This window comes from Indicator indicator, chromosome 9, assembly GCF_027791375.1.
Source record: "Indicator indicator isolate 239-I01 chromosome 9, UM_Iind_1.1, whole genome shotgun sequence".
Taxonomy (NCBI): Eukaryota; Metazoa; Chordata; class Aves; order Piciformes; family Indicatoridae; genus Indicator; species Indicator indicator.
The window spans coordinates 30,660,676-30,949,033 of NC_072018.1; the positions used below are offsets into that span (position 1 = coordinate 30,660,676).

General features: G+C 43.0%; 1 protein-coding gene across 1 annotated transcript; it reads right to left on the reverse strand.

Annotated features, from left to right (window-relative positions):
- Positions 1-24,695: 24,695 nt before the first annotated feature.
- KIF13B (kinesin family member 13B) lies at positions 24,696-169,816 on the reverse strand. Its single transcript, XM_054383379.1, has 43 exons — positions 169,628-169,816; positions 169,114-169,266; positions 168,912-169,005; positions 158,042-158,135; positions 110,939-110,954; positions 108,735-108,795; positions 106,140-106,232; positions 105,332-105,512; positions 104,859-104,946; positions 103,220-103,354; positions 101,118-101,230; positions 100,570-100,681; positions 94,928-95,140; positions 90,853-90,963; positions 87,410-87,544; positions 84,941-85,071; positions 84,151-84,237; positions 82,137-82,327; positions 81,099-81,309; positions 79,815-79,977; positions 77,974-78,120; positions 77,311-77,460; positions 76,532-76,660; positions 74,020-74,190; positions 73,390-73,547; positions 71,624-71,756; positions 69,906-70,052; positions 67,118-67,147; positions 65,253-65,352; positions 64,888-65,014; positions 61,935-61,990; positions 59,850-59,974; positions 58,556-58,732; positions 56,867-56,959; positions 55,243-55,395; positions 54,199-54,276; positions 53,428-53,481; positions 52,466-52,486; positions 43,959-44,076; positions 42,725-42,858; positions 30,399-30,461; positions 27,079-28,099; positions 24,696-24,991 (listed from the first exon to the last, which is right to left on the reverse strand). Exons 1-43 carry the CDS (start codon positions 169,814-169,816, stop codon positions 24,696-24,698), a joined length of 6,252 nt encoding a protein of 2,083 aa, XP_054239354.1.
- Between the last annotated feature and the right edge of the window lie 118,542 nt (positions 169,817-288,358).

The following is a 288,358-nucleotide window of genomic DNA, read 5'->3' on the forward strand; positions in this document are numbered from 1 at the left end:
AAGCTATACTGCTACGAGCAATTTAATTAATAATTGGAAGCCATACTAATAATGGATGTGGTAATATTTGTAAAGCAAACCTACTTTAAGTAGCAGAAACTAATGGAATTGTTTTCCTTGATCATATGTAGCACTTTTGTTACTTTTATTCTTAAAGATATTTATATTTGATAAGTCTTTTTTTTATCATTTGAGAATTCAAAATACCAAACAGCAAACTTGCATTACAGAGTCACCCTGCGATCACCTTGTCATCTAGTATCTAAATGATGAACTGTGTGTGCATCTCAGAAAATTACATCTGCTGGCATTGTGTGGAAATGATCTCCTGGCATCCTGATAAAATGATATGTTGCTGCCGGTAAGAGGAAGCATTTCAATGGAAACAGCACTGGAAGTGTTAGAGACGGGCAGGACTGTGTTACATTAAAAAAAAACTAAAATTAAAAACCTATGTAAATGTTGGTACCTAGATCTGCAAAAATTTGCATAGTGTTTTCTCAACATTCCATTTTGTATCTTCCCATAAAATCGTTGTGGGAACAGCTTAAAAAAGAGGAAAACAACTTAGTCTGAAGGATGAGTTTCCCTTTCTCCCCTCCACTTTGAAGGTGGAGGGAAGTTGCTTTCACTTGTCCTCATCTCTTCCTCATGCTTAACTATCAGATACCATTGTGAACTCCTAAAATGTGGCTTCTCAGCAGGTTTCTAGCCAGCCTAAACCCCTTCAAGGCGTGGGCTAACTACATCATCTGTACATCTGTTAATCTTGTGAAAATTGCTTAGGTAAGTGTGGAGGAGATTTTGTGCTTTCAGAGGGCATGGAGCTGGCACCTCTTTGTCTCTCTAACTTTGAAGATATATAGGTAGGGCTTGGCCTCGTCTTTCATTTATGGATTTCATTGGAAAATTTATGTGCTTTCCTTAGATATAGATCACTGAAGCAGAATGAAGCCATCTTTTTTTCTGTTTTATTGCATTTCTTGAGTAGGCAAATTCCTAAGTAGCATCAGGGCAGTCTCAGGAAAGAAAGGAACTGGATCAGCAACCATTGCAGCACTGCAGTTTTTTTCTTAATGTGCATATGAATGTTTTGGTACTAAGGAGTGAAAGGATGGGGAGAGCTTTTATTTCTATTTTTGCACAGCAGAATGATGGAGCAAACTATAGCCTTAGTGGAATTTTACCTACTTATTCATTCCACAGTCACACACCAAGCTGACAAGCAACATCCACGATTTATAGTAAGGAGATTTTAATAATCGATGACCTCTTTACGTTGGGCTTGCCACCACCATTTGTTCTGGCTGTTTCATTTTAAAAAGGACAGACTCAAACTGTTGGACAGCTGCAATTTTATAAGAAATATTGCTTACTATACTATCTTAAAAAAAAAAAAGTCATTGTTTCAAGCATCATCTTTTTAAAGCAATAGGGAAAAATAACAATAGCAGCAGAACTTCTGTATCCTCATTATAGGGTCATGTGATGCAGGATTAATGGAAAACCACAACAATTGTATGTGTATACCATGTAACATGGAATAATCTGGTCCTAATTCTGCTTGTCACTGTGAGGTAGCTGCTCTGTCTCATTGTGCATTAGTATCCTGTTTGGAAAGTTAAACCCCTTGTAAACAACTAGAGATTTGCAGATCCTTCTTGTATGCAGCTTCCTGCTAAAATACCATCTTCTCACCAGAGAAAATAAATCACTGACCTGACCAATCAGACACTTAGTTACAGGGTGTCAGTTTTGGGGTTGCCCCTGTCTAGTTTGGATTTTCTTTGACCATTGAGAGGTACAAGGAAAGAAAAAGACTTCAGATGTTACCAGGATTCTATTCCCTTTATTCTGAAAGTTCATCAAGAACTGTTTGCAGCTGGCTGAAAACTTTTTAGGTGTATATGAATTATCTAAAATGGAACAGATGCTTGATATGATGATATCAGGAAAAGCATACATGATCTGGAGTAAGTGAAAGAATTGGTGGAGAGTGTGTCCTGGAATTTGGCCTTTGTTCCAGGGTTTTTTCCATACTATGGGAGTCATCTTTGTCTTTCTGTCCATGGATTTTCTTGAAAAATATGCCTCATTTTGGTAGCATTGCAGTTCAGTTGCAGTTTGTTACAGCCAATCTGGAATTACTGCAACTTGTTCTCATGTGGGTTCCCTTGAAGTGGATCTGGTGGCAGACTAGATCTACCTTTTTGTTCTTTGAACAGAGAAGAAATTATTTAAGATGCTCCTCTTGTGTGATGGGCACACCTTTTAACTTGTAGAGTAAGTAGTGGCTGTGATTTTTGTCTCTCATAAAGTCCTTATACTTGAGTTGCTGTCTCTTACTGTCTTCTTAAAGCAACAATTTCTACCTCCACTTCTCTTTCTTTTGGGTTGTTCTGTTGGATTTTCGTTTGCTCGGTTTTAATTCCCCCCACCTTTGTCATGCACTGTGAGATCCCAGACATTTGCAAAAGCATTTTCAGATGATGAAAATAAGTCAACCTAGCAATGAGTAGGCATTATCTGTTGATGCTCCAGCAATAGAGAGACATCTTCTAAATGCTCTGTAAACATTCTTGTTACATTGCTCATGTTAATCCCCTTACTCAGATACTGGTCCTGAGTCAGCAGTGCACCCTTGCTGCAATTAAGGAATCTTATTAAGAGCCTTCCGCAGGTCAAGGAAAGCATTTAGTCCCCTCTGTACATCATTTGTGGGACCACATCTGGAGTAATGTGTGCAGGGTTGGGCTGGATTGAGATAAGAGGGTTGGAGCACAGGTCATGTGGTGAGAGTTTGCGAGAGCTGAGTTTGTTCAGACTGGCTCTGGGGGTGTCTTACGTTTTGTTCATCATCTGTCTTCATCTGGGTTTAGAGGAGGCAGAGCCAGGCTTTTCCCAGAGGTGCACAGCAAAAAGGTGAGGAGCAGTGTGTTCAACTCACATTACGGAAAATCACAGATGAATATGAAGTATTTTCATACTCGGAGTGGTAGAACAGTAGCCCGGAAAGGCAGTAGAAGCTCCATCCTTGGGGTTTCAAAACACTTCTGGACAAGGTTGATTGAAGACCTCCAGAGGCCCCTTCTGACGTACATCATTCAATGATTCTGTACAGACCTGCTCAAGCTGAGGTGTTTCCTAGTTCTGATCTATACATGTTGACTTGTTAAAAGAAATCCTCTTAATTTGTTGTTGGGGTGTTTTTTGCCTTGTGTTTTTTTTTTTTTCCTGTGTGTGTTTTTTTTTTCCTGTTTGGCTGTTCATAAAAAGTTACCTTTCCTATTTTACTAATAGAGGGGAGCTTTATTTGCAGGGTCTGGCTCCAGGCTCCAATCAAGCCATAAGTAATAAATTTCATTAATTATTTGCTCTGTTTACACAGTTCTTCAGGGATATATGAATTATTCTGTTTGTTTCATTGCCTAACATCAGACTGGTAAGTTTTCCTTGTTTTCATAACATTTGTGCTGTAGATCAGTTTTTGCCTTCATTTGTGCTGATTTATTGCTATCTTGCTGCTGTGAGTGCAGGTGAAAAATTTCACAGAGCTGAACGAGTTAGAGAAAAAATTCTAGTAAACTCCTGGTGACTGATACAATAAGCTAGATGGTTTTGGTTCAGTAAATCATTAATTAATGATTATCAGAAGCTGAAGGGTATGACTGGGAAAAAGTCACATTATACTTGCTTGAACCCTCCTTTCCTTAAGTGTCTGCTGCTGACCACTGGGAGGAAAAAAACCTTCACAGACTCTTGGTCTGATGTGGATGTTATCTTGAAGAGAAATGACAATAGTGTGTGCCTGTGTAGACTGGCATGGGGTCAATTACAGTCCCAAGTCTGAATTTTGCCTTCAAGGTACATAAGAACATGGAGATGAGTTCACACAAGATTTTGAGTTCTCATATGTGGTATCAAAGTATTCCTTCAGAGTGAGATGATGCTTGCAAAGAAGTAAAACAAAAGCACCCTTCTGGCCTTCCCCCAATGTGGTTGGCCATGTAGCGGTTGTAATCAGGTTTCATAACAGTTTGATGTGGATTGACTCAGCAAAATTGGTATAAGAGCTTTCAAAACTCAAAATCACTGCCCCTAAAGCTCTTACTGCAGGGTGTTGTTCCCTGTGTGTAATCTTTACTCTAAAGGAAAGCTGGTGTCAGACCTTTCTCTGCAGGTTACTTACTAAGATTCAGTCTGAGATTCATTCCCCATAGTACTGAAAGCTGTAGATGGTCAGTAGAAGGTTTTTTTTCACCCTTTATCCCTGGAATCCTGCTCATTTTAGATAATCGTTTTCCTAGCAGATGGTTTACATCCCACCTCCCACCGCAGCTACACCATTTTGCAGCCCTCTTTCCCCAGCATTCATCAGTTTCTCTCAAGTCTATTGGAGAGTTACCAGCAAATTCTAAGGGGTGTTTGTCAAAATAAACTTTGCTTTTATTTTAGACAAGGATTCCCACCCAAGTAGCTCTTGCACTCTTTGAAGTTATTTAACTTGATGATATTATTTTGATCAAAGTCTTAAGCTTCTAGGCAATAATAATCTGGAGTTTGGTGTAGCTTTTATCATTTGGCAGGAAGCTTTGTTGGCAGGATTGGTCTTGAAAACTGTGTTATGTGTCAGTGACCTAACGTGTTGATGATTATTAAACAGCTGAGGTTTGTGTGTGTGTGTGTGTGTGTTAGCAGCCATGGTCAGGGTTGTATGGTGATCCTGGCTGATTTAATGGTGTTTTGTGCAGTCAGACATTTTCACTGTGATTTCTTGGAAGGAGAAGTTGATGGCCTGACCGAAAAGCACCTTGCAGTTCCCAAAAAGACTTACAGAGACATTTCAGAATAAAACGTTCTCCCCTTGGGCTTTTTTTTGCAGCTGGGATATTTACTCAGGATATTGAATCAACAGGGCCAGCAGGCATTTGGCAGGCTGAAAAGCATGGCCCTGAAACCTTCATTTTAGCATCTGTTAATGTTGTCAAAATTAGGGAGTTTAAACTGCCCAACTAAAGATGTTGCACATTATTGAAAAAGGAGAGATTCTAGAGGTGGCAGCTATAAATTGGGATTTTAAATACATAAAAGTTAATTTTCTTCTTTATGGGAAGCAACTAGAAAAGTGAACAAGACAGTGTTTTGACGTTGGGTTTTGTCCAACACATATAAATAAAATGAAATAAATGAAAATAATTTCAGTGGCACCACAGAAACAGAGAGAAAAAAACTCAAGGGTTTAAAGGGTTGTTCAGTACTAACCCCAGCATTAGGATTTATCAGTTGAAAATATCCCACAACTGTTTACTCACGCCTGTTTTAACATAGGTGATGCTGTAGCTAAGATCATATTGGCACAATTACACTAAACAATACAAACCACTCTGGTTTTGGTTTTCTGTAGCACTCTCTTTACCAAAATCCATGTCATACTTTATCTTGAGCTTGCTGGAAAAAGTAAACAAACACATTTTGCTCTTCCAGCCTCCCAAGATACGCTCTGTGAAGCCTGCAACATGCTTATCAGTGTAGTATCTAGGTGACTGACAGCTTATGTCAGAGAGATAGAAAAGGCTTTGCCATTTGGAGTGCAGGGGGAAAAATTCACCCAACATATTTTAACTGCCCTTTTTAATCAGGCTGCTGAAGAAAGCTAACTAATTGGTTTGATTGCTGCAATGTTGGGCTCTTCCCTGCTCTTTCCAGTAAGCTTTGGAGTGCTCTGGCCAACAGCTTAAGCACAAGTGAGCTAAACCCATTGAACTGGAGTGAACTGTGTAATGGGCCTTTGATGTTTCTGTATGTAACAGTGCATCTCTCTCTCAGATGGCTTGGCAGAAGGCTCTCTCTGCCATTTATTCCTTCTCTTCCCACCGCTCTTAAATGGAAGCGGCTGTATTCTGCTGATCAAAACATCTAGCACACTTCTGCTAAATCCTTTCAAACTGCAGCCAGGGTAATTGGGATGGGTAGGATAAATGCATAAGAGTATGGCAGGAAAAGTGATGGCAGTTCTTTTGAATGACTGGGTGTCCTCCTGACATGTAATTAGCTGCTTTAGAAAGATGTGGATTGGCATGGTCATAATTAAAAGGATTTCTGTCTTTTCTGTGATTGAAAACAGAAGATCTTCCACCCCCTAATTCTCTTTAATACCAGTGTTATTAGTGACACTTGGAACACAGCTCCTTCGTAAACTTAAATAATGACCTGTTCCTAATGGTAACTTAGAACAGCAGGGACTGAAACCGAGTTGAGTTTTCTATGCAAAGCTGCTTCTCTTCCTTTTATGTTGGGGTTTTTTCCCCCTGCTCACGTATATATTGCTTCTCAATGAGTTTTAGAGACAAAAAGGACGTTTTGTTGTGTGTGACAGCATGATTACAGATTACCCAGCGTTCTGGTTTAATGCTTCTTGACTTGTTGTAGCATTGAGGAGGATGAGCCACGGTCCAGGACTCTGCTGAATTACTCATCCTGTGTTTTCACCCTGCTTGCAGGTGAAGGGTTCTGACTGCACTGTTGCACTCTGATTCCTGAAGCAGGGAGTGTAATGAGCAATTCCATGCCACTGAAAGTTCTCCTTCATAGTGTCTTGCTTTGGAAGCCTTATCAGCAGTTGTTGCCAAGTATATAACCATACTGTCCCCAAGCTATCTCCGAGCTAGCTCACCTTTTTCTTCAGAAACCTGAAAATAGCCTGTAGCTGGATAGTAATTTGGGCAGTGTGCTTGCAGTTCAAACCAGGAGAGGACATACGGTGGTGACGTAAAATAACATCATCTTTCTCAGATATCACAGAATTGTCAGGGTTGGAAGGGACCTCAAGGATCATCTGGTTCCAACCCCCTTGCCTTTCCACTAGATGAGGTTGCCCAGTGCCACATCCAGCCTGGCCTTAAAAACATCCAGGGACCCGGCTTCCACCACCTCCCTGGGCCATCTGTTCCAGTGTCTCACCACCGTTATGGTGAAGAACTTCTTCCTAAGGTCTAATCTAATATGTTGCTAGATTCTCAGAAAGCATCTGTCATAGGGTGCTATGTGCCTTTTTATGCTGTGGTTTTGTGAGAAATGTTCTCTCTTGACCAATGTGAGCACTATAAATCCTGTGCTTCATCTTTGCCCTTAAGTTTCTTGGCCATGTTTTTCCATAGTGCTGTTCTCCTGCTGTCATTACTTATCAGACAGATTTCCAGAGATTTTTGATATGCAAAGATCAGTATAGACACTCTTAGTCAATTTTAGACTCAGTTCCTAACTCCCAACAGATTTGCAAAAGAGGCTAGGAACTTTTAGGCTCTTATTTAAATCCTCTGGTTCCTTTTCACCTTCTTTGTACTGAAATACTTGTGTAAATCTCATCCAGTGTCACTGTGGTGGTTCAGAACAGACTTGTAGGTCTTGAGTACTTCAGTTCTTCCAGCTTGGTTACCACTGGTAGTACTACACTCACACTAGCCATGGTAGCAACTTCTTCTCTAGAACAAATGTTTTTAGACATTAGCTTGCTGCTGTCACTGGCCTCAATTCAGCTTCCTATCCTACTCTCCCCATTTCTTCTCCTTTACTAATTAAAGTCTTCCATGTTATGGCAAGATGGAATATGTAGCTTAAATAATCCACCTCTATAATTAAGGCCTCTATAATTAAGTTGACTTGGGCCTTCTGAGGTATATTTTACATCATTTGAGATTTAAAAATACACTTGACTTACAAAGTTTATCTGTCAAATTGCTCGAGGAGGATGAAGAGATAATGAAAGTAAATTATTAATTAATGTTTCTCACCCAATATACGCCATAAAGAATATTAACCATATATTCCATTCCTAAAAGCACATTTGACTTGGGATATTTTTGTTTCTTTGTTGGGGGGTTGCTTGTTTTTTGGTTGGTTGGTTGGTTTGAGGGGTTTGTTTTTGTGTTTGGTTTGTTTTGTTTTTTTTTTTTCAGTTCTGCCAGCTGATAAAGTTGCTGCTGTCTCTCTTTAACAGGACTGTGGTGACAGTACTGAAAATACCCTTTATGAACTAACCAGAGCCAGGAACTCAGAATTGCAACTCACTGACCAGTTTTTCCTATTCCAGAGTGCAAGCCATTTCATGTATGCATTATAGAATCATTTGGAAGAAACCTTTAAAATCATTGAGTCCAAGAAATTACAGCAAGTGAGAACATTTTTTTCAGTACTACAATGGCACAGGCTCTCCCTTGACACATTCAAGCTGTTCTTCAGTTCAAAGGGTTTGATATCATTTTGGAGTGGAAAGTAGCAGCAGGAGCCATCTCCTCTTTCTGTGTGTTGAGTAGAGTGGAGTTGGGGTGGAGCTACATTGGGTTGACAATGGCAGAGAAGCAATTGAATGTGTTGCTGGTGAAGACCAGGTGTACTGCAGAACCACTTGAGGAGGGTGAAGATCTTGGGTGCTTTATTGATGAGATAGTTCAAGCAGTTTATTAAATGCTCTCTGAAATCTCCAGTGCATGTTTCTTTGTGCCAGTGTGTCTTCAGGACACACCATATGGCATTCCAGAGTTCATTTAGGAGTTGTTACTGGGATTTGGGATGTGCTTTTGGTCTGTTGCAGAGGTAGCAGCCTCTCAGTTTAGCTGGACATTTATATCTTGTCACACAGCTTCTCCTTGAGCAGTAACAGTTTAATTCTGCAACTCCTCCTGCCTTTAGAGCTCTGTCAAGTCACAGTCCTTTTTCTCCAGGTGCCCTGAGGAAATAAATACCATTGAGATGAGGGAACAGATCCACTTACTTGCAGAGGTTATCTGAGTTAACATCAGTTGGGAATCTGCCCTTAGATTTCAACAATAATCACTTATTAATACTAGGATTTGTAGCAGAGAAAGAATGAAACCGTGCTGAAGTTGTGTTGCAATTGAGTTCAGTGAATGTACTGGTTTTAGGCTTGAAAATTTGGCATCTGGTCAGGAGTCAGTGAAGTATCCATGGACATTAAGAAGAATACAAATGGTTAAATCTGTAAAGAGTTGTGTGGAAAAGGCAGACACCTTCAGTTAGGGGATTCTTTTTTTCTTTGCTTTGGAAGGGCAGGATGGTTCATTCTTGCTGATGGATGAAGTAGATAGAATAGAGAGTTTGCATTAGGATTGTGGGAGGCCACTTGCTATTCAGGATCTCCTTGTAGGTGATGAACTGGTCCCTTCTGGCCTTAATTGCAAAACTATGATTCCAAAGAAGTCTTTTACCTTTATAACCTGTTCATAGTGTTTAATGATTTATAGAGCTTTGAGTACTAGAGGGGTTCTCTGCATAAGAACTTCTTTAGAAAGTATGACTTGCCACCAGAGAACATATTGTGCCTTATGTCTCTAAACCACCTGAAGTTCCAGTTCTGTGTGAGAAATACCTTTTTACACTTTGTACTTCTGCCATATTGGGAATCAAACAAATGCAGTTTTGGTAACAGGTGGTTTCTGTACCCTGCTGTATTATTTAGATTTGCTCCAGTATCTTACAGATTCAGTCTATGCTCTGCTGACACAGCAATCCACACTTGCATCCCAGCCAGTGCTGAGCAGCTAAAGTAGCTCTGGAACAGCAGCATTCCCTTCAATTGTTATTTTTGCTTCTCATTTGAAAATAAACCCTCCAACCCTCTAACCAAAAGCCCAGGTCAGTCTGAATTTCCCACCCTAAGTTCTTTGTTGCTATTAATCTCTTGGGTACATGGATTCCAGTTGTTAAGGGTACCTTGCAATGACTTGTGCCATTACCCAAGAACATTGGACATGAAATTGATTCAACAGGAGTAAAATTTGATCAGTCATGACCATTTCCTCTAGCTTCAGTGCCTCAAGCAACTAGTTTTTACAAATCCTTTCATCAGTTGCCAGAGCGCTTCAAAAATACCACAGCCAGCAGAAGGCCTCTTGCTGAACTGGTGTCTGCTGTAATTCACTATACTGAGCCTCTGTCTCCTTGAAGGAATTCCAGACATGTTTTGAGCTATACCTCCTCCAACTGCTCTGAGCCATTCACTGTGTCCTGAAGTTGATTCTTGTCAGTACTGGATTTGTCACATACCATTTTCCCACACTTCAGTTCTTCTCCTAGAGACCATTTCTTATATCTTCCATCCCTGCTCCTTCACACCCTGGCAATTCTATTTTACCTTGCTCACTGGTGGTTTTCTCATACTGAACCCATTGTTCTTGTGGTCTCTAAATAAGAAATATCTATTCTTTCTATCTTAATAAAGAGCAATCCAGTGTAATGCTGATGCTTAGATTTGATTCAGTCTTAGGACATTTCCCAAGCTTTCTGCTAGCCAAAAGACCTGGGTGATTTTTTACAGCAATGGTTACTTAGCAGCCCTCCTGCCTTCCCTTGTTTCAATTCTGATGCTTAGATTAGCAAATCAGGGAGATAGTAACTTTTAAGTGTACTTTTTTTAAATAATACTTCAATGTCTTTTGGTTGGTTTTGGTTTGGTTTGTTTTTTTGGTGGTTTGGTTTTGGTGGGGTTTTTTTTCTTGAACTGGGAAGACTGGTACAGGGCTGTTCACTTCAGCAGATACTCAGCAGTGTTCTAGGAAAATCAAGGCCTGTCTCAGATATGGCAGAGCTTCTAAACAGTTCCTTGAACACAATGACAGTGCTCAGGTTTATCTGTTCTCTTTGGTTCTTTGTGCTGTTTGTTGTTGGCTGCCTCCCATGCTCCCCTTAGGACTCATTTTTTGCTCTCCATGCCCTTCTTCCCCTTTCTTGTTGACCTGTGCCATTTTCATTTTGCTTTCTCTTGTTTCTTCTCTTTTTCCTGGACAGGCACTTTATTACCTTTACACCTTCATGCCAGACTTTTTAAAATTCCTTTTATACTACTTTAGTCCAAGTCAAGAGGCGTTCAGCTTTCCTTTTGCCTCTTAGACGGTGCTGTATCAATTGCATACTTGAAGTCCAAATAGATTTGTCCACAGTGTAGTATAAACATGAAAAGCTTTGTCTACCTGACCACTTACATGCAAATCAGTTCAGAAATTCAGGCAAGTTACAGCAGGTTCTTTACTTGCAGCTTCCTCTGTGAAAGAAAGTAGTTCCAAGGTGTCGAACTCTCAGTGTTACCAGAGAGGGACATGGTAGAAGGATTTTTTTCCTCCATGTTATTATGTCTTGCTTGCCCTTAGCATTGGCAGCTGGCTTCATTGGTGCAGTTGTTTGTCTTGTTTAGTTTTTCAATGTGAGTGTTTGGGACAGGCTGTGTGGGTTTGCACAGTTTTACTGAAGGAGGCTGGTACCAGTTCCCTTTGTTGCTTCTTTCACCCTGGGTTTGGGATCAATTTTGCATCCAGAGCAGCTTTTTATTGGTGGTGGTGTTATTGTTATTTAAGTTGATTGAAGGTGATTGGAAAAACTTGAAATTGCTTTTCAAAATGAAAAATTCTAATGAAAACAAAGTTTGGAACTTGCCCTCTTTCAGTATCACCCATTGAGTTTTTTCTTTATCTTTTGGCTTCTGCATCAATTTAGATATGGTCTTGAGACTTGTGCCCAATGCAAACTTGTGATTTGTTTCTGGTTGCTGTGGGATCAGAGCCCTGCTTGTTCTTTAGGGACAGATTTTTCAATTCATCACTGGTTGCAGGAAAAACTCAACAGCAGAAACCCTTTGGCCTCGCTGGTGGCTCCAGCTGTACCATTAGTGATGTCTTTCCCAATCTTGTCAACAGCCAACCCTCCTTAATTTGCTGATCTTGAGGGGTATGGACATCACTTCCCACACCAGTGCAAACACTCAGTGTGCTGCTGCTGGCTTAAACTGGTAGAGCACCATGTCTCTTTGGGAGCCACATGTCAGATCTGATACGATAAAGCGACATCATCGTGCTGCAGGGCCAGCGTGAGACAGGCTTTTACCTTAAAGATAATGCAGGAGTCACAGATTTAAACCAGATGTAGTTCAATAGCAGTTCTATCAAAGGGTGGTGAATAAAAGTCAGTTGTGTCCATGGGGAGCACTATTTTCTTGACAAATCGCCTTGGCTGTCTCCCCCTTGGTCTTTATGATCTTCCCAAGGCTGACGGAAGCCCAGGAAGTGTGAAATATGTGCAGTACTTTTGAAATTCCTTCTTTTTTTTCTTTTCCTTCGTGTCAATTTAAAAAGTGCCTAAGTGAGTAACAGGACTCCAGAGTTGAGCTGGAGCTGGAACAGGATTAGACCTCATTTCATGAGCCGTGGGCATCCAGAGACCTGCAGAATCCATCTGGATAGAAACCTCCGCTCCTTGTCATGCTGCCCCGCTCAGTGTTCAGTCCCTTGGTGGGGTTCTTCCTAGCAGATCTTATTTCTCAGCCAAACCTTAGCCATCTCCTGTTTAGGGTGGACAGTGAAGAGGAGGGGAAGCTTAGACAGAATTCGGTAGGAAACTGCCTCTGGGATTGCAGGAACAAAGAGCTTCATGCATGAAATATGCACCTCTCGACAGCTGTGTGTCTGAGACCAGGTAGAAAAGACAAGTGTGCATATTTAATCCTCTTTTTGGAATCACAGAGGCAGTTTCTTCCTTCATTCTTAATTATTTCTAGGCTTATAATAGTGGCACCTGCCAAACATTTGGTCACGATAGTCATAACTCTTGGCAGGTGGTTAGAAGTTTGTAAAAAACATGAGAATTTTTTATGTGGGTTGAAAAAAAAAATAAGAGAGATTGATAGTAAAATTGTGTTAGAGGAGAATTTCTTCTGACCATAGCAAAAGGAAATAACAGAACACTGTTGAGATGTCTTAGAACCACTTGAGGATTCAGCAAAATGAAAGCAATCCATATGTAGATGGTTTATTTTTTTGTTAGTAACAAACGTTGTTTTCACTCTGACAACTTGGTCGCGTGTGAGTTGGGGAAGCCTAAGAAATTGCTGTGGCAAGGAAAGCTGTGAGGACATCTCTTCTGCAGAGAACAGAAAATTGGCTTGTAGGATGTTGCTCACTCTTGATGCAAGCAATGATCAAACAGGAATCTATCGCTGGGGTACTGATGGCAACAAAGTGTTGGTGGAGCCTATAACAGGCAGGGGACCTTCAACCATGTCCTGTTGCCCTGCTCTAGAGATGCCTTTTTTAACAGTGGTTGCTTGGGTTTTTTCCTAAACTAAGTGACTGTCAGTAACAGTGGTTATAATGAAAAAAAAAAGATGAACATAGTAGTGAGTGCTGCAAACCTAGAAGTGACCAGACAGCGGAACAGTGTCAGTGGCACACACAGAAAAACAAAGGAACAAAATCCTGAGCAAAGCGCGGGGGAGTCGTGTTTCTCATCACGCAGTTTTGTGCCTCTTGGTTTGTTCTGCTGTCGCGGGGGGCGTGGGGGTTGTGTCAGCCTCACAGCTCTGGTGAGGGCAGGTGAGCCTGACTGTAGTGGCATCACTATGAGTGGTGGATGGCTGGCAGTCGCCTGCAGTTGCTTCATGTGTCCACTGCTGTTGTCAGTAAGCTAAGCTGAGCCGCATCGCATCTCTGCTGGTCACCATCACTCACCAGTAGACTCTTACGTGTCTGTACCTTCCTCTGTCAGCCTCTCCCACTCGCCTGTTTGTTTCTCCTGCCATGTGCCCTGACAAAAATGGCACCTGTGTCTCATCTGCTGTAGGTGTTCTGCCTACCTCAAGAGGTAAACATGGTATCCTAGAATTGTGTGTTCACAGTCTGTTCTTTTTTACATGAGCACTAGCGCGCACACACACACACACACACACACACACACTGGAATGTATATTCTCCTCCTCCCCACCCCCAAATAACCTCTTGACCTGATCCTTGCTGTAGCCACCACCAACTCCTCTTGCAAATTGGATGCTGCTTTAAATGTGAAAACAAATGTTCAAGAAGCTATAAAACCTGAATGAAAGCTAAAGCTGAATTTATAAAGCCTTGTTGCATATGAGCCAAAAGTGCAAAAAGCTCTATATAATGAACTAACCTGCCACTCATATAAATATAAATATATATAAATATATTAAAATCAGACTGTTCTACAAAATTGTGTATTTGTATTTTTGTGTACGTACAATTTTCTGCTAAGCAGAAGGAGGATGTAGTATAGGATGATGTGAGAAGAGATTTTGTTTAATCATATTTCTTTGTTACTTATTTTTGTTAACATCCAGATGCCTGTCTTTGTCTTCTGTGTATGACACTGTTTGAAAGGTGCAGTATCTCTCTCCCAGCCATATGTTCAACCTCTTCCAGCCACAGAGGAGTGGGGTGATACCCAACCATCACCACTGAACCCTACAGTTATGCCTGGGTCTTGCTCTTAAGGGCTGCTTGTTCAGCTTCCAGGCTGTATTTCATGCTGGCATTTAAGGGGCACTATCAGTTGTTGCTCTTAATAGTAAATGTCAAATAGTCATGCACTGGTTGATTGCTTTTCACACAGGTGTTCTCCAAGCATGCTGCCTACATCATCCATGAGCTCTACTGTCTTTGCTACTGGTTCTCAGCCTAAAATTTCAGGGTGGGAAATGCAGGAGAGAGGATGGAGAGAAAGTTCTTTTGGGAAGTTGCTTGTGGCATAAAAAGATGCCAGGGAAGCAGTGCTGCGTATCACAGGGGACTGAATCTCAGGTAACACCACCATGGAGGAAGGTGCTGTGGGGAGCTCGTGCTCCCACAGCTGTCTGCAAGCTGCCCAAGTGTGTTTTGCTTTCAGGAGGGCAAGCTGGTGAGGCAATAGGTTGTAACTTCAGACACATCCTTCCATCCCTTGCAGGAGCTGCACGCGAGCCACGCTCGTCTCCGTGGCTTGATGACTGTTCTGTTGCAGAGAGAACAGCTGTAGCAGTCTTACCAGGCAAGGTGCATCTCCTCATGGCTTGGTGCCCTTGCAGTAAAGATGGTGATGTTCAAGAAGAGTATTCTTAAATCTTCTCCAAATCACTGCACTTACCTGTGAGATGCTGATGGGTCTGCTCCATCATCTGTTGCAAGGAGAAAAGTCATAGTTTTTCTCCCCTGGTGCACTTGGAAGATGCACTGTAGAGTGGAGAACTAGCCAGGGAAAGAGGAGGTCAAAGGAAAACTTAATAAACCAGGATGTAGTGGAAAAACTAACACAGAGCTTTGGGCACGAGCTCATTGGATCTTCCTTTAGGCATGTGTGCTCCCATCCCTGGAATGCAAATGATAGTCAACAGCCATCACATGTTCCTCAGATGGCAGGTGCTGTGGAAGTGTGAAGTACCAACTTCTTCCCTTGTCTCCTTGGCTCCATCTTTTTTCTTGTTGCTGTTGTTGTTTGTTTGTTATTTCTTAAATTTAATTTCTGGCATTTGAACCATTGAGTTTTGGCCCAGGGAGAGCGATACTGCATCTGGACATGTAGGGCTCATATTTATAACAATGTGTAATGACTGTAGCAAAAGTCCTTGTTTCTGTATGTGAATGGACAGAGAAACAAGTGCTCTATTGTATTGATTAAAATAGTTAAAATGAGTCCTGTATCATTGTATCTCCTATTCTGGATTAGTGCCTTTTGGACAGTAGACTGTTCTGTAATTAAAATGTAGTATAACTGCTTTTTTGTACAGTTTTGTTTTAATAAAACTTTTTTTTAATTTGTGTTTATTTTAGTATTGTACCTATTAGAAAATAAAAATGTATAACTCAACACCCATGCATTTCTTCTCTGGTCCTTTCTTCTGCAAAGCTGGCTGGGGGAAATGAAAGCCTGAGAGGGGCCTTGGCTGCAAGTGAGGCCTAAAATGTGTCTTGAGAACTTAGTAAATGTAGAAAATACTAATTCCTATGAGAAAGACAGGAAGTCTTTCTGCCTTTGTTTGTGTGAGGCTGGTCACAGGGAGAGCTGAAGGTGGTGTACACTACACTGGTACAGGCTGTGATTTGCACATGTGCAGCCCTGGGCTGCATCAAAAGAAGTGTGGGCAGCAGGTTGAGAGCGGTGATTCTGCCACTTCAGTCTGCTCTTGTGAGACCCCACCTGGAGTAATGTGTCCAGTACTAGGGCCTCAACACAAGAGAGCCTTGGACCTGGTGGAGCAAGTCTAGAGGAGAGCCACCAAGATGATTGGAGGATTGGAGCACTTCTCCTATGAAGACAGGCTGAGAGAGCTGGGGCTGTTCAGCCTGGAGAAGAAAAGGCTCTGGGGCGACCTTATAGCTACATTTCAGTATCTGAAGGAGACCTACAGGAAGGCTGAGGAAGGACTGACTGTTGAGAAGGGCTTGTAGTGATAGGACGAGGGCCAATGGTTTGAAACTGGAGAAGGGGAAATTTAAGTTGGACATCAGGAGGAAGTTCCTTTCCATGAGAGTGGTGAAATAGTTGGAACAGATTGCCCAGGGATGTGGTTGAGGCCCCATCCCTGGACTCATTCAAGATCAGATGTGGCTCTGGGCAGTAAATCTAGTTGAAGCTGTCCCTGCTTTACTGCAGGGGGATTGGCCAAGATGACCCTTGAGGGTCCGTTCCAACCCAGTGTAGTTTGTGAATCTGAATCTGAAGATGGAGTATCACTTGGAGTTGGAACCACAGGCTGATACCAGAGGCCTTTGGGGCTTTTTCCACTAAAAGGAGATCCTAAGAGTAGAGTCTTACCTCGAGTGCAGTTGTATTTCTCACAAGTAAATCGTCATACAGTAACATAATGGCCAAGGAGATGGTGTGTGTGAGGCAAGAAGGGCCCTTTAAGTCCCATCCCAACACAGAAGGGTTTTGCCTGGGGAGTTGCTCATCTGCAGGCAGCAGACACTGGGGCCATTTGGCAGTAAAACTGAAAAGATGCTGCGTTAACACTGAGTACAGCTGTGATTTTGAAAAGCCAAAGGCATGAGGATACAGTGACTGCATTGTCCTCCTGGCCTGGCTGTGCTCAGCAGCTTGAGGGTCTGCAGCCAGGGCCTGGGGGATAGGCTGGGGAGAGCTTCATAAAAACAGGGGAAGGAGTTGCTGCAGCTGCTGCGTATGGACAGAGTCTTGATACTACAGAAACTGTTTCCTGAAATGGAGTCTGGGTCCTGCAAAACTGATCAGATCAGTTATGGGCAGCCAGGGTGTGAGAGGTAATTGTTTATGCTGAGAGTGGTGACACACTGACCCAGATTGTTCAAGAAGTAGATGCTCCATCCCTGGAAACATTCCAGGTTGGGTTGGAATCTGAAGAATCTGATCTAATTGAAAATGTCCCTGCTGAGTGCAAGGGAGTTGGAACAGGTGGCCTTTAAAGTTGGACTAGATGGCCTTGCAACCCAAAATACTCTGTAATTCAAGGGTTTGTTTTTTGGGAGAGTTCAGGGGTTGTATGAAAAGACTCACATGCAGAGGGCAGAAGTGAGGGTGATGAAGCCTTTCCCAGCATGGCTGGGTGCATCCAGGATCTCCTTCCTGAGGAGAGGAGTCCCTGTCCCTTTCCTGGGATGAGGATTGAGGACAAAGTCCTCTCTTTGCTTCATAGATGAAGGAGAATCTAGGAGAATTTTTTAAGAAGAAACTCAGCAGAGGCCTGCACTTTGCAAAAAGCTCCACTTTCAGCCCATTTAGTGCTTAGCCTCATCAGCCATTAGAATAAATCTCCCCAGGGATGTAGTGGAGTCCTCAACACTGGACATTAAGATTGAGCTGGGCAGGGTGCTGGGCCATTGTTTCTAGACTGTGCAATTTCTGAAAAAGGTTGGACTAGCTGATCCTTGAGGTCCCTTCCGACTTGGTGTTCCTTGATTCTATGATAAGGAGACCAAATAAACAAGGGGCATCTTAAACAAACAAACAAAATCCACAGGAAAAAAACCCAAACACTCATAACAGGTCAGTGTCCAATGGTGAGCAAAATCCCCCTTGGCAATCTGCCCTGCTCATGGCAGAGCCCCTCCTCACATGGCTCAGCCTGGTTCAAGCACAACCCCCATGTGTGTGACCCCCCCCCCAGCACCATACCCACACTCACCTCCTTCCTCCTCCAGCTGAAATCCAGCAGCTCTGTTGACTTCACCACGTGCCTGTTTGCCGCAAAGGGCTTGAGGACAACGAAAGTGGCATTAATTTGAAGGAAAGCAGGGGAAAAAGAGGTCTTTGTGGGTTTGTTGGTTGATTTTATTTATTTTTTCCCCTGCTTGTTTTGATCACTGCCTTTTAAAAACTGCCTTGGCTGAAGAACAGAAAGAGGCGCGCGGTTGCGGCGCAGGGAAGGTGTTGCAACCACCTTCCGGGAAGAGCGAGGTTTGAACAAAGTAACAGCACTTCAAAAGGCTCCTGAGTTTCAGCCAAAGAGCTCTTTTTCTTCTTTTTTTTAAGAAGGTAAAACATTAAAGGGAAGTGGCTTTAAACAAAAAAAAAAAAAAAAAACACAACACCCAACCAGGCAGCTGTATTTTCATGCACTGATTGCAAGAAACCACCGATAAAAATATCCTTTGCTAAATGACTTTCAGTGGGGATTGTGGAATCAACACAGCGTTTGTTGCTTTAAAAAATAACCAACCCCAAACATAATAAACTAAAACCACCCAAAGGAATCCAAGTCAAACCCTGCCAGTTGTTGCCAGCGTGAGCCGTATGATGGAGAAAAACGCTGCCAAAAAGTAAGAAAATAATATGACCGAGGAAGGGAGTTTCAAGGACATCTTGCTGCCCTGAAACTTTGGTTGGGTGTGTCAGGTTTCTCATTGTCCCTAGATCTGTTTTTGGCTGGTAGGGTTCACAGAATCAAGAATCACAAATTGTTAGGGGCTGGAAGGGACCTTGAAAGATCATCCAGTCCAACTTCCCTGCCAGAGCAGCATCACCTATACCAGATCACACAGGAACACATCCAGGTGGGTTTTGAATTTCTCCAGAGAGGGAGATTCCACAACCCCCCTGGGCAGCCTGTTTCAGTGTTCCTCACAGCACCAAGCTCCCCACTGGTTCCTTTACAGACTCATGGAGTTATTTTAGTTGGAAAAGACCTTTAAGATCAAGGCCAACCACTAATCCAGCACTGCCAGGTCACAACTAAGCCATGTTCCTCAGCACCAGATCTACACAGCTTTTCAATCACTCCAGGTATGGGAACTCCACCACTGCCCTGGGAAGGCTGTTCAAGGCAGGACAACTGCTCTCACTCTCTACAGCTACCTGGAAGGAGGTTGCAGTGAGGTGTGTGTCTGTCTCTTCTCCCAGGTGATTCTGTAGCAAGTGACAGAATGAGAGGAAATAGCCTCAAGTTGCAGCAGAGGAGATTCAGATTGGACACTAAAAGAAAATTCATCACTGAAAGAGTCCACAAACACTGGAACAGGCTCCCCAGGGAGGTGGTTAAATCACTATCCCTGGAAATGTCTAAAAGATGCACAGATACGGTGCTAAGGGACATGGTTTAGCACCAGCTTTGGTAGAGTTGATAATGGCTTTTCCAAATAAAATTATTCCAATTCTGAAACTGAACCGATTCTGATTCTAAAAGCCTCACCAGTGCCCAGTACAGGGGCATGATCACTGCCCTAGTCCTGTTGGCTGGGGGATGATCACTGCCCTAGTCCTGCTGGCCACATTATTGCTGATTCAAGTCAGGATGCTGGAGGGAGTGTGGAAGGAAGGTAAAGCTGTGGGTTACCACTTATCAATGGGAAGTTCCCAAATTGCACTCAACAGGGTAAGGTCTTGTTGGAAACAGGTCTCAGCACTCTCAAGTGATGTCACTCCAACCTAGGGCTGCAAATGCATGTAAGTATTTTTGGTGCTATGAACTGGGTTAACAAAGTGCAGACCTTTTTGGCTCTAAAGAAGATGTTTATTTAGGTTCTGCAGGCTGCCATCACATGTATAATACAATATTACAGTAATTTAGTACTGTACAGAAATAATTAAAAACTTTACAGCTCATTACAAAGTATCTTTGGATTTCAGCTCATTGAGAGTACACCGATCCGACACGCAACACCACAGCGCAAACAGCCACTCTTTATATACAGACCCACTACATTTACAGAAATCAACAAGACAGGCGAGCTACAAAAGGCTCTCCCGAGACGCAGTGGACGTCAGAGCGGTGGTGATAAAGCCAAACGTAGGTGGGCTCCGTGAGCAGGCTCGGGGAGGAACAGCGCTAAGGACAAGGAGCGAGGCGGGAGCGCCGAGTCACAGCCTGCTGGGTGCTGCTCGCAGCTCGGCTCCCGTACCGGCTGCACAAGCAGCTTGGCAGAGGAAAGCGAGAGGGCGAGCAGCAGCCGGCTCCTGCCGAACAAAAGCGCAGCTCCCGCTGAGCGGGGCAGGCCGCCGAGGAGGAAATGCTTCCACGCATCCCTCCCGCTCTGCGCCAGGCACTCCTGACTCTCGCTGCCTTTGAGGAGCTCCAGCTCACGTCCCCGCTCTCTCCACTGCCAGGACAAGGCTGTGCCAGAAGGCTCTGCTGCCGGCTGAACCCATGGTTCACAGCCGACAGCAGCAGCTGAGCCACTCCTGGCGGGGGGTGGTGGAAAACAACATCACAGTGGTTTAGAAGGAGGGTGAAGAGCCCAGAAACCAAAGCAGAGATGGATAAAGGAGATCTAGGAACAAGACGCCTGTTTGTGAGCTCAGCTCAAGACTATTCTGTAGTGTGCCCAGTCTGCACCTTGATTCATTGTGACCTTCCTCTCCTAACAGCTGGGCAGCCTGGAGGCTGGGGTGAATCCCAGCCCCCCCACTGCCCAGGTCGCTGACCCAGGGATAAGGCACTGTGAAAACTGAACTTGTTGTGCAAAGAACTGGCAGTGCCAGCGTAAGGACAACACAAGCATCAACACAGAAGAGACTGCCACAGCTGTTACCATACAAACAGGTCTGCACAACACCCGAGCTCGTTTCATGCAGGTCTACATGAGTGATAGGTAGGAATGGGGAAGGCTTCTTGGCTCGTAAAGGGAGCAAAGGGGTGTTGAACATCAGCAGTGGGGAGCTTCCAACTCAACCACTGACAAAACTCTTTTTAAGGACTCGGGCAGTGTCACCACACAGAACTTGTTTTTATCACCAGTTTTCCTCAACTAAACTACATCATTGAATAGCACAGAGCCAAGGCCCCCAAACTGAAAAGGTTATTATTTTGGACTCAAGAGATTGAAACACCTCAAGGGCCGAACATAGCACAGGAGAAAGGCTTGGCTCGGTCTGAGAAACCCCCCAAAAGTCCCTCTGAAAGCAGTGACATCCTCCTGGCTGGCTCAGAGCAAACCACACCATCCTTCAGAACCCTGTGCCTCATGCCAAGGGAGGGACCAGCAGACACAGGTTCAGCCTGTTCCTTTCCAGACACACCAACACAAGTTTCCACACCCAGAATCCAAGACCCCTCCTCAGTCTGGGTATATAGAAAGCAAGCTTGCCCCACTGAGCAGACACAAGGGATGAGACACTTGCTACAAGTCACAGTTCCTGCATTAAATCATCTTCTTCTCTGTATAAAGTGCATGAAACTCTTGGAAAATATGCATAGCTATTAAGATGGCAGCCCCAGCCACTGGGCAGTGCCAGTCATGAGCACCTCCTGCTCCACGCTGAGCTTTGAGGTTTAATGTTCTCAATAAAAAACAAATCCATCTCTAACCTTCATCATGGTGTTAATCTGTTTTCTGGTTAGTTGGCTTAGCTGATTCAGAGTAACAGATGGCTTTGAGTAGAGGGATATGCACTCACTGTGCCAAAGTCGTGGAAAATACCTTCACAGAAGAAGCCTCATGTGCCCAAGAAAGCTGAGGCGAGTGGAAGGGAGTCAGAGAAGTCTTCTGAGAAAGTCCTCATGGTCCAATGTATTCGTTTGGCTTTCTTGAGCTTGTACTGCATTGGGGTAATTAAGCTGGTTAAGGTGGCAGCATTTTGGGGCAGGTGTTGTCATGGGGGGGATTTGAGAAGAGGTTTAGTTTCAAAAGCCAGACAAGATGGTAAAAAACTGAGAGTTGAGTAACATTCCCCTTCCACCAAAGTCAACCAGGCATTCTGTTACCAGAGCCATATCACCATGCCAGTCATCCATGGATGTTTCAAAGCATACTACCCATACCTGTTTGCTTCCAGGACAAGTTATCCCAGAGGAAACAGCAAGAATGTTCTGCTTAAAGTACGTTTCAGACCCTTCTAAATGGTTCTGTAACAGGACTGAAGGCAGGTGGAAGAGGAAAGCCATCTTGAGTCAGTCAGCTGCAGCCTCTGACCATGTGCCCCAGATGTGCTAACACTGAAACTCCTCTTCATGCGGTCAGAGCTGAAGTACAAACACGGCCTGAGGAATTTAGAGTGGGCAGTATAAACAGTGAACTATTAACCCAACTGCCTCCTACCTGACCCTTTCACTCCTGTGACTTTGATACCTTCACATTGGTCCTGCTGAACTCCAGAGACACTGGTGCAAGAAATGAGGCTTCAAAAGGACTTGGACAGGTTCTTCCCTTCGTATCTCCTCAAAATGGGCCACCTGGCAAACACCAAGAAGTTTTTGAGATATCCCTAAACCCAGTCAATGAAATGCTGAGACTAAAAACCACAACTGAGAGTTTGGGGGCTGCTTCACACCAATCAGATTTCTGCAGCACATCAGAACAAAGTGCAATAGAAAACCGGCAAAGATGGGAGTTTAGGAACCTTACAAGGCAGCAGAAGAGGCATCACAGGAATCAGCACAGGGTGGTCTGTCATCAGCACAACTCATCACACCCCACAGCCCAATGTTGGGTTTGTTGCATGAATCACATCTAGAAAAGCAGTTAGGATTTTAAAATCCCCCAGGATTTTAGTGTCTTAACTCTTTATTGCCAAATTTCTCCCATCATCTTGGATTGAATGGATAGGAGCTCCATGCAAAGGAAAAGGAGGAAGACCTGTACACTGAAAATATGGTTGGTGGCTGCTCTGTACACTTTATATTAGGATTTCTTTAGGAAAATTTAGGAACCACTGGAAGTCACTACAGAAAGCTGTGAGGATACATCAATCCCCGGCAGTACTATGCATGCTGCATTGTAACCCATCCCACCTTACTTCTGCTACAGATTAGTTTCTATTTTAATTTTATTCCTTCTGCATAAATGATATTAATTACAGTAAATCAGCATAATTATCTCCTTCGCTGAGCTTCCCTAACTCCTCTGATGACTCTGTATCTTTCCCTTGGACCTCTGAACCAGATGGTTAAGGCACTTAAGTTACCCATGTTGCAGCACGGGTACCAACGAGATACACATTAAAGTTTAATCATTAATTTAGCATCCTAAATAGTCTCCAAGTAGATAAAACGACTATTGCTCAAGCTGTCCAGTCCCCCTGTGATGACTAAACAAGATATAAAGAGTTCAGGATATAAAACTCTGTGGCCTTCCCCCATCTGTTAGAACATGAGCCTGTGTACATCGATATGTGCACACACGGAGCCACAGCACACAGGCAGGAGTACAGAACCTGGGCCACAGGCAGTTAAAAACCAGCAAGTTACCAGAAATAAAATCAAGTGTGTTTTTTTTTTTTTTTAAAAAAGCCAGTCCAAACTTCCCACTTTCAGGACAGAAATCAATTCCACAGAGGACTTTTCAGCTATTCACCCAGGTTTGGCTTTCCTGTGCTGCTGGGATGGCTGAGCTGGTGATGGAGGCACCTCCTCTTTGGATCAGCGCTCGGTGTGGTGCTTGGAGAGCTCCTCTGTGAAACATCAGGCAGTGGATGATTGTAGAGCGCAGACATTTCATAGTTTAACACAATAAATAAAAATAAATAGGCTCCATGACAAGGACAGTGACCCTCTGCTTTGAGGAACCAGTTAAAATTCCAGTGTCCAAAGGCTGGGGGGGAACATGGAAGCACTCAAGTGCTCACCTCTCTGCAAAAATCCTCTTGGCCCACAGGGCAGAACCAAGGAGAAGGTGGTCCTGCCACTTTGGGGCAAGTCAGAGACGGAATCCTGTCATGGTGAGAGTGCACGTTAAGCACCTTAGACAGCAAATTTGCTCAGCTCTCCTCTTTCCTCAATAGAAGGGATCAAAACTATCACAGAGCAGGTCATGGACCTTCTCCCATTCCCACCAAATCAGCTGGAAAGATTGTGCTGAACTCCACAGAAGGAGAGAAGGACAACAGGACAGTAATCACCATGGGCCCTGCTTCCAGCTCACAAAACCAAAAAGCTGCTGCTTTTTTAAATAAAAGGGGTTTCAGGGCTCTGTGTTTCTAAATAAAGTTTGAGCTTCACTTCTCTGCCTGTCTGGACTCCAACCCTGCCCTCTCACCATGTGTTTCCATGCTATGGACACAGTTCTGAGGACATTAGGAGGGAAACTGTTATTTTGGGGAGGTTTTTCTTTAAAATCAATAGTCACATTGAGAGAAGCTCCGCTGCCTGGGGAGGATTACATAGCCACTGGAAAGCCATGGCATAATTTGAACAATTTCTGTGCCTCTTCCTTCTCCAAAAGGAAGAAGAGAACAGAGCTTCCACCCACTGCCATGAGCTTTCACCAGTGGCCATCACTCATACCCTGAAGCGTCCCAATTTGTAACAGGAAACGAAGGACCTAGATCCAGCACCGTGACAAGGCAAAGAATTAACATGTCAATCACCCAAAGCAGAGAGGAAAAAAAAACCCTTCATTAGTGTTTGCCACAGACTAGGAGCTGAGGTGGTTGGTTCAGCTTGCCGAGGCGAGCAGCCCCGCTCCTCTGGGCTGCGCTGCGCTGCGCCGCTTGCCGCGCTGGGCAGGGCTGCCTCAGTTCGCCCAGGATTTCCTGTTCTCTGCGTTCTTCTGGCTCTTCTCCGGCCGCAGCGTGGAGCCTCCTTCTGACTTGGCCAGGGCTGTGAGGGAAGCCAGGTTGGAGGCTGACCCGGAGAAGCTGCCGCTCTTCCTGTTGTCGGCAGCAGCAGCTCCTCCTTGCAGCCGCAAGCCGGTGCTGCGCCGCCGGGCCGGGCCCGTGGCCTTCTTAACTCTGCCTGGTTTCACCAGCAGCCCGTAGCCGGGGTTGCAGCGGAAATACTGCCTGCCGCCGATCGAGCCGTCGTTCTTACCTTGGGCAAGAGGGGAAAGACCAGAGACAAAACGTGATTCCTTGTGTGGCCACGGAGTGCGCAGCCAGGAGGACACCAGAAGAAGAGCGAGCTGAGAGGGAGGGAAGATGACTATTGCCTAAAAATAGACTATAAAGGAAACACCAGGGAGGAGAGAGCACTACACGCATGAGAAGACAAAGCTGCTGGTACAAGAGCAAACAAATCTGAAGATCAATACTGGTATTGATACCAAGAAAAGTCTTCCAGCTACCAGAGAAGTGGGAGTAGCATTTCCACAGGAGTGAATCACAGAATCTTATATAAGAGTTCAAAGGGACCTCTAGAGATCAACCACCCTGCTAAAGCAGGGTCCAAATATAGTCTGGCCCCATTCTCTTGGCCCCCACCCTTTAAATATTGATAAACATTGAGAGGATTTCCTCTCAGTCTGCTCTTCTCCAGGCTAAACAGCCCCAGGTCTCAGCATCTGCTCATCAGGGAGAAGCTTCAGTAGCCTGAGCACCTCCATAGACTCTGCTGGGTTCTTTCCAGTAGAGTTCTCTGTCTCTCTTGGACTGTGGAGCCCAGAACTGCACCCAGGAGTGTACTCCAGAAGTGACCTCACTAGGGCAGAATAGAGGGGAAGGAGAACCTTCCTCTATCTGATGGCTGCATTCTTCTTAATACACCCCAGGAGGCCATTTGCCTTGTTGGCCATGAGGGCACATTGCTGCCTGATTTGGGAATTTGTCATCCACCAGCACTCCCAGGTTCTACTCTGTGGAGTTGCTTTCTAGCAAGTCAGCTTCTAACCTGTCCTGGTGCAGGGGGTTATTCCTTCCCAGGGGCATGACCCCACACTTGCCCTTGTTGAACTTCATGAGGTTCCCCTCTGCCCAACTCTCCAGCCTGTCCAGGTCAGAAAATAAAAACATATTAACTGGTTTTATGTCTGAACTTGATAAAATGGTAAGATTAGAGGAAGCAGCTGCCTGTGACAGCAGAAGGTTGGACTTCATTTGAGGTGGCTCCTAGCTGCAGGCTTGTGCTCCAGTGACAACAGTTATGATTTACTGCTAAGCACCAGCATGGAGACAGTTACTCTGGGTGGTACCCTCCACCTTACTCTTACTCCCCACTTGCTATTCAGGGGAACTCTTTAATTTCACCAGAAGTGTTCAATAGTCAGTTCAGCTATAGACACATTAGCAAACCATCAGGAAGGAAGGGGGAAAAAAGGACATTTCAAAGAGCTTTTGGTTTTCCAAGATGATGAGAGTCTGAAGATAAGATGAGTTACTGTGCCCATGTCATAAAGCCTCCACAGAACAGAAAGAAGAATTTCTTTACACTGATGCTGTCTCACCAGACAGGATTAGAGGGGCAGAGCCCCTCCCTCAACCTTCTGGTCACATTTCTCCCTTTAGATAATTTCTAATTCTCATGACCACAGCTCTGGGTACCAGAACAGAGACTGCTCCCATCTGTAAGAGGAATACAGATAGATACAGCAGCTCCTTAAATTACCTAAGGTCACCCCTCTTGTTTCATGTTTGTTTCCTTCTTCCTACCATGATTACATGTTAGGTCCAATATGGTAATTGACCCTCACTTGGCCAAGGACTTGGACTTCTAACTCTGTTTCTAGTATGAGGGAGATACAAGTTTGTGGCCCTATTTCCCAAGTGAAGCTCCATTATGTGCTAGAGGCCAGTTATGCTCCAACAAATCAGGGGCTTGTTCTTTGTGGAAACAGAAAGGCAAAAAAAAAAAAATTCCAGTAACATCAGCAATTGAATCCTCAACAGACCAAAAATCTTGTACCCTCCTTGGCCACCTGGGCACACTGCCCAGGAACTGTGTGTTCCTACTTCCACTGTAAGAAGCCAATGAAGTAACTGAGAAGAGACAAAATTCAGCCAGAGAGAGGTCAGGAAGACTACGCTTACAAAAGCAGACTGGGAAAAGATTAGAGCAGGGAAAGATCTTTTCTATGTCCCTTCAAAATGCACTGGTAAAGGCTAATTACCAACCCCCTCATCAAAGAGCAGCATTAAAATGAGCACTGCACTCTGACAGGCTATCTGCTTCAGACCACATTTTACCTGAAGGTAAATCCAGTTCGACACCAACCCATGTTCCCTCCTGAAAGTCTGTGGGTCCAATGTATCTAACAATGCCTGTCTTATTTGTGCCAACTGTGACATATTCTCCCTCTTTCAGCCACTCAGGAATTTCATTGGCATCTTCAGAGTCAGAAGTCACTTCCAGTTTTTCTTCTGCCATCTCTGATCCATTATGATTCAGTCCATGAGCAGTGGATGTGCCCTTTTCTCCTCCTTGCTGCTCTTCTGTGTTTAGTGAGCACGAGGTATCTGGCCCCAGCATGCTTGTGAAGGACTTCAGCTCTGATGTCTTGACTTTCTGGATCTTGAAGGGGGAGGCTGCCACACTGAGCTGGGACAATTGGTTGAGGTGAACCTGTGGTTTGGGAAACCCCAGTTCTGAAGCCCCAGAAGCCATTTCTTTTTTCCTTTCTTGTCCTGATGATTCCATTGATTGTTTGGGTGACAATTCCTTTGGAGTGGAGGTAGAAAAAAAGCTTTTTGCATCAGTGGCTACAGAGGCATCATTTACCTGCTCACTTTGAGTCACAGGAGATGTGCAAGATTTTGATTTCAAAGCATCATTTCCATTCACTTCAGTGCTCTCTTTAGGTCTTGCATGAGCACTTTGAAGGTTGAAGGCAAGTAGACTCTCTCTCTTAGTATTGACACAGCTTTCTGAAGAACTTTCTGAGGGCCCTGGCAAATCAGAAGAAGAGATCTGAGCCACAGCAGGAGCTGGGAAGTCAGTCACTGCAGGCATTTGACCTCCTGGTTGAGCCACAGCATCACTTCCTGCTGCAAGGGCTTCAGAGAGGGTGGCTGTTGAAACACTGTGAGAAAAGTACCCACTGGAAGCTTCACTGAGAGGACTTGGAGGTCCTTCCTGAGAGTCTTGCACCTGGGTGTCTCCTGTGGGCTGCTGCAAAGGCACTTTGGGTGTCTTTTCCATACTCTTGTCCGCCTCGGATGTCTGCACTGCAGTTTCAAAGGGCTGTTTCCCTACTGCTTCTTGGTTAATCTGAAATAGAAGAGGACATGGAGCTCTGTTATTCAAAATATCTGGGCTAAAGGGACAGTCACAAAGCCTCTGGGAAGTGCTAAGGCCTTCAAGCTTATCTAAATCCCTGTGTAGCTGCAATCTCCAAAAGATGCAAGCTGATCTGAAGTCAGCTTTGCCACCCTGGGTAAGGATTGTCAGCTCATTTCTGCCATTAATAAGAGAAGTGTCAACTAAAAGAAATACGCTTCCCAATATTTACTGAGAAATTATTTATATTACAGGAATGGTCATTTGCTGTTTGAATAGCAGGATTTATAAGGAATGTGAAGCAGCCATGATCTATAAGTCTCTCACAGTTATTTGGCTTAGCTCTCAGGATTGATAAATCATCCCTCTCCAACTAAACTGTCATTTATGTCCCCGTTTCCAAATGCCATTCCCACCTCAATGCCTCCAGCACCACACACTTTCAGGGTATGAAATTAACTGCACTTCATGAGATTAACAGCCCATTTTAGTGATGTATGACTTGGCTGTAAAGTTTACTAAATCTGATAGATCAATATCTTTTGCCAGCACATGTACTCTAAAAGATTAGGATGTCTCTAAATCTCTTTGGGGAGGAGGAGGCTTCTAATATGAAGAGGTGTGGGGGGTGTGTGTGAACCAAAGTGATTGAAGGATGGCAGATTTGCACCTATCTTGGGTTAACTCTCAGGTATACCTCATTGTTTACTCTTCAACTTTTTGTGCTTTATCCCATCTAGTGGTTAAGTCTCCCAAGCCGCAGGATTTTCACTTTATTTTGAAGTGCCTTTTTTCCCCTTGAAACTGAAGCAGCATTTGAAGAAAGAGGGATTTGAGTGAATTACAGGAATTTCAGATGGAAAACTATTGCTAAGTGAAATCTAATAGTGAGAAGTTTTTTGAAATATTCCTGAGGATTAAAGCTGTGTTTTTAGCTTCTCTGTGGAAAAGCAAGCACGTGGACTCTGGAGCTCTGCTCTTTCTTTGGGCTTTCCCTTTTAAGCGTTCAAGATAGCACATATTTTGCTAAGACAATAAAAGCACAGTGGGAGAAAGCTGATTTGCTATTCAGAAGACTGAAGTTCTGCTGAACTGTGGGAGATCACTGGGTCTATTTTCTCTCCAGCTTAGCAAGAACCTTTTTTTTTTTCACACCAATATCATGAACTGGCTTGAAATGTCAAACTGAGAATTAAGCTCCACTCTTGGAATGACACGTGTTCTGTTTATAGCAAGCAATTTGCCTTTTAAAGCAGCAAACTAGCTGAATTTTAGCTGGTTAGCTGCTAATGCAATCATTTGATTAACCAAGCTTTCAAATATAGAAGTGTAACCAGTGATAGAAGGGGAAATTTTACCACAGTCTGAGAAAACACAGCAACACACACTGCATTTCATTGTCTCCCAGTGAAGTGACAGCAGAAGTGCAACAGGTTTCAAGTAGCTAACTCAGCAGTTGCTTTTGCCACCTCTGCTTTTCAGGCATGTGAATATGTAAATTGTTTCGTGGCCCCCTGGGAACATAGACTCATAGAATGGTTTGGGTTGGAAGGGACCTCCAGAGGGACATCCTCCACTAGAACAGGTTGCTCGGAGCCTTATCGAGCCTCACCTTGAATATCTCCAGGGATGGGGCCTCAACTACCTCCCTGCGCAACCTGTTCCAGGGTTCCAGCACCCTCATGGTAAAGAACTTGTTCCTAACATCCAATCTAAATCTACTCTTCCCTAACTCAAAACCATTACCCCTCATCCTATCACTGTAGACCTTTGTAAACAGTCCTACTCTAGCCTTCTTGTAGGCCCTCTTCGGGTGCTGGCAGATCATTATTAGGTCTCCCCAGAGCCTTCTCTTCTCCAGGCTGAACACCCCCATCTCCCTCAGCCTGTCTTCGTAGCAGAGGTGTTCCTGCCCTCTGATCATTTTTGTGGCCCTCCTCTAGACCTGCTCCCTCAGGTCCATGGCCTTCCTGTGCTGAGGGCTCCACAGCTGGATATACTACTCCAGGTAAGGTCTCACCAGAGCGGAGTGTCAGAACTACCTCTCTGGATCTTCTGGCCATGCTTCTTTTGATGCAGCGCAGGATGTGACTGGCCTTCTGGGCTGCAAGCAAACAGTCTGCTCATGTCCAGGTTCTCATCCACCAGCACCTCCAAGTCATTTTCCACAGGGCTGCTCTCAATTTCATCATCCCTCAGCCTGTATTGATATCAAGGATTGCCCCAGCCTAGGTGCAGGACCCTGTACTTTGCCTTCGTGAGCCTGATGAGGTTCATGGGATGTGCTCACCTGTTTTATCTTTGCAGCACTGGCATCAATACTGGCAGACTGAACCATGATCCGTGGGACAGCCTGCAGGAATGAAAAACAAAAGGATTTTTTCAACACTACAACTTATATTTGAAATTTTGGAATCACAAGCAAACCTTTGTCAGGAAAGGACAGGAAACTGCTATTTTATTGCACCCTGATGATATAACTGAACGGGTAAAAACTCTAACCATCAAAAATTCCTGAATTTTAAGACATAAGCAGCTACAAGTACAAATTCATGGGGTACAAAGTTTTCTTCTACACAGTCAAAGACAAATCACTGATCAACCAGATACCAAACAGATCTGAGGTCATGCTGGTCTGGCTAGTGAAATCTTCAGCTTCAGTCCATCTCCAAACTCTTTCTCCATCTCCAGTACCTTAATTCAGTTTAACTTGTGGTATTGCTTGCTTGAACTCAGGAAGGAAGCCAGAAACAAGATCAAAGAGGGCATCACCACTGCCTGCTGGAGTGGAAACTACACATTGCATTTGCTAATCACAATATACTGGTCCTGTGCCAGACAAACCACTTGAGTGTTTCAACAATATCTTCTCTGTTATAGCATGGGGCTTGATATGAAGGCATTGACAAGAAATGTCCCTCACTTGCTCCATATTCAGGTTCTTGTGTTAAAGATTTGAAATTATCCTAAAACCATAACAGCAAATTGTGACATGACTATAAATCTCAGGCTGTCACCTTGGGCTATCATGCACTGTTGACACAGGAGAGAAGGGGACCACCAAGTCAATGGAGAACCTTGGGAAAGGGCAGCGTGAAGAAAAGGAGAGAGGAGAAAAAGGCAGAAACATCTCTCTGTTAAATAATCACTGTTAAATAATGTCACCATTCCTGGAGGGCTTTAAAAGTCATGGAGACGTGGTGCTGAGGGACATAGTGTAGTGGAGACATGGCAGTGCTGGGTTAATGGTTGGACTTGATGATCCTAAAGGTCATTTCCAAGCAAAACAATTCTATGATTGTAAGTGCAGGCTCATACCTTCAGGGAAAGAGCTCTTTAAACCCAACATATTACACAATTTGGGAGCAATCTGATTTTCTCTTTTTTCTCCAAGGGACTTGAGAACTCCTTGAGACATGCAGGCAGTGCTCATCTCTGAGATAGTGACTTCTAGAATTCCACAGTCTGTTTAAAGAATGGAAACTTTCCAGCTAAAGAGTGAGGTACTTTTCTCTTGCCTCCCTTCTAAGCACAGTAAAGCAGAAATATGACTAATCCTGTCCCCAAAAGAAATAAAGATGGGAGAAAAGAACAGCTGCTACTTACACAGAGATTGCCAGGTATTAAATAAACCCACAACTGTTCAAGGTTAAAAACAAACAAACAAACAAAGACAAGAGAAGGACAAATAAGGCCCAACAGGCTCACAGTGGATAAAAAAAAAAAAAAAATTTAAATTAGTTATTAAACCACAGAAGCAGGGTCAGAGCAGGTTGCCCAGGATCACATCCAGGTGGGTGTGGAATTTCTCCAGAGAAAGAGCCTCTATGTCTCTGGGCTGCCTCTTCCAGTGCTCTGGAACTTATGCTAAGGTGGAACCTCCTGGGTTCCAGCTTGTGCCTGTTGCCCCTTGTGCTGTCACTGAGCACCACTGTCTGGCCCCATCTTCCTGAGCCCCTTCCTTTAGGTATTGATGAGCACTGAGAAGATCCCGTCTCAGTCTTCTCTTTTCCAGGCTAAACAGCTCTAGGTCTTCTAGCATCTTCTCCTCAGAGAGATGCTCCAGTCCCCTCAGCAATTTTGTAGACTCTGATGGCCTACTATCTGTAGCTTCCTGTCTCTCTTGAACTGGGAAGCCCAGAACTGGACCCAGGACATCAGCACCACTGATCACAACCCCCTGAGCTCTGTTGTCCAGGCAGTTCTCAATCCACCTCACTGCCCACTCACTTGACCCACACTACTAAACTTCACTATGAGGATGTTATGGAGACAGCATCAAACAACTTGCAGAAGCTGAAGTAGACAACATCCATTGCTGTTCCCTCATCTGCCCAGCTAGTCACACCATCACAGAAGTCTATTAGATTGGTCAAACCTGATTTCCCCGTTGTGAAAGCCTCAGGTCAATAAAAGCAAGCAGGACAGGAGGGTTTTACTTGTTATTAAACCTGCTAACTGAAAGTACAGCCCTGAAGTGGGGTTCAGAGCAAACTGGCTCTATTTCAGGTGCACAAGCTAGTAGCATTTTGTGACCCTTATGAGAATGTGCACTGGGGCTCCTGGAGGCAGATGGTGACCTGAATCAACAAATGAATGAAGCCTAAAAATAAGCACAACTTTAGGGCTCATGATCCAGTGATTTTCAGAGCCATCAGTTGTCGTAAGTATTAAGTCAGGTATGCAAGGGTAAGGAGACTGTCACAACAGCCAAGTGCTTCACTTTATCAAAGACTAGAGAGGAGAAGGATTAACTAACCCTGCAGATTTTAGGTTTAGTAGAAACTCATCATGGTGTTTTAAAGGAGCAGAGTATTTGTCAGAACACTTATTCCCTCCACTTAACCATCTTTGAACCCTGGATTGGTCCATCCTGGAAGTGCAAAGCCAAGCTATTAAATATCACCTTCTAATGAAAAAAAAATCTGTAGTCACAAGGCATCAGGGCTAATCCCTAGGCACTAGGAGAGCACTTCAAACCTTTTGCAGAGGTGCAGCTGAATTTCAGTGAGAAGTCAAGGCTGTTGAATTCAAATTAGCCTAGTTAAATATCTCCATGCTCCACTGCTAGAAGCAGCACATTTTGGCATCTCAGGAAAGGAAAACCCACTGTCCTTGTTTATTCCACTACTGTTCATGATCCACAGCAGTGGAAACAGCCATTTTTGGCAGACCTTGAGCTAAAGCCAGGTCGAGGCTCTCACACTGGCACTGTAACACAACTGGATATTTTTGCTCCATTTTCTCCCAGTATCTGTGCCACCTCTGGGAAGCGGTATGAGGTCTAACATTATCATCCTGAGATAAGCACTCAGAACAGGAATAAGACAAAGTATTTAAAGATATTTCTCACTGCCTTTTATTTCTTTTTCTCACTTAAAAACAAAACCAAACAACAACAATAACAACAAAAAACAGAGGAAAGAGTTTGTTTGGGGTTTTTTATCTCTCAAAACCCTTCAGTCTTACGGCCTGTAAAGCCATGAAATCTAAAAATCCAGTTGGTATCAAACAGCAAGAGAAAGAAAAGCGTTACACTTTAATCATTCCTCATCGAGTTCTCCTCCTGAAAGGATGACAAATCTCAAAACTACAATAGCTTTGCCAAGCAATGTTTAGAAAAACATGGAGGAAAAAAAGCAATTATGAGAAGTGGCACTTGCCCAACTTTGGTGTTGACAAGAAACAGATGGGCAGAAACAGCCTTGCTGGGGTATCAGGGCTAAGGAAACAAATCTCTGTTATGCAGTGTAGTTGAGTAACTTGTGGGGGGAACACTGAAAACAAAGTGTTTGACTATCTTTGAAGACATTTACTGGATGAAAAATATTTCTGAATCAAGAGCCAAATTCTGTTATTAAATGTTTGCAGATAGCCACTGCTGGACTAGATGTATGTATTTACCCAATGGCAAAATATAACCCTGTACAGTGGTAATTATTGGCACCACTTCTCCAACGAAGCTGACAAAATGAGTAAGAAGAAACATGAAAGCAATTTGCTTTAAAGAATCTTTGAGTCTTTGTAGAACAACAACAACAACAAAATTATCTTTTTCCTAAGAACTGCTGCTTTTTGCAGTGAGTTTATAAGGATTTTTGAGAGTGCTAATTTTCTGTCCAGATGGGAGGTCAGTTTGCACATACTCCGAGATGACCAGAAGCCAGGTACTTACCAGTGATTGGTGTAATCTGACCTGGACAAGCTTGAGACTTGGGCCTCTGCGAACATCATGAGGTTGAACAAGGCCAAGTGGAAGTTCCTGCACCTGGGTTGGGGCAATCCCCAGTATCAATACAGGCTGGGTGATGATGTGATGAAAAGCAGTGCTAAGGAGAAGGACTTAGGGGTACTGACAGATAAAAACTGAACATGAGCCAACAATGTGGCTCGCAGCCCAGAAAGCAAAATTGCATCCTGGGCTAGATTAAAAGAAGCATGGCCAGCAGATTGAGGGAGGGGGTTCTGTCCCTCTACTCCACTCTTGTGAGACCTCATCAGGAGTACTGTGTCCAGCTGTAGAATCTTCAGCACAAGAAGGATGTGGACCTGTTGGAGCAGGTCCATAGAAGGCCACAAAAATGGTAAGAAGCCTGGAGAACCTCTGCTGCTGTGAGGACAGGATGAGAGTTGGATTTGTTCAGCATGGAGAAGAGAAGACTCTGGAGAGAGCCAACATTTCAGTATTTAAAAGGGCCCATCAGAAAGATGGGGACAGATTGCAGGAGGCCTGTTGTGACAGGATAAGGGGTGATGATGTCCCTGCTGACTGTATGGGATTTGAACTGGATGACCTTTAAGGGACTCTTCCAACCTAAAGCATTCTATAATTCTATAACCTGGAGACCCCCCAGGTATGCTGGTGAGCTTGAACAGCAAGTGTGTATCTCGCTCCACACAGAGACACCAAAATTAATCCTGCGTGACCTGTTGATCAAACCATATATTACAAATACATAATGTCAATCTCTTCACTGAGCTCAGAAAGAAAGACATTTCATATTTCTATGTCATTAAACATTCTGTAAAATGCCTCTGACAATGGTGACTGATGACTTCAGCACAAAGCCCTTTGACTTCATGTCACTGGATGAAAATCCTTCAGTGCTAACACCCAATCTGCAGAACGTTCAGCAGCTGTTAACAGAACAGAGTGGGCCAGCATGCACAAGAATAATCCTCCAAGCTCCAGAAATGGTCTAGCCAAGGTTGCAGCTGATGCAATCCTAAAAGAGTGTTATCAGAAAACTCCCCATTGCTCTTGTCTGTACTTTAACATCCACAGATAGAAATGACTGAGATCAAGGACTGTCACACTTACACATTATGCTTGCATCGCCATTTAAAAGCAGCTACTGGAAACTTCCGCAGCAGGGCATAACAGTTGCTTCATTAAATGCAGATTTAAATCAGTTTTGAGCAGTCAGGATAAAATACTATCACAAGCAGAGCAACATAGCAAGAATTGTGAATTCCCTAGTACACAGTCAAAAAACCACTAGAATTCGTTTTAGAACAATATTCCTTCTTGCCCTCAATTTAAAAATAATTTAGAAGCCATTAATTATTCAAATATGAAATTTTCCTCATTCATAGAATCAGAGAATCATTTTGGTTGGGAAAAAACCTTTAAGATTATCAAGTCCAACCATTTAACCCAGCACTGCCAGGTCACCACTAAACCATGTCCCTCAGCACCACATCTACATGTTTTTTAAATCCCTCCAGAAATGGTGACTCCATCACTTCCCTGGACAGCCTGTTCCAGGGCTTGACAACCCTTTCAGTGAAGTCTTTCCTAATGCCCAACCTAAGCCTTCCCTGGCACAACTTGAGGCTGTGTCCTTTTATCCTGTCACACGTTCTTTGGTAGAAAAGAATGAACCACACCTTGCTCCAACCTCCTTTCAGGGAGTTGTAGAGAGCAAGGTCGTCTCCTCTCAGCCTCTTTTTCTTCATGTTAAACAACCCCAGTTCCTCCAGCTGCTCCTCAGAAGACTTGTGCTCTAGATCCATTGGCATCTTCTTTGGACACACCCAGCACCTCAACGTCCTTCTTGGAGCAAGGAGCCCAAAACTGAACTCAGTATTTGAGATGCAGCCCCACCAGTGCCAAGGACAGGGGAGTACTCCCTTCCCAAGTCCTGCTGGCCACTGTATTGCTGAAAGAACCCCAGATGCTGTTGGCCTTCTTGGCCACCTGGGCATATTGCTGGCTTATATTCAGCTGACTGTTGGCTAAGACCTCCAGGTCCTTTTTTGCCAGGCAGTTTCCAGCCACTCTTCCCCAAGCCTAGAGCATTCATGAGATGATCATTGTGACTTAAGTGCGGGGTTCAGCACTTGGCCTTGTTGAACCTCATCCCAACGGCCTAAGCCCTTCGATCCAAAAAGACATCCGAAACTCAGTACAAGTTTGTTTGCTGGGTTTTCTTGGTCTTTGTTTTCTCTTCTAAGGACACTGTGCATTTCATATTAACCTAAACACACCCTTCTTATTGCACCTTCCATATGTGGGACATCTCAGCCTGTCATACTTTTGAATTCCATGCTTCTAATATACTTTATGCAAAATTAACCATACCCTTTTCTGTACAGTTAAATTACTTCATTTCTAGGTCTGGACAGATTAAAAGAGTAACTCATAATCATCTTCCAGTTAGTTCATATAGAAATTTCAGTGGTTTGCTCTAAGAACTTTAAAAAACAGTTTTCCATACTCATTCTCATTAAAAGCTACTTGTATAAAGGTGACAGGGAAAAATGAACTCAGAAAGAAATCAAACCACTAACAACTCAGTCACGAGAACTAGATACATAGGAGCTGAGCTGGCTACAGAGGATCTGTTGAGCTATGCTGATTACAGCATCCAAATGATTCCTTATTTGAAACTCTGAAAAAAGCCTTCAAGATTTTTACAGAAGGTTCTCAGAAGCCACATTATTTACATTTGGTTAAAGAACATCAATTCTAGCAATTAAACCATGCACATCCACGAAACTGTTATTTTTTAATGCCCTGCCAGCAAAAAGGCTTTTGTCTATTTTAGATAGCTTTTCATTAACCACATTTCATTATTTTTCAAGATTAATTACTATGTCTGCATCAAAAGGTAGAAAAGAAAAAAATGGAGAACTGCCCTCTCCATGTGTCACATCTCTGCATTTCTATAGCACAAATCAAAAATCAATTACATTAAGATGTGGAAATTCAAAGAGTTGGGGTTTTTGTTGTTGTCGTTTTTAAAGATACCTGTGCCTCAAGATCTCTCATTTAAGCCAGGTACTAACAAAAGGACATTTGAGCATCCAACAAGGTTCTCAAGTATCAAGATGACCAAAACCCACTTACAAAATGCACATTGGTCAGAGGCATGTGCTTCTGCTAGAGGAACGTCATAAAACAGAAATCTGGAATTTACTATGTACATTTTTAATGGCAGCACCCAATGATGCCCCAAAATGTAATTACACAGGCAGTTCCTGGAGATCAGCAGGGTCAGAAGGGAAAGACCAGTGATTCTTGGTGCACACCATAAAAGCCTTAGTATATTAATACAAAAGACAAGCTCCAAGAGCATGTACATACTATAATTAAGCACAGACAGACAAAGCTGATTCTCCATCCACCTGCATGTTTTACACAAGTATTTTAATTTTTCCTCATCAGCAGTAAGGTTTAGTGAAGCTTTAAATCTTGTACACTGCAGGACTAAGCTTTTTAAAGAACAGGCTGAGAAAATAAAAAGCAATCCCAGCCATCAATAAAGATTTAAATTGTTGTTTTGTTTGTTGTTTTTTTTTTATTTACAGGCTACTGGCAATTAATTTAAAGGCATCAGATAATGGAGAAAATAGGCATTTTCTAACCTAAAAGTATATAAACAGCTTCATCAGAAACCAATCTTTTAGGTACATAAACAGCTTCATCGGAAGCCGTTTTGCTAGTTACATAAAGAATCCTATTATGCCAAATTAATTCAATCTAACTAATTAGAGAGCAGGAAGTTCTTTCAATTATTTTATGTGCTGTCTGAGAAACACACTTGAATACGAGAGCAGATTTCATTAATTGCGGTTCATTATTCTCCAGATTAGTTACTAAACTTGCATCAGAAGGTCAAAGACAGCAATTTTGTTACCTTGGCTGGAATGTCTCTGCATTTTTGAAGCTCAGGCAACCACTGACAATAAACAAAAACAGCACTGGGAAAGACCATTCTGTTAGGACAACTTCTGTGTGTGCTTGCCTACTTGAAGTTTGATGCCAGCCTAACCGACAGCATCTGACTGAAATCAAAAGCTGCTAAAATAAAAGACTGTATTTGCAGTGTGAGTGATCACAACTCCCATCTTCTGTTTACTCGCACAGGGTCAGATTTGGTAACCCATCCACTTGGAATGCTGCTTGGTCACGATGAACTTAACTTCAGTAATAAACTTGAGAAAAGGTTAAGTGCTGCTCCCTTGGAAATGATGCTCAAAAGCACTAAAATCAACTTATCCATAAGACCCTGCTTACAAGGCACTACAAATTTGCTTTCTGCAGAGTTGTACAGACAGCTAACCCTGACAATTTCACTACAGAATCATAGAATGTTCTGGGTTGGAAGGGACCTCCAAAGGTCAGGAGGGGCATCCTCAACTAGATCAGGTTGCCCAGAGCCCTGTTGAGCCTCACCTTGAGTTCATCTCCAGGGATGGGGCCCCAACCACCTCCCTGGGCAGATTTAATCCAACGGTTGGGCCAGCCATCTAGTTCAAGATGGTCCACCAGTATTTTTCCAGAAGAGGGTTTAAAGACATTACATAATTAAGTACTTGCAAATAATACCACAGATATGCACTGAAAAGGGAGCTTTGCAAGAATTTTGGAAATTGTCTTTCACTGTAGTTGTTTGATTAACCAGGAGAAAGACTAAAGTGATCCACTCAGCTTTATGGTATTTATGTTCAATACTTACTATATATCTGCTTGTTTGCTTTCAGCTATAAAAGGATGATTTAGATCTTCCTATTTGCTTTGAAAAGCACTCCTTTGGTCACTTCTATTCCTGAACTTAGCTCTCCCAATTTGTTGTTTCATCAACACAGGTTCATCAGTTCCTGGTTAGGGGTCAGATTCCTTTGCAGTCACAGCTGAAATATCCTTTTGGCTTTGACTTCCCTTTGTACTTTTTGTAGTTCGCCACCTTGCACATTCATTTATGTCCCCTGCCACCGTGTATCAAAGTTTTATTCTTCCCCAGAACTAAGAAGCATTGTTCTGTATTTTCTGAGACTCAGAAATATCATTTTTTGTGTCCTCTCCATGGTGTGGTTTACTACAGTTAGGCAAGAATTACTACCTTGCTGTCTCCCTCTGGCAGGTTAGCAACAAGGTGTTAAAGCCTATTGGCCCATCATCCACCGAGTACATCAGCCATTCATCAACACCACCATTTAAATTCTTCTGGCCACATTTGCATCATGATAAAGAAACACCAAGGGAGCTTATGAGACATGATATTTATGAGCTTAACAGTCCTGCTACAACAGCACGTATTTGTTGTGCTGCACAGAAGTTGTAGCTATTTCTGTAGCAGTTCCTTCACTTTTAGCTCTCTCTCCCCATGCTGTGATTGCTAACAGGAGTGAAGCAGAGCTGCAGAGAATATCTGTAAACCTTTGAAAGCAGTGAGGTGTGTTTGAGATACAGGTGACTGTACAAAACCTGCAAATAATTTTAAGATTTCCTTTTATTAATCAGATGCAGTGGTCATGGAAACAAACTTCAGTTGCTCTTCAACACAACCAAGCGTTAAACCATCACAAACTCCTATTAGCTTCTGATTTTTATAAACAAAGCAAAAATAGCATTCCTTTCTATTAAATATAGTTGTGATCTCAATCAGAATGCTTCAGTTGCCACAGTAATCCATAACATAAATTAAAAATCTCTTAAAATAGATGTCTCTGTAACTTAAAAACTGACTTCAAGGAAAATAATGCAAAGCTGATCTTGAACAGTGGGAAGGAGTGGGAACAGGTGGTTAGACTAGAGGCAGGAAATTAGGCCTTGCTTCTAATCTTCACTCTCATTGATTCTGCAAGAGTTCAAGAAGTTGTGAAAGGCTCTCACTGCAATTGTAAAGAGCACCTATTTGCATTTTCTGATACCCAAATATCTTTAAAGAAAGCCACTGTCTTAATTTTAATTCATTAAATATCATAGATACATGATTCCAGTCTCAACACTAAGGCTGTTCTAAGGAAAAGGCAACATGAAAAGGTAAAGGGTTAAATTAGATGAGATATGAGAGTAAAATTTGCTCTCTTTATTACTTTGTAGAAGAAAAAAAAAAAAAAAAACACAGTCAAACTAATCCTGGGCTGCATCCAAAGCAGTGTGGCTAGCAGATCAAGGGAGGGAACTCTGACCATCTGCTCTGGTGACATCCAACCTGCAGTGCTGTGTCCAGCTCTGGGGTCCTTAGCACAGCAGAGACATGGACCTGTTGGACCCAGTCCAGAGGAGGCCACGAAAGTAATGTGAGGGCTGGAGAACCTCTGCTGTTGTGAGGACAGACTGAGACAGTTGGGGTTGTTCATCCTGGAGAGGAGAAGGCTCCAGGGAGACCTTACTGCAGCCTTTCAGTACTTAAAGGGGCCTGTAAGAAAGATGGGGACAGACTTTTTAGCAGGGCCTGCTGTCAAAGGGCAAGGGGTGATGGCTTTAAACTATAAGAGGAGAGATTTAGACTGGATGGAAGGAAGAAATTCTTTACACTGAGGGTGGTGAGACACTGGTCCAGGTTGCCCAGAGAGGTGGGTGGTAGAGGCCCCATCCCTGGAAATGTTCCAGGTCAGGTTGGTGAAGACTCTGAGCAACCTGCTCTTGTTGAAGATGTCCTTGCTGACTGCAGGGGGTTGGGATTAGATGATCTTTAAAGGTTCCTTCAAAACCGCTAATAATTCTATGACTCTAAAAATATTTTAGGTTTGGCCTATTTTTATTTGTGCTCTCTGTCATAAGGTACTTCAAAACTATTTAAGTGTTAGTGCATCTATTTTTGCTTTATTTATTACATTTCACTGTACTTCTATAATCACAAAACAACTTCTTGTAGTCCTGAGACACTCTCCTAAAAACAGCTTTAGTTGTAGTAAACATGGGAATTCAAGCCCAAAAAACAGTTACTAGGGATTTTACAGGGTGGTTTTTTTAGCCTTTTTTTTTTTAGAAAGATATCCTCTTAAACATTTGTTTGTATGTCAAGAGGTGAGGAAAGGCCTAAGCTAACAGGTAATATATTTCCAAAAACCCCAGATAAGTGAACAGGATGACAGCAGAGGTAGCTGAATGGTGAACATAGCACAGGTAGAATGGACTTGCACAAACTTTAATAGGTGAGATCTGGCTCCAGATTTATCACAGAGTGGGTTTGGTTGGAATGGACCTTTAAAGATTATCTAGTTCAACTCCCCTGCAGTCAGCAGGGACATCTTCAATCAGAGTAGTTTGTTTAGAGACCTGTCCAACCTAACCTGGAGTAGTTCTAGGAATGGGGCTTCTACCACCTCTCTGGGCAACCTGGGCCAGTGTGTCACTACTCTTACTGTGAAAAACTTCTTTAGGTCTAGTCTGAATCTCCCCTCTTTTAGTTTAAAGTCATCACCCCTTGTTCTGCTGCAACAGGCCCTGCTAGAACATCTGTCCCCATCTTTCTTACAGGCCCCTTTAAATATTGGAAGGCCACAATAAGCTCTCCCTAGAGACTTCTCCATGCTGAACAACCCCAACTCTCTCAGCCTGTCCTCACATCAGAGGTGCTCCAGCCCTTGGATCATTTTTGTGGCCTCCTCTGGACTGTCTCTCACTGTTATCTTCTCAACTGTTATCTTCAAAACAGTTTGTTAAATATTCCAGACTTACTCTAGAGAAGACTATTCCTTTATAAATAAACTACAGCCTCCCAAATAATGGAGACAGTATTATTTATGAAGGGATTCTGTATTTAATCTTTTTTAGAAGACAGTAGCTTTTCCTACTCTGATTGTCCATGCATTAGCTGCTGCTCAGAACACAAAAGCCACATCTAGAAGAGGTGATTTTGCACCACAGCAACAAAACAAAAAACCAAACAAACAGACAAACCAAACCCAAAAGAAAAATCAAATACTTCTCTGACATGTGGAATAAATAAGAGAATGAACAAAATCAAGTGTCCAAAGTACACAGCAGAAGATGGTAAAAGGTGACATGAGGCAGGGCAAGGGGTAGAAGGGAATGGTGTATGAAATAATGAATTAAAAATAGAATTACATTTTCCACTTGGCAATACACAAGCACTAAGTGCACTTCATAAATTTTACTATTGTTGCTGCAAGTGGTATTACCATCAATCATGCTGGCAGTGTATTTGGCACTTCTAAAAAGCCAAGTGGGGTGAGTGTATCAATAAGTTTAACCAGCTCTGCTATCTCTGAACAGAACGGAGGGGAAATGCATCACAAGGCTTTGCTATGACTAAAAGCTTGGTTTGTGCTGCAAGAACATATAAAATAGCACTTTGCCACCCAGTCTAACACCACTCATCAATATTACTGCATAGGCTCTTTGATTTGATTTTTTACCTGCTGTACAAGAGGAGAGGTCTGCCTGCCCTTTTTCTCATCCCTGACAGGAAAGAGAGACTTCAGCAGCTTTGGCATCTGAGGTACGAAAGACTTGACAGGATTCAGATAGGAAGCAGCAAGGCTACCAAGACCTGTTGGAAAAATTGAAAAATGAGAGATTATGCTGCAAGGCAGGGAAAAAAGCCCTGAAAAAAAAGCTAAAATAAAACAACATCTTCCAATGGTCAAAGCATTAGCCAAGGAAAAGCATTGAGTGCTTGCTTCAGCTTTGCATAGGAGATATGAATTTGGGTAGCTCTTAATCTGTGGCCCCAGCAGACAAGAATATTTATGTTGTGTAAAAGCTTGCTGTTTGCAACTAGAAACATAAAGTGCTTTATAACGTGCAGAAGCAGGAAAAAAACCCCAAACAAACAACAAACAAGCAGAATAATGGAAAAAGGATGTCCAGACAACACACAATTTTAATGACAATTCCAAAACTTACTAGAAGTAAAAGATGAGAAGATCCAAGTTAAGAAAAAGAAAAAATGTTAGGGGCATTCAACTCTCCTTACTCTTACTCCTTTTTTCTACAGTACTCCCCCTTGAGCAAACCTAGACAGACATACAGAACATCACCACTATGTATCTCAGTGCTCTCAGTTATATATTAGGCACAGAGTGCTGCTTGTTTTCTAAAGCATTGGCAGCCTGACTTGGCTGTTTTAACTCATGTAACAGCATGTTCTGAGCCCAGCTAACTTGTGGCTTTAGAAATTGAGCTACCTGAGATAAAGACTGAATATTCAGACAACTTTAAACATGTGGCATTTATTTCTTAGTGGAACTAGTGTCAGATTTAGAGGTAAGGCTTGTCAGAGCTGCATGGAATCTGAGTAACTTAGCCACAAGTGCTCAATGTTCACAGAGGACTGCATGGACATTGCTGGAGAAGAAATTTCTTTGCTAGAATCATTTAGTCTGGAAAAGACCTTTAAATCATCAACTCTGACATCTTCAAGTAGAGTAGGTTGCTCAGAGCCCTGCCCAACCTGACCTGGAATATCTCCAGGGATGGGGCTTCTATCACATCTCTCAACAACCTCTTCTAATGTTTCACCACCCTCACCGTAAAAAACTTATTCCTTGTATCTTCCTTGCATCTCTGAAAGCAGTTCAGCTTTATTTGACATTCAGGAGCTCTGATAACCTTACTCCATTTTAAGGAAAGCTTTAGGAAAGTCCTTACCTGGATCAGGAGAGTGGTTTTGCTGCCCAGAGCCTGGGAGAGAGGTACGAGATGGACTAATGCCTCTACTGGAATTTGTGGCACCTTGGGATACATCTTGCTGACTCTCCCATCGGCCCTATAGGTTAAAAAAAAAAGAGGTGTATTCCTCACTGTTAGCACACCAGCAAGAGTACAGCAATACTTGCACACCATGCCAGCCTGCACAGCCCCTTTGCAAAGTTCAGAATGCACAGAGCTGAGGAAGGACCCTTCCTCAGAGACATTTTTAGTTGAAGCACCCAGCCCTGCAAAGATAAGCACCCTCAGCTCCCACCAGCATCAAGGCACATAAATAGTCTATGTATAGACCATAAAGTATTTCACTCAACTGCACAGCTGTGTTCTGAAAGTTACAACCAAGTGAAAAGTTACAGCCAGATGAAAATAAAACAGCACTGTCTGCTCCACATTCCTAAATGTTCTGCGTATCTGTTCAGGAAGCCATCACAAGCGAGATCTGGCTATAGAGAGTGCCAGAGAGGAGAGGTGAGGACAGACAAAGTTCTGAATAAGAAAAGGAATAGGTACTTAAGGACCTGAAGGGTGGACATTAGTGTCTAGGGTAGGATAATAGATGAGTTGGTCACCTCAAGTGGAAGCAACTGTGGTACTCCAAGTTTTTTTAAACAGTTTGGAAAACTGAGATGGAAAACATCACAACGAGCTGCAGGCACCAGCAGCCAGAAATACATTAAGTAAGTACAGGTCAGAGTTTTGACATGATTAGTGAATATAAAACATGGCAATTTTCAGACCTGCATTGAGTAAGAAGACATTGAGTAAGAAGGCAGCAGGCCATCTGCCTTCCCAGGGTTCCTGGATTCTCTAGTTGGGTTTTCACATGGATCCTAAGGGAGCTAAAATCATTCTGCACATGGGGTGTGATTTCTCTCACTTTTCCAAAGGTCCACTGTAGTTTTCATGTTTCATCTCAACCTTACAGGTCAGAAGCTGGCTCAATGACAAAGTCTCTTGGCTAACAGAGAGAATCTCCAGGCTAGCATTTCACACCAGTGCTCAAGAGGCAAGAATCAATGTGGCAAATTTGGGTTTTTCACTAACTTTATCATCTTGATACGTAAAATAGTTTCCAGATTTGTCTGCATTGATTACAGTAAGTGACTGGCTGGAGGAGGGTGCCTCTGCTGAAAGTTTCACATGAATATAAGACAGAACATTGCTTCACCAAACTGGCCACCACATTAGGTGTAGGTACTCATTTCAGGTAGGTACTGAAATCCATGTGGTTGTCCTGCAAACATCTGATACAGGCACACCAGCAATGTTTGTCAAAGGAGTTCCCCTGCACTGCTAAAGACTAGGCTCTAATAAAGCTACCTGGTGTTAATTTACTTAATTTATAAGAGACCTTAAGGCAATTCAAAATCTATTTAAGAGTCCATGGATGAAAAGAAATACTACAAGAAGTCTCAATGTCTTGTGGAAAAGTGTTGTCCTGTTCAGGGAGTAGAGTGCCCTCAGGACTACAAACTACCTTCCCAGCCAAACTTAAGTCTGATCCCACTTGTGTTAAAGAGTTATGCTTCAGCTGGTACAAGATCTGTACTTGTTTGGATTATACTGTATATGTATCTGAATCTTGCTTGTTCTTTTAAAAGACATAACAAAAAGAGAAATACTTTCACAATGAGATGGTACAGTGACCATACTAGAAAAGTCACAAGGGATGGACAGTTCTTCTACATGCCAGAACACAATTTTCACGTATTCTTCCTGGAGGAAGAGGGGAAAATATGCCTTTTCCAAAAACTTTGTGCTGTTGGATGTAAGGAAATTATCCAACCTTGAATAGAAAACTGACAGGCAGCTAAACTAATCTTAACTGTAATCTGAAGTCATGAATGCTTCACAAATAATAAATAAGCCAGGACAGGAGGAAGAGATTTCTCCAGTTGGTGGAAGGTCACACTGAGCAGCCCAAAGCAAAAATAATTTCCATTTGGATCTATATTAGTCCCATAGAAACTCTCCTGCTTTGAATAGCAAGTAACTTGTGCTTTTGCAATGCAGCACCCATCTTCAGACCTCAATTAGCTAGCTAACATTTGCATTATGAGATGTAGAGACAACAGGCATTGTTTCTGTGAAATAACATCTGGGATACCTAAAGACTAATGGATGTCTGATTTCACTGGAGGCAGCCATCCTGGATGTCAAAACTGATATAATCCAGGCTGGGACTAGCAGTAATACCAGGGGTTTGTTTAGTCTTGTATTTTGGAGACTTTGGTGTTTAAGCCCTTCTTGAAAGCTTCCTGTTCTATCTGCACAGATGATAGAGCTGTTCTACCCAAACTTTAAGCCCTGAACTTAAACATTATCTTTGACCTGTAACTCATTTATGTCTTACATCAACAAGTCATGCCTCTGTCCAGAGAATTCTTGCCACAAAATGTTTCTATGAAACAGTCTTTCTTATTCCACTCCCCAGAAACTCTTATTCATGTTTTACAGTCCTGTGTTTCAACTAGTGCAGGTTTCTTTCAGGTAGTCTTATCACATGCAGTCTTGCCTGACTCAGATCCTCTCAAAATACTTCAGAGACTGCTTTCTTCTGCCATTTTGAGAATTCCACACACTGCATTTGACACTGAAAGCCAGCATGGAAACAGTCCAGTAACTTCAGACAATGCTCAGGCTGCCTTTCCCCTTCAGGATGGGAAATGTTTCCTGAAGTCTCCTTCTATGGTTCCCACTGATGAGTTAGTTTGCAGAAGAGTCAAAAAATGAGAAAAGATGAGCAAAAATCTGAATGTAGTTCAGTATTTTTCGGAGGCACCAGTTCAGTGGTGCTGAATGAGGTAAAGAAAGATGACAGTTTGGTGGGAAGTCATCACAAGACTCAATCAATCCTGAAAGAGTTTGGTTTTGTTGCTTTCCTGTCTGGTCTGCCATCAGCCTGGTAGATGTTGGCATTAGGTTAAGAAAAAGAACTACAGAGGAGTTCTGAAGGCTTTTTTTCTAGAGGACAAGTAATGCTTAATTAGTGTTACTTTTGGATCTTAGGATAATGACTCACATAGTAAAGGCAAATGGATAAATGTGACATATAGGCCAAGTCGAGGTGCTTCTGGAATCACTTTCTGAATCAGGATTTTTGGAGTCAGAAGCGCCCTTCATTAAGACTGTTCCAACCAAAACAATTTCAGGCATGTATCTTGACATTCTAGCCCTGTTTGGAGAACTGATGGGAAAAAATTGGAGTAGGTAGAGGCAGAGCAAAACACCTTCAGAATATTCATTCTCTACAGACAGAATGGCAATGCTTAGTGAATTCTTCCTTAGGAAAAGCCTCTTTTCTTTGGATCTTTAGGAAATTTGTTTCAGCCTTGGTGTTAGAGACAACTACATTTTCTTATTAATTTTAAATATTTTGCTAGTGAAACTCTAGAGAACAGGAACATGCACTTGAGAAAATGATTTGTCTGGCCATATACTTAAGGCATATTGGTTTCTTAAATAACACTTGCTTTGGAGAGAGTGGAAAGATCATAATTTTAAACTGAAGGCCAGGTTTGGAAGGTGGGGGTTTGAAGAAACCTCTGGGGATCACCTAGTCCAATTCTCCTGCTAAGGCAGATTCACAGAGACCAGGCTGCCCAGGATCATGTCCAGGTGGGTTTGGAATCTCTCCAGAGGACACTCCACCACCTCTCTGGGAAGCCTGGTCCAGTGCCCTGGCACCCTGACAGGAAAGATTTTTTTTTTTAAGTGGAACTTCCTGTGCTCTAGTTTGTGTCAATTGCCCCTTGTAGTATCACTGGCCACCACTGAAAAGAGTCTGGTCCCATCTTCTTGCCACCTGCCCTTTAGATACTGGTAAGCATTGAGAAGATTGCCCTCTCAGTCTGCTCTTCTGCAGACTACACAGCCCCAGGTCTCTCAGACTTTTGTCAGAGAGATGCTCCAGTCCCCTCAGCATCTTCATAGCCCTCTGCTGGATTCTCAACAGTAGTTCCTTGTGTCTCTTGAAGTGAGGAGCCCAGAAGTGGACCCAGGACTCCAGATGTGGCCTCATTAGGGCAGAGTAGAGGGGGAGAAGAACCTTCCTCAACCTCTTCTGAATGTACCCCAGGCGACCATTGGTCTTGTTGGCCATGAGGACACACCAGTGTGAGCCTCAACTTTAAGAAAACAGTAACCTATTAAAACGTAGGTAAATCAGGGCAAAAAGTGGAGAAATATTTGTAAAAGAAAATACTGGAGACAACTGAAAGGGTCAACTGTTGTGTGAAGAGCCTGCAGAGGCAAAAGGTAGTTCATGAATGATTGATTGTACTAAACTGGATTGAAAGATAACTTATCTCAGTCTCACAAAACTGGAAAAAATTGAAGAAATATTAACTATATTAACTTGATGAAGTTCCTAGGTTCCACATATACATGTTATATAGCACTCTCCCATGATTGCTTTGTGCATTCACTAACTGAAACACTTAAAGTTTAAGTCTAAGCAATTGGTATGCTTCAAGTGTTGTGAATCCTGCCTCTATCACAAAGGGTGGTGAGAGAAAGGAAGGAAGCCTGTAAATCATTTGCCCAGAGAAGCCATCATTTCATGAATATATCTGGTCTCTGCCAAGTGACCAAACAGAGGTCAAGTGACTTAATTTAACAAATCAAAAGTAGCCACCTGAAAAATGAGTGTCCTTTGATGTATTTTGATATAGAGCTGTTTATAAAGTGGTTTACTTCTATACCTTCTCCTTCTCCTCTTCCTTCCCTTCTTTCTCACATTCTCCATGAGAAAAACACCAGGGAATTTATTTCAGGTCAGCACTGACATGCACAAAATCTTTAGAGCAAATATGGGTGATCACTACACCTAAGTCATCTGTAGGCTTTACCTGACAACAATTCTTTTCTTGAAGTTGACAGACCATTAAAATGCTGCCACTGGGTGAAAGAAAGGAATAGTTCTTTTGTTTTATTATTTTAGCAGTTCAGAAAAGGCTTGGGCAAAGGTGACCATGTAGCACTTAAATACAAGCATACAGCTGGGACAAAAGGCACTTGTTCTCAGGAACAGGAGATTATTCAAATTGATCTGCATAGTACCAAATGGCGAGAAAACTCTGGTTCTCAGTAAATCACAGACTCACAGGATAGCAGGGGTTGGAAGGGGTGCATCCAGTCAACACCCCTCACTAAAGCAGGGCCACTTAGATCAGGCTGCACAGGATCGTGTCTAGGCAGGTTTGGGATGTCTCCAGAGAAGGAGACACCACAATGTCTCTGGGCACCCTGGTCCAGAGTGAGGTCCACTCTCACAGGAAATAATTTTTTTCTTATGTTTAAGTGGAACTTCCTGTGTTCCAGTTTGTGCTCATTGTGTCTTGTCCTGTCACTGGGCACCAAGGAAAAGAATCTGGCCCCATCCTCTTGACTCCTGCACCTCAGATACTGATCATCACTGAAAAGATCCCCTCTCGGTCTTCTCCAGGCTAAACAGCCCCAGGTCTCTCAGTTTTTCCTCATCAGAGAGATGCTCAAGTCCCCTCAGCATCTTTATAGCCTCTGCTGGACTCTCTCCAGCAGAGAACTCCAGCAGAGTTCCCTGTCTCTCTTGAACTGGAAAGCACAGAACTGGACTCAGTACTCCAGATACGGTCTTGTTCAGGCAAAGTAGAGGGGGAAAAAAACCTCTCTCAACCTGCTGGCCATGCTCTTTTTAATGCATCTGAAATTTAAGTGGCTCAGTTGTGCTTGTCAAAAGACATAATGACTACTATGCAAAGGAATTTTAAGAAAAACTCCTGACATTTTTCATCAATATGGGAATATAGTCTGAAAAAGACCTGTAAAACAAGACTGGGGTCCTTTCCCTTCTTTGTGCATCTGACTCATCCCTTTTAAGTCAACTCAGTTTTTAAACTTCCAATGCAAGCACTTTGGAACCTTAAAATCCAGCTGTGTATCTTGTATCACCACTAAGAGACTACAGTCCTGCATCACTTGATGTGCTGATGTTTGAGATGCAATAAAACTCATCTTGCTCTCCTGTAACCATATCTGAAGAGATAACAGGAGTGAAAATTGGCTTTTTCTCATTTAAGCAAGCTGATATAACTTAGACATGAGACCAAATGTAGCCCTGTGAACCTAATATGAAATATCCATAAGACTCTTCTGAAGTAAATTTAGAAGGCATCTCCTTGCCTCCTCAGCCAGTTAGGTGGCTTAATCTTATGAGTTATGATAAAAATCCCAATGGTAACTTAAATATTTCACATGGATGCATACCTCCTGCTCTCTACAAGCTGTCTGTGGTGTCAGCATAGAGATATTCTACTGTTTTTTTCACAATGTGCCGAACCCACTCTCCTGCTCCAGTCCTGGAGAAGGGCTTTTCAAGCTCTTCATGGGAGTGTGACCACCCATCCACATTTGTAGTAACAAAGATTCAACTATGGCTGCAAGAGGAATCTACATCCTAATTCTGGAAACTTCTGCTCTGCCTGCTTTCATAGAACCATAGACTCATTTAGGTTGGAAAAAGCCTTTAAGATGGTTGAGTCCAACAAAATTAGTTGCACCAAAACTATCTCTACTTCTTACTCTAACTTAATATTCTTGATTATAGGGGAATTAGTCTTGCCTATTTATAGTGCTGAAGAATGAAGCAGTGGCCACACTTGTACCTTTCCCAGTCCAAATGGTGCTTTACACAGAGGACTAAGACTCAAGAGCCCTTTACAGATAAATTCAGCAGGAATGTAAGGAATAATAATGTTAAAATTAGAGAGAAAAAAAGAAGTGATGGAATAAAAGTTAAGGAAAGGAATATTCTGATATGTGTCGAGGGCTGCACCCAATTCAGGCTGCTGTTACTATCCACAGAATCACAGAAAGGCAGGGGCTGGAAGGGACTTCTAGAGTACACCTAGTCCAACCCCTGTGCTAAAGCAGGGTCACCCAGAGCAGATTGCCTAGGGTTGCATCCAGGCACGTTTGCAATCTCTCCAGATAAGGAGACTCCACAACCTCTCTGGGCAGCCTCACAGGAAAGCTGTTTTTCCTCATATTTAGGTGGGACTTCCTGTGTTCCATTTTATGCCTGTTGCCCCTTGTCCTATCACTTGCCACCACTGAAAAATGTCTGGCCCCATCCTTTTGACATCGGCCCTTTAGGTATTTATGTTCTCTGACTGGTTATGATACAATAAACCACTTATTTGAGATCAGATCATAAACACTTATAAATAAAACCAAATTCCTGGTGAAATGACTATGTATGACTGCTGGAAAGACTTCTTTTTCATTAAATTTCTCTGCAAGTGACAAAGACATCTAATTTGGCTGACATTCTGCATATTGAGCCGTTCCCACATCCTTTATGCTGAAAGAGACAGGACCAATCTCACCAGTGTGCTTTTTCATCTGTGTGCTAAGCATGTCATAGAATCACAGAATGGGTTGGGTTGGAAAAGACCTTAGAGATCGCCTAGCTCCAGCCCCGCCTGCCACAGGCAGGGACACCTCCTGCTTGAGCAACACCAGGTTGCTTAAGACCCCATCCAACCAGTCTTTGATCACTTCCATGGTTGGAGACTCCACAGCGTCCCTGGGCAACCTGTTCCAGTGCAGTGTTACATTGGTTCAACATTTCATTGAGATTACAAAAGCTTTTGTTCTTCTCCCTGTGGAAATGGAACCAGAGATCCATTTGGAACCTGACGTTCCTAACAGGGGAGTTTGCACCCCAAATGCCCTGAGTAACAAGTGCCTTGAACAGGAAGCAAGCTGCAAGCAAGGAGGTAAAGCTACACCACCTCAATGCCGTGTTACAGCACTACACTGTTTGCCATCAACAGCTACATCAACCACAGTGAAGAGCTACAAAGCCTCATGCAAACCACTACCAATTAACTGTGGTTAACCAAAACCTGGCACAGCTAAGGGGACAGAGGCGTTAGTCTGAGAGCATTAACATGGTTTCAAGCATAAACATGTTTTCCATTGGCCCAGTATTAATTTAAAATCATTCTTTCATAGAAATGAAGAGTTGTTAACACTGATCTAGTTGAAGTCATAAAGATTTGGAAGAAACTCTCAACATTTATCTCATCTCCAGGCTAATGTACACACGACTGGCAAATATTTGCTTGCTTTCATCTCTATCTTACTCTTTTTTTTTTTTTTTTTTGAGCTAAAATGAGTTCACCCTGTCCAGAGAACTGTGAGAAATGGCATTAAATAGCTATAGCTCTGTTACAAAGCATAAGATAGACCCAAGAAGGAGACAGACACTTCTCTCATTTGCACCAGTCTCACACTGCACTGATGATAGGCTTATCAATGGAAAAACTTATTTGCTGTGTATTATGCAAATGAGACACCACCAGCAGCATCTTCAAAGCAGAAAGTAGAAGTAAGACAGCAAAATAAACTTTATAGTGAGATAAAATTATTATCTCACTCATTAGGTGGACCTAATGCATTACCTCTGCTGGGACCTTTAGACTCTGAAACATGCAATGAGAAAAATCATTGAGGGGAAGGGAAGAGAAAAACAGAAATCATTAAGAACTCTGGATTTTAATTTTTACTTTAAAACCTGTAGCATTGAAATGTTCCAGAAAACAAAGTTGCTACAAGCACTGTATCACCTGCAGATATTTTAGCATTCTCTACATGTATAAGATGTAGCAGATTTAGCAGCCAATGCTAGAGCACTACATCAAAATTCTATTATTCTGTGCAGCTGCATTATGCATTAAAATGCCTTGTCACCACTAGATTCTCCCTTTTAAAATGACTACAGGCTTGCTGGCCAGAATATCTCAGAAGAAGACCCTTCAGTTTATCTGGGATTTGGAAAAGAAGTTTAAATTTAATCTTTCACTTTTTAAAGAAATGCTTCGAATCTATACTGGTTTTTTTTGTGGGTTTTTTTTTTTTTTTAAGGAGTGGAATGGGCTGAATTATTTCCCACCACAAGCTTAGGACTGCTGGTTTCCCCTCTGAAGGTCAAAGACTATCTTCAAAAGCCTCTATTCTGTCCTAGAAGTGGACCTACACATAAATATGAACCCAAATTTGTCCCTTACCCAGAAGGTTTACATTCACCCAGGTGAGAGCTTTGGAAGAACTCCAAAGCTTAAAAATGAGAAAATTTCCACTGCAAAATGCACTCCTGTGTGAGGGCTGGATGTACTTAATCTTGTCTAGTCAGCCACTGTACATCCCACAGCAGTTAGCAGCAGACTGACAACGGCCTGAGAGCTTTCCAAGAAGTCTTTTGTAGCACATCCAGAGCTAGAATGCCCTAGGAGTAGTCTCAAGGATACAGGGAGCACATGGATGTGTCCTTTTACAGGAATTTCCCATTTATGCCCCTGTTACTGGTACAGTGTAGTCACTGCAGACAGAGTGAAGATTTCTCAGGAGACCTGCGGATACTTACCCGGTTACTGCTGAGATTATAAAGGGGTGCTAAATCTTGGCGGCTTGCAGAAAGCTGAAACAGTTAAGACAAGCAGAATTATTTCTGAATAAAAAGTTAAACAACTGATAAATATGCCTCTTGACAAACACTAGGAAGGGAGAAAAGAAACGGTTTTGTGGTTAAAACAACTAAAGTCCAAGAGATGAAGGTGAAATCCCAATTACTGGCCCAGAATGAATCAGAATTTGACAAGTTTGGTTACCACTTCTGTCAAAGGATTTATTTTCAAATTTTGGACAACAGAAGGCTCATCTTTCTTAGGCACAACCCCGTCACAAAGCTTAAGTTCAGTAAATATTTGTAATGTGCTTTCAAAGCTTCTAAAGAAAAAGAAGAAAAAAAGTCTTCAACTTGATAGATACATAAAAAAAACCCCTTAGTTTTCAGAAAAAAAAACAAACCACAAACCAAAAACTAAACCAAACTCAAAAACCAGCAAACAAATAAACAAACAATCTAAAACAAACAAAAAACCCCAAACCACAACAGAAGTTCTTTTTAATGTTGCTTTTTCAGACAGTCTGGATTTAGGGGGGTGCCTGTACGATGAAGCAGGTTTTATCTCCACTTTGGGATTTACATGCTCACAAATAGCACAGAAAAACACAAGGGTCAAAGAGAAGGAAACTCATTGCTATACACCCTGACTCTGGCATCACAGGGACCTGTTATTGAAAGACTGGACTTGCTGTCTTTGATATGCTGCAGGGGCCAGCACAGAATACTCACCCGATTCACATTGGGAGAGCTCAGGCTCCTACGGCAGAGCTTTCCTTTTCCCATTAGCTGCTCCTTCACAGCAACTTCCTGCCAATCACAGAGAAGCAAAACAAAGAAAATAAGCCTGATTTGCAATCACCCCAGCATAGTTTTGTCTGTACAAGAGGACTGTTTCTAAACAGCCCTGTTGCACAGGCTCCTGTCTGTGAAGTCTACTGTGATCTAAACCTTGCATGTAACACATGGCTAGGAGTGCAAGAGTGGATAAATTTTAACATCTAGTACACTGCTGATTGGCACATGCAGGATATTACAGCTAGTTCTGATTCTAGGAGGTGACTGTAACAGATGCAAAAACTCAAACACTCCCTTTCCTAGTTCAGCTCATATTTCAATCCCTTAAACTAATTATACATGACAGGGAACTTGCTTCCAATACTTGGAGCGCATCACACTTCACCATTAATTTACAGTGGGCAGGTACAACACTCCAGCTTGTTTTGCATAACTTTCTTTTGTGCTTCCATAATTTATATCCAGAAGAACAATTTTCAATAAACAGTTTTCTCTCCTCTAATTTTCCTGGTAAACAGATCAAGTTACAGTACTTAAGATTAACCCGATCAATGCCTTACTGAGTGACAGAACAGGTTTGGTTACTTCAAGGCAGAAAACAGGCAAAATTACAAGAAACTTGTAGTACTACTAGAAACTTCAAAAACTATTACTAAAGCCCATGCTTTTACCACACAACTACATTTCCCTGAACCATAAATCAGCAATACAGGGTCTTTAAAACCAAGCATGGATCCCTTAATAGTGCATTTAATATAAAGCTCCCACTCTCATCCATATTGCAGTGAGAATCTCTCTGTAAAGAGACTTACTCCTCTGGACGTTTGCCACATGCACATTTTGTAAGGCTGAGGTATACATTAAAGTGTTGGGTTTGGTTAGCTGGCCATCATATGCACTTATGAGAACATCTGCATTGCCATGCACTCTTCTCAGGAAGCATATTCTCTGCTGTTTGCTACAGCCTTAAACCCAGACCTGGCGCAGGCGATCCAAGGTGAGAATGTTCTCCACTGCCAGCACACTCCGCAAGTACTTCTCGATATAGGCTTCAGAGTCAGCTGAAGCTGCATCTTCCACATTTGCTGCCATTCTGGCCAGTGCCTCCCGCTCTTCAGCTCCTTGAGCATCCTAGGAGGATGAAAAGAAACCACAAAATCACATAATGGTGGGGGTTGCACAGGACTCTCTGAGATCATCTAAGTCCAATATACCTGCAAAAGCAGGGATGCCTAGAGCAGGCTGAAGAACTTCCTTCTATGAGGAAAGGCTGAAAGAGTTGGGCATGTGCAGCCAGGGTTTAAAAAAGCCTTCAGGGAGACCTTGTTGTGATCTTCTAGTACTTAAAAGAGGAGAGATTTATACTGGATATAAGGAAGAGGGTAGTGAAACATTGTCACAGGATGCCCAAAGAGGTGTTAGATGTCCCATACCTGGAAACATTCAGATGAGGTTGACTGGGGCTCTGACCAACAAAATCTAATTGAAGATGTCCCTGCTGACTGCAAGTGGTGTGGACAAGATGAGCTCAAAAGGTCCCCTCACGCCAAAATAATTCTGTGATTCTATGAGGTTGCCCAGGATCACATTCAGGCAGGTTTGGAATCTCTCTAGAGAAGGAGACTCCACAACCTCTCTTGGCAGCCTGTTCCATCCTCTTAAAATAAAGTAAAAATCTCCCACTTCAGCCCTGAAAAAATCACATTTTTAAAACATGCAGGACAGATTCAACAATGTTTTCCCTTACACTTGGGGCAGCTTCAAGCATCTTCTTGGAGATTTCTAAAAACAAGCCTTGTTACACTGAAACAATTCATGCCATGCCAATTGCATGGGAGCTCCTACCATTGTCACAGACATCTCAAGCTCCACCTGGTTATAGTTAGTTTGGTTTTGAGTCTACAGTGAGACATTGCCACCGATAAGCGAAAGGGCTGCATTCAGATATTTTTAATTAAAAAGTGCTCAAATGCATTTGGGATGTTACCTATCCTGTGAGGAAAACACAATTTCAAGTGATTTGCAAACAAACAAACAAACAAACAAAAAACCTCAGAACACTGCTTGAGAAACATTTCAATACAGAGTGCTAGATACAGCAGAACATAAAAGGCAGAGTCAGGCAGCAATCAGACTTCTGGCCCTTCATGTGTTAATATTTTTACAAGTGCTCTGATACAACATCTGTTTGGAAGGAGAGGATTAGCATCTAGCTAGGAACATGCTCAAGAATCAAGAGTTGCATAAAGACATTACTCAGAAAAAGCCACTTTGTTATTTTTGACATATTCTCATGCACCCTACATTAGGCACTTCACATACACATCTTTACTCCCCCTTTTTTTCTGTCTCTCTAAATTGTTTCTTCAAGGACTTGAGCAAATGGATGCTCACTCAACAAAATACATAATGACACTGATCAGGCACAGGTTGCTGCTAAGTCACAGCATGTAAAGGGAATATGCTTAATCTTTTACAAGAACCATAGTTTATGCTTGCAACAGCAAGAGCCAGCATGCTCAAAATAGGGGGAAAAAAATCAGGAAGTTAGAGGCTCTTAGCCAGAGCCTCTAGAAATCAGAGACTCTGATTTCTTATTCACCTCTGGAATATTTGAGACTATCTCAAAAGTGACACCGCAGCCAGGAATGGAACTTCGGTGAGCCATTCTCCGGAGGAAACTCTGTGCAAAGCCCTGTGGGGAGGCAAAAAACCAAGGCAATTATTTCTTGCTTTAAGGAAAACATGGTTTAACATATTTCTACTGAAGTAAATAGAGTTTACAGTGAAAGAAGTCCAAACCCAAAAGACTAGCCAATACATATGTAAGAGTCACAGATTATAACTGGGAGACAAACAGTTTGCTTGTCTGTATTTTAGATACAGAGAAAGAATTAACTCCCTTCATTGCAAGGTGACCGCTTATCCAGCACACAAAGCACTTGCTGGTTCTAGAGGTGTATTTTTACTTTTTTTTGCTAGAGCCCTAGGTGACTTGTCTTGAATATTGACAAGTACAGACACTAAATTCTTGACCAAAGAGATCGTTATGAAGAATGATTTAAGGGGCATGGTCATTGTTTGTGCTGACTTGGCGCCTTGCAGGGTTAAGAACTGGACTGGTGAATTAATGCAGAGATGAGTCATTCAAAGATGCTGCTGAGACAAACACCCAGCAAAGGTTATTGACAGGGATTTTTAGAAACCTAGCAAGAGAGGCAAAGATTCTGTGTTGAATTAAAATAAAAACCATCATTGACTAAACCCACAGAAAACAGAACTGAAGACTTAACACAATTGTAATTACTGTCACGCTCCATTTAGCTATCTGAATACACTCTTCCCTTCTATATGACCAAAGATTCACTGCTCCCATTCTGAGAAAAACATTTTGCTTGGTCAAAGCACCAAGGACTGCAGTCCTTCTATTCCTAGCACTAAAAGCAGTTTAGAATTGCCTATAAGGTTTCTGGGTGTGACCACACCTCTTTTGCTCTTGCTTCAGATTTTAACTACAGATGTGCAAACAGAATAACAATTCGGGCTTTCTGCTGTGTCACTATCACTGCTAGGGTAAGCTGGATTTTGAGACAACACTGAACAAACTCTTCCTCACCATCTTTCTCAAGAATTAAGTATTTTTCAGGACATGATGCAGCAAATGGGATGACTACCTTCTGCTTTCCATTTACCATCCTGCTGTCACCTACACACTATCCTAAGAGCACAAGCCACTTGGAAAACATAAAAGACCAAGAGTGTTTAACTTTGACAAATTACACCAAAGCACCTTTGCTTCAACTGTTGCTGGTTTATCTCTAAGTATCTGGATGCATAAAAAGAAATTGCTAGAACTAAAGGGGTTGGACTTGATCTCCAGAGGTCACTTCCAACCCCTATCATTCTGTGATTCTATAATATGTTAACACACTATAGGAGTAGGAAGACACACAAGTTTCTTTTGATGCACAGCTTTTGCAGAACAGGAACTCCAAGCTCATGAGAAGTTAACTCTTTCTACTTTTTCCAGTTATTGGAGGTAAAGCACTTTGTAGTTCATCCAAATAATACCAAACCTCTCATACCTAAAGGCCACCGAGCCTTTGAAAAACAGCTGCATTATCATCCACAATATAAAAGATACCATCAAAATCACTTGGCAGCCTCAAGTCTTGATGCATGCCATTATGAGTCATGACAGCAGCATACTGCACAAACCACAGCCTTCCCCTCTGAGCAGTGGTAAACACAGAGGGCAGAGTGAAAAAGTGAAGGATTATAGCAGATTTACCTGTCTGCCATAGACATTCACACAAATGCGTTTGCGTAGCACTAACTGCATCTCTGCAGGGTGGCTGAGCTGGACAGTGGCTCTCACAATCAGGTAAACCCTTTCATCTGCTGCTGTTCCCTTACTGAGCTGGATACAGTCATGGACTGTGGAATCCCATGAGGCTTCTGCTTTCACCTGCAAAGGAAAAAAATGTATCCTCTAATAAGCATAATTAGGTGTATAATTAACTGTAATTAATTAAGCATAATTAACAAAAATACATAATACATACATTTTGAGAGTCAGCTTCTCCATTTCACCTTCCTATGAAGAAAAATCCCTGCTCTTTAGAAGAGGCCATTTAAAAATCAAGATTAGTTTGCCAAATGAAGATGTTGGGATTAAAAATGCCAACTTGCTCAAACTCTGGAATGATTCCTCTTGAAAACAAGATCTTTGAATACCCAGGATCATTGCAAATCAATCATAGAATATGCAGAATTGCAGGACCATTTGGCCTAATTTAAGATAAACCTGAGAGCAGCATCTTCCATCACATGCAGAAACTCTCCTATCCATATTTGAGAAAGAATTTTGCTAAAACATTTCTAGCCATACAGCAAAAGCTGGAATTTATCTTTTTGACTGTTAAAATAAAAATATTACTGATGATTTAAATGGCTTATTTTCAAGCCATAAGAAAATTGGCCTGGCAGCCATCTTTCCAGGCTTTAAAAACAAAAGAGAACAACAAAAAAAAAACCCTATGAAACCATCAGGCGTAAAGTTCTTCTAGAAACAGAAAAATAAGTTTCAGAGCAAAGAGCAAAATTTTAAGGTTAAAAAAACCAAAACAAATCAGAGATCCTGAACCTAGCAAAAATTATAAATCAACAATAGTAAAGTTGTAAAACCATGATCTGTGTGGCAAAATGGAGTATAATGAATGCCACAATCCAGAGGTAAATGTGTTATCCATAACAACTGCTAAGACTGGGTTTTCAGCTGGGAGGTTCAGTGCTCTAATTTGCTCAAGGGTTTTGGTTTGGTGGTTTTGGTTTTTAATGCAAAAATCAGACTGTCAAGCTTTTGTAATGCCTGGATTTAAATTAAGGCAGATCCCTGAGTTTTACTATTTAAGTCATGGTTATTCTCCTAGCATATATTCCACGAATGCAAAGTCAGTCACATAAGAAACAAGTGTTGTACCCTTTGTATGCCATCTTTGATGCATTGTTTTCACATCTGAATACATAAAGAGAACAAGTAAAATACTCCTCAGTGAAATATACCAGTCTGCATCTCTGCTTACCTCACTGTCGTGATGCTTCACAATCTGCAGTTCAAAGAATTCCTCCTCCTCTTCTGCTGTAAGTGTGGCATCCCATCCACCTGCTTCAGGGTCATCAAGGTTATCTTGGGAACTGAAGTCATCAGCTAGAAACAAAATGGATGCAGAAGGTGAGGGACACAAAGCAATTATCCTTTTCAGAAACATCTGAGAAGTGATGAATTCACATTTTCATCACTAATTCCTCAGCCTGGATACTTACACTTTACCTACAAAACAGAAAAAAAAAAAAAAACAATCTCCCCACATTGCTCCACCTAAGAAAGAATCACATTTCTATGCAGAAAGTATGCACAAGGATTTGGGGGCACACTCAAGCATGCCTTATAATGTCCTCTACTGTGTAGTCATCTTCTCCAGTTGTAAACATCACCTCCTAGTCCTCAGGTATGCTTGCAGCAGTACTGCTCAGTCATACCAAGTACGTTGCTCATTAGATAGGTGTTAGATATGTGTTGTGGAGGCTTTTTTGGGGTTTTTTGGTTGTTTTTTGTTTTTTTTTTTAAATGAAGAAAGGTTGCTGGTGTAACAAGTGAAAATGCAGTAATTATAGATCATAATTAAACAAACCCTTAATGTGGTTTTTGAGAAGAAGCTCAACCTGTTCTTGCTCCAATCACTCACCACGAATGAATTATTAACTAGCTCCTCTCTGAAGCCAAATTTGACTCATCAATGTGCTTTCTGAAGCGAACAAATCATAAATGTAACAGTACTGCAGCAAACACAGGTAGAATGTCACCTCCTCACTCTCACACAATGCTTCTAATCAAGTGTTAACTTTCTTTTAAACACATTAAGAAGGCTTTGGTCAACTGACTAAGAAATGTGGACTCCCTGGACTACTCTAAGGTTGCTGCAACTTCCCATTGTTGGTAGAAGTATCCAACAAACACATTGTTAGAAGTGGATCTTATAGAATCATGGAATGACAGAATGGTTTGGGTTGGAAGGGACATTCCAAGGTCATCCAGTCCAAGCCTCCTGCAGACAGTACAGACATCTTCAACTACATGAAGTTTGCTCAGAGGTCCATCCAACCTGATCTGACCTGGAACATTTCCAGGGATGAGGCATCTACCAGCTTTCTGGGAAATCTGTGACAATGTTTCACCACCTCCAGTGTAACAATTTCATCTACATAGTCTGAGTCTCCCCTTTTAGCTTAAAACCACCACCCTTTGCCCTGTTGCAACAGAGCCTGCTAAAAAGTTTGACCACATCTTTCCTATAGGTCCCCTTTAACTACTGAAAGGCCACAAGAAGGTCTCCTTGGAGCCTTCTCTAGGCTGAACAACCTCAACTCTCTCAGCCTGTCCTCATATCAGAGGTGTTCCAGCCCTCTGATCGTTTCCGTGTCTCTCCTCCGGACCCACTCCAACAGGTCCATGATTTCACTGTGCTGAGGACCCCTGATCTGGACATAGCACTGCAGGTGGGGATCTCACCAGAGCGGAACAGAAGGTTGGAATCTCCTCCCTTAACCTGCTGGCCATGCTGCTTTGGATGCAGCCCAGGATATGGTTGGCTGTCTTGTATTTGGATGGATAGAAACACACATTGTTTAACAAAACCTACAGGATCACACTCTGTAAGGCTAACGTGAACTCCCCAAGGTGTATCTTTTTGATATGCAGATGTTATTCCCAGTGACTTTACATTTTCTTCTAAGTGATCAGTAAAGCAATGACAGGATATAGCATCAGTGCTATATCCTTGTGAGACCTCAGAAAGAACATTGCCAACAATAATTTTTCCTTTACACTGACTTTTGCTCTTCTTTCCCTTAGGTGTACTCATTTTAATACATTAATTATTAAATACCTGCAAAACACTGGGATTAATAAAACCTATGGTTCCTTCCATATATAATGTTGTGTATTTTGAGACATTAAACAATGTTTCAGTGAAAAACGTGCATTAATCAAATTAATCTACTTTCCATTCCAGGTATTTCTTCACTTTATTAGCTTGTTTAAATTCCACAGTGTCAGTGGTTGTATAAATTTTGTTTCAAAGTGCTCTGTCATTTTAAGAACCACTTACCGTTCAAGTCAAGGAAAATAACAGGAATGTGAGTTTCCATACCAGGCACAGGAGTCCTAAAACACAAGACAGGGACAATGGTGGCATTTAAACTAGTGCAGCTTTACTCAGCACTCATGATACAAGTCCACAGCACATTACAGTCAGTACAATTGCAATTCTAAACCAGACCATTGATAACCTTGGCAAACAGCTTTATTCTAATTTACTGTTGCAGATTCCAAGAGACTTAACTCAATTGCTATTTTTTATACCAGCTCTCTTAAAAGTATTATATTCTTTGACCTCTGCTTTCAGAAATGTTATCTCCCTCTAAAATACTATTAGCAAAATGAAGTTTACTTACTCTGACACACACATTTATTAGGTGCAGACCCCTCTGCATTACCGACAGCAGTGAAGACAGCAGAGTGAGAATCAAAAAATGCAGTGTCAGAGTTTTTAAACTAACATTGATGCTGCCACATTACAAAGCTATTACTCTTTCTTATAAAGCACACAAATTTAAGAGTCAGAGTTGCCCTTTAAGGTATCTTTTATATCATGGAAGAAGGAGTAACATAGGTGGTGTTCTGGCTTTTAAAATGAAGGATTCTGTGGCCAAGCACTTTAAAGATACACAATGTTAAGTAGGTATTACAAATGTAACATGAAGCATGAAAGACTTTAAGGCTCCTTCTTGCAGTCTGAGCTGTAAAAATGGTTTGTAGCCATCCCTCCCTAACTGAGGGGAGTGGCTGACACACCATCAAGCTGTGCTGCCATTCAGCAAGATCTGGACAGGCTGGAGGGTTGGGCAGTGGGGAACCTCATGAAGTTCAACAAGGATCCCACACCTAGGGAGGAATAACCCCTGCACCAGTACAGGTTAGCAGTTGACCTGCTGGAAAACAGCTCTGCAGAGAAGGACCTGGGAGTGATGGTGGACAAGTTTCTCACACGACAGCAATGTGCCCTTGTGGCCAAGATAGACAACAATCTCCTGGGGTGCACTCAGAATGTGGCCAGCAGGTTGAGAGAGGTATCCAATCCACCCTTACTCTGCCTGACTGAGACCATATCTGGAGTGCTGGGTCCAGTTATGGACTCCTCCATTCAAGAAAGACAGGGAGCTACTGGACAGAGTCCAGCAGAAGCTACAAAGACGCAGAGGGGAATGGAGCATCTCTCTGATGAGGCAAAGCTGAAGGACCTGGGGCTGTTTAGCCTGGAGAAGACAAGACTGAGAAGGAAACTTTTCAATACTTATTGTTATAGTTTGAAGGGGGAGCTTTAGCCTAATCCCTGACTGCAAAGACTGAAAGTAAAATAAATGACCATTGGATGTAAAAGAAAAATAATGATAAGGTCTATATAATTCATTGGATTGCTAATGGGAATATAGAGCAGAGGCATAAACAGTTCTCTCTCTCTTCTCCTTGCAATTTTCCTCTCTCTCTCTAGGGGTATCTCTGTTTTGACTACTGTGTGAGGTAATGGGAAGGAGGGAGAGAGAGGGGGAGGAGGTGAACGGGTCCCTTTATCCATCCAGGGGGTTCTGAGGAGTTTCTGTGTTGTTTACAAATTGTAAAGATATACATATATTGTACATATAATGTACATTTTGTACATTTTCATTGCAGTTCATATTTCCAGATTGTAGTTTGCTTGTAAATACAGCCTCATTTGCTTCCATCCCAAACTGTGCTAGCCTGGCAATTTATTTTGGAGGGTAGTTTCTCCAAATTAGTTGGGGGGGGTAATTTCAACCCACCACACTTATCAATCTCTAAAGGGCAGCAGTAAAGAAGATGGGGCCAGACTCTTTTCGGTGCTGGCCAGTGACAGGACAAGGGGCAATGAGCACAAACTGGAACACAGGAAGTTCCACAAGTTCCACCTAAACATAACAAAAAAAAAGTCTTTCCTGTGATGGTGCCAGAGCACTGGGCCAGGATACCCAGAGAGGTTGTGGAGTTTCCTTCTCTGGAGAGACTCCAGACCTGCCTAGATGCAATCCTGGGCAAACTGCTCTGTGTGACCCTGCTTTAGCAGGGGAGCTGGACTAGTTGATACCAAGAGGTCACTTCCATCCCCTGCCATTCTGAGATCTCATGACAGAGCAGAAATTGATGAACTTTACAGTGAACAGGAGCAAGCTGGAGTCTTATGTAATATACGCAGTGCTTGAATCCTAAGCTAAACATTTCCTCTGGTGCAAATGCGCTGAAACCAGATTCTTCCTCAAGTAAGTTTCCTGCAACTCAAGTGTTTTCAAACCAAGTCAGACACTTTGATGTGAAGGTTGACATGTTTCCAACATGTATTTGCTGGGTTTTTTGTTTCAGAAGTACTAGCTTTACCAAACTTCACCCTTAAAACACCATGACACTCCATTCCATCAATAAATACTGTCAGAGAAAAAAACAACAGCTGAAAACAACTGAAGACAAGAGGTTTGGAGTAAAACCACTTTGCTTCCTTATCTACAGTTGTTACAGCTGCTACAGTATGGCAATCTCAGTCTAGTGTAGTTTATTATTTTTAAGGTTTATAAAATTACATGCAACACTTGCTGGCTACACAGTCTCTGTGCACAAACCAGGAGCACAACAAAATGCTCCTGTAGATGCAGTTTTATTATGACAGAGCAATCTTTTAAGTGAATGAACTAGGTAATTAACATATTAGCTAATTCTTTAAAATGGTAAGTGCAGTGGCAATAAATATTGATCCAGTTTCTTCAGAAGGTCATAATTAGGCTGGGATCAATAATAGTATCGTTTACTAAATAGCATTTCTGGATTTCAGATAAACAGCCTAATAAAACAATTTAAGCAAAAGGCCTAATTTTAACAGCTTTGCTCATACTGTGTACAGAGGCTAAATTAAAGCAAGTAGTAAAGGGCAACAATCCAAGCCAGGAAGAGGCCATGCATCATTTTTACATTCGTTGTTGCAATGTGTGTCATACCACTCTGCCGGAGCTCCAGGGATCCCACTGCCAGCAGAAGGAACCATGACAGCATTCCTCTCTTCAGTGAGTGTTAGCCTCATCTCCAAAAGCTGTGCCTCCCGATCTGCATCATCTTCTGTTTTATCTGGAGAAGAAGGATGCCAGTCAGGACAAAGTTTTACTCAATGCCTTGATCAGCTGTTGATGATATTACACCATTCCACTCTGCTGAGAAATTCACCACACGAGGAACACACAATACATGTGAATCATGAACAATCTATGTATGTTTCCCCAATTTTAGTTTCACTGAAAGCAAACTACTGGTGAGATTAAAAGTGCATGGCCATGACTCAATCTTTCATTAATAGTACTTTGCTTACCAGGCTTCCCAACGAGCTTTTGCAGCTGCTGATCAAGATACTCCTGACGCTTTGTTAAGGCACACAGCCACTTCCGACGGAGCCTCTCCAAATCCCTATCCTGTAAAGGGGAAAGGAGTCATGGCAAATATTGACCCAGGAATGTCAAGGTTTCCTGTTTGTGGCTTACACATTTCCTCAAACCTTCTGCTCATCCTGCACCCAAGAAGTACGTGAAAAAGACAAAGCAGGCCTCCAATGAATCACTTAGTTCTTTTCTATTTTCTTTTGCACAGGACAACTTAAAAGGAAACAGAACAGCTAATGTTGGAAGGGACCTCTGGAGACTGCCCAGCTCTGCTCTGTGCCCAAAGCAGGGTCAACCACAGCAGCTTGCTCAGGGCTATGTCTTGTTAGGATCTGAGTATCTCCAAGGATGAAAACTCCACAACTTCCCTGGCCAACCTGTTCCAGTGTTTGGCCACCACCATGGGAGACTCATTGCATCTCATCAGTTCACTGGATACCACTGAGAAGAGCTTGTTGTCTTTACCCTTTCCCATTTACATACATTGTCAAGATCCCACCAGAGCCTTTTCTTCCCCTTAAGGCTAAACCACTCCAGTTCTCTTAAGCCTTTCTTCACAGGTCCAAATTCTTAACTTCCTACATGTTACTGAAAGTATTTTTGCTTGCCAGCATAAGGCATCTCTTTCTCTGTTATTCTGTACAAGCAGATGAACAAAATTCACTTCATACATCTTCTTTGCCTCCCAATTAGTTTAAACTCACTAACCACTACCTTGCAGGAAAGCTGGAAATCCCAGTCCTTATCCATGACTCATCATTCACCCTCAGTGTTTAGCAGCCTCAGATTAGGAATCCATCCGTGCCCTGCATCATGCCACCCTCCTCAGTTACGGCACTTGCAACTGAGCCTTTAAAAATATTTTTTCCTAAGTGTTCATGTCCTTCATAAAAAAAACAGCTCAGAATCCTGAAGAACATTCAGGTCATTTGTCTCTGGTGTAGAAGAAGTCAGAAATGATGAACAATACTCTACATGCAGCATGTAGGGTGCTACAAAGATGAGCTATCAGCTCAGGGATGCCTTCGGGCAAGCCTGTTTTATGGCAACAGCAGTTCAGATTCATTCCATATCAAACTATAACAAATACTTTGTCAAGAAGAATGGGTGGATGCAAGTCTATAAACTACAGTTATATTACTCACCTGCAGACCCCTACAAGTCATGTTGGAGTCTGTCAGAGAGCATTAAACTTAAATCTCTGGTTGCTTCTGTTATACAAAGTTGAGATCTATAACGATGGTGATGTGATGTTGTTGAAGTTATGAAGATGAAAAATATATCACAGATATTGTGCCTCATTAGTTCTGATGTCACTCTGATATTATACAAGAAAAATGCATGTGCTGATTTCAGCCTCTTTTAGGCTCCAGCAACAGAATCCCCCTTGCTTGCCCAAGGGCTGATTACCATGCAGCATACCCCAGCTCTCATACACATAGCATGTTTGTAACATGATATAGTATGAATTATTTTGACTGCATCTTTCAACACTGTCAGGCTTGTTCTTAATGAGGACAACCTCAATGTAACCAGAGGCTGTCCAGAAGGAAGACTCCTTCCCCCAAAACCAAAAAAGCAATTGGAATTTGTTTTGGAAATACACATTAAGGCACTTTCCTGTTCACTCGATCCACCCATACAGCTCTGCAGAATCTATGCAATTCTTCAGCTTTGTGCTTCTTCAGAACACCAGCTCTGTGCATATCCAACCAGCACAGCAGAGCTAAAATGCTGGCCCTCCCCTACAAATTTTAATCTGAAAATGTGTAAAAAAGACAGAAGTCAAAATTTTTACCTGGTAGCTGTCCATTTCATCCTCTTCTTCCTAGGTCAAAAGATGCAAAATCATGCCATTAAATTTATCTGATAGTGGGAAACATGCTGAATGCAAAAGGTGTAACCATTTTAAGCAGCATTAGCAGTCTTACACAGCAGTCTGAGCTTAGCAAGGCTATGATCACAGAATTAAAACACATTGACATCCCAAAGATTTGTTGCTGTCAGCTCATCTAAATAAAAACTAGAACAATCCAACCATTACAGTGGAAAAAAAAAACCAAAAAATACAGCTATTGGAAGTCTTCATAACTGGAAGCAAATAGAATACTTAAATTGTTCTAAGAAAATTTAGGATTTATAGTTAAACAACTTGAAATTTGTTGATCCTGGAGAGCAAAGAAAAACATGCTGGTTTTTCTAGAGGAGTTAACAATGTTACTGGAAGCACTGAAAGAAATAAGTCTGGCATAAAGGACTCAAGGCAAGCTGGCATTTAGAGGCAAAAAAGTGTACATGTCTAAACTGATTGTTAGGGAGTTAGAATAACTGTCTGCCACATCAGGAGTCACAATGCAGACCTCCCAACATTTTGCTTTCCATTATTTTCTGATGGGAGACACCACCTTTTGTTCTTGACATTCATAGACTCACAGAATAGTTTGGATTGAAAGGGACCTTTCAAGGTCATCTAGTCCAACCACCCTGTAGTCAGCAGGGACACCTTCAACTAGAGCAGGTTGCTCAAAGTCCTAGGCAACCTGACCTGAAATGTTTCCAGGGATGGGGCATCTACCACCTCTCTGGGCAACCTGGGCCAGGGTCTCACTGCTCTCAGTGTAAACAATTTCTTCTTTCTATCTAGTTTCAATCTCTCCTCTTTTGGTTTAAAACCATCACTCCTTGTCCTCTTGCAACAGGCTCTGCTAAAAACAGACTCTAAAGAGTCTAAAAAGACTCCAATTGCTCTAAAGGATGTGGGTATTAGGCACTTCTGTGATGGAAGGGTAGCCAGCAAGCCTGCAGGCAGAGTCACTAGCAGAAGCATAATAGGAATAAAAGCAATAGTCTGACTAGGAGGCTGCTGAAGAGTGAGATCTCTGCAAAGGCGGAAAAAAATCCTCCTTTTTGTGTGCCAGAAACATAAGAAGCAAGGGAATGCTGAGGTTAGGAGATAAAAAAACTCCAACTACTTCAGAGCTCACAAAGGGAAAAACAATACTGAGTAAGCAAAACATGGGAGCAGACAGGCATTGAATCACACCCTGTCACCAGGGTAAACATTATGGAAAGCTGGGAGGCGTCCCGAAAACTGTAAGACATTTAATTGGCCTTGTCTCAAGCTGGGCAGCTTATCATGCAAGTGAAGAGACTTGCTTCATCTGATGCACCAGATCTTGGCTTGCTAACTGAGAGCAATGACAAAACTTTAATTTAGCTGTTGGGTGAAAAAGTCAAAACTGCACTAGAAACTCATAGGAGCATCTCAGAAAGACAGCCTCTAAAAATAGATCAATATTGCTTGCATTTTAAGATGAGATGCAGTGCTTCTGAGGTTGTCCAACAATTCCCTGACATAGAGAATCATAGAATTGTTTAGGTTGGAAGAGACTTTTAAAATTATCAAGTCCAAATGTTAACCCAGCTCTGCCCAGTCGCCACTAAACCATGTCCCTCAGCACCACATCTACATGGCTTTGAAACCTCTCCAGCCACGGTGACTCCACCCTTAGCAGCCTGTTCCAGGGCTTGATAACTCCCCACAAAGAAATGCTTCCTAATGCCCAAGCTAAACCTCCCCTGCTGCAACTTGAGGACATTTTCTCTTGTCCTACAGCTTGCTACTTGGGAGAACAGATCAATCCCAGCCTCACTCCAACCTCTTTTTTCAGAGAGCTGTAGGGAGAGTGGAGTTCTCCCCTCAGCCTCCTTTTTCCAGGCTGAAAAAACACTCAGTTTCCTCAGTTTCTCCTCACAGGATTTGTGCTCTAGACCCTTCACCAGCTTCTTTGCCTTTTTTGGACATTCTCCAGCACTTCAATATCCTTCTTGGAGCAAGAGGCCCAAAACTGAAGCCTGTATTTGAGGTGCAGCCTCACCAGCGCCCAGTACAAGGGGATGATCCCTGCCCTTGTCCTGCTGGACACAATTGCTGATCCAAGACAGGATGCTCTTGGTCTTCTTGGCTACCACAACACCACCCAAGCACACTGCTAGTGCACATTCATATACCCTGAGACAACAACTGTCTCTCACAATTCTGACATGTAACTCAACATAATTTTAATATATGTTCCATTGATTTATTTTAAGTTGAATAATTCCTTAAAACTTCAGCCATATCGAATATTTGAAATAAAATCCACTGGACAAACTCCTAATGAATTTTTAGAAACACTAGCTGTTTCTCTTCTTCTTTGAATGGTATGTTAAGTGCTGCTCTTAAGCACAGAAAAAACACCCCCAAAGCCAGAAGAGTCACAGAAGGTAGTCTTATGAATATTAATTTTGCCATAGAAAATTATTTTTGATTAAGAGGATGATCCTCCACAACACTTTTTTGATAGAGATCTAGTTTGAAACTAACCTGGATAATCCATAAAAATCACCATCAATGCAATTCTGATAATTCTTCTTGACATTGCTTTATACATTTGAGGTATAGGTTCAAAAATTATCCCCCAAAACCAAACTAAAACTTGAAAGAAGTGCAGTTGCCTACATCTGCAACAAACTTAGGCCATAATATTGTGCTTTTACATGTCTTGGAAATAACCATAGCTGACAAGAAACATTCAGACTCTTACCGGGTAATTTTCAGGTCCTTTCTGTGACTTGACATGTTTTATTTGAACACAGCCAATGCCAACAGACAATATTGATTCCTCCATCAGTGGCAAGGTCCCAGATTCCTGTACAGATCTGACTTCAACCTGAATTCGTCGTGATTGCCCCTGCCCAAAAGAACAAGTTGAAACACTTGAAGAAAAACACAAAATGCTGAAAGCTTAATGACAGAGAGACCTCTACTGGCAGAGTCCTCTGCAAGCCACACTGTATTAGTGTTTTGTGAAGAGCACAGTGGTGAGTACTGCAATCTCAATGGTCCAGTGTTTAAGAGCTACCCCTTCTGTTGGAAGGATTTATGTTGACAGGATTTATGTATTTACAGTAAAAAAAAAAAATTCAGCATTTAGCAAATCCCCAGTTTACTATTCTGGAGGGTTTTTGAAAACACCCAGTTACAGGATTTTATTTTTAATACTTCTGAAGGTGGAGAATAGGATCTCTTCCCCACTTACAAAAGAGGAGAGAAAATAGTCTGATTTGGTAAGATACTGGAATTTCAGTGAACTTTTTCCAACTCCTTGACTGAAAATTCTTACCCACTCATGCTATCAGTGCGGCAAAGTAACTGTTCTTTAGTAAAACCCATGGGGGAAAAGAAAACACTAAAAAAAAAAAAGATATCAAAGTAGTTGGGGAGTTCAGAGGTGCAGCCTCTATCTTACTAATTCCTAGCGTTCTCCTGGCTAAAGCTTATCAGTTGAAAATGTTAACTATTCAGTTAAATATTAACATTTTGGTGTGTGTAGAATTCCAAGAAAAGAGGAGTGGTTGGCTGGAAGGATCAAATAAAAGGGACTCTGGACCTCTCTAAAAAATTATTAAGTTCAGTCAAGATTGATGTCCTTTCTACCAGGTACTATCACAGAACAGGAAACAGAATGTAGCACAATGATTACAGGGAACCCTCTGAACACCTTTGCATCTGAGCTCATACACACTGGCAACTTCACAAAGCACAGGCGGACTCCACTTTCCTCCACTTAATCTCTGTTTTAGCCATCTGTGGTTTGGGTCAAGGCAGAGTTAATTTTCTCCATAGTAATTTGTATGGAGCTAGGTTTTGGATTTGCGATGGAAACAGATTTGGTAATTTAATGACGCTTTTGTTACGGCTGAATAGTGCTCACACAGAGCCAGAGCTTTTTCTGCTCCCACCCCACCAGTGAGTAGGCTGGGGGTGCACAAGAAGCTGGGAGGGAATATAATGGAGACAGCTGACCACACTGACCAAAGGGATATTCCAGATCTCACGCTCAGCATATAAAGCTGGGGGAAGAAGAAGGAGGAGGGGTGTGTGTGTTCCTAAGTAACCGTTAGGTGTGATGAAGTCCCACTTTCCTAGAGATGGTTGAACATCTGCCTGCTAACAGGAAGTGGTGAATGCATTCCTTCTTTTGGTTTCCTTGTGCGTGGCTTTTACTTTACCTTTTCAACTGTCTTTAGTTCAGCTCACAAGTTTTCTCACTTTTATCCTTTTGATTCTCTCCCCCAGCTGAGCAGAATGGAGCAAGTGAGCAGCTGCATGGGGCTGGGGTTAAACCACAACACCACCATACAGTATTTTGTGTCTAAGCTTGAGAGTTCCTTGGACATCATCCCTTTACCATACAAAATAGAAGCTTCTTGTTTTCTACAGGCTCCTTTCACAGCCAAAATCCTCTACATGTCACTTTACCTGTCTGAGCTGGAAGATGCCTCCTGTGCACACATCTTTGGCAGGAGTCACTTCAACTGGGCAGTATTCCCCGTTCTCATTCAGCTCTAGAATTTGAACCCAAAGCTCTAATTTTCGGGTTACTTCACTCCACCTGCAAAACATGTCAAATAGTGGTTCTTTTGGTTTCTTTTCCACTTGGAAAGAAAAATCCAAAGCATTAGCTCAGAAATGCTGATTGAAGAAGCAAAGGAATGCTTCACAATATCACAGTATATCAGAGGTTGGAAGGGACCTCAAGCGATCATTGGATCCAATCCCCCTGCCAGAGCAGGATCACACAGGGGAGTCCACACAGGAATGCATCCAAGTGGGTTTTGAAAGTCTCCAGAGAAGGAGACTCCACAACCCCCCTGGGCAGCCTGTTCCAATTCTCTGTCACCCTCACTGTAAAGAAGTTTCTCCTCATGTTGAGGTGAAATCTTCTGTGTTCAAGTTTGAACCCATTGTTCCTTGTCTTATCACTGTGAACCACTGAAAAGAGCTTGGCCCCCTCCACTTGACACCCACCCCTCAGATATTTATACACATTTATAAGATCCCCTCTCAGTCTTCTCTTCATATCATCTTCGATAGATGCACTATTCATGGGTATATAGTGTTACTAGTTGTGCGGTGCACACAAATTTTACTAACAATTATTTTGGTCAAATATCAGAAATAAGCCTTTTCTTCGTTCCAATACAAACCCCAATTCCACTATATTCTAACATTTAAGCTCTGGCCCCAACTCCTGGCACAGGAGCCCAGTGTTGTCAGTGCAATCAGATTCACACAGAACATAGCAGAATGAAATATGACATTGTCTCACAAGCTTTCAGGATCCAGGGCACTTTCCTGAACTTAATCATACTACTGTCCTCTCTCCTCCTCTTCCAAGAGCTTAAATGAGAAATGGCCACTTTTGTAGTACTTAAAAATTAAAGAGGAAGAAGGTACTTAATACTCAGCTACCAGATGTATCTGATTATTTTATAGCATCCTTTTTACATCTCTTCTTTGCCATATTTTCCTGACTTTACTTTTAAACATCCCTATATATAGCTTAATACTCAACACAAGCTTAGGTTGGCAGTAAAGAGAGAAACAACTGCCAACAAATCAAGGTGCAGAGCTTGAGAGAGGCAAAACAACTTACACTCAAGACAATAAACAGCTGCCACCAAAAAAGAAGGCCCCTTCTCAGTCTGAAATTACCACACTGTTGCATATTTACTCCACCTGAAGTAACTAGCAATAAAGTTCTTCCTGTGCAAGAATTACAGTGATGACATTTCACAGCCAAGAATGATATTAAATAAATATATGAGGGTACAGTCAGAACAACATCTTGCTGTTTTGGACTTGATAGCTCCTTCTGGCACAGATTAGTGTAACAAAATATGGCAAAATAACCAGCTTGCTCTTAGTTAAAACACTAATTATGCACTTGAGTTTGCCTAAACAAAAGGGACTGCAAAGTCTTTCAAGCTTCACCACTTTTAATTTGGAATGGAGATGGGTATTTCTCTTCTATCACTTTTTTAAAGCCAGCTGACAGATTGCATTGTGTGTTGCAAGTAGAAAGAGTCTATTTATGATAGTCTAATAGATAGAGTCTCAAACACACATTGATTTGTCTTCAGTTCAAAATCCTGACTACTTAGCCCAAACCTGGTTTAGCACTTGAGCACTTCATACAGTGATTCTCCAAAATTCTAACCCAGGGACCTCTTTGTGATATTTACCTGTCACGAAGGCTGCGTGTCTTGGCTTGAATTATTCCCAAATCCCACAGGGCAGGATTTTTGCGGTCCCCACTCTGCTTGTGCCCATACACTTCAATTGCCAAGGCGCCTTCATAGAGATGCTCCATGAAGTCTTCAGAGATATTTACAGAAACTTCCTGTGGGTAAGCAACAAACTGGTTGATGACTGTTGACTACACAACAACTCAAGCTTAGAGATTTACTATCTTGATTTTAATATAAGCAGGTAGTAAAGTCACCCTGGTCCCAAAGACACAATATAGAGGTAAGGAACAACTGTCACCCCAGTTTGGAAAAACAGGAGGCAAGGAAAAGATAGGTAATTTGCTGAAGACTAAAGTCTATGAAGAGCTGAAAAATCATAGAATCACAGAATGGTTTGGGTTGGAAGAGAATTTCCAAGGCCATTTAGTCCAATCCCCCTGCAGTCAGCAGAGGCATCTTGAACTATAGAAGGCTGCTCAGAGCAGAGAGGGAAGAGAACTCTGCAGTGTCCAGGTCTCACTGAAATATTGTAATGTGAGGAAATAGGTAACTGAAACTGGTTTGCAAGCATAAACCTGCTTCCCTTGTCTATATTATCATTACCAAAGCAGACAAAAAATTTACATTGCAGTGATCGAAGACAACCATGCACCGTGGCTCCTTGCTGATGGAAGACAGGGAAGGATCCACCTCAGGTGCAACATTAACTGGCTCCAACTGATCCCAGAATGTATATTTGCAGAACACGAAGTTGGAGAGGTGCTGTGGCAAACCTGTAGCCTGAAGTATTTTAATCTAGAGAAGAGAAAGAAAGCAAAACCACTTAAGCATGGAGTTAAAAACATCTTCTGTTAGAATAGTTTTATTCTATTCTGCTGCAGGGGATAACAAGAAAGAAAAAGAAACAGCAAACCAAAAAAAACTTTACAATACCCGAATTTCTGCATTGATAAAGACACTGGAGACAACATTTTGAGTGCATCAGGGGAACACCGCCACTAGATGTCACCGAGCACACATTTCTGGGGAGTAAAAGCTCAAGGGCTGTTTTTTGAAAACACACCAAAACATTTTGTCAATTTTTAAGGGTGAGATGCATCAAAACCATTGCAATTGAAGAGGAATACAATAAAAATCTCACGCTTCTACAAAAATGGCTCCTTTATTCTGCAAAATCCTTGGGTTAAGATACTATTTGCACTTATTCTGTGATACTAGAAAAATAACCTCACCAATACAAAAGCAGCCTGTCTTTTTTTCTCGACATTAGTGTTCTCAACACATCTTCTGCTCTCAACAAAGTCATCATATGACTAGACGACCTTTAAAGGTCCCTTCCAGCCCAAACCATTCTGTGATTCTATATTAAACATGCTATTTAATAAACTTCTATTCTCCCTTTGTCAAATTAAGATCAAATTAGGCAGGCTTCTACAGTAAGGCAGCACTCAAGATCCTGAGGAGAATATGGTACCTGCAACAATGCCCCATGCAAGTTGATGGAACTCTATGGAACAGGGTAAAAAGTGAAAAAAAGTGTAATTGCCCCCAGATTGTTCATATCATCCATAAGCCAGCAAAGTTGGAGACCACTCCATCTAGTGCTTTTTGCCTCCCTCTTTTCTTACCTGTAGCTTGGTCTATCTTAAGTTTTACTGTATCACAGAATGGCTAGTAAATATTTCTTTCTATTTTTAACAATAATAAACACTTCTGTATATGTTTCACAAAATGGAGAGAAAAATATTGAGAAAGCATGATTCACAGAAACACAGAATGATTTGGGTTGAAAGGGACCTTTAAAAGTCATCTAAGCCGACTTCCCTGTAGTCAGCAGTGGCATCTTCAACTAGGATCAGTTTGCACAGTGCCCCATCCAACCAGAGATAAGGCCTCTATCACCTCTCTGGACAACATGCCCCAGTGTCTCACCACCTTCCTAATACCTAGTCTGAATCTCCCATCTTTAAAAGCATCAATCCTTGTCCTGTTGTAACAGGCTCTGTTAACAGTCTTCCTAATAACCTCCTTTTTTATTGCCGTAAGGCCACAAGTAGGTCTTCCCAGAGCCTTCTTTTCTCCAGGTTGAAGAACTCCAACTCTCTCAGCCTGTTCTCATAGCAGAGCTCCTCCAGCCCTCTCATCATTTCCATGGCCTCCTCTGGACCCTCTCCAAGAGGTTTATGTCTTTCCTGTGCTCAGGACCCCAGAGCTCGATACAGCACTGCAGGTAGGGTCTCACAAGAGTGGAACAGAAGGACAGAATCACCTCCTATGACCTGATGGCTATGCTGCTTTGAATACAGTCCAGAAAGATGGTCAGTTTCTGGCCTATGAGCATGCATTGCTGGCTCATGCTCAGCTTTTCATTCACTAGCACTCCTGAGTCCTTCTCCACAGGGCTGCTCTCCATCCCTCAGCCTGGACTGATACAAAGAATTGCCACAGATTCAGGACTTTGCACTTGGCCTTGTAGATCCTCACGTGGTTCATACAGGTCCATTTCTCCAGCTTTTCAAGGTTCACTGGAGCAGTGAGAGCTTATCAGATTCTCTGACTCATTTCAAGTCAGATATTGTAGCTCTAATCCTAGTTCACAGATCTTCTGTCTCTTCCAATACTACAGTGACATTTCTTGGGTCAGACTGTATGCATACATAATTGAAGTTTAATGAATACCTTGCAGGCTTAAGAAAAACATGAGGATTGAAAGTTACAAACCCCATCAGTTCTCCTGATATATTATTTCAGCCACTTCAGAAACAAAACGATGTGAGAAAAGACCACACAGCATCTTCTCAGGACAAATGTTGGACAACAGAACATTATGTAAGGCCATGAAACAAACACAGCAGAAGTATTAAGCTGTCTACATACAACTGAATGATGTGGTACAGTTAAGTTATTTGCTCTTTTTTTTTCTTTTTCTTTCTTTTTGAAATCTTGAAACATCAATACAGTTTTATGTATCAATGAGTTTAACGACAGGACTCTGTGTAGCTGCCTGCTGGAAGTGAACACAGTGCGTGAGGTTATAAACAGACATCTAACATTCAGAAGACAGTTCACCAGGGACTTGACTTGGGAATGGAAAGAGAGAAAGTTGTTCAGAGGTTGGGATATATTTGGAGCTCACCCTGCAGACAAGTTTTCTCTCCTGAATGTCATTTTCAGCTGAAGAGTCTGGACTATCCTCACCACCAACCAGCCTGTCGTCTATCTCCCCACTCACACGAACAACTTCAACATGGAGACGACCTGATACCTGGTAAGAGGAAAGTTAGAATTACTTGTGTGTCAGGAACCAGTGACAGGATCATCCCTTTTCAGGTAATTACAACTTACTGCTGTTTGCAGTCTGTAAACAGACAATATTTCATTCCTTTCTATTGTTTTGCACTGGGTATTTGCACCAGATTAAGAATGCTTTGGAGTAAGACTCAAAGAGTAGAACTGTAAAGAAATCAGCCACAAGAGTGACTTTGGCAACAGCATACTGCAATCTCACTCATCTTCACACCAGTCTCTAGAGAGAGTCTGCAACATGGATGTGATGCAGAGCACAGAGAATGTCACCTGGTATGCTCTAACTGCCCTTGAAGCTGTTCTTACAGTATATATTTAAAAGCCTATTCTTGATGGTAGTCAGTGAATGTCAGCAGAACTATAGCTCATATTTATTCTACTAAGTATTTCTTTCAATTTGCTTTGTTCATAAAGGTAGGTCACAAAGCTTTCAGAATCACTATGCTGCAATTCCAAGGTGTCTGAACAACTCTAGTAAGGTGTTATTGGATTTGCATAGTTCCAAATTGTTATCAAAGAGCTTGTGCACATGCAACTGGAAAGTCTCTAGTATATACCCATGGGCTGTAATTGAATTGAGTAAGGACAGATTATAGAAGAACGACAAACCTCTCCCTTCTGATTGATGATTGGAACAGCATATTGTAGCTTCACATCATAGAACAGGCACTCAAGAAAAACATTGGCTACACCGATAAGGCTGTGGTTTTCCTGCTCATCATAGAAAGGATCAGCTCGCCTGAAGTAAGCTCTCATCACCTGCAATCAAATCCACAATAATGTAAGAGGAAAAAAAAACTTTTCATGAAACCATTTTCAAAGTGTTGCACAACCAGCCTAGGGAAAGAAAAATGGACTCAAGTAAGAGACTAGACTAGACCACAAGAGGAATGCAGGTCTGAATTTTACTTTAGGCCAAGTATAAGATTTGTCCTCAGCAAGCACTCTTTACTGTTGTCAGATTCAGAGAAGTCAGCCTGAATGTCAGCTGCTGTTGCGTTTACTTACTGCCTCTTGCATCTTCAGTTCTGTCACCAAACTGTGCATGCAAACAAGCATCAAAGTGACAAGATAAGGGTTAATGGAACGCTGAAGACCTGCTTCAGTACTAGGAAAAGCAAAAGCTTGGGAAAACTTATCTCTTTACATATTTCTACCCTGTCTCCATACCCCAACTCTTGACCCAGAAAATTTTCTCACATCTACGTAAACAAAACAAAATGTACAGGAAAGTAATTCCATCAGCACAGTATTGGAATAATTTTTACTTACTGGATTGTCTTCCTCACAGTCTTTCCACTCCTGGTAAAGATCCCTCATATCTACCAATCGATTCTCCAGCTTTTCCAGTGACCAAATCTGTTTGCCTTTGCCTTTCCTCCTCACCTGAATAGCTGGCTCACTGAGAATTGCACCTCTCTGCAAAATGATTAAAGAGAAATCAATAAGGATTTCAATCAGTTTATGACTAATACAAAACTGATAACACCTTTGAGAAAAGTCTGAATTTTGGTTCTTTTTTTATTCCAGCTCGAGCAACCAAATCAGAGTGTGACAGCCTCTGAGTTCAGCTGTCACAGCATATTTGTGTTCAATTTAGCTATGAAGTTTAATCATAGCTATGGGCAGTAGTTTCCATGGAATTTCACCTCACATAAATGTTAGAAATAGGAATATTTAAGCATTTTGCAAATATCCTCAAGTTACAGCAGGCCTGGAGCTCCAGATAAGGTAACTACTGTTTGCAAATTCCAACCAGTGCAGAGATTTAACCTTCTTTACTATCCTATGTGCCAGAAGACTGCAAGAAAACCAAGCAAATGATGGAAACTTCTTGTCCTGGTTTGAGCTAGAACAGATCTATTTCACTCATGTTCAGTGATTTTACTTCTCAGCTCAGTCTCAGTGATGGCACTTTCTGAAGCTAGCAGCATGTTTGCACAGACACTGTCTTCTTCCAGAAGTGATAATGTCCTGCGTTTATAGGAATTGGGGTGCAGACAAAGGTCACTGCCAAATCTTGTGTACCACATTGGGAGTGCAGAGTAAAAGGCTGCACCTGTGAGGAGAAGTGGACAGGACAGGTGACCCTAAACTGACCAACAAGGGATTCCATTCCATCTATGTCATATTCCCCATAAAGCTGAGGGATCACAAGGGTCAAGCCTCTTCTTCAATGGCCGGTGGCTGAGGAGGACTCTGTTCTGCCTTTGATCTCAATCCCTGTGTTCCTGAATCCTGTTCCAGAATCCAGCTCCTAGACCCAGTTGCCATCTGCCACCAAGCACAGTCTGGGACATCCCAAGTACCTGCCCACAGGAGGGCAGTAGGGGTGTTGTCATTGGCAGGGGGGTGTGTGTGTTGTGTGTAATATTTGGGGGTTTATATAACTGCATATATTTAATTTTGTTAGTATTTTCATTAAAGTTGGTTTAGTTTTCTTTTGCAACCCCTAAGATTCTCTCCCTTATTCCCTCTCTCTTCCCTTTAGGAAGGTAAAGGTGTCAACAGAGAGCATCTGCCACTCCTTTAGTGGCCAGCCCAGTCCTAACCCTGGACAGTGAGAGAAATTCTAGTCCTGGGATAAAATATCTCTACTGCACTAAAGACGACCTGAGTAGCACCAAAGTATTAAGCTGATGTCAAGAACTGAAATAATACCATCTTAGCAGACAGTTTGAGGTAGGGGTCAGTTCCCTCATCCCAGATTTTCTAAGATGCCTGGAACAAATCCAAATCTTCTCTGCTCCAGTTCCTCCCTGCACAACGAGGATGGCAGCATTTTCTCAGCTCACTATGATGACGCAAAGCCAAATATCCCCAAGGTGATGGTACATCCTTGAAACAGATGTTCCCTAACCTGCAGAGATTTTAGCACTCTGCAAGAGAAGCAAGTATGAACTTCAACACTAGTGGAAGGATCTTGTACCGAAACATTTAACAACAAGCTAGCATGTTATAAGAGTTTCATACTAATAAAGAAGGGTGTACCTGCACTAGCAGAGCCATATTTAATGCATTGTCTTGACCATTAACATCAGAATACAATAAATATGAATGGTGAAAGGCAAACTTAGCAAACAACAAATTTAGTTCCATTAGGGCTACCTTACCTTACTGTTAGCATTAAGGCTTGAAGCTGGGATCTGGAGAGTAACTTTATACTCTGTCCTCTTGTCCAACTCCTCTCCAATAAAATTGGCTTCTCTCACATACAAATTTGCTTTAACAATCTGCTCTCGCAGCTTTCTCAGGCTGTGGGTCAACATTTCCTCTCTAAAAGAAGGAGATTTGAAGGGAGAGACAGGAAAAGATGGCATTTAAGTATTGAAACTGAGAGGAAAATAAATGATCACTTGACAGGAAGGAGTCTTTAACATTCAGTATTTTAACAGGAAAAAAACCCAAATCCAGGGAATCTAATTGCATTTATTCTGGAGAAGAAAAAATATTAATGGCATGAATTCAGCAATATGAACATCAACATACTGCTGGCTTTGGAAATCTCTCCATGCATCTGTTGAACAGTCAGCTCTTATGTGGCTTATTCCAGACTTTCCTCACCACAGATGTGGATGTTCCATTTTAGAGACAAAGGTTTATTCAGACACCATGATCCACTTGCTCACTGGTCTGCCTGGCAAGTGTGAGAGAGTGCCAACTGTGCAGCACAGAATTCTGGCACCACAAAATATTGCAGACACACAGATAACACCTTGTTAGACTTTCTCAAGTATTTTGTGTTTCAAAAGTTGCTCATTTAGCCATACAAATCAGATTTGTATTTTCTAGTCACAGTGTTTTTATCATACTCATTATTTTAGGGTTAAGTTTCACCTTCTTCCTGCAGCTGCTTTTTTGACAGTAATAGTGGAGAAGATAATTTAGAGGCTAAAGTAAATAACCTCAGTGCAATTGCCTAGGAAAAGGCAAAGAGGACAGTGCCCTCTCTGTGGTTATTAAACAACTTTTGCAATACTCTGGATCTTTGTATTATCCTCTTAATCCCTTTTCTTTCTGCACTCTTCTGGTTGCCAGGACCTGTCCAGGTCAGACAGATGGATATGAGTCAAGAGGGAAAATAATCTTCCAGCAGCTGAGTCATGATCCACAGAACAAACTCACAGAGGAGTCCCAAAACTTCTTCCAGTCACCTCATCCTTAGCCAAACTTGTTGCCAATCAGGATAGAGTTTCTCCTCAACAACAAAGCAGGCACTCACTGTTTCTCATCTTTTCTAGCATTATAGCTGATTGTTCTTAGACTAATACTTCTGCTTTGTGTCCTCCTCAACCGCCCACAGAATTTGGCAGAGGTATGCTACACAATTAATGTCTTCCAATTACCATTGAAGAACTTTAAACAAACACTGCTGATGGTCAGATTCAATCACCCACCTCTCCTCTGCCCACTGTCGTAAGCGCTGCTGAGCGCTGGGAGAATGGAAGGAGAACCTCTCCATGCTGCGGAAGTGCTGCTTCTCCGGCGACAGTCGCCGTCGTAACTGCTCCAGCTCATGTTCATACATCAGTCTCTGTCGTTCAAGAGCAGATCTCTTCTCCTCTTCATGCTGCTGCTCCAGGCTTTGCAGGATTGACTGCATTGGATCTAAGTAGATATTCAAAATAAAGCATTTAGTGTTTGTGGGGGGGTCAAATACCTGGTAACCATAAAATGAAATGGAAACAGCCTTGTCATGAGGATGGGGCAGAGATGGAGGATGCAGAAACATGACATCTTTCCCATGTGCTGCTACAGATATGCTGCACGGCACTGGGCAGAGCACAAATCACTGTGACTTGGTACTTCCCTATTCTATATCTGCAGTTATCCACATTAGGGCCTGCAGCAGCTGCTGAAATCCATAGTAAGGAATGTCCCAGGGAGCAAACACGGTTATCATATAAAAGGAGGAAGAGATTGTATTTTTGTTGTAATGTATACTTAAAAAAATGCCATTGAACTGTGGAGCAAAATAAACATCTACAGACCAGTTTGGACATCTGAGTCAAGAGAACTGAGAAGAGGGAAAGACCAGCTGAAAAAAACTTCCTCCTGTTTCCCAAAATAATGCCACTCTGGGACAGCTACATAAGACCACAACAACTAAGGAACATGGTTTCAGAGACAGCAATCACAACAGTTAATGCCTGAGCGAGACATAACACAAGAAAAACAAAGTGAAAACAGTTTGGTTCAAGGCTGTAATTCCACCAATGTTCCAGTTTTGGCTTTCCCCTCAACAAGAACTGCCAAACTACACAGTCTGTGATGCATTTTTTTTTTCCCCTGAGTGCCAAAATGGTTATGATGAGTCATTCACAAGAAAAATTATCCAGAAGGAAGTTATAAGGGAAAAAGTCTGTGGTTTAGAATCCTTGAAGATGTAGCCACTTATTCTGTACATATTTCCAAGTACTTCAGTTGCTTCTTACCATTACTACCAAGTGCTTTCATTGTGACTTCCATCTGGGCATATTCATAGCTGAAGTTAATCTCACTAGACACTTCACTGGAATTGTCTCCATCTATGTCCAGCTGCTCAACACTATTACTGTACTTCATAGAGTTGTCTCGCTCTTCATCCTCATGATCTGCCTTCTTTTTCTTCTTTGGCAAATTGAGCCTTTAAATAAGAAGGAAATTTAAAAGGAACTATTAATTTCTCAACTCTCACGCAATTGGATGCTTTCAAAGATTATTAAAATTAAGTCAATTATCCAAATCAGTAAGTTTTCTCCTTTCACAATTTGGTTGATCTCACAGAATCACAGAATGGTGAAGGCTGGAAGGGACCATCTGGAGATCATCTAGTCCATCCCCCATGTTAAAGCAGGGTCACCCAGAGCAAGTTGCCCAGGATCGTGTCCAGGCAGGTTTGGAATCTCTCCAGAGAAGGAGACTGCACAGCCTCTCTAGGCACCCTGATACAGTGCTGCAACACCCTCACAGGGTGGAACTTCCTGTGTTCTAGTTTCTGCCTGTTGTCCCTTGTTCTATCACAAAAGAGACTGGCTCCATCTTCTGTGAGTGTAGTTTTCCTCAGGGTAAACAGGAGAGTTCAAAGCATTCTACACTTTAATAATAGAGACTACCTAATATTACTAAAAATATAGTTTAGATCACCATTAATTTTTTCAGTCCTCCCACGTCCAAATAATTTTGAGGCAACAATGAAATTATATCCCACTTGTTATACAGATTCTTCTTTGCAGTATAAAAGAAAACAATTATGTTTGAGATTCCCGTTTAAATCCACTGGTCTTTAATCTATTTCAGACCAGCCTCAGAGGGTTTCAACAATACAATCTTTCACAGAAAACTCTGACCAGTGATCCTGTCAGATACAGGAAGGTTGTAGCTGTGGCTGGAGATGGAACTCTGGAGAACAGAGAACACAGTGACCTAAGACCCAGATCATTATATAAAGTAGGTCAAAAACCTAATGCCTTTACTGCAAAATCTGAAAGGCAACATATCCAAGTCAAAGCTCAAGTGTAAACTTTCCACTGTGGAAGAGAAACTACTTAGTATTAATATGATACTGAACCACACTGAAGTTACCAGACCAAAAAGTAAATCTCTTCAGTGAGATAACAGCACTGATAATTACAGCAAGGTCTCCATCGGTAAAGTTACAGTACCTTGAAAATACAAGAAGTAATGTCAGTCTAGTTCTCTGAAATCATGCACAGCTGCTATAACTAAAGGGCATGTGTAGAGAAGGTGGTGCCAAACTCTTCAGTGGTGCTCAATGACAGGACAAGGGGCAGTGGGTACAAACTAGAACAGGGGAGGTTCTATCTGAACATGAGGAAAAACTTCTTCCTGTGAGCGTGTTGGAATACTGGAAGTGGTTGCACAGAGAGGTTGTGGAGTCTCCTTCTCTGGAGTGATTTCAGATCTGCCTTGACATGACCCTGAGCAACCTGCTCTGGGATCCCCTGCTTTTGCAGGGGGGCTGTACTGGATGATCCCCACAGGTCCCATCCAACTTCCACCATTCTGGGAGATTCTGTGATTCTGTAGTCTTTTTTTGAGGTAAGTCACCCCAATCCCAAGGCTTTGTGTGTAAAACCAAATTCCTACTCCTTTAAAAAACAGTGGCTTGATGGTACTGATAATTCCTATGGGGGAAAAGCCAAATGCAATAATCGAGCAGAATCTTAAATCCTGACGGGTCTCTGAGCAACCTGATCTAGTTCAAGATGTCCCTGCTCACTATAAGGGCATTGGACTACATGGCCTTAAAAGGCTCTTTCCATCAAAACATTCTATGATGCTATAACAGCATTCAAGAAGAGTCAAGCATAAGCATTGCCTTTATAATCTCAGTGAAAAAGAAATTGCCTCCCCCTGCAGCTTGAATGCTCCACCGACACATCTCCTTATACCTTAAGATAAAGCAAAGTTGGTGCAAGCTCACAATTTCTTTAATATCTTTTGTACCTGAAGAAGTGGTTGTTTCCCCACAATATTCTGTCTCCATGATGCAGCTGGATAGGACACACGACAGCTGAACCGTTTACAAACGTCCTGTGAAAAGGCAAAAATTTAAAGCAGATACATCAATATAAAGTTTATTTTTTTTCCCCAGTACTACTTACTTTATTGTAACTACTTAAGGTAGAAGAACAGGTTTAGGGATTGCCAAAAGGCAAATTATCCCCATAAGCTTCATTGATTTGCCCTGTGCTGTTTCATAAACACCTGAAACTCATCTTCTTTTGCTTGTTTAAGCTTATGGAGTTCAATACCATGAGTCACAGTAAATGTGAAATTACTGAATTCTATGTAGCTAACAGTAAACTATTGGAGATGCTGATGATGCATGTCATTTTGTGATCAATTTGAATATCCCATCTGCTTTTCAAGTACTGCTGCTTAATCAAATAAAGCAAAAAATGCTTCAGCAGCTCTTTGCATAGCAACAGATTTCCCGGAAAATTAATTCAGATTTTGATAGAATTGCAGCTACACAGCTGCAAATCAGTATTTACTCACTGAGAACGTACACAACTTACTCATCCTCTCTTTGGAAACTTAAACTACGAACACCATCACTGAGTTGGCAGAGAGGTAAGATGGCAATTAAAACAAAATGTAAAAGCAGGATACAACAAATAGAATTATCTACATTGAGAATATAGAAATGTTTATCTTTTTTGTACCACTAATCATAAAATACTAGATAGAACCACAATTATTATACATCTGGAGCTGTATTTGATTTCTTTACCTAGTATTTTTTTGAGGTGTTAACATAACCTGTCCTTCTGGGGTGATGTCTATGATGCAGTGTTCAGGAAGAATTCCCATTCCACACAGCTGGATATCTTGAGAATTGTCTGAGCCTATTAATGTGTGCTCCTGGGGAAAATTAATTCAGGTGTTAGCAAAAAGATTGCAAAAGTTCACCAGTTCTAACTCAGCCGTTCTCCTTTTGGATGTATCTTGTCATCTAGTGCTGATATTTTAAAGCTGTTCCATACTTCCCTTAGAGGGGAAGAGGGGAATGAAACATTGCAAGCAAATCATAGAATTCTTCAGGCTGGAAAAGACATTTAATATAATTGAGTCCAACCATTAACCTAACACTACCAAATTCTGCTGCTAAATCATGTCCCTCAGCACCACATCTACACATCTTTTCAATCCCTCCATGGATGATGACTCAACCAATCCCCTGGGCAGCCTGTTCCAGGGCTTGACAACCCTTTTGGGGAAAAAATTGTTCCTCATGTCCAGTCTAAACCTCCCCTGATGCAACTTGAGGCTGTTTCCTCTCGTCCTGTCACTTGTTAATTGGTAGAACAGACCTCACTGTGCAGTCAGAAAGGTTTACAGGCAATGATTAAATACAAAGATGAAACCCAAAGATGAAGAGGTTTCTGTAATTAATTATATGGAACTTAGTGCCTAAGGGCCAAGAGCATAAAGGAGTTCAAAGAAGAATTAAGACAGATTCACAGTGGTTAGTTCCATGGCTATGACACAGGTTCCACCTAGATCATCCAACATCTTAGGAACATCCTGAAGTACTCAAGGTGTGAGGAATTTGGCAGATGAAGGATCACTCCACACATGCCCCAATGCTTCCCTTTCTTTTTTAGGCACCTCTAACCAATTTTTGAGGAACAGATTCAAAAACTCAGGTCAGATCAAGCCCTCTAAAATATATGTAGCTCAGCATTAAAGAGTTTACTCTCATTTAAGCAAACATGTACAAGTAGTTTCATCAACAGAATTTCAAAGCACAAGGATTTTTACAGCAAAATTCATGCCAGGTGAGGTTGGATGGGGCTGTGAGCATCCTGATTTAGTTGAAGATGTCCCTGCTCACTGCAGGGGGGGTTGGACTAGATGGCTTTTAAAGGTCCCTTACAACACCCAAAATTCTGATTCTATGAAATTTCTCTACCAATGAAAACAAATTTGTGTTATTAAAAAAATAATAAATTAATGACTAACTGAAATACAGAAAAGTATCCCATGCAAAGGGGTTTTCTCTAAAAAATGAAAGTAGCACAGCAACACCCAAAACTTTTTCTGGTGAAAAAATCAGCTGGTGCTGATTGGTCAAGGCCGTTTTCTGAGCAGGCTTTGGCCTCAATGTACTCTTGCCTGTTCACAATGAACACCATAAAAGTAGGTTCTGTTTCAATACCTTTCAGTGTCAAGGCTGGTTTAGCAGCTTGAGTCACAATTTAGACACCTAGATACAAGGCTTCTGGAAAGTATTCAATTATTCTCCCAAAACTTCAGCTCAGCTCTTTTGTCCTTTTTAATGTTTTTTAGCAGATGCAACATTGACAAAGTGCTTTTCCTTGCTTTCATTGAGATATCACAAGCAAAAATACCTGGTATCAGAGGATCATGTATTTCCTGAGAGAACTAAACCAAAACCATCTTTCAGCCAAATTGCTAATTTTGTGGTTGTTTTGAGAGTTACTACAGACCACTTCAAAAAGAAGAGAATGATTTAATGTGGAGCTTAAACTGCCAATGTTTTTACACTGCTAAATTTATAGAGCTTGTACTCTGAAATGTGACTTAAAAATGGTTGTGCCTTATTTCTTCTCCTAACTCCACATCTACAGTGTGTTGAACTAAAATAAACTCCCCAAATGTTTCAGTGAAGAGTCCAAAAGTCCTATCATGCATTTTAGGTTTAACATTAGTAAGGGGGAACTACACAGCAGCAGAAATGCTAAGGCAGAACACCATTTGATTTTCATTCCTGTCAAATTGCATGAAGAGGAATAAAAATGCAGTTTATACACTGAAGGAGTCTGAATTTGGACCTCACATGTAGAAGCAGCAGATTACTGATACGCCCAGTCTTTATACAAAACAATTTTCTCAGTAAAACCTTGTGTAAATTGGCACAAAACCCACAAACCAATAAAAACCAAAGCCACACACACACAACCCCCCCAAAACCAACAAAAAGCCAAACCTCAAACCAGCAGTTTCTCAAAAGGAACACCTCTAAATTTCTTTCAAAAGACAAAAACATAAAATCCCCAAGCTTTCCTTGCCATGATGAATTAGATTTGAAATAAAAAGGTTTTACCCATTTTTACTGAAGCAGTAAACATAGAAGAATGCTTTAGATATACAATTCTCTAAGTACACCTCTGACAATTGCATTAGATGCCCACTTCTATTAAAAAAATATTATATATATCTCAGTATTTATTTTTACCTTTAAATAGTAAACCAGAAGTTCATTGAGAGCTGGGTCTGCATTCAAATTTACCAGGAAGCACTTATTATCCCCAACTTTTATCCCAGAAGACTGAAGAGATATGCCAAGGCTTTCCAACTGTTTCTGACGTTCCTGCAAGAGAGTAGCCATCAAAAAAAAAAACAAACCTAAGATGAGTGATCAGCCTTTCAAAAATACATTCCTATCTGCCAAAGCCACAAGATAAAATGATGGACTGCTGGTTCTGAAGAAGTCAGCTCTTTCTTCTGCAACAGGTTACACAGAAAAGCCTTCGTTTTATCAAGCTGTGATGAGGAAATCTTTAATTTCTCTTGTCCTTCCACCTCTGCTCTCAGACAGCTACGTGCTGTGGTCTCACACAGTTGCATCTTCCCAGTGAAAGAGGAAAACAGCTGAGAGCAGCACACTGTGGTACTGTAGGAGCTTCTCCATGACCTCACTGGAACAGCAAAATGCTACCACAAAGACATCTCTAGAGCCCTTTATTTTCCTCTTTTGAGCTAAAAGGCAACAAGTTAGGTTAAATCCCTGCCAAGTCAAGCTCCATGTCTATCTTTTATTCCAGAGCAATCAAAATGACAAAAAACTGGCAACCTGCTATTTAAGTAATGCAAATAACACTTCCTGCTGAACAAGAATAGTAGCATTTTGGATGGTGTTTTGTTCTTGTCAATAGACTTCATAGAATCCAACAACAAAGCATTACTGTGCAAAAATGTACATCTCTCAAAGGGAAGTGTTTGGGGGAAGACTAGAGCAGTGAAAGAGGAACATTAAACATTTCTGACTTAAGAACAGAAAGGGATTCTTCTACCATAACTAGTGAGATTGTTTCCAGGATGATAAAGAAACTGAAATGAGACTCACTATCCACAACAGCAAACATTTAAAACACAAACATGGGAGGCATCTCATAGAATTACTAGGTGGAAGCACAAACAGGGGAGAGTAAAAGAAGTAAGTTAAAAAAATACAAGAGACCCACAATGTTTTCCCCGTGATCCTGAAATTGAAAAAAAGAAGTAAAAATTAGCAGAGATTATGTAGGAATAATTCTGGAATGTTTATTAAGGTTCTGACTTTTGCCTATTATTTTGCTTTGTATTAAGATACATAGTATGTCATAGTATGCAGTGAAATTCTCTGTTTAGTACTGCAGTTGTATCATGTCTAATCTTGATTGAAAAGAATAGGAACCACAACTTAATCTTTGTTTTCTTTATCCTGTCTCCCCACACTTAAAAAGCCAACATAATGTCCTTGTGAGGCAAAGTCATGTGTGTGAGTGTGTGAGAGAGAGAGAAAAACAAAGAACAGAGGAAAAACTGCAGTGTGATGTCAAAGATCTCTCTTCCGATAATCTGTGCCAGGCTCTGAAGTTTGCATCGTTCCTTATTATCTAGTGAGATAAAGAATGTGTTGCCCAAAGGAGGACTTGGCCCACAGTCTGAATCTCTTAAGATTAACTTAGATTAATTTAAAGAGAATGAGCCAGTTGCTGTTAATTTCTGCTCAAGACCTAATGTTAATTAATTTATACATTCAAAATGCATTAGAAGTGTGTCAAATACCCATTGAAAATGTGAAAAATTGCCTGCTCATTGTCTTTAAAGCTTTGAACCCCTATTGCTGCTCCATCTCTACACACTGCCTCTTTGATAGTCCTCATTCTTTTATGAAGCATCATCCTTTCCTCAAAGATTTACAGTCATCTCCCCATCCTACCCGCCTACCCTGCTACAATCTGACAGACAGATGTAGGTGGATGCTGGCCAAAACCAAAATCACTTGACAAGCCTTGACATAAATGCCTTTAACCTTGGGCCTCTGATAACCTACTGAAGATAGCAGAAAGCTTTTTCCACTGGCTTCCAAGTGGTCTTGAAACAGCCTTATACTGTACAAACAATAGCCCCTCCTGCAAAATAACCCAAATTTTCTATAGCTGCAAAGCTCATGAAATTCCCAGCACCAAAACACTGACACATGCTGCGAATTTAGAGGCAGAGAGGAGAGTGAAAGCAAGCAGCTACATGCAAACATCAAGACAGGCTTAAGTCTGTTGAGCTCATTACTCCAGTTTTTCACCTTCTTCAAACACTCAGTTTCTATGCCCAGAAATTATTGTGTAGGTTGACAGCAGAAATGTTATCATTATTATTACTCATTCTTATGCACAAGTAGAAAAACTGTTGGCACGAATCTGCAATGAAAGTCGGGAAGCCCTCATAGTCACAAGCAGTATTTCACAGAATCACAGAATGGTGGACATTGGAAGGTCATGCCCAGGATCACATCCAGGCAAGTTTTGAAAGTCTCCAAAGAAGGAGACTCCACAACATCTCTGAGTAGCCTGTTCCACGGCTCCAGCATCCTCAAAGGAAGGTTTTTCCTCATGTTCAGATGGAACTTCCTGTGTTTCAGTTTGTGCCCATTGCCCCTTCTCCTGTCACTGGGCACCACTGAAAAGTGTCTGGCCCCATCCTCTCGACTACCACTCTTTCTTTAGATATTGGTAAGCATTGAGAAGATGCCCCCTCACAGTTCTCCTCTTCAGGCTGAACAGCCCCAGGTCTCTCACAGCCCTTCTTTCCCAGACAGATGCTCCAGTCCCCTCATCATCTTTGTAGCCTTGGTTGGACTCTCTCCAGTAGTTCCTTATCTCTCTGGAACTGAGGAGCCCAGAACTGCAGTTCTCAAGATGTGGCCTCACTTTTTGACAATGGATTTTTAAAATTGAAGTCAAAACAGACTGACTGTGTCATTTACAAGAAGGCTTTTTATCAAAGGCTATGTTTTCTCCATATGTATTACAAGCTATTCATCACTTTTCAATAGTCCTCCCCTTGATGAGCTCCCTACTGTAGATACACACATCAGCATATGTGTGGTAAGGATTGGAAGCATCATGCTAAAGTTGTGGCACTCTGCACAATTTTTCACCATCAACTTCATAAGCAGTAATGGTCTGAGGCCCTAAATATCAGGTACTAAAAGATCCAGGGATCCTGAAGAGCTGTTTTTTAATGCTCTGAATGCCTTTTGCCTTGTGTACTGAAGCATGCTCTACATAGCCTTGCATTTAACATTCTCAACACTCCATCTTTCATGGCAAACAGCAATTTCACTGTCTGAAGAATATAAAACCCCTGTAATCTTCTCATCCGTGGATTATTATTGTTTTAAATAACATCTCCATTTGCATACAGTGACAATTTATTGTTGTCAGTGGAATAGTAATCTGGGAGGCACCCAGCTATCACAGGAATTAAGTGAAGCTTTTCAAAAGGGCAGTAAGCTTGACCTACTTACCCATAAACGTGGGTAGAGAGTCAGACACTCTATGAACTGACAGACAAAGGAAACAAGTCTATTTTTCTTTAAAAATTAGGGGGGGAAACAGTAAGTAAGCAGCAAACCTGTGCTATCTCTTCAGTTTTTCTTAATTTTTCTTCCCAGGTCACAGTCATTTCCTGAATCAACTTTTCTGATTCCTCCAGTCGTTCTTTTAATTCTGGTGATTTCATAGCCTGCAGAAATAAAACAGGAAAGCTTGTCGTGCTTTGGGTTTTTTTTTTCACACTGCTGTCACACAGATATGGATAAAAGGAAACATAATGTTGCTTATTTTCTGAGGCATACTTACCAGTAAGTAAAAAGGTTTTTAAAATGCATATTCCATATAAATGCAGAATCTATCTAAAGTTCATTTAATTAGGATCAAGTACAGATGCTGACGTGTAGCATATACTTCATATATAAAGTATACTTCATATACTTTAATGCAAGCCAATTAGATGATACTGGCAGATTTGCACAAAGATATTCAGATGCAAACTAATCTCATTTCTATACCAATACAAGCATCCCAAATGACTCATACATGAAACAATCTTGCTTCTAAAGATACTGCTGATCTGGCCACCATCATCTCAGCTGTTGTTCCCTCAAAAACAGAGAATCACAGAATGCTTCAACTTGGAAAGGACCTTTAAAGGTCATCTAGTCAAACCACCCTCCAGTCAACAAGGACATCTTCAACTAGATCAGCTTGCTCAGGGCCTCATTGCCCATGACCTGAAACAATTTCAGGGATGAGACATCTACCTCCTCTCTGAGTATCCTGTTTCAGTGTCTCCACATCTTCAGTGTAACAAATTTCTTCCTTGTATCTAGTCTAAATCTAATTAAGTTTTAAAAACTCTTTTAGTTTAAAACCATCACCCCTTGCCCTGTCACAATAGGCTCTGCTGAAAAAAAAAAAAAAAAAAAAGTCGTACTGAAAGGCTGCAATAATGCCTCCCCAGAGCCTTCTCCGGGCTGAATGACCCCAACTCTCTCAGCTTGTCCTTGTAGGAGGCACTGAATATCTCCAGTCACTTAAACTGCCATCTAATCAAATTATTTTTATTGTTCATTTTGTTATGGCCTGATGGGTGTGGGAGTTTTTTCTTTCTATAGTAAGTATCACATAAAGTGTTGTGGTTCCCCACCTCTACATATGCATTTCACAGAGTGGATATCAAAAGAAGCCTTACAACATGCTTCTGGACACTGGAATTCAGTTTTCTTGCTAGTACATCACAGCTCTAATTTTTGTTTTGTGCAATACTCAAAGGCCCTTCAGCATAAGAAGATGCCCTCACTACCCATCAGACACTCCAGCAACTGCAAGGACCTTAACATTTTTATACTAGATATATTTCTTTCCTGCAGTGTCAGTACTGCCATGCTCCTCCTCTACTGTCTGGAAGAGGAAGCCTGTGGACTTCCTCACATCATTATTTCACTACTGCTAACAAGATGGAAATGGTTTTGGCTGGTAGGTATTTATGCAATGCAAATTAAACAACACAAGCATCATTCTCCATCAGATACTCCCTTACCACAAAACCCAGGAGTCCTCACAGGAATCCAACTCAGAGTGGTCTGATTACATTGCAGTTTATTCAAGAAAAGGAGTGTCAGGAGTGGAAAATCCTGCTTTAAGACAGGAGTTTCCTCTGCTTCAAGACACAACAGTCCCTAGGCACTGTCAGCTGCTATGTCCCATGTAGTCTTTCTGATTAATATCTCAAATATCTAAATACAGGGTATAAAGGGAACATGAACTCCACACAGGAAAAGAAAACAAAGCCAAGGTAATCTCCAGAGCAAAGATTTATCATGATTGATAAAACCTGATCAGTGTAAAGGTGCTGAACAGGAAAATGAAGCCTTCACGGAGGAATATGAAGACTCTCAAGTCTAAGTCTTGTTTGTCCATTTATTTGGACCTGAGACAAAACTGCTCAACATTTTAATGTCCTTTAATTGTAAAACAAGCTTGGTAATTCTTTTCACTCCCTACAATGCTTATAAAAACAGCAGATATATGGGTCCAGAATCACAGAAGAGCAGCAGGTGTGCTTCTGTGCTGACAGCAGCTAGTTTAAATTCCCAGCTTAGGAAGGAAAAGCTGGTGGCCTTGATACAGACAAATTAAAGCATGTGGAATTAACTTTGACAAGAGAAGATCAAAATGTGTGGATTTAAAAAAGGGGAAAAGAGGATAATGCCTTACTCTTCCAGAAGGAAAAAGAAGGCAAACTGTCAAGTGCTGTTCTGCCTTGGCTGCTTAGGAGGAAAAAGGATGCCGACACTAAAAGTTAAAAAAGAGACAAACCCACAATCTGGCAACCTCTATATTTGGAAATGAGCCTTGAAAATGAAACCTCACTGTCATAAAAGGTCAAGGTTTGTTCACATAAAAACCCCCAACTTACTTATACACATTTCTTCAAGAGCAGTTAGATGGGCTACAAATGTAATAAACTGAAAGGAGAACAACACAATGAATATGGGTTTTGACCTTTAGTGTGTAGCCTCTTAATAACCAGCTACACTTTTTTTTTTCTGTGCTTTTTGTCAATGCCACTGAGATGACAACTAGGGTGGGAGAAGAAAATATTTATGAATTCATATTTAGGAAACACTACTTCATTACTTTGGAAAGTTGCCATTATTTTGGAATTAATGCTCACATATGAAACATGTAGGGAGTCCTTGCATCTTTCAGATCCTGTTATGTCTGTGGTTGGTGTTTTAGAGGAATTTTTAGATATTTAACTTGAAATACATTAAAGAAACTGATGTATGCTTTTTAGATGCTTAGCATACTAAGGAGCTGAAATGAGAACAGTCCAAAGTCCACTAGTTATTTCCAATATCACAGCCAGCATTCCCTGTGTACCTCATGAGACAAACACTGTAGCAATAATATTTCTAAATTGCAAACAGAATGGATTGTGTCATCATTGCTTTGTCACATTTGAGAACAGAACTCAGAATTACACCAGTTCTTGGCATTCATCTAAAATTTAGAGCATGCTCCTTTCAACCTTTGACTGAGGTAGCTATGCAGATATTCGTGATATTGCCTAACCCCTGTAAAGCTTCAGTCTTGACTCCAATCTTACTCCTGCCTCTGTGTCCTCACGCTTTTGATCTCTATCTTGCAGTAAACCCAAGACTGATCAACAATCTGTTCAAACAGAACGTGGTATTACATTATCACTCTTGTTTCAAGACTAATGTAGAGAAAAATGGGAAGAAGTTATATAAAGACAGATTTCTTGTGTTTGTGGTGTTCATTTTCAGGAGCCAGGTAAGATAGTCACAGAATCCCAGCATGCTGGGGGTTTGAAAGGGACCTCTGGAAATCATGCATCCCAAACCCTGCGCTAAAACAGGGTCACCCAGAGCAGGTTTCACAGGATTATGTCCAGGTGGGCTTTGAATCTCCCCAGACAAGGAGACTCCACCAACTCTCTGGGCAACCTGTCCCAGTGCCCCAGCACCACCACAGGAAAGAAGTTTTTCCTCATCATCAGACGGAACTTCCAGTGTTACACTTTGCACCTTTTCCCACTGTCCTGTCACTAGGCACTACTGAAAAAAGATCAGCCTCTTCCTCTTGACATCCACCCTTTTGATACTGAAAAGCATTAATAAGATCCCTTGCCCAGTCTTCTCTTCTCCAGACTAAACTGCTCCCAGTGTCTCATCCTCTCCTCATCAAGACAGATGCCCCAATCCCCTCAGCACCTTTGTAGCCTCTGCTGGACTCTCTCCAGTAATTTCCTGTCTCTCTTGAACTAGAGAGACCGGAAGTGGACAGAATACTCCAGATGTCATCTGACCAGAGCAGAGGTGAAGGGGAAAATAATCTCCCTTGACCTGCTGCTTACAATCCTCTTAAAGCACCACAGGACACTATTGGCTTGGCCATAAAGGCACATTGCTGGCTTATGGTAAACTTATGGTAAACACTCCCAGGTCCTTCTCCAAAGTGGCTTTCCAGCAGGTCAAGCCCTAACCTGTACTGGTGCATGGGGTTATTCCTCCACAGGTGCAGGACTTTACACCTGCCCTTGCTGAACTTCACTAGGTTTCTCTAAATCCTGACAATGGGGTTTACAGGACTTACTGGCTACTCAAGACTAAAATCTATACCTCTGCTTTTGTGAGCTGTTCTCGCAGCTTCTCCACTTCCTCACGGAGGTCGCGAATAATGCGAGCGTTGGGGTCTTCGTTCACCACAGCATGATTCACGATGTTCTTGGCCCGGTCTGCATACCTTAGTGTTGAAAGGGTCTCATCATAGTTGTCTGCTGCTGGGCTTACTGTTGCTACCATGGCAGTCTTGCTATTACCACCAAGGCTATCCTGGAAAGCAGCAGAAATCATAAAATTAAAACATTTCAATCAGTCAATGAACTTATGCAGCAAATAACAACCTACAGCTGGGAGTAGATGGAGGCAAGTAATAACAGAAGCATTATTGTCATTGCTGCTTGGTCCTGCATTAGTATTTTAAGATGTGCAAATCAAGAAAAATTCTTATTTTCAGTCTTTTTGTTTGGTTGGTTTTTTTAAAGTACATTTAGTAAATGTCATTCTTGGCTTTCAGAATCAGTTTTAGCTTAAACAGAAATGAAAACAGTCTCCTTTGGTGCCTGCTAAGGGCTTCAAAGGTTTGTATCTATGTTTTGTACTCAGATTTATAAACTAGAAATACAAGCACTTCAACATTAAACTTCTCAGACACTACTGAAGGAGCTCAGGAAAGATCACAATGAATCTGGAGAATCTCATTTTAAGGACTGAAAGTGATATGTCACCAATAAGTACTTAATTTAAATTACTTAAAGGTCTCCTCAGAAGCAATACAGTTGATTTTTTTTTTTCCTTATAAACATTTCAGAATGTGGCTCTTTCCCAACTCCCCACTTTACAAAGATCACAAATCTAACTTGAGTTGTGAAAGAAGGAAGGGTGTGAAATCACATTCCTGCAAGGCAGTGTGTGAGGGAAAGGGGGAAAAGGGAAGGGGAAATGAGAATGGGGGAAAAGGGAAGGAGGGGGAAAGGGAAGGGGGGAAAGGGAAATGGGGGAAAAGGGAAATGGGGGAAAAGGGAAATGGGGGAAAAGGGAAATGGGGGAAAAGTGTGCCGGAGGTGTACGGGCCCCTGTGGGGCCCGGTCCTTGTCGGGTCCCCTGGACAGGGCGGCCCCGGCCCACAACGCCCCCCCCTCCCAACTCACCACCGTTGCCCCCATACCCCAGTGGTTCCCCGTCCCCCACTTTCCCCCTTTCCCATTTTCCCCCTGTCCCTATTCCCCCCGTGTTTTCCCCCTTTCCCTCTTTTCTTTCCCCCCTTCCCCCCCCTTTTTTCCCCCCTTCTTCCTTTTCCCCCTTTTCCCTTTTTCCCCCCCCCCTTTCCCCCTTTTTCCCCCCTTTCCCCTCCTTTTTTCCCCCTTTCCCTGTTTTGTCCCCCTTTGCCCGTTGTTTCCCCCGTTCCTTGTTTCCCCCGGCTTTCCCCTTTTTCCCCCCTTCCCTTTTCCCCCCTCCTTTCCGTTGCTTCCCTTTCCTACAAAAACACCGCCCCCCCCCATAGTGAAACCCTAACAGTACCTACACCCCGCCCCACAACATGAAAAACACATATGTGCAGCCCCACTAATATTTGGATGGGCATTCTGTTTGTTTAGGGAGGGAGTTATTTTTTATTTTTGTTTTGTGATTTTTGATTGGTTTGTGGGGTTTGGGGTTGTTTTTGTTGGGGTTTTTGGGGTGGATTTTTTTGGTGTTGATGTTGGTTTTGCTGTTATTGTCTGGTTTTACCCAATATTCCTTTCTGATATGAACCATGCTATTAACTTTCTCATCATCAGTAACCCATGAAATGTAGGTCAGGCATTGCCATTAGAACAATCTGACTACATTAGCTGCTTGTCTAGCCATTTCAATTACAAAGCACACATGTAGCTTTCCCTAGCAATCATTAAAACACCCCTTTAAGTATTTCCTTAAGACTCTTTATTTTCCTGTGTGATGACTAAAACAGTTTGACAGCAATCTGGCTGCTTCAGTGGTCTGACAAGCATTGACCACACAGACTGATGCTGCTTCGTGGCTGTACTGTTAGCATTCTGCTGTCTCTGGTCATGTAAAATGGCAGCCAGCATGGTTTGGGCAGGAAGGAACATTTAAAGTTCATCTAATCCAGCATCCTGCAGTGATCAGGGACATCTTCAACTAGATCAGGTTGCTCAGAGCTCCATCCAACTGGACTTGTTCCAGTGATGAACCCCTTCAGGCATCCTAGACCACAGACTGGAAATAACTAAATTTAGTTCTTTCTGAGACTAAACTAGCTCAGTCTTCTTTAGCACCAAGATTGCCATGAAAACAAAATGTAGAGAACAGAAGTTGTATTTTCAGTCAGTAAAACATGAAGGGCTTCTGACTAAAATGTTAAAACAGGATCTTAGTCTAATTTAACTTGATAAAACCAAGAAGTTGAAGCAATGACAAGCTATTTTGCTTCCTAGACATAATCTGATGCCACTCTTCGAGCTCTCCTCTTGCAATAGCATCTTTTACTTGTCACTTTTGTCTAAAGATCCTTAACAAAATTAAACAAAACTCCTAGATCTTGAGGTCTCCTGAACTTCACTCATTTCTCAGGTTTGTGGAGAGAACTTGTATGACTGATATTTCTAGTGTTAGAACATATTTACTCTGCTTCAGCATTATAATTAGAAGTTGAAACGTAGAGAGAATCATAGCTTATACGAACAGGCCTCTTTAAAAGAATAAATTCCTTCTTTGATCTTTAAATAAAAAAGTTTAAATTTCCCCCTTTCAAAACAAAGCTTCTCTTCAATGAGCTTGTTTGTTAAAACTCCAAAAGCCCCAACCCTTTTGTTTGCACTTGACATAGCTAGATGTTAAAGACACAAAGAAAGTTTGCTTGAAAGAAGGCAGAACAAAAGTGTGCTTCTATTTATGAGCTACAGCATGTGCTGTGCATGGCCATCGTCATTGCAGCTACAATGCATCAGACAGGTGCTAAACAGGAATTTCAGTCTGCTTTCTGGGTTTGTTTAGAAAGGGGACAGCATAACTAATTCCAACAACAACGCTAGGAAATTCGTTAGGAAAGTTTCCACTCTGCTTGCTCAGCCTGTTACAGCTGCATCAGGAACCCAAGCACACACATGCTGCTGGAGCAGAGCAAAGCTAACTGCGTGCTGGTTTTGTTCCCAGCTTCTTCAGAGACAGCCAAAAAGCACTTGTGAAATTCAACACTCAGTGTAAATATATAGATGCAAAATATATTTAAACAGTAAAAAAGCCTTAGGGCAAGGAACACTGAGAAGTGGGGACTTATTTTACTGTAGAAAAGCACAGACAGTCATTTGTGTGATGCCATTCTGATTTTTCTACAGTCCTCAGCACTGATCCCTAGTACCTGTGACGCTTAGCATTACAGAATCGTTAAGGTTGGAAAAGGCTTCCAAGATAATGAAGTCCAACCATTAACCTAGTACTGCCAACTCACCACTAAACCATGTCCCTCAGGCACCACAACCTACACATTTTTTTAACACTTCCACAGATGGTGACTCAACCACTGCCCTGAACAGCCTGTTCCAGGGCTTGAAAACCCTTTCAAGGGAAGACAGTGTTCCTAATATCCAACCTAAACCTTCCCTGGTACAACTTGAGGCCATTTCCTCTTGTCCTGTTACTAGGGAGAAGAGACCAACACCCACCTCACTCCAACATCCTTTCAGAGAATTGTAGAGAGTGAGAATATCTCTCCTGAGCCTCCTTTTTTCCCAGGCTAAACAAGCCCAGTTCCCTCAGCCACTCCTCACAACACTTGTGCACCACCTTTGTTATCCTTCTTTGGACTTGCTCCAGCACCTTGTAGTGAAGGACCCCCAATTACACTAAGGAGAAGACATAAATTGTTTCACAGTGGTCATTGTAAAAGATTAATTAACAGGCAGCATGGAGAAAAATAAAGGCCTGTGGTGTCAAGGGGTTACATGAGTAGAGGTTACATTTTACTTAAGCATGAAAGCAAACTTTGTTTTTAAATTTCTGTTTTTTATCTCCACCCACACCTCTGTATAACCTACAAGTAAACTTTCTTCGCACATGTGGAGTTAAATTACAGGGACATCAAATTCAAACAACATCTAAAAACACTGCTAAGAGTGGGTAGAGAACAAAATCTAGCTGGAGTGCTTGCAAAAGTAAGAGGATAAAAAAAAGGTTGGCACCAAAAATCAGTTTCTTCCCAGATCACATCTTTCTACTAACAAATACATTGGGGTTGGTCAGCCTGGAGAAAAGGAGCCTGGGGAGAGACCTTCTGACTCTTTCTATGACTTCCTGAAAGGAGGCTGGAACAAGGTGGAAGTCAGTCTTTTCTCCCAACTCAAAAGCAGCAGGACAAGGGAAAGTAACCTCAAGTTGTGCCAGGGAAGGTTTAGGTTGGATACTAGAAAAAACTCTCTCCATTGAAAGAGTGGTTAAGCCCTGGAACAGGCTTCCCTGGAAAGTGATTGAATCATCACCCTCAGAAATATTTAAAAGATGTGTAGATGTGGTGCTGAGGTACATGGATTAGAGGTGACCTGGCAGTGCTAAGTTAAGGGTTGGACTTGATGATCTCGAAGGTCTTTTCCGGCCAAAACAACTCTATCTTAGTTGCTCCTCAATAACAATAAAACAGAGTACCAGGGAAAAAAAGGAAACTTGCTAAGTTAGCATTTCTATGAGACATGGTTACAAAACATCCTGGTACTCAAATGATGAAAAATTTTAACAAAATGACAGGTTACAAGAACAAAACTGAAGTCATCTACATAGGACACCTAACTCAATAATCCTTCAAAATCCAAGTCAACCAAGACCACTCAAGCTGTACCAGAGAAGATAATAAAAAGAAAGAGAAACCATCTCTGATAGCAAGCAAGCTCTTGACAGAGAGCAATGGCTACATTTGTGCTTCCCACTCAGTCAGAGAACAGGAGAAATCCAGATGATGACAATATCTAAAAGCAAGCTTGCACTCCCAAGATTTTTGTCATCAGGATACCATGCATTACAGCCTGTCTAGAGAGGAACAACAAAACCAACAGCTTGCCTTTTAATTCGACATACAAATAACTCATAGTCAACAGTTTGGGGTTTTTATGCAGCCGCTACAGATCTTCATCCAAATACCATCATGGCACACTCTTTTCTCCCCTAAATAATTCCAAACAGTCCTATGCAGCACAGAAAGTTATTTCACATGAACATGATGTACAAAGTAACCTGACCTGTTCCTCAGACTTTAACTGAGATAATGCTCTGCTGCCAAAAGTACATTGACAAATATACTGCCAATTAGGAAAAAGTAACAGTCTTAATCAAGACCTTCAATGCCAGCATGCAAAATTCAGTTGCATGTGGCAGTGTCCCAAATTAAATTAGCTTTAAGGTTGTGTGTGAAGCTATGTGTCAACGGATCCATAAAACAGAATGCTTTCAACCTTGTGGGGTTTTGTTTGTTTGTTTGTCTGGCTTTTTTTTCAAGTTCTTTATTCTTTAGTCCATGTCAGCATGGACATAAAATATACTTAGCCTGTAGAGGCTTATATCCAGCTGATTTTCCAAAGACAATTACGTTTAACATCAAAATGTGAAAACAAGGCCAAAGAAAAGCATTTTCTTTAGTTCAGTGGGACTCTTCTCCCCTTTTCTTCCCTTTTATTTCCCTTTTAAAAAACCTCCAAGATCAGAGTACTTACTTTAAGTAACCAAGTGAGCACAGAATCACGATAAGGAACAAATTTGTTCTTGTTCTTGCCTGCAGCCTGATCTGCCAGGGCAGAAATGACCAGCCCAAGAGTTGTGAGGGATCTGCACAGATAAGCAGTGATTAACAAGTATAAAAATTCCTAAGTCAAAGGCACATTTAAACAGTCACTTTCTCTGCAAAAACAAGTTCCAAGGAACAAGTTTCTAGCAAAGTTTTGATCATTCTCCCTATAAAGAAGCTCTATTCCTTGTTCCATTTTTTCAGCCTTAACAACCAGGTCCTCACAACACAATTGTGTGGTAGTTGCAGGAACACAAGTGAAGAATGGAAAACACCTTCCATTTTAAACAGGCAGAGATCTCATTCAAACATCTGAGAGTACTGTATGTCAGGAGGAGAAGGAGAGAGAAGGGAAGAAGAGAACTGGCTGCAAGAACTTATAATGACTTTATTCTATTTTTCAAGTCTGTTTGATTTAGCAGTCATGGTTGTTTCCATAAAAAATAAAAGAGGATAAGAAACATTGTAGAGTCTTACTTGTTAATGTTGCTTCCTTCTTTCAGCCTGTCTCCTGCAGCACCAGTCTTTGTTGCCCTTTCACTACCTGCTAAATCCACCAGACTCAGCTTGCCCACCTTCTCACCTGATGTCTGCGAAAGGAACCAGAGAACAGCTGCTGTTAGTTCACTCAAGTTACATAGCTTGAAGTGTTGTCAAACAAAAATCAAGCTTTACGTCTTGATGTAGGCTGCTCTAACAGTTTTGAAAGTCGTTGGACTTGAACAATATTCTGTGATAACTTAACAGATGCTGCTGCAGAAATAACAGGAGGACTTTAAGTGAAGGCAGACACACTAGTATCTTCAAGACATCTCAGAAATCTCCAGAGGAGAGGAACACAGGGCACATTAGTAAAATGTTAAACCAACAACATATCCAGAGGGAATGGAGGCCAAGGAGTAACAAAGACATGAATGACCACCTTGAAAACACTCTCCTAAAAATCTCAGATGTTATACCAGATTTCCCCTGTTTTTCAGAGACTAAGAATGAACATGACATGAAGCATTTTATACTTTATGAAAATGACTACAACTGCAGAAGTCTCCTACATCCCAACAGCCTGCTAGAAAGCAATCCAAGCTATGCAAGTATTTAAACCTGTAACACAGGTTTTGTTACAAATCCTTTTATCTATTTTGACCCAAAATGACATTCTAAAACGTTTGCTGAATTTCATGTGTCAGTTTGAAGTTGAAGAGCTAATACTGTCTTTGAGAAGAGTTTGCTCACGTTGTGCTCTTCTGCAGCTCTAGAATATCTGTATCACAGCTGCAAAGTGCTTCATTACCCTAAGTGAACAGGATAATTAGAGCCAATATGCTTTCAAAAATGTTACTCTAAGCCTCTCACAATATTGTGTGGTCATCAGGCCATACTGAAGCATGTCATTCCCAGGACTGAAAGAACAAGCTGATAGGCAAATAGAGACATCTGTGCCAGAAACTCACAAAGATTTGGAGGATGAAAAAAGACAGACAATCACAACTACCACCTTGCTTCCAGGCTGACCAAGACTACAAAAAATATGTATGATAAGGATGAAGCATAGCTACAGTAAAAATAGAATGATAAACTATGGCAAATCAAGGAGCTTAGTATGACTGCTGATTTGAAGTGCAAAGGCAAAACAAATTCACATAAACAAGGAAAATTGTTCAGTTGAGAAGATTGCTGGAGACTGAGAAATGGGGAAGAAAACAAAATCCAAATGCTCATTATGTTTTACATTCTATTCAATGTTGCAGCATATACAGGCCTTAGATTTGCATCATGGACACCAAACATGACTCTGAGGCTTTGAAGACATTAAAGAATCACCAAACACAGAATCTATCAACAAAGCTCAAAGAGTTTTGATATGGAAGATCTATTTAAGCTTCAGTTTATCAACATTTTCTGTGAGGGATTAAATAACATTAACATAAATGTATTTCACATCCCCCTCCAAAGAATATTTACTTGTAAAGAAATGTAAAGAAAAACACTTTCACATATATATATATACATACATATACACAAAAATATATACATATATAAAATAAATATTCACATCATACAATGCAAAAATCTTTGCAAAGTTTGTTTCTGTTTATGAAATTGATAATTTACACATATTTGCATGAATTAACCTCTTGAAGGGGATTACCAGGTATATACTCAAGTATTCTTCTATTTTTTGTCTACACATTGCATCTTTATTTTCTTCTCCAAGCCTGTATTGAACATTGTTGCTTAAAAAGAGCTGTTTGTTTAGTTTAGTCCAGTATTAGGAGATTTTTCCTGCACCCTCCGGAAGATCAGCTGCCACCTGGGGCCTGAATTTTTGCTTTCCATTCAAAAAAACAGATTTCCACTTACAAACCTATTAAATCTGATTTCCCTACATCAGGGTACAAGCACATAAGCATTATGAGGACTCAGCCAGTCAAAGCCATGGATAACCTGATGCGCTGCTGGCAGTATGCAAGGACTAAAGACCTCTTGAAGTCCCTTCCAAGTAACATTTCTAAGTCTATAAAATATATTAAAGCAAGAGACACACATCCAAGATTTACACATGGACTTGTTTTACTTACCCCTGATTGTACATCATAGAGTGTGTGGGTGAGGATAATCTTGAAGACTGCATGGGACCGACTGCTCTCCTCATTCATGTTGGTTGCAGCCACTGTTCGAGATTTGTTGCCCTCAGACATCAAGGACTCGATGTCCTAGATACAATTTTCACAGCCATTAACATATCTGCATTAACATTCAATTATCTACCAAAACAATCCCATTTTGATAAAACACAGCAAGTATTTTCCCATTACTACATAAATTATGAGAAAAAAATGACTGTGATTTCCCCTTTAAGACTAGAAGCTACACCACATTCTGACATGGAAATTCATAGAGTGGTTTGGGTTGGAAGGGACCTTTAAAGGTCATCTAGTTCTGCAGTTCTGAATTGCAACATTTCCAGGGATGGGGCATCTACCATCTCTCTGGGCAACTTGGGCCAGTGTCTTACCACCTCCCGTGTAAAAAATTTCTTCCTTATACCCACTTTCAGTCTCCTCTCTTTTAGTTTAAAATCATTACCCCTTATCCTTTGACAGCAGCCCCTGCTATAAAGATTGTCCTCATCTGCCTAGATATAACAAAAATAATGCACCTGACAGCATGTAGCAATACTCAAAAAAAAAGTAAGGAAACAGTAATTCATGCTTGAACTCCGTAACACTTTAGCCTCAGCTGTCAAGCACATGCTCTTGAAATCTGTAATACCAACATAAGGCTCAAAGTTTTATAGAACAGAACCCTGCTGATATTCCTTCTACATGTAAGAGCTTATGAAGTCATCTGTTAACTTGCGGTAATCCAAGTTAACTCCCCTGCTTCTGGGTTTTACAGCAATCTTATACAACAGTTGAAACCTCAGAGTTTCGGGCTTAACTTTCATTTGGGATGGATGATGCTAAGAGTAGCCCAAAACCACATCAAGCACAAGACCACCAGAGACCACTTTGACTCTGTATGCTTTATCACACAAAGCTGCTGGGCAACAAGTAAAGGAAAAGCATGCAACCTGTCTTAACAAAAACCACCAAAGAGAGGTAGAGGAATACCCTGGAGAAACTGCAATAGGAAGGACTGCATCATTTTCATGTTTTTCTTAAGATGACAGAACTCCATCCCCTAATTACTCATTTCTCTCACAGTACATTAATGCTGCTTAGATATTTGGCCATTTTGTGAAGTCATATGTAAACATTTACCATCCAGCAGGCAAGTTTCAGGCATTGTTCTCAAGTATTTGCATTGTAAACAACCATTATTTTAAAGCTCCAGTGTGCCTATGTGCTACTGGTAAGGGAGATTACTAGGCAATAGCCTGACAGCCAAAACAGTGACAAAATGTGGTACTGAAAGCCCATCTCTCCTAAACCCTGGTTCAGTAATTAAACACAGAGCACTTTCTCATGGATTCAGTGTACAGTTTGGGAGGAAAACTGTTTCATTAAGTAGTTGAATTACTTCCAGAATTCTTGAGCAGTACAGGATGAAGATGAGTTTCTGCTCTCAGTTTTGTTCTCCCTGGTGATCTCAATATAACAATGCTACATCTCTCTTGCTCTAAAATCCATGTTATTGCCATGGCAATTAGGAGTAGTCTAAATTTGTGCTACTTAAGGGATAGTATTTAGGCTTTTCATAAAAATTGATCCTTACCTTGTAGCTAGCAACAGCTAGTTTGGATAGGCCATCCACATAAGGACCATAAACACTGTGTTCTCTCACTTTTAATGACTGACGGCTTCTGGTTGGAAAAAAAACAAAATTATTTGTAAGCACATGACCAGCTTAAGACAACATTTACAGAAAGTCAGTTTCTCACTGACAGATCTCAAACATGATGTTCTTACAAATACCACACTAAAGCACAGAACAAGGACTATGTGCAAACAGAAAAGCCTTATGTCCACATGTAAAACGCTGACATGGACATTTTGGTCCCTTGATAAAAGCTAGCATTAGAGTGAGTTGACTCCAAGCTTTTAGTCTTGCCACTTATTGTGATTTAAAATGAAGGGACACTGAAATCACGAAGAAGCAAAAGCCATCCCACACAAATGCCTTAGGTGGGATCCATTAAGGTTGTGGAAAGAAAGAGTGTATGACAACACATTACACAAATCACTTACCCTTTTGGGTCAAGAAGATCTCTGACTTTCTCATTGTATATCTCCATGTAGGATACTTCCACTTTGAAACTCTGCTCTTCATTTTCCTCTTTCTGTGCTCTTTCAAAAAGTCCACTGCAAAGTCTAGGGATTAATCCAGGCTGGTCAGCAGTACCCATCATTGTGTATGATTTCCCAGATCCTGCATGATTGAATCTATGATTAGTGTACATTCAACACAGTTTCTTACTGTGTGGATCGTGGGAAGGAAACAGAAAAAAAAAGAGGTAAAAAAGATAAAATATTGCCTTTCAGGAGAAGATATTTGTGCAGTTTTCTGTTGCAAAGTAATCAAAATGCAGTTTAGCTAAAGACTGATTACAAGGAAAAGCAAAGAAAATTTAGTTCAAACTGACAGAGAAGACTCTTTCAGGTATGTGCAGTCATAGAACACAACCCCTCAACACCCACATATGTACAACAATGAGAATAATCAGGTGCATGACCATACTCATTTTGGCATATTAGACTAAAAATGATAATTAAAGATTATCCTAACTGCAGAAGCAGAAAATATCAACAATGGACTGAACTCAAGGATGCCCATGATCACTCCAAAGATTACCATCTGCAGTGTGAGAAATATGGGTAGCCAGCAGCAACAAATTCCCATTTCTCATCTTGTCCACCTCCTATCTGAAGTTACAAAGAATAAAAATATTTATCTAAATTATGAGGCAGGTCTCCAAAAGCAGTGTAACAACAGCTGTGAGAAGAGTTGACCTTCTGTGTCAACAGTTTTTCTCACTCACATCCATAAGGGACTTACCAGTTTGCCCATAGGCAAAGATGCAAGCATTGTAGCCTTCGAAGGCATTCTGAAGAATATTCTCCCCAAGGCACTTGAAAACAACATCTTGACCTAACAAATGAAACACACAAGCCAACATTGTAACAAAGCAACTGATTCTGCCCACCCCTTGATTTGGATCCTTCAGTAACTCTGTAGAAGCAACCAACCAGTCTCCTCCTCTGGAGACTTTCAAAACCTGCCTGGGTTGGGAACCTGCATGGGTTCCTGTGTGACCTGCCCTAGGTGATCCTGCTTTGGTTGGGAGGTTGGACTTGATGATCTCTTCCAACTCCTAACATTCTATGATTCTGTGAACCAGCAAAACCTAATTTTATAATTAAATTCAAATCAAATTAAATTAAACTAAACTACTTTTATTTAAAAAAAAAGGGAAAAAAAATCCAGTTTTGGGCTCCCCAATTCAAGAGAGACATGGATCTGCTGGAGACAGTCCAATGGAGAGCCATGAGGATAATTAAGGGACTTGAACACCTCTCCTATGAAGAAAGATGGAGAGAACTGGGGTTGTTCAGTCTTGAGAAGAGAAGGCTGAGAGGGGATCTCTCCAATCTCCATAAATATCTGAGGGGTGGGTGTCAAGATGAAGATGATGGTCTCTTTTTGGTGGTGCACAGTAAGAGGACAAGGAACAACAAGTACAAGCTGGAACACAGGAGGTTTCACCTCAACATGAAGAGAAATTTCTTTACTGTGAGGGTGATGTAGCACTGGACCAGGCTGCCCAGAGAGATTGTGGAGTCTAACTCTCTGAAGGCATCCAAAATCTGCCTGGATGCATTCCTGTGTGGCGTGCCCTAGGTGATCCTGCTTTGGCTGGGGTGTTGCACTAGATGATCTCTAGAGGTCTCTTTCAACCCTTAATATTCTATGAATTAGAGTTTTCCTTCTGTCATTGCCCAAATCATGTATTCAGCACCCAGTATCTGTTCACTTTACAAGAACAAGACCATCAGACATGCTCCAGATTTATGCTACTGTAAAATTCAGAAGCTGTAATTATGTCTATACCTGTATGTGCTTAAAACAACATCCTATCAATCTTCATAGTCATAAGTATTATCAGCAGAAAATCTACTTCCAACTGCAGAATTTAATCTACTGGTAAATGAAACCACCTCCAAATATACACAACTTGTCCATTTCAGCAGCCCTGGGTCGATTTTAATCTAGGGCAATTAGCAGAGCACTAGACAATGAGGAAATTTTTGCAGAGAAGGAAACAAAACTATGCAGGAGATATAGCACTAGCAAAATATAGGATACATCACTTCTTTTGCAAGTGAATTAAGTCTGTTGGAACAGCTTTTTGGATTCTTTTCCAAGTGAAGGAAGAAATGGTTCCTATATTTGAGTATTAGCTATTTAAACAAACCCTCTATTTTCAGAATTTGTTACAAGCAGAGGAACTAAAGTCTAAACAAGACATGGACACCAAAAAATAGTTCAAAGGCTGGAACATGTCTTCTGTGAGGACAGGCTGAGAGAGTTGGAGCTGTTCAGCCTAGAGAAGAGAAGGCTCTGAAGAGACCTTCTTTTGCTCTTCCAGTAACTTAAAATGGCCTAAAAGAAAGATGGGGACAGACTTTTTAGCAGGACCTGCTGTGACAGGACATGTGGTGACGGTTTTAAACTGAAAGAGGGGAGATTCAGACTGGATATAAGGAAAAAATTGCTTACACTGAGGGTGGAAAGACATTGGCACAAGTTCCCTAGAAAGGTGGTAGATGTCTCACCCCTGGAAACATCCCAGCTCAGGTTAGATGAGGATCTGAGCAACCTGTTCTTGTTGAAGATGTCCCTTCTCACTGCAGAGGGTTGGACTAAATGACCTTTAAAAGTCATCTGCAGTGTTGGAGTTAATCAGCTGCCAAATCATAAGAGGGTTTATTTTCCTCTCTCCATGGTTACAAAAAGGTAGCTACACCAGGCTCTATTAAAAAATGCTGAATTTCACAACAGTAATTGGAAGTTTGGGTACGGGTTATTCACAAACTATTCTCTAGAGCATGCTGCCAGTTCATGTTCAACTTTTCATCCTTCTCTGCAAGGCTGTCCTCAACCCATTCATTCCCCAAGTCTGGACTGATACTATGGGTAGCACTGTCATAGGTGCAGGATCTTGCACTTGGCCTTGTTGAGTCTCATGAGATTCACACAGGCCTACTTCTCCAGCTTGTTCAGATCCCTCTGGATGACATTCCATCTCTCAGGTATGTCAATAGCACCACTCAGCTTGGTGTCATCAATAAACATGTAGATATGAGTAACTCAGTAGTGGGATATTTCTCAGTTTCCTATGCTGCAAACTGGCAGCACTGCTATGGTTATGGTCATCTTTAGCAAAGAGAAATAGGAAAGACTGAAGACTTTCTTTTGACAACAAGCAAAGAGAATTAGGAAAGGCTGAAGACTTTCTTTTGACAACAAGCAGTCACATAGGGGGAAGGCACTTCATGCCACATGAAGGTCTGTGTCCTTCAGCAAATACTGCATTTTAACTAGATCATTCACACTTGGAGACAGCAAGCACAAAACTACAGCAAATCTTACCTGCATATTTTTCTTTGACAGACTCATCCATAGACCAAAAGCAGTGATCGTAGGCAAACACCTGCAGGAAAAGAACCAGGAGGATACCTCATAAGAATTCTGGCCTAACAAAATATGGTATTCAAATTCTGACAGAGCTGTATTATGTTGGTTAGTATGCTCCTCAGGACCATTTAGAACATAAAACACATTCCCACAGAATTAGGCATTTTTGATGAGTTGGAAGCCTAAACAAATACCACATCTTCCTATATGCAAGCATCTTCCTTGCTTTTATTTCTCCCTTTCTACTGTGTGAATCCTACTCCAAGCTCTCCATGTGGCAATCAAGTGGATGTCAAGGAGCTCTCCTTCTCGCTCTTCAAACCCATCCATGCAATTCATTTGTTACAAGACTTTCTGTTTTGCAAACTGACAGATGTCCCCTGGCTGTCTGTGCCTTCCATCTCTCCATGTCTCTTGTCTGCATAAATTAAAACCATGCCTTAGGGTAGGAACCTCTTTCCATGCAAGAGGAGTATGTATTTATATACTGCTGACAAACAGAAGCAGTCATGGTCCAAGTCTAATACTTGTGAAGAACAATACAGAACAAATGAGTTTTACCATCACAAGAAAGCAGCACTACCAGTTTTTTAAATGGAAATGTTTCAGTTTTGTGGTAAATCCATTTGAAGGTCCACAGGCACCTTTCACCATGAAAGCTGACCTTTGGTAAGCCATTTCGGGACAGACAACTGCAAAAACAAGTCCCCTGCGTATGTATTTGCAAGAAAAAAGAAGAAAAAAAAAAAAGCAGGGCAATACCTGACCTACATTCACATGGATAAAATTTATTCTGTAGGACATACGAAAAGGCAAGTGCATTCTGTTGCTCTTTGGCTGTTTTATTTCTCCTCTAAGCTTAACAAAGCTGTTTTTTCTCCTTTAGATGTTTGCCACTGTCAGATAGTTGAGGTTTGTGTCATTTCAGATCACAGAATGATTTTGGTTGGAAAAGACCTTCAAGGTCATGGAGTCCAATGATTACCTAACTCTGCCCCCCAGCATCACTTCCGTGTGGCTTTTAAAGCCCTCCTGGGATGGTGATTTAATCACCTCCCCAGGAATGTTTGATAACACTTTCACTAAAAAAGTTTCTTCTAACATCCAATCTAAACCTACAACTTGAGGCTGTTTCCTCTTGTCCTAACACTTGCTCCTGAGGAGAAAAGACCAACCCTGACCATACTCCAATCTCCTTTCAGAGTTGGAGGCAGCAAAATGGCCTCCCCTGAGCCTCCTTTTCTCCATGCTGAACAACCCCAGTTTCCTCAGCTGCTCCTCAGAAGAGATGTCTCTATGCAGATCACACTGGCACAGCAAGCACACCATGCCAACCACTCATGCCCACCTCTTGAACCCTTGTTTCATTGTTTCTGAAAGTCTAATTTTATCTGTTATTATATTTCCACGTTCTGTTTTAGTGATGCAGCAATAAAGCAAGCCTTTCTTATGTATTTAAACTAACATAAGGAGAAAATTCATGCAAGAGTTGAAAATCCATACTAATAGTATGTCCAAACTTACTCCCTATGCTGTGAAAATGTTCATATAGCAAAATCTATGACATTTCAATAACTATTCTTCAAAATATATTGCTTTTCCCCCCCCATACTACATTAATGTCCCAGAATCAAAAAATAAAAGTAGTTATTTTACATCCTCTGAGGAGACAACAGCCTGTTTGAAATTAAAGTTTTTCTTTTCTTTGAAATTATTATGCAATTAAATATATTATTATGACATCTCACACCTTCAAAGCATTTAATAGAACATCATTTGCTCTATGAGCACATCGATGACGCTGAATCCTGATACTCCAGGACAGAGGTACATATCTGCATGCCACTAACAACAAAATGAGTTTGCTTTAACACAAATACAGGGAAATGCTTTTAAAAGCCCACAAATAACAAGTCATCTCCCATTCACAGTCTGTAATGCTGAGGATGGATGTTCTCATTTGTTCCTGTGACTCATTTTTTGGCACAGGCGGTAGAGGCACTCCTCTGCAGCAAGGAGATGCTTTGAGTTTCTTCCTCAACAGCTGATCAACTGCAGAGCTGTTTTTTAAAATGCTTTTAATATTTGCAGAGACCAAAAGTGAGTAAGTGATATGGCAATTTTCACACACTGATTTAAGGTGCAGCAGAAGACCTTACCTTTGGCTGGCTCCGACTGTCCCCAAAGCATCAGGAGCAGGAAAGTTTTGGTACAGGGTTGGGGTGGGAAAAAAAAAAAAAAAAAGAAAAACAAATACACTTAGTTTTAGTGATTTTTAGAGTCACATAATCATAGAAGTGTTTGGGTTGGAAAATACCTTTAAGATCAGTGAGCCCAACCGTTATCTCTACCAAGTCTGGTGCTATTGACGTCCTTTAGCACTATATCTTTGCATCTTTTAAACACTCATGCAAAGTAAAAATTTCCAAAACCACTGGAACAGGAACTTCAGGAGAGTTATTTAAGAATCCAGCCCTTGGACTTGCCCAACTCAGTTCTCTCACAACTGCTGAGACAGCAGAGCAAACATTTATTTTCCCAAAAGAATGAGCAGAGAACAGCAATTCCTTTAATCTGTTAGGTGCAGAACTGAAAAGTTTGTTTGGGTTTTTTGGGGGCTGTTATTTGTTTTGTTTGTGTTTTTTTTATTGTGGTTTCTTTAAACAACAAGTACAAAATTACTGGAGTGACCTTTGAAATAACAGCACAGCATTGGTCAAAGCCCTGACAGCAGGTTATGCAGCCTCCCCACAGACTGAACTCTAGAGAAATACAGCAAACACACAATGAAGAAGTGATATTCTCCTTTGCCTGGCCCTTTCAAATGAAATCAGGAAGTACTTGACATCAGCAACAAATAAAGTCTTGTGACAAGCATCGCTGATTTCTTTTGGACAGAGCAGTAGAAGAACATGGGAGCCACGTAAGATTACTCTCGGAGTTCTGGCTGCTCACATGGGTTAAGAAGAAAGCTTAAAAATAGTAATTTCTCAGCATTGCCTCTCAGAAATAATTTTTATTAAGCAAGCCCTTCATCTCTTTTTACTCAGGCTTGGATCTAAAATGCATTATCTGTTTGACATAACAGGAACAACAGTGACTTTGGATAGCAGCAGTTGGTATGACCCACTACACAAGGTGATTATTTAGATCAAGGTTACCCCATGACTGTGATGTTGCAGGTTCATTCCAGTGAGCAATAACAACATGACCACTTTTCCTCCTGCCACCTGGATACATTTGGATAAAAGCTCTCCCAAGGTCCTTGACAGAACACTTGGTGCAGACTCTCAACTGTCGATGGTGCTCCTGGATGGGTCACAGATATGGAGGTGTATTGAAGGAATCTCCTTCACTAGGGCTTTGGTCTAGACACAGAACACACCAGACAGTCTGTTTGGATTACTCTGAGAGAGACACAAGAGCGTTTTGTTGGCTTTCTGTGCTCTTAAATGCTAGTCGAGCATTTTGCTGAAGGACTTTACTTGGAAACTGCTAAGTGACTTTTAGGGGTGCTCCTGTTTAAAAGACAGGCTTATTCCTACAGGAAAATAACTGTTGTTGTGAAATAAAGAGAAGTTCAGCACTCAGAGATGTGATGGTACTCTCAATCCAGCAAGCAGTTATGTTATATTTCCCAGCCCAGGTCCACGGCTGGATTACATTATGACATTGCAGCTGATTCTTCCAGCCCTCAAAAGAGGATGTATGACTATTTGGAGTAAAGCAGCAATAAGGATATGATTTTAGAAGTCCTATCACATACACAATTTTAAGAGGATGGATTATGCTAGGCTATGTAAACCATCAATCTTAGTTCAGACTAAAAGTCTCAAGCTAAGTATCTCATTCTCTGAAGAGCTGCACAAACACACAAAACCTCATCTCACAGCCTCACTCAATCCAAACATGAGCAAGCAGAAGCCCTTCATCTAAGAAACCCAACATGCAGCAGATAGGATACAGCACAGTTAACTTGATCTGAGCTTGTTCTGTATGCTTTGGACCAAGAGGAGAATAAATTGGACAAATGTTTCCCTGAGGGAGGCATTAAGGATGCAGACTGCATTACGCAGCATTGAGCTGCACACATAAGAATCCTTAGTGCTGCAGCTGTGCGCTGCGATAGCCAGGCCCAGAAAAACATGAAAAGATGGGCAGCCTGACTTGAAATCCCAGGGGAATCACAGTATGGCTTAGGTCAGAAGGGACTTCAGAGATCAGCTACTCCAACCTCCCTTGCCAAGGGCAGGGATGCCTCTCATCTAGACTCGGCTGCTAAAGGCCTCACCCAACTCGGCCTTGAACACCCAGAGGGAGAAGGCATCCACAGCCTCCCTGGACAACCTATTGCAGAGTCTCACCACCCTCATACTGAAGAACTTCTTCCTACGATCCAGTCTAAACCTACTCTCCCTCAGCTTAAAACTATTTTTCTATGTCTTATTACTAGACACCCTTACGAAAAGTCCCTCTCCAGTCTTCCTGTGGGATCCCTTCAGGTACTGGAAGGTGGCTGTAAGGTCCCCCCAGAGTCATCTCTTCTCCAGGCTGAACAACCCCACCTCCCTCAGCCTATCCTCACAGCAGAGGTGTTCCAGCCCTGGGATCATCTTTGTGGCTACAAACTAAGCAGAAATAAGTGTGTATCTGCAATAGTGTGGCGAGTAGGACTGGAGCAGGAATTGTCCCCCAGTTATGAGCGCTGGTGAGACCACAGCTCAAATACTGGGTTCAGTTTTGGGCCTCTCATTCCATGAAGGAAGCTCAATGCCCAAGATGGTACACCCACCTCAAAGGTGATGAAAAGGAAAATACCAAGTAACATCATGTACAAAACAGGGCAGTATCTCCTACAGCAAATCATAGATCACAGCAATGTGTGCAAAGAGCATATTCTATGGTTAAGGATGGCGTTAACAAAAAAACCTGCAAGGATCCCAATATTGACAACTTGTAATTGTAACAAATTGTAAAGAATTACAAGTAGTTCTAAAGCTGAAAAGATGTAGAATCATAGAATGTTTTAGAGGTCATCTAGCCCAACTTCCCTGCAATGAGCAGGGACAGGTTTGATTAGAGCAGGTTGCTCAGAGACCTGTCTGACCTGAGCTGGAATGCTTCCAGGGATGGGGCATCTACCACCTCTCTGGGCAACCTATGTTCCACCTCCCTCAGTGTAAACAATTTCCTTCTTAGATCCAGTCTAAATCTCCTCTGGTTTAGTACCTTGTGTACATCTGTCACCTGGAAACTGCTCATGCCAAAATCCATGTCCAAACCGGTGTCTGCAAAGCAGAGTGAAAAGGAGCACACAGCAAAATGATCACTGCAGGACTCTCGAAGCATCCACTCAATGCAAATCCAGTGGTTCCCCACCAGGGATGCTGCCATTTCAGAGATACAAACAGGGCTTGATATTGTTCCTCAGCTGACAGACAATAATTCACATCCAACTCAAACCCAGCAAAAAGGTCCAGGACAGGAAGGGAAAACTTACATTTTAGCTACTGAAGGATACCACTGTGCTGTTTTCAGCTGCATATTTTCACTTGAATCCAGACTGACAGGACTTTCCTTCACAGACTCCCTTATCTTTTTTCAACTCTATGTTTAATTGAATTAGTGGGAATCTAATATATTCAGGGTTTCTAAAATTAAAAAAGGAGAACAACAGTACTCTAAAATAACTCCCTACATTGACTAATACTTCAGTTGTTGCAGCCAACTGAATGCATATGCTGTTTCAAGAGAGAATACAGATATGCAGCCCATTTATTTTTAAACTAGCTCCTACAAGGTATAAGCTTCTTGACCAAGACACATTTGCCCTCATGCTACTGGTTTCACAGACCTCAGGCAAAATTTGACCACCAGTTAAAGCCAGAGCAATTACCAGCTGGTACCATCATCATAGGTCCAACACCACTACTGCTCCTGTTATTTACAAAATAATAGAACCTTCAATAATTAAATGATAGATTCAAGCACAATAAAACTTCTCTGCTCAGCCCCAGCTATTGGTGATATTTTAGTTATATCTCAGACTGGTTTTCATTCTGGCTTTCCAGGTTCAAAAGGAGAGGGAAGGTACAGTGACATAAAGAGTATCTGAGATCTGGCGAACCTCATGGGGAAAATACTGCAGCACATGAGTACAGATGAAACATTATTGGGGAGAGGCAAACCTAGCTCAGACTTTATCCATTCTGTCTGGCTGACCCAACAGCTCAAAGACAGCAGCCAGCTGGCAAATCAGCACATCCTCTGTATCACTCACAGCACATCCTGCTTCTTGCCTAAATCAGAACTGGGCAGATGAAGCAAATGAGAGGAGAAAGGTAGGAGGTGGCAAGTCAGAAAGCAGGGGGAAAGAGATATGGAGACTGTAGGACATGATCAGACAAGCCAGACATTTTTTACCTTTTGAAAAAGAACATTTCACTGAATCACAGAGTCACAATTCAAATAACTAATTCATCCCATTTTGGAGTTAATTAGTGCAGTGAAAGAAGTTCCCACAGTGCACACTGTTTGATTTGGAAGCTAAATACCTTGCCACATCCCTGATAAACTTTGGTTTTTTTATGCAGAATCACAGAATTATAGGGGTTGGAAGGGTCCTCTGGAGATCACCTAGTCAAAACCCTTGCTAAAGCTGGATCACCCAGAGTGGGTTGCCCAGGATTGTGTCCAGGCAGGTTTGGAATCTCTCCAGAGAAGGAAACTCAACAATATCTTTGAGCAGCCTGGTCCAGTGCTCCAGCACCCTCATAGGAAATAATTTTTTCTGTATGTTCAGATGGAACCTCCCATGTTCCAGTTTGCACCTGTTATCCCTTGTCCCATCACTGGGCACCAATGGAAAGAGACTGGCTCCATCCTCCTGACATCTGCCCTTTAGAGGTTGATAAACATGGACTCTTCTCTTCTAAGGCTTCTCAGGCTAAACAGCCCCAGGAGTCTCAGCCTTTCCTCATCAGAGAGATGCTCCAGTCCCCTCAGCATTTTTGCAGCCTCTGCTGGACTCTCTCCAGTACTTCCTCAGCTCTCTTGAACTGAGGAGCCCAGAGCTGGACCCAATACTCCACATATGACCTCACTAGGGCAGAGCATAGGGGGAGGAGAACCTCCCCCTTGGTGGAGGTCTTGTGTGTGGCCTTGCTGGCCACACTCTTCTTAATGCACCCCAGGAGACCACTGGCCTTCTTGGCCTCAAGGGCACATTGCTGGCCCATGGGGAACTTCTTGTCTACCAGCACTTCCAGTTCCTTCCCTGGGCAGCTGCTTTCCAGTAGGTCAACCCCTAACCTGTGCTGGTGAAGGGGATTATTCCTCCCCAGGTGCAGGACCCTACACTTTCCCCTTGCCCTCCTATCCCAACAGTTAGCACAACTACACAATTGGCTGATACTACTTAGTGGCACAAATCTACACTGTGTTTACAGAATGGAAACCTAACACTTTACCATTTTTAGAAGCTTCTGGAACAGCAAAATATAATAAGAATTTAGTCACTAAGAAACAGAGGAGAGGGAACAATTTCAACAACAGCTATGAATTAGCAGAGTCTCAACAGAAGACCTTATTGCTTTCCACTTTCAATCTTCCATAACCACTGCAAAACCAAGCATATCAGATTACAACATAATTACTGCTGGTTTATGCCCTTTGGCAGGAACTGCTCAGCATAAACTTCATAAAGTAGCTAAAAATGTAACTAGAAAAATAAGTGTGATGGGGAAAAACTACTTGGGGTTTAACAGTAGAAAAGGTATAAGTGTCTCCCTGAGATTGCTCTCTCAGACCACATCTTTATGCTGCTGGCAAAGTTATTTTGCTAAATCTATTTACATTCACACGTTTTATCAAAAGTAAAATTGGCATCATGTGTCACAGTAATTTACTGTGTTGTAACTATGCCTTTACTCTTGCTCAGCGTACATGGGAAGATCAACACAACAGGATAAGCAGCCCCAGACCTAGTCTTAGCATGAAGTCAAAGGAAAATAAGTCCAGTGTCACACCTAGAGGAAAAATGAGCTCCAGAGGTCCCTTCCAATCTCATTCTGTGATTTCATTAATTTGTTTCAGATAAAAACAACACAATAACTATGCTGAGCTGTGACACAAACTCATAACTGCATCATACATCAGCTACTACCTGGAATCACATAATTAATGCTACACTGGGCAGCATTAGTTGTCCCCAAATATCTTTCTTTGTTTCCTTTCTCTGGTTAAGTATGCCCCAAATAGTACCTGTATGAAAAACCTTGAGCTGTAACACTCAATTTCATTCGTGGTTTCTGCACAGTGTTTCAACTTAATTTCATAGAATAGAATAGAATAGAATAGAATAGAATAGAATAGAATAGAATAGAATAGAATAGAATAGAATAGAATAGAATAGAATAGAATAGAATGTTTCCAAGGATGAGGTACCCATCACCTCTCTGGGCAACCTGTGCCAGTTTTTCACCACCCTCAGTGGTGAAAACCCTCAAAATACCTTGCATTTCTTTGAAACCTGGGATCCCAGCTATCTTTCTGAAGCAGGTCCTTTAACTGTTTTGGTTTTTTTTCTGTGTGAAAGAATTCAGAATAAGGTGTTTGGAAGAGCCAGTAAAGAATCAGAAAAGACACTGAGCTTTACTGTTTAATTTTCATCTGCAGAGTTTCTTTCCTGGCATAAAAGAAAGCCAGACAATGGTGAAATAAAATGTAGGCCGAGATTAATTTTTTTACTAGCACAGACATAATTGAAAGATAACAGTATGACAACTGGTAAGAAATAGTAGAATTAATATGGAAGCTGTTTCCTTTCCACAAATCAGACAGATCCAACTTGCAATACATTTTGCTGCTGCTAGGCAGCCAATGAGAGAAAATGTTAACTAACTCAAGTTTGATCATCCTATGATCTTAGAAATCCATTTTCCCACAATATTCCACGAGATAAAATACTTAAGGTTGTTGAGTTTAAATTTGTATTTTCTCCAATTTTATGTGTAGACCAAGAGGTGTCAAAATGCTGAGCTGTACCAGACTCCGGTTTCTGGATAATATCCTCCAATTAACATTGTTCTCAGAGAGTCTTGATTTTACCTCCACAGACATACTGAGCTCTTCAGGTAAAAACCATGCCACCCTATTTATGCTACAGTGTTCCTGCAAGCAGGAACAGTCTCTTTAAAACAAAATCCCCAAATTCATTAAAAAAAAAAAAAAGTGAAAAATCACACGTAGCCTAAACTTGTGTAGCCAAAAGGAACAAAAGTAATCACTGTTACTTGGAAAATTCCTTCAGTGCTCCAAGGCATTCCATGCATAGTTGGTGGTTACTTAGTTTCTACTGACAAAACTAATTTCTGCCAGCTCACTCGAAACAAACCTAAAAAAAAAAAAAAAAGCCTCCAAAAAAACAAGACCTTGGGCTGAACACCAGCTCTGTGGGTTTGGGGTGATTTTTTACTTAGAGCTCAATTTTCTGTATTGTTAGCACAATAATCTGCTTAGTCCTGACCACATTCAAGTAGTGCATGTATCCCATAAAGCTTGTGTTATGACAAAGGGGATTACAACTTTATTCTTTTGTTTGTAAACACTTAGATGTCAGGACACCATTGTGCTTTAGAGAATGTTTGGGGAACAGCTAGTACCCAAACCTCTATTGTGAAATTCAGTATTTTTAATAAAGCCTGATGGAGCTACTTTTTAACAACCTTAGGAGGGAAGAATAAAAAGCCCTATGATTTATCATAAAATCATAGAATGGTCTGGGTTGGAAGGGACCTTTCAAGGTCATCTAGTCCAACCATCCCACAGTAAACAGGGACATCTTCAACTAGAGCAGGTTGCTGAGAGCCCTGTCCAACCTGACCTGGAATGGTTCCAGGGATGGGGAATCTACCACCTCTCTAGGCAAGCTATGCCAGTTCTCACCACCCTCAATGTAAAAAAATTTTTCTTATACCTAGCCTGAACCTCCCCTCTTTTAGACTAAAACCATCACCCCTTGTCCTGTCCCAACAGACTCTGCTAAAAATCTTGTCCCCAGCTTTTGTATTGGCCCCTTACAGGGCCCTGAAAGTACCAAAAACCCACAATAAGTTCTCCCAACAGCCTTCTCCAGGGAAACAACCCCAACTCTCTCAGCCTGTCCTCACAGCAGAAGTGTTGCAGACCATTTTTCTGTGGCCTCCTCTGGATCCAGAAAGCATCTGGACACAGTACTCCAGATGTGGCCTTACAAGGGCACCACAGAGGGGAGGAGAACCTTCCTTGACACACTCTTCTGAAACCCTGGAAACCATTGGCGTTCTTGTTCACGAAGGTACATTGCTGGCTCATGGTTAACCATATTACAATGACATTTTCTGTCTGTTTTCAGTCAGCTAGAGCAAACTAGAGCAGTGTTTTTGCAAGATTTCTCTCACTATTCTCACTTCAAAATGATCTCAAGACTTACTGCAAGTCCTTCTTTCAAGCTGTTTTTTCTTACAGGCTCAGCAAAAGGAGAAAAGTTGGAAACAAGCCAAACCAATGCCAGTGTCTCCTTCACCAACAGAAACTGCTCCAGACAAGCTCCCCAGGCCCCCCACCGCTCACTTGCATAGTGTGGGGTTTGAGAGCTGTCAGCACTCCCTCACTTCTGACACAAAACACGCTGACATACGCGGAAATTTCTGAGATTCTGCTGGCAGCTGGAAGTAGAAAATAAAGGTGGGAGAGGAGGGTGGCGGGGAGAGAGAATTCCTTTATGAACACCTGGGAATGAAACAAAATTTTTTCGCCTATGAAAGAGTATTTTAAGAACTCTTTCAGATGAATCTCAAGCCCATCATCCAATTCATCAACTCATTAAGGCCCCTGCCTTAAATCAGCTTGTCTTCCCCATAAACACATAGAAATCATCCAGAATAATTTTGGAGAAGAGCTAATTTTTTTCCATGGCCTCAGTTATATTTACACACAAATGTGTACAACCTATACCCCCTGACAACAATAGAATCCACTACAGTACCTCTCTGCTTCAAACAAGGAGGGTGAAGAAATAACAGTTGATGCCAATCAGCAAAGAGCCTTTGCAGGAGTATGAAAAGATCTGCAGTCATGGAGGCTCCAAGCATCCAGAGAAGTCCACAAGCTCTTCACCCTCTTGTTAGGAAGGCCATCACTCCAAGTTACAGCAATTACTGTGAGGACTCTTCAAGCCAGAGAAACACATGATTCACTGAGAGCATCCTAAACATTTTGGTAGCATTTTCTATTCCTTTTAAATATGACCTAACTCCCTCTAAACACCACATGTAGAAGAGATGTCTCTCCCATGTTTAAATACCTTTGAGCAGTTGCGAAGTCCCAATTTACTCTTCTTCCACTCAACTACCGAGACCATAAAGAAGTTTTAAAACATTTTCTGCTCTAAAGACCACATCCCCAAAGAACTTAGAGTCATTCATGACTGTCCACACAATTTTATGTTAAACACAAAGACTGCAAGTCAGGACATATCTTCCAGCTTGGTGCTCTAAATAATGTCAAACTACCTCCTTCACTTGTAGTTTCCACAAATCCACCTTGTCTTCAAGTGAAGAGTGACATCCTCCTCTCTCTGGAAAGGCTGTTACAAGGCTGAGACTTTCATTGGATATAGTTTCCAGTTACTTTGTGAACGTTGGGGCAGCTATTTCAAGGGGCAGTTCTGGGCACACACACACAGTGCAACGCTTTATACTTCAGAATCATTTTTGGTGCCTCCAGAACGAGACAGCTGCCAAGCAAAGTGTTTTTTTCGTATGGTAAGTCTACTCATGGCCAGTTTTCGATCCAACTTCAAATTAGGGACTCAAGTGGCATTTAAAACTACACACACACTGGATACCACAAATGACAGTAGTCTGCCATGTATGGGGAGGAGGAAGAAGAGCTGTAGGCAAGCAGGATTGGTAATTAGCATAAAAGTTATTTGTCTTGCCTCCATGGTTCACTAACTTCCTGAATTTTCTTACTTCAGCAGATACACCTTTCATGATCACAGTGATAAGCCAGAGGCTGTTGCACAACATCTACCTACTCTCGACTCAAACCTCCCATTGGCATGCAAGGAGCCTGGGAGGCAAAAGAACAGCACAACGCAGCTGAAACACTCTAGTAAAAAATGAATCTGAGAGGGGCAGCTTGTCAAGACACAGGCATCTCAAAAAGAGCACTGCCAAAAAACCCAATCTTGACATATATTAGAAGCCTCAAATGTTCAGCCATAGTAAAATTAGTGTTTGATCTCTCTCAAAACTGAAAGGTGTGTCTGTCTTTCCCAAAAGCAGAGACTACAAAGCTTCTCTCCCCCTGTCAACACTTTCAATACTGCATATATTCCTCCAACCCATTTTAGCAAACTCCACTGATAAGGTGAAGATAAGAAAACAGGCAGCAATCAATATCCCTGTCACCATCCCTAGAGGGATTTAAAAGCTGTGTAAATGTGATGCTGAGAGACATAGTTGAGTGGTGACCTGGCGGCCCTGGGTTAACTGTTGGACACGATGAGCTTAAAGGTCTTCTCAGACATAAAGATTCTATGATTCTAATATCCACTTTGATGTTCCCATATGTAGCAGAAATGTGAAGCATTTTGACATACACTGATACATCACTTTTTCTTCACGATTTCAAGCCTTTTTCCCCAGCACTTTATTTATGCAAATTCACTCTAACAGTTGAGCAGGTGCAAGATTACAGTTCTGCCACCAACGATATTGAGAAAGAATTGCTTCCCTCACCCTCACCATATCCCCACTACAGAAAGGAGAACTTAGATTCTGTTTTATTTTTCCAAACTATAATGACCTCCCAAGACTGAAATCTTACTACTAGAGTAATTGTCATGAGAAAATAAAATCACAGCATCACAGAATGGTTTAGGTTGGAAGGGACTTCAGAGATCATTTACTCCATAGCCCCTGCCATGGGCAGGGACACCTCTCAGGTATATTTAGTTGCTGAAGGCCTCATCCAACCTGGCCTTGAACACCCGAAGGGAGAAGGCATCCACAACCTCCCTGGGCAACCTATTGCAGAGTCTCACCACCCTCATACTGAAGAACTTCTTCCTAAAATCCAGTCTAAACCTACTCTCCCTCAGCTTAAAACCATTTCCCCTTGTCTTGTTGCTAGACACCCTTTCGAAAAGTCCCTCTCCAGCCTTCCTGTAGTATCCCTTCAGGTATTGGAAGGCAGCTATAAGGTCTTCTCTAGGTTGAACAACCCCAGCTCCCGTAGCCTGTCCTCATAGCAGAGGTGCTCCAGCCCTTCAATCATCCTTGTAGCCATTCTCTGGACTCTCTCCAGCAGTTCAATGTCCTTCTTATGATGGGAGCACTAGAACTGCACTATACCAATCTTCCTAGTAGCCCCCCTTTATTATGGTAAGGCTAGAAGTAGGTCTCCCCAGAGCCTTTTTTTCTCCAGGTTGAACAACCCCAACTCTCTCAGCCTGTTCTCCTAGCAGAGATCTGTTCCTGCCCTCTGATCATTTCCATGATCTCCTCTGGACCCTCTTTTAAGAGGTTCATGTCTTTCCTGTGCTGAGGACCTCAGGGCTGTACACAGCACAGCATGTGGGGCCTCACAAGAGTAGAGTAAAGGGGCAGAATCACCCCTCTTGACCAAAATCTTTACCCAAAGGATCTAAGACCAGAAAAAGTTAAGCCAAGCAGCCTAGATCCTTCCCTAGCCCCTCTGACTAGTGCTTTTCAGGGGGACATGTCTTTGCACCAAGCTGCTCTTCTGCCTGACCTAGAAAAGAAAACATTATCCTCAGTGCATCATTCAAATCAGCTGTTCTTTTCCCAGCATGAGGATGGGAAATAAGCTATAATTGACCTGTTTGCTGAGAAGCAAAGTGAAAATACAGCATATTATGAAAATTACAGGCAAGCCTTCACCATGACAGCTTTGCTCCCATGTCCCCTATATGCCTTGCTAATGGCTCCAGACTGCTGAAAAAAATGTCAAAGTGCTCTAGGCAGAAATAGACAGTGGCTTGATCCTAGAATTGCATGAAAGCATGCAGATCTGCATTAAGAACTTGTTCTAAAGACAACCCCCCCTCCCATCTTTGGAATGAAAAGGAAACACGTTTGTGAGCACACAATGCACACAATAAAGCCAAGGTGCAGCTGTATGTAACAGCTACAAAGCACAAGCTTAAAGGTACAAAAGTCCCTAGCTGCAGGAGTAAAACATTGCTTGAAGATTCAACTTTTCCATTTCTTTCCGTCTGCAAAATACCAGTTTTTTTGGTATTTGGGGATATTTTTCTCCTTTCTTACAAAGGAAAGCCTGAGAATCCAATGGTTCCTTAGCCTAGAGAAGAAAAGACCAAGAGGGGATCTTCTCAGTGCTGATCAATAGCTAAAAGGCAGAGACCAAGACGACGAGGCCAGACTCTTTTCGGTGGTGCCCATCAACAGGAAAAGGGGTAACAGGCACAAACTGGAACACAGGAAGTACATCTAAACATAAGGAAAAACTTCTTTCCTTTTGGGGTGATGGAGCACCGGACCAGCCTTCCCAGAAAGGCTGTAGGGTAGTCTTCTCTGGAGAGATTTCAAACTTGCCTAAACATGGTCCTGGGCAAGCTGCTCTGAGTGATCCTGCTTCAGCAAAGGGATTGGACTGGATGACTTCCAGAGGTCTCTTTCAAACTCCACCATGCTGGGATTATGTGAAAAGCCCAACTATTTCTTCCTAAATAAGTACTACTGATTCACTGTAGCATTCCTCTGTGCCCTGAAATTGGCTAAATTCATCTTTTGTCTGCATGATGTACTTGGACGTCTCCTTTGTCTGTTCTTCTCCCTCCCACCTCAGCAAATCACCATGGCCATTTTTAAGCATAGGAAATAGTGTGTGAACTATTCTTAAGTCAACACACTACAGAACATTTTCAAAGCACTGCAGGTCTCTCATGCCCACTGTGTTCTAACTGAAAGCTCTCATTGGGGAAAAGAGATAATCCTCGAGTATTTAATACTGCATGGGGAAAGTAGTTTTGAATAAGCTTTTATTCCCCCCTTTGTGTTCCAGTGATGTTTATTGATTTCTGTGTACAAAAATTTCTTCCACTAAACACTTGTGCCAACACCCATCACCTCCAAAACCAAACTGGGTAGTTGCTTAAGGGCTTGTACATTAGTGTGGGTAATTTATTCATGCTGGGGAAAAAAAAAATCTCAATCAGTAACAGGCATTAGAAGGGAAGTATGACTGGTGGTATCAACTGCAGAAGCTACAAGGCAGAAGCTACAGTGTAAAAGCATCCAGCCACCGATTAAGTCAGAAGTTAGGTGGCTGGAATAGGTGTTGTAACTGGGGTTGGTAATGCTGTACATTATTTCTGGCTGACAAAACATTCTTCCAGAGACTATGGCCTGCAGCTCCGTGAGAAGCAATCAAGGATTAAGTTATCACTTCACAGGTGTGGCAAGAGAATTCTGATATTTAGCAAGGTGAAACACGCCCCATACACCATCAGTTATCCCTTTTATCCAAATAAGACTAAATCCTGCCTTGTACTTTCCTGCCAACCAATCTCCTAGGCTCTGGAATCCAGCCAACTTTTGCCAACTCTTATGTTGTCCCACAGCAGGAGAAGGAAGTGCTTGCAAGGAGGATAAAATTCCTACCCTGTAGCAGACCAACAGGAGACTGCTGCTAGTACCCTTTGGGACAACTCCTGCTATCAGTCCAGACTGGGAAGTGAAGGGATGGAGAGCAGCCCTGTGGAGAAGGACTTGGGGGTGCTGGTGAACAAGAGGCTGGACATAAGCTAGTGATGTGTGCTTACAGTCCAGAAACCAACTGTATACTTAGATGCATCCAAAGCAGCATGGCCAGCAGGTCCAGGGAGGAGATTTTGCCCCTCTGCTCCACTCTGCTGAGATCCCATCTGCAGTGCTGTGTCCAGCTCTGGGGTCCTCAGCACAGGAGAGACATAGACCTGTTGGAGCAGATCCAGAGGAGGTAACTGAAATGTTCCATGGGCTGGAGCACCTCTGCCGTGAGGACAGGCTGAGAGTCAGGGTTGTTCAACCTGGAGAAGAGAAGGTTGTGGGGAGACCATATTGCAGCCTTTCACTACTTAAGGGGGCCTAGAAGACAGATGGGGACAATCTTGTCAGCAGGGCCTGTTGCTACAGGACAAGGTATCAGACTGAAAGAGGGGAGATTTAGATTTGATAGAAGACACTTTTGACAATGAGGATGTTGAGACACTGATCCATGTTGCCCAGAAGTGGCAAATGCCCCATCACTGTAAACGTTCTAGATCAGGTTGGACAGGGCTCTGAGCAACCTAAGCTAGTTGAAAATGTCCCTGCTGACTGCAGGAGGTTGGACTAGATGCCCTGGAAATGTCCCTTCCAAAACAAAACTATTCTGTGATTCTATGATTCTTATTAGGCATCTAAAAAAATGCAAGCACGAGTGTTCCAATCCATCACCAATTTATATCACATGTAGGAAGTGATGCCTGAATATGGGATGGAGGGCTTTTAGACACACAATGACAAGTTACACCCAGAAGGCTTTCAGTAGATTTTACCAAATCTTTAAAGGGACCTGAGGTAAATCCAGCAGCTCTGGCAGCAAACGTTCCCCAGCAGCTTCTAAGCACCTACAGGCCGAGGTCAGAGGCACTGCTGAATGCACAGCAGCTGCCAACCAGATTTCCTCCTTCCTCACTCTTATCACTAATTACTTCTATGAGCTTCCCACAAGCAACACCATCTATTCACTTCCTGCACCACTCTGAAACACCGAGCTGTTTATCTCCCCAGCATGCCTTTTCTTTTGAAATCGCTTTCAACACCTCTCCCTCCAAAATAAAACCACCAAAGGGCAACCCTAAAAAGGAGCCTTAAGGTCTTTCACAACACTGTTTCTGGAGCAAAAATTATGATTGTAGGTATTAAAAAAAAAGTCCTTTCCATGACACAACACACGTGCTGTATTACCTGTAGTTCAGGGCAATTAAAAGATCATTGTATGTTCAAGTGTCCTGTGCTGCAAGGATGTAGCTATCCAGCTGTTTAAGTACTTACCCCCTCACACTATACAAAGGACCACAAAATAGCACACCACAGACCTGGTAAAAAGAAATACTGCATCGAGGCCTAGATATTAGTGACAGTGAATAAATGTGTTACAACTACAAAGCAGATCATAGAATCATAGAAAGGTTTGGGTTGAAAAGGACCTTAAATATAATTTAGTTTCAACCCTCTGCTATGGGCAGGGATACCTACTATTAGACCACGTTGCTCAAGGCTCCGTGCAACCTGGCTTTCACAGAATCACAGAAACATTCAGGTTGGAAAAGACCCTCAGGATCACCAAGTCCAACCAATAACCCTACTCTACAAGGTTTACCTCTAAACCATATCCCCAAGCACCACATCCTAACAACCTTTAAACACATCCAGGGTTGGTGACTCAACCACCTCCCTGGGCAGCACATTCCAAGGCCTGACCACTCTTGCTGCGAATAAATTTTTTCCTAATGCCCAGTCTAAACATACCCAGTCGTAGCTTGAGGCCATTCCCTCTTGTTCTATCACTTAATTACCTGTGAGAAGAGACCAGCACCAGCCTCTCTACTATGTCCTTTCAGGTGGCTGTAGACAGCAATGAGGTCTCTCCTCAGCCTCCTCTTTTCCAAACTAACCATCCCCAGCTCCCTCAGTTGCTCCTCACAACATTTATTCTTCAGGCCCTTCAGCAGCTTCACTGCCTTCCTCTGCACTCGCTGCAGTACCTCTACATCTCTTCTGTACTGAGGTGCCCAAAACTGGACACAATACTCGAGGTGTAGCCTCACCAGAGCTGAGTACAAGGGGACAATCACCTCCCTACTTCTGCTGGACACAGCATTTCTGGTACAAGCCAGGATGCCTTTGGCTTTAGTGGCCACCTGGACACACTGCTTGCTCATATTCAGTTGCCTGTCCATTAGAACCCCCAGGGACACCCCAGGTCCCTTTCTGCCAGACAGCTCTCTAGCCACACTTCCCCAAGTCTGTAGCGTTGCTTGAGGTGAACACTTGGCATTGTTTTGAACACTTCCAGGCTTGGAGATCACCCTGAGACCTGGTTCCCATTGCCAGGACTGATTAATACAAAATGCACACTGGAGAAAAATGTAGAAAAATATCCATTTTAATCTCTGACCATGTGCTATAGCCCTGTAAGATATTCATTTGCTAAGGCAGTGCTTTAGAAAAACTCGGTTTTGGAATAGCTTGTTATCTGGTGGCTTTAACTTTCATAAAACATAGAGCAAATGTTTCTGTGAGGTAAAATTTTGCCATAAAAGCACTGTGATTAAAGAGGAAAAAAATCCTAATAACCCAGACAAGTAATCACATTTCTTTGTTGTGGTCTGATTTTGTGAGACATTATTTGCTCATGCTTCTAAATTCTTCACTTACATGAGCAACTTTTGAGGATAATTCTACAATCACTAAAACACACAGCACTAAAAGCAAGTGCTGTGGAATTTCTGTATCACCGAATCACAAAGGTTGGAAAATACCTCCAAGATCAAAGACAACTGTTAACATTGCCCAATCACCACTAGAATATGTCCCCTTAGCACCACATCTGTGCTTTTTTTCCCAATTCCTACAGAAATGGTGATTCCACCACTGCAGTGGGCACCCTGTTACAGGGCCTGACATTCCTTGCCATGAAGAAATTGTTCCTCGTGTCCAACCTTAACCTTCCCTGGTACACCTTGAGGACATTTCCTCTTGTCCTGTCAATTGCTACTTGAGAGAAGAGATTGACCCCCCACTCACTTCAAACTCCTTTCAGTGAGTTGTAGAGAGTGAGAACATCTCTGCTCATCTTCTTTTCTGAAGGTTGAACAACTCCAGTTCCCTCAGTTGCTCCTCATAAGGTTTGTGATCTAGGCCCTTTACCAGCTTCATTGCCCTTCTCTGGACATGTTCTAGCACCTCACTCGCCTTCTGCAAGTGAGGGGTCCAAAACTGAACCCAGTATTTGAGGTGTGGTCTCACCAGTGCTGAGTACAGGGGCATGATCCCTGCCTTAGTCCTGCTGGCCACACTACTGCTGGTCCAAGCCAGGATGCTGTTGGCCTTTTTGGCTACCTGGACACACTGCTGTCTCATACTCAGCTGGCTGTCAACCAGCATATAGGAAGTAAATTCTTATACATTTTGGGCACAATACTCCACAAAAAGCTAAAACTCTGTGAGTGAAAATATTCTAAAACAAGATAAAGAAAAAAAATCAACTGTAACCTAAAATCCAAACTAATGTTTATCTCCTCACATGGCTCCTTCGTTCCACAGTAGCCACCAGCACCAGATACTTGCTAGCAGCTGGTTTCACTTAAACTTTTCTCTCCCTTTTCCAACAATCTATTTGGGATACAAAGTGTGGTACGTGCCATGTGGAAAAGTGTTTCATGTTTTGTGGTCTCGGTGATTATTATGGTATCATATCTTCATATGGTATCATAGTTCACATAGAGCATTAAGAAGCCATTTGTTTTCCTGAAAAAAAACCAGATAAAGGTAATACCAAATAAACTTGTCAGCTCCTCATGCCAAGTTTGCATTGCAGAGATACTATTTTAAGCCTGCAAGTGTAGGCTCCACAGCTAGTTGCTGGTATTCATAAACAGTAATGAGATGTAAGGCTTTCATCTGTACTGAAAGGAGCCAAATGATGGTTTCTGCTGAATTCTGGCTTTGAACTTCCAGATTGCCTGCTGGTTGCCTCTTCTAGCTGAAGTGTGTTGCTTTTAGATGCAACTTATTGCCTGCTTGACTGCAAGGCATATGGGACAGCATAGGCAAAAGCACTTTAAGTGACACAGAGATGATTTAGTACCCTACAAACAACAAAAGCAGATGCTTCTACATGTACTTCAAGAACCCCTCTTAATTATTTTATGCATTCATACATATCACCAAGAAAAGCATTAATTTTGCTACTGCAAAACTGAATTTAGAGGTTAGAAAGTACTCAATACCTGCAGTTAATAACGAATTACGAACAGTTATGAGCATCTATAGGAAGATACTGGAACTGACTTAGTCTCAGTTTGAAATAACTGCCCTCATAATCACCCATGTTTTGTTTCTCTAAATCCCAAAGATGGAGGTGGTCAAATCCCTGGAAACATTCCGGGTCATGTTGGACAGGGCTCTGGGCAGCCAAGGTGACAATAGTTGGAGGCACAGGGAGAAAGAAGTTATTTAGCTGTCATATGTTCTTCAGTCTTTTCCCCCCAACTTAATAGAACTGGGACAATTTTATATAAGACCTGTGAGCTGCAAAGGAACAAACTTACATTTGCAGAGAGTGGACTTACTTTCTTCTGCAGACACTTTAGTGACAGGATGTGACACCCATGACCACCTCTTACAGTCAGTCATAAAAACACAAGTTGAAACCCACCCCTTTGGATGTGCAAGTGACAACAGGAAAGGAGAAAGAAGAAGTTAGTTTGCAGGGAGATAATCTAAGGTCAGCTGCTCTACTATGAAGCCTGCCTCTGCAAAAGAAACTATTTGTTAATAGTTGTTTCCTCCCAAACACAGCTTGAAAGTGGTGAGTAAAAGAAGTTTTCCTCCCCCAGCATTTTATTTTTCTGCAAAGGGAAAAGACCTCATAGCATACTTTGATGAAACCACTTAACAGATGTGAAATTAATATCAGACTTTCAGACAAAAGCCCGTGGGCATGCAAAGAACTAAATATAACAGTTGAAAAAGCACGTAAGAGGAAAGAGAAGCTAAGGAATATTCATGTAAAGATCAGATCACATGTTCCAGTTGAATGAGTTCCTCAAAAATCAGACTTCAGCACACTGGCTTACTGTCCTCTGCTATTGCTACACATTCTTTATAAACACAGGCTTGATTTTAACAGCTGAGCTAATTTATCTGATTTGGGGGTTAATCAATTGGGGTTTTGTTGTTTAGGTTTTTTTGGGTTTTGGTTGGGTTTTCTGTTGTTTTTTTGAAAACACTTCCAATTACAAGCATCACATTCTCAACCATGTAAACACAATTACTTTTCTTGACAGGAAACTAATCTTACATGGGTGCACATACAAAAGACATTGACAGAATCACAGAAGCATTTTGGTTGGAAGACCCCTTTAAGATCAAGTCCAACCATTAACATAAATGTCATCATAAGAAGCAATACCCTGACAAAGACATCCATTTCTCTACTGCTCTCAGTTTTCTGTAACATTAGATTTATGTCTTTCATAGCCAGCGGAATGAGAGATGATGTGGTTCTGGAACCACTACAGGAGACCCTTTGTATAAAATTAGTTTTATATTATTTACATTTAAAGGAGAGCAACTCTGAGAAATAAGCTCATGTGGCTTCTATACCACACATTTGCACCATTCTGCCTATTCTATTTGCCTCTAAATGTCATTAAACTAAACGTGTATAAAAAGAACATCCAAAACCCCTGGTATTCAGATATATAGATCCAGAGAAGGGCAATGAAGCTGGTGAAGGGTCTGGAGAACAGGTTTTCTGAAGAGTAGCTGATGTAACTGGGCTTGTTCAGTCTGGAGAAAAGAAGGCTGAGGGGAGACCTTCTGTCTACAACTACCTAAAAGGAGTTTGCAGCAAGGTGGGGATTGCTGTCTTCTCCCAAATAACAAGTGAAAGGATAAGCAGAGATGTCTTCAAGTTGTGCTATGGGAGGTTTATACTGGATATTAGGAGGTTATCAAACACTGGAATAGGTTCCGATGGTTGAATCACCATTCCAGGAGGCGTTTAAAAGATGTGTTTATGTCGTGCTAAGGTTCACAGTTTAGCACCAGACTTGGTAGAGTTAGATAATGGTTGGACATGATGATCTTAAAGGTCATTTCCAACCAAAACAATTCTGTGACTCTATATACAGGAGAGTGATGATGGCTTTTAGGTAAGTCAGTTTTGTTCCTTCATCAGCCTGACAGTATTCCTTTAACCTCATTACTTCTCAGCAGCCAGTATAACAAAATAGACAAGATGTCTAATTATCATAATTTGGCCATTGTGGCTTATAAAATCCGCAAGTGCTCATTCATGCAGCTGATTGAATGAGTCTGTCCATGCATAACCACAAACAGAAAGGATGCTGGATATTCAATCTGATCATCTGATGCTACAAAACCAGGACACAGTGATAAAATTCCTCCCTACAGGTATTGCAGCAAAAGTTATGACCATGTTAGAATTATCCATGCTCTTGGAACATGTTATCCATGATTTCATAACTAGCCCCCATAAAGTCATGCAGAAATTTAAGGTGCCTTTTTTTTTAAGCACAGGATGAAGAAGGGATGTTAAAGATGGGAGTGTCACTGCTAAGTCCTCACACTCCATTTCTTTTGCTTAATAAACAACCAATACCAGCTTCTTACCATGCTTTACTTTGCAGAGGAAAGCGAAGGTTGCTGCCCTAACGTGCAGGATTTGTACTGCTGGCCTGAGTTATTGCTGCTGAAACACATATAGAAGGAGCAGAGGGTATTTATCCTTGCAGGCAACCTGGACTGGCTCTGGTTATTGTGGTGTTGGGTGGAGGGGGGGACAGAAATGCACAGCTGCTATGGTGCTGGTTACAGTGACCAGGAAATCAGTCTCTAATTAACAAAGCAGTTTAGATAAGTGATACAACTACAGATCAGAAGGGCAGAGGGAGAGCATCTGTAAAGTTCTCTCCTTCCACCCCCAACACACAATCCATAAATTAGTATTTATGCAAGACTGGAGCAGCACATAGGAATGCAGCTTGACCTTGAGAAGGACTGATACAACTGTGGAGGCACTAGTGCCACATGGTTTCAGGTAGAAGTCTGACACCAGAGACAGACTGTTGGAACTTTCAAATCAGAGCTGCGAAGAATTCAGACAAACACTTGGCCCACAAAGAAGAGCTTCAAAAAATAGTTTGTGTTTGGCTACATGTTAAAATCAAGTACCTGACGAGACCCTGGCTTACTTATATCTTACTCCTCACACCTCTATTTTTTTCCCCTTGAACTTTGATTTTCCCATCAGCAGCTTAACGACTGAATGCTCCCAGAGGAAGAGTTGGGTTGTGCAGTTCCAAACATGCAAGTTTCCATTTATTGTTCCACAGAATGAGAGGAAAATCCAGCCTCTCCAAGTACAACACAGTGTTTGAAAAATTACATTTGCCTTCTAGAGTTGAAAGGGAAAGAAATCTGTTTAAAACATGACTTGCAAAAAAAAAAAAAGAGAGGAAGAGCAAATATGTTACAGGCATAAAGCTGTATTGTAAGAGATCATTTGAAAGGCTGCCAATGCTGCAATTCCCCACAGCTTCTTTGTCATAAATACACATTAGAAACTTGAGGAATGTCTAATATGATTTTTTTTAGCTGCCAGACAGTTTCAAGTAGGGCTCTGATACTCAAAGTGAGATTTTAAACCTCTCAAGCTCTATTTTAAGAGTTTCAAAGGTCCTAGTTTGTGTCAAGCCCAATGCTCCTTTCAGAAATCAGGCAATTGAGTTTGCATGCCTAAAAAATCACTGAGCAAACCCAATAAAAATTAACAGCTAAAAAGATCAGATCTTTTAGTATCCTCCCCAAAGTACTCATTCTTCTCCAACTGAATGCTTTTTATGTTCCATTGTTAAGTGCATTTTTAAAAAGACTTATGAGCACTTAAAAGAAAGATTCAATACTAAAACCTTTCCAAGAGCACACAACCCTTCTCAACACAAGTTCCTTAGAAAGAAAACCATAGAAAAGCACACATCTAAAGGTTCCTGCACTTGAGGCAAAGAAAACCTTCAATAAAAATAGTCCTGCTTAGTTTAACTAATGAGCCTAGGCATCGTCTTTATCATTAGCGACACAGAATGAAGCAGGCAGCCTTTCAAACCCAGTCAGCGTACTCACTTTAGGTTTTTAAACATGCCCAGTGGAACTACTACAGCATTTGAATTACAGAATCATAAAATCATTTTGGTTTGAAGAAATTTTTAAGATCAAGTCCAATCATTAACCCAGCATTGCCAGGTCACCACCAAATCATGTCCCTCAGCACCACATCTACACGACTTTTCAAGCTCTCCAGGCATGAGGACTACTCCACCACGTCCCTGGGCAGCTTGTTCCAGGGCTTGACAACCCTTCTGGGGAAGGAACTGTTCCTCATATACAAGCTAAATCACCCTGGCACACCTTGAGGCTGTCTCCTCTCATCCTGTCACTTGCTACTTGGGAGAAAAGACTGACCCCCACTCACTCCAACCTCCTTTCAGGGAGCTGCAGAGAGCAAGAAGGTCTTCCTGAGCCTCCCAATCCAGTTCCTTCAGCTGCTACTCAGAAGACTTGTGCTCTAGACCTTTCACCGGCTTCACTGCCCTTCTTTGGACATGCTCCAAACATATGACTAAATACACGATTAAATACAAATTAAATACATGACTATACATACATATGATCATATATAATAGGATTTAAAAATATACCTTAAAATGTTATAAACCTTAGATGGGGAACAGTCTGGGTTCATGAACACATTCCTCACCTGGATCAGTGGCATTAACTTAGCTACCTGTGCTACCAACAAAATCCACACAAATGATTAAAAATCAGAACCACTCAAATGTGAAGCCTTTCTTTTGTTGCTTTTTAAATAACAGGAAAGTATTGAGAGTCTTTTGAAGCCTCTTGCATTGTTCCCACTGTGTGGATATGATAAGGCTGTATATGCTGGCAGCAGAGCTCAGTCTCTTTATCTCCCCCTTGCTACACAATCACCTGTGATGCCAACCTAAGGAAAAGGATTTCACCACACGAGTCATTTTTTCCAGCATCCAAGGGCTTTAGAAATAGCATCTCTCTCCTCTTGCCTTCTTTCTAAAGACCTCATAGCAATGTATTGCTCTGCCTTTTCCCCGATGAAGCCTTCCTTTCAGCCTGAGGTTTGCTCATGGAGCTGCTCATGCCAACACAATTAGCTTTTTGAAGTGAATACAGATACATTTCAAGGTGGTTATCAGACACTGCCACACAGCCCATGTAAAACTTGCCTGGAATGCAGTATTAAACAATTTAGAGTGTATATATAAATACCAAAATGGGAAAGAAGCACTGTAGTTAACCTGACTTTACAGTATCACCTATAAAATTACACCCATCAACTTGTGTTTATTCATAGAATCAAAGAATCATAGAGTGCTTTGGGTGGGAAAGGCCCTTTAAAAGTCATCTAGTCTAACCCCACTGCAGTCAGCAGAGACATCTTCAACCAGAGCACACTGCTTAGAGCCCACTCAAATAGGGAGCCCCAAATGAGAGCAGCAATCACCCTTGGCCAAAATCTCTGTGGTATCCAAACTGTCTGAAGTGCCAGGAGATTAGCAAACAATATCAATAAACAAGTGGGATGACGTAGAATGGAGAAGAATTAATCAACATCATTTAGATTGCTAGAAGATATCCCTCTTTCAAACAAATCAATTGTCCCTTATTTTTAGGATGTCAGGTCATGATAGGACTAGGAGGAATGGAGCAAAACTAGAAACAGGTAGATTCAGATTGGATGTTAGGAAGCAGTTCTTCACCGTGAGGGTGGTGAGACACTGGAACAGGTTGCCCAAGGAGGTGGTAGAAGCCCCATCCCTGGAAGTTTTTAAGGCCAGGCTGAATGCGGATGTGAGCAACCTACCTAGTGTGAGGTGTCCCTGCCCATGGCAGGGGGGTTGGAACTGGATGATGCTTGAGGCCCTTTCTAACCCTGGCAATTCCATGATTCTATTTACCCTTCAAGTTGCAGGATTCACAGTTCAAGCGAGCACTGTTAAACCAGAATCACTATTTCTGACATCATTGTCACTAACAGCAGTAAATCTTTCGCTGTGATAAGCAGTCTTTAGATAGTAAAACAATAAGATTTCTACCTGCATCTGATCCTTGACCACTGCTAATTAAAAACCAGATAAACAAGCTGTTGTGAAGCAATGATTCATGAGATAAGCAAATGCAAGGCTGCCTCTTTGTGCAAGGCCTAAATTTAATTACCAGGAATAAGAAGTTATAAAACAGACACATTAAAATAGAATAAATGTAAAAAACCCAACTCATTCCAGACTATCCAACTTCCCAGGAATGGGGAAAGATTAATTTAGTTTCCTCACAGCACAAGCCAGGAGGATCATAAACACTGTCAAATTCCTGGACACAGCATGTATAGGTGATTCTTAATGCTTTAACAGATTTTGAGCCACAGAAAGTTAGTGTTTACAGGAAGAAACCTGCTCTGCCTGGATCTCACTGCTGTGGAAGCAAAGTCACTTTGAATTTTTCCGTGGCTGCACTGTTTCAACCATTAAATGGCAAAACAAACCTGCTAGGGGACTTAAAGTAAAACTCCAAGACTTGCAGCTATGTTACAACTCCAGGGAGAAGCACCAGCTAGCAGGCAACACCACAGCCTCAAGTTGCACCAAGAGAGGTTTAGATTGGGTATCATCAGAAAGTTCTTCATTGAAGGGGTTATCAAACACTGGAATAGGCTCCCCAGGAAGGTGGTTAAATCACCATCCTTGGAGGTGTGTAAAAGCTGCATCGATGTGGTGCTAAGGAACACGTTTTAGCAGCAGACTCAGTAGAATTAGATAATGGTTGACTCAAATCTTAATGCTCTTTTCCACCCAAAGCAAGTCTATGATTCTATCCAAATTGTAAAAGCAAATGGTGTCCAAAGCTTTTCATAATGATGCTCATTGGGATGTCTGTTGAAGGGTGGAAGGACTGAAGGGAATGCCCTCATGAATGTCTTAATCAGCATATCAGCAGTTCTCCGATACTTTGGTTTAGACCATTGCTCTGGTTCCTGGTATGCTCTGCACACCCCACACTGGCTGAGAAGCACTGCTGCAAGGAGATGTGTACCTACATACACATGCTATACTCCTCTGCTGCAAGGAGATGTGTACCTACATACACATGCTATACTCCTCTGCTGCAAGGAGATGTGTACCTACATACACATGTTATACTCCTCTGCTGTAAGGAGGTGTGTACCTACATACCCATGCTATACTCCTCTGCTGTAAGGAGATGTGTACCTACATACACATGCTATACTCCTCTGCTGTAAGGAGGTATGTACCTACATACACATGCTATACTCCTCTGCTGTAAGGAGGTATGTACCTACATACACATGCTATACTCCTCTGCTGTAAGGAGATGTGTACCTACATACACATGCTATACTCCTCTGCTGTAAGGAGGTGTGTACCTACATACACATGCTATACTCCTCTGCTGTAAGGAGGTGTGTACCTACATACACATGCTATACTCCTCTGCTGTAAGGAGGTGTGTACCTACATACACATGCTATACTCCTCTGCTGTAAGGAGGTGTGTACCTACATACACATGCTATACTCCTCTGCTGTAAGGAGGTATGTACCTACATACACATGCTATACTCCTCTGCTGTAAGGAGGTGTGTACCTACATACCCATGCTATACTCCTCTGCTGTAAGGAGGTGTGTACCTACATACACATGCTATACTCCTCTGCTGTAAGGAGGTGTGTACCTACATACCCATGCTATACTCCTCTGCTGTAAGGAGGTGTGTACCTACATACCCATGCTATACTCCTCTGCTGTAAGGAGGTGTGTACCTACATACCCATGCTATACTCCTCTGCTGTAAGGAGGTGTGTACCTACATACCCATGCTATACTCCTCTGCTGTAAGGAGGTGTACCTACATACCCATGCTATACTCCTCTGCTGTAAGGAGGTGTGTACCTACATACCCATGCTATACTCCTCTGCTGTAAGGAGGTGTGTACCTACATACCCATGCTATACTCCTCTGCTGTAAGGAGGTGTGTACCTACATACCCATGCTATACTCCTCTGCTGTAAGGAGGTGTGTACCTACATACCCATGCTATACTCCTCTGCTGTAAGGAGGTGTGTACCTACATACCCATGCTATACTCCTCTGCTGTAAGGAGGTGTACCTACATACACATGCTATACTCCTCTGCTGTAAGGAGGTGTGTACCTACATACACATGCTATACTCCTCTGCTGTAAGGAGGTATGTACCTACATACACATGCTATACTCCTCTGCTGTAAGGAGGTGTGTACCTACATACACATGCTATACTCCTCTGCTGTAAGGAGGTATGTACCTACATACACATGCTATACTCCTCTGCTGTAAGGAGGTATGTACCTACATACACATGCTATACTCCTCTGCTGTAAGGAGGTATGTATCTACATACACATGCTATACTCCTCTGCTGTAAGGAGGTGTGTACCTACATACACATGCTATACTCCTCTGCTGTAAGGAGGTGTGTACCTACATACACATGCTATACTCCTCTGCTGTAAGGAGGTGTATACCTACATACACATGTTATACTCCTCTGCTGTAAGGAGGTGTACCTACATACACATGCTATACTCCTCTGCTGTAAGGAGGTGTACCTACATACACATGCTATACTCCTCTGATGTAAGTAGGTGTGTACCTACATACACATGCTATACTCCTCTGCTGTAAGGAGGTATGTACCTATATACACATGCTATACTCCTCTGCTGTAAGGAGATGTGTACCTACATACACATGCTATACTCCTCTGCTGTAAGGAGGTGTGTACCTACATACACATGTTATACTCCTCTGCTGTAAGGAGATGTGTACCTACATACACATGCTATACTCCTCTGCTGTAAGGAGGCGTGTACCTACATACACATGCTATACTCCTCTGCTGTAAGGAGGTGTGTACCTACATACCCATGCTATACTCTTCTGCTGTAAGGAGGTGTGTACCTACATACACATGCTATACTCCTCTGCTGTAAGGAGGTGTGTACCTACATACACGCTATACTCCTCTGCTGTAAGGAGGTGTGTACCTACATACCCATGCTATACTCCTCTGCTGTAAGGAGGTGTGTACCTACATACCCATGCTATACTCCTCTGCTGTAAGGAGGTGTGTACCTACATACACATGCTATACTCCTCTGCTGTAAGGAGGTGTACCTACATACACATGCTATACTCCTCTGCTGTAAGGAGGTGTGTACCTACATACACATGCTATACTCCTCTGCTGTAAGGAGGTGTGTACCTACATACACATGCTATACTCCTCTGCTGTAAGGAGGTATGTACCTACATACACATGCTATACTCCTCTGCTGTAAGGAGGTATGTACCTACATACACATGCTATACTCCTCTGCTGTAAGGAGGTGTGTACCTACATACACATGTTATACTCCTCTGCTGTAAGGAGGTATGTACCTACATACACATGTTATACTCCTCTGCTGTAAGGAGGTGTGTACCTACATACACATGCTATACTCCTCTGCTGTAAGGAGGTGTGTACCTACATACACATGCTATACTCCTCTGCTGTAAGGAGGTGTGTACCTACATACACATGTTATACTCCTCTGCTGTAAGGAGGTGTACCTACATACACATGCTATACTCCTCTGCTGTAAGGAGGTGTACCTACATACACATGCTATACTCCTCTGCTGTAAGGAGGTGTGTACCTACATACACATGCTATACTCCTCTGCTGTAAGGAGGTATGTACCTACATACACATGTTATACTCCTCTGCTGTAAGGAGGTGTACCTACATACACATGCTATACTCCTCTGCTGTAAGGAGGTGTACCTACATACACATGCTATACTCCTCTGCTGTAAGGAGGTGTGTACCTACATACACATGCTATACTCCTCTGCTGTAAGGAGGTATGTACCTACATACACATGCTATACTCCTCTGCTGTAAGGAGTGTGTACCTACATACACATGCTATACTCCTCTGTTGTAAGGAGGTGTGTACCTACATACACATGCTGTACTCCTCTGCTGTAAGGAGGTGTACCTACATACACATGTTATACTCCTCTGCTGTAAGGAGGTGTGTACCTACATACACATGCTATACTCCTCTGCTGTAAGGAGGTGTGTACCTACATACACATGCTATACTCCTCTGCTGTAAGGAGGCGTGTACCTACATACACATGCTATACTCCTCTGCTGTAAGAAGGTGTGTACCTACATACACATGTTATACTCCTCTGCTGTAAGAAGGTGTGTACCTACATACACATGCTATACTCCTCTGCTGTAAGGAGGGTGTACCTACATACACATGCTATACTCCTCTGCTGTAAGGAGGTGTGTACCTACATACCCATGCTATACTCTCTGCTGTAAGGAGGTGTGTACCTACATACACATGCTATACTCCTCTGCTGTAAGGAGGTGTGTACCTACATACACGCTATACTCCTCTGCTGTAAGGAGGTGTGTACCTACATACCCATGCTATACTCCTCTGCTGTAAGGAGGTGTGTACCTACATACCCATGCTATACTCCTCTGCTGTAAGGAGGTGTGTACCTACATACACATGCTATACTCCTCTGCTGTAAGGAGGTGTACCTACATACACATGCTATACTCCTCTGCTGTAAGGAGGTGTGTACCTACATACACATGCTATACTCCTCTGCTGTAAGGAGGTGTGTACCTACATACACATGCTATACTCCTCTGCTGTAAGGAGGTATGTACCTACATACACATGCTATACTCCTCTGCTGTAAGGAGGTATGTACCTACATACACATGCTATACTCCTCTGCTGTAAGGAGGTATGTATCTACATACACATGCTATACTCCTCTGCTGTAAGGAGGTGTGTACCTACATACACATGCTATACTCCTCTGCTGTAAGGAGGTGTGTACCTACATACACATGCTATACTCCTCTGCTGTAAGGAGGTGTATACCTACATACACATGTTATACTCCTCTGCTGTAAGGAGGTGTACCTACATACACATGCTATACTCCTCTGCTGTAAGGAGGTGTACCTACATACACATGCTATACTCCTCTGCTGTAAGGAGGTGTGTACCTACATACACATGCTATACTCCTCTGCTGTAAGGAGGTATGTACCTACATACACATGTTATACTCCTCTGCTGTAAGGAGGTGTACCTACATACACATGCTATACTCCTCTGCTGTAAGGAGGTGTACCTACATACACATGCTATACTCCTCTGCTGTAAGGAGGTGTGTACCTACATACACATGCTATACTCCTCTGCTGTAAGGAGGTATGTACCTACATACACATGCTATACTCCTCTGCTGTAAGGAGATGTGTACCTACATACACATGCTATACTCCTCTGCTGTAAGGAGGTGTGTACCTACATACACATGCTATACTCCTCTGCTGTAAGGAGATGTGTACCTACATACACATGCTATACTCCTCTGCTGTAAGGAGGTGTGTACCCACATACACATGCTATACTCCTCTGCTGTAAGGAGATGTGTACCTACATACACATGCTATACTCCTCTGCTGTAAGGAGGTGTGTACCTACATACACATGCTATACTCCTCTGCTGTAAGGAGGTGTGTACCTACATACACATGCTATACTCCTCTGCTGTAAGGAGGTGTGTACCTACATACACGTTATACTCCTCTGCTGTAAGGAGGTGTGTACCTACATACACATGCTATACTCCTCTGCTGTAAGGAGGTATGTACCTACATACACATGCTATACTCCTCTGCTGTAAGGAGGTGTACCTACATACACATGCTATACTCCTCTGCTGTAAGGAGGTATGTACCTACATACACATGCTATACTCCTCTGCTGTAAGGAGGTGTACCTACATACACATGCTATACTCCTCTGCTGTAAGGAGGTGTGTACCTACATACACATGCTATACTCCTCTGCTGTAAGGAGGTGTGTACCTACATACACATGCTATACTCCTCTGCTGTAAGGAGGTGTGTACCTACATACACATGCTATACTCCTCTGCTGTAAGGAGGTGTGTACCTACATACACATGCTATACTCCTCTGCTGTAAGGAGGTGTGTACCTACATACACATGCTATACTCCTCTGCTGTAAGGAGGTGTGTACCTACATACACATGCTATACTCCTCTGCTGTAAGGAGGTGTGTACCTACATACACATGCTATACTCCTCTGCTGTAAGGAGGTGTGTACCTACATACACATGCTATACTCCTCTGCTGTAAGGAGGTGTGTACCTACATACACATGCTATACTCCTCTGCTGTAAGGAGGTGTGTACCTACATACACATGCTATACTCCTCTGCTGTAAGGAGGTATGTACCTACATACACATGCTATACTCCTCTGCTGTAAGGAGGTATGTACCTACATACACATGCTATACTCCTCTGCTGTAAGGAGGTGTGTACCTACATACACATGCTATACTCCTCTGCTGTAAGGAGGTGTGTACCTACATACACATGCTATACTCCTCCAAACCTCTGGTGTCATTTGCTGTCTGCAGCCACTGCTTCACAACACATCCTGCAATTGTGACAGGCATAAACTTCTGATGTCCATACTTGTGCAACCAAGCAAGTATTTTGCACTCTTCTCAGTCAAGCCACCTGCTTTTTTCATTTTGTCCAGCATTGAGTCTAAGCAGCACTTTTCCACCCATGAACTGCTGAATGCAGGACACTTACTGAAGTTCCAGAAGGCCAACACCAACCTTGAACACTTCAAAGAAAGCATCAGAAAACAGCATCTCGATTTCTTGTGTGAATCTCACTTTTTGGAGGGCACAGTTTCTGTCGCCTGATATTCTTACCTTATGTGACCAGTTATCTTGGATGAAGTATCATGGGAATAACTCCAGACACATATTGGCAAGGGCAAAATCACAAGTGAGAACTCAGCACGGCGGTATGGGTTTGCAGATGAGACCTCCACATGAAAGATAAACTTGAATGCCTGTCATTAATGCCCAACCCAGATACTATTCTCAGTGATACCATCATTACAAATGCAAATGATTCAGGAAGCTCATGAGCAAAGTTTAACCATTACTAACCATTTCCCAACTAGTCATTTTTATTACAATACTCTACATGTTATTTTCATGGAGTGCTACAGAAAATGACAGGGGTTTAGCAGTGGGATATTTAACTGAATTCAAGATTTCATACAGTAAAGAAATGGGAAACTTGATTTTTGCCTCCCAGAAATTGAAGATACATCTACACTTACTGATGAAGGAAAAAAAAAGCCAACATAGGTCAGACAAAGTCTCAACCTTTTCTGAACACCAGGATTACTTCACATGATTTTCAGAATACTCAGTCTTGCTTAAGCTCTATTTCAAAACTACCAGGTTTCATGATGCTTCCATAGATCATTGCCACAGAAGGCATTGCTCATGATACATGATTAAAACAAACTATCAATGTCCTATCTCCAGTGGAAGGCTGAAATATTTGACATCCTTCAAAGCTCATTTATACAGAAGCCAAAGAAGCCAATAGCTAAAACACAAGAAACATGTAGCACTGAGGCAAAAATATTCAGCTTAAGTTGGAATTTCTTTAGGTCCTATTCCAGCATGAGGCATCAACAAAGTTTTCATTTAGAAAAGAATTCTTGGAGATGAACATTTAATGATTGTGATTCAGTTTTTCAGTTTCTGGATGGATGTTCTGCTAAATTAACTATTAGGCGAGGCTCGATGGGGCTTTGAGCAACCTGGTCTAATGGAAGGTGTCCTAGGCCATGGCAAGAGACTTGGGGTTAGATGATCTTTAAGGTCCCTTCGAATCAAAGCATTTTATGATTCCAGCAATTTGCCACTATCCTCTCACAAATTAAGTTACAATTAACCACTGACATCACTGCTGTCTTGAACATGAACCTGTCTCTCACTTTCAAACATATTAATTGTGGACACAGTTATACAGTGAGAGTTGGTATTTATATTCAGTGCTGTCAGCTGACAGTTACCACATCTCAGTAAGATGCTTTCTAAAATTCTACCACTCTGAATAAGGTCATTCTTCAACAGTACACAAACAACTTATGATTTTATTCATGTACAGAGATACATGAATTATTCCTTGGAGATACCAAAAAACCCCACCTGGCCATAGTCCTGGGAAACCAGCTCTAGGAGATGCTGCTTGAGCAGGAGGGTTGGACCAGATAATCTCCATAGATTCTTTCCAGCCTCAGGCAGTCTACATGCATGTAACTATATTGCCACAAGTAAGCCTGCTATCACAGCAGCTATTCTAAAACATTCTGGGACCATGTTTTCTTACAAATCTCCAATCTGTTGGCAGGCAGCTGACCTCCCTGTTCAGTAAAAACAGAATCTCAGCAACACCTTCTCAAAAGGAGTTGCTGACCTGGGAAAGTATCACAGAAGACACATAAGCAGGGACTAGAAGCACTGTCAATGAAAATAAAGGTATGAGGCAATGTTTGAGTACACAGTCTACAGTATCAGTAGTTCAAACGGCTTTTTACAAGGTATGTACCAGGATATACATCACATGGTATTACTAAGCGCTACAAGTTTCACCTTGCATCACCTTCACAAGTACACCACCTCACTACGTATCCACAAGACTGTCCCCAGAAGCTGGGTCATGGAGGTCTATCCTATGCTTGCTTTCAAACCTAAGTCAAAATGCTGTAGTTTTTATTTAGCATGCAGAACTGTGCTTAGTCTGAATCACTCATACCCCTGTATTATGGTGTGAGCCTGTCGTGGTTCTATTAATCGCCTCCTTCTTGTATTGGGTATGCTGCAGAGGTCTTGCCAGAGCTCTCCCTGTAGCCTGATTAAACTCTCAGCAGCAGCAAACAAAGATGTTTTAGTGGTGACAGGAAGAGATAATCACTGTGTGCAAAAACTTTGCAGAGAGCAGTGGCTCAGGCTGGATATAAGGTTTGAGCATGAAATGACTGCAGAACTTAATTGCTGGTCCTAAGAGAGCTAGCTTGTGGGCAGCAGAGGTACTTCTAAGCCTCAGCTGGTACATGTGTGGTTTCAGCAGATGAGTAAAGCAACAAGATAACTGCTTCCTCCCAGAACCATCTCTATTTTGTCTCTGCCGCAACATTTGCATATACTTTGTCTTTTTTTTTCCTTCACATCTCTGAAGTGTTTATTTTTCTGCTCACACTGAAATCTTCTCTTACCGTGGCTGCAAACTCTGCGAAGTCATTATTTCTAGCTGTGTTTTCAGGAGGAAACAAGAACTGCACAAGCTATCAAATGAAGGATGGCTGGTGACAAATGGCAAAGAGTTCAGAAGAGTAGAGACAAGAGCATTCATTCCAGGAAAAGAGTGTACAGAAGAATAAAACAATTGTTAATGCCACTTCTGTTCAGAGCTGTTCGTATTTGGAAGCTTTTTTTGTAAGGAATTACATTTGTTACCAAGTATAAATAAAGTTCAGATCATAAACACATGATTAAAACTCAGAGAGCTGGAATTGCTCATCACTGGAGGGCTATTCCAATAAAAGCTGGGTAGATATCCTGTTTCATCCTTTCATTTATCTGATCAGCACAGCAGAGCTACAACTGCTTAAGAAAAGAACAAAATGCTGGCAGAAGGCTACAACTGCTTAAGAAAAGAACAAAATGCTGGCAGAAGGCTACAAACCCTGAGGAGAGAGAAAGAAAATGGCATTTTGCTTTCCAAAAGGCTAAAAAGGAAAGTGGACCAGCCTAAGAACCTCAGACAATGCACATTAAGATATAGGGTTGCTTTACATCACTAGCACAATATAGAGGTCCTACATTATGGTCCCACTGAGCTATGTGACCTAAGTAATTACACACAAGCAAGGGAAATCTTCCTGCTTAAAAACCCCCACAATATCACATACAAAAAACCCCAGACAAGAACTCAAGAACAGCAGTAAAACAGTCCAACCCAAAACCCACCCTCTTCAAAAAATAAACCCCCCCTTGCACATGGTATCTACCAAAAACAAGGGAAAATGCTAGATTTATTATTTTAAAGGCTAGAAATAGGAGACTCTGAAGTGACTGCCCTACAGTCAGATAAAAAGTGTATACAAAGTGTATAGTAGAGCTGAGGCAAACCCTAGATCCCCCAATGCAGCTACTGATCTGATCAGAGGCCCATCCTTCCTCTCCCCAGGTATCTTTAAAGTCCAGCACTTTCCTTTACATTTATTTAGGAAAAAAAATCACTACTTAAGATGACTGCTTCTCTCCTCAAAGGAGTGCTGATCAGACAATTCAGCATTGCATTTTTGTCAGACAGTACATGCTTTTCTCCAGACTAAACAACCCCAGTTCCCTCAGCTGCTCCTCACAAGACTTGAGCTCTAGACCCTTCACCAGCTTCACAGCCCTCCACTGGACTTTCTCAAGCAGTTTTGTTATTCTTTACACCAAGAGGCAAGTTACTTTTATATAATTAGAACCAGAGGAGAAGAGTTTGGTACTTCTAGAACTGAAACAACAAAAACAACATTCACTGTGCCTTTTAGGAGACCATAAGCAGCTGTACCTTCATAGCTTCTTTCCAGGAAGGACAGACATTCCAGCCCAGAGGGAAGGGTGCTGCCCATGCAAGAGCAGCAGATGCTGCATTCCTGCAGACCTAGGTCATGGGAGGGAGGAAAAAAAAAAAAAACCAACCCAAACCAAAAGCCACCAAACTAGCCACCTGCAAGACGTAAATTGTTCATTTCTCCTCACAGGAGGAAGAGAAAGCAAAACAAAACAAACCCCAAAGAGTGCTTTTGTCTTTTTTCTGTATACTGAAATCAAAATAGGTAAAATAATATAAAATACTAAAGTAAATCTGGAGGTGCTACAGCAACTGCAGTCTTTTCTTCTTATTGTAGCAGCTGGAAAACAAAGATGTACAGAAACAATTTTCTCTGCATTCAGTAGTGTTATTTCCAATTTTACAGATCTGTTAGATGGTGGCAGAATCAGGGTAATCCCCTTAGAAGCAAAGGAGCATCAAGTATAATTCCTAAAATGTCCATGACAACAAAAGAATGACAAGTTACCTCAAACTCATGAATGCAACTCCAAAAACTTGTTCAAAGTTCCTCCAGAAAACAAATATAAGACACTAAAAGGTTTAACACAAGACACAAGGTTTCTCCTTTTCTTCTCATAATAAGCCCATAAATAATTTACAAAACAAACCCTGAGAGTTTTTATAACCCATTTTCCAAAACTTCTTGAATTTGGAAGACGGTATGTGATATCATCTACAATGATCTAGTTGACCATGAAAGTACATGCCTTACAATCGCTGATAACATCATAAGGCATTTATCACCTCTCTGGGTAAACTAGACCAGTGTTTCACCATCCTTAGTGTAAACAATTTCTTCCTTCCATCTAGTCCGAATCTCCAGTCTTTTAGTTTACAACCACCACCTCTTATCCTGCCACAATAGGCCCTGTTAAAAAAAGTCTGTCCCCATCTTCCTTACAGGCCTGTTTATGTACAGAAAGGTTGCAAGATCTCTCTGGAGCCGCCTTTTCTCCAGGCTGAACAACCACAAACCACCCAAACTGTCCTTACAGCAGAGATATTCCAGTCCTTGGATCATTTTTGCAGTCTCTTCTGGACTTGTTCTAAACATGGCTTTCCTGTGCTGAGGACCCCAAAGATGGACACGGCACTGCTAGTGGGGTCTCATCAAAGTGAAGCAGAGGAGAATCACCTCCCTTGCTAAGTGCTCACTGACATTCCAAATACCTTCCAGTGCTGAGGTTTTAAGGCTGTCCTGAACGGCATCTATTAACTTCCACAGAACACAGCAGCACCAGCCACTAAAATAACCCTTCAGCCTGCAGGAGTATTCTTCAACATCATTCTGACCACTGAACACTTTATTACAGTCTTGCCTCACAAAGCATTAGTATTTAAGAACTGAAAATTAAGATGCTGCAACATTTACTTAGAATACTGAAGGCAGATACTAAGATCGAACTTGTTCCCCTATCCTTCTTTACTTCTCTCAGCTTCTGACCACTAGTCCCTTAACTTGCATGATTTGATTTGTTAAAAGGAAATATACTTTAAAGCCTTTATTCTTTTCTTAACATATTATATCAACATAGGAAAACAAGTATTTTAAACTTAAAGCTCAGCTTTCATTACCTACCCAGTGCTTTGTTTGGTTCATGCTGTTGTCAAAATGGCACAAGGTAATTTGTTAGTGTTTCAAGAATTCAAACAGAGTTCTGACTTGGTTTCTACTATGCCAAAGAATGTTGAAGAATTTCAAATCAAATTATCTTCATAAGAGAGAAACCTATACTGCAGCACAGGCAAAAAAGCCATTGGGCTAAACTGGAAAAGACCAGGTCAAACAGTAATTCCATGGAAGTGAAGTCCAGAAAAAGATTGACACTGAGCCAAATTCCAGACAACTCTTCTTAAAGGAAATGGCTTTGTCTGTTTTAACTGGTGGATTTAACAAGTCAAGAAAACAATTAACACATCATCACAGTCTCCTTGAAGCTTACAGGGACTGATAGTCTTTAAGTTTCAGACAGCTTTAAAAACAAAACTGTTGACAGTCCTCTCAAAATGTTCATTCTTATAGCTTCAATATGCCACAAAGAGGAGGTGTTGGTTTGGTTTTGCTCTAACTCTGGGCCCTGGCTTACAGGTACTGCTTTGCAATAGGGTCAGACTACAAATGACATTCTATTTGTATCCGAAGTCCACTCCTTAGCTAATTTACCATCAGAAGCCTTTGCCAGCTCCAGAAAAGTGCATGAAAGACAGGCTTCTTAGCAACTATTACCATGAACCTCCAAACACTGTCTGTAAGCAAGTCCAAGACAACAATATTCAGGGTACTCCAGAACTTGCTGCTAGATTACACAGCCTATTAAAAGCCTTCAATTTAGTAAGGAATTAAGATTACAGGTATTTTACAGATAGAATCATAGCATGGCTTGAGTTGGAAAGGCCCTCCAAAGGTCTTCTAGTCCAATCCCCCCTACAGTGAGCAGGGACATCCTCTACTCAATCAGGTTGCTCAGAGCTTTGTCAAGCTATTGTCAAGAATATCTCCAGGGATGGGGTCTCAACTACCTCCCTGAGCGACCTGTTCCAGGGTTCCACCACCCTCATGGTAAAGAACCTGTTCCTAACATTCAATCTAAATCTGCTCTTCTCTAATTTCAAACCATTGCCTCTTGTCCTGTCACTACAGGCCTTTAGTCCCTCTTCAGCCTTGCTGCAGGCTTCCTTCATGTACTGGAAGGCCACTATTAGGTTTCCCCAGAGCCTTCTCTTCTCCAGGCTAAACAACAAGAAAAAGTACCAGAGTTCAGGAATCCACAAAACACAAGTTGAAGTTTATACTTCAGATGCCATGATATGTGAACCAAATTAATTATTCATCTATTCTCTTTACTCTTTCCCTCAAATACAGCAGGCTAGTACCAACTTGCTTGGATCAGCAATGAGACCAAGAAAAGGCCTCCTCCATGTTCAGCAAGGTGATATAAGGTGGCCAAGGATGATTCCCAGTAGTGGCATGGCCACCCAGTTCCCATTTCAAGAGGAACTGGCTCATGTTAAACATAGTTTTCACTTACAATATTGGCATGGGGTTTATAAATAACAGGTAACCTTAATTTGTAATGGCTATGTCAGCCATAAAAAAGGTAGAAGTAAATAGGTGTGACCCAACTGGTGAGCAGGGAACTGTCTATAAAAAGAACATGGTAACGCAGTCTCACCACTTGATTTTCTTAAGTGACACAAAAGAGGATACAGGTCTGTTGAAAGCACATTGACACACTGTCCTGCTTTTGCTGGGACAGAATCTTAGGCCAGCCATGGGCTGTAGGCCTTTGGCAGTTTGGGGCTACCAGTTTATCCCAGACCAGAAACAGCACACTCATTATAAAGGGGAAAGTTTGCTGAAGAGAGGGGAGCCTCCTCCTTCAGCTCCTCCTGACTCTGCTTCTCTTCCTTTTCCTGCTCTCAAGGACTACTTTCCCATTGACTGTGCTGTACCTTTTTGGGCTGAATATAACTTTGTATTGGTATTGATATCAGTTCTGTTGTTTCATTAAATCCATTTTCATTTCAACCCATGGGTCTTCTCTTCCCCATCCTCCTCTGCTGGGTAGGGGTCACTGGATGGAGCAACTGCTGAAGTTTAGTCCTTGATATGGGCTAAACATAGACACACACACACAAGCACAGCTCAATGTTTTCATGATTTTGTCTATGACAAGAATTTGTGGTGTGTTTCCAGCTCCCATTTTCACTTTTATTCAAGTAAAAGGATGTGAATTGTAGCAAACACACTTACTCAAAAGCACAACTTGAATTGCAGCAACCCCCCTCTCTCCCAGAACTCCTACTTCCCAATTTTACACAAGTATTTCACATGTCAAGCATTCACCTCCTTGTTCAGTATCATCCCTTGCTCATGCAACCAAAGACTTAGGAGGTGCATAGCACCAGGCCCATGTTTGTTAGTCTAACAGTCCTCAGGACAATCTCCATCCCTTGTCTGTCCTGACTTCTCTCCAATTTAAGATCTCTACGGGACAAAAAGGCGATTTTCAATCTTTCAGGGAAGAAAATTATTTCTAGGTACTGCAGCAACTCACCTGAAGTATTTCAAAATACAATTTTTACATCAGAAGACATTTTTCAGTAAGACACAGATGACTGGCAGCTGGATACAGTCCAGCTTTAATGCACAGGTAGGGAGTGTGTTTCATAACCCAGGTTTAATGTGACTTCCTACAAAATGCACTCTAATAACAGTCTGAAAAAGCAATGGCTTTACCATAATTTCTTTCAACCATTTAAATTACTCTGTCCAGATTAGGTGAGGCTTCTTTATTCCCCTTCTTCTAGCTTATTTATGCTGTCAGTAACTTGGTTAATAAAAAGCAGCAATAACTACTTGAGGGAGCTTATCAGAAACATGACTTCACAGAACAGGGTCATGCTTGAAGTACGAATCGTATACAGAGATGCAACAGAGCTGCATAAAGTCAACAACACAGGAAAATCTCACAGCACTGTTTTTGCAAACATGAACTTCCTGTGAGTTGTCTTGTGCCCACGAAACACTTGTCTGCATGTTGAGAGGCAGGCTTCATGACTTTCTGAATGTCAGCTATCAGTATTGGGCATACACACTGCCTCTCTCCCCCCACAACTTACTGGAACATTTCTGCTTTATGAAATGTTGCATTAATCTGTTCCCTGTAAGACAACCACAAACTACCAAGTAACCCAGAATTTTCACTGTTAGAGTTTATACATCAGTATGAACCCTTACCCACAGAGCAAGCTGCTTCCCCTTAGTGTGAGGGGGGAGTACAGCCAGTTAGTGTTGTTTCCACACACTCACTCACATCCCAGTCAGAATTTCTCCTACCCCAAGCAGTCCAACACAGCAGAAATCTATTCAACCCTAGGAAAGAAGCATGTAGAGTGCAATTCATTTTCACCCATCTTCAAAGGCAGTAAGATTCCTTCCTTTAAATCAGAATCATGGAATTTCTTTGGTTGGAAAAGGTTTCAAGATCACTGAGTCCAACCATTATCTAACTCTCCAAATGATGCTAAACCATGCCCATTAGCACCACATCTATGCAATTAAGCCACCTCCCCTGGTCGGGTGGGGGTGCTATTCTAGTGTTTGATAACACTTTCACAAAACAAGTTTCTTGTAATAACCAATCTAAACCTCCCCTGGTGCAACTTCAGGCCATCTCCTCTCATTCTGTCACTTGTTAGTAGGGAGAAGAAGCTGACCTAGCTGACCTCCTTTATTGTAGTTGTAGAGAGTGAGGTGGTCTCCCCTCAGCCTCCTTTTCTGCAGGCTAAACAACCTGCACACCAGACCCTTTATCAGCTTTGTTGCCCTTCTCTGGACCTACCCCAGGACCTCAATGTCTTTCTTGGAGTGAGGGGCCCAAAACTGAACCCAGTATATCTCTTGTGACCTTGCCAGTGCTAATATAGGCTTTTCCCTGGTTGATGGAGCTTTTCCCTAACCAACACACTCCCTCCCTATTTATAATTTTCACATAAAGAATAGATTTATGTGCAAATTTTACCACCTCACTAGTCAGGCATTTCCCATGCAGTCAGCTACACTAAGATTAGCATTTTCCATTTTTATCAAGGGAGCACGAGATCTCTAACACTCCCCCTAGCAAGAGCTGATAAGTCATGACTTATTTTCAGCTTTTAGCCAGCTCTAAGGAAAGTTCTCGAGTCAGCCTAGAGTCACACACACATCGCAGACAGAGGAAAGCTGGCTTCACCTCCATTGTGTGCAGACCAAAGATTGTATAACTTGTTAAGGCTGTGCCAAGCAGGAGCTCACCATGCTCAATGGTGCTGCCTCGGTGTCAGGCAACAACAGTCACAGATTTCTGGCTAACAGAGCAGGCAGAGAGAGCTTGTGTGGGCTTGCTTGTGTGTTCTAATTTTTAGCAACTGGGAAAAAAGAGGTGAAAACACTGTCTATAAGATCATATTTGGTTCTAAATACACTTTGAACTTAGCAAAAGCTCTGGGTGCTGCACCTACTATTTAACCTGGCATCTATGCATTTGGTTAACTTTCCAGTTAAAGGAGAATACGAAGCTTGGCTCAACAGGACTACAGCAGCAGTATTTTACTGCCAGTAAGCCCTTCCAATCCTTCAAGGTTGTTTAATTTAGAAGTTACATGTGTTTGTTACTGTTCATCCACTTCATAATGAACCTTTCATGAAGGCTGAACTAATGTTGCTTAGTACTTGAGTCCAATAATTGTTTTCTGGTATCATTTCTTCTTCTGAGAGCATTCTGTCTGTCTCAGTCCTAATCTTCATTTCTTCTTTAAGACTATTAGAAGGTTCTTCAGCTTTTTAAGAAGAAAAAAACCTTCAGTCCAAAACCAAATTATGAAAAGTATTACAGGCTGCCTAGAGAGGTTGCGGAGTCTCCTTCTCTGGAGACTTCCAAAATCCACCTGGGCAATCCTGGGCAGCCTGTTCTGGGTGACCCTGCTTTAGCAAGGGAGTTGGCCTAGATTATCTCCAGAAGTCCCTACCAAATCCCACTGGGCTGGGAATCTGTGAAAAGTTTTAACACACTGGGCTGTTTATTTCAACTCAATTGCTTAAAGTCAATCATTCATCTGAAATAGGCAATGTATTACCTAGTTACTGTATAAGTAGGCTGAAGTTTTTTTGTTGGTCTTTTTCACTAAATTCTGTGATTATCGGTTTTATGCCCTCAACTATGCCTTTTATGCCTTCAAATTCACTATGGAAGAAATTTCTCTTTGGGAATATTACTAGTAGTAGCCCCAGGAAGGTAACCATTATATACCTAAAGCTCTGAAGGGTGACCCTGTTTTAATTACAGGGAAAATATTTCAAAATTTCTCACAACTGTTTCCAGGGCTGTCATTTGTCTCAGAAAAAAATGGGTCTTGGAATGGCAGAATAACCTTATAAAAGTATTCCTTTATAAGTAAAATGTACTTTGGCTTCATCTAGTTCCTCCTCAGAGCAGAAATCATTAATCTCAGATGCTGCAAGGCTACAAAATTCCTCAAGCCTAAGATAATAATACGCCCCTTCTTGGTTTCACAGAAACCCAGCGTGGTGGGGGGTTGGAAGGGACCTTTGGAAATCATCTAGTCCAAACTCCTTGCTAAAGCAGAGTCATGCACAGCAGGATGCCCAGGATTACCTCCAGGCAGGTTTGGAATCTCTCCAGAGAAGAAGACTCTACACAATCCTCCATATGTGGCCTCACTATGGCAGAGTAGAGGGGAAGGAGAACCTCCTCTACCTGCTGGCCACACTTTTCTGAATTCACTCCAGAAGACCATTTGCCTTCTTGGCCTCAAGGGCATACTGCTGGAACTCCATAGAAAACAATCAAATTGAGTTTAAGTATCACGACTTAATAAGCAAAAACATTGCCTGTGTGGATACACAAAAATAAACTTTAAACTGGAATAGATGCCTTAAAAGGAAACCTCTCTAAAAATTTATTTATGAAGATACTCAATTATTGAAATATCTACTCCAAAGCACTAATTGTAAAGATATAACAGCTGAAAAGGGAACTTTCAGCCTTGTTTAACACAGTCATCAGCTCCAGTTAGCTGCACTCATTTCTTGGAACAGTTTTTATCCTGTGCCGGTCTTTGGGATCTCTCTGCTCTGCAAAACTACAGGGAAAGCATCTAACAAATCAGAAATTATTACAAAAGTACACAGAAATCAGCATTCTATTTTTAAGTATATTGTCTTTATTTTTAAGTAATAAAAAGACCCACGGTGGTTTGTTAGGCAGACTTAATAAATGATTTGTTTTACAAATGGTTCATTCATAGGCCTGGGTCTTACAGTTACACAACTGACTTCTGAGTTTGTATAATTACATGCCAATTACAGTTATGCCTGCAGTATATAATAAGACTTTTTCTCACCTGTCAAAAATCATAGAATCTTAGAATGGTTTAGGTTTGAGGGGCCTTTAAACCCCCCTGCAATGAAAAGGGACATTTTCAAATAGATCAGGTTGCTCAGAGCCCCATTCAGCCTGTTTCCAGGAATGGAGCATCGACCACCTCTCTGGACCACGGGTGTCAATGTGTCGCCACCCTCACCGTAAAAAACTTTTAATTTTTAAAGTATTTTTAATAGGTTTGTTCATAAAATGCCTGCAAATTGTAAAACAAAGAAAGAAAGAAAGGAGACAAAGAAACCTAGAGCAATTAATGTCAATTTGAAGCTTTTCCAAAAACTTAATTCCCATAAACATTCCAGTTGTTGCCTAGGACTTAACTATTCCCTTAAATCAAAATGAGTTCACACCCTCCTTCAAGCCTCAGCTACCACGTAATAACTCAGTGAGTAATCTTTGTAGCACACAGTAAAACCCTGTGTTGATAAAGAAACTTTAGCCTTGACCTTTGCAACAGACAGAACAGATGACTATGGAAGGCAAACAGAAAAGTCAGACAAGTCATGCTAATGACATTATTCACTGCCAGGGAATCCCTGGAGATGCACACATCCTGCAGAAGGGAGCTTTTGATTTAAAGAGGTCATTTTGGAGAAATTGGTGACAAAACTCCAAGCTCTGTAGCAAATAATGTTGTGAAAGCAACTAAATGGAAGGCTGACCACTTCCACGCAGTGTAAGTCGCAATTTAATACAAGCAACCACCCCTCAATCAACACCCCCCGAAGACCCCAACAGTAGCCCAAGGTTACTAACAAAAGTCTGGAGGTCATCTGATGGATTTTAAAATGAATCTGTTGCTCACCAGTTGGTTACTGAAACCTGCACAGCACTCTTAAGGATTGCTCAATAAAAACTGCTGCGTTTCTCTGTCTCAGGAAAGGTTATGTCTTGAGTAAGGAATAACCAAAAAGAGGATGCTTGATGTTTAAAACTGTATGGAAGGAGCCTTCTTCGTCTGAAAGCAAGTGTTTCACCTGTGTTTCTTAACACTCAAGTCCCCAGAGAAATGTGTAAGTAATTTATTCAGTTTTTAGGTGCAGGAGAAAGGGAGGTCACTCCGTTATCGTTCATATTTTTAAAAAATCCTTAATGATTAATGCAAATAGCTAAAGACACTCTTTTTCTGAAGCCCTGAAAAGTGTTTCACTGGCAGTTACATCAACACAATTTGATGTCTCTGAAAGTCAGGCCCCACACAACTGTCAAAATACTAAATACATTTCTGATGTTCTTTTGCACAGGTTCATTCCCAGAGCTATGTGAAATCATAAGGAATCATACAATCATTTAATGGTTTGGAAGGGACTTTTAAAGGTCATCTAGTCCAACCCCCTTGCAGTGAGCAGGGACATCTTCAACTAGATCAACTAGAACATTGCTCAGAGTCAATCTGACCTGGAATGGTTCCAGGGATATGGCTTCTACCCCTTTCTCTGGGCAACCTTGGCCAGTGTTTCCTCACTCTCAGTGTGAAAAAAAATCTTCCCTGTATCTGGTCTAAGTTTTCTCCTTTTTGCTTTAAGGCCATTGACCCTTTTCCTGCCACACCAGGCCTTGCTAAATAATTGTCCTCATCTTTCTTACAGGCCCCCTTTTTGTACTGAAAGATCACAGTAAGGTCTTCCAGAGCCTTCTCTTCTCCATGCTGAACAACCCCAACTCTCTCAGAGGGTCCTCACAACAGAGGTGTTCCAGCTATCTGACCATTTTTGTGGCCTCCTCCAGACCTGCTCCAGAAGGTCCACTTTCTTCACGTGCTGAGGGTTCAAGAGCTGGACATGTCATTGCAGGTGGGGTCTCATCAGAGCAGAGGCACTGCTGGCCACGCTGCTTCAGATGCAGCGTGGGATGCAACTGGCCTCTGGCCCGTGAGTCAGCTTTTTATCCACCAGCACCACCAAGTCCTTCTTCACACGGCTGCTCTCAATCCTTTCATCCCCCCAACGTGGACTGATACTGGTGGTTGCCCCAACCCAGGTACAAGACCTTGTACTTGGCCTTGTTGAACCTCAATGCAGTTTGCGCAGGCCCGTTTCTTGTCACACAGGCCCACTTCTCAAAAAGGATAGGTGGTGTATCACTTCCAACCTCCAAAGCCCGCTTCTCCTCTTGTACTCAGAGATAAGTGAAAACTCTATGCCAGGTATTTGCCATTTTAACTGATCTGACTGAGGATTTTGCAGACAGACCGATGCATTATGTCAATCTCTGGCCTGCAAGAACCACCCTGGGGAAACAGGACAAATATGTGTAACTGTGACACAGGCTAATTCACCCATAAAACTATTTATTTACACCTCTCCATCTCCCAGATTTGGTTTCTAGCAGTGAATGGAATTGGGGAAATATGCATATTTGTAAAAGTTGTTTTTCTAAGTGTCACTCCCTACCACAGCACGGCTGAACCATGACAAGTGGGGATGTGACAGCACAGACTGGTTTCCATAATTCTTTTCCCTATTCCTAAAATAACCCTGGCATCTTAATGAGAAAGGCAGCAAAGCTCTTAAAGATTTTCAAACTTACCCTGCTTTTCAAGGATCTAAAGAGTACATTTACAGTATTTACATTTTCTTACTTGCTTAATTAAAACCACTCTAGGTTTGTCAGAACTCCTTTAGCTCTAGATACTAGACAAGTCCGAAATCATAATGAATTGTTTTACAGCACAAAGTTGTTGATGATGGATTTGGGAACAGAAGCAGAACCTTGGAATAAATTAACCTCCAAATTTAAAGAACTATAATAAAATCAACCTTTGCCTTGAGCTGATATTTAAATTCCTCTGATGGTGCTGCAGAAGCCAAGACAATTTAGCAGCAGCCTCTCTCAAAGGTATTACACAGAATCACAGTATGGTTTAGGTTGGAAAGGACCTTTAATGATCATCTTAGCCCTGTTGACAGAAGGTAGGTATCTTCAACTAGATGAGGCTGCTCAGAGCCCCATCCAGCTTGACCCAGGATGGGGCTTCTGTCACCTCTGGACAACCCATGCCAGTGTCTCACCCTTATCATAAAAATATTCTTCCTTGTATCTAGAGTAAGTCTCTCCCCTTTTGGTTCAAGGTTATCACCCCTTGTCCTGTTGCAACAGGCCCTGCTAAAAAGATTGTCCCTGTCTTTCTTATAGACCCCCTTTAAGTACTGAAAGGCCACAATAAAGTCTCCTCAGAGCCTTCTCTTTTCCAGGCTGAAGAACCCCAGCTCTCTCAGATGGGACCCTGTTCCAAATCCTCACTATCCCAACTAAGTTTTTGAGTTACGTTGTCTCAGTGTTTGCATGCAAACCTTTAATGCACTTAATGGGCATCCACTTTCCCCTCCTCTGTTAAATCACAGCATATAAATTTACTCTGCTTCCTGCTTTAGATTAGCAGTGGGTATTTGTGAACATGCAAATGAAGCATTCTTCTGGCTGGCATGCTGGTTTCTCACAGTGGGCTCACCATCTTGCCTGGGATGTCAACATCACTGCCAATTGATTCTTCCCTTGCCAGGAGGCATGATTTACATTGATGCTCTCTCTCACGGCTGCAGTAAGAATTTTTAAACTTATATTTAGGAATATAAACTATGCAGCACTTGATTAGTTGCCACACTTTAGCGAAACTATGAATAACATTGTTAATACAGCTCTGGCTGACTGAGAATCTCAATTTCCTGCCATTTTTAGCAGTTTCAAAGGCTCAAATCAACATAGGTATTTGGCAGCTAAACAATACACGTGTTTCTGGAGGAGGCGGATATTGATACAAATGAAAACACCACACCACACACAGCCTGTTTGATTTTGAGTAACTTATTAAAGCTCCAGTCCCAATGTCTGTAATAAGTCTTTCAACTGATGACAAAGTACATTTTGGACCAGATGATCTTTTTGCTTTTCCATTTACTACCACTTGGATTTTTGAAGTTTACATTCTCAGAGATAGGTAAAGAATACTTCTGCTGAGCACTTTACATGAAAAAGCTCTGATATGTGCATTTAAACAAAGCTCTCCTATGTGTTTAACTGATTTTTTTTCTCATTTCTATCACCCTTAAGACCACTTCTTTTACTTTCTACCCAGAAAACAGATCATGATTTACTGTGGATGTCCAGTAATGGTATCACCTTTTCCTGCATCCCTGTTGTTTTGTTTCATACATATATATTTTCATTTCTCCTCCTTGCAAACAGGCAATTAGTCACAACCTTAACCTTATCAGTTATTACAGGACTTACCAGTTTCACAGTAGTTATACAAACTGATGCCAGTTCCGACATAAATTGATCCCTACCCTTAGCCACCTTTCCAAGTATTTTTGATGCATGTAGTGCCCCAGAGTCAAAGCACTCCTAGAGCCACACCTCACCAGCATGTTCCCATTCCCTTTTTCACACAATAAATACAAGCCCACTGTGAAAGAATAACTGTTAATTTCATTCCAAACTGGTCCCCACTCGAATTATTCTGCAGATTTCAATTTCTCCTGTTCCGTAACAGCACTTGAGAAGAACTGAAACAGTTCACAGACTCATTAATTGCCAACACATTGTTCAGAGCAGGAAGCAAATGCAGTAAGAACTAGGTTTCAAAGCATCTTCCCAGCATGGTAAAATCAACCTCAGTTTGTGGATGACAGAATTTGCAGGAAAAATACACATTATTTTTGCAACTGAAAGCCCTCTATCAGGCCCTACATTTCCTCGTTGTTACCCTCAATTTATGCAACCTGCTCTTCCTAATTCAAAAAATCTTACCTGGCATCTCCTTTTGAAAGGTTGGTGTTTACAGGGTGAAGAATAACCTTGTTTGCATCCACATCCACCACACATTTTGTATGCAGATCAAGCTCTACAAAGAAATGAGAAAGTGTCAAGCGCTGCTCCTAAAGCAGTGGGATTATATACAGCATTACTTCCTCCAGACACCAAATTTATTCATGCAGCCTGACAGCCACCCATCACCTAGAGAATAGAAACAGGACTATTGCCAAATTCCACTTCTAGAGATATTCTGATGGGATGGATCCTGTCCAGCTTTAAAGCAAGCACTCTTTTCAAAACAAGAAAGAGCACTTCGGTTTTACTGAAGGACAACCAGCATACACAAGCAGTATGAAATTTCTTCTGGGGAAGGAGCCATTAGGCATGGTACCACTTTGACAGCTCTTCTTCTTGTTCTCTCAATGCCTTGCATGCTCCTACCATCTGCAGCACATTTTCCCCAGCTACTGTTGTGACATTGTGGCATGTCATGCCAGCTGTCAGTCCTGGGGCACCTGCTTGGAGAAATTCAAGGCTCAACAACAAAAATTTAGGTGTGAGCATGGAGGAAAGGGATTAGCCTTCCCCAGGGGCTCCCAGTCAGCTGGAAAGCCTCACTCTTCCAAATGACACCACGCAATGGGATATGAGTAATGAGAATACTTGGAACATATGAGAATTCTCAGCCGCAGAGGCAGGGGAAACAAAACAAAAGCTTCAGATAACACTGACAATCATCCAAGGTATCCACCCAATGACAAATGGAGTTAGAGATTAAAAAAAAAATAAAATCAAAAATGAAACAAACAAACTCCACAAAAACAACAACAACAAACAAACCCCAACAACAAACAAAAAAAAAAACAAACACACAGCCACTTATAGTCAAAGTCACTGCCTACAGACACAGGGCCTGGACACAAACAAGACCAGTCCTATGTCCTTCCACTCCAGTGCTGAACCTGGAAAGTGCACCCAAATGCCGATACCTATAAACATGACACACCGCTCACACCCAGCAGGCACTCTGCAATGCCCTCACACTGTGATGATGAGGGGCTATGCTGAGTAACCTCCATACAGGGTTCACCACCTTAGCTGAATCACCAAAATATGCTTCTTGTCTAATCATGTTAATTACAATCCTCATCCTCCTTCATCTCTGCTCCTTCCTTCTTCGTCACCTGTACTTGCTCTTTCACCTTACAGCACCTTATAAACTCAGACTGCAAATCTCTCAGGCAAAGACTGCAGTCCTAATTATTGCATGGCACCTTGCTGCCTTCTTGCTACTGTTAAATAACATAAGAGTAAATTTCTTCTTTTTTTTCTTCTTCCTTTCTTGAAAGAAACATTATAGCCTTTTGCTGCTTGAAACACAGAGAAAGCTGAAGCTCAAGATTACTGCTCATAGCAGGCAGTCACATGAAACTGAAATCCACCTGCACAAATCTCCTCCTCTGTTATTAAACTGTGTTTTTGGAGAAGGAAGAGACAGACAAGTTTCAGAAGCTAGTGTTTATTTTAATTTTTCTCCACACCCTGAAAGCCAATTTGCCTATCATTAATACGCAACACACGCTTGCTTAGATGAAATTATATTCTTCATACATCCCATATCCAACAAGCTGCTTTATCTTGGTTTGGCTAGTTAGTGATTAACATTCTGTATTTCAGTGACCTGCTTCTCAGCTACTGAAGAAGGTTTTTTACATGTCACATCCCTTATGTGAAACAGAAGTATACCCACTCTGTGTATAAGCAGCATTTTTTAGTTCATCTCAAGAGACAGTGCTAGTGGCAAGTTCTGCGTCCATGACTGCCCACTGAACTCAAGGTCTTGCTAACATGCATCAAACCTCTCTTTGTGAAATACCTTTAAGAAAGCCCACAGATAGGACATCAGAGTTCCTTAAAGTCACTTGTCCTCAGAGGAAAAGAAACGTGTCATGTACAACACATCTTGTCTGATGATGATCATCACAAAGGTAACATTAAAAACCCTCACCTAAGCATCCTGCTGACAGGAGACAGCATGTTTTTGGGAGATGTGGTGAGCCAGCCTAACAGCTACTGCCAAACAGTGAGGTCTGTCCTTCCCCCTGGCTGCTGTGCCTATTGCTCACCTTCTACCACACTAATGTGCTCACCAGACCCCTCTGTAAATCACTCTAAGTTACTTCAATGACAGAAAACTATTCAGCATGAAAAATGGATGCATTCAGACACACAGTTACATCGGCCCAGTGAAAGGCCTGAAGAACATGAAAGGCCATGCAAACAAGTGGGTAGACCTCTACAGAGCAGGAGGCAGAAGAGGAACACCCTCTCCCAGCAGAGATGAATGGCTACATCAGCTCACAGTGTCCCATGAAATAACCCCCTAAGAAAGGGTTATATTCAGCCTCTAAACTGGGTCATGTAGCCAGACAGCTTTAAGGCTACTTACCCCAGTTACCTTAGTGAAAGAGTCCTCCTAACTGAAGAAATAGTCTGAATTTGGTTTTATAGCACATCACACACTTCCTACACATTCTAGCTCAATTACAACGCATGGTCTTGACCAATTTCTGATATCTTTCATGCTGCTAGTAAGTGAAGAGATGAAAATCATATTAGCATAGTTTTCACCTCATTAAGTGTTTAATATCATTAAAGCTGGTTGGTCTTATAGACACATTATCTTCCTGCTCTTTCAGATATGATCACACGCTGTCTCCACCCTTACTTTTACTAGTTGCAGCATCTCCTTGGGAAGCAGTGCACTTGCTGTCCCTGAACAACAAGCAAAATTAGGATGCATTAAAATAAGATGATAAGCATTAACATCCAAACCCATCTATTAGTTCATTGTAGCAAGGACTCACTTACAAGGTTTGGTGTTATTATTTCTTTCAAATACATAGCATTTTTTTTTTTCGGGCAGCAGAAAATTAAGGAGAAGTTAAAAGACATTAATAAGGCCAAGTGCTGGGTCCTTCACTGCACTTAGGTCACAGCAGCTCTCAAACAATGCTACAAGCTTTGGGAAGAGAAGCTGGAAACTGCCCAGTGGAAAAGGTCCTATGGATGTCAGTCAACAGCTAGCTGATGATGAGCCAGCATATGTCCAGGTGGTGAAAAAGGACAACAGCATCCTAGCTTGGATCACCAACAGTGTGGCCAGCAGGACCATGGCAGGGATCATTCCCCTGTACTGGGCACTGGTGAGACTGCACCTTAAATACTGGGTTCAATTTTGAGCCGCCCACTCCAAGAAGGACATTGAAGTGCTGTAGTGTGCCCAAAGGCAGCCAACGAAGCTGGCGAAGGCTCTAGAGCACAGATATGAGGGGCAGCTGAGGGAACTGGGGTTGTTTAACCTAGAGAAAAGGAGGCTGAAAGGAAGGTGGTAATTGGTCTCTTCTCCCAAGTAACATGCAAGAGGATGAGAGGAAACAGCCTTAAGTTGTGCCAGGGGATGTTTAGATTGGACATTAGCAAAAAATTCTTCACTGAAAGAGTGTTTAAGCATTGGAACAGGCTGTCTAGGGAAGTGGTAGAATCACCAGCCCTTGACATGCTAAAAAAACATGTAGAAGTGGCCCTTAGGGACATGGTTTAATGGTGGACTCAATGATCTCAGAGATCTTTTCCAGCTTTAATGATTCTATGACAGAAGCGGCTCAACAAGATTTAAAATCTCACCTATTACTACTATTCTGCTTCTACCTTCAGTCATTACCAAGCAAACACAATCAGCTCCTCATTTGCTTCAATAAAATGAAGAAACTGATCAGGTAACTGATTTTGAAAAACTAAACTCAAACTCTCAGCATCTCAAGACACATTTATCATAGGGAACTAAGGCCTCTTTCAAAGCTTCAGAGCATGACAGTGTAATAAAAGAGTGACATGCATCTTAGTCACCTTTCCACATTTGCATTTCACAGTTGTAGAAATGTTCAGCAAAGCTGAGTGCAAGAATAATTTTTAGTCACTTGTCCAAGTTATGCAGCAAGAAATCTTTCAGAAGACTTCTTATTTTACAAGGTAGGGCTTGAAGGAGGCCATTTTCCTTCCCATTTCCCTGAATTTTTCCATGCTTCTCCAAAGTTTTCTAAGACTTTAAAAAACAGGGTCTTAGCTGAAACCAGTCTTGTGTAAATCCTGAATGACTATGCCTTTGATAAGCTTTATTTCCTTCTTTCTTCTTTAAAAGAATTCACATCACTGTCATACACTTTGGGCTTTTTCACTAGCCTAAGAAATCTCACGTGTCTCAAACAGGCTGGAAGAGCTAGTGAGCAAGAGAGAGAGAGTAGGAAAAGCAGAACCAGGAGCAGCATACCACCACATGCAGTGGTGGATTCAGCAGGGACTAGCCTATTATTCCCAGCAACAGGTAGGAGTTCACATTCCCTCTGTAATAGCAGTCACACCTCTGGTAATCATCAACTCAAGGTAGCCCATTTTCCACAACAGTCTTGGGAAATGCCATCAAAGGTGCAATGGACTAAACAGGTTTGTGGCACAGTGTCTGTGAATCCTGGAGGTAGGGGAGAAGAGATGCATTTCAGAAAACTAGGATGCTTTCATCTCTGGGAAACCTCCACCTTGGCTTGGGGAACTGTCTTCACAGATGAGCTGTAACTAATGACACCACTGGTTGGATAATGATGTTCTCAACTCCCTCTCTAGTAGGGTATGGAATCAAACCCAGTGAAAACATCTGAACTGCCGTTAGGGGTGCAGTGATACTGCAGCTTTTTCAGCCACTACCCTGAAAAGTCATCCTACCTCTACAGATGCTCTGTTTCAGAAGCGAACACAATGATCCTAGCAGGTATGACTTGCAACTGTCTTGTAAAAACTCCTAAAGATGATACAGTAAACAAGTCTGTCTGCAATTCTTTTTTAACTGGTGGTTGGGACCATGGCATTAAAAAGGCTTTTAGTACAACAGCCATGGTAGCTGAAAAGTCTGTCACAATTTAGTTGACCTTCCATATTTTCCTCTTCACATATTCTATTGTTTCGCATTGTCCAAGATTCATTCGCATTGTCCCAATTCACAAGAACCTTTATTCCCATATAATTTTTCCCATCAAATTTCATTTCAAGAAAATAATTTCTGATGGCTGACAGATTCTCAGCCCTTTCAGTCTGATGCCACACCTCACTGAAACACAGATGCATTATAACACAATTTGGATAAATTCTGTGACAGATTCCTCATAGTTCCACTATCAGGTTTAGGGTAGCTCCACCTGCAGTGAAACCCAAGGTCCCCTTGGAGACAGGACATGGGAACCAGCATGTCTGCTCTTGTAGAATTTCTGAAGAGCTAACTGAAGTATGGAAAATCAATGTGAAAGGTTTAAAGTGCATGTGCTAAGCTCCTAAGCCAAAATTGGCCCCAAATACAAAAGCTCACAATAATCTCCTGTAAAGACTGAGACAATAGAAATTTTATATTTTAAAGTTGCCAGTAGATTTTCAGGAGATTAACATTCCCTTGAAGGTTAAAACTGGAATGTTGTGACCTGAGCCTTCAATTTGCACTAAATAACAAATTATAGTTGGCTTTGCATACCCTTCTTAGTCCAAAAAACCCAAATGGCAATAACACTGAGAGTCATCTAAATAGTTACTTAAAATATAAAAAATAAAAGTTCATCTGTCACAAAATTAAATGAATGCCAACCGAAAACCAAACCAGAGACTGTTGTTTGTTGGTTTTATTTGTTTGAAAAAGAAATGTGAAGGCAAGTTCAAACACAACAGGTCCACAAGCCTCCTTGCCAATATTTGTTGCCTTAGAGTGACTTTTCTCTTTGCTATGTAGGAGCCAACACAAATAAACTAATGAAACTAACCAATTAGATGAGAAAGCATAAAAATAACCTACAGATAAATAACAGTGATAAGATCTTAAATGGGGGGAAAATTAGTGCAATAACACTTTTAGGGCATTAACTATAAGCTGTAGCGACTGGTGCATCCTGGACAAAATACAGGAATTTGACTTGCCCCTTAAGTCTACCAATGTGAAGCCTACACAGGCATCTTTCAAGCTTCTCTGCCACATACATATGAACAGAGAAAATGTACTTCATGAAATTTTCAGTTTGCAGCAATTAAAGATGATTAAATATGCATGAGTGCATCTGGAAGAGCACCCAATATTATCTAATCGGGATGACGAGGTGTAAGTCAGCACAAACTGGTGAGCACACTGAACGCAAGCAATCCCTCCTCACATATTAACACTACATTGTCCACATGGTAAAAGTAAACTGTTCTGCCTTCTGCCATTTCGTTTTCTGCGAGACAAGAGCCTGACAAACAGCTTTACTAAAGGCACTCCATGTATCTGGACATTAACTTTACTCACAATCTGTTCTGCAGCTGCATGTGCTGCTCAGCTCAGCGAGACCAAGCAAATAAACCAGCCGGGTGACATTCTGATGCAGCAAAGAACTCTGAAGAAATGCAACACAACTCCGTGCTGTTGCTTTGTTTTGAGCTTCTGAGTTAACAGGATCAAAATGTAATAGTGTTTGCTCTGCTACCAACCACCCCAAAGCCCAGGTAGAACCATTCACAGTTTGTCTATCTGATCTTCTGTTGACTGCAGGAGGAGCAAGCAAACACGAAACCAGAGCAGCAAGGTAATCTCACACTGCACTTCAGGCTAGCTCTAAAGATGTCATTAGCACAAGAATTGTTTGCCTTTGTGGCATCCACATTGGACTGACTGGTAGTCTCAAAGACTTCAGCTGTGGAGAGCAAGCTTGTTAACACCTTAAGCATTCTTAACATAAAATTGCCTCACTGAGGAACACAAGATGAAACACTAACCCTACATGCTTTACCCCCTTGTCACCATATCTCTGGGTTAACCCTGCTCATATCACAAACACTATTTTATAGGTGATCAGCCATCAGCAGGAAACAGTAAAAATTGAAGGCAATCTTGTAGGACGAGGAGAATGAAGAAGAAAAGTTCTGCGGTTTGCATACTTCTGTCATGATACAACAGGTGTCGTTTCATTTATTCTAATACCATAATTAATCTTGTAAAACTGATTGCACAAACTGTAACTTATAGATGAATTGTTTCTGTTGTAACCTCCAGTGGGAAACCAATCAAACAATAACACAAGAACAACCCCCGCCCCCTCCACCAAAACCAAAACTGTTTCAAGTGACTGAAAATGCAACCTTCTCCAAGAGTAGGAGGACATAAAATTAGCACCTAACACCGTGTATAGAAGCTTGCACAATGACAAAAGGAAACTCCTTCATTATAAGCACTGGAGACAGAATCTTTATCATCAAAGCACCAAAAAGACTCCTGTTTGAACACAGAAGCCAGTCTGGATGAACATATACATCAACAGGCACCTGTAAATCTAGGAATTTTGACAGGAAATCTGGGTATTTTAACTGGGAGCTAGAAGTCTTCCACCACAATCCTACAAAGAGTTTAATCTGTTAGCGTTGCCAGAATCCAGGCTATAGTCCCATACTGTGTAAACCTCACCTGGCACACCCACACCACCACTCCCCATCTGAGCTGCAATGCCACCACCCACCCTTGTGCCAGCACCAGCACTTCTACTGCTCCTCAATAAATTCATTCCAAGCACTGAACACATTTTTTTGCAGTTAGTTTCCTGCCTTTCTTGCTTAAACAGAAAAGTATTAACTCAAGTGAGACACAGCAACATAACAGCTTCAGCCATACTTTTGAGTGTAAATTATATTCTTTTATTACTAATAAAAGATGTTCTATTTTAATTAGCACTAAGCTGAATTTATTCAGAAGGCACAGAGAAATACAAGGACTTCACATACTTATGGATGTCTGTACATCAACATCACCTGAAAACAAAATATTCATCAAGATAAATCTTAAATTAAAAGCCTCCAGCTGCCTTTTGCTTTGCTCCATGGCATGGCTTGAGCTTTTGCACAGCATTTACCCAAACTGAGTATCTGCTAAGTGAATTGAAGCACTGACAATGCTCATAAAAGGAAATCCACTGCAACTCCAAAACACATCAGCAAAAGAACTTACTGTTATCAAAACTCCATCTGAAAAAGGAGAGATTTCAGTGACTGACAAACCCAAGAAAACAGAAGACTAGGAATCCTATTTAAGCAACCAGTACTCAATTACTTAAATCTTAATTCCTTCACTCCAAGGAAAGCATAGAGGTGCTGAAGCAGGCCCAGTGAAGGGCAGTGAAGCTGGTGAAGGGTCTAAAGCACAAGTCTTGTGAAGAGCGGCTGAAGAAACTCGGGTTGTTTAGTCTGGAGAGATGGAGGCTTAGGGGAGACCTCTCTTTAGAACTACCTGAAAGGAGGTTGGAGTGAGATGGGTGTTGGTCCGTTCTCTCAGGTAACAAGTGACAGGACAAGAGGAGTGGAGTCTCAAGTTGCACCAGGGGAGGTTTAGGTTGAACATTATCAGAAACTGAAAGGGTTATCCAACACTGGAATAAGCCCCCCAGGGAGGAGGATGAATCACCATCCCTGGAGGCATTTAGAAGATGCATAGATGTGGTGCTAATGGACACGATTTAGCACTAGATTTGGCAGAGTTAGATAATGGTTGGACTAGATCACGTTAGAAGTCTTTTCCAGTCAAAATGATTCTGTAATAGCATGCTACTCAAAATCTTGGCTTGCAAGGCAGAAAGCATGCAAAAAGAGAGAAGTCACTATTGCTTTGTAGCAGAGCCTCCAAATTTAGAAATGATGCTAATTTGAAGCAAAAAGTAACCTAGATCCTAAAAAAACCCACCACAACAAACAAAAGACAGCAAGAACAAAAAAAAAAAAACCAAACATGAAACCCAAGTACAATTATAAATGCTTCCTCTCACTGACAAACACTAGTGCTATAAACTTGGTTTATAGATTACCATGGGCATGAGAATGAAGTAGGACCCTCAACATAAGTACTATGAATAACCATTTGATACAGAAATCCCTTCAACACGCACCCAAGGAAGCTATTAAACTTTTATGACCTGCATAAATTAGTAATAATGAACCATACTACTTTTATTAACCTAATAAACCCTTGCCTTAAGAAATTTATAATTCAAACCCTAAAGACAACCACCACAAGTAAACACTGAGATTATTTCAGAGCTGAAGTTTCCACAGTTGCAACCATCTGACAAGTTGGCAATTTTTAAGCCTTTCAGTGCAGAGGGAAGGAAAGAACATTACTCGTGATCCTGAAGAAAACAAATACTTGCTTCAGGTCCAAAGCCCCACACTTTCACACAAACACTGCTTAGAACAAAGTGCATATTAGGGAGCTTCCAAGAAAGCAACCTCTTGCCTCAAAGAGCAAAGCCACACAAGTCTTACAACCCGATGACTCTTCAGAAAACCAGCTACACAAATGATTAAATTGAACATTAAACTAATCCAAATAATTGTTTGCTTCAACAGATTCTAGGACTATCAAAAATACTACATGGAGGTATCAGTTGTTCAGAACTGAACAAAACATCTGGAGTGTGACAAATACTCTGCTGAAAAATAAAAATTATAATAATAACTAAAAACAAACCAAAACAATACCAGGCCACTTTTGCTTCAAGGAGAAAAAAATATTGATCTTTTAGGCTAGACTTACATAGATTTAGGTGTCACTCACAAAATAATAGGATGCTTCAATAGCTTCAAAGCAGTTCTTACAGAAAGAAGGTACTCCCTGACTGCCAAGCTATCTGCTAAGAGCATACGGTTCAGGTCGCTCCTCTCTGAGGAACAGCAAGGATCAATAATCAAATATCCTTCAGTCCTGGATAAGCTTTCTAACACCCAAGCTATGACCATACTCTCTAATCCATTATATTTTTTAAGTTTATACAGGGTAAACCAGCTCTGGTAACAAGATACATTCTCCCATTCTTCCAGATGCTGCTCTGAGTTAGAATATTCCCCAGCAAGACAGAAGGTTCAGACACATGTATTGCTCTAAATCTATCATCTTCCATAATTTTTCCATTTTACTTCCACCACTTCCCCACGCGTTTTCCCAGTCCCTAGCTGGAAACAGCATGAAGACCACTACATGTGCACAAACTCTGGGCTGAACATGCATAGAACATATGCCAGGAGGGTAAGCAGCATTATTCATCCTTGGAAATTCACAACCTGACTGAGCAATGTCCTGTGCAACCTAAATTTAACCTGTTTTGAGGAACGCATTGGACTAGAGACCTCCAGAGGTCCTTTCCAACCTGAATTACTGTATGATCCTGGGGGTAAAGAGCACCACACAGTCAGAAGATGTCTGGGTCACAGCCAAGGAAATGACCTGTGACAGGAAAGGGACATGAGCAAGAGGAAGGCTCATATCTTTCACTAGAACAAGGCACCACCTTTCAGCTGCTTTCCATTTCAGCTCCCACCAACTCCTTTATACTGATACTCAATCTCGTCCACCAAGGTGGGTCCCTTCTCAATTTTGAGGGCTGTTATCTGAAACTTAACAAAATGCAGATTTTGGTAAAAAATATCCTTGACTGTCTTAACCATGAGACTGTAGGGATATCAACTGTATCTCCTCTGTTTTGGTGTGGGACTTCAGAGCTATTATGAATTCAGTTTGACTTTCTCCTATTTTTCTTTTAAAAGGTATGGTATTACTGTATTCAAGACTATGAGTTTTATTTATTTATTGAAAGGCATTAAAGAGTTATTTTGTTTCAAACTGTGTAGAAGATAAGAGGCTTTCCCCCCCTGCTCCCTCGTTGCTTCAGCTATTAAACTGACTTCTCTTGATTCTCCTTCCTCAAAAAGAATTACTGGCATACTTCTGTGAGAATGTGAGGGGGAAAAGTCACCCTACGTGTTTCTTGGAACTTCGCCTTCTTCACCTTCCCATTCCTTGGCTGAAATTGCCTTTCCATATTTGCTTCCTCATCATTTAAAACAAGTTTTCTCTAATTAAGACAAGTAATAAACATTTAAACAGATACCCAGACCACGGCCTGATTAACATAACCCTTAGGCAAGTTTCGTTGATGGGGGGGGGGAAAAAAATCCCACACCAACTCAACAACGAAATCTTCTCTTGTCAATTCACGCCTCCTCTTCCATGTTTTCTTGTTTGTTTTTGTTTCTCTATGCCCCGATAGTGCCTCTGTCATCTGGATAGCTCCGTCCCACTCAGTCACCGAGGGATAAAAAGAAGGGTTACGGATCTGCGGGTTGAATTACCGCAGGAAAAAAATAGAAGGAGAGGCATTTTTCTCCCAGAAAGCAGGAAGAAGGAAGAGCTCTCCCAGCAGGGAACGGGGCACAGCTCTGCTGGAAGGCAGGTGCAGGAGGTGTGGAGGGGGTGTACGCCGCGGGGAGGAGGCTTTAAAAAAGCCCTACAAAACAGGGCGAGTTGAGGATAAAGGTGTCGGCAGAAGGGTGAGAGCTGCTTGATTTCGCCCCAAACCTCCCTGTATACCTACACAGGCGTGCATAACAATAAATAAATAAATACACACGCACACTCCACTACCGACAGACACACCCCGGCAAACACGCCCCCGCGCCGGGACACCCACACCTGACCCTACGGACACCTATGGGGACTGGCGCCCCCCGGCCTCCCGCCGCGCTCTGCCCCTCAGGCCCGCTCCCCTCACACTCCGCCTCCGTGAGCGCCGGGAGGGGAAAGGGGGATCGCTGAGCGAGGAGGGTCTCACCTCGCCGGTTCATGGGGCGGACGCGCACCGCCACCTTCACTTTGGAGTCCCCCATCGCGCCGCTCCAACCTCCCCGACTCCTTCGTCCCTCCTCGGCTTCCGTCTAGAAGGGAGACCCGGCGGCGCGGGGAGGGCGCGGAGCGGGGCGGGGCGGATCGGGGAGGTGAGGCCGGGGGCGGGCGGAGGGAGGTGCTGCGGCTGACCAACGTCCGTCCGGACTACAGCTCCCGGCATGCAGAGCGTCGCGCTGCCCCGCCCCTGGATGGGCTTCGCGATGCACGCAGGGAGATGTAGTTCGCCTGGAGGCGGGCGTTGCATGCTGGGATATGTAGTCCTCCCCCGTAGAGTTTCACGGAATCATAAAATCACATCATTCACATAATTTCACCCCATAACATCCTTCTCTCTAAACTGGAGAGACGTGGATTTGATGACTGCTCAGTGGATAAGTAGCTGGTTGGATGTCACATCCAAGGGGTAGTGGTCAATGGCTTGATATCTGGATGGAGACCTGGTGACAATGGTGTCCCTCAGGGGTCTGTACTGGAACCAGTGCTGTTTAACATCTTCATCAGTGACAGGGATCTAGTGCACCCTCAGCAAGTCTGCAGGTGACACCAAGCTGAGTGGTGCAGTCAATGCACCTGAGGGATAGGATCCATCCGGAGAAACCTGGACAAGCTCAAGAAGTGAACTTGTGTGAACCTCATGAGGTTCAACAAAGCCAAGTGCAAGGTCGTGTGCCTGAGTTGGGGCAACCCCTGGTATCAATATAGGCTGGGGGATGAAGTAATAGAGAGCAGCCCTGTGGAGAAGAAAAGCTGGACATGAGTGGGCACTGTGCACCCTCAGCCTAGAGGCCAACTGGACTGCATCCAAAGCAGCATGGGCAGCAGATTCAGGGAAGGAATTCTTCTCCTCTGCCTTGCTCTGGTGAGAACACACATGCAGTGGGTCCAGAAGAGGCCACAAACATAATCTGAGAGCTAGAGCACCTCTGCTGAGAGGACAGACTGAGAGATTCGGGGCTGTTCAGCCTGAAGAAGAGAAGGATCCAGGGAGAGCTCATTGCAACCATTCAGTACTTAAAGACAGGGAGAGACTTGGGGGCCTGTTGTAACAAGACAATGGAAGATGCTTTTAAACTAGGAGAGGGGAGAATCAAAGTGGATGTAAGGAAGAAATTCTTTATGTTAAGGGTGGTGAAACCCTGGCCCAGGTTTCCCAGAAAAGTGGTAGGTGCCCCATTCCTGGAAACATACCAGATGAGGTTGGATGGAGATCTGAGCAACTGGTAGTTGAAGATGATCCTGCTTGTTGCTGGGATTTGGACTAGATGACCTTTACAGGTCTCTTCCCACCCAAACCATTCTATGATTTTACAGTGTTTTTGTTGGTCTATAGGGTTTCTGTCCATTAGAAATCACATCACATCGAATATCACGAACCATAACACAACATACGATCATGGTTTAAGATGATGACTGAGTCTGGCTTCACAGAACAACCTCCAACTCTCTGTCAACACACTGTTATTAACAGGTCCATTGCCATTTGCTTAGCTAAGGCAGCTCGCTAAAAGAGCTCAACAATAACAATCAGAGATGCTGTCAACAATATTATGATTTGTCCCCATTAGATGGTTTGATTGTTCAACCACAGCTGCTGAGTGCAAAGACCAAGAACAAAGGTATAGTGCAAAGATGCTAAAAAAAAAAAAAAAATCTCATTTAAATGGTCACAGTTGAAAACTGTGTAGCTACTATTTTAGTTCAAAGTAAGGATTTTCTCTGTGTTATTTTGAAAGCCCGGATTTCATCAGGAACAGGGAGAAAAAAAACACCAAATCAGTATAATTGTTCAACATCAAATGAGGTTTTATGACAGAAATAAGTAAATAACCCATTCACAAGTGATTTTGAGATAAGACTTCAGAAGGTAGTATTTTTTGCCCAGATGAATCACACTCAATATCTATCAGTTCATACCTGCCTGATCTCAATAATATCTTGTCAAGGCAGAGAGAAAACTAATATTAAGTTGGCGTTTAAGTAACATTGGGATCAATATTCATGGCTTTAAGAGCATGCCAAGAGAGCATGAGGGTTAAGAAGAGATCCTGAAGTCAAAATGCAAGTTAAATAACAGCAGGTCAGACCAAGCAGCGTGGCAAAAGCCTGACACAAAACCCGAGGTTTTGCCCATAGCAGCAGCAAACATCCTCTTCTCATCATGCCATGGCTGTGGTCTAGCCCTGCACCCCTTGTTGCAGAGAGTTTCTTGTTGGGAGAGGGGATGTCCTGCTTTCAGCCTGCACAGTTGGCTCTTGCACTTGTGAACTCGAGGATCCAATTACAGGATGAAACCGGCCTTTGAACTTCTTGTGGTATTCTCCAGCTGGGGCCTCAGCAAACCGCAGCAACGCTTTCTGAAACCGAGTACTTCGTAATAGTGATAAATATAATCCTCCTTTTACAGCTGGGCACGATGTGCAGCAGGCAGAGGGGTGGGGTTTCTTTTTACCTCAGGCTGAGTCACCCTGATTTAAAGAAATGGGCTGAAACCTGCCAGATGTGCATGCTACTGGGGTTAGCAGATGTCACACACATCCAATCCTTCCTGCTGCGTTTTATCCTCTGGTATTAGCTATCACTGGCATCTCTGTTCTATGTGAAATTAAACAGCAATTCTTGTCAAGGGTTTGGGGTGGACTGGCCACCAAAGAAGTGACAGACACACTCAAAGAGTAAGCGAAAGGGAATAAGGGAGAGACGTATGGCTTGGAAAAGAAAACAAACTAGTATAATGAAGATAAAATAAAATCTCTATAAATACATACAACCCCATGCCCCTGTTGACAGTTATGTCACCATCAACACTGATACCGTGGCAGAAGGCCCAGGCTGGACTCAGCATCAGATGGCAACCACATTCAGGAGCTGGACTCTGGAACTGTATTCAGGAACTCATGGGTTGGGATTGAAGGCAGAACGGACAGAGTCCTCCTTGGAAGCCAGCCACTGAAGGAGAGCCTTGACCCTGGTGATTCCTCAGCTTTATATCAAATCTGATGTACATGGGATGGAATCCCTTGTTGGTCAGTGTCCTGAACACCTCTCCCCACAGGTGCAGCCTTATACTTTTCACCCCAACATGGTTCACTACATTTAGCAGTGACCTTGGTCTCCACAGGAGCCTTTCTGCACACTGATCCTTGGCAATAACTCTAAACATCAGCATTACCACTCCTAGGAGCAGACACAGCAAACACACTCCAAAAGTGCACTGAGAAGATACTGAGCTGAAAAGTACAATCTCTGTTCTGTTCTAGCTCAAACCAGGACAGTCTTCTGGGGAAAGGATTGCATACTACCGGTTTACGTGTTAGAAAGAGGTCACAGCATGATTTAAGTGCCATGTACATGGACAGTAACACATGCACACACACAATTCTTGCAAGCTTTCCAGTTATCTACTCAGATAAAAATCTGGGGAAAAAAAAATCACCCTTTTAGCCTTTCTCAAGTTCTAATTGCAAATTGCTAAGTTCTTCAAAGATGGAGACATTCTTAGAGCCCAAAGAAATGTCTCTGGCTTCAACACGGGGTTTTGCCAGGGCTCTGGGATAGCCCGTGGGAGTAATAACTTCTCATGGGTCTCTGCAGTCTCCCCTCTGGATGTCTCCTTTATGCAAGCCCCTGCTGCCTGCAATGAATTACAGTAATGCAGCTTCTCTTGCACTGGCACAAGCTACCCCAATGTAATTACCCCACTGTGAATTCTTCAACAAGGCCTTTCCCTGGCTCAGTGTTCCACAATCTGTGGGAAGCATCTCCCCGGAGGGGCGCAGCTTGGAGGGAGGATATTGTTTCCATTCACAGCACTGGAACATGCTAATTATGCTGGGAGGAAAGAGGAGGGGTGGCAGCTTTCACTTGGGAGGGACAGGCTGGGCAAATAGTTTGTGAAACGCCAACTTAACCCCATCTTGTAGGGAATTGTCTGCAGCTCTTTTCCCCCTTCCTAGTTACTGTAATGAGGGGCTAACTTCCCAGATTAGCTCTGGCTATTTAAATGCTAATTTAATTAACAAAACATCGTTGTGGGGAGAGGCATTATTTGTCCCTCCCATTCATTTATAGAGTTTCTGAATGCAACACTATTTTCCTCAGGTTGAGGAGCCACAGTTCTTGCTACGCACACCTGGTCGTAGCAGGGGTTAAAGCAATGATGAGGGGGAAACAAAACCAGGTCCTTCATCTCATCTTTTTGCAAGCAAACAAATTTGGTTGATTTCGTTTAGAGGTAACCATGTCAAAACTATTTCATGTGTCCTGCATAACTGTGACGCCTGGGCTGTGTGTATCAGCAGGCTGCAGTGGAAGAAGTTGGCTTTTATTTTCATCTAGAGGAAGATAAGAATGGTTAAGATGTCAGATCATCTAGATAGAATTAAATCTCAGGGCAAGGCAGAAAACATGACAGCCCTTTGGACGTCTCTTCTTGCAAACAATAGCAAGCAATAAAATCAAGTGTATTTTAAATCAATTTCTTTGTTTGTTTGACTGTGTATTGAAGGAGACCCATCAATTATGAATTTACTCTAGACCTACTTTCTGTGCATGAATCATTCAGGCATTGGAAAGCTAAAGCAGAAGATCTTATCAGTGTTTAGTTAGTTGCATGCAAACTCCTAAGTATCACCGGGGTCCACTTTTGCAAGCACCAACTGGGACAGTCCCAGTCAGAGAGTGGGAGGCATCCAAGGCATCCATCAGCTCTTTAACATCTTCATTGATCAGGTTTTGTCCTGTCCCTGGGGAAATATTTTATTTTGTCTTCAGGTTTATCTTGCTTTTCAGGCTGGACACACAAATATTTAAACATAATAGAAATTTGTAGCTATTTATAGGCAAAACCAAGGTGTGTTTGTTATGGTTTTCTTTCAACTGTAGTCAAGAAAGAAAGCACTGAGGGAAAACTGTATTAAAACAGGTCAAGAAATCTGGATAAAACAGAATATCAGTTTCTCCAAATCATTTGTGTGTGAGACCTGACCAGACTGAAGAGTTGGACAGAGAGGAACCTCATGAAGTTCAACAAGGGCAAGTGTAGGGCCCCGCACCTGGAGAGGAGTAACCATTGGCACCAGGACAGGCTAGGGGCTGACCTACTGCTTCTCTGTTGAGAAGAACCTAGCGCTGCTGATGGACAAGTTCCCCATGAGCCAGCACTATGCCCTCTTGGCCAAGAAGGCCAATGGTGTCCTGGGAACACCGTGTTCTCAATATTACTCAGAGGGGATCCCAACTCAATAGCCAGGCTCTAATCTTGCCATAAATTCATGATATGTGCCCTGTGCAGTGAAATTTCTTTTGGCTGCTTGTTGACTAGGCTGCTTCTCCTGCAGAGTAGGATTTCAATACAAATTCACAGCTCTGGCAGCAATGCAGGGCTAGGTAACATCACCAATTTACATGACAGTAGGATGAGGCCCCCCGTGAGAAATTTTTCATCTTATTCACTAAAAATTTGTATTATTCTTGTTCAGTTTGCTGATACCACATGTTTCAGAGCAGCTGGATTTAACACCTGTGTTGCATTTTATTTGAGAGGTTCTTCTCTCAGATAAAGATTTGTCATTGAATTTAATTTTCTTGAAAATAAAAGAGATTTTCTGTCTTCGGAGAAAATGGGGAATCTCTAGAGAACTGAAAACTATAAAATTATCGGGAGATTATGTTAGTGGTTGCAAGCTCATAGTCTTGGGAAAGCAGAAAACCCCAGCACAATGACAATCACTGATACTCTGAAGAATGAATAATTGGAGATTTGTGTAGTGTTTGCAGCATTTCTCACAGAATCACAGAATGTTAGGGGCTGGAAGGTACCTTGAAAGATCATCCAGTCCAACCCCCCTGTCACAGCAGGATCACCTATACCAGATCACACAGGAATGCATCCAGGTGGGTTTTGAATATCTCCAGAAAGGGAGACTGTACAACCCAGCCGGGCAGCCTGTTCCAGTGTTCCATCACCCTCACACTGAAAAAATATTTCCTCATGTTTACATAGAACTTCCTATGCCTCAGCTTCCACCCATTGCCCCTTGTCCTGTCATTGGGCATCACTGAGCAGAGCCTGATCCATCATCTTGGCACTCACCCTTTATGTGTTTATAAACATTAATGAGGTCACCCCTCAGGCTCTTCCTCTCCAAACTAAAGAGCCCCAGCTCCCTCAGTCTCTCCTCATAAGGAAGATGTTCCACTCCCTTAATAATTTTAGTGGCTCTGTGTGGGACTCTTTCAAGCAGTTCCCTGTCCTTTTTGAACTGTGTACATCTGAGATACACGAGTGGTGAGAAGTGAGCTGCCTTGACTTTGAAGGCTGGAATATGTTATGGCTGAATCATATTGTTCTTGCTCCACTTCTGCTGAGGAGACACAAACCCCATGTTTTATTGCTTCCCCCGCTGCTCTTCTTCACCTTCCAAGAGCTGTACAGATTCAGAATATGTTCAAAGTGATCCAGACGTCACCAGGCACTGGTCAAGCTTCTAATCCAAAACCAGATCTGAAATTTTCAGCCACACTTACACTAAAAATAATGAGTTTAATGTGTTTATGTTTAACAAATAGCACCACAGGCTAAAACACGATCTCCAGATATCCCAAGATTTGACGAACTGGTGATTTGATGTCAAAACTTGCAAAACTGTGATAAATGCGGATGTTGCTGTTGCCTCTGGGTGCTGCAGATCTTATTGATAAAAGAGCATTTTAATAGCAACCGAAGATTCCTTTCGAACACTGCGGACAAGAGTGACACCTGGTGGCTAAGGAGTAAAACCTCCAAAATCAGATCTAATTGTTCTGTTTCCCTTTCCTGTCCTTATTCACTCATTTTCTCAATCTGTATTAAAAGAAAAATCTGGAGATCGAGAGGCACTTCTGCCACCTTAGAGCATTTGATTGATAGCCATCTGGAGATGAGCCAGCAGTGGGGACAGGTAGCCAAGAAGACCAACAACATCCTGGCTTGAATCAGCATAGTGTGGCCAGCAAGAGTAGGGCAGTGATCATCCCCCTGTGCTTGGCACTGGTGATGCCACACCTCAACCTCGGTTTTGGACCATGGAGATTGAGGTGCTGGAGTGTGTCCAGAGAAGTGCAATGAAGCTGGTGAAAGATCTAGAGCACAAGTGTTGTAAGGAGTGGTTGAGGGAACTGGGGTTGTTTAGCCTGGAAAAACAACCAAACAACCCCCCCAAAAAAAGAGTCTAAGGGAAGACCTTCTTGCTCCCTACAACTACCTGAAAAAGGTTGGAGCAAAGTGGGGTTCAATCTATTTTTCCAAGTAACAAGCAATGGGATGAAAAGAAACAGCCTAAGGGTTGCACTTAGGGAGGTTGAGATTGGGCATTAGGAACAATTTCCTTCCCAAAAGGGTTGTTAAACCTTGAACAGGCTGCCCAGGGAAGTAGTGGAGTCCCTATCCCTTGAGGGCTTTAGAAGGTCTGTAGTTGTGGCACTGAGTTTAGTGGTGACCTGTCAGTGCTGACTTAAAAGTTGGACTTGATGATCTTAAAGAGCTTTTCCAATCTAAAGGATTCTATCATTCTATTTCATGACTCTGTTAGGTGATTCTGTTAAATGATTGTGTGAGCACTCATCACCTGATGGCAGCAATTTCAGCTCCTTTGGGGTGAAATTGGGTGAGCAAATGGATGCTGGCAACACTCCCATGGCTCCTAAAACACTGCACAGAACCCTGGCAGCCCGAATTTGGGCAGGGGATTTCCACTGATCCTGCTGCAATGCTTCCATGGCCCTTCCCAAGGTTTGTCTAAACTTAGAGCTTGTGGTCACTAGGACACAAGATGGGATTTCTTTAAATAGTGTTTCATCTAAAATTGCAACAAGTTTATTAGACTCATAGAATGTTTTGGGTTGGAAGGGACTTTTAAAGGTTATCTAGTTCAACTCCTCCCCACCCCAGTAAGCAGGGGCATCTTCAGCTAAACCAGGTTGCTCAACGCCCTGTCCTGACCAACCTGATATGTTTCCAGGGATGGGGCATCTACCACTTTTCTGGGAAACCTAGGCTAAGGTTTCGCCACCCTCAATACAACAGGCCCCCAAGTCTCTCCCTGTCTTTCTTTGTAGGCCCCCTATAAGTATTGAAAGGGTGCCATAAGGTCTCCCTGGATCCTTCTCCTCTCCAGGCTGAACAAGCCCCACTCTTTAGCCTGTCCTCACAGCAGAGGGATTCCAGTCACAGGGTCACAGGATCACAGGATGTTAGGGGTTGGAAGGGATCTCCGGAGATCATCGAGTCCAACCCCCTGCCAGAGCAGGACCAGTCCTCATATCATATTTTGTGGCCTCCTCTGGACCTGCTGGAGCATGTCTTCCCTGTGCTGAGAACTCCAGAGCTGGACACAGCACTGCAGGTGGGGTCTCACCAGAGCAGAGCAAAGGGGCAGAATCCCCTCCCTGAACCTGCTGACTATGCTGCTTTGAATGCAGTCCAGGATATTGTTTGCCTCTGGGCTGAAGGTTAGCATAGATTTTCAGAGAAGGGAGGGTCCTTTTTACTTTGTGCCTGCTAGGTATTGCTTACCATACACTACAGACTGTGTGACAAAAAGAAGGAAATAGCATTTTTAACCACCACTGTGGGTGTAACCTCGATACTCTTAGCTAAGTTATTATTGATGGGTATTACAAATGGTTAACTTTAGTTGGACTTTAATTTGGACTTATTAAAATTGAAAATGGAAATGCTCAGGTACTCACTGAGCTGTGGCTTTAATAAATGTCAAGTGTTGGCAGTGTACTGCTAAAAGCTGGTATCATAGGTCTCCACTGGAAATCTGCCTATTGAACAAACAAACTAATTGGCTCCTAAATCCAAAGTTCCAGTGGTATTTCTGTGTGGGTGAGCCTTGATGTTGGATGTTCTCTAAGGTACCTATCCACACCTTGATGTGTTATGTAGAGGGAGCTTAGGCTGAGGACTGAGTCTATGAGTTTCTGTTCATCTTACTAGGAAAATGAAGCCCAGCTTGGATCCTGCTGCTGACTCTGCTTCCAGACCTCTGCTTCACTGGTACTGCTGATACCTGAATTGAAGAGCTCACTGATGCTGTTTCTAATTGAAAACATGGAACAGGGGAGGACAGTTGGAAAGACAGACTGATGTACTCTGCACTCTCACCTAGGGAAACACAAAAATACTTTCTCTTAAAATTTGGTCCCTGCGGCACCAATAAGATTAAAAAAAAAGATGTGTGGTTCTGGGAACAGATTGATTCTGTTCCTCAGAGATGTTTGATGAATTTCTCAGGGTATTTTACAGGAACAGTCAGCATTTGGCACTTCATAAACTCATCCTGACCATTCCTTTTCGTGCACTGGTGTTCTCAGGCAGAAGGGGGAGCCCATACATTATTTTTTTTTGTGTGCAATCATCTCAAAATAGTGACAAAAAGCCATCAAATCGGTAGTTTTTTTTTTTTGTTGTTTTTTTTTTTTTTTTTTTGAACATGAGAGCTTCTGCTTGGTTGATGTTACAGACTCCTACGACTAGGGGAAGCCAGGCTTGTAGAGCCCAGATTATTGTTATCTGTTCCTTCACAACAATGGGAAATCAAGGAAGATTTGAATTCTAAATAAATCTATCATGTGTCATCATGTTAGCTCAGATGCTAGAAAACAAAATTCAATTAAGAACTCATTAAACAAACAAAAATACAGAGGGAAAGCAAACCCTTTAGAAACAGAATAAGTCATAGCTGCATGACATTTATTTTTGCTAATTTACTGCAACACCCACTGGGAAACCAAAGAAGTTGTCTGTGCAGTACCACTGTGGTTATTTGTACAGAACCAGTGTGTCAGATGTTTCCTAAGGATGTACATGAACGTTAAACTGCTAAACAAGCATTGAGCTTTTGTAGGCACTTCTATTAGGATGAGAGATTAAATAAAGGCACTCTGCAGTCTTTTTATCACTGCCCATACCCCCTTCAAATCTTTTCTCAGTGCAGAATCATAGAATGGTTTGGGTTGGGAGGGACCTTCAGGATCATCTAATTCCAAACCCCTTGCCACAGGCAGGAACACCTCCTACTAGACCAGGCTGCACAAGGCCCTATCCAGCCTGGCTTTGAATAGTTCCAGGGTTGTAGCCTATCTGGGCAACCTGTTTCAACGCTTCTCTACTATCACAGAGAAGAATTTCTTCCTAATGTCTAATCTAAATCTATCTTCTTCCAGCCATTATCCCTTCTCCTGTCACTACATGCCTTTGCAAAAAATGTCCCTCCCCAGCTCTCCTGCAAGCCCTCTTTTAAATACTGGAAGGCTGCCATAACGTCTCCCTATAGTCTTCTCTTCTCCTAGCTGAACAGCCTCAACTCTCAGGTGTTCTTCAAAAGAGAAGTACTCCAGCCCTCTGATCATCTCCCAGGAATTCCACTGTCATGTCCTTTGGTCATAACTCCTGCTCCACCCTGCAAACAACATTTTGGTGTATACTTGTGCATCCAGAGAAACCCCCAAGGCCATTTTAGCTCTGAGGACCTCTGCAGTCCTGGGATTAATTTCTTCTTACTTTTCCTCCAAGAAATGATTTGTTTGCATTTTCTGATGAGTTGGAAAGCAAGCAGGTACTTATGATTCTTGTCTTTGACACAATCTGTGCTATTCTTTAGTGGCATTACCCACCTTCTGCCTGACAGTAGGAATGACACAACTAGGTATTTTGGCTCAAAAACTTGTGACCATGTGAAGCTGCATTAATATAAGCTCAGGTTAGGTTTATTTCACACCATGTGTAGGAGACATTTTTTTTTTCACCTGTTTCAAAAGAGTATGCTGTGACAGGACTGCATGGCTTAAAGCCTTGGCAGCTTTAGTATGATGTATGCATGATGTTAAGATGTAAGTAAAAAGAGCAGTAGCCATAGAGAAGTTGATCCTCACTCCAGCAAGGTAGCTAGCTACTAGACAAGAGTAGATATCTACATCCCAAGAGTGGCAGTACTGGAGCCTAGAAGTTCCTGTGGCCCAGGAGATCCAGGCTGCAGGTGTTGCATGTGGAAGAGCAGAAGGATGGGGCATGTCTGTGTCGTCCTGCTTCCCAGTCTGGTAGTATAATCTCCATGCACAAGCTTCTGTGGGTAGGGAAAGTGAAAGACAACTTCTGCATAGGGGAGAAAGAAGAGCTGGATTTTCAGTACTGAATCCAAACTTGAAAAACTCAGACTGTGGAGGAGCAGATGACATTCATGTCTGAACATTGTCTCAGACACGGAGACAGTCAAGTATCTGTTTGTGCTGCGTTCAAGGTTTTCTCCTGCCTGTGTCCTAAGAGCACTTGCAGCAGGAGCTTACAAGAGCAGAGCTCTAAACGACTAATTTTAGGAAATTCAGATATGTGTTGGCAAATTGTACATTAGCCCAAGAAAGTTTTGCAGACTTGCAGGTTTTTAGAGCAGGTGTAAGTGATTTAGAAGGCCCGTTCTCCAGATATGCTCATGCATCTGGGTGCTATGCTAGTGCTGGAGTTGCCGGCAGTACTTCCCAAGCCAGAACTCTCCAGCTGGAGCTGTGTTTCTCTCTTACCCTGCCCCTAGGGTTATCCCAGGACATAATTTATTGGATGACTTTGGATTGCACCTTCATGGCTCATGTGTCCCAGAGCTGGTGTGTTGGGAGCCAATTGTGTTTGAGCTTCTGTCCTGTGGGATAGTGAACGATTGCGGCTGAGCTCACACACTGGAGCATCACTGGATGAAGGTGCTGAAGCAGAGCAGTGTGTTTCCCTGTGGGCTTTTGGGCTTCAGGATATCCTGCAAGACTGGATGCACTGTCACATCAGTTCACAAACATTTTTGGGAGCAAGATCTCAGATGCTTTGGGAGAACCCAGTGCATAGCCCCACAAACACCAGTGGTGTTCCAATTCTCCCTGACCCCTTGAGTAGACAGCTCTGCCTCTGTGCCAGCCCCGCTCCTACATTCTCTCTTGAGTGCTAAGAAGTTGCTAAGCAACCTCAACCCATCTAGCAACCAGCAGCATCACCACCATGAAGATACCACAGTATGAATGCTTGAGTACCATTTTGTCCTGCAGCAGCTACTGCACCTGAGAAAGCTTCATCCTTCTTCCCCACCCCAGGTGACAGCAACAAAGGGCTGTCCAGAACTTTGCAGGAACACATGGGCATACAGACAGAAGATGGAGAGACCTGGTCTTTATATGAAGCACCTCTACTTTAGCCTCACAGGGAGTCATTTGAGGATGGTGTGGCTTTTCATCAACATGAGCAAAACAGGGCATTTGAAGGTAAAACTCTCTCCTGACACCTGAGAGTTGCATGACCATAGAATAGTTTGAGTTGGAAAGCACCTTTAAAGGGCATCTAGTCCAATCCCTTTGCAGTGAGCAGGGACACCTTCAACTAGATCATGTTGCTTGGTGTCCTGTCCAGCTTGACCTGGAAAGTTCCCAGTGATGAGGCATCTACCACCTCTTTGGGTAACCACTGACTTTTAGTTTGAAACCACCACCCCTTGTCCTGTTGCAACAGACTGCTACAAGCGTGTCCCCATCTTTTTTATAAGCCATGCAAAGTGATGGAGAATGCAAGGGGCAGCTCAGTGAAGGACAGGATGGATGCTTGGCTGCTTGCAAACCCTCCAGCATGGGCTGTTCTTGTGTACACAGAGACCTAGGCAGTGGTCTCATAGGTCCATTCAGCTTTGGCATCCTTAAATGCATGGCTGACCTAGCAACTTGCCATTGTTTGGTCTTGCAAACAGACCTTGGCAGGCAGAGATATTTATGGCAGCTTTATTTAAAGAAATTAGCAAAATGTTGGTGTGTTTCTTTTTTTGAAAAAAAAAAAAAAAAGCTTATTTTTTTCCCCTTCTCCTGCCTCCTTTCAGCCACGTAGCTTCTCGGTGTTGTTAGAAGGCTTTCGCTTTCCCAGAGGCATCCATGCATATTTAACAGACAGATTGTTCCGAGACAGCATGATGATGAACCATGTGGACATGTTGGTGTGGTTTTCTTTGCTTATTACTTGCATCGATCCTTCTTCACAAGCCTCCTGCTTTCCTTCGTGCTCCTTCTTCCCTAAGGCTGCAAGGATTTTCTGAGTCCCGCTCCCGGACTAAGCCGCTGGCTGCACAGAGCTCAGCGCTCCCTCTAGTGGCTGCCGCACTGAAGTGCCGCGAACTGCTCTGCACGTTTCAGCTCATCTCTGCTCAGGAATGAACAGCGCTGCCAAAATCAGATCGTCTGCGAGAGGTCCGTGGTTCCTGCAGTTGGGAAACAAACACATAGATCACGCTCCATTTGTCCGTGCCCTGGCTGCTTTGCACAGGGTTCAGCCATGCCGGTGTGTTTTCTGCTCTTCCTAGACTTAGATGGGCTATTTGCAATGCAGAATTTGTCCTGAACAAGCAGAGAGGGGTGTGAATAGGAAGAGCTGCATCACACTTCCCATCTGGGACTCGTCACACATCTGGTCAAGGGCACTTCTCATTTGTGTGGGTTTTGTACTGCTAGGATTTTGGATTCATCCACATGAGACACGCCAGGGTAAAGCTGGTTTGCTTTCAAATCTCATTACAGTTCCTCTGTGTTTCATCATCCTGCAGACGTGCTGTTTGCTGCAGCATCACTCCTTGCAGCAGGAGGAATTGCAGTGAAAGCCTCCAGGACTGGTGGGGAGGGAAAAGTGCTGCAATCCAGCACACAGGACCTTCATTGACATCTCTACTTTGCCATCACCATGGAGCTCAGCCAGCACAACTGTATGTGCAGCCATTCTTGGGGTTAAACTGCCAAATCTTGTACAAACAGTGCATAGTAGCATTTTTCTGGCTGAGAGGTACTGCACAGATGCTGAGAAGGAACAGCAAGCATGGGGTGAAAGTCTAGAGCACAGGTCTTATGAGGAGCAGCTGAGGAAACTGAGGATGATTCGCCTAGAGAAAAGGATGCTTGGGGGAGACCTTCACGCTCTCTACAACTATCTGGATGGAAGTTGTAGAGAGGTGGGTGTTGGTCTCTTCTCTCAAGTAACAAGTGACAGGACAAGAGGAAAGGGCCTCAAATCATACCAGAGGAGGTTTAGGTTGGAGATTAGGAAAAATTCTTCCTTGAAAGGTTGTCAAGCCCTGGAACAGGCGTTACAGGGAAGTGATGGAGTCACCATTCCTGGAGGGATTTAAAGGATATATGGATATGGTGCTGAAAGACATGATTTAGTGATGGGCTTGGCTTTGCTGAATTAACTTGATATTCTTAGAGAGGTATTTTCCAACCTAAACAATTATATGATTCTATGATTCTAAGATCCCTTGTCCTGGCTCAGGTATGACCAGAAGAGCACATCAGAATATATGGTATGAATATATCTGCCTGGGTCTGTGGGTGCCTGAACCATATCTGAGAGGTGTGCATGGCAATCCTTATCTCAGAGAGTCATAGATCCAGACCCTGCAAAGGACAAATATCTTCAAAAACCCAGGATAACTATTTAAATGTAAACACATTAAACCTTCTGTTGATGATCTGAACAAAATCCATCCAGGTTGAATAGAGCAATCCACAAAACTGCTTCCTCCAAAAGCAGAACATGTGTCTGTGCTAATGTGTTCTAGAAATGATTTCTGATCACTGAAAACTTTAATTATCTTTTATCATCGTGGATCTTCCCTGGATTATTTCAGTTCCAGTCCTGGTCTCAGGGCTGTTCCACTGGCTGGTTAAAGAACAACTGTTTGTAACTACTGACCAAATTTTTCAGCAGTCATAAAGATATTTTGCATTTCACTCAGCTTGATCATTAAAATACACAGGATGGTGTCTCCTAGTTATTGCTGATTCTCAGGCACTGGCGCAAAGCTGTGCTCTGCAGCTGCAGGGAACACACAGATTTAAAAAAAAAAAAAAGTATCCCTATTCTTTCTTATCAGAGATTTCTCTGCTGAGCATCAAGAAGTAGGTTCTATGCTTTGGGTACCTCTGCCTTGTACAGAGCAGTTAGGGCAAAGCCCACATGCCGGGTGCCCTAAAGCTGCATCTGTACTAGTTAGTTATTAACCAATAAATTAACCAGTGCCAGGAGGAGGTTATTAAACTCTCTCCCCTCCTAACAGGGCAGCTGCTTCCAAATTGTCTATTGGGAACAGTCCTGTTCTAAGTGCTGCTCCTGTCCCTGCGTGGGAATTGCTTTTTACAAGCCATATGAAAAGAATTTTCTTTTAATTTCCCTACTGCTGCTGCTTGTGGAGCCTCCACTGCATCTCCTGGCCTTCCTCATCACCAGGGATGCTGGTACCACCCAACTCTGCCTGTACTGACAGGCAGGTTATTTCCCTATGCTGTGGCCAGGTATTTATAGGCAGCAGATCTGGGCAGTAATTAGGCCACAGGATAATTTCAGTTTGCACTGGGACCACTGAGTGCTGCTAGAGGGGAGCAGGAGATCATCCAGAGGGAGTGAAACTCTCTTGTGGATGTGTTGCTCCTCAGAACAAGCAGAAGACACTGGATCAGTGTGTCTGGTCACAATTCATACCAGCCTGTCCATCTTGAAGGTCATCAGGGGTGTATAGCAGGTAGAGAATTACACCTTTTGTGCCATGTGGAGTATTTATATGGCTGAGGACTGCCAGTCCCTGGAAAACTGCCCAGGACTTTAACGGTTTAATTGCTGTTTCCTGTATGTTCCCCTCTCTGTTGCTCATCACAGATGACAATTGTGCTTTCATGTCCATGGTACTAGGAGGGGTATTCCTGGGAATCTCATCTCCTTATACAATTACTGCTCCTGAATATCTCAGCTGGTCTGGGTATTTGGGTGCATTAAAAAGAGCAGGGCCAGCAGGCCAAGTTCTACATGCATGTCTGGAGTACTGGGCTCCCCAGTTGAAGAGAGAGAAGGACATTCTGGAGGGAGTCCAGTGGAGTCTACAAAGATGCTGAGGGGACTGGAGCATCTCTCTGACAAGGAAAGGCTGAGAGACCTGGGGCTGTTTTAGCCTGGAGAAGACTGGGGATCTCCCTGGAGAGGGGATCTTTTAAATTCCTGTCAATATCTACAGGGCAGGGATCAAGAGGATGGGGCCAGATTCTTTTCAATGGTGCCTGGTGAGAAAACAAGGCTCAGTGGGCACAAACTGGCACACATGAGGTTCTATCTGAACATGAAGAAAAACTTCTTTGCTGTGAGGGTGGAAGAGCACTGGAACAGACTGCTCAGAGAGGCTGCAGAGTCTCCTTCTCTGGAGAGATTCCAAATCCTTCTGGATGTGATCCTGTGCAACCTGCTGTAGGTGACTTTGCTTTAACAGGGGGATTGGACTAGATGATCCCCAGAGGTCCCTTCCATCCCTATCATTCTGTAATTTTGTCATTCTATGTCCTAGAAGTCTCCTTCCAGTTAAGATTGTCTGTATGGGCCTTATTTCTAAGCCAGAATTGCTACAAGGTGATGTTGGTTGCTTTTTCACCCTGAGGCATGAGTGAAGGATGAAATGCAGTAATCTGTAAAACACACTGCATGATGGGGTGAGACTGGGATGGACAAAATGCACAACAAAAAACCAGGGGAGGGCTGGAAAATGAGCACATTTCAGGCACCCTGGTACTCACTGTCAGTACCACAGAGCTACATTAGTGTAAAGCAGGGCATAATTAGACCTTTTAAGGCTTGTGTGTGCTAGCAGATAAATACAGCATTTGCTGCACCCTGATATTGATCCTGAAATAAAACCATGCCACCCTTCACTCCTGCTTCCATTATCTCCAACCCCAAACACCCAGAAATCACAGCCAGAAACCCCCAGATCACAAAACTGGGTCAAAGTTTTCAATCATATTTTTAGCATTCTTTCTGATGTGCTTTGAATTTGCCTTCTGGTTTTTATTTCTCCTAGAGTAAACTCAGATCATGCCTCAAACCTTTTGAAAATGGAGGTTCTTAGAAAATCAGTTGCCTCAGAGACTCGTGGCTTTAAGAGAAACAACAGACATGCATGTGTATGTATTCCTACATATATTCATCCCTACATAAAATGAGATACATGGTAAAATTACAGGAGCTGGCAACACAACTGCCCTGTCACAAGAATCTCTTTGACAGGGTGACAAAGGACCTGCACCCAATGCACTGTGCTTTGTCTGCCTGGGACTGATAGGAGAGGGCAAACGTTGGCTTGGCTAAATCAAGCCCTGTCAGCCCTGATCCTTCATGTCACTCGCCTTTGGGCTTCACATGTGCACTCCCTTCTTTTGCCTTGAAACCTTTGGATATCTCCCCCAATTCAGACTGGGCTATGGCCAAGAACTGGCTATTTGTTTTAAATCTCAGAGGTCTTCTCTGCTGTGCTTTAAAAGCTGATCCTGGGCTGAAGTCATGCCAGGATGAGTTGTTTTGTCAGCGATAGAAAGCAGAATCTGATAGCAAGTGTTACAAATCTTTCAGAGCATTAAAAAAAAAAAAAAAAAAAAAGGAGGTCTTTTCTCCCATGGACATTTTAATAAAGTAAGTTGCCCCAGGACTGAGTCAGTGCCCACCATGTGCCCCTCCTACACCTCTGGTTAATTCATCTCTTGATGCTTCTTCCTCCAAAGCTGCCATCAGCACCCTCACTTGGTAAATCCGATGGAAAAAGCTGCTTGTGGGTATTTGTGTGTGCAGGGACGCTGCCACCTCTGCCATGGGCACTGCTGATCCCGTGGGGAACTGCCAAGCCAGCTGATCTTTGGGGAGAGATTGCAGAATGAGGCCCACTGCTGGGTGATCCCAGCCCAGAGACCTACCCTCCTGCATGCTGTGGCATCACAGGAAGGCTCTGAGCCTTCATATTTAATGCATAAGGAGCGCTGGGATGATCTTTTCATAGGTGATACTCTCAGGCTTCACTTAGTTTTAATTGCTGGGTAATAAGGACTTAGAAATTATGGGTTGAGTCCCCAGGGTTGGTAGCAAAGGTCTGTAGGGCAAACATCTGGAGTCAGAGCTTTGCTGGAGCCTATTCTTCATCCTGGGGACCAGGGACCCCTGCCCATGCATGGCTGCTGGTCTGGACTATGTTGCTCAGCCAGGCAGGGAGTGATGATGGAGGGATGGATTCAAGCTCCTTTTCTAGCAGAGGGCACATCCAACTTTCCCTTCCTTAAAACTAAGGAAAATATTTTTGCTTAAACACTAGTTTTACAACATTAGATTTTGTTCTAGAAGAATGTGAGTCCAGAGTTCTGGATTATATTCTCGGTTTTGCCAGTGATGTGGCTAGTGAAAAGCTTTTCCTCTGTTAAACATATCTGTAATCCCTCTAGTACCTTGCTGGATTTCGCCACCAGCTTGGAGGTCTACTTGCTCTATCTGACTTCAGTAGATTAAAAGCAAGGAGTTTCCTTTTCTTCTCTACAGATTTTCATCTTGCTAATTTTAATGAGAAATCCTTAACCCCAAATGAAGCACATCTGGATCAGTGAGTTTTACCCCCTGGCCCTTGGATGGCTGCTGGTTTGGACTATTGCTGCCAGTCAGCTCTTGTTACATAGATATTTTTAACACAATGCAAATGAGGTAAGAAAGCAAGAGAAGGAAGTTCAAAGTCGATTTCATGTTCATTTCTGTTGTAACCTGTCTTTTCTGTTGGCTGCAATGGCACACAAAGAGCCTTTGGGATTTTAATGCTGATTTAGGGGTTAGCTAGACTCACGGACCAATGTAGGTTGATACAGGACCATTGGATACCACTTGGTCCAACCTCAGAAGCTTTTCTGGTTCTTAGCTATTTTTAAAAGTAACTTAATGTTTTGGGTTTTTTTCCCCAAGAATGATGGGAAATAACCCACCCTTTTTTCCCAAGGCAGGAATGAGTATTTCCTTCTGTCATTCCTGAGACACATTTTTCTAAACCTGGTATTAAAACTTCTTAGGACCAGAGGATCCACCCCAGTTGCAGACAATCCATCCCCACACTAAACTAACCTCACAAGAGCTAGCTTTCCTGGGAGCAGGATAAAAAAAACCCTTCACAATATTAACTGAATCAAACAATATTTATTTTACTGACTCTATCAGTAACCGAATCCTGTTTTTTTCTGGGCTATTGAGATCATCAACTCTGTGCCAATGAGGGCAGTGTTAAGAGGATGCTGTGCTGGGGAGGGTGTATGAAAAGAAGGTAACTTCAGGTCCCTCACAGGTGTAATCATTTCTGTATAGTGCCTTCCCAGTGTGTATCACATCCCATCATGTCACCCCATATTAAGCAACCCAAGGGTATTTGCCTTCTCTCTAGGAAAATCTGGCCAGATAATTCTTCACTATTTAGCAGGACTCAAAGCAGGAGGGGAAAGGAGGAGAAAACGCAATATAATAGGCCACAACATAGTGCTATCTATAAATATTTTACCAGCAAAGGTATGCAATTGGTATTTTGAACAAATCCCCAGCCACAGTTTTAATAAAGTGCCTTTAGCATGCCACTCTGCCGCGTTTAAATCTAATTCCAGTTGTCAGTCAAATCGCTGTATGTTATTAACCCATGGGCATAATTGCCTATTCCAAGCCTCCAACTCGAAGAGGCTTTATGTACAATTCTAATAAATGAAATAACTTTTATGATTCCAGCTCACAGCTGAACACTTTGACACTGAAAATTACACATGCATCGGTGTTACTTCCGGCTGTTCCCTGTACGAGATATTATCAGTGCAACGATGCTGCGGAGGAAGAGCTGCGTGAGCAGAGAACTGACTGAGCTTTGCATTAGCTCATCTCTGGAGCTGGTGCTGGTGCTGCATGGAAACACTTCAGCCCATCTTGGTTTAAGGAATAAAAGTCTCCACCGTGTATTGGCGATGGGGAAACCCTAATACACGGCCGTGGCCAAAGTGATTTGTATCAGATTGAGGCACTCATGGCTGCTGTTTCTCCGTCCCCAGCGTCCTCCCTCTCACCATTTTGTGCCTGCAGCAGGAACTGATGCTGAAGGAGGATTAGCTCCATGGTTTCATTTTTGTCACCACTGGGGCAATATGAACATAAAACACAAAGGGCAAAGGCAGCACTTTCCAGCCTTTTTGTGACGATGGAATGCACAGCATGAGTGGGATGGTAGTGAAGGGTCACCAGCCAAGAAAGGATGTAGGTATTGTGAACAGCAGGTCCCAAAAGGCATCATCTCAGCCTCTCTTGGATGTCATCAGACTTTACAAGAGGTCATGCCACCCCCAGCAGTAATATGTGCCAGAAGGTCTCACCTATACCCTGAGCAAGTTTGCAGGCAACAACAGGCTCAGCAGTGCTGTTGAGTGATGGGATTCATCCAGAGTGACCCGGACAAGCTGGAGAAGTGGGTCTGTGTAAATCTCATAAGGATTAAGAAGGCCAAGATCCTGCATCTGAGTCAGGGCAACCTCCAGTATCAATATAGGCTGGAGGATGAAGGGACTGAGAGAAGCTCTGTGGAGAAGGACTTCAGGGTACTGATGGGTGAAAAGCTGGACATAAAGCAGCAGTGTGAGCTCACAGCCCAGAAAGCAAACTGTGTCCTGGGCTGCACTCAAAGCAGCATGGCCAACAGGTCAAGGGAAGGATTCTGCCCCTCTATATGCTCTGCTCTGCTCTGCTCTGGTCTGCACTGGTGAGACCCCAGTTAAAATGCTGTGTCCAGCTTTGGGGTCCTCAGCAAAGGAGAGATTTGGACCTGTTGGAGTGGGTCCAAAATTGATCAAAAGGCTGGAGTACCTCTGCTATGAAGACAGTTTTTTCTACAGTTCTGTAATTCTATGATTTTGACAGAGCCAGGCTTTGTGGCCTCTATCACTCTATTTTCTTCATATTTGTAGACTGGAGCTGGGGAACATCTCTCTTCATTTCAGCTCTCTGAAATGTGGGTGGTTTGTCTCAGAGGCAAGGGAAGGCTATCCATTAGCAAAGGACATTCACATGACGTGATTCACAGGCATGAGAGAACATTTGGGCATCAGAGATTTGGTAGGGTGAATTGTACCTCTGCAACTGCTCCACCTCTATAAAGGTTGCTGAAGAGAGGGTGGGACGCTTGGAAAACATTTGCTGAGGACCAGACACTGCTTAAAGTGCCACAAGGGATGGAAGGAGTGTCCTCCACTGAGCCTCCAGCCTGTCCCCAGATCCTTAAGTACCCTTGAGAGAAAAGCAGTGAGAGGGATAAATCCTCTATCAGGCTGCTCAGAGCTTGCCTTGGATATGGGGAGAGCTTGTGCTTCTGGCCACCTCCAGTGACCAACCATTAGGGGATTTTATCCTCTCACTATCCTACACTTTGGCTGAATGGTCCCAAAACACTCCAAGAGAGACCCTTCTCACTTGAAAACAGTGTCCTTGATGCGACACAGGAAGGGTTCAGCCTCCTGGTTATGTGACTTTCAGGGCTAGGATCAGCTCGTGTCCTAAAGTTGGGATGTTTGCACTGAACAATAATATGATGGACATTTTATAGAACAGGGTTTCTGGTCCCAGTATGGGTGTCTTTATGTATCACGATGTATACGTTCATGTGACTGAGTGGGACCTATCAAATCTTTCTTAATGATTCAAGAACTGTGATTTCGCCAAGCATCATGTCTCCACTAAACCTTTGGATGAGGGTCCAGGTAGTTGCTGGATGCTCTCTATCTCTTGAGCTCCACTTACCAAGTCCTTGCCCTTCAACACAGCTGGAGCCCTTCAACACTGCAGAGAAAGTCAGGATGTCGTCCTCCAAATGCAGCTCAATAGGAGCCATGGGAATCCCTCTTGTGATAGGACAAGAAAAAACGGCCTCGAGTTGCACCAGGGAAGCTTTAGGTTGGACATCAGGGAAAATTTCTTCCCCAAAAGGGTTGTCAAGCCCTGGAACAGTCTGTCTAGAGAGGTGGTAGAGTCACCATCCCTGGAGGGATTTAAAAGCTATGTAGATGTGGTGCTGAGGACCATGGTTTAGTAGTGACATGGTAGTGATGGCTTAGTGGTTGGGCTTGATGATCTTAAAGGTCACTTCCAATCAAAATAATCATATAATTCTTTACTCATCCCTTGGCATGCAGGATCTCTCACTTCAGAGCAGCTCCATTCCCACCTTGGCGCTCAGCCCTGGCTCCCTTGCCCTTCTCTGCGGTGTTTTTTGGCTCTGAGCCTTGGCTGCAGAGCAAAGCATTGACAAAAGTGCTATAGATACCAGGATACCATAGTAGCATCACCATGCTCTATTCACAGCACGACTTGGGACCGTATGCACAGATGAGTGTGTAAGTGCCATGGTAAGGAACTACTGGAGAGAGTCCAGCAAAGGCTACAAAGATGCTGAGGGGACTGGAGCATCCCTCTGTTGAGGAAAGGCTGAGAGACTTGGGGCTGTTTAGCTTGGAGAAGACTAAAGGGGGACCTTATAAAAGCTGATCAGTGCCTAAAGGGCAGGAGTCAAGATGTGTGGACAGGACAAGGAGCAATGGGCACAGACTGAAACACAGAAATTTCCATCTGAGCATGAGGAAAAACTTCTTTACTGTGAGAATAATGCATTACCAGACCAGGCTGCCCATAGATGTTGTGGAGTCCCCTCTGAAGACTTTCAAAACCATCTTGGATGCAATCCTGGCAACCTGCTCTAGGTGACCATGCTTTAATAGGAAGGTCGGACTAGATGATCTCCAGAGGTCCCTTTCAAACCCTGCCATGCTGGGATTCTGGGATTCTGTAGTTCTGTGATGGCATATTCTCCAGCATCACCATCCACATATCAGATGCTGTATCTGCTTTCCAGCTCCAGGGCAGCAGGAGATATGACTTGCTTCTTCTCTGCAAAGCTCATCAGCTTTGCTTATTTGGCTACTTATTGCCTGCAGGCCTGGAGCAAATGCTGTCACACCTAGCATTCTGGCAGTGCTGATCCATTGGGTGCTCGTGGTCTTTAAGCACAGATCTTGATTTGAGTTAATCTAATTACTGATCTGATTCTGGGCATTATGGGTGATGGGGAAAATATATTTTGAGGGGCTACTTTGAGATGCCCTAATAGGAGAAATGGGGTGGCCTTGATGTGTGGGAGCATCACTGCAGCACCATCCCTCTTCTTCAGGGCGTTACATTCAGCTTCCCTATTTGACCCCTTAATTTCCAGCAGTAACATCACCTAAATCCCTGTTTGTGGTCTTACTGGTGGTCTAAATTTAGAGTGTTGGTGATGATTTGTGACTCTGTTGCTGGGCGCAGGTGGGGAAGGTGGGATGCAGTTGAGGAATGGCACATGAGTCCTGTGTCATTGAGGTCCGTTTGAGCTTTGAAGAGAGCGGAGTGGTGCATGAGGATGATAGCACTGTCCAGGGAGAGTAGAGGGGGAAAAAATATAGGTCTCTCAGTCCTTTTTATAGTCTAAGCAATTTAATCAAGCTCATTGCTTAGCCAAGACATTAAGGAAGGATTTTCCTCTAGAATCCTGATTCGATTTCCCAATAAAACACCCACTATGACTGCTGCTGCTGCTAGGAGATATGTTGGTTTGCAGTTCAAGGAGGCACAGGGAGTAAAAATGAACTGAAAAAAAAAATTGCTGGATGCTGCAGGGATGCAGGGGAAAGGATCTTTCAGCATGGAGACCATCATCTTTCATGGGGCTGGCTGAACAGCACATCTAGATAGGGCTGGGACTCAACAGAGAGATGGGAAATGAGGGAAAAAGATGAATTTCCCACATCTTCCTTTCTTCCTCCCCACCAGAGCCAGAGCATCTTGAGTCAAACCAGCGCTGCAGTCGTGAGCGAATTGGTCAGGGGGTGGGCGTGGGCAGGGAGAAATAAAAATGGCATAAAATTGCAGATGGAAGGATCTGTGTGCCCTACTTCTCTCTTCCATCCATCCCTCTCTTCTCCCCACATCATGGGTATCCAAGGGTCCCTCTTCCTGGCCCTGACAGCCCCTTCCATATCTCGACTTTGAGGCCAGACGCCTGAAGGTTATTTGGGGGCATCACTGTGTTAATCAAATGTTCACACAAGCTGCTTAATTCCCCCTGTATAATCCAACTGGAGATGGAGCCTGGCAGGTTTCTAGATGTTATGTTTACATCGGACTGCGGGTGGAGGGAGGAAGGAGGGGATGGGGCGGATGGGGTGGGGGAGATGACGTGCTTGGAATAAAATTGTGCTACCTCCTCCTCCATCCCTCAGCAAAAAAAAAATCAAATGTATTTGTCCACCCCCCTGCACCATTTCCATACTCAAAGTGTCCACCCAGAAGAGGAGGTGCCTTGCTGAAGCTCATCTCAGGGGGGCAAAGGTCTTTGAGAAACCCCCAGCTTGATTTATTTCTTGGGATTAATATTAATAAGAGCCTTCTGCCCTCTCCTCTCCATCCCCTGAGCTGAGCCCAAGGGATGCAGCCAGATCCTGGTGGAGTACAAGGCCTCCCCACCTTTGAATGTGAGGTGATGGTGTCTCTTCATCCCAGTTGTTTTGCAAGCAATAAATGGGTTATTTATTTATTTGGGGTTATTGAGTTCTTGTTTTTCTCTCTTGTGCTGCAGCTTGTTAAAGGAAAAGCTGTTCTCTGGGTGAGGGCTGGGTGCTGCTCGGGCCAGCAGTGCTGCAGAGGGATGCTTGGCGCATAGTGCAGCAGGGCAGGGATCTGCTGCAGGGATGGAGGCAATCCCAAATAGAAGTCACTCGAAATCTCCTTTATCCCCCTCTCTTTTTATTCATTGAACAGGTGCTCTCTGGCAGTTCAGACCCCTCTGGAGGTCCAGGATGTTGAGGCAGCCACCCTGGGTTGAGCAGGCAACTGTGGGTGGCCAAACTGAAAGGTTAAGGGCTTTATTTTGGGGTGGATTTTAATATTGATCCCCCACCTGGTTCTGAGTGTGGGTCCTTGAGGGGGGTCCTGCCTCTGCCACCATAAAGAGATGGATGAGAAACCTCTGTGAACAAAAGAGAGGATGCGGGAGCCTGCAGCAAAAGAGCTTTATTGGCACAGCACGACCTGACAGGCTCCTTGCGGCATCCGCATCGGCCGGGATGCAAGCCCAGAAAGGGTTGCCCTGAAATACCTGCAGCACCCCAGGGCAGGGTGCAAAGAGGCATCCTAGGGACCCCAAGCTGATGTCAATGCTCCTGCGGGCACTGTCCCATAGGTGAGGGTCTGCTTGCAGAGCTGCAAAGAGAGATGGACCCCCCCAACACCATCATCAAAGGGAACCCCAGTCTGGCTGCAGCTCTGCAACCACCCCACAGCGTTGAGGGACCACCCCCTGCAGTAAGGCCTGTCTTTGCCCAATGCAAGACACCTGCTGGGAGCACTGGGATGGTCACTGGACTGGCCATGGGGACAGAGTGATGTGAGGCAGGTCGGCCTCTATCTGCAAAGAGAAAGGAAGGGGTGGGAGAAGAGCAGGGAGGTGAATGGCTGTAGGAGAAGGTTAGGGGGGTGGCGACAGGCTCTCAGGCACCTTTCTGGCTAAAAAGATGGAGAAAAAAATTAAATCAAAATAAAAGCGTGAAAACGGAGGGGAAAATAAAAGAGGGGTGGTGGTGGAACAGTACCCTGTGCAGGGACACCTGCTCAGCATTAGGCCGCGGGTTCACAACATCCCTCCATTGCTTTCCCTCCTCGGGCTTCCAGTTTCTTGAATTTTATTTTATTTTTCAAATAATTCAGGTGCTGGTTGAACCTCCCCCCCACTCCTCCTGCTTTCACCCCCCTCCCTTCTCTCAGCTCCTCGCACACACACGCCTCTCGCCGGGGCTGTGTTAGGGGTATAATGAGGCAGCCGATGGGTAATTGGGATCTTTTGTAGGGAGGATGTATGGCCGGGGCAGCTGCTGGGGGGGGGTGGGGGAAGGATAGGGGGGAGTGGGGGCAGCTGGGGGGGACGACAGCATTACCATACAAAGGGAACAAATGACATGTTTATCCCAGCAAGAGATTTACGCCCGGCCTCGCCCTGCAGACACGGCTCCCCTCCTTCTTTTCCTCGGCAATTTTGATTTAAATTATAAGGATTACAGAAGGGGGGTGGTGGGGATAGACAGGAAAGACACACAAACAGCCACGGGAAAAAAATAATATATAATAATAATAATAAAGCTTTACAAAATTCAGGAATAAAGCAGCTTTGCTCAGTCTAACACCCCCCTCCTCCGCCACCCCCCCCGGCCAAAGTAAGAGGAGCAGCGTGAGCCCTGGTGACCCTAAGACCTGCTTTTGCTTTTAGCAAGGGAAAAAAAAAAACATTGAGAAAAGGCGAGAGAAAAGGCAAAGCACAAAGCGGCGGCGGAGGAGCAGCCCCGAGGGCAGCAACCACGGCCTCCCCCGGGCCCACCCGCGGGTCACCCCCGAGTGACAGCTCCAGATTTCCTTCCCCGGGTGCTTATGTGCGCAGGCCCCCCCCCCCCCCCCCCGCTCTTTTATCCCAAGTGCGCCCTAAAAAGGAGCTTTCTCCCCTCCATCCTTCTCCTCCACCCCCCCACCCCCCCCCCCAGCGCTGCGGACACCACCTGCGCCGGTGCGCAGCGCTGCCTGCGCGCCCCGCGGCCGCGCTTTTTTTGGGGGGGAAGAATGTCTGGAGAGGATGGGGGTTGGGGTGGTGGTTCCGCGGGTGCAGAGAGCCACGGGGCAGCCTTCGGCCTCGATGCTGGTCAGCCTCGTTCTTGGCATTCACCGCGTGCCTTAATTGTATGGACATTTAAATCAAGGTCCGCTGTGAACACGGAGAGAGGGGCCTTTCCTCGGGAGTGGCAGAAACGGAGCTCAAGGGGGGCAAATTATTAAAAATAAAAGAAGGACGGGGGGGAAAGGAGGGAAGTGGGAGAGGGGCCGCGCTGCCCACCGCCCCCGCGGAGCCCAGCCTTTGTTCTCCGCGCCCCGCGGAGAGCTCGACGCGCCCTTCTCCGTGGGGAGGGGGTGGGGGCGTGTAAAGGATAAAATCCTCCAAATTTCTGTAATATAAAATAAATCAGAAGCTACGGAGTGCTGTCCCGGGAAGGGGCCAGGGCGGCGGGGGGGATGGGGGGAGGGCCGGCGCTGCCCCGTTACCTGCCCTCCGTCTCTGCCCGCCGCTGCCCGCTCTCTGCCGCCTGCCCCGAGCCCCGCCGCGCTGCTCTAAACGGAGGAGGAGCGGGGGGGGAGGTAGGGGGGGATGGGGGGGGGGGGTCTGGAAGAGCGCAATAAACCTTCCCCCGTTCGCCTGCTGCAGTCAATCCTTTCGCTCAGATCCCAAGTGGTGCAAAAAAAGAGGAGAGGGGCCCATCTGGCTTCTCATCAGCTTTGTCAAGTCTTGCATACGCTAAAATGCTAATGACCTAGATAGCTCATGCAAAATGCAGCAGAGAGGGAGAGAGGGAGGGAGCAGCGAGAGAGGGAGGAGGGAGGGGGAAAGGCAGAGGGAGGGGGAGAGCCCGGGTGCATCACCCCCCTTTCCCCACAACCCCCCCCTTAGCCGTTACTGGCCAAGGCACCTTGGTAGGTACAAGCCGAGCTTTGATTTGAAAGGTCAACCGGGTACGATATGGTTGCGGGGGTGGGGGGGCAAGCAGAGACCACGGATAAACCGCTCTTGCTTCTTCTCCCGCCCCCCCTCCCCTCCCGGCCCCAGTCCTCCAAGGTGGGAAGAAAGGGCGCAGCCCCCATTGCATTTCTCCCCTTTCCCCCCCGGGGGCTGCTGTGGTGGGTGTCTTGTCTGGCCCCCTTTCCTGGCCCGACCCGAACCCCAAACCGCCTTCCCCAGATAAGAGGAGCGAAGGAAATACCCCCTGCGGCAGCCCCGCCGTGGTCCTTCCGTCCGGCAGCCGATGCAGCAGCGCGGCCAGGAGCGTAATCCCGCGGAATTTGCTCTGAAGGCGAGGGGAAGTACCTCCCCGCGCTATGCGGAGGAGAGGTGAAAATAATGTATATATACAAAAAACATATATATAAAAGAAAATGAAAGGAGGGGATGAAGCCGAGAGCGGAGAGGGTGGCTGGACGGGCGCAGAGGGAGCGCGCATCGTAGAACGGACGCTACGCGGAGAGAGGAGCTGTCAGCGGTGCCTTCTCATTTATCATTAGCCAGCCCTAATCTTGCTCGCTGTCCTCCTTCGGTGATGTTGATCCACTTTCCCTCCCTCCTCCCCCACCCCCAGCCCCCCTTTTTTCCCGCACACCCCCTCCCCGTAAAGGATTATTCAGCCAAAAAAAAAAAAAAAAAAAAAAAAAAAAAAAAAAATCACAGCTGCTGACTCCGTGCGCGGAAAACAAGGCGGCTGCAGCCTTCACCCCCAGCCCCTCTCTCCCGCAGAGATGCTCCGGGTGTCGTCCGCAGAAATGCTGCCTTTTAAAACAAGGAGCGACCCGCGGGGAGAAAATCTTCAGCCCTGCCCAGCTCTCCCCACACCCTCCACTCAGTTTGGGGAGAGAGGGGGTAGGGGGGAAACCCCCTACCCTGGTCCCCTCCTCAGCCCCGCTGCGGAGAAAAGATGCTGCAGAGCTGCAAGAGGGAAAAAAAAAAAAAGGATCAGTTTTGGATGAGGTTTTGCTTTCTCTCCCCCACACCCCCACCCCAATGCTGCTGGTTTCATGGCTACGCTACTGTAATTATGAATTCTTCTTCTTGCGACTTGTGTGTGTGTGAGGGGCTGGGGGGGAAGTGGCTGTGTTTTGCGGCTGACATCACTGCAGTGGCGTGGAGCTGACAGCTCCCAGGGCTGCGCTCAGGCTGCAGTGGCTCCTCAGCGTTTTTCTGCAGCCTCTCTGCTGACAATTGTCAGGGAAAAAGGCAGGGGGTGAATAATATAATAACAAAATCCCCTAAACCCAACAAATCCACCCTGTCCCTCTGCATTCAAGGTGAATTTCAAGGGGAATAGTGCACGCTTTGTTTGTAAGGTCCTGATGGTGATAAGCAGAGCATGCTGTGGCTGTCTATACCCAGGGATGTCTATATATCCCCAGCATCACCAGTCCTTCCTGAGCACCCTGTCAGACCCTGTCACCTTGTCAGGGCGCTGCGCAGTGCAACCCAGGCTAAACCAGTGGCTGAAGCAGGCTCCCAGGGCAGGAAATCCTTTATTACTCGCTGGGTGATTTCGTATCAAGGGCATGTGCCCGCTCCTGGGATCTCTGCATAGGCTGCGTCTACTGTGCTGTTGAGATCATTTCAGCTACGTATCGTGCCGCAGAGCACGTATATTCCTTCCCATTGCATGAAGGCTAATCCATGCTGCTGTTTCCACTCCCCTGGCCTGAGTCAAGGCCTAGAAGTGACTGAGAAAAATCCTCATGGAAGCAGAGGCACACGGTTCATACCCCAAGCGTTGATCTTGTATGTTCAGAGGCAGGCAGAAGCATCCATCTCTGAATAACCACAAGGGCCCTGTGAGCTCCTGTGCTCCCAACATGCTCAAAATCTTTGTGCTGAGCCAGCTGAGAGCTGTGGCCCTTTCTTCTTAGTGCTGTTTAACAGTAGGACCATTTTGTTTCCATTACGTTAATGACATATCATCTAATGCACCAAATCAGAGGAGTTTTCAAGGAAATACTGGAAATTTGATGTTCAAAAAGGGTTTGGGAGAATCACCAGCCCAGGCACAAAGTTCTCCCTACCAGCCTTTTATAAAGCCACTCCCTCCAAAAACCCTGATGACAATTTATTTGCTTAATAAAACCCCAAAGTCTATTTACCTTGAATAAGCAACTTCTCATATACCTCCCTTAAACTGTTTGCAATTCAAATAAGGAGCCATATAGCACAGATTTTAAAGGTCTTGCTGACAGAAGCCAACAGCCAGAGCATCCCTCTGAGACCACCACGCTTCAAACTGCAGCTGGAGCCACGAGCCACATGAGCATCAGCCTCGGCAGCTGCCCGATGGGGACTGTGCCGGCGACGGGGTCACGGCGTCATGTTATTTATCTCCTCCTTGATTTTGTGTCTCAGAGATTTATAGAGAGCTGAGCTATTTTACTTAGAAACAAATAGATGTGTTTCATTGGAGGTAATTTGGTTGGAGGTAAAAAAGCTGAAATTTCAGTATCTCTCAAAAATGAGTGTTATATATGAATTTACAGATAACAGTGGTTTGTCTATCTGTAACATCTTCCTTTGGAGCATCCCAAAGTGCTCTGGGAATCTGCATGAGCTCTTATCCCAGTTGTAAGGAAGTAAACCACAGAATCGTTTTGGTTGGGAAAAGCCTTTAAGATCATGGAGTCCAACCATTAGATGCAATCCTCCCTTTACACAAATGGGAAAACTGAGGATCAGGGATCCCAGGGACATTTTGTCACCCATCCTTGGTGGCTTCAAATGGAAGTGAGATACCTACAGCGCTAAGCTGTGGACACGAAGCTGTTGAAAACTGTGGGAGTGGCTGGAGATACAAACCCAGACCAGGGCTTGCATCACCCACAGCCCTCAGTGCTGGGCAAAATGCATTTGCAAAAGGGACACAGGGATTTTCAGCCTGAATTTGAGCCCGCTCACACTGTGTCTGGATGCTGCTTTATAAACCTGCACTGGGTTAATGCTGAAAGGGATCCCGCAGGGTCTTTTCTAGCTCACACTCTTGCCCGCTCTCCATCACGTTTACCAAGGGTATTTAAAGCCCACTCCAGCCTGCTCGAAAAGACATTACGCTCCCTTGCAAACATAAATCCTCGGACTTAACCGGTGATCCATTCCCTCCCTCTGCACTATTAGCACATTAAGAAATTAAACGATAAAACGCCCAAAGATCCGATTGACCAGCATCGCGTCGCTCCATATGGCATGGCATATGTGTCCAGCCCTCCCGCACGCTCCGTTCGGGATCGCCTGGATGCAGGCTCAGGCAGGCTGGGATGGGAAAAGGGTTTCAAGGCAAATTTGGATGGATTTAGAGTTGTCTGGGTTGGTTTTGGTTTGGGTTTGTTTCTTTTCCATGACATTTCACTTCTCTGCTCCACCTCCAGTGCCAGAGGAAAAACTGGGGAAGTGATCTATGCCCTGAAATAAGGATGCAGAGCTTTGCCTTGCTGGAGGAGGTCAGGTGAGGCTATTTAATGCTTTGCAGGATGGCTCCTAAAAGATGATGGGTTTAAGGAAACAACCCCAAAGCTGTGGCCCCATATTCAGCTTGACAACTGAGTGAACTGACTTTAGGGGAATAGGTCGCACTGGCTGGGTGCTGAGCACCTAACCAAAGGGGAAAAGTCCCTTTTCCACCCTACCCACTCCACAATAAATCACATTGCAGCAAACAATAGGTTCTGGGCCTCGCTGGGAGCTTTCCCTGAGTGATGATGGGTTTCTAGAAGCCTTTATGAGCTTCTTCACCACTTTAATGAAAGCTAAAACTCCTTTTGTTTTGTCTGGGACTCACCTAGATTTCTGGGTGGTGGGAGGTGCCAGTGAGTGAAAATTGCAGAGCTGGAGCTGGTAGCACCTCACTGGCTTTAGCCCCATGCCCAGCACTGCAGAGATGGACAGAGCCTGTACTGAAAAACTTTAACTCTAAACATGACCTAAACCAGCTTAATGGGGATATACACCAAGGAAGGGATTAACCCCCCTCGCCCCCTAGCCAGGAGTAACAAATCCCATTAACTCCCCATCCCTAGGAGGGGAAACTTTGCATCCTCTGGTCCTTGCATTATGGACCTGCCGCATTCGTTTAGTTATTTACTTCAGTTAAAATTCCCAGCCTGTGGCAATGTCTCCCTGTTCTGAGATTAAGGATGGCTTCCCTGGGAAGCATCAGCACCGCTGTGCACCAGCCTGGCCGTGTCACTCTGGTATGATGCCTGTGTTGGCTGGTCACCTCCTAAACAGTTAATTCCTGGAGACTGCAAGAAGGTTAAATATGTATTGGGACAAGATGCAGTCACCTATAGCTCCCCTTTCTGCAAGATTTCTTGGTGCAGCAAGAGGAGGGTGAAAAATCTCCCCCTGCCTGTAAAATCCAGGTTGTAATTTGCTTTAAAGCAGGCAAATTACTCACCGAGGAGATAGGTAGGGATGGCACAAAATATAGTGGGGAGGAAAAGAAACTGTTAGAGACAACAGCAGAAGAAAAACTCTGTTATCTATGGTAACAGTCTGGAGACTGATTTATACAGCGTATAAATAGAGCAGGAGAAGCTTTCTTGATGTCAACTGATATCAAATCGAGAGTTTATTTTACCCTCCCTTTCAGGTTCAGCTTAATATGAACATTTTCTCTCTCTTCCGAGGCTCCTGCTCTGCAGCATTTACGCTATTACACCCATTTCCATAGGAAATGGGCCCAAACTTTCTCCCCTCAATGCCTGGGATTGAGCCTCTAAATTTTCCCCCTTCCCCAAGTACCCATTTTGTGTTAATTAACCTTCTCACCTTCCCTCAGAGCAGCCCTCTCAAAGTCCCCAAATATTATTGCTTTGTTTTGGGTTTTGTGGTGGACGGAAACTGATGAACTAGATCCCTTATGCAAAGTACTTACTCCCTTCCATGCTTTTAATATTATTTCATCTACTGTCTGTAAAAAGAAAAAAAATCCAAACCAGACCACATTTCTTGTACTCTGATTTCTATCTGAACTTTCCTTGAGGGGGGAAAATTCATTTTAAGGTCTTCAAGTCGAGGGTTTAAAATAATGCATCATATTAAAGCAAATTTTATCAGAGTAAGCAGTATAGATAAAAAAGGGAGGATGTCATGCTGGGCTGGAGCCTTGTTAGGCATTTTGAGTAACATATACCTTAGAGAAGAGTAACATAACATATGTTTTAGAGAACAAAATACAGGGGGAAGCAGCGAGATTTCAGCACTTGTCTCAGACATACCTGGGCTGTTCGTGTTTGGGAGCCTCAGACCCCGCTGTATCATTTGTTCCCTTCACATTTTGTCCCCCCATCATTTTATGAGCGTTTGCAGAGCAGATTAAACCCCCAAACTCGCCTCACCTTGCTGGAATTTGCTGTTTATTTTCCAAGCTGCTCTGCTTGCAGCAGTAACGGCCTTGAAATCCCGCATGGTGCCATCTCCCCGTGTATACATTCTCTAGGCTCCTATTGTTCTATAGGTCAGCGTGAGAGCCCTGAATCAGGTAAAAGCACTTTCCTAGTCCCTTTTGTGCCGTATGCCACAATATAAATGCCTGCCTAGTGTGCGTTTCCCATACGCAGATTCAACTGGCGTCGAAGAGCAGATGGTTCAGGTAGCGGATTTAAAAAGCTGTCCCAGGCAGCCTCTAGTCCCGACCTAAATTGCAGAATGAATGCGAGGCATACCTTTGCTTCCCCCACGTATCTTTGGGGTGTTTCTTTCTCCCTGTCTTCTTTCCCAGCTGTCATAAAAATAATAATAAAAAAAAAGAAAAAGAAAAAGAAAGAAGAAAAATGAAGGGAAAGGAGGAAAAAACCCCAACCAACAGCAATACCTTCACGACTGATATTTACACAAGTAAATATTTTTTATGTATATCCAGACAGTACAAAATGATTTTTAATGAATTATCTGCGAGTGAAAACAGTTCTGTAAATCAGCAGGGCTGCAGGCAATTCTTACCATATGTCGGCTTGCATTTGTATCACAGGATTTGGTTTGGCGAGGACGAAATATCTGCTTTTCTCTCCTTGCTGATGTGCAAAGAATTAGGAGCTACATAACTCAATGTGTTTAAGCAAGAATACTGTCTGGTTTTATTGGACTATTATTAATGCAAAGGCGAATGCACCCTATGCTGCACTGCACAGCGAGACAGACAGAGCTTCATGTTAGCAGGGAGAAGCCTAAATGATATTAAAAACTCCCCCCCCCCCTTTTTTTTCCCCTAAGGCTTCCTTTAAACCTTTCTCCTGGAGGTTTCTTAGACTAAATCAGCAACTTGCACAGCAAAAATAATAAATATCTGCAAAATATAAGCTGCTCTCTGCACACATCCCTCCCTTCCCCCTCCATAAAATAACATCTGAATTCCTAATGGTAATAAGGATGAATTACTTAACGTATGGAGGGGGTGCTAGGGCTAAAAACACACTCCATAATAACGCTGAGTTTATTATTGCTGTATTTACCCACAGAAGTGTAAAGCTCATCATGCACAGCAGAAGCAAGAGCGCAAAATGAGAAACTGCCACCATAATACCTTGTAAAACGCGGGTTAAAACTTCTGACTGGTCCAGGTTAGGAATAAATTGCTCTCCTAAATCCAGCTAGAAAATCAAGATGAAGAGTAACTGTGGAAAGGTGTGGGGGGGAAGGGAAACACAAATCAAAATTGCTATGGAGATCTTTTATTCCTGAACTCTGGGGATTTTATTCCTGAGTTGGTAATGCCGAGGAAATGTTTCAATTACTTTTAAAAAATATTACAGCAGTAAAAATCTAAAGACAGGTTCTCCAGCATTTAGTTCAGGCTAAATTAGAGGGCAAAAAGTAGGGTGGTCTTTACCCAGGTTGCAGTGATGCTAGGAGGGAGGAGAAAGCCTTTGGGAACAGTGGTCCTCGCTCTGCTGCGCCAGACCCCGAACAAAGAGAGGTTGCCCCTATTTGTATACAGGTCCTGTATATTGAGCGGTTTGCTGCTGACTTCAATGGGAACAGGATGCTTTCTGTTTGCCCAAGGGAATATTTCTGGCCATACTGGCTTGAGCAGGGAGAGGGGCTAGGAATATATTTTTTTGTGCGGGAGAATAAAAATTAAAAATGACTAAAAAAAAGAAAAAGAGAAAAATTTCAGTTCCTTCTCTTCTGCCCCCATTTTCAGCCCCTGTCCCTGCAGTCATGAGGCAGACGACTCTATTATGACGTAATGCTTAGATGAAAAATGTCATAACCATTTGTCACCAAATATCCCCTGTACCAAGATACGAAGCAAACAGTATGAGACTGACAGGGCTGATGAAAAACAGCACTTAAGTTAATTTTTTTCTCCTCGACTCCGTTGTGCACTATGCAAATATGATTGGGAAAGTGGGCCATGAACAACACTTTAACGCTGGTTAACTTTTGGAGAGGATGCTCAGAGCAATCAACACCAACGTAGCATACAGTAACTTAACAAAACTGCTTCACCGCTCGGCGCTGAGCTTCGGTTCCCGCCTGGTGCTGAGGTTTGGTTCCAGCCAGCGGAACGCCGCGTGATGGATTGTGCCCTGCCTGCACACGGATTAAAAAGACATTGCTTCAGATCACTTGTGGCAGTAGTGAAGAGGAACTGGTTTTAAACCAGAATAACAATAATAGCAATTATCTAACAATCTGTCCTGAATCATCTCGCCCTGCTAGCAGTTATTGATTATTAATAGGATAATATTTGCATGAGACAGCCAGAGACCACATCCCTCATCCCACTAGCTCCTGCACCAGTGCACAGCGAAAACTGACCTGCTGCTGACGGATTCACAGTCCAGTGGTGGGTGCTTGCTGGCTCTTCAATTTATCAAGTTCCTCAACAAGCTGTTGAGGATCCTAAAGGTCCTCAACAAGATGTTGAGGATCCTAAAGATCCAATTCCTAACAGCATGTGATTGTATAAGAGTTGCAGCGTTCCTTATCTGTTTTGTATTTTTCCCTTGGAAAATAAATTTCTCTGTATCCACACGAGCTGTGCAGTGCAAACCCTACATGTCACCCTCCCAAAGAATGGAAGAATAACTCACAACTGGTTATTTAAAAAAGCTCACAGTGATGGGAGAGGTACCGTATGAAAAGATGAATTGATTTACAGGAGAGGACGGGGCATGCAATCGCCCTTGTTAGCATTCATCCCATTCCCTGAAACAACAGGGAATAAAAATAATACCTTAATACCTCCCAGCAGGGCTCAAAGGAGCAGGAAAAAAAAGCGGATTTAGGGTGCAAGCTGGGGAGAAAAAACCCACCCTGCTCTGTGGATGAACCTGTGGAGAAAAGTTGAAGCTGAATTTTATTTCGCGGTGTTATTGATTGGGATGTTAACAAACCCGGAGTGCGGGGAGTGGAGGAAGCTTGGATGGCAGCCAGCTGCTGCTGCTGGTCCAGGCCTGGAAGGATGCCTGCTCAGATACAGCAATAACTGCTCCCCAGCCTAAGGTCTTCCCAGGGCTTCTTCAAAAACATTAATTAAGACTCATATACTCATTAAAGTACAGAGAATTATCTCTATTTTGCTTATGCAGAGTTGAGGTGTGGGGAGGAGAAGCCCACCAAGAACTGAGTTCTGTCTTCATGGTCTGAGCCCTCGTCTTTGACCATGCCTTCTCTGGTCTTCTCTTTAATCAAACTACCTGTGATCTTATCTAGTTAATTAATGGAACTCAGAAATTCATAGCAAATATTATAGATTAGAGGAAGAAATGGCATCTTTCCCAAAATTCATGAGATGCACCAATGTGTGCAGCTGGTACAGAAACCAGAAAGATGAGCAGTGCACCATGGGAGGTTTGGCTGAGGAAGCACTCATACCGAAGGAAAAGTCTTCCTTCTTGTCTCAAGGGATGGCTGGCTGCAGAGATGTAGCAAAATGCAGGCTTTCCCCCATTTTTGAGACTCAAATTGGCATTTTATGGGTGAAGAAATCAAGAAGCACCCTTCTGGATTTGATGGATCAGCTCTGACTTTATATCAGTACCAGCAAGCATGTGCTAGGCTCCTTGCTGAGGTTATCACAACAGAGAGCAGAGAAATCCCTAAGTAGATCCTTCAGCATGACTGAATTTTTAAAAAAATGATAAAATGTGCTTCAGGTCTTTGATAAAGGGGAAGAACAAGGTTTATGTATTACTCAGGTCTCTGCTCATGGTAGGGTGGAATTCACTTCTCCAGACTTCAGTTGTTCAGTTGTCCAGTGCCAAGACGTGCTCTAAGATGTCTCTGAAGCCACCAGCAATTTAGAAGCACCAAGGAAAAGCTGAGACAGCACATGCAGATCCCTTGGACACAACTCTTCCACCCCAAAAACATGGCCTCATGGTGAAGGGAAGAGGCTCTGGCACAGGTTTATTTATTTGCTAAATCCTACAGTTTACACAAAGTGTCTGTGTATCTCCTCTGGTCCTGGACAGGATTGAATTAGAAACAGATATGGTCCAATTTATCAGGTCAGGGATGGGGTATCTTTGGTTAATTAGCCTCTGCTGTCCCAGCAGCTCACCTTGAGTTTCACCTTCTTGAGCTCTGCTGAGAGGGCATCTTCAAACTGGGCAATATAGCCAGGGTCTTGCAGTCCCCAAAGCACCACCAAGATGAGTTACCAGCTCTTTCCACCTTCTTTTGTGTCCAGGATCTCACTGGACTTCACCCACCTGCAGCTCCACACTTCTGAAGGGATGTCTGACATTGGGAAGTAACAAATGATCACTCCACCACAGCAGAAAGTCTTCTTCTGTAGCTGTGGCTGCTCTGGAGGGGAGCTGAGGTCAGCCAGCATGTTGCCTTTTTGATGAGAGAGCTCTCCTCATTCTCACACAACGCAAAGCCACTTCACTGAATTTCTGAAGCTGTAACATGCCCAGTCCCTGGTCCCTGGCTGCCTCTCACAGCCATCAGCAAGTCCTGGAGTGAGAGCATAAATGCACTTGTTTGGCCTTCCTGAGTACAAGGAAACTGTCTCAACAACGAGGATGAAATATTTCTCGTGGCTTCCTGCAAATGAAGGGAGAGAAAGCAGGCAGACATCAGCTTCTTGAACCACTCCACAGAGTGATTCATAGCCTACAAGAGCTTTGCAGAACCACTGGGACAAGGCTTTTCTGCCATAGAAAAACCTGTTCCTTTACCATCACTGCCCAGATTCCCTTTTCTGCTATTCCAGTCCCTCCTTTTGTAATAAATAGCATCCAAGTCTGTGAGGGGTGAGCAAGAACAGCCCCCCCAGAGTCTCCCGTTTTGCTTTTCATTGTACTCTTGCACTCCTCTCTGATATTAATTCCTTTTTTGCCAGCAGCCGTGAGATGCAAGGGACCATCACTGCTAGCCTCAAATATCAGAAGTTGTGTTATTGGGGTTGCAGAGATTTGAGCATTTGGGCTATCCTCCATGACACTGAAAACAAGGCCAAGTGCCAGGTCCTGCACTTGATTCATAACAATATCATGCAACAGTCAAGGCCTAGGGAAGGGTGGCTGGAAAGCTGTTTGGCGGAAAAGAACCTGGGGGTGTTGGTCAACAGCTGGCTGAAGATGAGCCAGTATGTGCCCAGGCCAAGGGGCCAACAGCATCCTGGCTTGGATCAACAATAGTGTGGCCAGCAGGACTAGGGCAGGGATTGTTCCCCTGTACTGGGCACTGGTGAGGCCACACCTCAAATACGGGGTTCAGTTTTGGGCCCTTCACTCTGAGAAAGACATAGAAGTGCTGGAATGTGTACTCAGAAGGGCAACAAAGATGGTGAACTGTCTAGATCACAAACCTTCTGAGGAGTGGGTTGAGAGAACTGGAGTTGTTTAGCTTGGAGAAAAGGAGGCTGAGGGGAGACCCTCTCCCTCTCCACAGATCCCTGGACGGAGATTGTAGTGATGTGTGGTTGATCTCTTCTCCCAAATAACGAGCAATAGGACAAGAGGAAACAGCCTCAAGTTGCACCCATGGAGGTTTAAGTTCGATATTAGGAAAAACTTCCTCCCCAAAAGGATTGTCAAGCTGTGGAACAGGCTTGACAAGAAATTGGTGGAGTCCCCACCTCTGGAGGATTTTAAAAGCTGTGTAGATGTGGTGCTGAGAGACATGGTTTAGTGGTGACCTGGCAGTGCTGGGTTAATCGCTGGACTTGATGATCTTTAGAGGTCTTTAAATGGTCTGAAGATGACCTTTCAAGATCTTTTCCATCCTAAATGATTCTGTGATGTCCATTCCAAAACACCTCTCTTCAAAGTCCTTTTCTGCACTTGAAATGGAGGCCAAGAAAACATCCTTATTGCTGTCACATCATCACAAACGACTGCTGAGTTGTTTTTTTTTTTTTCCACTTTAAGTGACCAGCATCAGCTCTCATCCTATGTTTTATACATGGGCAGCAAGAGACAATCTCTTTCATAATAGGGCAGGAGCACATCCAATTAAACTGGCAAACAATATTACATTTTCCTATCAGCCTGTGAAGAACATCCTTTCTGGTAAAGAGGAGCCCAGAGGTTACAGAAATTTTAAGGATTTCTTTTTGCAAACTCTTACCTGGCTGAATCTGTGATCTCAATTTGAATTAGCTGGTACCTGCTGTTTGGGCTGTTTGTTGTTAGATGTCACCAGCGGTGACGATACCAAAAAGGCTGTAACACAATGGACTCAAAAGGATCTGAGGTCAAGGGCAATAAAGTTTAAAATACAATCTCTTCTTGCTTGGAGATATTTTTGCAAATGTATATCCTGAAAAGGAAACTCAGAAGGAAAATGCTTTCAAAGGCAACTGGAAGAAAGTCAAAAGGAAAAAGGCAATATATTTTGTAACAAATTTGTTTAAGCAGCTCAGGTGATATTGTTGATTTGCTGCTCCCTGGATTGTAATTTATTAGAAATTGCTTCTGATGTTTACAGGATGCATAAAGAGGAGTTCAACACAAATAAGGAGCTGCTGTATGTTTAAGTGTCCCTTCTGGTGAATTAAATATGTTTATGAAAAGACTTCTTGCATTTATTTATTCCACTTCCTACTTGAATGTCATCTTGGCTCAGTTAATCAGAGGAGAACCTATGAGGACAGATTAAGAGAGCTGAGGGTGTTCAGTCTGGGGAAGACAAGGCTCTGAAAAGAACTTCTTGTGGCCTATCAGAATAACAGGAACAATCGTCTTAGTAGGGCCTCCTGGGACAGGACATTTTTAAACCATTTTAAACCATTGCACCAGCACAGGCGAGAGGCTGACCTGCTGGAAAGCAGCCCTGCAGAGAAGGACATGGGACCATCTGGTTGACAAGTTCCCTATAGGCCAGTAATGTGCCATCATGGCCAAGAAGCTGAATGGTCTCCTGGGGTACATTAAGGAGAATATGGCCAGCAGGTCGAGGGAGGTTCTCCTCCCCTTCGATTTTGCCTTAATATCAGGAGTATTGTGTCTGTTTCTGAGCTTCCTAGTTCAGGAGAGACAGGGAACTACTGGAGAAAGTCTCTCAGAGGCAACAGAGATGCTGAGGGGACTGGAGCACCTCTCTGATGAGAAAAGGCTGAGACCTGGGGCTGTTGAGCCTGGAGAAAAGAAGACTGAGAGAAGATCTTCTGAGTGCTTTTTAATATCTAAAGGGCAGGTGTCCAGAAGATGGGACCAGTCTCTTTTCAGTGGGATTCAGTGAAAGGACAACAGCAATGGGCACAAACTGAACCACAGGAAATTTTTCCACGGAGGAAAAAATTATTTCCTGTGAGGGTGCCAGAGCTCTGGAACAGAATGTCCAGGGAGGTTGTGGAGTCTTTTTCTCTAGAGAGATTCCAAGCCCGCCTGGACATGATACTGGACAGCCTACTCTAGATGAACCTGCTTTGGCAGGTGATTGGCCTAGATGATATCCAGAGGTCCCTTCTAACCTCCACCATTCTATGATTCTGTGAAGTGAAAAAAAGGCAGATTTATACTAGACCTAAGGAAGAAATTTTTTATATTGAGGGTGGTGAGACACTGATACAGGTTGCCCAGGAGTTGGGTAGATGCTCCATCACCATCAGAAACATTCCAGATCAGGTTGGATGGGTCTCTGAGAAACCTGATCTAATTGAAGATGTCCCTGCTCACTGCAGGACAATTGGACTAGATGACCTTTAAAGGTCTTTTCCTATCCAGATCAGTCTATGATTCTGTGAAAAACCAGACTGCATGTGAAAATGTCACCATTCTTGATGGTTCCACACTTCTATATAGTTTGGAACCCCCCAAATCACCCTGTGTGCTCTGTTACCCTCCTCACTCCCCAAACCTTATCACCCCATGGACACAAACACTTCTTTCTTCTGTTGCAAGATGCCACTTCCTGAAGCAGAAGTCGTCCCTCCCCTCTTTCAACTGCTGCACCACTGCAAAAATGCTGAGCCCAGCAGAGGAAAAGCTTCTGCTGATGAACGGCAGGGGGGACCATGGCACATAGGCTCTGCAAGAGTCACCTTTTCAGCAGCCTGATTTGCTTCACATGAGTCTTGATTTCAATGTAGAAATAAATCTGGCAGTCTATATACAACTGTCAGCAGTTATCAGACAACTCATGTATAGCCAAGGCTAATCAGAAGGAGTTGTACTGCACAGATTCCTTAAAACATCTTAAAATTAATGGCAGGATCTATCCTAGAGCTTTATTTTTTTTTTCCCCAGAGTGCTCAAAAGGGGTTTTGCAGACATAATTCAGCTGGATCAAACATTCTAATCTGAGATCTACATGATTGGTGATGCTTGCTTCTCTGGCAATCAGTTCCTGCAGCACAAGGAGCTCTGACCATGCAGCCTTGGTGTGAAGCACGTTAATTCTAACAGGTTTATTCCTCCATATTTGTTGATCACAATTTCTCATTAAACTTCTCACAGACATACCCCCCAAAGCAGGTCTTTTTGTTTAACCAGTCGACAGCCAAACCTTCAACACCAGCCCTTGCTTCTGCTACTAACCATGCCCTCCTCCCAGTGCAGAAACACCTCGCAAGCTCCCAGACACCTTTTATAGCACCACATTGCACATTTGCCGCCAGCGATGGTGCCAGCTTCCTTGAGCAAGCCCTTGGTCTGGTCTGCTGTATATCATGATCAACCTTCACTCGGCACCGAAGTTCAGCAGGAGATGTCTTCTTCTCCTGAGACCTTTAAGACCCATCTGCATCCATTCCTGTGTGACCTGACCTTGGTGATCCTGCTTTGGCAGGGGGTTGGACTAGATGATCCCTGTAGATCCCTTCCAACCCCTACTTCATGACAATCTTCTTTCAGGAAGTTGTAGAGAGCAAGAAGGTCTCCCCCGAGCCTCCTTTTCTCCAGACTAAACAACCCCAGATCCCTCAGCTGCTCCTCACAAGACTTGTACTCTAGACTCATCACAGTCTTTATTGCCCTTCTGTGGACACACTCCAGCACTTCAATGTTCTTCTTGGAGTGAGAGGCCCAAAACTGGTCATAGGATTTGGGGTGTGGCCTCAGCAGTGCCCAGCACAGGGGGACGATCCCTGCTCTTTTGGCAGCACTGTTGGTGATCCAAGCCAGGATGCTGTTAAGCCTTCTTGGTCACCTGTGCACACTGTTGGCTCATCTTCAGCCAGCTGTCAACCAATACCCTCAGGTCCTCTTCCAGCCACTTTTCCTCAAGGCAGGAGCATTGTATGGGGTTATTGTGATTGCAACATTCCAGAAGTACTTTCTCAAATGTCAAATCCAAATTTCTTCAGTGCAACATGTGTTTGACTTTATCCTTGATTTGTCCTGAAGGATTTGGGCATGTACAGAGAACTGAATTTGCTAAGGATGCTCTCCCATGCTGCAATCGCATCATACTTACTGCCCAGCCAAGATACAAATCCATGGAGGTATCCAAGCCTTCACCAAGGATTTTAGCATGTAGGGGTAGAAATTTAGCTGCATGCCATGTAAGCTTGACTCTGGAGATGTAGGTGGCACATTTTGTGTTCTTCCATGAGGTTATACTTTGTGGTCACCCACACAAACAAGTTAATTTTTATGCATCTCAGGCTCCCAGTTATGATGTTACTTGGTGGTGGTGAGTCTCACACTTCCTTTCAGATGTTTGGGCTTTAAAACCCAGATATTTGTTCTAGCTGTGCTCTTTTCATGCTGGGTGATTAAAACCATTTTTTTCCTGACACCAGATATGGTCATAGAATCGTTTCTGTTTCTGACCTTTCAAATCATTGAATCCAACCATTATCTAATTTATCTAACTCGTCACACCACCCTCGGTGCAAAAATGCATTCCAATATCTACTCCAAGTCTCCCTTCTTTTAGTTTAAGTTGAGATTACTAGTCTTGTCTCCTGGTAATGGTTTCCTTTTTGCCCTGGGATCCATATTCTTCCCACTAGCAGAAGTACTGTGAGACACAGGACATGGCTGTGGGCACTAGGAGCTTTCTTGCAAGACTTGCATTTTCCTTTTGAAGTCACAGCTTTTTGTCATTCCTTCCTAGGAGCTTCCCTTCTGAGGGTGGTGATTGCAAGGGAGCAGCTGCTTGAAGAGGAGCCTTATGTGCAGGGCACCCAGAGACAAGATAAAAGCTCTTTTGCTCCAGACTTTGGAGTGTGATGCAAGAGAGAAGGAAAATTGTTTCCTCCCTGAAAGCAACGCAACCAAAGCTGGTTTAGTTCTGATCTGTCCCCATTCAGGTATTATAGAAGTGCTGCTGTGTGGATGTGAAGGGGTAACTTGTCAGTGGGCTCCTGCACATTCAGGCTGGAGAGTATGAATGCAAACTGGACTCTACTCAGTGGTCAGGACCAAAGAATGATATAAAATGGAATGATTCAGACAACAAGCTCAAAAATCTCAACCTACATATGCAGTTAAAATCTTCCTTGGTATTTCAGCTTCCTGGCCGGGATTTCCATCCTCAGCAGATGTTTCAGGAGCAGGCTCGTAGAATAGCTTCCAAGCTGGACTAGAAGCCTGCACATCCTCCAAGAGAAGTGTGTCAGGGGAGGCTGTGTAACAAAATGACAGATTGCAAGGTGGTGATGGGGGAAACACTGAAAATATGGAGGAGGTCAAAAGCATTTTTAAACTAGAAGAAAAGGTGGAGTCATCAAATTATGGTCTAGTCTGGTCCAGAAGGTATGGCGACACAGTTGTGCAAACTCTGCACAGTGGTGTGCACATGTGACTGGGGCAGTGCACCAAGTTTTGGTTTGCTTTGGGTTCATGATGGGTTAAGAGTAGGTGGATGAGCAGCTCTCTCCATTTCAGTGATCCAGATGAATTTAATTATGCCTGGGAAGCTTGATCATGTTGGAGTTTGAAATGATACTAGAAAGACATCATGGGGTTTCAAGGTGATTGCCTCCTGTAGTTCCTGATCAGCTATAGGAAGCCCTCTTATATCTACAAGGCTTTAAAGTTCTGCTAGAGGTCATCTGGCAGTCAAAATCTCTTCTCTTTCTGCCTCTTCCATCATCTGTGGCCATATGCCAGGTTTGACTATCAGAGTTCAATCACCAGTGCTGGCTTCTGAAGCAGAAGAGGCTCTAACTTATTCTTTTCTGTATCTAGGAAAAGCGATGTTTGTGACACCAGCTGAGTTAGAATTAATCATATTTTCATTTTCCTAGGTAGAAGAAAATGTTCCTTAGGTTTGATCTTGCAAAATCCTGGGTGCTTTGGCCTTGTTCCAGGGCCAAAAATCATGCATAGAATCATAAGATTGGTTTGGTTGGAAAAGATCTTTAAGATCATCGAGTCCAACCATTGACCCAGCACAGCCAGGTCACCACTAAACCATGTCCTTCAGCACTACATCTACATGGCTTTTAAATCCCACCTGAGAAGGTGACTCCATCACAGCTGTCAGCCTGTTCCAGTGAACATGCCTGATGGAAAGAGGAACACCAAAGTCAGTCCTGCGAGCTATGAAGAGGAAAGTTTTGCCATTGTTGATGCTGATGAGCTCACACAACCTTCTTCATCTGAATTAGTGCTCTGTTGTGACTTTGTAAATGATTTGTGGTGACACAGAAAGGAAAACTGATGCCATCCCAATGGGGTGAGGAGATGCATTTGGATCTTGTTTTCTCTCCAGGTCCTCATCTTCTGTGTGCAGAACTGCTAATGGAGACACATTTAAAGGCAATAGGCACCATCTTTTTGCAGTTCAAATGCTCATAGGACCTCTTAAATTTGGCTTTCCTGGATTCCTTGGTGGGACAGGAGAGAAAAAATCCAGGAGGGAGATTAGAAATGCAAGGAGCAAGCAATTAGCAGAGAGAGTGCTTCTGCTCTCTCATTTCTTCTAAATGAATGCCACAAATATTGGAAGAAAATCAGAAATCAACTTTGGGAGAGTTTTTAACACCTAGGAGTCAGGCTGGGATCCTTCCATCCTGATGCTGAGCTGTGAAACCATGGAGCATGGACCTGCAAATGAAGACTCCCTGACTACGCTGTGCTGGTTTAGCTGAGCTGAATGTGTCAGCAGGCAGCACGGAGAGTTCAATATTTATAACCTGTTTTGACCAGTAATATATTCAGCCTATTTTTTCAGCTGCATGGCTCTGCACAGGGGGACATCTCATGTCTCTGAGCCCTGTTGCAAACAGTTGGCCCCTGATGGCAGCTGGAAGAGTTTCACAGCTGATATCCAGCCTTGAAGGAGAAGGTTTCCAGTCTTGCTTCAGTTTTCTAGCAGCTGAGGAGAAAATCAGGCCTGGGGGTAGAATACTGCACAGTTCATGAGGTGGGAGAGGAAACAGCATTGAGTTATGGATATGGGATACCTAGGAATGGCATGAGCTCTCTCAGAATGGGATTGGCTGCAGTAGCATCAAGCAGATTCACCCAAACCTCATAGAATCACAGAATGGTGGGGTTTGGAAGGGACCTCTGGAGATCCTATAGTCCAACCCCTCCAGGATCACATACAGGTGGGTTTAGAATTTCTCGAAGGAAGGAGGCTCCACAGACTCTTTGGGCAACCTGTTCCAGTGCTCTGTCACCCTCACAGGAGCAAAGTGTTTCCTCATCTTCAGATGGAACCTCCTGTGTTCTAGTTTGTGCCCATTGCTCCTTGTCCTATCAATGGGCACTGCTCTGGTTTAGGTTATCCTGAAAAATACTTTGGCCTTTGCTTTAGGAGGAAAGTCTCCTGGCAGTAGCTCTCAACCACACATCAGTTTTTTATATGAAGAAGGATTCAGAAAATGAGAAAACACCACTGTGAGCCCAAATAAGCACCAAGTTATTAAAGCAGGAAACCATTCTCCAGCAAACCAACCAGTTGAAACTCAGGTTCTAATGTGAGACCAGAAGGAAAATCTGTAGCAAGAGGAGATGAAACCTGTCTTGTTTGGATTATGTGATTAGGAGTTTTACTATTTTCAGTATCACTAATCTGAAACAGTAAGCAATGTCAGCAGAAAATTAGTCAATGTGGGAGGAAAATTTGGTGAATATTTTGGGTTTTATTTCTACACTGGAAATCAGTTGTTACTTAGCTGGAAAACACACAGGGAAATTCAAGCAGTTGATGTTTCCCTTCTTCTGTTGCTCTCAGAGCCAGTTTCTTGGAAGGGAATTTGCGTGGGACATGACAGCAGTTCCTGTCACACAAATCCTCAGTCTCCAAATATATATATATATATATATATATAAATATATATATATATATATATATACACACATATATTTTAATGAACATTTTTGGGGCCTGAATATTATTCATAATTAAGCCTGTGAAAGAGAAGTGGCTGGTAATGAGGAGGCATTACTTCACCTCTCCAAACAAGCCTCACCTAGATGAGATTTGTGCCTACACAGATCTGTATAGAGGCCTGTGCAGTATTTGAAATGTAAATAAAATCTCCCTCTCTGCTCAAATAGTGAATGGGAGGGTGAGAGAAGTCTGTGAGGTGTCCAGATTTGGGGCTAAGACACAAGATGTGGGCACAGGGCTCCTGGCTTTCTCTTTCATGGTTAATTCCACATAGCATTCAGGAAAGGGCAAGAAATTTGGAGATGGCTTTTTAAATAAGAAGGTCACCTCCATGTAACCTGCACAGTAGATGTGGTGACTGAGCTGAACCCAAGTCCCCTCCAATTTTGGTGAAAGTTGGTGCAATAAGAATGGATCCAATGCAAAATTCATTAATAGGTTAGGATGGATTTTGAGCTCAGCTGGAGTCAGCATAGGAAAGACATAAACCTGTTGAAGCAGGTCCAGAGGAGATTTGGGGGTCATCACATCACTTCTGGGAGGACAGACTGAGAGAGTTGGGGTTGTTCAGCCTGCAGAAGAGAAGGTTTCAGGAAGACCTTCTTGTGCCTTTCAGTACTTAAAGGGGACCTATAAGAAAGATGGGGACAATCTGTCTAGCAGGGCCTGTTATGACAGGACAAGGGGTGATGGTTTTAAACTGAAAGAGGGGAGATTCAGAACAGATAGAAGGAAGATGTTTTTTACCATGAGGGTAGCGAGACACTGGCCCTGGTTGCCCAGGAAGGTGGTAGATGCTCCATCCCTGGGAACATTCCAGGTCTGGTTGGACAGGGCTCTGGGCAATCTGATCTGGTTGAAGATGCCTCTGCTGACTCCAGGAAGGTTGGACTAGGTGATCTTTAATGGTTCTTTCCAGTCCAAAACATTCTGTGATTTTATGACCGGAGATCCTAATTCACATTTATAATTATTTCCCATCCCAGTTACAAAGTAAACTTTCCTTAAAATGACTGCGCAGTATCAAATCCTTCCCTTATTTCCCCAGGGGTGCAGAGGTCTCTAAGGACAAGCCCTGTGAGTGGCTGTGTGGAACAAGGGCTAAAGAAGAGCCAGGGGATTTAGGCTTTATCTTGGAAATAGTATTTCAAAGACTCACCCTGAATGAACTGCTGCCAGAGCTGTTGATGGGTCAACGATTTCCTCAGCAAACCTTAGACACAGGTGGAACCCTGGACAGGGCTTGGTGCATCACTCAGCCAAACTTTTAAAATAGCAGTCTCTGCAATAGGATTAAATGGTGCCAGCCAATAGGGGCAAAGGCTTGTGGAGATTATGAGAAGCATGTGAAAGGAAGGATTAGTGGGAGATGCCACAAAAACGGAAGACAGGAGAGCGCACTTAGCACTAAGGGCAATCAGAGCCATGTGCCATGCATGCTTGGGGTTAGTTAACCTCTCCACCTCTGCTCTAGGACAGCCCAGACTCACCCTCTCCATCCACAAGAACAGTCTCTGTGCTTTGCCTCAAGATGAGACATTGCCATTTGGACACCAGCTTGTGTCCTACACTAGTATTGACATGGTCCAGGGCTCCTGGGGTTGATGGCTGCTGGGAATGTGGACAGCTGTGGGTACCAAAAATATGTAATTCAAGGCCACTTCTCTTCTCCTTTGCAGTCTGGTAGTCACACAGTGAGTGTTGTCTCAGTTACTCTCATCTTTCTTACCTAAAGTGACCCAGCATGTGCGACAGCACATTCAGACACCAAAAAGAGTTATAGAATTTTAGAATCTTTAAGTTGGAAGAGACCTTAAAGTTCATGAAGTCCAACTGTTACCCCAGCACAGCCACATCACCACTAAACCATGTCCCTCAGCAACACATCTATATGTTTTTTAGGGTGACTCCTCCACTTCTCTGGGCAGTCTTTATCCTTTTGGGGGAAGAAATTTTTACCAGCATCTAACCTAAACCTCCCCTGGTGTGCTTGAGGCCATTCCCTCTAAGCTTGTTACTTGGGAGAAGAGACTGACCTCCACCTTGCTCCAAACTCCTTTCAGGTACAGAGCGAGAAGATCTCCCTTCAAGACTCCTTTTTCTCCAGGCTAAACAAGGCAAAATTCCTCAGCTGCTCCTCAGCAGACTTGTGCTCTAGACTCATCACTTGTTTTGTTGCCCTGCTTCGGAAACGCTCCAGCGCCTCAATGACCTTCTTGGAGTGAGGGGCCCAAAACTGAATCCAGTATTGGAGGTGCAGCCTCACCCTGATGAGCCTCTGGATGAAGCAGCCCTCAGCAAATGCCCAGGGTGTTCTGCAGACCATTAGTCAGCCATGCTGGGCTTAAGCTGATTGGCTGCAAGCATGAAGAAATCCGCTTCTTTAGCTCCTTCTAGTAAATCCATGGTCTCTTGTGCCCTGATCTATCCCTGTGTCATCTTCCTGGGCAGCCTGCCTGCAGCAGCAAGACAGCTTTATGAGTCTGCTGAGGTCATATCCGAATATCCTGAGTAATCTTCATCACTGATGGAAAAATGCCCATGTGTCTTGGTAAAATACTGCAAGGAGCAGTCACTGCTCTTTAAGATATATATCTGATTTTGAACCTCACCTTGTCATGCAAACTGTGAGCAAGGCTGAGTCAGCCAATGTGCTGTCACTAAGATTGCATTTATTTTATATATATATATATATAAAAATGACTTGAGGCAAATTTCCATGGAAAATATTTATTTTTGTAAAAATTCATTCTTTACTGAGGAGGCTGAGTACAAACAGAAAGGGAAACTGTGTGTGAAAAAAATAAACAACAAACCCTCCAAAATCACAGTTTTGTTTTGTAAAAAACAAAAACCCCAACCTTGAGCGTCAGTTGGAAAAAATGGTGTAAAATTGTGTATTTTTGTGTTTGCTTCCATTTAAAATGTCTTTGGAAATATGTCTTTGAGCATTGCTGACAAGCTCTGAAAATAAACATAGCCAAACAAAGCTGAAGTTGGTCATCTGTAGAGACTTGGGATATGTCAGGATTCCTCTGTCTAGACCCAAATTTCTTATGGTTTCAGGTAATCCCCTCCAGACTCCTGTGCTGACCCATTAATAAAATGTATGATCTTCAGCCTGCTTCTGAACAAGAGCTGAGTGTCACTGCAAGAAGCAGAGATTACTCTTCAATAGTAGTTGCAGCGACTCATATTCATAGAATCATAGAATCACAGAATGATTTGGGTTGCGAGAGACCTTTAGAAGTCACCTAGTTCAGCCCTCCTTGCAGTCAGCAGGGATGGCTTCAACTAGATCAGACTGCTCAGAGCCTCAACCAACCTGGAATGTTTCCAGGAACAGGGCATCTACCACCTCTCTGGGCAACCTGGGCCAGTGTTTCCCCAGCTTCAGTGTAAAAAATTTCTTCCTTCTCTCAAGTCTGAGTCTCCCTTCTTTTAGTTTAAAACCATCATCCCTTTTCCTATTGCAAAGGGCCCTGATAAAAAGTTTGTCCCCATCTTCCTTCCAGGCCCCTTTAAGTATTGAAAGGCTGCAATGAGGTTTCCCTGAAGCATTCTCTTTTCCTGGCTGACAACCCCAACTCTCAGTCTGTCCTTGCAATAGGGTTGCTCCAGCCCTCTGAACATTTTTTTTGGCCTCCTCTGGACCTGCTCCAACAGGCCCATGTCTCTCCTGTGCTGAGGACTCAACACATCATTGCTGGTGGGACCTCACCAACGTGGAGCAGAGGAGCAGAATCCCCTCCCTTGATCTGCTGCCCACGCTGCCTTGGCTGCAGCCCAGGATGTGGTTGGCTTCTGGGCTGCAAGAGCACATTATCACAGAATTGGCATGGTTGGAAGGGACCTCAAAGATCATTTAGTTCCAAGCCCCCTGCCATGGGCAGGGACACTTTCCACCAGATCAGGTTGCCCAGAGCCACATACAGCCAGACTTAGGTAAACACATAATATTGATAAGCTGTGGGAGGTGAAGTAGAGAGTCATACTCACATGAGGTGCTTGGTGGGGATGGGTGCTGGATCTGTTGCTCCTCAAAGCCTCATCTGCTCCATCACTTTTGGGGATCTCTTAAAGGAAAGAGCTCTAGAGGTGAATGTTGATATCCTTCCTAAGAATGCATTCAAACAATGTCAGTTTGGGGCAATGTAAGAGGAAGAGGGCTCTGAGAGGAAAGCATCAGCTTTTGGAAGCCCCTGGTCTGCTGTTTCTCAGTTCTGGATGTCCTGAACCAATCCAATACTGGGAGCAGAGGAATTATTCCTGCCCTAGAGGACATCATAGCCATACACTCTTTCCTGTCCCTGCTCATGGCAGGGAAAAAGGGGGTTCTGCATTGTGTGGGTCTCTAGCTGATGGCTTGTGTCCCAGCCTCCACAGCCCATGGTTATGCTGAATTTTGGAGGGCGATTTCCCCAAGTGCTTGTCATCTGGGGCTGACTTTTCCTTGCAGACTATTAGGTAAGGAGGGTCTGTAACATATAAATAAGAGCTTGATAGGGGCTGAAAGGCAGTCATGTTTTTACTGTCTCTCATTTAAATTTAATTCAGATTTAATTTAAGCATTACTGCATGTCCCATAAGCAAAGTGCTCCAGCTGTTTTACCTGGGAGTGAGTTTTAAGCAGAGAGGTGGCAAGTAGCCCTGGGTGACTGGTGGGGTTACTAACCCTGGTGTAGCCTTGCCAGTTTGAGAGCCTCCCACTGCTGTTGACATGTGGGTGATTGCAGGTGGCTGTGCTGAGATGCTTCTCAGTCCTGGTAAAGCCATAGTCTTCTTGGCAGCTCTGGGCCAGGGATATGAGATGTCACACAACCCTTCACCACTCAAGGAGCCACACCTACAAACTGGCTGAAGGTGCACCACCCAGCTGGCGAGCCCTGGTGGTATGTTGTGGGTTATTTGGAGGGAGAGCTATGGAAAAATAAAAAGCAGTCTTATTTTGCTCACTGCTGCTGTCCCTTGCTGGCCTTGCCGAGTTCTGCTTTGCATCCACAAATGCTATCCCATTCTCAGAAAGCACAATGGTGATTTCCACTGTGTCTGTCTTGCTCATAACCCCAAGGTGGTGCTTATCCTGCTTCATACTAGGTGCAGCCTCCTCATCCACACCTTGCTAACCATTATCCTACAGGTTCATCAGTGTAGCCACTCAATATCACACCTTTTCCACTGCTTATAAAGAGTGCAATGCAATTGGTGTGGCTAGGAGCCTCTCCTGCAATAGAAGTTTCTTGTACTAAGGCTTTAGTTTAGGTGCTGGAGAAGGTCCAGAGAAAGGCAACAAAGCTTGTGAAGTGTCTGGAGAACAGGTCTTATGAGGATTGTTGTTGTTGTTATGCTGTGGTTGTTTAGCCTGGAGAAAAGGGAGCTGAGGGGAGACCCTCTTGCTCTCTTACCTGAAAAGAGGTTGGAGCAAGGTGGAGGTCAGCCTCCTCTCCCAGATAACATGTGATGGAATGAGAGGAAATGGCCTCAAGTTGTACCGGGGAGGTTTAGGTTGAATGTTAGAATATTCACTGAATGGGTTATCAAACACTGGAATATGCTCCCTGGGGGGGTAATTGAATCACCATCCCTGTAAGTGTTTAAAAGCAATAGATGTGGTGCTAAGGGTCATGATTTAGTACCAGACTCAGTAGAGTTAAATAATGGTTGGACTTGATCTTGAAGGTATTTTGCAACAAAAACAATTCCACGATTCTATGATTTTATTCCTCCTCCCAAATAACCCTGAAGCACCCTGGGCCCATGCAACAGTGGAATACATGTGGACCAGCCTGTGGTAGGGAGGATGACCTGAATAACAGGATCACAGGATGTTAGGGGTTGGAAGGGACCTCTGAAGGTCATTGAGTCCAACCCCCCCCACCAGAGCAGGACTATAGAATCTAGGACAGGTTGCAGAGGAACACATCCAGATGGGTCTTGAAAATCTCCAGAGGAGACTCCACAACCTCCCCGGGCAGCCTGTTCCAGAGCTCTGTGACCCTCACAGTAGTACAGCTGCTCCATGGCAGAGATGTGCTCCATATTTGCTTTTTGGCTACCTCTTTACTAGTAAGGTCACACCTAAACATGAGAGCCAGCTGACAGAGATGTGCCATGTCCACATTATCAGTCTCCAAAACCAAGCAGATGGATTCCAACTGCTTCTTGGGATTGGAACTCGTCCTGCTGTGCTGAGCAAGACCACATCCTGCCACTGTAAGATCTACCAGTACGGAGGTGGGGGTTGAGTTTTCCATCTATGTCCTGCAGGCACCACTCCTGATGCCCTGCAGCATCCCCTATGGCTGGGATTTCTTTCTGTCTTTCTGACTCAAAGACCTCTTCAATGCACTTTTCAAGTCACCACAGCCTCTGTGTGTGGTTATACTTCAGACACATCCCCAAATATCAATATAGCAAAAAAGAAGAAAAGAGAAGCTGAGAAGGTACACATCTCTTAATGACTTTAAAAGCTTTTTTAAGGGTCTGCAGTAGGACTTTTGTTTGGTATAGAGCCACACCCCTAGGACCAACTCTTGGTATAAATTTGTGCTGATACAATCTAACACCTGAAATAAATCTAAAGCTGAGGTAATCCTTTTGAGCTCAATCCTATAAAACACGGAGTACCGTTCCCACCTGGAATGATTGTGTTTCTTTATTCCACCTCTGGGTGCAAAGTAGGATCTTACTGACCTTTTTTTATAGGGCTGAACGCTATGTTCCCATCTTCATGATGATCCTGCTGTGTACCTTGAAGCTGGCTCTGACACTTCAATTTTCTCTTGTGACAAACACAACCTAAAGATCTTCCTGAATGGCCTTTTCTTAGAAATAAGTACATTTTTTTCCCCCACAAAATTCCCTTGAAACATGGCAAGTAAAGTACTTTCACCTGTTTACTGAAGTATGTATCATATTAGCTGCACCAATATTAATGTATAACTTATATAGAGTAAAAACCTCTCAACATACACCAAGGGTTTACTCAGTGCTTACCGTAACAGTCAGATAAGCCCTGACCAACCTAAATGTTAATCACAGAATGGTAGGAGGTGGAACAGACCTGGAGATCATGGAGTCCAATTTTCTCATACTAAACCAGGCTGACCCAGAGCAAGTTGCACTAGCACATTCAGGAGGGTTTTGAATCTCTTCAAAGGAGGAGACTCCACAACCTCCATGGGCAGCCTAGTCCATCCCCACAGGAAAGAAGTTTTCACTTTTGTTCACATGGAAATTCCTGTGGTTTAGTTTGTGCCAGAAGCCCCTTTTCCTGGGCACCACTGAAAAGAGTCTGGCTCGGTCCTCTTGATCCCTGTCCTTTAGATATTGTTAAGCATGGAGAAGATCCCCTCTCAGCCTGCTCTCCTCTGGGATAAATGGACCAGGTCTCTCTCAGCCTTTCCTTGTAAGAGAAATAATTGTTTTTGTTTCTCCACAAAGCCACCCATTTGAGTTTAGTGCTCCTTGACTCCACTCTTCTGTTGCCCACAGACTCATGTGGATATGAGACTTCTCTTTCCATTGCCTTCTGCCTCAAGCAGTTACTCACAAATTTGATTTAAAACCCTAACATCATGTCCTTAGGGACCAATGCTCACCCCACAGTGGACTGTCAGAAAAAGTGAATTTAATGGATGATCATCACCACCACGACCCTAACATGATTTTGACCTGGGACTTTCTGATCTAGTTGAAGATGTTCCAGCTCATTGCAGAGAGGTTGGACTAGACAACTGTGAAAAGTCCCTTCCAACCAAAACCACCCTATGATTTGATGACTCTGTGAAATAATCCCCAAACCCTGATTAGCACAGGTTAGAGACTGTTTTTATCTGGATGCAACCACCCTGTTTAGGGAAACAAGGAGGTTTGGCAATATGGATGTGGCCACAGGATAAATCTCAGCGCTGTTTATTTTACCAGGACAAGTGCAACCTTAACACTACCATTGCCAAGTGCTGGCATCTCAGCCTGCTATGAGAGCAGCCATCTTCCAGTGCTGTTGTGCTTGCATTTCATCCTGGGCTTTGGCTGTGTTCTCTTAAGCTGTGCTGTGGGAAAGCTGTAATTGGAATCCTGAAATTTAATTTAGTGGTTGCCTGGTTGTCAGGCAGTTTTTCTGCCCATCGTACACCAGACGTAATCATATTCCATCAGAGGCAAAATAAGTCAGCATGTCCTGCATTACTAAGTGTAGCACAAGTTTACTCTCCACTGGGTTTCCTTGGGTTTGGTTGGTTTGTTTTTGCATTTTTTTTTTAACCCATGGCACGCACACATATTTGTTTTTTGTGACTCTTGTTGTGTTGAGCTATGATGGAGCATAGGAAAATCAAGAGAAACAGTGAAAATATCTGTGAAGGTATAAGGTGAAAAGGCCAAAAAGTTGTTTAGGAAAGATAAAACAACAGAAAACCTTAGCCCTGTTGTTACACTACTACTAATATCTATCCTGCCAAGACTGGGAAAGGGGAGAGTAAAGAGAGAGTGAGAGGATGGATAGGAGCCGATGTGAAAAATGAATCATGGAATCATCAAATGTCTTAGGTTGGAAGGGACCTAAGAGATCATCTACTCCAACCTCCCTGTCACAGGCAGGGACACCTCTCAACTAGCCTTGGCTGCTCAAGGCCTCATTCAACCCGGCCTTGAACACCCCCAGGGAGGAAGTGGGCAGCCTATTCCAGAGTCCCACCACCCTTGTATTAAAGAACTTCTTCCTAAAATCCAATCTGAAACTATTCTCTCGCAGCTTAAAACCGTTCCCTCTTGTGCTATCATGAGGCTGGAACAGAAGCAAAGTAATTTAGAGAGTTTCAATGCTGGATGATCTTCACTTTAGCTGAGATAAGATCAGTTCCAAAGCTCATGGCAGTCCTGGTCAAAGAGGAACATGGTCACTTTGCTTGTGCTTTTCCACAGCCAGGCTCCCAGCCCAGTTCAGATCAGCTTGGATCAGTGGTGAATATACATCTGTCTGGACCCATTTCTGTTGAAATAGCCATAGAGACCCCAAGAGGCCATATAATGAAGTTATCTGGGCTAAGGCACATTTCCCAAACCTGCATGGAGAGTTGGAAGCACAGGGAAACCCACATATTTCATCTGCTCCTGCTTTTATTAGGCAGCTGTGCATCCAAATAGAGAAAGCTAAAGGGTTAAAATGAACCATCACAGAACCAGACAGGTGCAGTGCAAATGTCTTTAAAAAAAGCCACCTAAAATGACAAGGGAATTCATGGCTGTCCCTATTATGGTTTACATTTATTAAGCCCCACTGAAATGATGAAGGGACAACCAACAACATCATTTAAGCAGTGATGACTTTTGAGCTGCTGCAAGGGAGCCCAACTCAGGCTTGAGGGAAGTACTGATTCAGGTTTTGACAAAAATAATTATTATTCTGAGGGTCCAAACAGCATATTTTCTGCAGTCACTGATGTCAGCACTGTAACATTGCGTTAGATGCTCCTGGCCAGAGGGCTGCTGTGAAGTTTGTGGAAAATGCCCAGATCCCTTGAAGAAACTCAGATGTGCCCCTCTAGCAGCTGCCTGCTCCTGCTAGCAGTCCTCAGTTGACTTTATCTCCTGGCTTTGCCTCTGAATGCTTCTCTGTCCTCTTTTGCTCCCCATTGGAAGCCTTTTCCCCCTGGCAGATTGATGGTGTTAGAGGGGGTGTCTCCAGTGGCCTTGTTGCCATCTGTCCTCCCTCCCACTGACACAACTCAAAGGCAGTGCCACTTAGGGATGGGTTTTTTGAGTGCTTCCAGGGGTTGGATTTTCCCCCTAATGACTGCTGAGTGGAGCAAACATCTCTCTTGGTGAGATGCAAGTACCTGAAAACCATGTCTAGCTGTAAGTCACTCAAATGTCCTCCCTGGTTAAGACACAGTGGATAGAGCAAGGATTCCCCTTTGCTGTATGGGTTGCTCCGGTCTGTTATAAAAATCACTTATTCCAAGACAATTCACTCCCAGGAGGAAGCAGAAGACCAAATCTCCTGATTCCTCTCCTGGCTTCATCTTTTATCCATCCCTGTGGCTTTTCTCTCCCCTGCCTGCTGCTCATCAGCATTCCTGGTGAAGAGCAGCTGCTAATCTGCCAGCAGTAGTTAGTGCGTGTGGAGCGTGGGGAGGTGGCCGGGGGGCGGGGGATGAGGTGAAACGCTCCCGGCAGCTCCTGCCCGGGCTCCTGCCTCCAGCATTCCCATAAAAGTTCAAAGCCGTTGTGGGAGAAATGGATTCAACCTGGTGCACTGAGTCCCACCCCTAAAAAAAAAACTTTTTTTTTTTTTTTGGTAGCACTTACATGTTAGGGATTAAAGAAATCTATTTGTAGATGTGTATGATGTGTGTTTGTGTGTGTGTGCCTGTGTGTATATAAATACATAGATATATTTTCCCTTCTGAACCAACTCGCTTCCCTTTGGGAATAAGGAGATCTTTAAAAATGCAAAAATTCCTTCCAGACAGTTTGTCATGTCTTACTAGAAACAGTCGACCCTATTAGCAATTTAAATGATGTCTGCTATTAGCATAATTTTTAATGAAGCAAAGCACGTGTTCCACATTTGTGTTTCCGATGTGGTGGGGAGGAGGCACTTGGACGCTCAATGGGCATACTAAAAATCAGCTTTGAGAAGCTAAAGGGTGATGCCACAATCTTTTGACACTGACTCAAACCAGTGCTGTGAAATTCCAAGTTGAGAGAGTGTGTGTGTTTGTTAATGGTCCTCTGCTAACCACTCCTGAAGGGAGGTTGTAGCCAGGTGAGGGTTCATCTCTTCTCCCAGGCAACCAGCAACAGGACAAGAGGACACAGTCTCAAGCTGTGCAGGGGGAAGTTTAGGCTTGATCTTAGGAGGAAGTTCTTCACAGAAAGAGAGATTGCCTATTGGAATGGGCTGCCCAGGGAGGTGGTGGGGTTGATGTCTCTGGAATTGTTTAAGAAAAGCCTGGATGAGACACTTAGTGCCATGGTCTAGTTTATTAGTTAGGGTTGGGTGATTGGTTGGACTTGATGAGCTTGGAGGTCTTTTCCAACCTGGTTGATTCTGTGATTCTGTAAAGCAGCTGATGGTGTCTATGTGGCCATCCTAAAAGACTGGCCTGTAGACAACACATCCTGCATCAGTGTGACACTATGTGATCCCCCTGTTGAGGGGACAGAGGGCACCCTAAGGTATTTTGTACCAAGTGTCATCCCTGTCCTCAAGCAGATTGACAGACAGGTGACTGTGTCAATCTTCTTGAGGATAGGGAGACTCTACAGAGTGATGGGGACAGGTTCTATTGATGAGCTCAAGAACAAGTGATGGGTCCTGCGATTGGGGCACAACTCCCAGTGAAATGAAAAGCTTGGGGAAGTGTGATTGGAAAGCTACCTGGCAGAAAATCACCTGGGGGGTCTGCACCTGGGGGGTCTACACCTCACTGAAGATGAGCCAGCAGTGTGCCCAGGTGGCCAAGAAGGCAAAGGGCATTCTTTCTTGGCTCAGCAATAGTTTGATAAGCAGAACTAGGGCAGTCCCCCTGTACTCAGCACAGGTGAGGCCACACCTCAAGTACTGGGTTCAGTTTTGGACAAGAGGGAATGGTTTTAAGCTGAGAGACAGTAGGTTTAGGCTGGATTTTAGGAAGAAGTTCTTCAGATTGAGGGTGGTGAGATTCCGGAATAGGTTGCCCAGAGACGTTGCGGATGCTTCCTCCCTGGAGATGTTCAAGGCCAGGCTGGATGAGGCCTTGAGCAACCAAGTCTTGTTAAGAGGTGTCTCTGTGGCAGGAAGGTTGGAGTAGATGATCTCTAAGGTCCCTTCCAACCTAAGCCATTCTGTGATCTGATGATCCACAAGTTTTCTCAGGCTGGTGCCCTACAAACCAGGCTGTGGTTGCAACTCAATTCCTCCCCACTCACTTGGGAGTCCAAAAAGGTTTAACCCAGTGAACAGGGTAAACCCAGAATGACTGACAGCAATAAGTCATAGAATGGCCTAGGATGGAAGGGACCTTAGAGATCATCTACTCCAATCTCCCTGCCACGGGCAGGGATAATGCTAAATAAAATCACTTGCCACCCCAGATCTGTTCTTATTATTTCAAATTCTTATTTGCTTTATGGCACCCTTGTAGTGGTATGCAGGGAAGGAATGCCAACGGGTTCTCAACTCAGTCAAAGATCAGATAAAACAGGGCTGGTTGGTTGTTTTTCTTCTACATCTTACATGACTTCTCTAAGATGAAATAGCAACTGAAATCTGCCCATCTTTTTCTGTGTGTTTTCCACCTCTCCCTCCTGCCTGCAGTGCTGATCCGTCGCACCACGCCAGGTCCTCACACATGAGCCATTTGTGACATTAGAAGGGAAATTGTGCGTGGGTGTGAAATGTTGTGTGCACACATGTTCTGCATTTTGTTTGCTTAAAAGCCCATGCAAAGCTTTTCTTCTTCTTCTCCTTTTGTGTTTTTTTTTTTTTCTTTTTCCTTTTTTTTTTTTTTTTTGTTCTTCTTAATGGGAAAATCCTCTCGGGAACTGAAGTTACACAGGCAATGATGCACACTACAAACCAGTAAGGGAGCCCTTCTGGGGAGGACAGAAATGACCTTGTGCTGGGCCACCCTTTGGGAAAGCAGAAGGTCACTTGGACCAACCTCTCCCCTGTGCCAGCCTCCCCGTCTCGTGCACGAACGCTCTGCCACGATACAGAAACATCCTCATTAGGATAATAGGCAGATTTCCAGGATCCACTTCTGATTCCCTCGTTCTGGAACAGTCCCAAATATCACAGATGTTTTGACGGCTCTCCCAGAGGGCAGCAGCAGCTCTTCCTCCACTTTCGGCACGTTGAGCCCTGGCATGCCATAAGCAGCAGGCTGCTCATGCACTGCACTGGGGATGGCAGCCATCCCGGTGCTCCCGGTGAACCCAACATTTTCATCCTAGCAGAGCAAGGTCTCAAACTGCAATATCACTCAGCTGGGATTTTCAAAGCCCTGTGGCATCTTGGAGATACAGTCTCCAGTCTGTGCACGCTGCAGTAGCTCCTGGGGTAAAAATATGTCATTTTAGGGCATCCTGCAAGCAAGAGCTGTGTCTTGAAAAGCACCTTGCTTTTAAGAAAGATGCAAAAGAGATAAGAAGGATGGATGCAGGTCAATGTCTCCTTTCCACAGGTCAGGAAATTATGAATAGAAAGCAAAGCACCAAATTGCAGTAAGGACAGTTTAAGCAGTAGGGCAAAAAAGCAGGGAATAAACTCCCAGCATTAAGGTGGTCTTCAGCATCAGGATGACCTTCCTCAGTCTACCACAGACTTGAGTAAACAGAACCCTGATTTGCATGCTGGGTCCCATTCTGATGGCTAGAGGATGGAATACTGAGTTGAGAGAGAGAGATGGAAACACATCTTGATTTGTTGGGCAACCTCAGGAAACTCCTTCTTTCCTATCCTCCCCACCTGCCTCAGAAGAGGCTGTGAAGTTTACTTCACCCAGGATTGTAAAGTGCTTGGGAAAGTTCAAGTGAAAGACAGCATGGAGCTGTTATTATTCCTGATGTTTTCTTTTTATCTGCCAGTCAATTAAGGGGGGAGGGGGAAACATGACTAATTATTCATTGGGCTGTGTAACAACCTCTTGTAGGGTATATCTCCCTTTGGAAGGAAACAAGAACTGCCTGTTCACTAGAAGACTGCAAACATCTGACAGTAAAAGAGAAGCACCTCTGCATGTTGCTGCCCTGGTGCACTTCCCACCTGAGGTTCACATTTATAGCTGCGAGAAGGAGACTCCATAACTCCTCTGGGCAGCCTGTTCCAGTGCTCCGTCACCCTCACCATTAAGAATTGTCTCCTTGTGTGGAGGTGGAACCTTCTGTGTTCTAGTTTGTACCCACTGTTCTTTGTTCTATCACCAGACACCACAGAAAAGAGCCTGGCACCTTTGTCTTGAAACCCACCCCTCAGATATTTATAAACATTAATAAGATCCCCTCTCAGCCTGCTCTTCTCAAGACTAAACAGCCCCATGTCTCTCAGTCTTTCTTCATAGGAGAGATGTTCAAGTACTGGAATCATCCTTATAGCTTTCTGTTGGACTTTCTCCACTAGATCCCTATCTCTCTTGAATTGAGGAGCCCAAAACTGGATACAGTATTCCAGGTATGGTCTCATCAGGGTAGAGTAGAGGGGGAGAACTTCCCTGGACCTGAAGGACATTTTTCTTAATGAACCCCAGGATGACTTTGGTCTTCTTGGCCAGAAGGCTACATTGCTGTTTCATGGATAACTTCCTGTCCACTGGGACTCCAAGATCTTTCTCCATGGAGCTGCATTCAAGCAGAATTATTGTTCATACTTTCCTCCCCCTCCCCATTTCTTGGGAAGAACTCAAAAACCCCCTTTGTAGCTGCTCAGCTTTGCTGCACTCAGTTGATGTGTCCTGCTCAATGAGATGCCTGTGGAATTTGTGGCATGGCAACAAATTCAAAGCTCAAGGTACAAATAGCAGCTAACTGGAGAATAATCATGCTTAGTGCTGTGCCTTTATTCAGAGCCCTTCACAAATATTAACCCAATAAAGTGCATTGTATTACCCTGTAAATTAAGTTAGGGAGATCAGGGTTGCATCTCTAGCGCTGTGCAGAGCATTCCCAGGCCACCACTGTTTGTCTCTACAGGACCAACCATCCCTGGGGCAGTTGCTGGAACGACTCTGCTGGTGTTTCTGGGGACAACTTGGTCCTCAAGTTGTCCTCTCACTTCTCATCTCCACTCTTGCTGCCTCCTGTACCTCTAGCTAGTCCTGCATTTATTAAGTGACTCATAAAAGCACTGTGTGATACACCATGGACCCTGGCATAAAGACTCATTGCTACCTGAGGGCTAAAATATAGCTTTTCCCCCTACCTTCTCCACAGAGCTTTTTCCTTTCAAAGGAAGCCTGTGGTGATACATGATAGGACAAGGGGCAATGCCTTTAAACTGAAAAGAAGGTAGATTTAGATTAGGCATTGGAACAGGTTATGCAGAGAAGTTGTGGATGCCCCATCCCTGGAAGTGTTCAAGGCCAGGTTGGATGAAGCTTTGAGCCACTGGTCTAGTGGAAGGTGTCCTTGTTGATGACAGGAGGGTTGGAACTAGGTGATCTTTAAGGACATTTCCAACCCAAACTGTTCTATGATTCTTTGATTCATAGTGGGGAGGTATTCATGAACAGTCATGAGATGGAATGCTCTATGCTCATGATGAAGAGCACCTTCCTTAGGGCACCAAACTGAACTCAAGTCTCATAGAGAAAGCCCAGGACAGACCACAACTACACAGGTTACAACTTGGCCAGAGCATTGGAAATCATTACATGCCATGCCAAGCTCATTACATCCCTTTCTTCCTTCCAAATTCTGTCCTTCCAAATTCCAAATTTCAAACGCCTTCCTTCTGAATTCCTTTCTTCCTTCCTTCTGTATTCCTTTCTTTCTTCCTTCCTTCTGAATTCCTTCCTTCCCATCTACAAAGGACACATTTCACAGAGAACAGAAAACTCCAGGGAGCAAATAGAAGGTTTCATTCCAACTTCTGCCGTTTTTTGGCCAGCGTGGATCCTACGTGGTTTCAGAGGAGCTGACACCCAGCAGGTAGCTCTTGCAGGTAGGTATTGCAGTGGGCAGGTTGTTAGATGCATCTGAAATTCCTTTTCAAATGTGCTACTGGGTAAATGCTTTTTCCTGCTCGTTTGTTGCTAGGCTAATGTTGTGAAACAGCAGAAAAGGCCATTTACAAGTGTAATGTAATGCCAAGCACAGGCATATCTTCATCTAAGGTCCATGCAGATTGGCAGATGGCACTTTGGATATAGCTCTTAGAGATTATTAAGTTGACCTCTTTGGAGTTTTCAATCTTTCCTACAGCATCATGTTTATGGGAACTCATGCTTACCAGTTGCTCTGCTGAGATTCACTGGCTTGCCTTTGTGGGATCTAAAACTGTGAGCTGTGCAGCAGACCCTCAGCAAGTTTGATGATGATGCACAATTGGAAGGAGTGGCTAACACACTGTGAGGCTATGCTGCCATTCACGGAGTCCTGGGCAGGCTGGAGAGCTGGGCAGAGTGGAACCTCATGAAATTCAAGAAGGGCTACTATAGGGTCCTATACCTAGGGAGGAATAACCCCTGCACCAGTACAAGTTAGGGGTGACCTGATGGAAAGCTGCACTGCAGAGAAGGACCTGGGAATGCTGGGGAACAAAAAGTTCATCATGAGCCACCAATGTGCTCTCATGCCCAAGAAGACAAATGGTGTCCAATGGTGCATTAAAAATGTGGTCAGCAGGTCGAGGGAGGCTCTCATCCCCCTTTACTCTCCCCAAGTGAGGCCACATCTGGAATATTGTATCTATCCTGGGCTCCCTAATTGAGGATAGGTAAGGAAATTTTGGAGGCAGCCCAGCAGAGTCTGCAAAGATACTGAAGAAACAGGAACATCTCTCTGACAAGGAAAGCATGAGAGACCTGGGGCTGCTTAGCCTGGAGAAGAGAAGAGAGAAAGATCTTATCAATGCTTATTGATATCTGAAGTGCATGGATGAAGAGGATGGGGACAGACTTTTTTCAGTGGTGCCCAGCAACAGGACAAGTGGCAATGGGCACAAACTGTAACCCAGGAGGTTCCATCTGAATATGAGGAAAAACTTCTTTCCTGTGAGGGTGGCAGAGCTGCACACAGAGGGACCAGGCTGCCCACAGAGATTGTGGAATCTCCTTCTCTGAAGAGATTCCAAACCTGTCTGGATGTGATCCTGGGAAAACTGCTCTAGGTGATCTTGCTTCAGCAGGAGGGTAGGACTAGGTATTCTCCAGAGGTCCCTTCCAACTCCTACCAACCTCTGATTCTCTGAAGCTTTATGCAACAGTTCTACCTTCACAAAATCTTCTGAAAGGACCTTTGTAATAAATAAAGACATTGATTTTCTTATGAATTCCTACTGTTGACATCTCTCATACAGCCATCAAAAGAGTTCAGGATATTTCCATTGACTGTGGATCCCAAACTTCGAGACTGTAAGCCAAAACTTCAAAATTGGAGCCGAATTGATGGGAATCAAAATTTTTACTGATGAATCCTAACTGAACAAAATGTGAGAAAAAAACCCAAAAGATAGTGAAGAAGTAATTTCTTCACAGATAAGTGCCCATAGCAACAGACTCCCAGAGGAAAAGTGCTGTGCCAATAACTCATTTATTGCAAGGCTTTCCTAACTTTAAACAAATCCCCACTGGAGATCCATCCAAACCCAATAGCTTTGTGGGATATGGCATGCTGGTGTCTCTCCTCAGATGAAGCAGGCATACACTGACTTAAAGCTGGCAGTAAGCCTCCATGATGCTGGTGCTCCAGAACACATATTGTCCCATTTCTTGCCATGACAGTACCACTGGTCTTAAAGTTTGACCTACATTCATTTTTGTTGCCGATGTAATATAAGAATGCCCTTAAAAGGACCTCCCTGTATTCTCTGCTCTTCAAAATCCTTATGGTTTGGGAGTCTGTTAAGCTGTTCAACCACAGTTATATATTGTCTCCTTCTTCAGCAAAGGTAAGTTATTTCTCCTGTCTGCTCTGCTGTGGCCCAGGAAGAGGAAACTCACTGGGCTCTTAGCAAGGTTTACAAAGGGTTGCCCTGGCACTGTGGTTTGGGGAAGCGATGGGAGGATTCAGCAGCCCTATCCAAAGCTGGTCATGGAGGGGATTTATTGTCCTGTGCAAGCTCCTTGGCAGGAGCACCCTTTCTCCCCCACAAGGATGGTGGGAGGCACATCATCTTCCTCTCCACGCAGTTGCTGGCAAAACTGTGAAATTAATGTGGCCATATGGAAGTAGGCTGCAGATCCCGACTGTCTAACACTCTCCAGTTTCCAAAATTGTGCTCCTGACACAACGCAGCCATAGGCTGCCACGAACCCAAGGCTTGTGGCAAAACAGTTTTGTACCTCTGCATCAGCCACGCTACACTTGGGTGTGAAAGATAAAGGTCTCTCTAGCAATTTATCACTGCTAATGTTCTGGCCCTGAAATAATCATGGAAGACATTTTATTTTTTTGTTTATTCATCCCGACTTGAAGTGAATCAACTTCTGAGCTCACACCATGTGATGGTGGCAGTGGAGCATGTGTTTTCTGTGCCAGGAGAGAGTATCCAGGCAACTAGACCAGATATCAAAATCTTGACAGATTTTTTTCCCACCCTGTATTTTGTCTGTCTTGCAGCCCTTATTACCACTGAATTTAGGACCCACTGATCTGTAATGAATTTCATCTCACAGCTGCCTTTTGCAGACAGAGCAATGCCTACATTCTACAGAGGGAGATTGGAGACATGGAGAGCCCTGTAGAAACCCTGCCTGAAGCAGGGATTGAAGTGGGGTGTCTAAGCTCATCAAATAGTAACAGGAGACCCTTGTTTGAGGGTGGGAATGGTTCTGAGTGTGAGGAGTTCAAGCCAAGGAAAGGTAAATGAACAAGTTTGTTGTCTTACTGGACTATAGGAGAATTTGGGCTGGAAGGGGGCTTAGAAGGTCCTCTAGCCCAATCTCCTTCTCAAAGCAGTGTCAAACCTGGGTCTAGACCAGGTTGCTCATCAGACTGGGTTTTGAAAACGACTGCACAACTGTAATGCTCTCTATTCTTTGTGCCCCTTGCCCACAGTCTGAAGCCTTTCAGCATCCTTCTGCCAAGCACTAGCCCAGTAAGTCCTCACAGGTACAATCTGGGAGAGTGACCAAACTCACTGGGTGGAGGCTTCTGATTTTTCTGCTGAAACAGAGCAAGTAGCAAAACATGGATCATTGCATATGAGTTAGAAGTAGGATCTGATCTACATAATACAGGCACCCAACTACATCAAAATTTTGTTCCCATGCTGACACTCACAGGTTCTTGTTACCCACTCAGGGCAGAGAGGCAGGGGCTCTGAAGACCTCCCCAAAAGAAGATCCTCAGACTATCCATAGCTTCTTTGCATTTGTCATCCATCCCTGAGCAGGAAAGCCAGATCAGTTCTCCTGTCATTGTAATTCCTCCCCTGGTGAGTGAGAAGCAGAAGTCAAATCCTATAGTGTTAACTTCTTGTGCTTATCCTTTTCGTTCCTGCTTTTTGTTCAGCACTTCCTTGTCAAGAGGAGGAATTGAGGAAGACAGGCATCATTTCTGGCATGACCAAACAGCCAGAACAGAAATGGAATACCTGACTTTCCCCCCCACGCCCCTCAGTAGTTTAGAATATAGGAGTCACTCATGAACAGTGTTGCTGTCCCTGGGGGTGTTCCAGTGGCATGTGGACCAGGTGCTTAGAGACATGGTTTAGTGTTAACCCTTCAGAGCTGGGTTGAGAGTAGGACTGGATGTTCTTTGAGGTGTCTTCTGGACAGATATATTCTGTGATTCTGTGATTGTCATGGCAGAATGTTGGCTAAATACTGACCTAAATTAGACTTTACATAAGTGTGGAATATTGAGACCTGAATTATTTGTTGTCTCCCTCTCCAACCCTATTAAGGAAAAAAAATATCTTTTTTTAGGTTAAACAAGTGTTATTGATGACCCAACAATCTCAAACTGATTCCTCAGGATCGGGGGAAATCGACAAAATCAAATGTGTTTTTAATTCCTTCTCATTTGAGTTTAATGGCCTCAGGTTTGATTTCTTTAACAATTCTTAAATGCACTTATTCCAAAGCCTATGTCCTAATTACAAAGCACAGTGCCCTGAAATAAGACCTGGCATGCATGAATGTCCTAAATAAAGAAAAATGAATAAATAAGGGCCAGTGAAATTTTCTACATAAGGTCCATGAATGAGGAAGAATCAACCTCTTCCTTTCTGACCTATGGATGTCATTAACATGAACTGTTCCAGCACAATGAACTGGAAAGAATGGTAATATTTTTAATTTCCTTTCTTTGGCAGAAATTGTTGCTTTACCATAGTAATGTCTGCATGAGTGATACACTGACTTCTGCCTGACATGAAACAGAACTTGGGTTTCATGGGTAGGTCAGAATAAAGTCTGATTGTTTTGAGAAACAATATTTATGCTGCAAATTCTAACGAGTCCTCCAGAGGTGACTCATAGAGCCTCTTCTCAACTGACCTGGAGTGAAAAATGGCTCAAAATTCCTGTAGGTAGCTTGGACACTCTTGGTTATAAAGCCCTGGCCAATAAGTCCACAGCTAAATTCCTGCAGGGAGCTTGGGTACACCCTTGGTTATAAAGCCTTGCTCAACAGGTCCACAGTTATCTCCTTTTGGTAGCAAATTTAGGATTCTGCAGTAAATTACAGCTATAACTCAGCTTTGATAAGCTGGACCATGAACCCAACTTTACCCAGATTTGCCAATGTTTTTCCCAAGAGCAGTTTACAGAATCCAAGAATCCCAGCATAAGTGGGGGCTGGAAGGGCCCTATGTGGATCACTTAGTCCAACTTCCCTGCTAAAAGCCACCCACAGCAAGTGTCCCAGGATTATGTTCATGTGGATTTTTAATACCTCCAGAGAAGGAAACCACAGCCTCTCCAGGCAGCTGTTCCAGTGCTCTGTCACCCTCACAAGAAAGTGTTTCCTAATGTTTAGATGGAACCTCCCGTGCTCCAGTTTGTGCCCATTGCCCCTGCTCCTGTTGCTGGGCACCACTGAAAAGAGAACTGAAAGTGATACAAATTATAAATCAGCTATTAGAACAGCTTTCATTAACTAGTGACCCTGCAGCTGGACACAAATGAAAGGCAGAAGCTAAACACACTCAGAAGTCTGCATGAGAACTTCCTCATTCCTTCAGTGAAGTTCTCGACCTTTCATTTTCCTGTTTAAAATCATTTTGCTAATAACCTTTCTGAAGAAACATAAGAATAACAACCAAATCAACAAACTTTTCTCTCTTCTGCCTTCTAAAGGGTTTGCTACTTGTGGGCTAGGTAGCCCAATCTGATGCCTCCTATGATCCCACCTGATGCATGTGATGTTGGCTACGGGACCGAAAGGTCTAAACGTTACCTGTACACTTCTTCTTTTTAAAGTAGAGAAGAAAAAGAGCTTGGAGTTTCATTTATATGCAGAAAGTCACACTGCCAGTAACAATCCTCAGTTTTCCAGCCCTCTATGGACACATTAGGTTTTGATCTTTCTTAAACCCATAACAGTTATTTAAAAAAGAAAAAAAAAAGATATTTAGTCCAAAAAAAATTCTTTTACTGCACTGCAAGGTTTTAGTGGAGGGGAAGAAAACGGAAGAGTAAGCCAGCAGAGGGAATTTGTGGAGGGGTCCTGAAGGAAGTGTTGTCCATATCCATGTCTGAGCTGGACATCAAACTCCTGTGAGGCCTCCATGAAAAGGCATAGATGTGCCAAGGACAAGAGTGCATGGGGTGAAACCCAAACATCGAATCATACAATGCTTTGGATGGGAAGGGATCTTTAAAGGCCATCTAGCCCAACCCCTTTGCAGTCAGCAGGGATATCAGAAACTAGATCAGGAGAACATGATCCAGGGCAGGAGCTTGGGCTGACAATTCCTCCAATGTGTCTTATATATTTTCTTCTGCTGCAGGAGTAAAGACAAAGAAAAGGTGAGGACAAAGCTCCAGGCCAACAGCATCCTGGCTTGATTGTCCCTGTTCTTTCACTGCTAGTGAAGACATACCTCAAATACTGGGTTTGTTTTTGGGCCCCTCAATACAAGGATATAGAGGTGCTGGGGTGTGCCCAATGAAAATCAACAAACCTGGTGAAGGGTTTAGAGCTCAAGTCTTGTGAGGAGCAGCTGAGGGAACTGGGGCTGTTCAGCCTCGAGTAAAGGAGGCTCAGCGGAAACCTTCTCATTCTTTACAGTTCCGTGAAAGGAGGGTGTCGTGAGTTGGGTGTTGGTCTCTCCTTCCAAGTAACAAGTGATAGCACAAGGGGAAACAGCCTCAAGTTGCACCAGGAGAGGTTTAGTTTGGACGTTTGGAAAAATGTCTTCCCCCAAAGAGTTATCAAGCCTGTGACTAGGTTGCCCAGGGAAATGGTGGAGTCACTGTCCCTTGGAGGTACTCAAAAGATGTGTAGATGTGGTGCTGAGGGATACAGTTTAGTGGTGGACTGGGCAGTGCTAGGTTAATGGTTCAACTTAATGATTTCAAATGTCTTTTCCAATTTAAATTATTCTATGATTCAGTGAAAGCTGGATTTGTTTCCTTTGTTTGTTTGTTTTTTCATTTGCTACCAAACAGAAAATACAATGGCAGGACACCAAAAAACTTGCACTAGTAAAAGGCTGTGCTGCAACACATGTAGGTGGCTCCCAAGCAAGAGGACTGGAAGGAACAGACTTTATTTCTGGGAGGAAGATTTAGGTTAGGTATTAGGAAAGCTGTTCGTCTCTAAGAACAGAAGATTTTTTCCCAAGAAGGTCTTGGGAAAAAAAAAGCATCAGTACGACCATCACCTCTTTCACAAGAGCAAATTTGGCTCGAATGGGGGAGTTTCACAGATCTACCACAACTCAGGGTCACATTTCATACAGGCCCTAGCTGTATGCAATGGCTCTCCTGTGTTTTTGTGTTGGTGTGTGGCCTGGGGAAGGTCTCTGAGAGCCCTTATTGTCTGGAAGGAATGAGTCAAGTATCTACTGTGAATGTACTGAGCCTATTTCTATAAACCCTGGTGCAGCGGCAGGCTGAGTTCGGACCAGGAGAGCCTCGGGAGGTCCACCCATCCCCTCTGACTCCCAGCCTGAGCATTTCCCCTCACTGCCTGGCCAAGGCACAAAGTTCGGGAGATCTAACACGAGCAGGCAGAAGGGGGCATGGCTGCAAGCATAAATGATCAAAGGGCAGAGCAGGCTGATGTGCATAGAGATGCTGTGATACAGCAGAAAAGATCCCCTCTAGCCCTCACTGATGCTAATGCATGTATGTACCTCCTGATTGACTTCATAATTAATTGACTATGTGGGGTAGATCCTTCTTTCAGCTCCCTTGCTCTAAATAGGGCTGCAGAAGCCTGCAGAGTGACAGGGGTGTAAAACTGAGCCTCACAAGGGATGAGTGAGGCCTTTTGTCTTTATTTTCTCTGAGAGTACATAAAAGCTGCAAGGAGCCTGTAGGGATATAAATGAGGGCAAAAATGTATTTATTTCAATCCCCAAACTGCAGCAGGAGAAAGTCAGCAGGCAGAAGGGCTTAAGCAGTAGTTAAAAAGAAGAGGGGTTGGTATTTTTGACTCTAAGGTGGATATATTATAGAAAAATAAGGAGGAAAGGTAGGGGAAATGAATACTTCCATCCCAAGCAGAGCAAGGAGAAGCAGCATTTGTTATGCAAATCTTTCCATTATTGCAAATCCCGAGTGCTGATAAGAGATAAGCGTTGTTCTAGCTTTATTTTGAGTAGCTCCTGCACAGACTGAGGGTACGTGATTATACTGCTGCGAAAGAAAGAAACAAACACATACATTTTCCCTCTACATTTATTTCTGTTACTGGAACATGAATTCTGGAGCCTGCCTGAAAAGGCGTTTGGTCCATTGAGGCTTGTTAATTTTACTGCTTTGTTTTCTGCTAAGGTGACATCTGCTCCTGAATGACCTTAGCATCTTTTCTCTCCGCAGCCTGGCCCGGGTAGCCGTTCCTTTTATGCGCATACATTAACGTGCGGGTGAATCGCAGCTTCATGAGGTCTGTTCTTTATCCTTTTCATTTCCACTAATCCCGGAGTCTGTGGGGAACAAAGGGCTGGATCCTTGCGGTGTAAACGGCCAGACCCGACCGTAGGGATTTACATCCGCTATGGTGTGACACCGGTTATCTCCGAAGCCCATTCCCTACTGCACCATCTTCACCATCAAATTCCTTGTCCTTGTGGATAATTTATTGCTTTTTCTTCCCTGGGTATCTTCAGCGTTGGTCAGACACATCCCCACTGCATCATGAGGGAGTTTGTTGGTGGGTCAAAGAGTTGATGCCACCTGCATAGCATGGCATGTTGCTTTCCTCCCCATCACTGTGCCAAGGTGCTCGGTATTTTTGTGGCCCTGGTGCAAGATCTGTCCCCAGTCACTGCTGCCTTCTGTGGAAATCAATAAGGTTTGCTCATCCCTGCATTTAGCTGAGGCACAGCTATCTCTCTGCCTATTGAATTACTTTTCTGTGTGACAACAGAGCCTCCAAAGTTTGCAGTACAATTTCAGTCTTCATATGCAGCTCTTCAAGCCTCTTCTTTCCTCTCTCATTGTTTTAATGCTCTGTTCCCATTCAGAGCCTCAATGTTGCAAGAGGAATATTATATTTGTCCCATCTCATTTTGTCTGGCACTTTTGGTTTTTTTGCATCACCACCAAACAAAATCAATTTTATAACTGATTTCTCTGACCTGGCACCAGAATGACATGCCTACAGTTTCTGCTACAAATTCTCCTTGCTGCCTATAATAAGTTACTTAACCATTCCATTATTTGATGCCGGCTCCCGGTGGGTTTGAGCTGCACAAGATGTCTTTCTGATGAAATTGGCACCAGCTTTTAAAAAATCCAAATCAGCTATATCTCCTGGGTCCTGCTCATGACTTTAAAGGAGGTTAGTTAGGCAGGAGCCTAACATTTTGCACATCTGGGTGAAAAACGCACAGGCATTTTTCTCTCTCCGCCTGCACGTACGCATGGCTCAGATTGTTTCTCCGATGAAATTGTTGATTATTGGGAGAGAAGGGAGCTCACTCGGGGAGGAAATTTGGCTGCTATATATGGCATGAGTCCAATGGCTTTAATGAATGCAACGTTGATCACTTGAACAACAGGATCAGCAATATGGCATGGATGCGATAGCCCTTTTTTCCAGTCCTGGTTATAAAGTAGCAGATAACACTGTTGTGTCAGAGGGCAACTCCCATTAGAGGGGAAGAATGATGATCAGGGTGTCAGATCTGCTTTCTTCTTCCAGCTTCTTCCTAGCAAGACTTTGTCCCTGGAGCTGGTCCAATTCTTTTTGCATTCAAAGTGGCACTGAAATCCAGCATTACCTATCCTGGCAAGCTTTTTTGGTAGCGAAATAGCTAATCTCAGTAAACTTTTTAAACACCAGTTTCTCTAGATTGCCAAATCTTCTCTTACTTGAACTATTTTCTAAATGAATATGGAAAAAAAAAAAAAAGGCTCCCTCACTTCTTTGAGGTCATATCGTTATGCAAAACCCCACATGTGCACAACTTCCCACCTTTTCAAAAAATCAAACCTAAATTTGACTTGTTCTAAGTACCTAATGGGAGCTGCAATTTCTTGCTAATTATATAATTACTCCAGATTGTTATGTAGCACTGGCAATTAAACACTTGAAATACTTTTAGCTTGAAGAAAGTAATTACGTAATTCCAGTGAAATCTGTGCAAGTGGAGATGCATTGGTTCCTGCTCCCTTTCCTCTATGACTTCATGCCCCCAGCCACTCACACAGAGATGCAGCAGTGAATTCCTGAGCTGCTGCAAACCACCAGAGCCTAGCCAACCTTGGCACATCAGTTTCTAGCACTGGGAGGTTAAGCTGGATGTGATAAAAGGGCTTAACATTATCCATACAAACATACAGAGTGATATGGATATGTGTGTGTGTGTATATATATATATATATATATATATATAAAATATATAATATATATATAAAATGAGTTATATTCTGGTTTTAGAAGCTTTTCTGTTCTTTTCAGAAGCTAGCAAGATCATGCCCAAAGAAGCATCCCACCATTGTAGTCCATTAGGAGACCTTCCTGTCACGCTGTCCAGTGTGCTCCCAATCCCGTGACTTCATCGTGGAACTTCAGCAATTTCATCAATGCTTATCAATATCTAAAGCATGGATGTCAAGAGGACAGGGCCACACTCTTTTCTGTGGCACCCAGCAACAGGATAAGGGCAATGAGCACAAACTGGAACCCAGGAAGATCTGTCTGAACTTTCATATGAGGGCTATGGAGCACTGGAACAGGCTGTCCAGGGAGGGTGTGGACTCTCCTTCTCTGGAGAGATTCTAAACAGGCCTGAATGTGATCCTGGGCAACTTGCTGTGGGTGACCTTGCTTTAGTACAGGGGTTGGACGAGATGATTCCCAGAAGTTCCTTCAAACCCCTTCTGTGCTGAGATTCTGTGATTTTCATGGGAATTTCCTACCCAGACCCAAGCAGGAATGTATTTCATGGCATGGCATCTCCCATACAGACACAGCTCAATTTCTATTTACCACCTTCTTCTGCACACCTGGACCAGGGTCCTGCAGTTATATATATCAGACCAACAGAGAAAGAAAAATGCCCTTGTCCCAAATATCTCAGTGTAATGTCCCTTGACACCTAATGCTTTTAATTGAGATGACAGTTCTGCCTCTGAAGTCTCTGCAGTTTCTGCTCTCTGTGCCAAGACACTCAAAAGATGCATGAGTCTTCACTCCTATATTTTAACTCCTTCCTTCATGACAGCAACAATAATGATAAAGAAGTCTGGCATGTCTTTTAGGTCTCGTCCCACAGGAGTAGGAACCAATGAGTAGTGATCATAGGATGTTAGGGGTTGGAAGGGACCTCAAGAGATCATTGAGTCCTCCCTGCCAGAGCAGGACCAGAGAATCCAGCACAGGTCACACAGGAACACATCCAGATGGGGCTTGAAAGTCTCCAGAGAAGGAGACTCCACAACCTCTCTGGGCAGCCTGTTCCAGTGCTCTGTGACCCTCACAGTGAAGAAGTTCCTCCTCATGTTGAGGTGGAACCTCCTGTGCTGTAGTTTATATCCACTACCCCTTGTTCTATCTCAGGGTGCAAATGAGCAGAGCATGTCCCCTCCTTCTTGACCCCCAGCTCTCAGACATTTATAAACATTTATTAAATCCTCTCTCAGTCTTCTCTTCTTCAGATTAAAAAGCCTCAGATCTCTCAGCCTCTCCTCACAGGACAGTGTTCCAGTCCCTTAATCATCCTGGTAGCTCTCTGTTGGACTCTGTTGAGCAACAAGCAGTGATGCTGGCCACAACTCTCAAATACTGTGACTTTTTACTGTAGCATCCTCCCTGTGTTTAATAATTATGAGATGTATGCATTTTCAACATTTCATCAACTTCTTGGTTCACACTCTAAGTAGATTTTGAAGAGAATTATAAGGAAAAAGGAAACAGAAGCTAAAAGTAAATAACAAGAACAAAAATGGTTAAACAACAGGCTGCATTTTCCACAGCCCTCAGGGAAGTAAAAAGTCTAGGACCTGATGACATTCAGTCGAGAAGAATTTATTGATGGTGCCTGATTTCAATAAGAATCTCCCTGTTGTTTATATTGTTTATATGAAACATATCATCCAAGACTTTTCACAGATTTTAGTTCTGTCTCTATTCATATCTCATGGTCTCAATGACTTTTACTTCTTGCTTTTTCTGTTTTTCATGGGCTCACTCTTGAAAGAAGACACTATGGACTTGGAGTCTTTCTGAGGTGACTGTCCTGTGGAAACACTGCCAGATTCCATCCTCCTCATACCATCATCATACGAATTTACTGCCTCTCCTCTGGGAAGCTAAAACTCAGCCAATCCCTTTCAAGGACTAGAGATTAGAGCAATGGCCATGACTTTGGAGGGAAAATCTCTTCCCACCCTTGAAACCTTGATGTGATATTCTCCCCATGCAATGCTCCAGGCTTGAGAAAGAGTGGCTGGAAAGCAGTCTGGCTGGAAAGCTGTCTGATGGAAAAGGGCCTGGGGGTGTTGATAGAAAGCCAGCTGAATAGGAGCCAGCAGTGTGTTCAAGTGGCCAAGAAAGCCAGATCATCTTGGCTTGCATCAGCAACAATGTGGCCAGCAGGACTAGAGCAGTGATCATCCTCTGGTACTCATCACTGGTGAGGCTGCACCTCAGACACTGGGTCCAATTTTGGACCCTTCACCCCAAGAAGCACAATGAGGTGCTGGAGCATGTCCAAAGAAGGACAACGAAGATGGTGGAAAGTCTAGAGCACAAGTCTTGTGAGGAATGGCTGAAGGAATTGGGGTTGCTTAGCCTGGAAAAAAGGAGACTGGGGGAGACCTTCTTGCTCTCTACAACTCCCTGAAAGGAAGCTGTAGCCAGGTGGAGGTTCTTCTATGATGGAAGGAAAAGGCCTCAAGTTGTGCCGGGAAAAGTTTAGGCCAAATATGAGTTAAAATGTCTTCCCCAAAAGGGTTGTAAAGCCCTTGAACACGATGTCCAGAGAAGTGGTGGAGTCCCCACCCGTGGAGGTACTTAAAAACATGTGTAGATGGGTTCCTGAGGGACGTGGTTTAGTGGTCATGTGGCTGTGCTGAGTTAACTTGATGAGCTTAAAGGTCTTTTTCAATCTAAACAAGTCTATGATTCTCCCTTATGCAATGCAGAGACCACTGGAGATCTTAGACTCATAGAATCAGTCAGGTTTGGAAGGGACCACAAGGATCATCAAGTTCCAACCCCCCTGCCATGGGCAGGGACACCTCACACTATAATCAGGCTGGCCAGAGCCTCATCCAGCCTGGCCTTAAACACCTCCAGGGATGGGGCCTCAACCACCTCCCTGGACAACCCATTCCAGGCTCTCACCACTCTCATGATGAAGAATTTCTTCCTCACTTCCAGCCTGAATCTCCCCACTTCCAGCCTGAATCTCCCCACTTCCAGCTTCATTCCATTCCCCCTAGTCCTGTCCCTACCTGAGATCCTAAAAAGTCCCTCCCCAGATTTCTTGTAGGCTCCCTTCAGATATTGAAAGGCCACAAGAAGGTCACCTCAGAGCCTTCTTTTCTCCAGACTGAACAGCCCCAACTCTCTCAGTCTCTCCTCATAAGAGAGGAGCTCCAGCCCTCTGATCATCCTGGTGGCCCTTCTCTGGACACCTTCCAGCATGTCCATATCCCTCTTGTAATGGACATCTTCATCCCAAGCTCATTGCACTGATGGAAATATTTGGCTTGGCTCCAGCAGACTTTGGTTAGTCCTCGGATTCTACTTATATGTACATAAACATATATGTACACATCACTGTATGGGATATACAAATCTCTATAGCACTGATCACTTCAGGGCTATCTCTGGCCAGCCTGATGCAAATAAAACTCTCACTGAAGCAGACACAGCTTTTACTTACATGAAAACCATCAAGTTTAATGCTCACTTTGCTAGAAAGCCTTTCTATCCAAACCCAGCTAGTGCAAACTGACCTGGAAAAAATACTTCTGTCACTGAGGTGATGAGAAATGATCTGGATTGATTTGACAGAAAAAAAAAAAAAAGGAGAATCTTCAACTTCTTTCATTTTCCTTGCCCCTCCTAAGCTAGGGGCAGTCCTCTGTTTAGTCATTCCTGTGGCTGAAACCAGCATGGAATGCTAAATGGATTAATTAGTACTACATCACCCTAAATTTAGACAGCTTCCTTTCAGAATTAGATTTCTTCAGGTTTATGCCATTACATTTCTTAAATGTACATTCTCAATCACATTAGCAATTATGAATACATTACATTTATTTTCTGCTTGAAATATTTTACTGTTGTACCTTAGGATATAAAATGCACACACTGTCCTACCCAGGCAGAGATGGGAGGTCACTACCAGTCAGGACTGCATTGCAAATCTCATGATTTTAAAGCTAATCCTGAGATGCCCCCCACTGACTCCCAAAACATTCTCACAGGTAAGATGAGAAAGTGTGGGTCAGATGAGTGGACAGTGGTTGAGAAATGGCTGAACAACAGAGCTCTGAGGGCTGTGATCAGCAGCATGGTCTAGCTGGAGGCCTGTAGCTAGTGGTGTTAGTCAGGAGGGGATACTGGGTCCAGTCTTGTTCAATATTATCATCGATGACCTGGATGAAGGGATAGAGTCTACCTGCAGAGAGTTTGCTGCTGATCCAAAACTGAGAGGAGTGGCTGACACCCTAGAAGGCTGTGCTGCAATTCAGTGAGTCCTGGACAGGCTGAAGAGTTGAACAGAGGGGAACCTCATGACGTTGTAGATGTAATGCCTAGGAAGGTGGTTTAGTCAGGGACGTGTCAGTGCTAGGCTAATGATCAGCCTCAATGATCTTAAAGGTCTTTTCCAGTCTAGTGATCCTGTGATTCTGTTCAGCAAAGCGTGGGGTCCTGCACACAGGGAGGAATAACCCCATGTACCAGTACAAGTTAGGGGTTGATTTGCTAGAAAGCTGCCCTGCAGAGAAGGACCTGGGAATGCTGGGGAACAAAAAATTCACCATGAGCCACCAATGTGCTCTTGTGGCAAAGAAAGCAAATGGTGTCCTAGGGTGCAATAAGACGAGCATGGTCAACAGGTCCAGGAAGGCTCTCGTCCCTTTCTACTCTGCACTAGTGAGGCCACATCTGGAATACTGTGTCCAGTTCTGGGCTCCCCAGTTCAAGAGAGACACCCAAATTTTGGAGAGAGGGCAGTGGAAGCTATGAACATGCTGAGGGGATAGGAGCATCTCTCTGACATGGAAAGGATGAGAGACCTGGGATTCTTTAGCCTGGAAAAGAGAGGCTGGAAGAAGATCCTATCAATGCTCATCAATATTTAAAGGAAGGGTGGGGCCAGACTCATTTCAGTGGTGCCCAGCAATGGGACAAGAGGCAATGGGCACAAACTGGAACACAGGATGTTCTGTATGAACATGAAGAAAAAAAATCTTTCCTGGGGGGGTGGCAGAGCACTGGAAGAGGCTAACCAGAGAGGTTTTGGAGTCTCCACTGGAGAGATTCAAAACTCACCCAAATGTGATCTTGGGCAGCCTCATCTGGGTGATCCTGATTTTTTGTGGGTAATGGACTAGATGATACACAGAGGTCCTTTCCAACCCCTACCATGCTGGGGTTCTCTGATATCAAATGGAAGCTTGACACTTGACACTTGAATGTCTGACCATATTGACCTCTCCTGACAGTTGTGGTCATAGTGATCCTATTGTTGTAAATGGGTTGCTGTGTAGAAAAATAAAGAAATGGTGACAGAAGCATACAGAAAACCTGTAGAACTGTTGCAGAAAATGAGGATAGGCAGCAATGTATTAAAAAAGAAAATGAAAGTATTTCACATTCCCTGGTGTCATGAAAAATGCAAAATAAACCAATAGCTATTAGCTTGGCACACCAAAAAAGACCAGTTGTAGAGTGTTTGGATAGAGATGTTCCAGGAACTCTGGTGTGCAGCAAATCAGGTTGTGGTGTTATAGTGAGTGAACTCAAAAGTGATTTCAGGCAAAAGGAAACTTGAAAATTTGGGGGAATAAAACCCATCAACAATACTGACAGATTTAACACTGAAGGATTTTCAAGGTTTGCACACATAGCAGGACAACTAAACACGATTCCAACAAAATGCCAAGGCCGCCAACTGAGAAGGACATTTCTGCTTTGGAGAGCTCATTTTTAGCAGTTTGAAAATTAATAGTGACTCAGAGTCACAAATGGTTCACAACTGGTGACTGCAAAGCTAGGCAATTGAAAGACAGCTGTTCAGATGCCCCTTTAGACAGCTAGCACGGTTTCGCCAAGGACACACAGTGCCTGACTAAACTCAGAGCCTTCCAAGAGGGAGTGAACACAAGGACAAGTGCTAGGTCCTGCAATTGGGTCACAACAGCCCCATGCAATGCTACAAGCAGTGGGGAGGGTGGATGAAAAGCTGTCCTGTGTTAAAGAACCAGGGCGTGTTGGTTGGTAGCCAGTTGAATATAAGCCAGCAGTGTGCCCAGGTAGCCAAGAAAGCCAACAGCATCCTGGACTATATAAGCAATAGTGTAGTCAGATAGAACAGGAAAGAGAATGTCCCTTTGTACTCTGCACTGGTGAGGCTGCACCTGAAATACTGGGTTCAGGTTCTGGCCTCTCATTCCAAGAAGGACATTGAGCTGCTGGAGCATGTCCAAAGAAGGGCAACACAGCTGGTGAAGGGTCTAGAGCACAAGTCTTGTGAGGAGTGGCTGAGGGTCTGGGGTTGTTTAGTCCTGAGAAAAGGAGGTTCGGGGGAGACCTCCTTGCTGTCTATAACTCCCTGAAAGGAGCTGGAGTGTGATGGGGACTGGACTCTTCTCCCAAGCATCAGTCAACAGAGTGAGAGGAAAAGGTCTCAAGTTTTGCCAGGGAAAGTTGAGGTCTGATATCAGTTAAAATATCTTCTCTGAAAGGGTTTTCAAGCCCTGGAACAGGATGCCCAGGGCAGTGGTGGAATCACCATCCCTAGAGGGATTTAGCAGACATGGAGATGTGTTGCTGGGGACAGGATTTTTAGTGGTGGATTTGGCTGTGAGAGGTTAATGGTTGGACATGATAATCTTAGAGGTTTTTCCCCACCCTAAACAATTATGATTCTATGATCAGTGATCAAGGGAAGATCTATGGCTGTCATCTACCTGGACTTTAGTGAGGCCTTTTACACAGTGCCCCACAACATTCTTCCCTCTGTCTTAAGGCAGGAGAAGCTTGTGCAGGGAGACACTCTGCTGTCAGACCCTGTGTCCTGGAGGAGCCCTCTGTGGGGCAGCAGTGGGATGCATGGGAACACAGTGGGGTTGTTGGGATCAGCTAAAGCCCCAGGATGGGAGGATGGTACCCAGAGCTGCAGGAGTCAGTGCTGCTTTATGTGTGGGGCTGTGACTGTGAGTCCTGCATAGACACATCTCTCCAGGCCTCCCTGTCAAGAGGCTCTTTCCCATGGTCCTCAGGAGGGTCACCCTCCATGATTGCCATGACTGCTGGAGGTGACTAAGCCCTGGGGATAGCTTGGTGCCCTTCAGGGCTGGATGAATCTGATTTGGGGGACTGTGATATTTCTGCAGTTCAGTGATGCCAGTTCCTGGTACCTCCTGCACTCCCTCTCCATTCCATGTAGGCAAGGATAGGTTCTGGATAAATGGATTTTAACGGAAAGAGGGAAAATAGGACACTCACCTAAGTTACTAAATCTTCAACACCCACCCCTCCTCCCTCCCAAACTATCTGATCCATGCAAAAGGACCTAATCCCACCCCTTAGGCATTCCACAAATCCCACCCCCTAACGCTACAGTCCTGCCCCAGCACTGGCTGTGGCACTCACACTTGCTGCCAGGCTTTGGCAGGGAGCCATTGCTCTGCTTCTGCTTGCATTTTTTCAGTCTGATGTTGTGCTGGGACATGCTGCCTTGGGCCAGAGGCAGGTTTGTTCCCACAGGCTGCCATCTATCCTTATGCTTTATTGAAGTGGGCCCTGCTCTGGATAGCTTTGGAGGTCCTTGGGACGCTTCTGTCAGCAGAAATCTTCTTCTTAGGCAGGCAGGGCAAGTTGATGTTGTGGCACAGTGCCACTGGTGCCCAGGCCTTTTTCACCACCCTGGATGGTGCTCTCATCCATGATGGTATCAGTGTCACAGCTGATGTCAATGCCTGGGGAGATGCCACCATCCATGTCAATATCAGTGTCCAGGCTGATGCCAGTGCCTGAGAAGGTACCACTGTCCATGTGCCCAGGCTGATGTCAAAGCTGGAGGAAAAGAGAGGGTCCATCTAGAGGGACCTGGAAAGATCCATGGAAATGCAAGGGGTATAAGGCAGCATAACTCCCCAGTGACAGAGCACATTAGAGTGCTGGGACAGCCTTTCCTCATGGCTTTATGGTATTGGCACATGTCAAGTCTCCTTTGAACATTCAGTCCTGGTCCCAGAAAACTGAATGACAGGTTCTGTGGTCAAAGGAGGTCGTGGTCTTGAACAGAAATGAGTTCAGAGTGTATGTCCAAGCCATGTGTTTCAGATCTCTTTTGTGATAAAGTTGTCTATAGAAGTATGTGGATATATCTCTACATTTATAAGCATATTTATGCATATTTTTACATGACTGTATGCAAACATATCTGTAAATGCTTACTTTTGCCCAGAAAAATCACTGAATCTTAAAAAGTGGTTTCACAACAAAGGGTAAATAGTGAACCATGTTTTGTTTTGTTTTAAAAATAATTTTATAGCAGAAAACCTTATTACAGCAGCAATTCTGTCATGGCTTCCCCAGACTCATCCTCACCTTGTGACTTGATCACAGGATCACAGGATGTTAGGGGTTGGAAGGGACCTCTGGAGACAGATCATTGAGTCCAACCGCTGCCAGAGCAGGACCAGAGAATCCAGCACAGGTCACACAGGAACACATCCAGATGGGGATTGAAAGTCTCCAGAGGAGGAGACTCCACAACCACTCTGGGCAGCCTGTTCCACCTCTGTTGAGGTGGAACCTCCTGTGTTGTAGTTTATATCCATTATCCCTTGTTCTATCCCAGAGTGCAAGTGAGCAGAGCCTGTCCCCTCCCTCTTGACTTCCAGCCCTCAGATATTTATAAAATCCCCTCTCAGTCTTCTCTTTTCCAGACTAAAAAGTCCCAGGGCTCCCAGCCTCTCCTCACAGGGCAGTGCTCCAGTCCCTTCATCATCCTGGTAGCTCTCCTTTGGACTCTCTCGAGTAGATCCCTATTCCTCTTGAACTGGGGAGCCCAAAACTGGATGCGAAACTGGAGATAAAGATGAAGCCAAATACCTTGCTAGAATCATCTGTGTTAAACTTAGTCCCTACACCCTATTTTATCCAGTCTTGCACTTGTTGTTTTCTTTTTCCTACTTAGCGCTGGTCTTTCTAGCCAACCTTAACAAGGGTCGAAACCTTGTTTGCCACCTGAGATTTCATTTTCTGTCTATTTCTTACATCAGTGTGCTGGTTTGGGGCCAGACAGATCGTCTCTTGCCCCGAAAGGGACAAAAGAATGAGACTCACACAAACGGATTGGAGAGTGATGGAAAGTTTAAATGGAAAAGCAATTGGTGAAGCTACAGAGAACTACAAGCTACAAAGCATAGTGACAAAGAGTATCCCAAAGCGTACAGAACCCCTCACAGAATTCCCAAAGGCTTCCCAATCCTTCCCTTCTTCCCACCTGAGGGTAAACCCAAACCCCCCAGGGCTCTTTCTTCCCCCTCCCGCTGCTAGGCAAGTCTCAGGCTGGCCAGGTCTGAGACTGCCCCCCCCCTCCATTCTCCTCCTGGCATTAGGCCTAGACAGGCCTAGGAGGCCTTGAGGATACTCCCCCGGCATTACCCGATAAGAGAGGACATCTCCCGTGGGAGCAGAGAGGGAAGAAAGAGGAAGAGAATGACTTTGCAGATGGCCACCAAAGCCGCTCTATCACTCCCCCTCTTAAATGGACAGGGGGAGAGGGGAGGAAGAAAAAAAAAATTGACCAAAGCTAATAATAAGATAGAAGCGAATTTAATAACAATAATAGGCAAAAGCAATAGACCGCGCGGAAGCAAGAGAGAGATGTTAGTCTCTACTTCCCATCAGCAGGACGATGGTCGGTCTCGGGAAGGAGGGCTCTCTAAGCTTGATAGGTGCTTGGGAGGATAGACGCCATGGACCAATCCCCCCACTTCCTTCTTTTACTTCATTCTTATATCTGAGCTGACGTCATATGGCATGGAATACTTCTTTGGCCAATCCAGGTATGCCAGCTCAGCCATGTCCCCTCCCAAGATCCTGCCCATCCCTCAATGTACTCTTGGGGCAGGGAAACATTGAAAAGACATAGCCTGGGTACTTATTCAACAGTAGCCAAAACATTGCTATGTTATCAACTGCTGCTGCAAAACACAGCACTGGAGAATTAACTCCAGCTTGGCCAAACCCAATACAATCTGTAAGTGAATCTTTGATGTTCTCTCTGCCAGTCATTGTGCCTTTCTGCAGCTTTATATTTGGCTTGATTGTACTATCTTGTGAACGTGGCTGTCTTGAAACAGAACAGCATTTATGCACAGACTGTCAGAAAGAAGTCAATCTTGTTCTTTTAATCATGTGGGCTTTCCCCTTTACAGTTCTTGCTGACTTTCCTCCTACAGGAAATGAGTAGGATCTTTTGGCTCTGACTATTATAACATTTTACCACGTGTGTTCTCTTTTGTTCCTAATTTCACTTCAAAAGTGACTGCCTGTGTTGCTTTTCCCATGTTAACGCTGGTAAGAAAAGTAGATTTTTATTTCTCCTTCAGCAGCTTGTGATGTATCTGGAAAGCTGTACCCATAGCACAGTTAACCATTGTAGTAGGTGTCTTTACTATTTCAGGCACTAATTAATTATGTTTATCCTCTCAATGTCAAAGAGCCATATAAATATGGCATATTTTGAGTTGGAAGGGACCTTAAAGGCCATCTAGTCCAACCCCTGCAGCAGTGGGCAGGGACATCTTCAACTACAATAGGTTGCTCAGAGCCCTGTCCAACTTAACCTGGAATATTTCCAGGGGTGGGGCATCTGCCACTTCTCTGGGCAACCTGTGCCAGTGTCTCAACACTTTCACTGTAAACAGTTAATTCCTTTCTAGTGTTTCATTACCCTCATAGTGGTAACTGTCCTTGGATCTAGTCTAAATCTCCCCTCTTTCTGTTTAAAGCCATCATCCCTTGTCCTGTTGCTACGTGCCCATGTAAAAAGTTCCTCTCCAGTTTTCTTTCCCTTGCCTTTGCAAGAGAAAGAATACTTTCTTACTTTGTCCCCACTTCATTGATGTGGTTTTTAGGCATGAGGAATTTGTACTCACTCAAGAAAGCATCGCAGAGACGTCACAACGCTGCCAAACACACCCACAGCTCCTTGGGGATTTCACCCCTCTGGTAGTTTTAGGTTATGCCTTTAAAATTTTTTCACAGATCTTGAACAGAAAAGTAGTAAAATGTAAATAAATCACTACTCGGTGTAAAAAGGAAAATAATGATAATTTTAAACAATCACATTGGAGAGATATCTACCGTAAGATTTAGTTCCCAAAATAATCTCTCTTCTTGCTTCTGGGAGATACTAAATTCGTGCTTCTGCAGGCTTCTGCTTGACCTTGGCTGCATTGCTTTGACTGGTATTAACTTCACTGCTTCTGTCTCTTGTCCCTTTTGTACAGGGGGGTGAAGGGGAGAAGCTGCTGCAGCTCCCCTGGTCTTTGGCCAGGGGGGTCTTTGTGCTGTGCATTAACTGCAATATTGTAAATACTGTATATTTGTACATATTCATTGCATTTCATTGGAGATTGTAGTTTTGCTTGTAAATGCAGCTTCTATTCGCTTCCAACTGAGCTGGTCTGGAAAATTTAATGTTTGGGGGGGAATTTTCAACCCACCACAACCCCAAGATCTTCTCCCTCACTCTGGTACCTCTGTGGGCAGCACTAACTTGAAAGTCGCTCCAAATGAGAGCAGGTCGCCTTACGCTTAATACTTAGCATGGTTGTATGGTTTTAGCAGCTCATCATCTTGTGACTGCTGGTAAGTGCACATATCAGAGTGATAATCAAGGTAGAATTCTGCTGGTAATTATACCCTTTGCGACACGCTGGAATCATCAGCATGGCACAGGCACGTCTGAATGCTCAAATGAGGAATCCAGAAAAGTGTCAGTGAAGGGAATTTGGTAAAACTTCTCTGCTCTGATGGAGGTTCAGGAATCTAGTTTGGTTTCACAGAAGTCTTGCTAAAGGCAAAGTCTGGTCTTTTTGTTCTCTTTTCTTGTCTTTTCTAGTTTTTTTGTTTTTTTCCCATGGGTCAGCAATGTGCCCTTGTGGCCAAGAAGGCCAATGGAATCCTGGGGTGCATTAAGAAGAGTGTGTCCAGCAGATCAAGGGAGGTTCTCCTGCCCTGGTGAGACCACACCTGGAATATTACATCCAGTTTTGGGCTCCCCAGTTCAAGAGGGATAGGGATATACTCGAGAAAGTCCAACAGAGAGCTACCAGGATGATGAAGGGACTGGAACACTGCCCTGTGAGGAGAGGCTGGGAGCCCTGGGACTTTTTAGTCTGGAGAAGAGAAGACTGAGAGGGGATTTAATAAATGTTTATAAATATCTGAGGGCTGGGGGTCAAGAGGAAGAGGACAGGCTTTTCTCCATTGCACTCTGTGATAGGACAGGGGGTAATGGACATAAACTACAGCACAGGAGGTTCCACCTCAACATGAAGGTCACAGAACACTGGAACAGGCTCCCCAGAGAGGTTGCGGAGTGTCCTTCTCTGGAGACTTTCAAGCCCCATCTGGATATATTCCTGTGTGACCTATGCTAGATTCCATGGTCCTGCTCTGGCCGGGGAGTTGGACTCGATGATCTCCAGAGGTCCCTTCCAACGCCTAACATCCTGTGATCCTGTGATCTTCTTGGATGTGCTCCTTTAATTAAGAAAATATTGAGTGTCAAAACTACTAAAAGCTAATCTTGAAAACCAAGCAATAATTCATTTAAAATCAGCATCAAACCAATGCCTCTCACTATTATTCCCCACTAATTCCTTGAAAAATTAGGTGTTTCAATAAGAGTTGTTAATTAGGTAGACATAATACAGAGCAAGATATTTGTAAAGTCTGATTGAATGACCACAGAATCACACAGCACTTGCAATTAAACATAGGAATATTCTGGCTTTCTGGTTGTGAGTTGCACTGTTGGTGGTAATCTTCTAGTGGCATTTAATAAAACAGCTGTAAAAACAAAGAAGTCCCCCTAGAAGATCAGGTGATGAAAAACCACATTGTGATCCAGGGACAATAGAAATCAGCACTAATTCTTCATCAGTATCAGAGAAATTGTCTAGTTCCTATTTCCAGCACTTTCTTAAGTTTCTCAGTGAAACAACAGCATGTTGTCAAACAACTCCTCAGCTCAACTAAATATAAAATATATCCAGGAATTATTTTTAGCATTAAGAAGTTTGGATTAGAATAAAGAAATTGTAAGAAATGGTAAAGAATTGTAAGGTGTCGTTTACACTGAGAGGGGTGAGACATTAGCCCATGCTGGCCACAGAGATGGTAGAAACTCCATTCCTGGAAACACTCCAGGGCAAGTTGGATGGGACTCTGAGCAAGCTGCTCTACTTACAGATGTTCTTGCTCACTAGAAGCAGGGTGGAATTCCAGCCCAAAACATTCTATGAATTTCATGGTAAAGACATAAAGTAAGGGAGTTGTCTCACTTGCAAAGAGGTTTTTTTTTTTTTTGGCAAACAAAAATGTCTCTTTTCCTTTGAAAAAAGTGTGGCCTAGGTAATATCTGAGAAAATACTCATGTCCCTTTTTTGTTTGTTTGGTAGAGGATCTCACATATTCTCCATGCTTGACCTATCAGTCCCATGTTAATGTCAATACAAATAAAAAGTGACTCTGTAATTTTGAGGAAAACTTCCTTTGTGAGCTCTGGGAGCAAACAACCTTCCTTGTTTCTACAGGTTTGTGAAGAAGTTGAAAAGCTTTCACAATATCCCATGGAGACACACAATTTGTATTCAGAACAGGCTTCAGAAGTGACAGTTAAGATTTTCCATCAGAGATTTCCTCAATTAACCCCAAGACATGCAAATTGGCATTTTTACGAATATTCTCCAAGGTCTCAGGCTTGTGATGAGGAGAGCACTGCCTCTCATTAGCACACCTGTAAGAGCTCTGCAGCAAGCACACACACCTCCCAGCATCTGAATGTTTTCCAGCTCTGTTTCCAAATCAGCAGTTCCACTCCGAACGAAGGAACAAGATGATACTCAGACCCCACAAAAGCCTTATGCTGTGCAGACTGACAATGCCACTGGGTTTTCACAGAATCACAGCATGGTGGTAGTTGGAAGGGACCTCTGCAGCTAACCTGGTCCAACTGCCCTGCAAAAGCAGGGTCACCTACAGCACATTGCACAGGATTGCATCCAGGTAGGCTTTTAATTTCTCCAGAGAAGGAGACTCTGCAGTCGCTCTGGGCAGCCTGTTCCAGTGCTGTGGCATCCTCGAAAGAAAGATATTCCTCACAACCCCTTGGTTAGGGTAATGACATTGCCTGAGATCTCCAGGAGACTGGAGGTGCTGTGGGTGTAGGAGATGCAATAAAGTCAGGTACACTGGATAAATATAATGTACAAACATGACAGTGACTGCAAATTTTTAGATACTTGTGAACGAAGAGAAAAGAGAAGAGAGAAGAGAAGAGAAGAGAAGAGAAGAGAAGAGAAGAGAAGAGAAGAGAAGAGAAGAGAAGAGAAGAGAAGAGAAGAGAAGAGAAGAGAAGAGAAGAGAAGAGAAGAGAAGGGTCCAGGGAGATGTTATTGTGGTCTTTTGGTACTTAAAGGAGCCTGTAGGGAGATGGACACAGACTTTTCAGCAGGGCCAGTTGCAACAGAATAAGGGGTGATGGTTTTAAACTGAAAGAGTGGAGATTTAGGTCAGATAAAAGGAAGATATTGTTTACACTGATGGTGGTGGGACACTGCCATAGGTTGCCCAGAGAGGTGGCAGATGCCCCATCCCTGGAAACATTCCAGGTCAGGTTGGACAGGGCTCTGAGCAACCTGCTCTAGTTGCTGTCCCTGCTCACTGCTGCGGGGGTGGACTAGATGAACTTTAAAGGTCCTTTACAACCCATACCATTCTGTGATTCTATGAAACACTTCTTAGAGATGTTGTCTTAACCTACTGAGCTTCAGGAATAAGAAAGCCAAAAATATCACCAGCACTGTCTTGGATTTAAAATGAAAAACCAGGCAACTTCTTAAAAGGAAATTAGTATGAGCCACGACTGGGTGAAATGTTTGCAAGAAGCAGAGAGATTGTTTAAAGACACCGTATTAGAGGCTCAGAGAAAATACATAGAGTGTATCAAAAAAGACTTAAAAAAGACCAGAAGAAAGCTACCCTAATTAAAGATCAGAGTAAAGGAGGTTATTACAAGTAAGAAGACTTCGTGTTCAAACAAGGAAAAAATAGAGAACATACATTCTATTAAAAAGGTAGACTAAAAGATTTGAAGAACTACTTTCTAAGAGCATGAACAAATTATCAATCCTTTTCCAAACACAACTGGATTAAGAAGCCTGTCAGGTAGTGAGGGGCCAACAGAAAACCAAGGTGTAAAAGGAATAACTTCAGACCTGCAAGCAGTAGTGTGCATATTAAGAACACCAAAGAACTTGGATCTGAGCTCTATGTGCAGAGGAAATTGCTTGCAATTGGAGTTGTTCATCCTGGAGAAGAGAAGGCTTCAGGGCAACCCTACTGCACTCTTTTAATACTTAATGGGGGCCTAGAAGAAAGATGGGGACAGACTTTTTATCAGGGCCTGTTATAACTAGACAAGGGGTGATGGTTTTAAACTAAAAGAGAGGAAATTTAGCCTATAGACATGGAAGAAATATTTTACGCTGAGGATGGTGAAACACTGGCCCAGGTTGCCCAGAGAGTCGGTAGATTTCCCAATCCTGGAAACATTCCATGTCAGGTTGGATGGAACTCTGAGCAACCTGATATAGGTGAAGATGTCCCTGCTGACTGCAGGGATGTTGGACCAGATGACCTTTGAAGGTCAATTGTTATCCATTTGTGAGGCTGATAATAGTGGAGCAGGTCACTGAAGGATTGGTCATGGAACTCCAAAACAGTGGTTGGAACAGTGATGAATAGTGAGGCCATTGATGCCCCCTCCAACCCAAAGCCATTCTGTGATTTGACGATCCTATGATCTGAGGAAATGTCTGAGCTACAGATTCACCCACAAGCCAAGAGGTGGTTCTGGAAAAGTGCCATGGTACATTTGTCTTATTCTCAAGTTTTTCTACAAGTTTTTCTTCAAGTTTTTCTGAGTGGCTTCATCAGAGACTCCTCAGAGGAGTCCATGGTGCCCTGCCAAGGCTGGGCTCAAGCCTCCTCTCCGTGCCCTCTCTGTTTAGGGGACCAGGCTCTTTTCAGTGGTTCACAGTGATAAGCCAAGGAACAATGGGTTCAAACTGGAACATAGAAGATTTCACCTCAACATGAGGAGAAACTTCTTTACAGTGAGGGTGACAGAGCCCTGGAACAGGCTTCAAAAGGGGGTTGTGGAGTCTCCTTCTCTGGAGACTTTCCAAACCCACGTGGATGCATTCCTGTGCAGACTACCCTAAGTGATCCTGCTCTGGCAGGGAGGTTGGACCTGATGATCTCTGGAGGTCCCCTCCAACCTCTGATATACTGTGATGTACTGTGATATACTTATTTAATGAGCCTGTGGGAGGCTGCAGAAGGCCCAGACACAAAGAGACCTTTGCAAAGCTTAACTCAGCCTTTGGTTTGGTGTATCTTGTGAACAGGGAAAAAAAAAAGAGCTAAATCTTTTCTCCAGCTTGCATGTGTTCGCATACATCTTGCCTGCTGACACACTTCTCTAGGTGAAGTCAAGGTTAGTACAAGTGTTCAGGATGGAGGCTTGCAGTGGATAAAGAAAAAAGCTGCTGCCAGGACTCCTATGCCTTGCAGGTCTGAAACCTTCTCCCTTGGCCATCTGCAGAGCGCTCTGCAGTGTCTGAGTTTTCATCCAGCGGGTTGAGGAGGGCAGAGGAAGGAGGAGTAAGAGAAATGGTGGGGTTTGCAGGGGTTTTATTCTCTCTAGTGGCAACCTGTATTTGCCTTTGGGGAGAGGTGATTATTGCCTGCCTTCGGGACATCAAGTTATGTACAAAATAATAGGAGAGACGCATTTCCCATGGACTTCTTTGGGAGCAGCTTGCACATTTCTGCAAGCAGATGGCATGATGTATATTAAATTATCACTTATGTCGGGGGGCTTATTTTAAGGATGGAAGTGTCATCTCTTGGTGTTTGTGCCAAAACTGCTCATGCCCAAACCAGGAGTTTTGTATCCTTCCAGCTAGCCTGGAAAATATTTGAAGGAACGTGTCCTTCCCAAAGACAGGTAAGAATTCTATCATCTCATCCTTCTTTTGCATCTTTTAATGAAAAGGGAAAGCAATTTAAAAAAAATCCTCTTTATAAAAGAAGGGTCCAAACTGGCATTAACTGAACTAAAGGCAAATGTCCCTCAGACTTCATTGTAAATCTCCTCCACTTGGGTGAAGGTTCACATTGACGAACAGCGACAACGTGAATAAGTAGTGCAAACATGACTAGTAAAGACCATGAAGTCTAAAGCAAATGCTGAGTCATCAGCAATATTTTTAACCTCCCACACTCAGAATAGAAGGTACCAAGGGACTGTAATTACCGAGATATGACAAATGTTGAATTTTTAATGGCTACAGCTGTAGGACACTTCATCGCCCAGGAACGCTGCTGCTGAAAGTCATAACCTTTATTTAACCTATGTACATTGACTGTAAATTATGCTCTGTGTATTTTGTCCATAGAAAATGTTGCTACTTACTACCTAAATGTTCTGCCCAGTTTTGCAGCTATCCAAATCCCATTTTCCCCTGTTCTGTTCCTCTGCATAACTTGGACAGGTCTCCAAAGTCTCCAGGGTCTTATGACAGATCATTTTTCTGTGTCACTTGCAAACCTCTCATATTCATTTTGGTGCCTTACACCGTACAATTGTCCAAACAATTGCCATCACAACACTGTTTTCAAACTAGCATAGTAATTCTACCCCATCATCATGAAAACTATATTCAATAATCCACACCTGCCTTGAGCTTGTTATGGCTTTTGGACAGTCTATCTCATTTGGGATTGTAAATCCCCATGGGGCAGAAGAGGTGGCAAAATCCCACTGATCCCCTGGGATGAAAATATTTAGATAACAACAGAATTTTGAGTATCTTTGATGATCTGGACCTGTGCTTTCCCACGCATACTGTGTGGCAATATGCTGCATAGCAATTCCAATAAAAGATGGAATCAAAAGCCAGTACATCCAGAGGATGATAAAGAAAAGAATATAACAGTCAGTCAGATATATTTCACATATGCTGTTAATTTATTTTCCTCCAAACAGAATATTACCTGGCATTTAATTTCCCTCCAGAATCCAGATGCTGTCAGGAAATGTCCTGATATTCTTGTTTAAAACTGAGAAGCGTTTCAGGTGTCTCTTAATCCATTTTATTACGATTTCTCCAATGAAACTATCTCAGACACACAACCTTTCCATTTACATCAGCACCTGAGTGTGCTTTGCCAAGCAATGACAGGCTGTGCTGCATATCTATTCCCAAAAGAGCTTTCAGTGTTGTGATTCAATAATCACCATTATTGCTGGATGCCAGAGCAAAAAAATAAGATATCTATGGTCAAAGACCGGCAAACTTCTCATTCCTTTTAATGAAAAAACGGTTTTATTTTGTTTTCACGTGCTTTTCTTATGCACGGAGGTGAGGAATGAGCTCACGGTTCCTAAAGACTGTCTTGGAGCACAGGAATTGGTTGGTAGGACCTGCCTGGTGCAGTGGAGGAAGGAGCCCACAAGAGGGCTCAGGAAAGCAGCCTCCATCCCTGGACCAGCATCCCTGGACCAGCATCCCTGGGAAGATGCTGGGCAGGGAGAAGCAGGGCTTTGTGGGGAAAGCTCATCTGTTCAATCGTGTCCACTGCACTCCTCAAAACATCTCGTATAGGGAAAGGAAATAAACAAGCAGTTCAAACGACAGCAGCTTTTATTACCGTGGACAGTATCACACAGGTATTTTTAATCCTTGTGCCCTTGTGTTTCTTACAAACTTTATTAATAACAAGCAATGTAGCTGTATGATAATATATGATCACACTTAAAGCTTATGAAGTTCCTTTTCAGTTTCATAGCAGTTGGCTGAGTGTCACATAAGCACATTTATAAAAAGCCTATGGCAGCATATAGCATAAGAATTCACAGAGTGCTTTAGGTTGGAAGGAACCTTTAAAGATCTCCTAGTCCAGCTCCCCTGCAATAAGCAGGGACATCTTCAACTAGATCAGGTTGCTCAGAGACTCATCCAAGCTCACCTGGAATGTTTCCAGGAATGGGACTCTACCCCTTCTCTGGGAAACCTGTGCCAGTGTTTTACCACCCTCAATATAAAGAAGATATTCCTTACATCTAACCTGAGTCTCCCCTCTTTCACTTTAAAACCATCACCCCTTCTCCTGCTGCTACAGGCCTTGTTAAAAAGATTTTCCTGATCTTTCTTACAGGCACCTTTAAGTATTGAAAGGATGCAGTAAGGTCCTCCTGGAGCCTTCTCTTCTTCAAGCTGAACAACCCCAACTCTCTCAGTCTGTCCTTGTAGCAGAGGTACTCCTGCCCCCATTTTTGTTGCCTCCTCTGGACCTGCTCCAACAAGTCCATGTCCTTCTTGTGCTGAGAGCTCCAGAGCTGGATGCAGTTCTCCATGTGAAGTCTCACAAGAGCAGAGGATGGAGCAAAATCACCTCCCTTGACCTGCTGGCCATGATGCTTTGGATGCGGCCCAGGTGTGATTGGCCTTTTGGGCTGTGAACGCACACTGCTGGGTCATGTTCAGCTTTTCACCCACCAGTTCTTCTCAGCAGGGCTGCTCTCCATCCCTTCATCCTTCAGCCCTTACTGATACTGGGGATTGCTCTGATCCAGGTGTAGGACCTTGCACTTGGCCTTGTGGAACGTAAGGAAATGCACACAGGCCTATTTCTTGAGCTTGTCCAGTTCAGTTGTGGGTTTGTTTTGTTTAGTGTTGTGTTTTTTTTTTTTTTCTTTTTGTTAACTAGGAAAACATCAGTATTAAATCTGATAATTTCTTTTAGCAGGGCAATGTAAACCACTCTCTCATTTGATTTTATAAAGTCATCAGTGCTGCTGCATACAAACCAGTGCTGACTGACAGAGACAAGGAATCCACTAGACATTCTGCAGTGTATTTAAAACTACTGGTGGAGATGTTTATGTTGAATAATTTTCCACCAAAAAGCTTAATTGATTCCATTAGCTTTGTGTGTCTGTGGCTTTGCTGTCAGATGAAAACAGAATCACAAAAAAAAAAGACACAATATTTTGACCAAGAGTATACCTGTAAGTAAAACAAGCTGCCAAAAATACATGTTAGGTGACATGTAAGACTTTTTCCACTATCTAATCTATTCCAGGTCATGCTGTGAGAAAAAAATACCCTTGTTTTATTTACAGAAGTGATGTTCTTATAGATTTTGAAGATACTCTGTGTTGTCTCATAATGCACAGTGTGTGCTTGCAGACCAGAAAGCCATCTGTATGCTGGTCTGCATCAAAAGAAGCAGGGACAGCAGGTCATGGGAAGTGCTTCTGCCCCTCTACTCTGCTCTCATGAGACTCCACCTGGAGTAAATTCTGTCCAGCTCTGGAGCTCCCAACATAAGGACATGGAACAGTTAGAACAGGTCCAGAGGAGGACCACAAAGTTGTCAGAGGGCTGAAACATCTCTCCACTGAATGAGAAGAGAGAAAGGAACTCTCTTCCATGTCCAGCCTAAACCTCTTCTGGCTGTTTCCTCTTGTCCTGTCATTTCCTGCTTGTCTACAACCTCCTTTCAGGTAGAGAGCGAGAAGGTCTTCCCTGAGCCTCCTCTTCTCCAGGCCATCACCTGGAGAAAATTGTCTATATATTTCTGTACATTATTAGTAAATTCTTGGAAGAGCCCTCAGGAACCACAGCAGTGTACCTCAGAGGCCAGAAGGTATAATACTGCTCTTGGACAGATGAATGCAAACCCAAACAGGAATCAGGAAACCACATTACAATGGCACTTGCTTTGGTGTGATCAGTTACAGAATGATGTATTTGTTATTCACATCTTCATAAAAGTGAGAAAAAGTCAGGAAATAGGTCATTTGAAAACCTGGAAATGTTACAGAGAAGTGGGATGATTATAGTTAGGAGAATTCACTGTGATCAATTCCCAAAGTCCTGTTTATCTTATCTTGAGGGATGACCAGAGGGCACAGCAGTAAGTTTGGATAAGAAAAACTGGAGAAATCTCTTCATTCTAGGAAATATAAGCTAAAGTTAACGAGTGGGAGCTAAAGCTAACCTAAAAACAAGGTGTATACTTTTAACAGTAATCAAACACAGAATAATACACTAAAGCCTGTGGAGGATCTTCTTTCACTTCATGTTTTCAGACAACAAAAGAGATTGTTTTTCCAGGAGATGCACAAAGCTGTCTTCACAGTCAGTGTATTACCACAGAGATAGTTACACAGGGCTGTAGTGATTTCAAGTTAGAGCAAACTTTGCTCAGTGGGCAAAACACATCTATCCTAACCCAAAAAGATTAGTGAATTTAACTCAGAAAGATTATGCACAGTAAGTCAGGTTCTGCAAAAAACAAAACAAAACAAAACAAAACCAACCCCTAGATTTCTTTTAAGCATGTCTCTAGGACCTCAATGCAATGGGCTGCATTAAGAGTGTGACCAGCAAGTTGAGAGAGGTTCTCCTTCCCCTCTACTTTCCTCTAGTGAGGCCACATCTCAGTCCTGGGTCCAGTTCTGGGCTCTTCAGTTCAAGAGAGCCAAGGAAATTTTGGAGAGAGTCCATCAGAGGCTAGAAAGATGCTGAGAGGACTGGTGAGTCTCTCTGATGAAGAAAGGCTGAGACACCTGGGGCTGTTTAGCCTGGAGTATACTGAGAGGGGATTTCATTAATGTTCATTAATATCTAAAGACAGGGTGTCAAGAGGATGGGGCCAGATTGTTTTCAGTGGTGCCCACTGAGAGGACAAAGGGCAACAGGCACAAACCAGACACAGAAGGTTCCATCTGAACATAAGGACAAACTTTGTTCCTGTGAGTGACAGAGTGCTGGAACAGACTACCCAGAGAGGTTGTGGAGCCTTCTCTGGAGAGATTACCTATTTGTAACACAGTCCTGGGCAATCTGCTTTGGGTGACCTGTTTTAGTAGGGGTGTTGGACTAGATGATCAACAGGGGTCCTTTTCAACCCCTACCATTCTGTGATTCTGCAACCAGATGACTAGGTGGTTGTATAGAGCTCTGGCTGAAAGGACCCAGATTATCCCACATCCCTTTTCTTCTTGCTTTCTCTCTTGAGCCTCAATTTTCCCTTCTTCATGCTGGTTTCCTGAAGATTTTTACCATATCCCTTAGAATTGCTGTGCTAGGAATACTGTGATTAACTACATGGGAATGCAAGCACTGTGGAGGTGCCCAGATTAAAGCTTTTTTTCTGATATACTTAATGCAGTCAAGTCTTGGTACACAGAAAGTCTGTTTCAGTGTGAAGCATAGCACACTATAAATAAAAAGATAATCATATCCTGCTTCCTGGGACATGGAAATCCATATGAAGAAAACTTTTGGAAGTTAGAATGTGATTTGCAGACTTTCTCACCCAGAGAAGAAGTGAAGGGGATAGTCCACACTTTCCTGAAACGTAAGTGGGATTCATTTAATTTCAAAAGTATTTTGTTTCCATGGAGCCCAGGAGCACTAAGCACTTCAGTAAATCAGCAGTTTTTATTTGTTAAGTGTCATGACGGCTTATTACTATTTAATACTTTGGTTCCAGTGGTGAAGCAGGAACACGGTGTGTGAAGTGCCATACAAACACCAAATGAAAGACTGTTTCCTGCCTGTAATAGCTGTAATCAAAACGCATCAATGGCCTCACTATTCATCACTGCTCCAACCACTGTTTCAGAGTTCCATCACCAATCCTTCAGTGCCCTGCTATGCCATTATCAGCCTCACAAACGGATAGGAAATGACCTTCAAAGGCCATCTAGTCCAACACCCCCCCAGTCAGCAGGGACAGTTTCAACTGGAGCAGGCTGCTCAGAGCCCTGTCCAACCTGACCTGGAATAGTTCCAGGGATGGGGCTTCTACTACCTCTCTAGGCAACCTGTATCACTGTCTCACTAACCTCAGTGTAAAAAAAATTGACTTGTATCTAGTCTGAATTTTCCCCGTTTTAGTTTAAAACTATCACCTTATGTTCTGCCACAACAGGCCCCTAGAAAGATTGTCCTCATCTTTCTTATAGGCCCCTTTAAGTAGTGAAATGCTGCAATAAGGTCCTCCCACAGCCTTCTCTTCTGAAGCTGCTGAATGCAATGGGTGACAAAGCAATTCTTCATGTAAGAATTAATGTACCAGCAGGGACACCTATGATTTAAGAGAGAAACATAATATAAATACTCAAGCACAGCATCTACGGCATGGAGGATCATCTGAGTGCACACAACGCTCGCTATTCAGCAGCTGGCAGTTCACAGCCCATCATGGCTCTGGAGGACCTCAGCCACTTCATCTGCAAGGCTGAACAACCATTCAGTAGTCTGTTTTCCTGCCCTTCACCTCTGACTGACCTCGATTCATGCAAGGAAGATGGCAATGAAAATGTAACTTCACAAAGAGGCAGCAAGCATGCTCCTAGTGAAAGGTTCAGACTCAGAGGTGGGCACATTAACCCTTAGAGGAAAATTACATTGTCATTGATGCATTTTTTTAAGACACGTTTTTGGCAGATAATGGAGTGAGTATAGCTCTATACAGCGAAACAGGAGGAATGGAAACCAACTACTACCAGTATAAAACCAGTGGATACCATCATCTTCAGTGGCTTCTTAACAAAGTAAGAAAGAGACGGCAAATGCCAGCATGACTACAAATTGAGAGCAGCTAATTAGGTGAAGGGGTTTTAAATGAAATTCACACTTTGTAAACGAGTGTCTCTCTTACTAACTTGCACTGTCACAATACCTCCATTATTTACCACATGCATCTTTATGTTCACTTAATGTAATGGATTTTCTTCAGGTTATTGCAGGTTTTTCTGGAAGTCTTTTCCAGTCCTAATCTCAGTAATTCTATCAAAATTTAACAAAACTTGAAAAAGGCACTGCAATTGTGTGACCATTTGTACTTAAAGAGAATGTTGTCCACCTTTCAAACACAGGATGTGAAAACGAAGATCGGACAGCTTTGACTCTCATGTCCCCATCTGAATTTTTAATTTTAAAGCAAGCTCCTAAAACATAAATTTTGTGCTTCTCTTGATCCTTTTAGAAGCATCTGGGAATTCTCAGTATTGATGTAAATATCCACCTCCTTTATAAAGATGAATTATATTCTGTGTCTCAGGAGCATAGCCGTGTAAAATCCAGCTTGATTATGAGCTGAATGAAACTGCCTTTGTCACAGACCACTTTTTGACTTATCTGGTCTTCCCCTCACAGATTAGGCATTAGTCTATCTTTGTCTCATCTCTCCCATTCAGCCAACAATCCAACCTTCTCAAACCTCTTCAGATGAATTTTGGCATTGAATTGCTATCACATCCTTTCCACCCCTTTGCTTTTTTCTTACTTGGGCATTATTTTTTCCCCCAGTCTGAAATTTTCAGTGCAGGCTCCCTGCCTAGTTCACAAATCCCCTTTGTAGGATTTTGTACCAATTTCCTTTCTATTGACCATAACTGTATGTACAGAATGAGCTTCAATTGTCAGAAAACCAAAACACCATTGTTCTAGCTTCTATAAGCCTTCCCCATTAGAAACTTGATCGTGTTATACATTCAGTGTGTTGGAATCACCCTAAGGAGATGGTGGGAATCTTCCAGAAGTACTTATACGCTGTTCACTTTTTGTTTCTACGTTTTTATTGCAAGCATGGGTGCAGGCATTGATCTCTGGAGAGCATCTTCATACACAAAGTACTCTGCAAGACTGGTATGACAGAGAACATTGGTTAAGCACAACATACAGGAGGGCTGCATATATCAACTACTAGAAAACTAGAAAAAAAAAAAAACACTGTACAATAAAACAGATTGCTGCATGAGGAGTCTGCATGGCATGTTTTGCTGACCATTTCTCTACAACCCTTCCCTTCCTCAACTGGGAACATGGAGATGGATGAGATATCCATAACTACCTACCCTGAGAGCGGTATGCAAACAAAAGCCCTTCCTGAGGCAGAGCCCACGGAAAAATATATAGCATACAACTACGGAGGGGGGATCCCGGAGAAAACAGCCCACCACAGAGGTTTATAGCTCAGAGCATAAGGCCAGGGACAAAGCTCAGCAAACAGTCCTCAGGGCCAGGGCTACTTTTGGGGTCGGTGCATGCAAACCACAGCTGCTACTCCAGAATGAGGAATGCCTGCATGACCCGAGGACGGCTGCACCGTTCGGAGCACACAGACACAAATGCACACCGCCTTGGGACACAGGCACGGGGTCGGGGGTCCCCAGAGCGCAGGCTGGGGACACACTCGGGAAGCTGCTGCATCCTCGGGTGCACCGAGTCCCCAGCACACATCGATTGGAGGGGGTACTCCCTCCAGAGACCCCAGGACACAGGGACCGAGGCGTGCGTGTGGGCGGCTCCTCCAGAGTGCCCAGGCCGCAGGTGCCTGGACGCGTGTGTGGCGTCCCTGCCCAGACGCCCCGGACGCAGGAGCCAGAGGGAAGAGGGAGTCCCGGTGCTGCCCGGCGCCGCTCGGCAGAGGGCGGGCCTCGCGCCCCGCTGCCTTCGCACGCCCGCCCCGCCGCCCGCCCCAACGGCCAGCGCGCGACGGGCCGCTCACCCCACCCCGCCTTCACCCCCCTGCGCCGCCAGCCGATTCCCGTCAGGGCCGATGCTGGCAGCGCCGCGGCGCCTCCTCCACGTGCTCCGCAGCTCCATCTTCAGGATGGTCGACTCAGCTTCCCGCCTGCCGCGGAAGGAAGAAGCGCTCCCCGGAAGGAGCGAGGGCATCACTGTGACAGGTAGGATCGACCCCCGTCCCCTCTCCCGTGGTCCGCCCCCGTGGCGGTGGCTGGGCCGGGTGAGAGGCGGAGACGTGCTCAGCAGGAGCAGAGGCGCCGGGCCTGCAGACGGGGCTTGCGCGCATGCGCAGAGACCTCCCGGCGGGGGTGGGTCAGGTCGGCTGCTGCGGCTGCGCGGAGGGCTGTAGCGCATACGCGGGGGGGCGGCTGTCTGTGTGTGGGTGGTAGGGCAGGGGTGTCCTGTGTCAGGTGCTGGAGGCTGACCTGAGAGTGCCCTTGTTTCATGGTTAGCTGCGGAATGGCGTTTGCTGTGCATTCTTGTAAAAATAAGAATTGACCACAGAATCCCAGCATCGTGCGGGTTGGGAGGGATCTTTGGGGATAATCTAGTTCAACCTTGCTAAAGCAGGGTCACCTACCGTGCGTTGCACAGGATTGCATCCAGACGAGTTTGGAATCTCTCCAGAGAAGACTCCACAATCTCTTTGGGCAGCTGTTCCAGTGCTCCATCACCTTCAAAGAGGTTTTTTCTCATGTTCAGATGGAACTTCTTGGTTCCAGTTTTTGCCCATTACGATTTGTCCTGTCGCTGGACACTACTGAAAACAACGTGTCCCGATCCTCTTGATCTCCACCCTTTCGGCCATGATGAGTATTTAGATAGAAGTACCCAATGCTATTTTCAGCAGCTTTGAGGCTTTCAGTTGCACCATCTCCCATGCATGTGAAGGTCAGACCAGAAAGGAAAATGCAATCAGTGCAGAGGTGTTTTCAACAGTGATTTAAGGATCAAATCTGTGCTGTGGAAAGCTGGAAAGTGGTTTGCCTGAAACAACATCTTGTGAGGTGTAGAGCATGGCTGAGCTGTTGCGATGGAAGAGAAATGAGGAAATGCCATTTCTTGAGAAACAGCTTGTTTTGCAATGCAGAAGACCAGAAGTATGTTTCTGGCAGAAGGAAGTTCACAAAGGTTAAATTCTATGCTCACAACCTGGCAATGAGGGTTCAGTTTCGTGAACCCAATTAATAGGAGCTCGAATGACAATATTTACATCTCAAACCACCACCTAATTTGCCAAGTGGATAGTGTGTTTAGCAACTCACGATTTGTGCCACCGGTGGTTTTAAGTGAAAAATCCCCACTGAAATTCCCAATAAATCAATAATGAAACCTGCAGAGCTGCTAGCAAAGTATAAGCCTGTCTGAGGTCATCTTTTCACGGAATCACAGAATGTTGGGAGTTGGAAAGGACTTCTGGGTATCATCTAGTCCAAGCCCTCTGCTAAAGCAGGGTCACTTAGAGCATGTTGCACAGGCTTGTGCTCAGATAAAAATTTTGAAAGTCTCTACCTCACTACAACTTTCTTTCAGGGAGTTGTAGATGCTCCAGTTCCCTCAATCTTTGTAGCCCTCCTCTAAGTTCTCCCTCCAGTAGATCCTTGATTCTCTTGAACTGGGGAGCCCAGAACTGCCAGTATAGCAGAGGAGAGGATTTTTTCTTTACTCTGCTGTCCTTGCTCTTTGTAGTGCAGCTCAGGACACAGTTGTCTTTATTTGCAATGACAGCACATTGCTACCTTGTATGTAACCAGGATTTCATCACAATCACATGTCCTTTCCAGCAGGTCTGAGATTATCTTGCAGTAGTGCTGAACTTGCACTTTGCTGACCTCCATGAGGTTTCTGTCAGTGTAGACCTGAAGTTTTTCAAGGTCTCGTTGGACTGAAGCTCTACAGTTTGGTATGTCTGCTCTCACCCTCTGTTAATCATTACTCTCAGATTCTCTGGGTGTGTTTCCTGTCATAACCTTGATGTTACGCTATTGAATGGTATTTGCCCCAGCATCACTCCCTGGGGTAACTTGCTACACACTAGAAATCAAGATATTGATCACTACCTTGTGAGTCTGGTGGTCCTGCCAGTTTTTGACACGTCCAATGCCCGGCAGTCTGTTCTTTAGCCAGACCTTTCTCAGCTTCCAAATGCAAATGCTGTCAGGGATGGTGTTGAAAGCATTGCTAAAGTCAACATGTATGACATCCATAGCTTTGCCCTCATCTGCATTGCCAATCCTTTCATCATAAAAGGCAACCTAGCTGGTCAAGCATGATTTGCCTTTGGTAAATATGTTGACTATTCTTGATTAGTGTTCTCTTTGTATTTGGAAATGTTTTCTGAGGGCATATACTCCATGATATCCCTGGAACTGAGCTCATGCTGAGCAGTTCTTCAATTCTCTTTTTGCTTTCCTTAAAAATGGCTGTTACTTTAGCTCATTTCTAGTCACTAGAGATCTCCCCACTCCCCAGGATTTTTTCCAGAAAATCATTTTATGTAGAGTGTTCTGTGACAGTACCTCTGTTTTACTTATGTTTAGTCATAACCTCCTGTGTTCTAGTTTGTGCCCACTGCACTTTGTCGTTTTGCTGGGCACCACTGAAATGAGTCTGTCTCCATTCTCTCAACACCTGCCCTTTAGAAATTGATTGGCACAAAGAAGATCCCCTCTCCATCTTTTCCATGCCCCAGGTGTCTCAGCCTCTCCTCATCGGAGAGATGCTCCAGTCCCCTCAGCATATTTGTAGACTCTGTTGGACTCTGTAGTAGTTCCCTGTCTCTCTTGAACTGGGGAGCCTAAAACTGGACACAGTACTCCAGATGTGGCCTCACCAAAGGAGAGTAGAAGGGGAGGGGAACCTCCCTCAGCCTGCTGACCACACTCTTCTTAATACACCCCAGGAGACCATCAGCCTTCTTGGCCATGATGACACATTGTTGGCTCATGATGAATTTGATGTCCACCCACACTCTCAGGTTCTTCTTTGCAGAGCTGTTTTCCAGCAAGTCAACCCCTATAACTTAAATCATTTTATGATGATAAAGATTTTATTTTCTTATCAAGTGCAAATGGCAAAATGGAGAACTGCTAAATGGGACGGGCAAATCCCTTGATATGTGCAAATTAGTATGTCATGGAATGCTCCATGTGTTTGTAGCCTCTTTGTACTGCACTGTTTTAGAGGAAAAAATCTGGTACCTCATGCTTATTCCATGCTTAAATATGTATGCACTGTTAGGCTGAGAAGTTTTAAGCAGATTTTCCCTGAGATTCTGACAGTTGGCTGAATTGTGCAAGGCACAAGATTTTGCAATAGAATTGCAAACTAAAATGTAAGCTTTACATTTTCTAAGATAGTTTTTCCCACTAGAAAATAAATAATAAAAATGCAAGATTTTTTTTCCTTTAACAGTTGAAAAAAACTAATTGATCTTGGGGAAATACACAACCTTTTTTCAGCATCAGTATATTGTAGGTCTAAAATAGATCTTCTTCAGTGAGGTTATGGCTCAGAGCAAAGCCTGCAGAGAAAATGCAGTTTCTCTTAAGTCCTAGTAGAATTAATTTCTTATTTTCCCACCACTTTATTTACCTGATACAGTGTGATACAGAAAAAATTAACTAGTTACTCATTTTTACTGAAGTTTATGTGGCATATGGGTGAGAAACTGGGAGAGCTGACTTCCACTGAAGTTGAGTAACAATGTCATATGTGGTCAGGCATTTCTCACATTTCAATTTACCTTTCTAATTCAGAAAAGGTAATTACTTATTTCTTCATTCTAAGAGGCAATGTTTGCCTCAAATACACTCAAGCCATCAATTTCCAGAAATTATTAAATTTCATTACAAGTTCACTGCTTATGTTGAGCTTTAGGTTGGAGAGGGTGTGGAGCAGAGCACGTTTCTTTGTGGAAATAGTAATTATTTATTATCATAGAATCGCAGAATGGTTTGTGTTGGAAGGGACCTTAAAGTTCCACCTGCCCTGCCATGGACAGGGACAGCTCCCACTAGACCAGGTTTCTCAAGGCCCCATGCTACCTGGCTTTGAACAATTCTCCACAACTCCTCTGCTCAACCTATCCCAGTGCCTCATCACCCTCACAGTGAAGAATTTCTTCTTAATGTCTAATCAAACTCTAGCTTCTTCCAGTTGGAAGCCGTTACCCCTTGTCGTGTCACTACATTCTTTTCTAAAAAGCCCTTCTCTAGGTATCCTGCAGGCCCCCTTCAAATACTGGAAGGCTGGTGTCTCCTGTGAGCCTTCTCTTCTTCAGGCTGAAAACCCCAGCTCGCTCAGTCTGTTTTCATAGCAGAGGTGTTTCAGCTCTCTGATGATATTCATGGCACTTCACTGGACCTGCTCGAACATTTCCATGTCTTTTCTTGGGTAGGGGGCTCTAGAGCTGGACACAGTAGTCCAGCCAGGGAGTCCCAGGTAGGTCTCCTCCCAGAACCCTCTGGCCACGCTAGTTTTGATGCATCCCAGCATATAGCTGGTTTTCTGAGCTGTGAGCACATGCTGTTGGCTCATGTTGAGCTTTTCATCAACCAGCCCTCCCAAGGCCTTCTTCTCATGACTGTTCTATATCTGTTCTTCCCTCAGCCTGTATTTCTGCTTGGACCCAAGGGCAGGGTTATCTGAAAGACAGCTTTTGAAATTTGTGGTTCCAACATCTTTACAAGTAGGTGTGAAATAGGTGTGAGATGAATTTGCTTGGAAATCCTCCCTGTACTAACATGCCATGGCTTCTTTCTCTTTTTCTGTTTTTATTTTTGCACCATGTCAGTTTTTTATATCTCATCACTAAACAGATCATTTTCAAGTCAAATGTAAAATTATAAATACTGCACTGTCACTGGAAAACCAGGAATTACTTTTTAACCACCGGTTTGGACATTAGGGTGGTGAAGCCATGGATCAGGTTGCCCAGGGAAGTGGTGGAGTCCCCATCCCTGGAGCGATTTAAAAGTCATGTAGATGTGGTGCTGAGGGACATGGTTCAGTGGTGACCTGGCAATGCTGGGTTAATGGTTGGACTTGTTGATCTCAAAGGTCTTTTCCAGACTAAATGATTTTGTGATTCTATGATTTACATTTTGGAAGGTGTTGCAAGAAAAAGCAAAGTTTTAGTCAATCTAAGATTTTTTATTGTTTGCATGTAGTTTTTGTTCTTGGCAGCTGGAAAACAGCAGCAATAAGGAAGTGATCAGCACACATGGTGCTCTGCAGATTAAAAACATACGGGAAATATGTTTGCAGAGCTGCACATGCAGCTGCCAAACACAGCTCCCAAGGTACCACCACCCCGATGAAAAAGCCCTGCATTGCCTTATCGCTGGTAACTGCACAGCAATAGGAAGGGTGAAGTCATCTATAAACCAACCAAAAAAAAAAAAAAGGAAAATAAATTAAAAAATCTCTTGTTTGGGTCCCTAGAGTTGCTGGAGGGCTACTTAGCATGCGGCTCACAGTTGGATGTGTGCGCTGGCATGAAGCAGTGCTGCACAAAACTGTACCCCGAGGACTGCGGTGGGGCGGGTGCGGAGGAAGGTCTCCCCAGGGTTTCTCCTGGCAACAGTGCAGGTTGCTGGGAAACAGCATTGCTTAAATGGGAAGAAACTTTACCCAACTGGCAGCCTCTTGAATGCAAATAAAGCTTGAAGGAGACTCCTCTTGCTGATACCCTCATTTCCCACTATGAAATAAAACATGAATCCAGAGGTTCTTTATTCAGAGGATTGTGTGTGGATGCTGCTTTGCAGAATCATTTAAAGTTATGTAATAAAAGATGATTATTTCTAGTAAAAGGTAGTGACATTGTACACAAGGATTCAACAGCTTCTCATTTTGTAAAGGGATATAATATCTGAATTTGCCAGATTTATGTCGCTAAATAAACCTGTCAGTCATGAGAATTAAAGACATGGGTTATATTTACAAAGGTTATTTTTTCACTGTAGATATTTTATGTTATTTTGTGTCAGCCCTGGGGTGTATTGGACTTCTTTGGTTAATGTGTCCATTTATATTTAGTACTTTTATTGTGTGAATGACATTGACTTGACATTTAGGTAATGTTGATTTTGACTCAGAAGGCTGAAAGAAACACCTCACTTTCTTCACTTGATTTCCATGCTGCTATTTAAAAATGCTTTTTCTTCTTGGTTGCTAATGATCCATGGTGTCAGCTATGTCCTCAGTTGTGTCTGTATAACTCAAATTAATAAATATTATTCTTTTTCAATATGATATTCGTCTGACTCCATTATCATCACAGTAGCACAAGGTTAGCATATACAGAGTAGACTAAGTGGTAAATAATTGGCTGCTCACATACAAGTGGGCATTGCTAAAATACTGTGTAGTGAATCAGGTTGTATCCCAGATTATAGATAGGACTGCAATGCTCTTTTGGTGAAAGTCTATCACTGGCAGAGACATGGGATTATGTTGCCTGTCGCTTCTTTTTTTCCACACCAGAGATGAGAGTGTGGGGGAAAGCCACTTGCTTTTGCTTTACATGGTGCCCAGTACAGAGCTGGGATGAGAGGGCGTGGAGTCTCCTTCTCTGGAGACTTTCAAACCCGTTTGAACATGATCCCAGGCAACCTGCATTGGGTGACCCAGCTTTAGCAGAGGGATTGGACTAGATGATCTCCTGAGATTCCTTCCAACCCCAACGGTTCTATAAAGGAATTATACATATTCTTGACTTGCTGTGCAAGTGCTACTACAGCATGACACAGTTATACTGTTAGAGGTAAACAAGCACTTGCGTGCTTAATTCATCACATGGGGCATGCCAAAAGACTTCTGGTTAACCCCGAAGTGGTCAGGCAGTTGGACTACATGATCATTGTAGGTCTCTTCCAACTGAAATAGTCTAGTCTATTCTATTCTGGTCCAATCTAGTCTAGTCTATTATCATACAATAGGTTACTTTTCAAAACAATCATACTTTTCAGCATGGTAGAGCTCTGTTGTTTATGGTATTCTTAAGGAAAAGGGTAACTGCTGTGGAAACTCATTCAGACTAGACATCATCACAATTTAAGTTATGGTTGTGTGGACAGATCAGTTCAGTGTAAGCCAAGTGTGGATTTACAGCGTAATAACTACTCCAGGTAACTGCCTGCATGGCTGCCTTTGTTGTGCAGTGAACACAAAGTAATCTGTCTTTGTTTCACTGAAAGGTGAACTCTGTTATGTTCACTTCAGAGTAAAAAAGTGCAGTTACTGCAGAGAGATGCTCAAGCTTGTGGAGAATTTTGTTTGTGTGAATCATTTTTATGTTCTCTGTTTTCCCTCAGAACAGCGCAACTAAAATGAATTCATGGAATAATGGTATTTATTGACCTGTCTCTGTAGTTGGAATTCACTGTAAAGCCTTGAAAGTCTGGAAAGCTAAGTTGTTCACAGATAGAACTGTAGAGGTGCAACAACTTTAGCTCCCTCACAAGCCTTAGAAAGTACAGTAATGAAACTCATCTTTTAACTGGTTTGAAAGAATCGTAGAATCCTAAAATTGGTTGGGAATGACCTTTAAGATCATAAAATCCAACCATTATCTAACTCTACCAAGTCTTCTGCTAAACCATGTCCCTTAGCACCACATCTCTGCATCTTTCACAGACCTCCAGGGATGGTGATTCAACCCTCCCTGGGGAGCCTGTTCCAATGTTTGAGAACCCTGTCAGTGAAGAAGTTTCTTCAACGTCCAACCTAAACAAGCCCTGGCACAACTTGAGGCCATTTCCTCTTGTCTTATCACTTGTCAGTAAGGGGAAAAGACCAACAGCCACCTCCCTCTAACCTCCTTTCAGGAAGTCTCCCCTCAGCCTCCTTTTTTCCAGACTAAATGACCCCAGTTCCCTTAGCCACTCCTTGGAAGACTTGTACTCTAGACCTTTCACTAGCCATTTTTTGGACAAGCTCCAGCACCTCAATGTCCTTCTTGGAGTGAGGGGCCCAAATATTAACATCATATTCAAGGTGTAGCCTCATCAGTGCTGAATACAGGGGGAAAATCACCACTTTATTTACCTGATACAGTGTTCTACATAAAGAACTAACTTGCATAATGAATTAAATTACATAAAGGCCTTACATTGGCTTACCCTAAGGCAAGTTTAAGGTTGTTTTAATGTTTTGGATATTAACCTGTGTCTTAGACCTTTTGTGTTTCTTTGATGTGTTTACTTTTATGTCTTTAAGCTCAAAAAGCTTCTGTGGTTTAATTTTTTTTCTTCCTGCCAAATTTATACCTTCAGATTACAGTGGTGCAAGTAGCCTTAAGTTTGTTTGCTGTAATTTTTATTACGTTATTCTTACTTTGCAACCATTGAACTATTTGGCTTGTAATTTGTTGTGTAATAGGCCTGGCTTTACCTTTTCATGCTGATATTTTATTTAGCCTGTAGAATTTCAGCAGTATGGATATGTTTGTGTATTGCTCTTACTTTATTACTTGTACATTTTTATTATACATATGGATTTAAATTTCTAATACAATTAAAATAATACACATAAATAAGAGTCCTTAGTGCAAATAAGACCAAACCCTCTGCAATATGTAGTACTGTTTGTTGCCATTTCTCGTGTATTACTCACAGTTAACTCCTGTGGCAGATAAGTGAAGTTTGAGTTCGTGATGTTTCATCCACCTGGGTGAAGAGATTATTCTACCCTTAGTTTTGAAGACAGGATCTTGTTTTCTGAAGAAAAATATGGCCAAGAGGATTATATCTGTTTTATTGTAATTTGTGCTTGATTTCCCAGAAATGTTACTTTCCAGAAGCCTTCAAAAAGATTTTTAAGGACTGCTCAAATTTCAGGAATGGTTGCGAAGCAGAACTGTAGAGAGAACTAATTTTCTTTCTGTGTCCCTCAATTTAAGACAGAAAGCTCATCTTGAGGATGTATAGCCTGTTTGGGGGTAGAGATTCTGTGCTTGAGGCAGTCTGATAACTTGTGCTAGGAGCCCAGTGAGAAGGTGGGAATGTCATTCAGGGGATGCTTGTTCTGATTAGACAATGGAAGTCCTCATAGCAAGCCTGAAGATAGCAGCAACAGAATATCTGTTTGCGATGTTCACTTCTTCAGAAGCGGAGCACTCTGCTTCTGAAAAGCTCTGCTGTTGTCTGAACAAGATTCCTGTTTAAAACACTGTGTAGAGCATCAAAGAGATTTCGGATAGGTCCTTATACCTTGTATCTTACTGTTGAGTGGATTAATGCATTTGTTTTCTTACAAAGTTGTCTAAATTTCTTGCTATTTGAATTAATTTGATTCCTTGTGTCATTCTTTGTCACAAAATCACAAAACCACAGAATGGTGGGAGTTGGAGGGAAACTCTGGAGGTCATCTTGTCCAAACTCCCTGCTAATGCAGAGTTACCCAGAGCAGGATGCTCAGGATTGTGTCCATCTGGGTTTTGGAATCTCTTCAGAGATGGAGTCTCCACAGCCTCTCTGGGCAGCCTGTTCCAGTGCTCTGTCACCCATCAAGGAAAAAATTATTTCCTTATGTTTAGATATAACCTCCTGTGTTCTAGTTTGTACCCACTGCACCTTGTCCTGACACTGGGCACCACTGAAAAGAATCTGCCCCCATCCTCTTGACCCTGCCCTTTAGCTATTGAGCAGAACTGAGATGATCCCCTCTCAGTCAGTTCTTCTCCATTCTAAAGAGCCCTTTCCTTGTCAAAGAGATGCTCCAGTCCTCTCATCATCTTTGTAGTCTCTCTTGGACCCTCTCCAGTAGTTCCTTGTCTCTCTCAGTCATGCATATGTTATGTTGTCAAAATGATAAATGATAAAGCAAGGTGGTAATTGGTCATTTGCCAAGGAGAAGACAGTCTGTCCTGTAGCAAAGTGTCATGGTTTAATCCCAGCTGGTATCTCAGCTCCACTCAGCTGCTCGCTCACTTTCCTGCCCTGGCACCCTCACAGAAAAGAAGTTTTCCCCACATGTTTAGGAGGAACCTCCTGTGTTCCAGTTTGTGCCTACTGCCCCTTGTCCTGTCACTGGGCACCACTTAAAAGAGTCTGGCCCCATCCTTGTGACTCCTGCCCTTTAGACATTGATAAGCATTGACAAGGTTCCCTCTTGGTCTTCTCTTCTCCAAGCTAAACAGCCTCAGGTCTCTTAGCCTTTCATCCTCATAAAGATACTCTGGTTCGCTCATCATCTTTGTAGCCCTCCTCTGGACTCTCCCCAGTAGTTCCCTGTCTTAGTGCATGAAAGAAAGGACACATCAGAACTGTGGGAGACCTAGACAACAATAAGGAGAAAAGTAAATTGTAGAAGCTTGTAGGGGAGTGAAGGGAAAAAGAGTCAGAGAACATGGAAAGAAGTCCCTAAACAGAAGGTCTGGATAAGGTTTTGTATTTTCTTATTGTCTGCAGGATATTGGGTTAAGTGGGGCACTTATTTATGGGAAGGAGAAGAAATTGGTTATATTGAGAGATTTTGACAAGATGCATCTTAGAAGGTGTCACTAAGAGTGGTGGAAACAATTTCAGTTGGGTGGAGCAGAACTGCAATTACAGAGTATTTAAGAGGAAATTAGGGGAGCTACAGTAAACTACACGTTTAAAAAATGCTTTATGAGAGGAAGAGTGTGGTTATTTCTGCATGTGTTTGGAGGAGTATATGCAGAGAGATAAAATCCTGCTAGTAATACTTTTCAGGAAAGTTCTTGACTAAGCACCAAATACTGTCTTACATTCAGTAAGAATAATGAAGGAATAATTAAGATTGTTCATCTCTGTTGGAATGTGTCCTGATTTGAGCTAGAACAGAACTAATTGTGTGCAGTGATTTTACTTCTCGGCTCAGTCTCCTCTTCGTGATGGCACTTCTGAAGCTAACAGCATGTTTGCACAGGTAGTGGCTGCTCCTAGCAGGGGTATGATGTTTAGAGTTACTGCCAAGGACTGGGCTGCAGAAGGGCTCTTACTTGATTTTATACTTGATACTGATACTTGGCATTTATGGCTGGTACTGAGAATTGGGGTGCAGACCAAAGTAATTGCTAAGTCTTGTGTGCCATGTTGAGAGTGCAGTAAGTAAGAGGTGATACCTTGTGGGGAGAAGCAGACAGCACAGGTGACCCCAAACTGACCAGCAAGGGACTCCATTCCATGTGCATCATATTCAGGATAAAACGTAATGATCACAAGGGTCAAGCCTTTTTCAGTGGTGGTCCTTTCTGCCTTTGATCCCAATCTATGGGTTTCTGCATCCAATTTCAGAATCCATCTCCTGATTCTGGTTCCCCTCTGCTGTTAAGCCTAGTCTGGGACTTCTCTGGTGTCTGTGACAGCACCACTAGTGACAGTGACATCATTGCCATGAGTGAGTTGGGTTTGATACTGGTTTGTATCTCTTTGTATACATTCAATTTCATTGTTATGGTTTTCATTAAAACTGCTTTAGTTTTCTTTTTACAGCCCCTAAATCTCTCTCCCTTATTCCCTTTCTCTTCCCCTTTGGGAAGGGAGAGGGGTTCATAGAGACCATCTGCCACCCACCCAGCCAGCCAAGCCCTAACCCTTGACAAAATGGTGTATTTTTGGAGTATAGCTGAAATACTGTGTTGTCAATACATACAGATTTTGAAGGAAAACTAATTAGAAGATTACTTTCTAACAGAGCCTGCTAAAGTAGCGTAGCCTTTTGGAGGTAATCCCATTGACAGAGAATTCTATGAGATCTTTTTGTTCCCATGTTGATGCCTGATGGTCTTTCAGTAAAGGCAAACTGACACTTTAGTTTTCTGTCAAGTGCACAAAGAAAAGAAATTAAAAAGTTATACATAGGTGTATTTTTCCCCGGTTGGCCTGTCATAATGATGTGAGGTGCTAATTGAAATGAGAGGATGTGCAACATTTTGAGGCAGAAATACCATTTTAAAGTTAATGATGTTTCTTCTGGTGTCGGGAAGCTATTGGGAAAACCATGGATAGGGCTGTTACAGTCACTGGAAACATGACGAGGGGAACCTTGGGAGGATGTTTGATTTATCCACATCTCCAAAGGTGGGATAATTAACCTAATTTTTAAAAAGCTTAGTAATTAAGATTTCACAGTCTCTCACAGAATGTAGCAGTTATTATCTTTAGAAAGTTCTTTCTTAAGGCATCATAGAATCATGGAATGGTAGTGATTGAAATGGACCTCTGGGTATCTGTTCCAACTTCCCTGCTAGAGCAGGGTCACCTGAAGGAGTTTACCCAATATCACATGCAGGTGGGTCTGGAATCTCTCCAGGGAAGGAGACTCCACTATCATTCTGAACAGCCTGTTTCAGGACTCTGTTACCCTCACAAGAAAGAAGCTTTCCCCACATGTTCCGATGGAACCTCCTGTGTTCCAATTTGTGCCTGTTGCCCTTTGTCCTGTCACTGCTTACCACTGAAAAGAGTCTGGCCCCATTCTTTTGGCCCCCCCACCCTTTAGATATTGATAAGTATTGATAAGATCCCCCTCTTCAGTCTTCTCCCAGCTCAACAGTTTCAGGTCTTTCAGCCTTTCCTTGAAAGAGGAGAGCTTCTGTTCCCTTGTTATCTTTGCAGCCTCTGCTGGACCGTCTCCAGTAGTTCCTTATCTCTCTTGAACTGAGGAGCCCAGAACTGGACCAAGTTCTCCACATGTGGCCTCACTAGGGCAGAGTAGAGATAGAGGGGGACCTCCCTTGACCTGCTGGCCACACTCTTCTTAATGCATCCCAGGATAATTTATGATAGATCTTTATTGTTTTGGTTGAACTTGTTGAATTCTTGTCCTGCTCATGGTACCTAAACAGACCAATTTCTGTTCTCATTTTTAGTTCCCTATTTCAGGTTTTGAAGGCTGCTGGCAATTTTCTTCTTTATTCAATAGCTGTAGTATGGGATTTAGTGCTGGTTTCAGACCTGAAATTTAGATACCTGCCTAGAGGTATCTGAGCATGGGGAGCTCCCGTTATATTCCCTGGAGGTGTAGTCCTGGAATGAATCCTTGAGAGCTTGGTTTTATATAGGTTCAACAAATGGGTGAGGAGATCAAGGGAAACAAAATCTATTGATACGTTCAGCAAGTGAACACTTGGTGTACCATGGATGTCTATCTGATGCAATGATGGGACAGAAGAGTTATGAACTCAGTGACTTACAGCTTACCTTTGGCAAATGTGGATCATAAAGTAACACTTAAATCTCCATAGCTTTCTTAGCCTGAGAAACAAAGCCTGTGCCTTCTTGAGGAAGATTGTTTTGATTCCCTTTTTAACCACATGAACTTTGCTTGACTCAAACTTTTGGGAAGATTGTATCACTAAGACCCTAAAAACCAGCTTAACTCCAGCACATCTGGAACTCTCTACTGAGTCTCTTAACAAAAAGAAGTAATATCCATAAACTTATAAAATGATACATTTTGGGAAGTGTTTTCTCCTGCCTGATTAATTTTGCTCATTCATGTAATAAAAATTATTTTAAAAATAATTTTTAAAAGTTGGCATTTTGCCTTGGCAAATAGCTTGAAGATAAAAGCAAGTTTTAATTCTTTAATTAAAGAATTCTCTTTAATTCTCTTCATATGAATTCTTCTTGTTTAGAATCTCTTTGTGAAATTCCAAATATATTTTGCTGCCGTTAAAGTCATGTAATGTATCAAAGATTTCTTCCACCCGAATTAATGCTGAGCCATTTCTCCTAGGAATGCCACAGGAACTTCTGTTTTCGAATTAATAAATGACATCATTGACATCTACGGCTGTCTGGAGATTGCTGAAGATTTTTGTGCACTAGCTGGGATCAGATTTAGCATTAATGTTCAGCTGATTTTCAATAACGGTGGAATCGATAAGAGCGAGTAGTTTTCAAGCTAGAGTTTAGAAAGTTAACACGCTCATGACTTCCGAATGTGATCTTAATTCAGATCTATACGTCTCCTGCTCCTGGCATCTTCCCATGATTCTCAGGAGAGACTGGAAACATAGTATTTGGTGCTTATTAAAATTACACATAGGCCCGCCTTCAAAAGAGTCTTGATTTACTGCAGGTTGTTGGTGTGTCGCATGCGGACATTTTTAGGGAACAGATTTCTTATCGCTGCGAACAGTGAATGGCTTCCAGTGCTCCACGATCAGCGAGCAGAAATGTTATATCCATTGTGAAAGGTAGGAAACCATGAAATCTATAAGCCCATTTGGCAGAAGAAGCGGTTGTTGGTGCCAAGATTTGGTTACCGACCCACAGTTTCCTGTTTTTAAATCTATTAATTGATTCGCAAAGAGCATCTTTTGGAAAACAAGAACTCAGACAGACTGGCACAGGCTGGAGCTCCGCCAAGACTGCTCGGGAAGGTTGCCATGCTGGGAGCGAGCGAGTGAGAGAGCGAGCGAGCGAGAGAGCTGAGGAAAGAAAAAAAAAAGGCAAGACTTGGCACGGCTCAGTCAAATCAGCTTCTTTTGTCTGCTTTCTCGGCTTGAGCTTCAGGAAAGAAAACCGTCCTGGGGTACAGTAAAACTCAGAACTTTTTGGTTTTCAAACTTAGATAGCTTTTTAAGTCTCTTGAGCTGTTTGGAAGTGGTGGTACATTAAATGACGTTCAGTTACCAGTGATAAGAGAAATACAAAAACGAAGCCTCCACAATGTCAGTTTATACATAAGGGAAATACGATATTTGAAATTTTTTTTTTTTTTGGTATGTCTGATTAAACCAGGAGGGAGCTGAGAAACTTGGAAGATTACAGAGGGAATACCTAAATAAAAGGGGAGAATTTTCATCTTTTGCAACAACAACAACAAAAAGTTTTCATCGACATGAACATGCTTTAAAACCAAATCAGACCTCCTGTGGAATATGTTCGGGATGGGAATTTCAGTGGTTCTCTCACGTGTGCTGCAGAAATGAACTTTTAATGGAACCTCCTTAAAGATTTCATCTGACCCAGCAATGAAATAAGAGTAGAGGGAAAGTTGTGACATCTTAATACCAAAGTAAGTATGTTATTAAAGCAACGATATTTATTTTTGCTGCTTCATGCAGTCTTAACTCCATCTCCCAGCTATTAGTGACAACACTGAAGACTCAGGGCAAGCCGAAAACACCCAGACTACGCGTGAAGGGCAGGAGAAGAAATGACAGCATGATTGTTTTGCTACTGGTCTAAAACATTTCTTCAAGTGCATCTTACTAGAGACTGTATGAAACTGTGCAGTTTTCCACTTTTAGAGGAAATCAGAGATGGAAAAAGAGTGACTTCTTCCAAGTGAGGAATGTTTGAAGATGACAGAGCTGGATTTGAACCGATGACACTGGATATAAATACTTCAATTTGTAGCTACAGTACCTGTTTGCTGTAAATTGTGAGAAAATCTGCTCTTTTCTCATACATGGATTAAACAAATCTGTGATGACTGGAGCATGGATGCCTTATGATTTCAATAAAATTAAGGACCTAAACCCCCATTGTTTGTTTTTTCCAAGGGTGCCTGGATTTTCAGGGAGAGAGGTCCCTTCTCTCTGATTTCATAGGAACAAATCCTAGTATACTGCCTATTAGGCCTCGATGTGGTTGGATTATGCTACTTCTGCTGTGACAATCAGCATTATTGTTTCAGAGAGTAACTGTAAAGCATAGATTATTATGGATCGTCTTCACTTAGAGTAAGTATTATACTATCCTTAAAGAATAGATTGTTCAGCCTGTAAGATGTGCAGTTTCTGGCATGCTGCAGAAGTACATTTCCCTAATTCTTCTGTGCTGAAGGCAAGTAAGAAACAACATTAATAAAAAGCATTCTGTGTTTGTATTTTAACTGTACCTTGTGGCATTTTGATTACTAGACTACTAGAATTAACTGGTCTTTTTGATTATATAGGACAACTTGGGTTACTTAATATTACATTGTTAGGTTCATAGCAAAATGTGTCGGATTTTTACTACACCAGTGGACCTTTTGAAAGATCCTGTAGTTAAATAGTGGGTGGGTGAAATGCTTTTGTGATAGCCATTTGCTGTCCTGAAACCCTTTAACATGGTTTCTTAGTGATTTTTGAAGGAAGTATCTCCATCACTATAAAACCATCAACCTTGTCTGTCTAAATAATTGAAAAATATATTCCACAACTTTATGTTAAAACAGACATCTTGCCACAGATTGCAAATGCTACTAGGTGGAAGGAAAACGTTTGCAGCGGTTCGCTTCGGTTTTCTGTGTGGTTAGGTGCTGCGTTGTTCATTCCTGCACAGGCATTAACATGTGATGTGACCAGGGAAACAGAGAGATGTGATGGCTGTAAGTTTGCAATCTCAAGAGTGTAGTAAGTTTGGCTGTTGGCATGTTCTAAAGTGAATTTCCTGTATTTCTTAGAAATAATGTTTAGTCTCAAAACATGGTGCTGTTTTCTTTAATCATGATGTTTCAACCCAAATCTTTAATGGGTGTCCCTATGAAAAGTCAGAAAGCAATAGGAAACATTTATCGTGGTACCTCTAAGTGGAAGCAAGCCCAGAATATTAACATAACCGTATTTCTCCTCTCAATACTTGTCTAAGTTTGTACATTTATATAATCACGTAAAGTATTTCTCAAGTTTTACATGATCAACATGTGGGTCTGTGCAGTGCATTTACAAATAGGAGCATTTGTACAACTAACTATTTGCACATCTGCTGACGCCGAAGTTATTTTGAAAGCAGTTAACTACAATTTTGAAAACATTATTTATCTTTGAAATTCCTAGTTAGCATATTTTGGTTTCCTAAATAAGATCTACATCATCACAAATTTCTGTTGATCTACATAATATAGGAAGTGTTTTTAGTTTCTGCTTTTAAAAGTTCATCTAAGTGCATATTTTTGGAGTATACCTGAACTTGGCAAGTTAAAATAAAAATTTGAATTGCATGGCTTAAATGGTTGATTCCAGGATGGTGAATGGATTGCAGGGTAATTTTTGAGTGTAAATTGACATAGTTTATCATAAATATCTATTTTATTAACAAGTGTTTATGTTTATATATTTTATTTATATAATAATTTATGGTTTTCTGGATACTTTAATCATGGAGAAGTGGGGGTTGGAAGGAACCTCTGGGTATCATCTAGTCCAACCCCCTTGCTAAATCAGGGTCACCCAGAGAAGGTTGGCCAGGATCATGTCTAGGTACGTTTGGAATTTCTCCAGAGAAGGAGACTCCACAACCTCTCTGGGCAGCCTGTTGCAGTGACACCACTACCTTTCTTTCTGGGCAGCCTGTTCCAGTGCTCTGTCACTCTCACAGGAAAGAAGTATTTCCTCATGTTCATATGGAACCTCCTGTGTTCCATTTTGTGCACATTGCACTTGTCCTGTCACTGGGCACCACTGAAAGGAGACTGGCTCCAAATATCTCATGTCTGTTGTATTTCTTTTTTTTTTTTTTTCTCATTTCATCATGATTAAAATCCTAAGCTCATAGCATTGATGTAATTTTGCATTTCAGATACATTGTGCTTTGTAATAAGATACATTTCCCATACTAAAGATTATCCTTTCATATGGATTCACATTGCACAATACAATTTCTTTATTTTCTGTGTAAATTCATCTGAAAGGGACAGGTTAAAAGCTGAACCGAACCAGTTTTGGCAGCGAGAGTGATGTGCTTCCCCGTGATACCATCTCACTGCTTCTTTAATATTGCTGTGTTGCAGGAGGTTGTGCTGGTTCTTACTTCTCTAGTTGGGAAACCTACTTCTTGTTATTTAATTCATAATAACTGACATACTGAGTGCTCTGTGGTAATGAATATTTAGTGTGTTTATGCTAATGTAAATGACCAACTATGTCGTGCCAGTTCGCTTCAACCTTTGTAACTTTTTAAAACCATTTTGAGAGTGATGCGGGTTGTCTACTCAACTCATTTGAATGAAGAGGGGAACTCAGTTAACGATGCCTAGAATTCATTTTCTTGTAGTCTTGGCTGTTACTCATGGGAGAATTTGGCCAAGTTCAGCATCTACAATGTTGGTCCATAGGGCTCATTGCTCCCATTTTGCTTCGTAGTCAGCAGACGTAGGCACTTTTAGGCAAATTTATTCATAGGACAGGTGTACTCTTCACTGTGTAAGAAAAACTGAGCCCACATAGTGATGGTGAGTGGACATAAATTCAGTTAGTGACCAGTCATTAGTGGTGTCCCTGGGTCTCACTACTGGGGTCAGTTCTCTTTAATATCTTTATCAATGATCTGGTTTGGGGGATGAAGGACAACCTCAGTAGGTTTGTTGGTGACACCAAATTGGGTGGAAGTGTTGATCTGCTCAAGGATAGGAAGACTTTGCAGAGGGATTTAGTCAGGGTGGATTGATGGGCTGAGGTCAGTGGAGCAAGTGCTGGGACCTGCATTTCGGTCACAATTCCAAGAGCACTATAAGCTTGGGGGGGGGGGAGGGGGCTGGAAACTGCTGGGTGGACAAGATGATGCTGGTTCACAGCCAGCTGGACATGAGCCAGCAGTGTGGCCAAGAAGACCAATAGCATCTTTGCTTTTTCAGCAATAGTGTGGCCAGCAGAACTAGACAGGTGATTGTCCCCTTGCACTCAGCACTGATGAGGTCACACCTCAAATACTGGGTTCAGTTTTGGGCTCTTCACGCCAAGAAATATATTGAGGTGCTGAAGCGAGGTGAGAGTTGATCTCTTCCTCCCAAGTAACAAATGATAGGACAAGAGGAAAGAGTCTCAAGCTGTAACAGGAGAGGTTTAGGTTGGACATTAGCAAAAATTTCTTCACAGAAGGGTTGTCAAGTCCTGGACCAGGCTGCCCAGGGAAGTGGTGGAGTCCCCATCCCTGGAGGGATTTAAAAGACACGTAGTTGTGGTGCTGAGGGACATTTTTAGTGATAGACTTGGAAGTGCTGGGTTAACTGTTGAGCTCGATGATCTTGGAGGTCTTCTCCAATTTTAATGATTCTATGATTCTATTAGATAATGCAAAGCTATGGGAGCCTCAAGAGAAACAGTTTCTTGAAAAAGGCAGTATCTTCTCATTAATTTGCTTGTGGCTGTGCTGAATTATGATTGAGGTGCTCATAAGCAGTGACTTTGTAAATGAAGGGCATTGTTTAGCTCTTCTCATCTGGAGCAGGAAAATAGTCTTTAGAAATTACCAACAGTATGCTGAGTGCTTTGTAGGTACATAACTAAACCCAGAACTTTGTGTCTCCTCTGGGTGAAGCCATTATGTTGTTCTTTCCCAAAGGATACATTTCAGAAGCTAGTCTGTATGAGTAGAAGTGGCACATTCCCTCTGTTGTTCCACCAGAACGTTACAATATGTGGTTACTCCCATCTTAATCTTCTGGTACTACGTTTCAAGAAAAATATGGTCCAACTAGAATTGGTCCAGAGGAAACAATGATAGTTATCAGACTTCTAGAGAATATAACCAGTAAAAAATGAAATTTGAGTCATTTAGCCTAAGGAAGAGATGATCAAAGGAGAATTGTGCTAACACTATTTAGTTATGCAAAAGGCTGCTGTAAATCGGAAGGTTGTGATTTGTTCTCCATGGCTGTGGTGGCTCAGAGAAGGGATAGTGGATTTAGACTGTGCCAGAAGAGATTCAGGTTAGATATTAGGGAAAATGTTCTAAAGATAAGACTAGAGCAGTACTGGAATACTTGATCTCTGGGTCTTCAGAGCACCCAACTGTACCAGTCTTTAAAATTAGGTCAGAGATGACAGCAGGTAGTCTTACCTTGAGACAGACTGGTTGACTACATCTTCTCTCCAGAACCTCCAATTAAAATGATTATTGATATAATACATGAAAAAAGAGAGATAAAATGACCCAAAACAGAAGAATGATGCTTTAACAAGACATCAGATAATTTCTAAAACTACATGCCATCCGTTGGACCCTATCCTAGTTTCTCTCTTTGGTTTGGAAAGGTAACAAAATCTGGGTAACTGCTAAGAGTAAAATATGGATGGCAGTAACCCAGCAGTGAGGATGATCCATAGAAGGTATTGTTTGATATTTTAGTTTTTTTCTTTATTCTCTGAATTTTCTTCTTTTAGTATTTTGAAGCAATTGTGTAACAGAAAGGAGAGAAGTGTTGGGTCTTTCAACCTGTTCTTCTGGAATGGCACCTCTGGATTTCATGGTCTTGTAGTGCAAGGAAACTCATGATACTCAGACCAGTCTCTCTTTTGTGAACTTTCAGCCTGTTTTCTTACTCTAATTTTTGGTTTGTGTTTCTTCTACTCTCTGTTACCATTTTTGTATATGAAACTTGGCGTGTTCTGTGTGTGGCCAGCATACTCTTTATTATTGTCACAGCCAATCTCAGTGTTGCTGACTGCATATGCTACCTGCTTTTGAGTTGTTTGTTAGAAATTTGCATGTGGTATTTTCCCACAGCTGTTTCATCCTCTGGGATCAGGTGTGATCCCACTGTAAGCAATTATTTCTGATATTAGCAGAAAACATTACAGCTGACTGTGTCTTGCAATAAAAGGGCATGGTACTGTGCCTTGGAGTAGCCAGGGTTATGTTTGCTTTGTGGATTCCTTTATATGGAGTTCATTGAAACAAATCTTTTGGGTATTCAGCAGCCAAAATTAGTTTTAAAATGAATAGTTTTAAATGAAAAAATAGTTGTAATAGTTTTAAAATGAAAAAAAAATATTGTAAACATAATCAGATAGTGAAAAAATAAAAGAAAATGACAAAAATGGTAAGAAGAAAAGTAGATAAAGAGAGGATAAGAAGAAATGTTTTTAGACAAGGTCTTCCAAAAAGTGCCTACATGGATGTTCTCTGTGTTCACAATTGCTATTAGTAAATTTGTTGATCAAGAACATCAAGAGCATCCTAACCTGTATCAGTAATAGTGTGATCAGCAGGACTAGAGAAGCTAT

Bases quoted from the DNA above. Each gene is read 5' to 3' on its own strand.
- KIF13B (XM_054383379.1), bottom strand. From the start codon at position 169,816: ATGGGGGACTCCAAAGTGAAGGTGGCGGTGCGCGTCCGCCCCATGAAC. The intron at 42,859-43,958 runs GTAAGGACTTTC...TTTTTCCAACAG, and splicing joins AAACCACTCTCCTGATCCAG to GTCTTGGTAGCCTTGCTGCT. The intron at 30,462-42,724 runs GTAAAAAATCAA...TCATTCCTGCAG, and splicing joins CCTCTCCTCTTGTACAGCAG to GCTGTCCCACGGATCATGGT.